Source organism: Sorex fumeus, unplaced genomic scaffold (assembly GCF_029834395.1).
Source record: "Sorex fumeus unplaced genomic scaffold, SorFum_2.1 ptg000042l, whole genome shotgun sequence".
Taxonomy (NCBI): domain Eukaryota; kingdom Metazoa; phylum Chordata; class Mammalia; order Eulipotyphla; family Soricidae; genus Sorex; species Sorex fumeus.
In genome coordinates, this window is record NW_026606099.1 from 9,463,743 (window position 1) to 9,746,353 (window position 282,611).

General features: G+C 51.2%; 7 protein-coding genes across 32 annotated transcripts; 2 read left to right on the plus strand and 5 right to left on the minus strand.

The window, feature by feature from the left end:
• Positions 1-3,778: 3,778 nt before the first annotated feature.
• PCBP2 (poly(rC) binding protein 2) lies at positions 3,779-26,317 on the plus strand. 24 transcript variants are annotated; one of them, XM_056120082.1, is made up of 14 exons: positions 3,779-3,931; positions 4,738-4,761; positions 4,855-4,887; positions 5,242-5,358; positions 7,809-7,940; positions 9,849-9,976; positions 11,060-11,147; positions 12,957-13,049; positions 14,142-14,183; positions 15,608-15,680; positions 16,228-16,266; positions 17,208-17,263; positions 18,779-18,948; positions 25,931-26,317. In XM_056120082.1, exons 1-14 carry the CDS (start codon positions 3,863-3,865, stop codon positions 25,965-25,967), a joined length of 1,101 nt encoding a protein of 366 aa, XP_055976057.1. In that variant the 5' UTR covers positions 3,779-3,862; the 3' UTR covers positions 25,968-26,317. The 24 variants fall into 24 exon arrangements, with proteins under 24 accessions (XP_055976057.1, XP_055976058.1, XP_055976045.1 ...); XM_056120083.1 differs by having other exon boundaries at positions 17,211-17,263; XM_056120070.1 differs by lacking the exon at positions 25,931-26,317 and adding an exon at positions 21,257-21,623 and having other exon boundaries at positions 9,849-9,977; positions 11,073-11,147.
• Positions 26,318-26,968: 651 nt separating this feature from the next.
• MAP3K12 (mitogen-activated protein kinase kinase kinase 12) lies at positions 26,969-33,183 on the minus strand. Of its 2 annotated transcripts, XM_056120006.1 has the most exons (14): positions 33,017-33,183; positions 32,709-32,917; positions 32,228-32,411; positions 31,910-32,101; positions 31,498-31,656; positions 31,216-31,374; positions 30,165-30,273; positions 29,756-29,865; positions 29,559-29,675; positions 29,349-29,486; positions 28,590-29,211; positions 28,397-28,467; positions 28,032-28,305; positions 26,969-27,691 (listed from the first exon to the last, which is right to left on the minus strand). In XM_056120006.1, exons 1-14 carry the CDS (start codon positions 33,151-33,153, stop codon positions 27,596-27,598), a joined length of 2,577 nt encoding a protein of 858 aa, XP_055975981.1. In that variant the 5' UTR covers positions 33,154-33,183; the 3' UTR covers positions 26,969-27,595. The 2 variants fall into 2 exon arrangements, with proteins under 2 accessions (XP_055975981.1, XP_055975980.1); XM_056120005.1 differs by having other exon boundaries at positions 32,709-33,183.
• Positions 33,184-45,016: 11,833 nt separating this feature from the next.
• Positions 45,017-49,078, plus strand: TARBP2 (TARBP2 subunit of RISC loading complex). The gene is made up of 9 exons (XM_056120173.1): positions 45,017-45,122; positions 45,300-45,469; positions 46,604-46,706; positions 47,153-47,248; positions 47,727-47,799; positions 47,947-48,064; positions 48,201-48,328; positions 48,510-48,711; positions 48,787-49,078. Exons 1-9 carry the CDS (start codon positions 45,070-45,072, stop codon positions 48,942-48,944), a joined length of 1,101 nt encoding a protein of 366 aa, XP_055976148.1. The 5' UTR covers positions 45,017-45,069; the 3' UTR covers positions 48,945-49,078.
• A 438-nt stretch (positions 49,079-49,516) lies between these two features.
• NPFF (neuropeptide FF-amide peptide precursor) lies at positions 49,517-50,097 on the minus strand. Its single transcript, XM_056120001.1, has 3 exons — positions 49,981-50,097; positions 49,720-49,841; positions 49,517-49,634 (listed from the first exon to the last, which is right to left on the minus strand). The coding sequence occupies exons 1-3, from the start codon at positions 50,095-50,097 to the stop codon at positions 49,517-49,519; spliced, it is 357 nt and encodes a 118-aa protein (XP_055975976.1).
• Positions 50,098-61,163: 11,066 nt separating this feature from the next.
• Positions 61,164-175,993, minus strand: LOC130029201 (cyclic AMP-dependent transcription factor ATF-7). Its single transcript, XM_056120114.1, has 12 exons — positions 175,958-175,993; positions 143,261-143,329; positions 87,972-88,068; positions 84,229-84,380; positions 78,971-79,108; positions 75,088-75,245; positions 72,419-72,518; positions 71,785-71,898; positions 71,000-71,152; positions 67,046-67,243; positions 65,161-65,269; positions 61,164-61,657 (listed from the first exon to the last, which is right to left on the minus strand). The coding sequence occupies exons 2-12, from the start codon at positions 143,306-143,308 to the stop codon at positions 61,440-61,442; spliced, it is 1,485 nt and encodes a 494-aa protein (XP_055976089.1). The 5' UTR covers positions 143,309-143,329; positions 175,958-175,993; the 3' UTR covers positions 61,164-61,439.
• Positions 175,994-209,103: 33,110 nt separating this feature from the next.
• Positions 209,104-219,833, minus strand: ATP5MC2 (ATP synthase membrane subunit c locus 2). 2 transcript variants are annotated; one of them, XM_056120178.1, is made up of 5 exons: positions 219,742-219,833; positions 215,503-215,572; positions 213,792-213,869; positions 212,721-212,914; positions 209,104-209,364 (listed from the first exon to the last, which is right to left on the minus strand). In XM_056120178.1, the coding sequence occupies exons 1-5, from the start codon at positions 219,816-219,818 to the stop codon at positions 209,250-209,252; spliced, it is 534 nt and encodes a 177-aa protein (XP_055976153.1). In that variant the 5' UTR covers positions 219,819-219,833; the 3' UTR covers positions 209,104-209,249. The 2 variants fall into 2 exon arrangements, with proteins under 2 accessions (XP_055976153.1, XP_055976154.1); XM_056120179.1 differs by lacking the exon at positions 219,742-219,833 and adding an exon at positions 218,950-218,985.
• A 38,613-nt stretch (positions 219,834-258,446) lies between these two features.
• CALCOCO1 (calcium binding and coiled-coil domain 1) lies at positions 258,447-278,663 on the minus strand. Its single transcript, XM_056120065.1, has 15 exons — positions 278,530-278,663; positions 275,517-275,696; positions 275,085-275,187; positions 273,863-274,053; positions 270,659-270,817; positions 269,750-269,898; positions 267,282-267,372; positions 264,297-264,452; positions 263,845-264,099; positions 263,072-263,197; positions 262,401-262,496; positions 261,947-262,055; positions 261,243-261,445; positions 260,561-260,667; positions 258,447-259,494 (listed from the first exon to the last, which is right to left on the minus strand). Exons 2-15 carry the CDS (start codon positions 275,670-275,672, stop codon positions 259,317-259,319), a joined length of 2,079 nt encoding a protein of 692 aa, XP_055976040.1. The 5' UTR covers positions 275,673-275,696; positions 278,530-278,663; the 3' UTR covers positions 258,447-259,316.
• Between the last annotated feature and the right edge of the window lie 3,948 nt (positions 278,664-282,611).

Genomic DNA, 282,611 nt, shown 5'->3' on the forward strand with positions numbered 1-282,611 from the left:
TGATTCCTGAGCATAGGGCCAACAGTAATCCCTGACTATTGCCAAGTAAGGTCCCCAATCTTTTTTTAAAAGTGCAAATTTTATATATTAATTGGATTTTGTGTCACACTTGGCAACATTCAGGCTTACTTTTGACGTGAGGTTAGGGGAGCATGGGCAGTGCTGGAATTTGAACCCAGGTCCCTCACATGCAAGACAAGTGCCCTACCAGCTGTTTGCTCTGGCCCAAATGTAAAGATTTTTGTTTGGTTTTGGGCCACGCCCCACAGAGCTCAGCGTGATAGCGCCTGGCTTTGCACTCAGGAACTGCGAGCACCTACTAGCTAAACTCTCTCTCCAGCACCCCACCTGTGAGGTTCTTAACTTCACCCTTGATCCTAAAAGTTATTCGTAACTTTCAAATTAGTTCTAAGAGCTTGATCAAGTACGTCACTTATTTATTTCTTTGAATGTTAGTGCTTGTGGTGTGCTCCGATGCCAGGGGATCACTCTGGTGGGGATCAGGGGGGACGTGTGGGGTGCTAGGGATCAAAACCAGGGTGGCCACAAGGCCAGCAGCACCCTGCCTGCTGTCCTGTCACTCCAACCCCAAAGCGATCCTTCTAGCAAGACTCTGTTTTAACACGTTATGTGCTGATTCTAGCCCACCCAGCAGCACACGAATGTCAGAGTGCTCCTCCTCTTCGTGATACGACGTTTCGTGTGTGTTTTGTGTATGATTTGCAATCTGTACCTTGAAGTGTGGACCACATGAACGTCCAACTAACGCTCCTCGCCTTCAAATTTTAATGATATGTGACACTTGCCAGGATTTCCTCGGGTTACAGCACAGGGAGACACGGAGACAGAGACAGCCAGAGACGGAGAGACCTGGCAGTGCTCAGGGGTCACTCCTGGGGGTGCCGGGGGGGCGGGGGACCCCAGCCTGGGATGCCAGGGATCGAGGCGGGCTGGCCACGTGCAAGGCGAGCGCCCTCATCCCCGTGCTCCGGCCCCCCTGGACGACGACGGTTCTTCCCTAACTTCTTGCTTCTGCATTCGTCAGCTAGAGCTCGCGGGGGGCTGATCTCGGCCAAGGAGGAAGGCACCGTTCCTTCCCCCTCGTCGCCCATTCTCGGAGTCGGAGTCGGCGTCCAGGTCTCCCCCAGCGTGGAAAATCAACGGGCCGCCGACTCCTTCTTCCCTTCCCGGCCTTTCCCGGCCCGTCTTCCTCCCCGGCCGAGACCTACTTTCGCCTGCGCGGCGCCGGGCCTGCCTTCCCCGCCTCGCCCGCTGGGGGCCGCTCGTCTCCGGCCCGCCCCGACGCGGCCGCTCTCTCCCACGCTCCCCCCGCCGCCGGCCGCCGTCTCGCTGGTGCCGGCGCGGCCCACGGAGCCGCTCTAGGCGCCCGGAGGCCGCCCGCGCCGCGCGGGAAGGGCTGGGCGACGCGGCCGCCTCGCCGGCCCCCGGGGCGGTTAGCGCTTCCGGGGTCGGAGGGTGCGCGGGGTTGAAAGCGGGCCGCTCCGCCCCGTCCCCCTCCCAGACCAGCAGAGGCAGCAGCCGGAGCAGCCGCAGCCTGCGCCCTCTCCCGCCCGCCCGCCCTCCGCCCGCCCGCCCGCCCTCCGCCGCCCTCCGCCCGCCCCGGGTCTCTCTCCCCTTCCTCTCCGCCCCCCCCTCCTCCTCCGCCCGCCCGCCCGCCCGCCGCGGGGCCCCCTCGCCTTCCCGCCCGCCCCTATTGTTCCGCCCCCGGCCTCCCGCCCTTCCCCTTCCCGCCCGCTCCCCGTCTCCCCTCGGTCGCCGCGCGCCCGCAGGTAAGCCGCCCGCCGCCCCTCGGCCCCGCCGCGCGCCGCGCCGCCCGCCGCCGCGCCCCGGCCTCGCGTGGCCCGCGCGCCGCCGGCCCCGCGCCCCGCCCGGCCGCCGGCTCACGCGAGGCCCCGGCTCCGGCGCGGCCTAGTAGGCCCCGCGCGCGCCCGGCCCCCTCCCCCCCGCGGCCGGCGGCGGCTGCGCACGAGTCGCGGCGGGCGGGCGGGCGGGCGCGCGCGGCGGGGGGAGCGGTGGGTCGGCGGGCCGGGCGGCGGGGGGCGGCGATGGGCGGCGGGCGGCGGCGGCGGGCGGCGAGCGCGGCTCCCCGCGGGGTCGGGCGCTGGCGCAGCCACACGCGGAGGCGCCGCTCGCCGGCCCCTCCCCCGGCCCGCAGCGCCCCCCCCCGGCCGGACCGTTTATTTCCCTCCGCCCGCTCGGCCGGGGCGCGGGGCCGGGGCCGGGGCGCGGGGGTCCTCGCTCGCCCCTTTTCGCTCGGGGGGGCCGGGCCGCGCCGTCTCGGGGCTGCGGGGACGAGCTGCCCGCCGGGGCCCGGCCAGGCGAGCTGCTCGGGGCCGCAGGGGTCGGCCCGCGGCCGGGCGGGGGGCGAGGGGCCGGGCCCCCGGGCGGCCGCCGGGAGTCGGGGGCGCGTCTGCTCCGGCCGCGGGCCCGGAAGGCGCTTCTCGCTCCCGCTTGGGCGGGAAGGGGGCTGCCGGGTTTTTCTTCTTCTTCCTTCTTTATTTTCTTCGCCGTCTCGCTGCAAGAAGAAAGTGCTCCTTGCAGACCCTCGGCTCCCTCCGGCGCCCCCGCCCCCGCCCCGCGCCCAGTGGTGGATCCTGGGATGTTGCCAGCGGTTAATTATATCGCGGAACCGGGCTGGAGGGCTCCGGGGACGAGCGCGGGAGGTGGCCGCGGCCCCCTTGGCGGGTCCGAGCACGGGCCGGGCGCCGCCGCGGCACTTTTTGGGGGCCCGGGGCGTCGGTTGTGCTCGGAGGCCGAGATGAGCACTTGCTGCAGAAGGGGAGGGTTAGGTGGAGGAGGGGGGTCGTCGATGCGGGTGCCTGGTGTCGGGGTTGGGTGCTGGGATTTTTCCTGGAGGAGCTCACGCTGGGGGAGCGGCCCTGTAAGCTCGCTGCCGCCGGTCGGTTGGGCCACGAGGAAGGGAGGAGGGTCCGGGCCGAAGGTGTCAGCGAGGCCAGACACTTTCTCAGACCCGGGTCCAGAGCAGAAATGCTACGGGTCTGGCTCCAGTGGGTGAGAAAGGCCCGTTGCCGTTGTTGGAAACAGCCGCCCGGTCCGTTCGAGCCATGCCAGTGTGGATTGCGTTCTCAGGCTTTCATGGAAATGGGCACGGGGGACGGGAAGATGAATGCTCATAACGCAGCCAGCGGAAGGAAAGATGTTGAACCCTGGTCTATGGGTGCAGTAGGTTTGGGAGAGGAATAGGAGGGAAGGAGACAGACTCGGTCACTTCCAAACGGGAATGTGGAGCACCAGCCTGTGTGGACGTCATTTCAGATCCTCTTTGCAGTGAGCTAATGGAAGTATTCAAAACATTGGCGCCCCTGCTGTTTGAAATTTTAGTGCGCTATACGTCCGATTTCTGTGTCCAGACACTGTCGCCAACAAGAACATGCTCTTGCCAGCATTCAACATGAACTGCCCAGTTGTCCTCACTGTAATTGGGTAGAGGTCTGCCTCACGATGTCCAGGTGCTTGGCCTTGTCCAGGTGCTTAGCCTTCTCTGCCGAAGGACAGCCAGTGCACGTTCAGCAGATCCCTTAGAACCAGTGCCAGTTGGAATACTCGTTCTCTTTCTGAGAGTCAGCGGAAACCCTGCCGTTTATGAGAACGGGCTGCAGAATTGCCTTCCAGACCGCACGGCGGCCTGATCTGGAAGTGGTGGTTAATGCACTTGTCCTGGAAATGTTCAAGTATGCCAGCGGATAGGTTGCCATTTAGGAAAACTTGCTCTGATTTTGGTCACTTTGTATTTCAGATTTTGGCTTTCACCCACCCCCACCCCCGCCAGTGACCAAAGACTTGACCACTCAAAGTCCAGCTCCCCAGAACACTGCTCGACATGGACACCGGTGTGATTGAAGGAGGATTAAATGTCACACTCACCATCCGACTACTTATGCATGGAAAGGTATGTACCAGCTTGGGTAACTGGGTCACGGTAGCTGCTGGGGGGAGGGGCAGGAGGAAGGAGGCATGCATGTTGGCGCTCAACAGAGTAGCTCTGTGGGGCATCTGGTCTTAACATTCCTCCAGCCCAGTAGTTGGGAATGTTCGGGGAAAATGGGTTCGCATTGCCCGGACGTTCAGCAGACCAGGAAAGGCTTGACCAGAGCAGGAACCAAAGGCTGGCTTCGACCTTGGATGTGGTATTTCTTGTGGAGACGACTAGAGCTTGTGATAGGTGGACTCCTCCATCCAAACACTTTTGGGATACTTTTCAGAGATTATGTATTCGGTGTTTAAAATGATTGAAAATAGGGGCTGGAGCAATAGAACAGTGGGTATGGTGTTGCCTTGCACATGGTCCACCCGGGTTCGATTCCCAGCATCCCATGTTTCCTGAAGTGTATCACGATCACGACCATCCTGTTATTCGTCGATTGCCTCGAGCAGGCCCCAGTAACGTCTACTTTGTCCGTCTACATATGGCACTTTAAGTGTATCGCCAGGAGTAATTCCTGAGTGCAGAGCCAGGAGTAACTCCTGTGCATCGATGGGTGTGACCCAAAAAAACCAAAAAACACTAGCACAAAGGTGAATGTTTTTCTTTCTTTGTTAAATTCTCTGGTAGCTTTTTGTGACCAGAGGAAAGTGAGTTCCCCTTGATAAAACTTAGGGGTTTTTTTTTCCATGGTTTTATGCATTTTTTTTTTCCTCGCATGATAATGAACATTTGAATTTCCTTTTATTTGACACTGGTTTTCTCCATTACAGGAAGTTGGCAGTATCATCGGAAAGGTATGACAGTTAAACTTCAACTCAAATTACTGTTTAGTAAAGTCTGGGGTGAAATAGCAATCAGAGCTCATTCTTGACTTTTTCCTCTTACAGAAAGGAGAATCTGTGAAGAAGATGCGTGAAGAGGTGAGTTACAGATTAGAGGGGGTAGTTTGAGGAATTGTTACTACCTTGAGAAGTAGAAAATGGTTAAAACGAAATTCTGTTTAATAAGTCTAGAAGGGGAAAGGTCTCAGTGGAAGCCATTTCTCTGCCTTGGCTATTTGTAATGATAGTATGTTGTAAGTCAGATAGTTTCTAAAGTGTTTTTAGGTCAGACACGGAGCAGTATTTGAAATTACGCTGACAATGCCTTTAACAGTTGTTGGCACAATTTATGAGGGAAAATACATAGGGTGGGGATATGATCTACATACCGCATTTGCTGAGCTCTTTTTTCTCTCTCTTTAAGTCTAACTTCTTGTTCCTCTTCATGTCTAGAGTGGTGCACGTATCAACATCTCAGAAGGGAATTGTCCTGAGAGAATTATCACTTTGGCTGGACCCACTAATGCCATCTTTAAAGCCTTTGCTATGATCATTGACAAACTGGAAGAGGTTTGTTATTACCACTTCCTTTTTTTTTAATGACTCTAGATAACTTTCTTGGGGGGGGGAGGAGGGCCGGGGTGTGGGGGGGATCCCCAGCAGTGCTCAGGGCTGATTTATTCCTAGTTCTATGCTCAGGGGTAGCTCCTTGCGGTGCTTGGGAGCATACGTAGTGCCAGGGATTAATCCCAAAGGCAAGCACCCTACCCAAACTTTTGTTTTTTTATATTAACGAATAGTTTTTTGGGGGAGAAGGGTTTACTCCCGCTTGTTCTTGGAGGACCAGTATGTGTCAAGTTGGTACTCTCTCTCAACACCAACCAGTTGTTTTGAAGACTTGGAGAACCATACGGATTGCCTGGGATTGAATCCGGGTCAACTGTGTGCAAGGAGAGGGACCTACCTGCTGTACTATGGCCCTGACCCTGTCTGTCTCCCTTTTTAAAAAAAAATCTTAATTTTTTGGGTTTTTGGATGACACCCAACGATGCTAAGGGGTCACTCCTGACTCCGCACTCAGAGACTGCTCCTGGCGGTGCTCTGGGCACCCATATGGGATGCTGGTGTGTACACGGCAAACATCCTCTTTGCTGGACTTTGTCTCTGGCCCTGTAATTCTTTTAAAAGTGCTTTGTTCGGGCTGGAGCGATAGCACAGCGGGTAGGGCGTATGCCTTGCACACGGCCGATCCCCAGCATCCCATATGGTCCCCTGGCACTGACAGGAGTAATTCCTGAGTGCAGAGCCAGGAGTATCCCCTGTGCGTCGCAGGGAATGACCCAAAAAGCAAAAAAATAGAAAAAGAGCTTTGTTAGATTACATGTGCTTTGGTTCTGGGTGAGAATGAATCTGCTCTTTAAATCAGGAATGTATTCTAATGCTTTATGCAGATAATTTTAAAAAATATAAGCTGGGAAGTCGGTTCGAAGGACAGGAGCAGATTCTTTGCATTCTCAGTAGGTTCAGTCTCTGACACCGCATGGTCCCCTTAGTGCCTGCCAGGCTTAAGGGCTGCCATCGCCCTCGGTCTCCCACAGTTCCCCTTCGTATTATTGTTTTGTTTTTTGGCTGATCCCTCCCTCAAAAACAAATTTAGAAAATACTTATACATTGTCAAATCGACAAACATTCATGACTTTGGAAACTTTTTTTTTCCTTTGCTTGTTTTTGGGGCCATACCTGAAAGTGGTGCCCAGGGCTTACTCTTGGCTCTGCTCAGGGATCGCTTCTGTCAGTGTGCTGGGGACCCTTTGGAGTACAGGGAATTGAATCTGGGTTGGTCCCCAAAAAATACAAGAAGAAAACAATTCCCAGGTCTAGCTATGGTTTGCATAGATTAGACTATGAAGTGATATGAAAAGGACTTTGTCTTTAGTAGGTTGAATTTTTTTGCAAGAACCATGTTGGGTCCATGAGGTGCTACAGGATTAAGGTACCTGCAGTCGGTGCTGTTGGTATCGCCAGCTTCTCTAGAGTTCTGATCCCCTGTGCTGTGCATCACCAGGTGTGGCTCAGCAGTTCTCCGTCCCCCAAAAGGAGCAAACCAAACTTACATGACTTTTGAGTTTAACGTTGTGGGAAAGTCGGGGCTTACCCACAGTGTACTTGATTTTTGGACCACAGGTCTTGTTCATGGCTCTGTGCTCAGAGGTTGGCTGCCTGCAAGGCAGAGCCTACTTCTCCGTACTGTCACGCTTATCCCTGGAGCCAATATACTTTTAACTTATTTTGGTTGGGTGGGGGGGCAGGAGGGTGGGGTTTGGGCCACACCCCAATGCTCCTGGCTCTATTCGCAGGAATTACTCCTGGTGGTGCTTGGGGGACCATATGGGTCAGTCGTTGAGATGGAACCCAGATCTGCTGTGTACAAGGCAAAGCATCCTACTCATCACTGTCTCACCAGCCCCTTCAGTAGTGATACCAGGCTGTTTTCTGTTTTGTTTTTGCATCACGTCCAGTGATGCCAGGCTTACTCGTGTTTAGGCATCAACCCAGGCAGTGCCAGGGATTGAACCTGGTTGGCAACAGGCAAAGCAAAAGAGCGTTGGCCTCTAAGCCTTTTTGGGAGGGGGGGGTTGCTGGAAATTGAATATTTAGCTCTTTCTGGTCCCTCATTGCGTTTGCTGGTTTTTTCTACAAAGGCAAAATTGATTTGAAACCTGGATTGTCTTACTTTGCCTCTTAATATGTAACTTGATTTTTGTTTAGTGTTTTCTTATGTCAACTAAGTACAGGACTTTCCTCCATGGGCTAATATATATAGGAGAGGGAGAGTGTTGTGGGGGAGGGAGTGCACGTGAAGGCTGTTCCAGGGTGGGGAGGATGGCATATTTGAACCCTTGGGGACAGATCTGGTCGTAATTGCCTTGTAGAGGAAGCGATTTATGGGAGCTCTGGTATCGAAGGTTCTGCTTGAGCTTGTATATTCTGGTGTTCTGAATAATTCCTTCTTTTTGTAGGACATTAGCAGCTCTATGACCAATAGCACAGCTGCCAGTCGACCCCCAGTCACCCTGAGGCTGGTGGTCCCTGCTAGTCAGTGTGGCTCTCTCATTGGGAAAGGTGGTTGCAAGATCAAGGAAATACGAGAGGTTTGTAACTTTTCATGCACACTTAGGGTGGGAGAGCTGAATTACCCCATACATGTTGTGTATTTTTGGGTTTGGGGCCACACGCAGCCATGCTCTGGGCTAACTCCTGGCTCCGTGCTCAGGAGACCGTATGTGGTGCAGATATTGAACCTCATGCTTGTTTTTAAAAAATGCTAGTTTCGGAGGCTTCTGGGGACCATGTAGAACTGAGGAATGAATTGCAGCAGAACACACACTCCTTTAGAGCTGTCTTTGGCAGCAGATCACAAACACTCCCTTAGAGCCATCTCCCTGACCTCGAAATGCTAACAATTGTCTTTAATGTTCACTGTCTTTGTGATGAGGAAAAGTTAGAAAAGAGTCTTCGGGGGAGGGGGCCGTACCTATCAGGAACTGCTCAGTAGCTTTTCTTGGCTGATCTGAGACGTGCCTGGTATCCAACCCGGTAATCGCCAGCCCCCCTCAGGATTTTCTAAGTTAGTCCCCATAGATAAGAATGTGTTGGGATGGAAAGTACGTAGTTGATTCATAATTTTAGAGGGTATTTTACAACTTGATTCCAGACTGAAACGGTTAAGAAAACCTGGGGAAAATTCGTCAAAAGGTCACTGAAATTTCCAGTGACTGCATTTGACCTTTTGTTGTTGTTTTGGTCACACCTCTGGTTATTCCTGGCTCTGCACTCAGGAATCACTCCTGGCAGGCTCTCGGGGCCAATGGGATGCTGGGGATCGAACCCGGTCAGCCCTGTGCAAGGCAAGCACCTTAACTGGTGGACTACCTCTCTGGCCCTGCATTTGACACTTTGTTTTTAATTTTGTTAAGAGTTTGGGCCACACCCACAGTGCTCACACTTACTTCTTGCTCTGAGCTCAGTGTTTTCACAATTTTTGGTGACATTTCCGTGCGGCTGCATAGTCGTTTTTATGTCTAAAGCTATTACAGTTGGGCTGGGGAGAAGGCTGAGAGGAATGAACCCTGGGTTCAGGACCCTGAGCATGGTGTAGGGAGTAGCCTTGAACGTTGCTAGGTTGGCTCCAGTCAATAAATGCGTAAATAACAAACTTGATACATAATTGTATTTTCTTGGCCAAATTCCTAAACAGTAAGGCAAGAATGTGGAAGGCTTGCTGGGATTTTGTTGTAATCGTGTTCTATTTTAAATTCTGGAAATGGTAATGAATTATGGAAACTTAATTGCATCTGGGGATCTGAACTGTATGTCATAATTGGAATGAGGTTGTCTTTTGTTTTTGTTTTTTCTCATTTTTGGGTCGTCCGTGGCGCACAGGACCACTTGGCTCTGCGCTCGGACCACTCCTGGTTGGGTTTGGGGGACCGTAGGCGATGCAGGGGCTCAAACCCTGGTTGGCTGCATGTGCAGGTCAGCGCTCTCCCTGCTGTCCTGTTGCTTTGACCATGGAATGGCTTACTAAAGCTAGTTGGAATTTGAGGACGACCCCTATTATGTATGCCACAAGCAGGAGTTTGTTTTGTTCGTAGATGAATTCTAAGCACCTGAAATGGTGACTGACTGTCACGTAGAAAAGGCCTAAAAAATATTCCCGAGAATGAAAGGTGGTGAAACGGGATTTTTGCTTCATAGCTCCACCAAAGGTATTGTCTAAAGGAATGTGTCTAGAGGACATTTTTCTTTCAGCAGTTAAATTTAGTCTGTTATTCAGGCTTATTTTTGGCTTTTAGAGGCTATTTTATTTTTAACTGTGATTAAACACAGTTTAATCTATCTGAAATAAGAGAAGAGTGGGAAGTGAGAAGAAAGGGGCATGAGAGGAGGAAGGGCACGTGTGTGTTGAACCTTGGACCCTCTGTTTGCCGCTGGAGCATGGGAAGCTTAAGTTGTTTTTCTCTGACGCGCTTTTCCCCTTTTTTCCTTCTACCCCAAAGAGTACCGGGGCTCAGGTCCAGGTGGCAGGGGATATGCTCCCCAATTCAACCGAGCGGGCCATCACTATTGCTGGCATCCCGCAGTCCATCATTGAGTGTGTGAAACAGATCTGCGTGGTCATGTTGGAGGTAAGCCCTCAGGCTCATGCTGAGGAGGGGGGAAGGGTGGCTCTAGGGAGACAGACGATCTATATTTAGGAAGGCTAGAATTAGGTGAAGCTGTTAAAAGTCTCCCGTGGTGAGGGGGTGGGGAAGATGTTCGCCGAGTTGATAGTTTCCCCGCCTTGACTTACTGTCTGAGCAAAAATAGAAACGATTAAGCATTGATTTTCTAACCTGTAGTATTCCAGGAGAATCACAGTATTCTAGGGGAGCCTGTGTCAGTTGAGATTTACTAAATAGACTGGACCACAGTTGCTTTTTGGGATCTAGGTTAAATTGCCTTTTGGATTATTTCACTCTCTGCAACGCAACTGATTTTTAGAAAGATGGTTAGGAGGCAGAATTGTGTATGTATCCATTCTGGTGTTTCTGAAATAACTTGAGATCCTGGCCTATGTTCTTTATTGAAAGCAAAATTTAAGAGAAGCCTTTTGTAGAATTGTTACGGAATTGGCCCCAATGGGAGCTGCGTGCCTTTTATGTTGAGAAAGAAAGTAAAATTTTCAGATAGAGTTGGAAAAATAATGCTTGTGCTTCGGAACTATTTATGGATATGGTTAATCCTGGGCATCATTTAGGTTGCTTTCATTGGCCCTGTCCGTATTTCGGCCAGAGTGTAAGATGAACGAGTGTGTACGTACACACACAAAGAGGGTTTTCATGCTTGCGAGGAGCTACTTGAAAACGTGGCGATAACAGCCCACCTTATTACAAGGGAATCTGAACTGGAGCTAAAGCAGTAGGACAGCAGGTCGGCGTTTGCCTTAGATGCAGCTGCTTGGGCCTGGATCCTCTGCGTCTCTGAGCGCCCTTGGGTGTATCCCAAAACCAAAACAAACAAACCGAGAAAGAGTGCCTATGCACAGACGCCTTAACTGCTTTCAAGGCAGTAACTGTAGATGGTTTGAGATCAGATCTGTGAGATAATGAGATAGAGATAAGGTAGGTGAGGGGGTGGGAGTGTTTTTTATTTAACTGACCTGTGTGAGCTTAAGCCACACAGCTGAAGCAGCTTTGAAACCTTATCTCTTTTTGTTTTTTTCCCCTCTGACTCTCTCCCAGTCCCCTCCGAAGGGCGTGACCATCCCGTACCGGCCCAAGCCATCCAGTTCTCCGGTCATCTTTGCAGGTGGTCAGGTAAGAAACTCTTATTGGTGGGCTAGACTAAGCGAGAGTCATGTTTGAAATGTCAACTTTGCCAGCAGTACACCAGGCCACTCTGCATGCTTGCTGAAATTCTGTACTCTGGTCATAGTTTGACCTGCTTCCAGGTTTTTTGTTTTGTTTTTGTTTTTTTGGGTGTTTTTTGTTTTTTCTCTTTTTCTTTTTCGGTACCGGAGAAAGCTATGAATGCCAACCATTATTTTTTAGCAGGCATGGAAGTTTTGTAGGCACTCTGAAGAGGGGATTCCAGGTGGGTTGGGCTAGAAGATTCAAATTGCCTTGCAACTACTCCCCGTCCCGCCCCATCCGTGCTTTTTTGTATGTGGGATTTTCTTCAGAGGTAGCGGAGTTGGCTCTCTGAACGATATTCTTGGATGGTGGTCTCAAAAGTGGGAGTTCCTGAACTTGAGTGTCCTACAAACTTCCCCTTCCCTTCACCTCACCTCCCCTACTCCTACCCCCTCGCCCCCTGACTCCAGTGTGTGACTCCCACCCTCACCCCCCACTCTCAACCTCATGAACACTGGTTCGAACTCACCTGGCATAACTGAAACCAGATTGGTAAGGGTGCAGTGTGTAAGAAGGCTAGAAGTGGGGAGAGCTTCCTGGGCGGTGGTGCTTGTGAGCTTTGGAAACAGAGTCAGGACACAGAAGTGCCTCCTTGGCCCCTCGTCCTCTTTCCCCCCCAACTTCTGGTTCTTGGCCTATGGTTTATTTGAAGTCAGGGTTTTGTGGTGGGCACTATTGAGCATCCATGAGTAGTCTACGTTTTGTTGGTTAGCACTTGAGAAATAGGTCAGTTTTTAAGAAATATTTGGTGTTCAGGTTAAAGTAGTGATTTAGTAGCCGTCTAAGCCGAGCACATACCTCAGAATACCTTTTCCCACGAGGGGATGACCTGCTCTGAGCATTTTTCTCAGCTAGTGGCGTCTTCTTTGGAAACGTGAACTTGGAATCCGTCCCATTCACATTCTGTGGAGTTAGCGTGCAACTGAGCAAGTTTGGGTCTAGGTTTGTGACGTAGAGGGAGTTTTCATCAATCAGACATCTGCAGTGTTACGACCTTGCTTTTAGCATTAACTAGTTTTACACTAGTTTGGTGGAGGGACTTCGAGGCAGGTTGAGCAAAAGTCTAGAGTCAGGATACATAGAGGGGCTAGCCTTAGTTTTCCCTTTTCCCTAGAAACTCCAGGTTCCTGCTCCTTGTCCTCCACTTCTGTTCGGGGTTGTAAAGTGACCCGTGCTGCTGTGTCGCAGGGGTCCTCTTAGAGCTGGTCTTTCATTCCCCTGTCCTTCCCTTCCCTTCCCTTCCCTTCCCTTCCCGGTTTCCCTTTCTTACCTCTTCGCTTCCCTCCCCCCCCCCCCTTTGTTTGGTTGACCACCCTCGAAAAGCTTGCAGCTTCTCATGAGTGGCCCTGTCAAGGACGGCCTATGCTCACCGGGCCTTTTTTAAGTGGACGTGATCATGCGACGTCCCTCGATGGACCTGTGGCTCTTGTTTCCTTGCGAGGTTCGTTTTGATCGCACTGACCAGTGGCTGGCATCAGCTCTGTCCCTACCCCTTCGTGCTCACTGAAAGTAGCCCAGATGCACAGTGTCAAGTCGCCCGTAGGTAACTTTTTTCCTTTTTAATTCACTGATTGCAGCTCGTTTCCAATTGTGTTGTGAGCTCCTTTTTCAAGGAAAAGGAACAATTAAACGACTTTTTTGTGTGAGTTTCATGCTGGTGACAAGGTGCCGGATTGACAGCCCTGGAGACTGAAATCCTCTATTTATCCACAGGACAGGTACAGCACAGGCAGCGACAGTGCGAGCTTTCCCCACACCACCCCGTCCATGTGCCTCAACCCTGACCTGGAGGGACCACCTCTAGAGGTGAGAGGGGATGTTCAGTCTCCAAGGCTCACTCAATCCTTCCGCCTCAGCCGAGACTGCCAACACGCGGGGGCCGGTGGCGCTCGTGATTTTTGTGCTGTGGACGCCACCTGTCCACGGGACCCGGACTGACCCCCCACCTCCTTTCACGCAGGCCGCGTAGCCCACCAGATGGTAACACCAACTTTTTTTTTTCTTTTTTTCTTTTTTTTTTCTTTTTTGTTGACCCCTCTTCCCCGTCTCCCGCTCCTCCCCGTTTTCACCTCCCCGCCTCCACCTGGGTGCACTTTTGGGAACAGTGGCCACTGCGACGCGAGAAGCTTTCCGTCCTGTTACGCAGCCACTACTCCCCTCCCCGCCCTCCCGTTCCTCCTCGTCCCTTACCCCCACTGCCCTGAAGATCCCAGCTCCCGTTTTGGGAGGTTGTGGTGTGGGGGAGGGGGGTGTAGGGGGAGCTGCAAGTGCCTTTTGTGATGGAGGGGGTGGGAGGAGAAGTCAGGGCTTGGAAGGCTGAGTGTGTGTGTGTGTGTGGACGTGTGCGTGTGGACCTGTGGTCATCGCCTAGAGCTAGGGACCCAGCTTGCTTCCAGTTAAGGAACTTAAACCAGATGCAGAGGGAGACGATAGGGGAGAGGGAACTGATGCAGAAAACGCGGCCTAGGTTTGTTGCAGATCCAGACCATTTGCATCTAAGATGGTGTAAGGGTTGGGCTGGTTGCTGGAGCAGGCCGTCGTACTCCTAGACTCTGGTGTGTGCAGGGAGAAGGAAGGGGGGGCTTGGAAAATCGAGGCATTGCTTAATCCCAGAGCCCACATTTCCATTGAGACACAGATGATAGTTTGTCTTGGATTGCAGGGATTATGATTCCTTTCATAGGCTTCCCAGAATAAGTCATCGTAGTTACAGTCCAAAGAAGGCCAACTCCGGTCTGGCTATGTTTGTGAACTGCATCTGCTGCCTCAATCTCTGGCCTCCCCCTATTCTCTAGTTCGATTCTGGCTTCCTGGCTAGTTGAAATCTGTCTTTTTCCCCCCCACTGGGTGGCTGTCCGCGATTGGTTTTTAATAGGAATTGTTTTCCTCCTTTTGTAGGCCTATACCATTCAAGGACAGTATGCCATTCCACAGCCAGATGTAAGTTTTGTTTTCACTTGTTTTAAAAAGCTCCCTCTCGTCTAAAATTTTCTCTCCTTTCTCTCATGTAGGCAGAAGTGAATTGGGTCTTAAACATTTATGTTAAGTTACTTCCCTCAAAAGGTGAACCCCATATTTTGATGACTTAATCAGGGTGTAGTAGTACCTCGTTTACGTGTGATCCTTAGAATCTCATAAACTCTGCTTTCACTCGTTTCAAATTAACTTTCCTTTTGAAAAGAAAAACGTTTTACTGTATACTGATGATTTGTTATCCCCGGGCATGGTTAAAATTGGCAGTGAAGTCTGCTTCTGTATGGAGTCCTTCTTGTGTTGGGAGTTGGAGCTTGGGTTTGTCCTTGCGTCCGCCTCAATCTGAGGCGACAGTTTAAAAGGCTGGAGGTCTGGGGAGATGGGCTGAATGCACGCGTTGCACGCAGGAGGCCCGGGGTTCGATTTATTTGGTCTCCGAGTAACCCCTGGCGCTCTCTTGAGCACAGAACTGGGATTAGCTCCAGCACCATACGCTCTGCTTCCCCCACCCCAAATTAAAACTACCTAGAGGAGCTGGGGAGACCGTGCAGAGAGCTGTGAACACCTGGGGGGGCCCAGGGTTGATACCTGGTACTGCATGGTTCCCTGGTGGCATAGTAGGGGGTAGCTCCTGAGTACTGTCAGGTGTGGCCTGAACCTTCCTGTGCTTCCCTACCCCTGTGGAAGGATGGGGAATTGAGTTCTGAACAGGGGGGAAATAAGCGACATGTTTGGGGTTTAGGCTGAATACCTCGATGATGCGCACACCTCCCATTCGAAAAGGACATCTGCACAATGCCATGCCTTCCTAATCTTTTCAGGTGCTGGTCATCAGACTTGGAAGTTGAGATGGGCTCTTGGTTAGTGCTAGGCCCCAGGCGGGCAGTAGACGGGAAGAGGAATGACTTGACAGCCAGGGTAGCCGATCTAGAGGAAGAACATTGTAGAAATGGGGAGGGGTGGGCGGGGCCAAGCTCGGTTCGGTGGTCTCGATCTCCTTGCAGTCTCCCTGCCCCCTGCCTCCTTCCCTCCTCCCAGTATTGACAGAGTCCTGCATGGTGTATGTTTCCTAGCACCACTGCAGTTCGTTTACTTAGGCTGTCTGCTTTTCCCCGGGGCAACTGTTGCGCTGGCTGCAATCTCCTTCATTAAGCAGCTCCCAAGGGGCTGGTTGGGGTGCTGTTGTTGCTTCTCACACAAAGTACATTCATTCTCCTGGGTTGATCCCCTTTATCTTTCTAACCCTTATCTTTCTGTTCTTCCCATCACCAGAACTGGGACGTAAACCCCAGCCTGACCCTTTCGTAGTGTAGTCGATTTTGCGGATTTTCAGATGTGAATGTGCTTGATCTGGCTCCTTGCTGATGGCAGCCTCTGTTTCCTCCCTGCAGTTGACCAAGCTGCACCAGTTGGCAATGCAACAGTCTCATTTTCCTATGACGCATGGCAACACCGGATTCAGTGGTATGAATGCCTCCGTGTTTATTTTTCTTAAGGTGTAGTACAAGACAGAGACCAGCCCCAAGGTCTCAATTTGACATCTGTTTAAAACAAAGCTTTGATACCCAGCATCCCGCTGGTTAATACTTGACTGTCTTCTGTGGCTAAACGGAAGGAGGTAATGTGTTTGTTAACGTGATTTTTTTCATTTGGGGTGAGTTGCTAAAAAAAAAAAAAGGAAAAAAGTTGCCCTGGAAGGTTTGGGGTGAGGTCTGGGGATGCTTGTCAGGCAAAGGGTAGGCTGATATTCTTCGAACCCATCCTCACTGCTGCCCCTTTGATCTGATTGGCACCCCATTTCTCTCCACCTAATCACAGACCTGGGTAGAGAATCCATTTGTGCCGAATTGTGTAGTGTTTTTTGGTTTGGTTTTGGTTTTTTTTTTTTTTTTTGGTTTGTTTGTTTTTTTGTTTTTTTTTGGGCTTTTTTTTTTTTTTCTGTATAAGGAATAACTTGTCCGGTAGGGTTAGGATGAGACCACCAAACTCATTTTCACTTGTATCTTAACAGGCATTGAATCCAGCTCTCCAGAGGTGAAAGGCTATTGGGGTAATGATTAAAAAAAAAAATCTGTAGTATTCTACTGTTATATTAATAAACTGGTGGGAGTCTTGTTTCACTGCCCATGAACCATACCAGCAACATGCACATGGCAGAAAGGAGCTGAGAGAGCACAGGGGTGGGCCTGACGCCCCTGAGGGTCCCTTGATGGATCTGGCCAACCCTCTTGTAAAGACGTTAAAAGTTAGCAGCCACAGCTGAGAGCAGGATTAGCCTTTGAGTTAGCTGGCCTGGGTCCAGTCCAGGTATCATCATCCTAGATGGGTGTGGGTGTTTCCTGATCAGATTTTTTTTCTTTTTCTTTGGAAAGCAAAATAAAAACCAGGACAATTCACTGAGTAAAAGACAGGGAACAAATCTGGAGAAATGACGCTCTGTCACTTGACTACCATTTCATTGTCTCTCACCTTCGAGTTCAGGACAGGATTGGGAGAGGACGTGTTAAGCCGATACAGGGTGTATCTCGAGCTGCTCTGTGTATGTGCCGAAAGTCCATGGTACCTGATGAGAGGCAGTAGGCATGATACTGGCTCTGGCGCTATGAGCGTCAGACGTGCGGTCGAGTCGAAGCACCACAGTAGGCAGTGCAAAGCAGAGAAGTAGTGAACTCCGAATCTCTGATTAGATTCTGGTCCTTTTTTTAGGGCTCGACATTCCTTTGCCCCTCGCCTCCATCCCTTACACTCTCATAGGCTGGGCTTTACAGGAAATGGCAGGAAATCAGCTCTTCTGGGTGTACAGAAGAACCTTTCCAGCACTATCTCTGCGTCCCTCATCCCCTCTTTCCTCCTTGGAGGCTGTCAAGTTAGTGGTGAATCCCAACAGCCAATGCTGGGTTTCCAGTTGGTTTTCTTCTGTTAGGTTAATGTGCAGTCACTGGGGACGTGTGTGCCAAGCATTGAACTCTCTTGTTCTCTTCTGTCTTTTAGCAGGTTTGGATGCATCTGCTCAGACTACTTCTCATGAACTCACCATTCCAAACGACGTAAGTATGGTCATCTTCGATCACGTAAGATTGAAAGTCGAAGTTCCTTGACATCTCAGTCTAGACTTTAGGATGCCAACTTGGAGTGGGGGGGGCTGTTAGGGCCACAGCTGTGCATGATCGGGGTCCATATTTGGTGCCAAATCTGGACATCTGCCAAACTAGAGGAAGGCCTGTGCAAGGTATGCTTCTGAATATCTCCCCGGCCTCCAAATTAAAATAAATGGACTTTTCTTGATCCTGAGTAGTGATGAGGAAATTGATAGCATCATGCCTTCCGGGTTATTTTTATCATGAGACTGGCTACATTTGTCTCAATAAATTCCTCTTTGGGGACTTCCGAGAGTACTGGGAGATAAGACGCTTGCTTGCCTAACTGGTGGCCGGTCTGTCCAGGTTTGAGCCTGCACTGCATGTGGCTCGCTGCCCAGAGCCAGGAGTAGTAGTAGCTCGAACTCCGCAGGGTGTGGGCCCCATCCTCCCCTTCTGGAAAAAAATTCAACAGATTCCCTTTTGCCTTCTGAAGCCCTGCTCATGAAGTGTAGTGACCCTTGGATGTTACTGTTTGTGTTCGAAAGTTGCTTGCTAGTCACCTAGATTCTTTGAGAATGTTACTCAGTATGTTGTTTTGGTGCCACCCCCTGCAGCGCTAAGGAGTGACTTGGTGTTGGGGGTGGGGGGGACCGACCGCAGTCATGCATAGGAGCGTGGGCGCCACCCCATTGTGCTCTCCCCGCCCCCTCTCGACCGCGTCCTGTATGCTGTGCCCGACGGAGCTCAGAGGCTGCCCCTCCTGTCTCATCTCCTGGCAATTCTGACCCTAATCGGAATTCTGAGGTCACTGATAACCTTTATTAGTTGTTATTAGGGTCTCATACTATGAATCGCAAACATGGATTTATTTATTTACTTTTGCTTGCCATGGTCAAGCTTTGTAAATTGGCGAAAATTTTTGTCAGTAAAATTCTGGGAAGGGTTCACATGTACATCTTCAGTGTGAAAAACTGAGATACCCTTATCTTTTCGTCCTGATGGTGACCAGATTTTTGTCATCTTGGCTCTGCATTCCATTGGAGTTAAATACTCTGGCAGATGAGCTGAGGATCTAGGATTCAGCCGAGTTGGTTCTGAAGTGATCCGAAAAAATGGAGCAAAAGTTGAAATGCAAGGGCCGGAGGTCCTAACGTGGGTCACGTGTTTGCCTAGCATGTGGCCAACCCTGGTTCAATTCATGGCACCGCGTAGGATCCCCTCAGTCCCGGTAGGCATGACCCATGTGCACAGCCAGGAGTAAGCCTTGAAGAGCACCACTGAGTGTGACCCGAAAACAAAAATGAAGAATCAATATGCAGTCTGTTATCCACAAGTGTCTTAGAATCGTATATAATCGATGTGCATGTATAGCTTGTCTGCTTACGCTGTAGCTGATTGGAAGAGGGGGGTGGGTTTCTTTGAATAAGCCATGCAGCTCTTGATACCGTGTGCCTTACTTGTTTTTCTTTTCCCCCCCTTAAGTTGATTGGCTGCATAATCGGGCGTCAAGGCGCCAAAATCAATGAGATCCGTCAGATGTCTGGGGCGCAGATCAAAATTGCGAACCCAGTGGAAGGATCTACTGATAGGCAGGTTACCATCACTGGATCTGCTGCCAGCATTAGCCTGGCTCAATATCTTATCAATGTCAGGTAAGGTACCTATTTCTTGCCTTACTGGTGCCAACACAAGTAGTGTGTGTTGGGGGAAACTACAATGAGTTGTTAAACGGGGGCTGAGTCTGGGGGATGGGAAGTAGGATGGGTGGAAGTGGCAGAGTATTTTTATAAAACGCAGTAGCCTTTCTAGTGTAGCAGAAACGGTAAGCGGAGTATAAAGTTTTGCATGGGGACTGGAAGATGGAACCTAGTTGCTTGGCAAATTGTGGCGTGGAGGGGAGGGGAGGAGTTGGGGGTAGGTTTCCGTGAGTCCAGTGCAGTGCTCTGCATGCTTAGAAACTAAGGATACTTAGTATTCATCTGATGTGGACTGATACTTCTTGGACTGTTGGGGGTTGATGTGACATAGCCTCTTAGTGAAAGTAAAATAAGGACATGATGTGACAGCAAAGGATCTTTTGAGGGGAGTGGTAGCCATTTCCAGTTATTGTGAAAACATCTATTTTTCTTGAATTTTTCTCAGTGTGTTCAGAGAGGGCTTGTGTGTGAAAGCCGAGGGACAGAGTTTGGAAAGGGGCCTCGTATTTTGTTTCCCCACTCCCCGCTATCCTGTCTTGAGTGACTTTCTGGGAGTCGAACCTTCTTTCACAACGTGTGCTTAAGTTACGTGCTTGATGCAGCATTTTCCGAGGGCCTGGCTTTCCTGTTCTGTAGTCTTGGCTCAGCTTCTCCAGTTGTGCTTTTTGAGTTCTCGAGTCTGGTGTGAAGGAAAGGAGGTCTGTTGTGCTTCTCCTGACTTTGCTGTGGTCGTTGTTGCCCCTAGAGCTCCGTTACCCAGTGTTGGTTTGAAGTTTGGTCAGAAGTAGGGTCACGTCTTGGGGTGAGCTTCCTGTGTGGGACGGTCTGTCCAGATGTACTTGCTTGTGCTACTAAGTAGCACTTTGGGTTCTTGGTTCTCTAACTGCTAGTGATCAAGTGCACGTAGCCCCAGCTGAGCGCATTTCTTAATGTTTGGGGTGAAATGGTTTTGACCTCTGCATAAAGAAAGGTCGGCCATTTATTATTTGGAACGGGGGCATGAACCATTAAGAAGCTGGAGATTTTTCTTTTTCTTTCTTTCTTTTTTTTTTTTTTTTTTTTTGCCTGAACGGGCTTGTCCTGAATGTTGTCTGGCAGTGTTTGACCATTCAACCTGCTTGCTAGCCCCTTACTTAGGTCAGTCTTCGTTACTCGGTTATAAGGAAGCAGGACTTCACCTTCGTTTCTTTTCTTGAGTTGCTCTTGAACGATCATCCTTATTGAAAGACTGGAAGTTTGGTGGAAGCATCCGATGGAGCTACTTTAAGACGTGGATTTATTCCGAACTGTTTAAAAGGTTTTAACATCAAAGCGAGGAACCGTGCAAGACTAAGAGATTTCTTCACTTCCTCATCTTGCCCTGATTAACTTCGAGGAAAAGCAAACTGGTTTTGTTACTAGGGATCATAGGCCAAAAAGATCTGTGAGCATTTTGAGTCTGAGTCTTTAGGAATTGCAGGTAATCCTGTATTTAGATCATTGAAGTGGTACCTAACGTATTTTTGTCAGTATTCGAGTTTCTCCTCCATTTCTCTAAGACTTTTATGTGAGCGGTGTGGTCACACAAAAAAAAGTCAGGGCTTTTTACTGTCACCATCTCCCCTCCCCACAGAAGAAGTGAGCTTCCTTGTTTCTTATCTACATTTTTGTTTGAAAATGCCAGATTCTTTGAAGGTGCTGACATATTTAGGCTCTCTTTGGTCTCTGCATTCTGATACTGGTTAGTTTGTTACAAAGCTGGAGGCAAACTGTGGGTTTGCTCTGTTTGTTTCCATTAGCAACTTGGATTTTTTTCTTCGAAATGGTCAACGATATTTTTCCTCGCTTGGAGATTGAGAAGTGGTAGCCTCTAATTTCCGTTTTTTGTTTATTTGGTGTTGGGCCACCTTGAGTATTCCTCTGCGCAGGACTTGGCGGGGGCATGTGGTGCCAGCCTGGGCCTCTTGAATGTGACGCGTGTGCTCGGACCCACTGAGTTCCTGGCTTCCGTTGGATCAGTGTGTCGGATTCCTGGAAGTTGGTGCTTTCAGGCTGTAGCTTTTCCTTGCCTGGAGCAGTTTCGAATAGTGGAGTTGGTCAGTACAAGCTTGTAGAGGGTGGGAACAGATGGGCATCTTGTCACCAGTTGGTATGTATCAGGCCTTCCTAATTGGCGACTAGAGTCACTGATTGAACTGAGTCGGTTTTTGTCCTGTACTTTGTCCCTTTTGTGGTCTTCCCTTCCACCCACCCTTTTTTTTGTTCCTTTTTTCCTCTGTTACAGTTTAGAAAACGCTAAACCCTCCTCCCAGGCAGCCTCCGTCACGATCCCTGACCACCTCAGCATCAACCTCTCTCAACCCTCCACCCCTTCTTCTTCTTCTTCCTCCTCCACCACCACCCCCTCGCTCGCCACAGCGGGGACTTCCGACGCACCCTCCAGCCTCCCCAACCCTCTTCCGACCGCCCCTTGTGTCTCCAGTCTGCTTGGCATGAAACCCATCCCTCTCCTGGCTCTAAATGTTGTGTCTGCCGCTAAGGGTGCCGGGGCTTCAGCTGCCACCACCAGCGCCTCCGCTGTGCCATGTGTCACTAACAAACTGAAAGGCGAGAAACAGAGATTCTCCCCCTACTGAGTGCGGGTCTGAGGCGCCCCTCGAGGAGTTCTTGGTTTCTTTTGGTTCCTTTGTTAACATTGGTGAGCACCAACAATTGTGAGCTTGTGACGTTTCCTTTTGACTGCGGTGTGGCGGGGGGCGGGCGTAAGAGGGTGGGGGCCGGGTCATTGGTAACCGTGTTAGGTAGAGGTCATTTCAGCCGAGTGCCTGTTCAGAGTCTGAGTTGTCGAACCCTTTATCTTAGAGCCGTAGTTCTTGCGCGCTCCCGTTCTGTTACCTTTTTGTAGCTTGATTCTGCCTTGCAATATGACAATGTGTTAGGCTCTGTGTTATCCAATAAAAGTTTCTCCGTTAACTTTTTTTAAAAGTGATTTACTGGTTATCAGCAGGCCTTCTTGGCCAGATCTGTGTTTATAGCTGTAATAAAGTTGCCACAGTGAGAACCTTAGTTGACTGTGTGCTCTGGAGGGAAAGAGGGTGGGAGCTTGTGACCTGTGGCCCCAATAGGAAGTGTCTGCGGCTGCTTGGGGACTTGAGGTATCTATCCCTGGGTTAACTTGATGTAGTTATCAATGGTTCCCCGCAAGTGGAGATGAAATCCTGGAGAAAGAGTCCAGCAGGTAGGGTGTTGGTCTTGCAAATCACCAACTAGGTTCCAGCCCTGGCACTGCACATGGACCCCTGAGCACTCGGAGGGTCCGTACGCACAGGAGCCAGGAGTATGCCCTGAACATTGCTGGGCATGGCCCCATTATGGCAAATAAAGCCAGAGGGATTATCAGATGATTGGCAAGAAGCTTCGTGAGTGTGGAAGACAGTTTCTCTGTCTCAGATGTCTGTCTGCCAACAACCGCAGTAATAAAGGCGTCTACATCAGACTTTGTTTGAGTGACCTAGAGTGGGTCGGGGCCTAAGAAGATAGCGCAGCTTTTGCATTCCTCTCAGAGGAGTCACTCCTCTTCCTGTGACAAGGGGTCGATTTTGGACAGCCGGCCTGTGACATGGGCCAAAATTTCACCGAACTGGGGCCAGAGCCATAGGACAGTGGGTAGGGGGTTGGCCTTGTGCTTGGCTGACCGGGTTTCGATCCCCTGCTCCCATATGGCCCCTCGAGGCACTGCCAGGAGTGACCTCTGAGCATTGTGACCCAAAAAGCTCAACACACAGAGATTCACGTAATCAGCCACTCGCCCTGAACCAGCGCTGCTGAACGGGTCCCATGACTTGAATTCCCGCCCAGCGTTTTCTCTGTTCATGGACCCTCGTCACAGATTCGGAAAGTATATATTGGTCTGGAAGGAACCTTCAGGATCGACTGGAGCTCGCCTGTCCAGATTTTTTTGACAAGTCTTTGAATTCACGACCGCCTGAGAGACTAGTGAGCACTAAAAACTGTGCTTTACAGTTAGACTAGTGCCATCTTCCGAAATCTTTTCTAATCCCAAGGCCACAATTTTTCTTAGAAGAGTTGAAATGCTTGGGGCGGGAGAAATAGCACAGAGGGTAGGGCGTTTGCCTTGGCACGTGGCCAACCCGGGTTCGAGTCCCAGCATCCCATATGGTCCCAAAAAGAGTTAAAATGCTGTAGGTATAGGAGTAGGTCGCCTCTTTAACCTGAATCCCCTATTGCCAGGGGATGAAAATAAGCTTTGTCGGGGCTGGAGCGGTAGCGCAGCGGGTGGGGCGTTTGCCTTGCACGCAGCCAACATGGCCGACCGAGTTCGATTCCCAGCATCCCATAGGGTCCCCTGAGCACCGCCCGGAGTGATTCCTGAGTGCATGAGCCAGGAGGAACCCCTGAGCATCGCCGGGTGTGACCCAAAAAAGCAAAAAAAAAAAAAAAGAAAAAGAAAAGAAGCTTTTTCCAGGATATTTGAGAGCAAGTGTCGAGAGTTTTTCTTTTTAAAACTTTCTTATGTTTATTGCCCATGCATATTGCAATACATTATCTTAGGTGATAAGTCCTCTCGGTGCCAAATTGGGTGTATAAATTGGTGTTACTCATTCATAAATTAGTGTTGCTCATCTGCCTAACTTTGTCCAGAGGGATAAGCACTACATTCTCAAGAAAAGTGATTTTTTTTTGTTTTGTTTTATTAACACTACTCATTCTAACCCTCTACAAAAGCCAAAAAAAAAAAAAAGAATCTTGGTCTAATTCATTGTTCTTGGTGAACTCTCTTAACCTGGTGGTTCGAAGAGTTCCAGCTGGGAATGGGTTCAGATGGTTAAGGGGCCGGCTATCACTCCCACCTCAAAAAGCTTTTTTTGTGGTATAAGGATCAAGCCTATATTTCCTGCATGCACTTTGCCACCACTGAGGCACCTCCCTGGACCCTTTTTTGTGCAAAAAAATTGGAGCTTCATGTGTTGGATGTCTATCCTGGGTCTCCCACATGCCAAGCCTGTGTTCGAGGATTTTAAGCAGCTCCTGGTGTAATTTGGGAATGGGCTATTGGACCATACCTGGTGGTGCCGGGCAGGATGGGGGGAACCATTGGAGTGTCAGGGATCGAACAGGGTCAGACTCCAGTGTGGCTGGCACCTGCTAGCTCTGCGAGCTTTGTAGTTCTGATGTTTCAGGGGCGGGCTGGGTCTTACCTGGCTGTGCCGAAGGATCACTCCAGTCGGTTCGGGGGGGGGGGGGGGCATATACAATACTAAAAATCTAACCAGGGTTTGCTGCCTGAGAGTGCCTTATCCCCTGACAATCACCTGCCTTCTAGGGATCCTCAAGCTTGTAGCACCCCCATGTGGTCTTGCTGCCCGAGGATTTTTAACAGTGACATCTGGTTGGGTTCCTTTTCTCTTGTACCCTGTCTCTACACACAGACCCCTTCTCCAATGTGGTCAGATGTGGGCAGGCTCTTTGTGTGTGTGTGTGTGTGGGGGGGGAAAGCACCTGGCAGTGCTCCGGGGAATGCCCTACCAGCCGTCACGTCCCTGGAGTTGATCGACTCCAGGCTCTCCTCAGGGATCGCTCCTCAGCAGACCTGGGGAGCTCTACAGGTCGGCTGTGTGCAGGGCGAGTGTCCTGCCCACTGGTCATGCTCTTACACAAGTTCTAGACTGCTCTCCTGGTGCCCAGCGTTCAGACTTCTTATGTTCTTGTTTCGTTGTTGCTTTTCTTCAGTGGGTGGGGGCACCCCTAGAGAGGACCAGGGCTGCTTCCAGGCAGCGTGCTTAGGATCTCTAGTGGCGGCATGAGGGAACCAGACGGGGCGCTGGGAGTCAGCTGTGTGCAAGGCCAGCGGCTCACACTGGGCACATTGGACTTGTCCGGTTCACCTGACTCTAGCCCCTCTTTGTATTTTGGGCCGCATCCGTAGTGCTCTGTGCTCAGAGACCACTTTGGGCGGGAGTTGGGGGTAAACTAGGGGGTGCCAGGGATTAGCCTGTGTCAGCTCCCTGTCGACTGACTGTTGCTCTGGCTCCTCTTCTTGTGTTTTTTAATTTTAGCTTATATGCTTTACATTGCCTGAGGCCATCCTATTTTGAGGCCTACAAAATTCTGTCCTTACAGCAGGTTTTGATGCCAAGTCCAGGATTTTATGCTGATTCCAGCTCCATGTATAGGGAGTTCTTGAACGATTTATTTTGGCTTCCACTTTCTTTGGGGGGGGGGAGGTGGCACACCTGACAATGCTCAGGGGTTAACCCTAGGGGATGCTGGGGATTGAACCTGGTTTGGGTGTGTACAAGAGAAGCACCCTAGCACACTGTTACTCTCCAGCCCAGGGGGAGTTTTATTTGGGGGTCGGGGGAGGACCTCCCAAGGGCTCTGTGCTCAGGGGTCGCTCCAGGCATGGCTTAGGGGACAATATGTGGGCTGCTGGGGATGGAACCTGGATGGGACACACTAGCCACTGGGACATTTCTCTGCCCCCGGGTTGAGTTTATTCTTGAGATAGGTCCTTGCTGTTCCTTTGCAAAGTCTTTAGCCTTTCCGGAGGTGCGGTTTGAGGACAGCAGTCTTCACTGGTTGAGAAGTTCATTAGATAAGTCAAAAAGAAACACTACTTCCGCGAATTGTGAAACTCTCAAGGCGATTTTGCGTGTGAATGCTCTTGAGAAAGTGTGGCCGTCTCCCTCAGACCCACAAGCAGTCATTGCTAGTACCTGCTGGTTCGGGCCGACGCGTATGTCCCTTAATGTTCAGAGAGTTTGTCTTGGGCACCAGGGTCGCAGGGGTCACAGTGGTGCTTGGTCACACACGGGCATTTCAAATGTCTTGGTGTCGGATCGTGTCTGCGCATCCCACCATTTGGGCGGAAGGTTGGAGGTGAGGTGGAGCCGGGCTCTCCGCGAACTAACTTTTCTCTTGTGTATGTGTGTTGCAGGCTTTCCTCGGAGACGGGTGGCATGGGGAGCAGCTAGAACAATGCAGATTCATCCATAATCCCTTCTGCTGTTCACCACCACCCATGATCCATCTGTGTAGTTTCTGAACAGTCAGCGATTCCAGGTTTCAATAGTTTGTGAATTTTCAGTTTCTACACACTTTATCATCCACTCGTGATTTTTTAATTAAAGCGTTTTAATTCCTTTCTCTGTTCAGCGGTTAATGCTGAAATCCATATTTAGTTTTATAAGCTTCTCCCCCCCTTTTTTTGGCTCATGAATTTTTTTTTGTTTGTCATGGAAATGTAAGAGTGGAATATTAATACATTTCAGTTTAGTTCTGTAATGTCAGGAATTTTTCAAAAAAAATTAAAAGATGGACTGGAGCTTTTTCTTTGTGAATAGAAACTGGATGCCACAGTGATTCATGTGGGTTTTATTCCTGTTGTCTTGCTGTTGTTTTTGCACCTTTTCCCTCAAGGACATGGACCCTGTCCGGTTTCGAATGAAGCCTTTATTCCAGTTACGACGCGTGCTTTTTGCCGCTCCATCTTTTTTGTAACCCCCGAACCTGTTTGCATTGAAGCTTGCGTTACAGCGAGCTGACGACTCTGGCAAGCTCGTGTACTTCTGGTCCAGATTCCTGAGTCTACCAACGTGATTTTCCTAGGAAACATCTGCGCGGTCGGCAAGCATTTCCACAGGGGGCGGCAGGGGTGCACGTGCACACACACATGAATCAGTTCGGTGCATATTTGGGATTCAGGCTGCTGGGAGTGCCCCACTGTTCTAGCTAAGTGCTCAGTCTCGTTTTTAATAGTTCTGAAGTTAGTCTCTCCATGGTAAGAGTTGTTTTTTTAGATGTTTTGTACCGCAATTTATTAGAAGTCTGCATAGCAGACAACGTGACAGATAAATACTCAAAGCGATCCTCATTTCATCGGAAAAGCATAGCACCCCGAGTCCTTCTCTTGCAGCCTCAGGCGCTCACTTACCCTTGCACACTACGCATTCAGCCAACAAGAACACCCTCAAGATGGGCCTGCATGGAGTGGTTATATTTCAAAGGTTTTTTCACAGGGGTTACAATATGACAAGACCCACCCCAGTCAGGCACCAGGATCTTAGAAAGCAGGGACTCGCACCCCGGTTCTTCAGCCTGAGCCAGACACATGCGTTCACAATCTCCTCGCCTCCCCCCGCCCCCAAGCCAGAACTTGGCAGAGAAATGGAGGTACAAAGAAATGAGTTACGTTTGCCACCTGAGAAACCTCAGAGGGGAGGGCCCAGCTTTAGCCTCCCAAGTGCAAAATATGTAAACAGAAAACCAAAAAAAGTGCAGTCTAAGTGGCTCCCTTCCCTGTTCCCCCGGTCTTTGGGGGCGCGGGGTGGGGGGGAGCACAGAGGAACTCGAGGCAAGTCTCTTTCCTAGTTGGTGGACGTGGTGGGAGAAACAGGAAGGGGCCCGTCGGCCCTGACCCGCAGCAAGAGGGCAGGGGCCCCTCATTTTCACAGCTGTCAGTGTCCCTGGAGTTCGCCGGGGGACTTCTGCAGGGGTCAGTCTTGAGCCTGACTCGCTGGGACAGCCCCGTCTTATCTGATTATGTGGCGCATATATATCATCCATATAAATATTTCTCTATGTACAGGGATGAGATTGGCTTTCAAGGAGGGAGGGAGGCGGGGGGCTGCGAGGCTTCGCCGCTGTTGTTGTCCAGTTCAGTGCTATCACAGTCTGAGTCCTCAGAATTGGGGGGGCCCTGGGAAGAAGGACAGAAACCAGCGGGTCAGTTGGAGGTCTTTTTGGTGGGCCTACAAGTGCTTAAGAACGTCGCTGCCTTAAGATCGCAGCTGCCAGACGCCAACTCCTAGTTTTGGCATCCCACCTCCAGACCGATTGCCGAAGTTAGAAGGCTGCCCACGGCCACGCCTCCCCAGACACGCCCGATCTCCTCTTCATTCTGTTATTAGTGTTTGTCTAGAGGCCCCGGGTGGCGCCCTCTGCATCCTCGCTAGCCCGGAGGTCAGACACCGGCTTGCTTTTACTGCTCCAAACTGACAAGGAACTGTCCTGTCTGAGGGCTGGTTTGGAAGACTCACCTGCTTCCCTCTGAGTCGGTCCTGACTGGGGAGCGGTGAGGAGCTGGGGCCAGGGCCCGGCGCCACCTCGGAAGCAGAGGGGTCTAATGGAATTTCTGAGCCCTGGGAATACATGTCGTCGGACTTCTCGTCTGGCCGCTCGTCGGTGTTGGTGCTGCCGACTTCGGGCGTGCCGCTGGGGGAGGGCTCGCTGGCCGTGCCTTCCTCTCCGTCCGAGGGGTTCTCGGAGCTGAAGGTGGACTGTGACTGGCGCATGTTCAGGCCTTGAGGCCACCTGTGCCGGAGAGAGGAGAGCGAGCCGGTTCGCTTCCACCCCTTCCTGGCCCGGTAAGCGGAAGAAGGCCCGCCCCTCGCGACTGTCCCACCTCTGACTTGGCGTCAGCTCCACTTCACTGTCCACCTCCCCCTCCTCCTCCTCGGAGGAGATGCCGCGTTTCTGTGGGAGAGAGGGAAGCGGGTCAGAAGGGGAAGAGGATCGAGCAGGGACCGAGGGGGGCGAGTTGGACTCGGAGAACAAGGGAAGGCGCGTGCGGGTGCGGGTGCGGGGCTGTACGGTACCTGGCTCCTGGTGACCGCAGCCCTGTAGAGGAGAGCAGCTGGGGTCAAGTGCTGGGAGCCAGCCCGCGGGCCTCCCCTTGCAGCCGGCCCTTCCCTTCCAGTCCCTAGGAGCCCCACACCGTCACCGGGCCCGACAGGTGGAGGCGGCTCTCCTTTGGCTCCGCCAGGTGAATCTGGGCTGGTGGAACCGGGTGCTGAGCCCTCACTCGGGGGGGTGTCGCCCCGGGCCGGGGGTGGCGAGCCGGGGTCCCCGGCTCCCGCGGCCCCCCGGCCCCGCGCTCCCAGGGCCGCCGACAGCAGGTCGGGGGACGAAGAAGACATCTTCCGCAGCAGGAGGTCGTGGTGGAGCCCGCGCAGGGCGGGAGCGCAGGCCTCCCAGGCGGACGGTCCCCCTCCGAGCCCCCCTGGGCTTCCTGGTCCCCCAGGTTCATGGGCTGGCACAGAGGCACGAAGCCCAGGCAGGTCCCCACAGCTGCCCTTGGCGCTGGCCTTGCGGTGGCGGGTCTTGCCACGGCGACTCCGTCCCGGGGATGGGGGTCCCTTGGGACACCCAGGAAGCCCCACCCCACTCAGGGCGGCATCTAGTTTCGGCAGCAGAGACTCTGTCTTGAGGATATCTGGCCTGGCGGGGGGAAGCACAGGGTTGAGGGGGTGAGGCAGCAGCGGAGCCTGACCGGGCCCTGCCATGCACGCGTCTCCCCTCGGTGTACCTCTGGCCCCTGCCCCTAGCGGATGTCCTGGAATTTGAACTGGCCCAACCTTTTACTGTGGGGCGACAGCTTTTGTGGGACGTTCCGCTTCTTGATGAGCTTCTCCATGGTGTTCCCGTGTAGCAGGCCGCGGGAAGGGTGTGGCTTCAACAGGCCCGGGCACCTCCGCTCCAAGGCTTGCTCCCTCCTAAGGACAGAGCCCCAGGTGGGCTTGCGCGGTCAGCGAGGGCGGGGGCCAGGCCCCAGGCAAGCGTCCTACCTGAGCAGCTCCCGCTCCTTCAGCTCCAGCTGCAGCATGAGGGCGTTGAGCTCCATGTACAGACTGTTGGCTCGCTCCAGCTTCCGCTCGTAGTGCTCCCTGATGTCCAAGGCGTGCCTGGAACGAGCGGGCGGACTCAGAAGGGAGCGCCCTGGCGCCATCCCAGCCGGGAAGCCCGGCCCCTTCCCGGGACAGACCTGAGCTCCTCCCTCCTCCTCATCACCAGCTCCTCCTCGAGGCGGTGCAGGCAGGTGCCCTCGGACTTGATTTTCTCGAAGTGCAGCTTCACCTCTTCCCGCCACTCTGCCTGGGGGCGTGGGGGAGATCGGCCGCGCTGGTTAGACGCGCACCGGGGGCCACACGGCCGCACGCCGTGGCGCTGAGGGGGGAAGGGGCCCAGGGCAGAAGAGCTCCGGACAGACTGGAGCGTGTGCTCTGCGTTCTGCCAACTCGGGTGCTGTCCCCTGCGCAGCCTGGTACCCTGGGCGTCAGGGCGAGGCCCAAGACAAGTTGCTCGGGGCCCAATCGACCGCCTCCCTCCCCCGCAAAGGGTGTCGTGATCTCTGCGGAGAGCCCACGGGTGTTCTCTTCCTTCCCACAACCCACCTGGGACTTGAAATAGGTCTCCTGGGGTGTGGAGAGCACGTCGGCCGAGGCAATGTCCAGATGCAGCAGGATCTGCCGGAATGACGGACGGTTTCGTGGTTTGCTATTCCTGGAAGGGGTGGAGTTTGGGGGAGGAAGTTTCGGAGTCGGGTGAGCGGGGAGTGCCGACTCCCTAGCTTGTGTCCTACAACCCCAGTCTAGAACAGGCGTCTGAGAAGACACAGTTAAGATCTGGGACGGGACTGGGGAGATTGTGCAGCCAGCCCACCCTCATTCAGTACCCAGTGGGCCTCGGGGGCTGCCAAGAGTGATCTCGGTCAAGACCAAGGCCTCCCACTTGCGGCCACTCACACGAAATGACACTCATCACTTGGTATCAACTCCTGCTCTCAAGAAGTCCCTTTCAGTCCTCATTGAGCGTGTTTGTGTTCTGTGTCTTGGTGCTTGGAAAGGAAACTCGGGGCCTCAACACGTGTCAGAAAAGTGATGCCCCCAACATTTCGCGGGGTGGTAGATCATTTGTCTTGCATGTGTGGATTCTATGACAGGGACCACGAGTGTCTGGCCTTCCTTCAGGTTTGAGGTTCCAAGCAAGTGCGTGTGCGTGTGCGTATGCGTGGGGGGATGTCTCTGAATAGTGTTCACAGGCTGGAGACCGTGAGATGCCAGGGATTGCTTCATGCCAAGCACGTGCCTGAGCCATCTCTCTAAGCCTCCCTTCCTTTTTCACTCAGGATTCATTTTTGTTCAGAGGTCTGGATCTGGTGGCCCTCTTCAGATTACTGGCCTGAAAATACAATGACTTGTATTTTTTTTTTGGGGGGGGGGTTGGGCCACACAGAGGTGCTCCCTGGGAGCCTGCTGCATGCAAGGCAAACATGTTCCTCACTGTGCTGTCTAGAATTCCGAGGGCTTGTGTGCCCAGACGGGAGACTGCTCCCTCCACCTGCTCAGGATTCTGGGCCTGGGTGCCTGGGTCCAAGGTGTTGGCTGTCACCCACACCGCCCACCTGCCTCTGCCCCTTTGCCTCCCAGTCCGGGGCATCCTTACCAGCATTGGCGAAGCAGGATTTTGAAGCCATCCGGGCAGCTGGAGGGCACAGGCAGATGGAGGCTGTTGCTTCCCACGCCCCAGATGATGGCAGAAGAATCGACATCTTTGTAGGGGATCTCGCCAGTCAACAGCTCCCACAGCACAACACCAAATGACCTGGGGGCGGAGGGGGAGGCTTACTGGTCGGAATTCCTTCCGCTGATGCCTCGCCCACAACTCCCACCCCCATCCTCCCGGTACTGGTTGCCGCCAATTCTCGGTTTTCCGCTTGGGCCTCACCAGATGTCCACCTTCTCGGACACTGGCTCATTGCGGATCACTTCTGGGGCCATCCAGGCCACTGTCCCTGCAAAGGACATCTTGGTGCTCTTGTCGCTCAGCTCCTTGGACGTGCCAAAATCCGAGATCTTCACCACATCGTCGTACGTGATCAGCATGCTGGTGGAGAACGGAGTCAGCCGGGGTCCAGGCCGCCCCCGTGCACCTCATCTAGCTGCAGCCAGTCGGCCTGTCTGAAATCGCGGGGGCACCCAGAGTAGACTTCTACGCCCCTCCCCAAACAGGGCTACCACTTGGGCCGGGTTCTTCCTGCCCACGGGCGTAACGGTCTAAAGGCCAGAAGAGGCCGTGCCGACGCGGGTGTCCTACAGGAGTCCATGCACGTCAGGCTGCTTCCTGCTGGCTTACTCACTTGGGGGATTTGAGGTCTCTATGGATAATCTTGTGGAGGTGCAGGTAGTTCATGCCACCGGCGATGCCCATGGACCAGTCAACCAGCAAGGAAGGGGTGACAGGGCGGCCCGCCCGCAGTACCTCATACAGCTGGCCCTGGGCGCAGAACTCCATAAGGATGCAGTAGCAGGGAGCCTGGGTGCACACACCCCTGGGGATCAGAAACAGTCGTGAAGGCCCCAGCCAGTTCGGCAGGACACTCGCCCTCGTTTACACCTTGGGCCTCGCCTCTAGGAGGGCTTGGGTATACGCGCCCGCCCCCTGCCCCGGACCTCACTTGAAGGTGATGATGTTGGGGTGCTTCAGCTTTCGCAGGTGCTTGATGTCCGTCTCCTTCAGGTCTCGGACTTTCTTCACAGCTACCTCCTCGCCGTGGAAGCGCCCGAGGAAGACGGCACCCTGGGCCCCTGAGCCCACCCACTGCAGGTCCAGGATCTCCTCAAAGGGGACCTCCCAGAGGTCTGCGGACAGGAGAAAAGGGGCCGGAGGCCTCCGAGTCAGAGCTTGGCGGTGGCCAGGTCCGGGGGAAGCAAGCATCGGGTTGGATACCCAGAGGCAGAAAAAGCGGCGGGCGGGAACAGGGATGGAAATGAGCACCATGTCAGCAGGAAAGCAGGGAGTCGGCTGTGACAGGGGGTCAGGGGCTGGCGCTGAGCTCTCGGAAAAGTCGCCGGGTGGCTTGGGGATTGTTTCCCTCGGACCGGGGAGATGGTCAGGAGAGGGCCCCCCCCCACCCCCCCGCCCCGGGGATGGCCTACCTTCCTGCTGCTGCTTGTGCTCCGTGGAGTAAGCTTTGCCGATCATGGTCCAGACGGGGCGCAGGCAGCCAAAGAGGCCTTCCAGGAAGCCGCTGCCACTCTGGCACTGCAGCCGCACCTCGTCTGCTCGAACCCTGGGTGCCCGACTGTCGGGGGACCCAGCAGCGCCTCCCGGGCCCCCCGCATCCTGCTCGTGGAGCTGCAGGACACTGTTGGCGAAGGGCTCAGGGGGCGGCTCTCCCCCTGGGGAGGGGCTGGGCCCACCCCCGCCCTGCCCACCGAGGGGCACCACATCTCGAAGTACACACTGGGTAGGTGTTAGGTCCTTCTCAGGGGTGCAGTCGGAAGTGTCTGGGTCCAGCTTGCGCATGGACGCCTCGCTCAGGGTGGACACGAAGCCCCCGAAGGAAGGGGAGGGCGTGCGGGTCTCGTGGAGGCAGGCCATGGCCTCTGGGCCCCTATGGGAACAGGAAGAAAGGCCGTCAAGGTCACGGGCGTACCCGCTCTGGGCGAGCGCCCTAGGGGGAGGAGAGGCTCAGGGAACGAGACTCCCCACAGCAAAGAGCACGGGGGGCCTCGCCCTCGGGTACCAGCTCCTCAGTCTCCCCTGGACCCGCCTTAGGAAACCCGACCGGCTCAGGCTTCCCTCCCGGGCTCCTGTCCGTAATCCGAGTGGGCCTTCCTCAGGTTTACAGGTAACGCCCCCGAGGGTCACTCTCAGACACGCAAAACTGCTCAGCTCGGGTCAAGTCAGCCTCAGACCCAAGGATCAGTAACGCGCTGGGTCCCTTGTCCCTTTAAGGTGACTTTTTCACCCCAAATGTGTCTCTTCCACCCGAGGCGACACCACACATCCTGTAAGGCCCGCTCGGCCACACGTGCGCTGTCTCGCAGGGTCAGGCGCGGCATAACGCCCTCTCCCGCAGGAGCGTGGACATTCTCAGGCCACTGACGCGTGCGGCTGACACTCCTGGGCCTCCTGCTCCAGGTCACTATGGAGTCGGCGCCTTTGGGAACCTCGGCCTCCGGGGAGATGCCTAACCCTTAGGTTCATTCAGAACTGAAGGCTCCTATCTGGGCCTTGTCTCAGGGGCCCCAAGTCTCCGAGATGACTGAAGGCCATGACCATCGCACAGTTCCACCATTGCCCTCTCCACAGTTTGGGGAAAGACCAAACCATTCGGGGGCTGGAGCAATAGCACCGCAGGGAGGGCGTTTGCCTTGCACGCGGCCGCCCCGGGTTCGATTCCCAGCATCCCATACGGTCCCCCGAGCACCGCCAGGAGTGAGTTCTGAGTGCAAAGCCAGGAGTAACCCCTGAGTATCACCAGCTGTGACCCCAAAAAGCAGAGAAAGACCAAACCATTCAATGGGGAAGTTGTCAGCTGTGTGGTAAACTGGCTCACTTAGGGTTCTCATCAGACCACCTGCTCCCTCAGGGGTCCCCCTCACTGCTTAAACTGGCCAAGTCACTGAATCTGGGGGTCCCGAAAAATATGGCTAGGTAGAAGTTCCCTGAATGTGCAAAGACCAAGTGGAAAAGTTTGGGAGGCTCCGGACTGAAGAAAGCTCCGTCGCCAGAATCCCAAACCAAGACCACTTTCCAGATAACGCATTCGGAATCTATTTCAGAGCTACTTGCTACTTACAAAGCAACCATTAAAAAAAAAAAAAAAACTGTGCCCAGGCCGCAGTGATCAAGTGCATTGGGGCAGGCGTTGGCCTTGGGGTTCGATCCCTGGCATCCCATATGCCGCCTCCCCGCCCCCCAACACCACCAGTAGGAACTCCTGAGTGCAGAGCAAGAAAGACCAAAATCTGGTACCCTAGGGGCTGGAGCGATAGTGCAGTGGGTGAGGTGCCTGCCTGGCACATGGCTGACGGGTTCGATTCCTGATCTCCCATATGGCCCCTCAAGCACCATAAATCCTGAGTATTGATGCATGTGGCCCCGAAATAACAACTCTGAACTAACCAACCGTCCTCCCACTCCCACCCCCACCCCCAAAAGGGAGAAAACCCAAAACCTGGAATCCTAAAGCCTGGGAGAATGAGAACAGGGTGGAAAGTGCTTGTCTTGCATGCGGCAGACTGAAGTTCAGTTCCCAGAACCCGATAGAGTTCCCCAAGCCCTGAGCACAGCTGGTCTGGCCCACACCACCCCCATCCCCAAACCCCCAAAGGAATCCTTGTCTCAATTTTTTCACCTGTACAGGGGCAACGAGCTACCACTCAGGCACATTGAGTTCTTCAATTTATAGCCAAGTTGGCCAGAAATGGACACCAGGACTCATCCTGGTCTCCCATTTCCCTCCATATCCAGTTACTGTGTCCTGAGCAGTGAGGATCCCAAAACGGCCATCTCCCAGTTCCTCGTCCTCCTAGGGCCTGCCCGTAGCCGTCTGTACAGAGCCTCGGGAATCTACAGCTATGAAATGTGCAAAGTGATGCAGATAAACACGGATGGCTCCAGTTCTTGTAACAGCCACCGGGGTGTCTTAAAGACTTCTCCAATAGGTGGGCTTAGACTCTCCATACTTATTAGTAAGTGTCTCAAGTGATATTAGGGTCAGTGCATTTGGAAGTCCTGGCAATATTGTTTCTGGGGTTTGCTTTGGGACAACCCCAGGTGGGGTTCTAAAGCTCTTCTGGTTCTGTGCTTGTGGGTCGCTTCCAGAAGTGCTCAGGGGACCATGTGGTGCCAGGGCTGGGGGCCTGGGCCTCCTGCATGTGCTTAGCCCAGTGAGTATCCCCCTGACCCTGAAAATGCCTTCTACTCTAGCCCCCCCCCTTTTTTTGAGACAGTGTGTATGTGTTGGGGGGGTGCACACCCTGCAGTGCTCGGAGGTTACTCCTGGCTCCACACTCAGGAATTGCACCTGATGCTTTGGGTAACATGTTGGATGCTGCGTTTATCAAGCCCCGATCAGCTGCATGCAAGGCAAGCGCCCTACACACTATACTTTCGCTCCAGACCCCACCATATTGTCTCAAAATTCATGCCTCAACAGCTTGCCTGGGGGTCCAGGGCAACTAGCTTCTATTTTCACCTGGGGGGGAAGCCACACCCAGTAGCGCCTGGCAGTAAGGACCAAGTGGCAGTGCTTGAGGGAAGGGCTAATGGTGCCCGGGTACAAACCCAGACCTCCCTTAAAAGCAAAGCACGCGCCCAACCTGTTGGGCTCTCCGGCCCAAAAATGGTCTCCAAGGGGGGCATGATGAAGGGGAAGGGACTTGGGGGCTTGCCTTGCACACAGAGACCCTCAGCTCCATCCCCAGCACTACGATGGTCCCCCAAGCCCGCCCTCTGTGCTTCCAGTGACCCTTACTTGGACCTCAGTGTCCCAGACCCGCCATCAGGAGCTCCAGGCCTCGACAGAGAATTCGCTCGGGAGTGCCCAGTTGCTGGTCCTGGGTCGTGATCGCATGACAGAGACACCTCATCCCTGAAGCCACGCTGCCCTGGTCCAGTGACCTTAATTCCGCTCTGCCCCCCCTGCGGCCTCATCCCCATTGCCGCTGGCATGCAGGCTGGCAGAGCTGAGCCCGACACCTGGTCCTGGTCCTGGTCCTGAACGCCCGAGAGTCACGGCTCTCGATGGCCTGTGGTGTATGCTGGCCTCTGGGACAGCGCACCGTCGCCGTCCTCCGTTGTCATCGACCTGCTCGAGCGGGCCCAGGAGCATGAGACTTGACACTGCGCTTGGCATCGCCAATACCTCGCGGGAGCTCGCCGGGCTCCAGCATGCAGGCGAGATGCTCGGTAGCCTGCCGGGCTCTCCGGGAGGGGCGGGGGACTCGAACCCGGGCCAGCCAGGTCCTCCGCCTGCAAGGGGACACCCTGCCCGCCGTGCCGTAGCTCCCGCCCGTTATCGGCACGGAGGCTCGTGAAGGGGGCAACGAGCAAAGCAGGCGTTGCGGAGATCTGACCGGTGTCCAGCACCTGCCGGGGTGGCCTGCTGCGGGGCAGCCTCCAGGCCGGGCTTGCTCGGCCCTAGCCCGCTCCGGCCCTACAAAGCTCCCCTACCGCTCCCGGGACGCGCCTGCCCGTGCCCCTCCACCGCCACGGCGCCCGACTCCGGCTCCCCAAGGGGCGCGTGTCCACGCGGCCCCTCCACGCCAAAGACCCCCCCACATGCACGCCCACCCCGGATCTACCCTTGCAGGGGTCGTCGGCTGCCCGCCCCCACCCACCCGCTTCCCTGCGGAGTCCGAGGCTCCGAGAGCTGTGACCCCGCTCGGCCCCGGCGCCCACGGCGGGGAGGAAGGGGTTACGGCCCGCGCGCCCCCCCCCTTCCCGGCCGTCACGTGGCGCGCGGCCGGGCGCAGCCGTAACCATGACGACGGGCCCGAGGCGGCGCGTGAAGTCACCGGGACCAGATTAGCCCCGGGTCACGTGAGCGGCGGAGGGGCGGGGCTTCGCGCGGGCTCCGCCCACGGCCCGCGCCTCCCCGGACCCACCCCGACCCGGAAGCCCCCAGCCCGCGCCGAGGCCCCGGGACCCCCGCGCACGCGCGCACGCACGCCTTGGCCCGGGGCGCCCGCGCAGGGAGGCCGCGGGGGTCCCGGGGTCGGCGGACCGGACGCAGCGGCGGGGTCGACGCGAGGAGGGTGGGGGTGGGGGTGGGGGAGCGGCCAGGGTCCGACCCCGCCGCCGGGCCCGGGAGGGGTCCCGGACCTCCGCCCGAACCGTTGCCCGCAGGCGGTGCCGCCGCGGCGCGCTCCGGGGCTCCTGCGGGTGCCCTCCCGGGGGGCGCCCGGCTCCGGCTCCGCAGGCTCCTGGGCCCCCGCCGAGGCCGAGAGGAACCCAAGGGCGGCCCGTGACAGCTCGCGGGGCCACCTGGCGGGCCCCAGGGCGCCGCCCGACCTGGAGGGGCGCCCCCCGCCCGGCCCCCTTGCTCCCCGCCTCGCCATCTGCGCCCCCTGCCCTCAGCTGCCGGGGGCTGTGCCGGGGCCCGGGCCCAGCTGGTCCTCGGCGGCCCCGGCTCCATCCATTAGGCAGGGTCACGGCAGAAGGGCGCTGTCCGTCACCCAGCGTCTTGCCACATGCCTGCCAGGCAGAGGGCATCCCTCCCCCGGAGGACAAGGTTCCTGGAGCACCCCAGGGGGCCAGGGCAGTTCGGCTGGCTCAGCCGCTGAATTGCCCGCAAAGGGTAATTGCCTAGCCCCGCTCAGGCAGCTGCAGACGCAGAGAGGGGGCAGGGGGGCCCGACTCATTCGGCCTGCGTCCTCCAGCCTGGATGCCAGAGGCCCGGAGCCCAAGAAGCCCCTGGATTCCCTCTAACAGCAGCATCTTGGGGCCTTGCCGCGTGGGGCTGTGGGTGCGGGCTCCAACCATGCACAAGGAACAGCCCTGAGACCCTGGCCCTGGAGCCCACCCGACCTGGCCGCTCCTCCTGACCACCTGGCCCCAGGCTTTGTTTCTGCTGTTTCTGCCTGGCTTCGTGGCCCAGCTGGCAGTGCTCAGGGCCGACTCCTGGGTCTGCACGCAGGAGTTATTCCTGGCGGTGCTTGGGGGGCCGTGTAGGATGCCGGCGCCTGAACCCGGGTCTGCTGTGTGCCGAGACAAGCACCCTACCTGCTCCAGCCCCTTGGTTGCAGAATCAACTCACAGAAGCCACAGCCTTCTCCGGAGCCCTTCTGAGAAGCTCTGCCCTTCCCTGAGAACTCGGGTTAACTGCAGTCATACCCTGAGACCCCTGGCTGCCCTCACTTCTTCCGATAGGAAGGGGCGATTCTGGATTTGAGCGTAACCTCCATGTTTCATTTTAGAGGAGGGGGCGCATACACAGTAGAGCTGTGCTTAGGGGCTACTCCCAGCTTGGTGCTCCTGCATGCCCAGCATGTGCTGAGCCCTTAGAGCCAGCTCCTCCTGCCCTTCCAGGGGGGTGGGGCGCTGGCGGCTGGCAGCCTGAGCACAGGGCTGACCTCCAGGCTTTGTCTTCCGGGGGAGCTGGGTTCTTCCTCTGTGGGTCCGGGGGAGGCCACCTTTCTACCGGGAGAAGCGACTGGCCTCCAACCCTGTACCCGCCCGGGCCAGATCGCCCTTGCAGGTTCCTGTGGAAGCAGGCCACGGCGGCTGTGCAGGAACGCCCAGCCAGTCCTCTCCCAGATCTCTGGCCGCCCCACGAGCCTGCCTCTCCACCTCTACTGCGTTCGCGTCCCAGCCGCATCCCCTGGTGACGGGGGACCTGATCGCCCTCGCAGGTCGAGACGGATCCGGAGAGAGGAGCAAGGCACTGTGGGCCAGGGGGAATCTCCTACTCAGCATCTCCGAGGGACCTAGAAGTTCCGGGTATGGAACAAAGAGCTTCGAGCCGGCTCACCGTCGAACCGGCTGGGCTACTCGGTACCAAAGTGTCCCTGTTTTTAGGCACGTGGAGTACAGGTGTGTTTACCTGTGTTCTTCCTGTGCCTTAGCTATATTTTCTAACACTTCAGCAATAAATCTGAATGATTTTCTTTTAAAATAGGAAAATAAGGGGCTGGAGCAAGAGGCCAGTGGCTAGGGCACTTGCCATACACAGGGCAACCTGGGCTTGATTCCTGGCATCACAGATGGTCCCCCGAGCCCCGCCAAGAGTGATCCCTGAGAGCAAGAGTCAGGAGTAAGTCTCGAACACCACTGGGTTTGACCCAAAAACCAAAGGGAAAAAAGAATAACATGAAATAATCGGGGAGAGAGATAGTACAGGGGTAAGGCCTTTGCTGTGCAAGCAGCAGGCCTGGACTTGACACATGTGACCCCGAGTCCCGCCAGGACTGATTCTTCTTCTATTTTTTTTTTTTTTTTTGGCTTTTAGGGTCACACCCGGCGATGCTCAGGGGTTCCTCCCACCTCTGCACTCAGGAATCATTCCTGGCGGTGCTCGGGGGACCCTATGGGATGCTGGGAATCGAACCCGGGTTGGACGCATGGAAGACAAACGCCCTGCCTCCTCTGCTATTCCTGCAGCCCCCACCAGGACTGATTCTTGAGTGCACAGCGAGTAATGCCCCTCGAGCACTGCAGGATGTGGCCCCCAACGAAAAATATATAAATAAAGAAACACGGGCTGGGGAGACAGCTCAGCAGAGGAGTACCTGTCTTGCATGTACGAATCGCCAAGTTCAATCCCTGGCACTGCCCCCCTTCCCCAAAAAACAGTAGAAAGAGTGAGGAGGGGCCAGAAAGATAGTGTAGCAGGTAGGAAGGAAGCTTGTCCAAGTTCGTGGCTGACCTAGGTTTGAACCCCAGCACCCCATACGGTTCTGAACCCTGCAAAGCATGATCCCTAAGAGTCAGGCATAAACCCTGAGCACTGCCAGATGTGGCCCCAACACCCCCAAAGATCCCCTCTCCAAAAAGCGAAAATGTGGGGCTGGAGCAATAGCACAGCGGGGAGGGCGTTTGCCTTGCACACACACGGCCGACCCAGGTTCGATTCCCAGCATCCCATAGGGTCCCCGAGCACCGCCAGGGGTAATTCCTGAGTGGAGAGCCAGGAGTAACCCCTGTGCATCGCCGGGTGTAACCCAAAAAGAAAAAAAAAGTGAAAATTTATTTAAGGGGCTGGAGTGCATAATTTGCATGCAGAAGCCCCACGTTCAATCCCTGGCACCACTGGGAATGACCTGAACACCAAGCTAGGAGCACTGCCCCCTGAGCATCACTGGGTATGACCTAGAAACCAAAAAAAAAAAAAGCGAAACAAAACAAACTTTTAAATTAAAAAATAAATAAAAATGACCGATTGTCCGTTTCTGCCACGAAATTCCCCAGTTCTTTTCTATCCAGCGACAGAAGTCTGTTACATTTGCGTATGAGCACAGGCCCGGAGCAGAGAGGCCTGGTTCAAGTCTTAAGCTTATGCAGTGGGAGAAATGAAAAAAGGAGGTCATTTGTGAGGTTAATGGAAACCACTGGACTTTCAGTGGAGTTCGCATTGCGCAGACCATGTACAGATACTGAACTATGATACAATTTGATGCTACAAATCTATGTTACCCCAATTAATTTTTTTTGAACTTGTAAGCTCTTTGCCAAATACTGATTTGGTTTTTACTTCCAAAATTACTTCGTGAAGTTTCTAAAGCAGAGATGATGATGACAGCGCTACCTCTGAGACCTCTTACGAAGGACTGAGATCATCCAAATGCAGTTTTGGGCTCGGTCGCTGGCATACCAGAAGCTCCCTACAAACAGTGCCACATGGTGAGCTGTCAGTGTCATCCCCTTCCTTCCTTCCTTCCTTCCTTCCTTCCTTCCTTCCTTCCCTCCCTCCCTCCCTCCCTCCCTCCCTCTTCCTTCTCTGCTAAGCCAAGGGGACTTAGGAGGATACAGGGGGAAAGAGCCCAAGGCCCCGGGCTCTGCGCTCTGCCACAGAGCTGCCCCCTCATTCTCCTTCCTGTAGCCACACATGACCTAGTACTGGGAGCAAACCAGACAGAGCCTGGGTCCAGCCCCTTCTGAGCCCCAGCTGGACCTCCTACAGGGATGGCCGCCTAGTCCCTTCTCCCAAGGGCTGCGACTGAGTCAGGCGCCATCAGGCAGGTCCAGGGGCATGAGCACCGGAATTGAGGGTCTTCTTCCCGACAAAGCCGATTACCACTAGCATAATCTGTTCCCTGGGTTCAGTGGGGCCATCACCCTTGGGGAAGGGCTGGGACCCAGCAGGTGGCTTTTGTTTTTCCTTTTTGGGTCACACCGGGCTTTGCACAGGGGTTAGTCCTGGAGGTGCTCAGGGGACCACATGGGATGCTGGGAATCGAACCTGGGTCGGCCGCGTGGGAGGCAAATGCCCTCCCCGCTGTGCTATGGCTCCAGCCCCAGCAGGTGGCTTTTAGAGGATTTCTGCTCCCCTCAGTGGCGAGGTCACCTCGGAAATCCTGAGAGACTTTCAACTTTGTGCCACCTCTGTCCATAACTGGGTTTCATTACGGGATGATTACTGGTGCTTTTCTTTCCTATTTGTTGTTTTTGGGATCACACCGGTGATGCTTAGGGGTAACTCCTGTCTCTGCACTCAAGAATTACTCCTGGGAAGACCCATTTGGGACGGCAGCAATCCAATCCGGTCGGCCACATGCCAGGCAGGTGCCGTGGCCACTCCACTACTCTCTGGCCCCACTCACTGCTGCAGTTCTACGCATCTCAGGGCATGGGACCACAAGGGTCTCCCCAACACCACATCAGTCCTTGCTGCAAGTGAAGGAACGAGCGGCAACTTGTCTTTTTTTCACACTTAAGTGTGGATGGCTGGAAGCAGGCCCCGAAGCTCAAAGGAACCTCAGCTTCTGGACAGGAAGGCCCAAGGCGCACTCGGACCCTCTCCCTCTAGAAAGTCTACTGGTCGCCCTCACACCTACGGATCCTTCGGCGAGAATCAGCCCCCTCAATCGTGGGTCCGTCCTGAGATTGGGAAGGGAAATGGCGATTAGAGGAAGCCTGATTCCCCAGCGGGCAGACCCCACCTCCGAAGACCACCTCTCTCCTCCCAACCCGCCAGGTAGGGGAGCCCGAAGGTGGGAATCTCGCTCACTTCTAAAGGACACGCCATCACTTCCTTTCACTGCCTACCAAGCATCTGACCCCTTCCCTCCCCTCAGCCAAGAGTTTCAACTCTCACAAGGATTCTTGCTTGTTTTTAAGGCAAGGAGAAGTTTCAGGAGTGTAAGGGGGGGAAGGAAGGCGGTTCCGAATGGGCCTGAGCTGAGGAAATGGATGAAGGGGTCCGAGGAGAAGAGGAAGAGCCACCTCTGAATGGGGGAGGGGAGGAAGGGAAGCAACAGCTGGAGGTGAAGGCCGCAGCTGGAGGGGACAGGGCCCGGGAGCGTGCAGAGAAGGGGGCTCACTGCAGGGGCGTCGGGGTGAGGGGCGGGCACTCGCCCAGGGATGCACGAACGCAGCTCCGAAGGCCTCGTCCTTCCTCTGCTCGCAACGGGAGCGCCTCCACCTGCCGCCCGCTGGCGGGCACGAGTGGAGTGGGAGGCGAGCAGGCTGTCCTGCCCGGCTGCCCCCGCCGGGCTCCCACCTCCACCCCCGCGGGCCCTTCGCCTCCGAGCCGGGCTGCGGCGTCTGGCCGCTCCTTCCTCCAATCTCCGCGGCGTCGGGTCCAGGTCCCCGGGAATCGGTCCCCACCGCCCCAGCATCCCCACGGCCCGCCAGCATCCTGGTCCTCCGTCCGCGCACCCGCCAGCATCCCGGCCCTCCAGCATCCCCGCGGCCCGCCAGCATCCTCAGGGCCCTTCAGCATCCCGGTCCTCCGTCCGCGCGCCCGCCAGCACCCTCAGGGCCCTTCAGCATCCCCGCGACCCGCCAGCATCCTGGTCCTCCATCCGCGCGCCCGCCAGCATCCCGGCCCGCCAGCATCCCCGCGGCCCGCCAGCATCCCCGCGGCCTGCCAGCATCCTGGTCCTCCGTCCGCGCGCCCAGCATCCCCGCGGCCCGCCAGCATCCTGGTCCTCCGTCCGCGCGCCCAGCATCCCCGCGGCCCGCCAGCATCCTGGCCCTCCGTCCGCGCGCCCGCCAGCATCCCGGCCCTCCAGCATCCCCGCGGCCCGCCAGCATCCTGGTCCTCCGTCCGCGCGCCCAGCATCCCCGCGGCCCGCCAGCATCCTGGCCCTCCGTCCGCGCGCCCGCCAGCATCCCGGCCCTCCAGCATCCCCGCGGCCTGCCAGCATCCTGGTCCTCCGTCCGCGCGCCCAGCATCCCCGCGGCCCTCCAGCATCCCCGCGGCCCGCCAGCATCCTGGTCCTCCGTCCGCGCGCCCGCCAGCATCCCCGGCCCCGGCCCGTGCCTGCCCCCTCCCCCCGAACTCGGTCCGGCTCTCACCTCGGGGGCTCGGCGGCCGAGCACAAAGGCGGCGGTGCTGCTGCGGCTCGGCTCGGCTCGGCTCGGCTGCTGCTCCCGCCGCCCCCCGCCCCGCTGCCCTCCGCCGGACTCGGGCGGCGGCCGGGCGCCCTGGGCCGAGCCCCGGCTCTCTCCCCGCCCCCCGCCCCGAGCCCCGTCCCCACGCAGCTCCGACGCCCGCTCCAGCCAGGCCCCCGCCCCGGCCCCCCGGGACGGACACGCCCTGAGCGGAGGATGCTGCGCGGAGCCGCCGGCCTCTTAAAGGAGCCCCGCCGCCAGCCGGCGCGCCGCGGGCCAGCCGGGCCGCCGGGCCTCGCTTCCCCGCCGGGCCTCCGCCCGCCCCGCCCGGACCCCCGGCGGGACCCCCGCCCCGCCGCCTCCCCCGCCGGTCGCGCTCCAGCTCCCCCGCGCGGGGCCCGCTCGGCTCCACGCCCCTCGGGCCCCTCCCCCTCGTGCTCCGGGCGACCCCCCGTGACCCCGCAGCATCCCGGGACCCCACACCGCCCCGCTCGCGGCTCCGAGCCGGCCCTCGCTGCCCTGGCCCAGCCTCGGACACTCACTAGGCTCGGATGCTTTTCCTGCTCTGTCTCTCCAAGGTCACACTTGGCATCTTTCAGCCCGGGGGCTGTGGGACCTGGGGCGGGGGCACGGAGGTTTCTGGGACCCGGGGCTGTGTGTCTCGGCGGGGGCTCGGCGGGGCTACTCCGGGGGGGCCGGCATCGCCTGCGCTCGCCCTCGGCGGCACGCGCGGGAGGGGATGAGTCACCGCGCCCCGCGTCCTGCGGCTCCCGGGGCTCGGGCGCCCGGGAGGGTGCGGGGAAGCGGGGCCCGCGGGCCGGGGGCAGCCCCGAGGGCGAGGGCGCGGCGCAGGGCCGCGAGACGCCGGCTCGGGGCCGGGGCCGGGCCGAGGACTCGGGGGCACCGGCCGGGTCGGCGCGAAGTTGCCCGAGCGCCCCGAGGGGCGAAGACCTGCGCCCCCGCGCGCCGCCGCGGCCGCCCCCGCCGCCGCAGACAGCGCGGAGCCGGGCCCGACGGCCGCCGCCGCGCTCCTCCGCCAATCACAGCCGCGCCCGGGCGGGAGGCGGGGCTAGGCGAGCGGCGCGGCCAATGGCGGCGCGGCTCGCCGGGCCGTGCCCTCGGGAGCGGCCACGGCGGCCGTAAAGCAGCCCGCGCGCGCGTCCGATTGCGACCGGGGCGGCGCGCGGGCTCCTGGGACTTGTAGTTCCCCGCGCCGCCGCCGCCGCCTCCGGAGCCCGAGGCAGCGCCGCCCGGCCGCCCCCGCCGCGGCCCGCGGGGGGCGCGCGGGCCGCGGCCTCGGAGGCGGCGCCCCCCGGCAGGCGGCCCGCGGGGGCTGGAGGGGCGCGGCGGCCCGCGGGGCGGCGCCGGGCCGGGGCGGGACTGCGAGTCCCGGCATGCCCCGCGGCGGCGCGCCCGGCCGGCGCTCGGGCGCGGGCCCGGGCCCGGCCGGGCGCGGGTGCAGGGGCGCGAGGCGGCTGCAGCACGGCGGCGCCCGCGGGGTCGGAGGCGGGCATGAGCGAGGAGGAGCAGGGCTCCGGCACTCCCACGGGCGGCGGGCTGCCCAGGTGAGCCGCCGCCGCGGGCCCCGGAGGGGTGCCGGCCCCTGCGCTCCTGCGCTCCGCGGGGGGCGGGACCCCGGCCCGGCCGAGGCGGGCCGCGCGCCCCTCTCCGCCCGCACCCCGCCCCCCACCGCGCCGTGGGAGCGGGGCAGCGACGATGAGGGTCTGTGCCCCTCCCCCCAGCCTGGAGCAAATGCTGGCGGCCAACCTGGGCAAGACCCCGATCAGCCTTCTGCAGGAGTATGGGACCCGAATAGGGAAGACGCCGGTGTACGACCTGCTCAAAGCCGAGGGCCAGGCCCACCAGCCCAACTTCACCTTCCGCGTCTCCGTCGGCGAGACCAGCTGCACCGGTGAGCGGCCGGCGAGCCCCTCGCTCGCCCCTCGCGCCCCTCCTGGCCCGGCGGGGGGAGCGCCTCGGGGGGGGCGCCTCCGGGGGTCCAGGCTCTGTTGGGCTTTGTTTTCGGCGTTTGCTCCTGGGGTCACTCCCGGCCATGCACAGGGGTTACTCCCGCTTCATGCGCTCGGGAGTCACCCTCCGGGATGCTGGGACTCGAACCCGGGCCGGCCGCGGGCAAGGCAAACGCCCTCCCCGCTGTGCTATGGCTCCAGCCGCTCTGTTGGGTTTTGATACCAAACTCCTCCCTCACTCCTTTGCTGCCGCGGCCGGTGGGGTCAGCAGAGGGTGACCAGACCCTGCCAGCAGCCACTCAGGCCAAGCATGCCACTCCTGCCTTTTGAGCTGTTTCCTCCCCAAATTCCTAGTTGACTTTTTTTTTTGGGGGGGGGTTACATCTGATGATGCTTAGGGGTTACTTTTTGTTTTCTTTTTGGGTCACACCCGGCCATGCACAGGGGTTCCTCCTGGCTCTGCACTCAGGAATCACTCCTGGCGGTGCTCAGGGGACCCAGTGGGATGCTGGGAATCGAACCCGGGTCGGTCGCGTGCAAGGCGAACGCCCTCCCCGCTGTGCTCTCTCTCCAGTCCCTCAGGGGTCACTCTTGACCCCGCACTCAGAAACGACCCCTCCTGGTGGTGCTCAGGGTCCTGGGAGATGCTGGGGATCGATCCCAGCGAGGCAGACGCCCTCCCTGCTGTGCTACTGCCCTGCTCCCCTCAATCCCCAGTGAACCCGAAGCCTCATTTCACTCCAGTGGTGTAGCCGAGTGCGAGGATCCAGGCAGAATCACTGTCACAGGTGGCAAGGCCATGCTGTGACTTTAGGGCCACTTGTCCTGTTTTCCCAGCTGTCTCTCCTATCGAGAGAAAACAAACGGTGCTTTCTAGGGAGAACAAGACAGGGTCCGTGCACAGGAGCAGTTCTGCCTGGCCTGGCTTGGCTGGGGGTGTTGACGAGGGTTCCGCCAGCCTCAGGCGAGGGGAGGGGGCCCCTGGCCGACTCCCCCTGACGCTGGTGAGACGCCGAGATGCGGGTTCCTCCTTTGACGCCCCGAGATCACCAGTGTTACCGTGACCCCTCTCTCAGGACAGGGCCCCAGCAAGAAAGCGGCCAAGCACAAGGCAGCTGAGGTCGCCCTCAGGCACCTGAGAGGGGGGAACATGCTGGAGCCGGCCCTGGAGGACAGCAGGTGAGGGGGTCGAGCCCCGGAGCCCCCAGACCCTGCGGACACCTGGGCCCCTGCGTCACGCCCTCCGCCTCAGGGGCCTGGCCTGGGACGCTGAGCCTGGGGGCAGCCTGATGGGGCCTCTTCCTCAGTTTCCCCTGGGCCTGAGCACGGCCTCTGCAGGGACCGGACAGTCCCACGGAGGGGCTGTGTGGTAGTGGGTGCCCCGGGGAGGGCGGGGGAGCTGCCGGACATCGCTCGCCGGCATGCCCGCTGCCAGCAGGCTGTTCTTCCAGCTGCCAGTCTTGGTTCTCTTCTGTGTTCCCGTATCTTCTGGGCCAGCAAAGGGCCCCCGGGAGGACTTGCTGGTTGGGCTGCCCTCCTGTCTCTTAGGGGGAGGGCAGGTGAGGGCGGCCTGGCCCCTGGCCCGGCCCTGCGGGGGTGAGTCAAAGGCCCCTTCCCTCGGGAAGTTCTTTTTCTCCCCTAGACTCGACGCTGCCGGAGGACAGCCCCGCGTTTGCTGCGGTGTTGACGGCCACTTCTGCCCCGTCCGTGGCCCTAACCAGGTACCTTGCGTCTCCTGGCTGGTCCTGGGGTGGGAAGGGCCCTGGCTCCCTGCCCCCAGCCCTGGGGCCCAAGATGGTCAGACAGGAGGAACTGGGAGACGGTCAACAAGGTGGAGTAGAGGGGACCAGAGCTGGAAGAGTTGGATCAGTGATACGCTCTTGGGACGGGGCAGTTCACGAAATGGAAACGATGCCTGGGTGACGTTTGCCCTACAAGGGCCTGCACGGCCACCTTCTTCCGAGTAGCCCCGTGAGGGTCCTGCGTTGGAGTCCCACGGGGGTGCTGGGGACCTCGGGACAGCCCCCTCCCACTCTCCTAGCCAGGTGATGGCTGAGTGTTCTGGCAAGTTCCAGAAAGGTTCGATTGGGCCCGGGATCTGGAGGAGGCCTCACTTGGGTGGAGGCGGGGAGGCAGCGGGCGGGCAGCCGAGCCTCAGTGCTGGCCCTGCCTCAGTGCTGGCCCTGGCTCCTCCCTCAGGAGCCCCCCCATGGAGGTGCAGCCGCCCGTGTCCCCCCAGCAGTCCGAATGCAACCCCGTCGGCGCCCTGCAGGTGCGTCCCGCGTCTCCCCTCGGAGGTGGCGCGGGTGGGGCCCTGCCCCGAGGCCTCGCCCAGCCCAGCCCTGGGTTCTGCCTCTGGGCCGGGGCCCAGGCCCCTGGGTGGGAGGGCGGCCTGCCACCCCCTCGTTTCGCCCCCAAGGAGCTGGTGGTGCAGAAGGGCTGGCGGCTGCCTGAGTACACGGTGACCCAGGAGTCCGGGCCGGCCCACCGCAAGGAGTTCACCATGACCTGCCAAGTGGAGCGCTTCGTGGAGATCGGTAACCGGGGAGGGCGCCCTGCCCCGCCCCCAGCCCCCCCCCCCTCGGGCACCGCGGGTCCCAGGCGCCCTTTCTGCCCTCGGGTGGCCCTCGCGCCAGGCCGGGGGGACTCGGAGCCAGGGCCGCCTCTCCGCAGGCAGCGGCACGTCCAAGAAGCTGGCGAAGCGGAACGCGGCGGCCAAGATGCTGCATCGGGTCCACACGGTGCCCCTGGACGCCCGCGAGGGGACGGAGGCCGAGCCCGACGACGACCATTTCTCCCTCGTGAGTGGCCCCTGAGCGCCTGCCCCCCTCGGACCACTTCCTCACGCGCCCCGGCAGCGCCCCTGCCGCGGTTGCTCGGGCCTTGGCTGGACCAGGACGCTGCCGGGGGTGGGGGGACGCTGCCAGGACGCTCCCCCGCGGGACCCGGCCTGCGCCATCGGCGCCCCCTGTCCCTCCGCAGGGCGCGGGCTCCCGGCAGGACGGGCTGCGCAGCCGGGGCCCGGGCTGCACGTGGGACTCCCTGCGGAACTCGGCCGGGGAGAAGATCCTGTCCCTGCGCAGCTGCCCCCTGGGGGCCCTGGGCGCCCTGGGCCCCGCCTGCTGCGGCGTCCTCAGCGAGCTGTCCGAGGAGCAGGCCTTCCACGTCAGCTACATGGACATCGGTACGGCCGGGCGGGGCGGGCGGGGCTGGGGCGCCGCGGTCTCGGCCTCCCCCACGGCGCCTTCTCCCCCTTCAGAGGAGCTGAGTCAGAGCGGGCTCTGCCAGTGCCTGGTGGAGCTGTCCACGCAGCCGGCCACCGTGTGTCACGGCTCCGCAGCCACCAGGGAGGCCGCCCGCGGGGAGGCGGCGCGCCACGCCCTGCAGTACCTGAAGATCATGGCCGGCAGCAAGTGAAGCCCCGGCTGGACTCGCCACGCGCATCCTGGCGCCTCTGCCCGCACGTCGGCCGAGCGCTGGCACCCACGGGGGTGCCGCTCCTACCTCTGGCCCAGACTGTCTGCCGTGCCGGCCACCGGCCCTGGAAGCAGGGCACCAAGAGGCCCCGCCGGCCCGGACCTTCCTTTCCCGGGGGAGGCTGGGTCCCGCCTGCGGGCCCAGAATAAACCTGCTGCACTCGGACTCTGGTTTTGCTTGGGGGGGGAGCGTGGGGAGTGGGGGTGTGTGCGCCGCACCGTCCTCCCGGCTCTGTGCCCAGAGAGCACTCCTGGCCGTGCCCTGGGGACCGTGTGCAGTGCCCAGGACCTACCCGGGGTCGTCTCTGCGAGGCCCCCCGCGCTGGACCATCCCCCTGGCCCCGACCTGCTGCTCCCAGTGGAGCCGCTGGAGTGGAGCGAGCCCTGGGCCATCTGCCCTGCAGGTGGCCTTTCTGGAGGGCGAGGCAGTCTCAGAGGCGGACCACGACTCCCAGAGCCATGCAGCTTTATTGGGGGAGGGGGCGGCAGGCGGGCGGACCGAGGGCCGACGCATCACTTCTTTCCGAAGCGCTGAGGGGCAACCAGGCTCCAGAAGGGCGAGCTGTGCCCCTCGCCGGTGCGGGCACTCAGCCTGTCCTGGCTCCGGGGGCCGCGGGGGGTCCTGCCAAACCTTGGGAGAGAGGCAGCTTCAGCTGGGGTCCTGGGGTCCCTCCCGTCTCGGCCCCCTCTGCCTTCCCGCGCCCTCCCCGACTCACCTCTGGGGCTGGAACAGGAAGGCCGGCGTCCGGCTGGGTCTCTTCAAGGCCTGCAGCAGGAAATGCAAGACGGACCCCAGGGTCTCGGCATCCTGCGGGGGGTGCGGTCCGCTGTCTTCCTCCTGTGGTTCGGGGCATCGGGAGGGAAGGGGCCAAAGGACGTGCTGAGGGGGAGGGAGCGAGCGGCGGGGGGCCAAGGAGCCACCTTGGGGACGGGCAGTCCCAGCATCCCTGCAGCCAAGGCAGGGGTCGCTGACTTACGGGGAGGGTCTGGTCTCCGTCCCAGCTCCCGGCCTCTTGGGTGCCTTCAGAGCCCCCGGCGGGGCCCCAGCCCGTCGCCACCAGCAGCAGCAAGGCGACCGCCCGCCTGGCATCCATGCTGCCCGTCGCCTGCCTGCCTGCCTCCCTCCCTCCGCCGGCGCCTCTTATACCTGTGGTCCCCCGGCCCCCCCCGCGGCCGCCCGAGGGGGCGTCTGGAGCCGGCACCGGAGATGCACGACTCAGTTAGGAGCCACCTGAGATCCCCTCGCAGGGTGCCCCTGGGAGCTCCTGGCTCAGCCCGGAGTTGGAGACTTTATTGGACGCATAAATCCTGTCTCCGGTGCGCGAGGAACCGCATTAATTGCAGCTGCTTTGTCAGAGCCGGGCCCTGGGGGCCTTCGAGAACCCCCGGTCCCTCAACAGGTCGGAGAGCGCCGACTGATCCCCTCTTTCGTGATTTATAGAGCAGGAGCGCAGAGAAACGGGGTCAGGGCCAGGTAGTCAGTCCTGGACAGGGCGGGAGGGGCCGCCGGGGTCAGACAGGAACAGCCTTTGGGGGCTGCAGCGAGGCCTCCCCCGGCTCAGGACCCTGCGACGGACTCGTGCTCAGACACGGAGTCGCCACTCTGAGCCCTGGGCAGGGAACAAGGGGGTGCAGGAGGAGGCTTAAAGGCTCTGCAGCCCCCTGAGAACTCTGTGGGCGGACCCCGGCTTCACCAGCCAGCAGAGCCCCCGAATGGCCTGGGCTGGACCCAGCCTCCTCCGCACTGACGTGGTGCTGCCACCCTGTGGCCACGGTGCCCAACTACACTGCCACGCTGGCCGCTGCTTCTCGGGGACAGGCCCGGTCCCAAGACGTCCCTGAAAATCGGGCTTTCTCTGCCTCCCTCTCCACACCCTGGTCGGCTCACTGCTGGGATCCTGCCTCCAGGAAAAGCAGCCGAGACTCTTCGTGGCGGGTCTTGCCGAGGACGCTGGGGCAGGAGCCGAGACCACCTCAGCATCCTCCCCCCCCCAGGGCCAGGACAGGAAGGGCCTGCGAGTTAGCCTGGGCAAGCTACCTCTCTCAGCCCAGTTGCTTCACCTAAAGCACACTCAAAAGCACCTGCTGGGGCCGGAGACAAGACAGCGGGTAGGGTGCTTGCCTTACACCGGCGGACCTGGGCTCGGTCCCTGGCATCTCATACGGTCCCTTGAGCCCCGCCAGGAGGGACAGAGCAGGACTGAGTCTTGAGGAGAGCTGGGTCCGGCCCCAAAACCAAACATAAATAAAAAGCACTTTCCTTGGGTGAGCACTGCTTGAGACACTTTCCCCAAACCCACAGGATCTGGCAGTGGAGCAGGCGTCCTTAAAGCGTCCCCTGCGGTAGCACGGGGGGTAGGCTGGGTACCCAGCCCTGCCGAACAGCTCATTGAGGAGTGTTACTGAAAGAGGCCTCCAGGCTTTCTGAGCACTGCCTGGGAGAGTCCTGTGGGTGGGTGTGTGTGTGGGGGGAATGTTACCTGTGACCATCCCCGCACAACTCTGTCGGTCTGGTTTTTGCTCTTCAGGTGCTCCGCCTCTCTGCACATCTCACGGCGCCTTCTGTGCCCGAGTCTTCCACGTGTCTGAAGGGTTGGTTCAGTTCTTCCACTGAAGCTTCTCCCTCCTCTCCGGCCCCCGAAGGGCCAGAGACACAGCCCAAAGGGGAAGGCGCTTGCCTTGCACACAGCCGACCTGGGTTCGATGCCTGGCACTGCGTCTCGTCCCGTGCGACTGTCAGAGCCAGGCGTAAGCTCTGAGCCCTGACAGATATGCCGCCTCCCCCAAGAGAAGTACCTAGAAAGCCATCTGTATTTTGTCGAGGGAGATCAGCGCTCTTTTCAAACTGGGTATTCTAGATCTTATTTCTGTGGCCGCAGCCTCAGCAGGGGAACTTCTGGTTTTGTGCGGCAGAACTGGAACCCTGAACCAGTTGTTCGTCACCATTAAGTTTGTGTCATGTGCTTATTGAGACCAGACTATTGGCTGTTTCCAACTCTGCTTCCTGCTGTTTGGGTTGGGGTGGGGGGGTCTTGAGCACACCCAGATGTGCTCAGGGATCACTCCTGGCCGTGCTGGGATTTGTGATAGCACAGCAGGTAGGGCGTTTGCCTTGCATGCAGCCTACCTGGCCGACCCGAGTTCGATTCCTCCGCTCCTCTCGGAGAGCCCGGCAAGCTACCGAGAGTCTCTCGCCCGCACAGCAAAGCCTGGCAAGCTACCTGTGACGTATTCGACATGCTCAAAACAGTAACAAGTCTCACAATGGAGATGTTACTGGGCCTGCTCGAGCAAATCGATGGGATTTGTGATACCAAGAACCAAACCCAGGCCAGCTCTGTGCCAGGCCAGGGCCCTGTCCCCTTGACTGTCTCGCCTCTCTGATCCTTGCCTTTTATCTATTTGTTTTGGTTTTTGGGCCACACAAGACAGAGCTCAGGGCTTACTCCTGGCTGTGCGCTCAGGAGGTCACTCTTAACTGAACTCTGGGGCCCCATGGAGTGTCGGGGATTGAACCCATGTAAGGGAGGAACCTTACCTGCTGTACTATCTCTGACCCATCATTGTTTTTGTTCTGGGGCCACCCCCAGCAGTGCTCAGGACTTCTGGCTGTCTCGGAGATTACTCCTGGAGTTGCTTGCAAGACCCTTATCCTGGTGCTGGAGGTTGAACTGGGCTCAGCTTCCTGCAAGGCAAGCACCTGGGCCCTTGTATTCTCTCTCTCTCTCTGGTTCTCACTGCTTCTTTGTAAGAGGGAGCATGAAGGGCCGGGGAAGAAGCTTCTTTCTGCTGGAAATGTTCCCTGCCCAGCTGTCTATCCTTGCCTGACAAGTACAGAGCAGCAGGTGGGGAGTCACTCCAAGGTGCTCGGGGCTCAGACAACTCAGCGACACTCTCAGTTCTTGTACTTCACTCTGTGCCTTGCGTAAGTGTCCCCAAACCGGGGTTCATCAATAAAATGAGTCAAGGACTCCAGCTCTAGCGATTCCCGTGAACAGTGAATGAGTGTGAAGCACCCAGCATCCTACAGACCCTACAGCAGGTGCTCAGGAAACACTCCCAAGCCCGCCCTATGGCTGGTCCCTCGGAACTCTCTCGGCAGCAGTTACAAGTGGTCTGCTCCTGAGGCTGCAGTCGGAAGGGCTGGCCTAAGTGGGCTACTTTTTTTTTTTTCCTTCTTGGGTCACATCCAGCGATGCTCGGGGGTTATTCCTGGCTCTGCACTCAGGAATTACTCCTGGCAATGCGGCGGGACCATATGGGATGCCCGGGATCGAACCTGGGTTGGCTGCATGCAAGGCCAACGCCCTCCCCGCTGTACTATCGCTCTGGCCCCTCTTGGGCTGATTTATCTTTCTCTGGGCCCCCTTGGGCTCCCCACCTTGGCGCAGTGAAGGCCACTGCCATCCTCACCCTCCTGATGAAACTTGGGTTTCTACTGGTGTCCACTGTACCCGTCACCAGCCAAAAACAGATTGAGGATCGCTTTTCTCCTGCTGAGAACTCTGGGAACCTGCCAAATCCGGGTCAAGTTCTTCAGCCCGGCTCACCATCCTCACTGTGGATGATGATCAACACGGTGAAGACACAGAGGTGAGAAATCAGCAGGGCATTAACGGCCATGATCCGGAGACTCACAAATGAATCTTGGAACCGAGTGGCTCGCCTGGTCCAGAGACATCTGTCCCTGGACCTTGCGCCAGGCTGATTTTACCGGGATGCCTCAAACGGGAGCAGGTGTTGTCCCTCCATCTGCCCCAAGTGAATCCTAGCCATCTCGAACTTCCAGAACCCAATGAAAAGCCCAGGTATGCGGGACCAGTGACTAAAAACTCCAGGCCTCAAAGGATCAGGGCTGGGCCACTCCTCCCCGCCTCCCTGTCCCTTCGGGGTCCTGGCTGTCACGCCCACAAACTGGTGCCAAATTAAACACATTAATGGCCTTGACACAGAGACTCCCAAATGAATTTTGGAACCGATCAGCTTGCTGCAGAGAGGTCTCTGGACCCCAATTATTTAAAATTTTAGAATTCCAGGAGCAGGAGGCCACAAAAGTGGCCACACAACATCTCCTGCTAGTCATAACAAGCAAAACAAAGTAAATTATTTAGCATCTGCCTGTGGCAGGCAAGAGTGAGTGGTGGTGGGAAAATTCGAAATAAAGGTAGCGGGAAGGTGCAATGGTGGTGGGATTGGTGTTGAAATACTGAATGTAATCGATTACTGTGGACAAACTTTATAAAAAGAAAACTCAAAAATTTAAAAAAAAAAGGCACATGTGCTGCTTGTGGCCGCATGGCCAAGCACACATGCCGCCCACGTCTCCCCTCTTGAGATGGGGACTTTCATGCTTTTCTACCTAATGCTGGGGTGTGTGTCGGGGCTCTCTCCGCCCTTGGAGAAGCCCGTGCTCTCTCTTGGACACCTGATCCTACCCTCTCACACTTTCTCTCGCTCCTCCCCTTCAAAACCCTTTAAATAAAATCTGTTTTACTTCAAAGAAGAAAATTTTTTCTTTTTTTTTCTTTTTGGGTCACACCCGGCGATGCACAGGGGTTCCTCCTGGCTCTACGCTCAGGAATTACCCCTGGCAGTGCTCAGGGGACCACATAGGATGCTGGGAATCGAACCCTGGTTGGCCGCGTGCAAGGCAAACACCCTACCTGCTATGCTATTGTGCCAGCCCCAGAAGAAGAAAAATTTTTTCAGAAGTCAGTAGGGACTGTCCTACCCTTCTCTTCCATGAGGTTCCTAAGTATTACCTGTTTTACCTTTTTTTATTTTTAAATGTTGGGTCACACCCAGCAGTGCTCAAGAGTTACTCATGATTGGATACTCAGGTACTACTCCAGATGGGCATCGGGGACCATATGGGGTGCTGGGGATAGAACCTGGGTGGGCCACATGCAAGACAAGCGCCCTCCCTGCTGTACTCTTGCTTCAGCCCCTTGTTTATCTTATGAACCATCTCTTCCTTGTTTCTAAACAAATGACACCCCTTATTTCCTTTTTTTCCTTTCACTTTTTGGGTCACACCTGGCGATGCTCAGGGGTTACTCCTGGTTCTGCACTCAGGCATGACTCCTGGCGGTGTTCGAGGGACCATATGGGATCCTGGGGATTGGACCCAGGTCAACTGTGTGCAAGGCATGACCCGCTGTACTATCGCTCCAGCCCCCACCCCTTATTTCCAAACCCACAGCGCACAGAAATGGAAGCTTCCCATTCTCCCTGTGTGTCTGTGGGCTTTCCCCAGGCATGCAGGAACTTCTTGCGGGCTGTTTTTGTTTGTTTGTTTGTTTTGTTTCATTTTGGATGGTTGCGAAGAAGTCGGGGACAGGACACTGGCAGGCCGACTCCTTAGACCCACTCCTTAAAGTCAATGGAAAAGGCCCTCAGAGCCGTTTCTCAGAGCAAAAATCTCACTGGTCACATCCAGGGCCAGAGCCCCGGGCAACCCCCAGCACTGCACAGTCCCCAAGTGTTGCTGGGGCGTCCTCCAGGCCTGCTGAGTGTAAAACAGATATTAAAAAAATATCCCCCCAGAAAAGCACAAGACTCTCTGGCAAGTGCTCTCGCCCTCAGAGCCCCTGTTCCTGGCCTCCGCTGTGTTCTGTGACCCACACAGACCACCTCTCCCTCGCAGGCCTTCCCTTCCCTGCGTAAAAAGGAGGGAGCAGGACCCTCTCCTTCTCTGCTGGCAGGCTGATTCCTTAGACCCCCTACCAGCGAGGAAGATCAGACTCCGCGGCCCCCGTGAGCTCCGGAGAGATGGGACAGGGAGACCTTTGGACCGGAGGACTGAGGCACCAGACAGGACAGCGTTTCTCTTGATCGTTTAATGTTATATTTGCAGCATAAATAAGGCACAATATATGTCAGGGCCGGGGAGAGAGGGAGAAGGCCTGGCCGGGGAGTAACTGCTAAGTGGCCGCGACAGGGAGGGGACGTCGGGGAGGAGAGCGCGAAGCTTCTGCCTCAGCCCTGACCTGTGAGAGCCTGCTCACAGGGGTCGCGCTGGCTGGGGGGTGGGGGGGAGGGAGGGAGGGAGAGAGGGAGGGGGTGGTTTTGTGACCAAACAGCCTGCAGCACTGCCTCCCCCCACCGATCAGGACCCCCCCCCCACACCCCCACACACACACTGTGGACCAGGGGAGGCCCAGACACAGAATCGAGTTCCTTGATGCGAACGAGAGGAGCTGCTACGTGCCAGAGAGATGCAGGGGAACAAAGGTACAACCGGAAGGACACGCGGCTTTCTTCTCAACGGAGACTGTCAGGAGGAGGCTGCAGCCTCCACTGAGGCCAGAGGCTCATGTCAGGTCCTCCCGGCCTGATGGGGGTGGAGTGAGGGGAGAGAGAGAGAGACACAGAGAGAAAGAGATAGAGAGAGAGCGTGCTAATGATAGTGTGTGTGTGTGTGTGTGTGTGTGTGTGTGTGTGTGTGTTCAGTTAAAGCTCTAGCTGGTCTTCCGGTAACACAGACCATTCAAAGACCGTTCTGGAGAGCAGACGGGGGACAATGCCCTCCAGAATACAGGACGGAGTTTAGAAAGGTGCGGAAGGCAGACGCAGACGGCAGATGAACGCTGTTGGTTGTTGTTCTAACGGTAGCGGAGGGGGGGACCAGAGGAAATAAGAAACAATGTTAGTGCTAAGGCAGAGGGTGGCATTCGAAAACGTCAGACTCCCTACGACCGTTTCCCAGGATGCCCCTGAGGCCTTGGGCCTCAAATCCGGAGTGCTTGTTAGAGCCCGCCCCCAGAACGTCTCACTCGGTAGGTCTGGAGTGGGGCTCCAATACACATTTCCGACAAGTTCCCAAAGGACGGTGCCAATGGTGGACAGCGCTCAGGTCCACGGCCCTCAGTCGGGAGAAACGTCCCTCAGGGACATTTCTCAGCCAGCTCTGTGCTGGAGGCCCCCACTAGAAAAAGAAAGACGCCTTCGCCGCCTGAGTCCACCTGCCCTTCTCGTGCCGGACTAGGATTTTACAAAGAAAGAGGCATGAACTAGTACCGAGGGCGGGAATGTGGCCAAAGTCCAGGCCAGTTCATTCCCACCTGGTCACCGGCTTGGGGGCAGGGCCCGGGGCGGGTACACTCCTGTGTGCAGACACATGGGTTCCACGCTGGGGGGAGGGGGTGTGCGGGTCTGAGAGAGGGCTGTGTGGGGGGGAGTCCCTCTCATCTGCCTTAGGGTCCTCGGGTCTCGCCTTCCTCCCTCCGCCCCGGTCAAACAAACGTCTAAAGAAAGCAGAAAGAGCGTTTCAACAAAGGCATACGCGCCACAGGTAGGAGTCCTGGGTTCTATGCTGGTTATGAAATTACACGGGCTATGAAATTATAAAGATACATTTCCTTCCTGTGTATGCACTGTACAATATCAATGGGAAGTAACGATTCAGGGATGGGAAGGATGTGTGGAAAGAGAGAGGCAACTCTGGGGAGAGAGCTCTTTCAGGGCTAGCACCGTTAGAGGGGCCTCCCGGAGGGGAGCGGGGAGCCTCACACTGGGAGGAAGGTTCGGACGCTGCTTGGCAGGTCGAGCTCGGAGAAGGTCCGGGTCTGGTCAAGCACGCCACCCACCGGGGGGCTGTGCTGGGGGGACGGCAGAGGAAAGGCAGCGGCCCGCACCCCCCCACCACTGAGAGAGTGTGCGTGGGGTCTGGGGCGCGGGCGGCAGGGAGCCAGACTCGGGGAGTCGCACGGGAGACTCTACTCTTCCAGGCCTTGCTAGAAGGCCCGGGGAAGGTCGTTTCCAACTTTCCAACTCCCAGCCAGGGTTCTTTTTGTGTCACACCTGGCCGTGCTCAGGGGAACCGTGGGATCTGGGGTCGAACCCGGGCCAGCAGCATGCAAAGCAGTTGCCCAATGCGCTGTCCGAGGGCTCAGGCTTGTGCGTCGGGCAGCTGGGATTTTGGGTGAAGCCTGGGTCCCGCGTTCCCTTGGAAAAGTGCCGAGGCGCGTATACTTCCTGCTCCATTGGCAAGTGTCTCCCCTCCGCCCCCGGATCGGTCTGAGGAAGGGCCAAGTGACCGTCTATGTTCGGTCTGACCCGCAAGGGCCTGGAAGTTGGAGCGGAGAGAGCAGGCACTTGGCTGGCGGCACTAGAGAGGAAACGGTCGCTCTCCATGACGACGAGCACTCAGGGTGAGTGAACACCGTCGTCTTAGGGAGGCCGAGGGTCAGCGGAAGAGCCGACTGGACTGCCTCCCTGGTCCTGCCCTTTTCTTGTATTGCTCCGACCTACTAAGGTTCTGGCTGGGCCCCTCATCCAGGCCCCTGGTAGGAGTCCCCATGACGAAAATGCCAAAGGACCCCTGAGAACTATACGCGGGGGCTCCGGAGTGACGCGGACCCCTTTCCGCAAGTGAGTGGCCCACACAGGGACACCGGCAGGTCCCCTGCGGCTTCCTCCAAGGCCACGCACAGGGCAGGGCACATGTGCAGCCAGCGATAGGACGCTTGACCTGAAAGATCACCTGACTGTTGGGCTCCCAGTGGAAAATCAAGACAATAAGTAAAAAAATCTGACAACATCAAAAGCACCCAAAGCACAAGAGAGTCCCCAGAAAGAGCCTGAGAAGCCCTGAGAGCAGGTGACAGCGGTGATGTGTGGCGTGTGGAGCCTGTGAGCCGGCCATCCGCTGTGCCAGCGGCGAATCTTTGTTGGTTCGGTTTGGTTTGGGGGGTCACGCCTGACAGTGCTCAGGGCTGACTCCAGGCTCTGTGTTCAGGAATCACACTCCTGGCGGTGCTTGGGGGCTGAGGTCCATAGCGGGTGCTGGGGGTCGGACGCCGGGTGGCTGTGTGCAAGGCAAGTGCCCTTTTTAAGACACATGCGTCTACGCTCAGGGCTTGCTCCCGACACTGGGACCAGGAATCTGCCCTTGGGGCTCGAGGGCCCTATGGCGTGCTGGGGATGGAGCCCACGCTGGCCACATGACCGACCGCTGGACTATTTCTACCGCAACCCCTGCCGGCTGCTCGTCTTGAATGACCTCGGGATGGGAAACCTGTTCTTGCCCACCGGGCTTGGCCTGCTCCACACTGGCTCTGGAAGCAGGAGAGGAAACAAAAAACCAACCCAGGAGACCCTGTTACCGGACTGCTCACCAGTACCACTCGGAAGAGGTGGGGTGGTCACAGCCCAGAACAATCTCCACTTCCCTTTGACCGTCAGCCGAGAAGACAAAATGAGAAATGAAGGCGGCAGTTACTCTGCTTGTGCGCGAGAGGGCATTTTTGGCTTGGGCAGAAGGTGGTTCTGGGCACCGCAAGGGTTTCATCCTGAAGACGGGTCAAGCGGACCTAGGGACCCACAGGCTCTGGCTTCCGGTCGCTTCCTAGGCCCTGATAGGAACTGCATAGTGCAGAGCCCAAGGAAGGGAAGTCGCAGAGGGGAAGAGAGGGACGTGCAAGATGGGCTCTTCTCACCGCAACCCAACTCTCACAGGAAGAACGGCTGACGGGCAGCCGCCCGCTTCCCAGACAGGCCAGAACTTCGGCCAGAAGGGCTCTTGGGTGGAAATCAAAGCTGTCCCTCTCCTGCCCCTGCCCCTGGTCCAACTCAAGAAGCCCACGCAGGACCTGCCTAGGCGCCAAAGAGGTCTCCTGCCGGACCATGGTGAGGCACTGCAGAGACAGCCGAGGAAACGGCAGCCGGTGGGGCTTCTGCGGTCCGCTGGGAGCCTGGAGGAGGAGGCCGAGCGGGCAGACGTGGCTCCGCGGCAGGGCACTTGCCTTGCGTGTGTGAGGGCCTGGGTTCGAATCGTCACACGACTGGGAGCGACCCCTGAGCCGGGGGGAGCCACAGAACCCCCAAACCAAATAAAGACCGAACCAAATGAACCAAATACAAGAAAGAAAGGGAAAAGAAAAGTAGAAGCAGATTCAGAGGATGGGGGACACTCGTGAATGCAAGGCCCTTTATGGGCTCGGAGAAAAAGACAGAAAAATACGATGCTGAGATGGGAGGAGGGCGCGGTCCCCGGAGGGGGGCTCCCGGGAGGAGTGGATCTAGTTTTAGTTTCTGTGTTGTCTCTTGCGGGAGCGGGGTCGGGGAGGGGTGGGCACACCGGAAGGTCCTCGGGAGTGATTCTCCGCTCACTGCCCAGACCACTCCCTGCACTGCCAGTGAGGGGGCCTGGGGCTCGGATGTGCAAAGGCGCATTTCAGCCCTGCGGGCCACCTCTTGCAACGAACCAGTCAGAGCAGAGAAGACGGGAGATGAAGGGGGGCGGCAAGAGTGACAAGACGGCCAGAAGGAAGATGATGCTTTGGCCAGTAAACTCATAGAACATTGAAAAATCAACCCAGTAACCTGATGTGAGTTTTAAGATACACCGTTTCTACCTGCCCGCTGAGCAGAAGGAGGCGCTAGACTGGCGTCAGAGCGGCGCTCCTTCCCTTCCCACCATCAAGCCGTATTTACTAAGGCCACAAGTCAAGGTTACCCAGGTGGGGGGTGAGAGCACCCCCCAAGGCACTGGGAAAACTCCAGGGACAAGGCGAGCTGCCCAACAGCTCAGGAAGTACAGGAAAAAGGACCCCCGCCTCCCTGGGGGTTCCTCTCTCTTTTCACCTTTATGGAGGTCCTTGTTGTTTTTTTGGCGTGGGCATTTCTTCTTTTTGGTGGTGGTGTTGTGGGGGGTGGTTTGGGCACCGCTGGCTGTGCTCAGGGCTTCCTCTGGGCTCTGCACTCCTCGTGGTACTCAGGGATCAAACCCGGGGGGCCGAGTGCCAGGCAAATGCCCTTCCCGCTGTGCTGTCACTCCAGCCCTGTGCGTGTGTGGGTTTTTATGGGGGGAAAAGGGGGTCTGCTAGCAGGGAGGGAGAAGGTTTATAGAAGAGCCGAAAATACTGCGACTTCGTATGTCAAAGGTAACGTGCATTCTGCGTAAGTGAACGCTTTAGCTCGTATTTAGAACGGGGACAGGGATAAAAGAGCAGGTACTGGAAGGCCGAGTCCTGAGTCTGAGGGGCGGCGGGTGATGATGCCGGCAACTCTGGCCCCCCTCTGCCTAGCAGGAAGCGGCGTGCTGCTCAGGTTCGAGAAGGTGACAGCCAGAAGGGAGGGACCCGAGAAACCCCAAACCGCGAAGTGCCAGGGTTAGTGTTAGAGACAGGTCCGCGCGCCTGGGGCCGGGGTGATTGTTCGAACCGTCTGGAAAGGCCTTTGGCTACGGGGGGACGAGAGAAACCCCCACTCTGGGGGATGATCTACGTGGCTCTGGGCTGGGGGCTCCTAGGACAGGGGTCAACATACATGACCTGAGGCTACAGAGAAAAGCCCCACCTCTGTCCGTTACTCACAACACACACACTCCCCTCCGTGCTGCCGCGTCCGAGGCAGAGGGGAGGGACAGGATGACGTCTCGCTTGACTCTGGGGCGGGCGAGCTCCGGCCGGGGACCTCTCCTGCAGGGGAGACATCATCTGCCCGCAGACTGGGACTGTGGGGTCATGATCACGTGCGACTGTATGGGCATGCCCAGTTCTGTCCTTTGGCTGGCCATCTGCGTGAGGACCGAGGTGGCCACCGCCTCAGCTGCGGAGCGGACGCTGAGGCCGTTGCTGGGGGCCGTGGCGGAGCTGTGCTGGATCACGGGAGCTGGAGACCCCGTCGGCTCTGAGCTCTCCTTGGGGCTTTCTGCCGGGAGGGCGGGCAAAGGCAGAGACAAGTGGTCAGAACAACGGAAACCGGAAACCGACAGCTCCACACTCGCCACCGCACCCACGGAGCCCAGGACACACGGAATCCCGCTGCGCCGAGGGGCGAACTTCCAGAGTCCTGACTGCTGAGCCATGAATGAAGGGAGAAACGGGAGTTTCCGAGCAGGCGACCAGGAACTAGGCCTGCGTGAATTTCTCCGTCCCAGTGACACGAGTTTCCAACATGATCATCACCCTCCCTGGCCTCCTGGTCTCTGGGCAGCCCCTTGTCCTTACTGCTGCACTACTATTGATGTTGTCAGAGGTGGTCTGAAATACATCTCTTCTCAGCAGTTCTTTTTTGTTTGTTTTTGCTTTTTCGCTTTTCGGGTCACACCCGGCGATGCTCAGGGGTTACTCCTGGCTCTGCGCTCAGGAGTGACCCCTGGCGGTGCTCGGGGGACCATATGGGATGCTGGGGATCGAACCCTGGTCGGCCGCGTGCAAGGTAAACGCCCTACCCGCTGTGCTACTGCTCCAGCCCCTTTAGCTATCCTTTTGATGAACCGCTACAAGAATTCAATCGATCCCTTACTTGTTATGTTCCTTTAGCACGTAGCTACACCAAAGAAAAGCCGGATGATATCAAGCTCCAACTGCATAAAAACCACAAGTGACCAGTCCTCGGCCAAGGTTCAGTTAACACAACCAATTGCAAAGAGCTCTGCTAGGCCCTCCCGATTTTCAACTGGCTACGCGTTTATGCATTAATAATTCAAACCTGTCCTATGAGCTACACTGCTCCGCCTATGGGGACAACAACATCTCACTGCTGCAAAACCAAGAGCTGAGCTGCAGACGAAGGCGAATCCAACCCACTCGCCAGTCAAGCACTTTAGTCGCACCAGATAACAGCCTTCACGGCTGCTTCTTTGAATTTTTTTTATTTTGGGGGCCACACCCAGGGGTGCGCAGGGCTGACTCCTGGTAGAGCTTGGGGGACCTTATAGGGTGCTGGGGATGGAACCCGGGTCAGCTGCGTGCAAGGCAAGCTCCCTCCCCGCTGTACTACTGCTCCGCTCCTGCTTTGTGGATGTGTGGATTAAGGACAAACTTCCCATAGCAGATTATTTTTTTTTGCTTTTTTGGGTCACATCTGGTGATGCACAGGGCTGACTCCTGGCTCTGCACTCAGGAATTACCCCTGGTGGTGCTCAGGGGACCATACGGGATGCTGGGAATCGAACCCGGGTCGGCCGCGTGCAAGGCAAATGCCCTCCCCTTCTCGCTGACCTCCTGACTGATGAATGCCCAAGTCTTCTCTCGGAATTCACGTATGACCTGTGCTCTGGAACCTTGTTACGTTTGGCAAATTAACTAATGCTTGTGCCTTCACGCGAGCCTTTTCTTCCTCGATAACTGAGCATCCTCCTGTGCCAGCAGGAATGAAGCAGGAGCCCTGTCCTTCGGCAGGAAGCGCCCAGCCCCAGGGCCCGCTGCTAACGGCTGACTTCACTCACAGGCTGATTCCTTCAGCTCCCCGTGATCTCTCTCAGGCAGGGCCAGGAGCTCATCGGTCTTGTGTCAAGTACTTACCCAGATGTCTGTACCGTACAGCAGGAACAAAATAAGTTAGTTTAATTTAATGTTCAATAAATTTGATGTTTAATGAATGGACCACCTGAGTCCTTTGTTTTTGTTCCTTGTTTGGGGGCGACATCCGGCAGCGCTCAGGGGCCATCCCTCGGGGGGACACACCTGGTGGTGTTTGGGGACCATAATGGCGTTGGAGCTGCGGCCGCGAGCGAGACAAGCCCCTTAATCTCTGTATTATTTGGCCCTGAGTTCTTACGGGGACCAAGCAGAAAACTTGGTACAGACAGATTTCCTACGGATAGTCCTTAACTTCCTGACTCCATCAAGAGGCTCCGAATCACTACACTCCATTTCCGTCCGGGGTGGCCCTACCCAAGAGGATCCGCGGGGGCTGTTCCCGGGATCAGGTGCTGCTGGATCAGCCACTGGATCAGGAAGGCGAGTGCTTGACTCCCTGTACCATCTCTCTGCCCACCCCTCCTTATTTTTGCTGTCTCTCTGGCCCCCTGAGACATTTCTGGGGGCGGTGGAGGGGTTTGGGGCCATAGCCACCAGTGCTCAGGGGCTGTTCCCGGTTCTGTGCTGGTGAGTGAACCCTGGCCGTGCTCAGCACATGTGGTGCTGGGGACTGAACCCAGCTCAGCTGCAAGCAAGTGCCTTAAATCCTGACCATGATCCTGTGCTCTCTCTCTGGGCCCTGGAGCTGGTTTTCATCCTACTTTCTTTGTTGCGTACTATCAGTTTATTTATTTTTTTTTTTGCAGGGGAAGGGGGCACACCTGACAACGCTCCAGGGTTACTCCTGTACCCAGGCATTACTCCTGGCAGTGCTCAGGAGACAGTATGGGATGGCAGATGGAACCCGGGTCGGCTGTGTGCAGGGCAAGCACTTTACCTGTTGCTCTCTCTCTCTGGCCCTCATTCTCGGTCCTTTTTGAAGGGATTTCTTCTCATCACTCTTACCTCGAAATACCGGAACACCTCAGGGTTCGGTTCTGACTTCTTTATTTATTTGGGGGGGGTCACACCCCCAGTACCACCTGAGTACTGCTGGGAGCAACTGACTGCTGAGTACAAAGCCAGGAGAAATCCCCCATCCCACTCTAAACCACTGGGGAAGGCCCCAAAACCAAACCCAACAAAAGCAAACAATTAACAAAAAAAACCAAACCCAAAAAACCATGGGTCAGATAAGTCATGCCACCACTCTGCCCAGAACTGGTTCTGGTGGAGAATCGAAACTGAACAGGCCCTCCACGAACGTTCCCGTGGCTCCTGTGGCTTCCCTAGCTCAGGTCCAAGGGGTCTCCGGTCCAGTCACACTCGCCTCCCAGACGCTCCAGGACGCTCGGCACAGCCCAGTCTGGGTCTTGCGGCTGCCGCTCCTCCTGCTGACAGTACCCCGCCAGCTAAGTGAAGGCTAGCCCCTTCGATCCGGCCGCTTATTACGGCCTTCTGACCCGTGCTGCAGCAACAGCAGAGCGGGGAGGGCGCTGTCCTTGCTCACAGCCACGGGGGGTTTGATCCCCAGCACCACATAAAGTCCCCCTGCCCCTCCAGGAGTGATCCCGGAACACACAGCCAGGAGGAAGCTGGAGCACTGCCAGGAGTGGTCCAAAAACCAACCAACGAAAGACCATCTGATCTAAATTAAACCTGCTGTCAACATCTCCTCCTTGTTTCCTCTTTCGCTGGCCAGGGATGGGACCCAGGTCCCCCACACGCGGGGCATGTGCCACAGCCCCGAGCCACTTCCCTGGCGCTTCTAAATCCTTTATTATCCTTCCACCCAAGGCTGCTCCGTGTCAGTGTGGACCCTCCCTCCAGATCCAGAATGGGACTGGATGAGGCCTTCCGTGCAGTGCCGGCCACTGACAGACACTGCCGAGGATGGGCGCCACTCACCTAAGTAGCCTTGAGTCTTCTTCTGTAGTGCGGTGACCGGGCAGTCTTTGTGCGCTAACAGCAGCTGTTTCAGCTGGGCCACCTCATTGCGTAGCAATGTGACTTCGTTCTGAGCAGGAAAGACGGAAAAGAACATTGAGAAACTAAGGAGGGGCTGGAGCGACAGCACAGCGGGGAGGGCGTTTGCCTTGCACGCGGCCGACCGGGTTCGATTCCCAGCATCCCATATGGTCCCCAGGAGTAACCCCTGTGCATTGCCAGGTGTGACCCAAAAAGAAAGAAAGGAAAAAAAGAAACCAAGGGATTATTCTCAGTCCTCTTCTTTTTTCCCTTTTTTTTGGCAGGGGAGGGTTTGGGCCACACCCAGTGGTGCTCAGGGCTTACTCCTGGCTCTGTGCTCACGGATCACTTGTGGGAGGGCTCAGTGAATACGTGCAGTGCTGGGGATAGGACCCCAGTTGGCCTTACACAAGACAAGTACCCTACCCCCTGCGCCATCTTTCTGGCCCACTATTTAACTAAATTAATTAAATTTGGGGGCACCTTCAGCAATGCTCAGGGATTACTTCTTATTCTGCACTCAGGAATGACTCCTGGCGGTGCTCGGGGAACCCTATGGGATGCTGGGGACAGAACCCGGGCCGGCCACATGCAAGGCAAGCACCCTACTCGCTGTACTGTCCCACTATTTTATTTTTCTTTCCCCTCCTGCTTCTTTGCTGTTCCTGCTGTGAGGACTCGGGGCCACACACTTGCTGATGGCAACGCTGCAGACCACACACTCGACGTGGGCAAGGCTGGCATCAGACTCTGAAACTTGTGTCCTTACTTCTGCAAGGCCTGGGTTCTGCCAGAGTCACAGTCCTACCTCATAGGTTTTTGGTTTTTTTCCCCCCACATCTGGTGATGCTCAGGGGTTACTTGTGGCTCTGCACCCAGGAATCACTCCTGCTGTTGTTCCGGGGAACCAGATGGGCTGCCAGACGTGTGCCCTGCCCCTGCTGTATCAGCTCTCCAGCCCATCATCTCATTTTTCCTTCTTTCCTCCTTTCCTCCTTTCTTTCTTTCTTTCTTTCTTTCTTTCTTTTTCTTTTCTTTTCTTTTTGGGTCACACCCAACAATGCTCAGGGCTGACTCCTGGCTCTGCCCTCAAGAATCACTCCCAGCAGTGCTTGGGGGACCATACGGGATGCTGGAGATTGAACACGTGTCAGCCACATGCAAGGCAAACGCCCTACCTGCTGTATTATCGCTCCGCCCCCCCCTGCCCCCATCATCTCATTTTCAAAATGGCTTTAGGGGCCTGGGATAGCTCAGTGGCAGAGTACCTGCAAAGAGGGTAGCGAGCATGCTAGTTCTTGCCATCTATCCGTATCATCAAATGACACTGTCACTGGGACCCCAGGGCCACAAATGATCTCTGGCACGCCACAACCACTGTGTGTGACTCTGGACATGACAACAATAGCAGCAGAGGAAAGCAGGTGAGGAAAGAGGCAGATTTTCCACACGCCAGGCTAGGCCTCGAGATAGCTTCCTGCTTTTGTTGTCCTGGCCAAATACATTTTCCTCCAGGAGGTTCCATAAACCCGGCCAGACGCTCATGATTCAAGAGAGCCCCTTGGGGTGCTCCGTCTAATTTGCTTCGCCCAGAGAGTCTAGGATGACTCACTCGAGTAGCAGACTGGGAGGAAGCAGACGGTGAGTAACTTCCCCACTTCCCGGAAAAGAGGCTCCGACTGTTCCGAGATTCCTGCTTGCCGTCTTCCTGGGACAAATCCCCGTCCCGATCCGCAGGGTCACCACCTCCCACTGCCCCTCGGCTTCTGACTCAGTTCCAGTTCCCGGACTCAGCAATCTTCCGAAGCATCAGGACCCCACTTACACTGAGCTGAATGTTCTGGGAAGTGAGTTCCTCGGCCTTCTTCTCGAGGGACGACACCCACAGCTTCCGCTTCTGACGACAGCGCGACGCCGCAGCCCGGTTACGCTCCAGAAAGCGCTGGCGCCGCTCATCAGGGTCTTCGTCCACCGTGCGCCGCCTTCGCCCGCCAGTGCTCGGAGTAGGCTGGGCTGGAGAGACCTGTGGCCGGGAGGGAAGCAGAGCCGCTTGGGGGGAGGGTCTCCCCCTCCCAAATGACACCCGGCGCCTGGCAGATCAGGAGCATCAGCTGAAGATAGGGAGGGGAGGCGGGACGGACCAGTCTGGTGGAAGCAAGTTTCGTCTGTCCCTTGGCCTCCCTCGGCCTCCAATTCCCTCTGGCTGCCTCGGTTCCGTATTTACGCAGACCAGAGCTCAGCTGCAAATGCTCCTTTGTGAGGCAGCAAAATGAAATTCGGATCACTTTAAAAAACAAACAAAAAAACCCCAACAGAGACTTACAGGCAGGGACAGGGTGTCAGAGGAGTTTTTAGAGAGCCCTCGGAATAACAAACTTTTAGAAAGTTTGGAAAGCAAAATATACAAAAAGCTACAAGCTATAACGTATTTTGGAAAGGAAAGAAGATGGTTCTAAGAATCTGACTACCAGTGAGACATGGACTAGTTTAGAATAATAAAAATTAGTATAGTCTTTTTATTGGTAATATTATTGTTCATCCTCAGAGAGTTTCTACCTTAATTGTTCAACAACAGAAAAATATTTTAAAACTGTACTGAAAAATATTTTAATCAGGGCTGGAGCAATAGCACAGCGGGTAGGGCGTTTGCCTTGCACGCAGCCAACCCGGGTTCGATTCCCAGCATCCCATAGGGTCCCCCGAGCACCGCCAGGAGTAACTCCTGAGTGCAGAGCCAGGAGCAACCCCTGAGCATCGCCGGGTGTGACCCAAAAAGAAAAAAAAAATTAATCCCTTTACAAACTGGTGATAGAGGACTCTCTCTGTCTCTCTCTGTCTCTCTGTCTCTCTGTCTCTCTCTCACTCTCTCTCTCCCTCCCTCCCTCCCTCTCCACAAAAAGTCTGGTACAGGGCCTCACACAACCAAGTCAAGTGCTCTAATGCCGTCACATCCAGCCTTGTCTTTGGTTTTTATGTTTTTTTTTTTTTTTTTTTTTTTGCTTTATTTGGGTCACACCCGGCGATGCTCAGGGGTTACTCCTGGCTCATGCACTCAGGAATTACTCCTGGCGGTGCTCGGGGGACCATATGGGATGCTGGGAATCGAACCTGTGTCGGCCATGTTGGCTGTGTGCAAGGCGAACGCCCTACCCGCTGTGCTATCGCTCCAGCCCAGGTTTTTATGTTTTGTTTTTAGTTATTGGGTTCATACCTGGAGGTGCTCCTGGCTTGCTTACTTCTGGCTCTGTGCTCAGGGATCACTCCTGGCAGACTCAAGAGACCATACATGGCACTGGGGGCTGAATCCTGGTCAGTCACATGCACGGCAAACACCTTACCCGCTGCAGAATCTTCTTGGACTCCCCCTCCTTTAGTTTTCACACTTTAAGCTGATGTCCCTTGCCACTAGAGCACCTTAAAAATTTTTGCTTATTTATCTTTAGGTATTTGGGCCACACTGGCGGTGCTCACACTGTCCCAGGGACTACTCCTGGTTCTGTGCTCAGCAGACACCCCTGGTGGCGCGAAGGCCTGAAGGAGGCAAACGTGGGGCGGGCAAGGACCAGGCCACAGGCAAGGCACGAGCTTCTCCTCCGGCCCTTTTCTCTGGCCCGAAAACACTTCCTGATCATACTCTTTTCTCTGTTAGCTGGGTGTGTTCAGAGATAGACCAGCGGCCAAAATCAAAATGTAGAGAGGTCAATCATCTACCTGCAGGTACTGCGATTGGGAAACACCTGTGAGCAGCTCCCCCGTATGCCAGAACTCATATCAGTTACATAAGAATCAGTGGGAACTTATAAAAATAGAGAATCTTGGACTTCAAGTCGGAGAGAATCATGTTCTCCATTAGTATTGATTATCCAGTTAATTTTACTTATTCAAACTACCATTATTTCACAAAAGAAGTTAAATGGAGAGAAAATTTCAAACTCAGTCTAAAATTTTGGGGGTCACAGTTTAAAAAGTTGGAGCCGCTGCTTCTCACTGTACAATGGGAAGTTAACACCAATTCTTCATAGATCTTCTTCTTCTTCTTCTTTTTTTTTGCCACCCTCAGCAATTCTCAGGGCTTACTCCTGGCTCTGTGCTCAGGGATCACGGGAACCACCTGGGGCACTGGGGACTGAACCCATGTCAGCTGCGTGCCAGGCAAGTGTACTATCTACTGTACTAGGTCTCTGGCCCAATTCCCTATAGATTTTCTCTTGAGTTTCCTGGAGCACAGAGTGAGGAGCCTTAGGAAAAGACGAGGGCGTCAGAGCAACAGTGCAGTGGGCAGGGCACTTTCCGGCATGCGGCCAGTTGGTCCCCGGCGTCCCATAAGGTCCTCCGAGCACCACCAGCAGTGATCTCTGAGCGCAGAGCCAGGAGTAAGCCCTGAGCACCACTTGATGTGGCCAAAAAAACGAAAAAAGAAAACGAGGAAAGGAACAAGGAGATGCCTCTTCTCTTTTAGGCACTCAGTTACCATGAGGGCATGCCAGGGAATGAACAACTGAAGTGAGAGAAGAATAAGAAGGAAAGAAACTGGTGACTGAAAAGAAATATCCTCTCTTCAAGAGGGAGGCAACTTGGGGCAGCGGTGGCTGCTCCAGTGAGTTCAGGTACTGGCGCGGCCGGCGTCAGAGGAGGGTGTGCAGGTCCAGGTCCCGGCGGGAAAACCCGGATTCTGCTCTTGCTGTTGGCTCAACCTCCTGGCAGCATACGGTCAGGGGCTGTTAGAACTTGTCGTGGCAACTGATGAAGCAGGCGGTGACATCAAAAGGAGGTGGGCCAGGATGTGACTCTAGGAGCCCATCGCAGGGGACGCTACCTACCCACTGCAGAGAATAGGAGAACCAAGGTCCCTCAGTTCTCAGAAAACTCAATAGGACTGAGGCCCTGATGAGGGATGAAGAGATACTAGGATGCACTTGCCTGGCAAGCAGATGATCCCGATTTGCTCCAGGGCACCACGGATGGTCCCAAGTGACCCGAGGACAGAGCCAGGAGTGATCCCTGAGCACGGCTGGGTGTGGTCCAATCCCCCTAGCCCCAAAATTAAAACTGAGGCCTCCTTGAGAAGAGAACCAGACATACAAACAGGAACCCTGTGATACAGAGTGTGGTGCTCAGGGGTCCTTCCTGTCGGTTGTGCTGGGGCTTTGGACCACAGCAGGCTGTATGCAAAGAAGAACCTTAACCCCATACAATCTCTCTGGTCCTGGTTGATTTTTAGATTAATTTCCCTGTGATAAAGAGATTAAATCAGTAAGGAACTTTTTTTCCTTCAAAGTTGTTGAGTGAGCTATTTTAATACGGTGATATCACATTTTATCAGCAGGTTGCTGTTACCTGATTCTTGCCATAAGATCTAGACAAGTGCGTTTTCCTTTCTGTCTTCTCTTTTTTTGGTAAGGCTGAACAGATGGGACAGCTTCAAAGGGAGCCTCCTTTGGTGTACAGTGTTCCTTGAACTGAAATTCTATCACACTGTAGAGGATTCTGCGGTTACATCATTCACACGCAGAAAATGAAAAAACACAAAAACTGAGATTTCCTCTGTGACAGTTCTGTACTACCCAGCATGTTTTTATGTAATTCTAATTCCAGGATGTGATAAATGGCAGTGTATTTGACGACTGTCACTCTGTCAACGGTAACCAGAGTTCAGGAAGACACCCCAGAAAGCTGGAATCCATTCTTCTCTAATTTTCCTACTCCTTGAAAAGAGACACGCTACAGTGACCAACGCTGAAACAGCTGGTTCCCCCATCCCAGGGCCCCATCCACTGACCTGTGGCTGGGCGGGGGACGGGGCGTCAGGATGCTGGATGAGGATCTGGCTCTGCTCCGGACGGGCCGTCACCATGGTGCTGGCAGTACCCACCACCATCCCACAACCACCATTGATCGAGGAGACTTGGTGGGTGAGGGTAGCTTTAAGTCTCTGCAGGGAAAGATGCGGGTCGGGTGGGGGGAACAGCTTGTTCAGGGGGCGATTCGAACAAAGGGAGAAGGTGTGAGGGCTCAGAGATCACTCAGAGAGAGCGAAAATTTCCACACCGATCGTAACGGAGAAACGCAAAGAAAATGGCAGGACGAGTGACCGTGCCCCTGATCTCTAACATGGCCTGCTCCGCTCCCTGGCTGTCGTCCTGGGCACGGTCGGAGGATGGGGGTTCTTGGAGCGACAGAACCCGGGTGAGGGCTCTCTGCTGGACGCCGGCCAGGCGCTGGTGATGCAGTTAAGCACCTCTTGGCCAGCTCTCCCGCCCACTCATCCACCCTCCATCTGTCATCCTGGAACCGAAGCACAGAGTATCCCTCCCCGAACGGTCTGTGCCGCCTCTCTCATGGCCATGGTCTCTGCACCAGGCTCGAAGACAGGAAAAGAGGACCGGAGTTAGGACTCAGTCCTTCTGTCTCCAGGCCTCAAGTCAGGGTGTCTTTTATCTCAGCCAGTCCCAGAAGGCTCTTCCGCTCAGCTCCTCGGTAAATGCAGGCGGATACCCTCCGCCTCCGCCTTATTCTCCCCCCCCCCCCAAAGACCAACACTGCCCTAGGCTAAGATGTACTCACCATCTTGGCTTCTGATGGCATAGGGTGGCCAGAGGGAGAAATGGAACCACTGCTGTTCACTGGTGGGCCAGGGATACCAGGAATATTGGGCACCATAGACACAGGTCTGGCCAACTGGATCGAGACAAGGGAGAAAAAGCAGAAGGGACCATCATCCCATTGGTGAGGCAAGAGTCTTCCAGAATGCCAGCTTTGGAGGCTGGTGTGTTAGTGACCGGTTCCATGCGACGTGCCCCTAGGGCACGCAGAGGGACAGTGTGGGAAATACTCTCCCTCACGGAGCACCACAGGGTAAAAAGAAATCTAATCCTTCAGGTCTGCGAAAGCGTCTACGGGAAGCTGGGGCTGTGTCTTGAGAAAGCGGTGGGCAATTTGGGAGCTGCGAGGTGCCAGGCGAAAACAGCCTGCCGGCACGTTGGCAAGATCAATTCCTAGGCAGGAGCCAACGGTCCAGATGAGTCTTTGTCTAGTGCTGGGTTGGCAGAGGTCGGTGGAGTCTGGGCAAGCCACCGTGCTCCGCTGAGGCAGACCGGAGCCGAGGCTTCCCTGGGGCTTGTGTGCGCTCAGGTGGCCTCCTGGGGGTGGGAGGGATGAGGAGGTGGGGAGCGTTGGCCGCCCCAGCGACAGAGCTCACCGATATGACAGAAGGCATCTGCACTGGAGGCCCTGGCAGCACGGGCATGGTCTGTCCGTTAGCGAGATGCATGACGAGAGGGAGGGAGCCCGTGGGCGACCTACGGGAGACAGGAAGTGAGACCCTCAGGATGCAGACGCTTCTGCCTGGGCGTCTTCCTTCTACAATTGGAGCAGATTTTCTGGTCTCTTCTAATCAAGAAAATGATGGGACACCATTAAATTTTTTTTTTTACACTCTAGTCACTGTGATTTACGATAGTGGGTTTCATGCATACAACGGTCCAACACCACGCCCTCCAGCAGACGGACTGCGTCCCTCCAGAATGGTCTTGGCCATCTCCAGCTCAGCGTCCCGCCACCCCTCAGGATAGCATTTTATTTACTTATTTATTATTTTTTGTGGCGGTGGGGGCACACCCAGAGATTCTCAGGGGTCACTTCTGGCTGTGCACTCAGGAAACACTCCTGGCGGTGCTCAGGGGACCATCTGCGTGCCAGGCAAATGCCCTATCCACTGTACTATCTCTCCTGCCCTTGGGACAGCATTTTAAAATCTTAACGCCCTCCTGAAGGTATAAAAGGCCAGTAATGCTACTTGCCTCACCTTAAAGATGGAGAAAAATGCCAAAATCTTAATACCTTGCAAATTAAACAAATACCACTAAACTCAAATCGGTGGGAAACTAATCCTATTAATGTATACGCAATCCTGTCTCAGGTGAGGGAGACTTGTCTTTTTGTGTGTGTGTGTGTGTGTGCAGGGGTGGGGGGTGGGCAGGGCTATCGGATCACTACTTCAGGGTTACTCCCAGCAGTGCTCAAGGAACCATACACCACATCAGGGATTAAACAGGGGTTGGCTATATGCAGGGCAAGTACCTTAAGCCCTGTACTCTGTCCAGTCCCGAGGCTGCCATTTTGCAAAGCTGAATAACATCAGATGACAGGAGCTAAATGTGAATGTTTCTCTTGTTCCCTGCCCACGTTTTGTGATGCCTGCCCGAAAAAGAAGCTCTCCTTTGGAATTTTTCTAAGAGGGTTCAGAAAACAATAAACTCCAGGGGGCTCCTAAATCCTCCTGATTTAATCTCTTAGACCATGGGTACCTGGAGGCAGGATTTCAAATCATCCATTAGGAAATCTGTGTAGGGGCCATGCCAGGAGGGAAAACAACTATACAAATAAATAAAATTAAGAATAGTTGGGAAAATACCGAGAATCTTAACTAGACTGAAAGGAACTCCAGACTTCAAAGGCGACTTAACGAATCTCAGACCCTATTCACTGGTGTCCAAGCACACGACTAAAGCCAAGGAACTAAACATCCTTCCTTCTTATGTGGGGCCTGACTTTTGGGCCACACCCATTGGTGCTCAGGGGTTCCTCCTGGCAGGCTCGGGGGACCACATGGGACCTCGGGGATCGATCCTGGGTTAGCTGTATGCAAGGCCAACGCCCCGCCCGCTGTGCTGTCACTCCAGCCGCTCAACATACTTTCATGTGTGGCCTCTATTTTATTACGTAAAGTCTCTGTCTCTGTCTCTGTCTCTCTCTGTCTCTCTCTCTCAACATCCTGAAGTTTTAAGGCGTCCTGGATCAACAAATGCAGGCAGCCGGGGCTGGGAGAGTTAATGCAGAAGGCAGAGCCGTCCCAGGATCCCACCTGGTTTCCTGAGCCCCCCAGGAGTGACAGAGAAACCCTGAGCATCGCTGGGTATGAACTCAAACCCACCAAGACAATCCAGAAAGCCCCCGGTAAGTCCTGTCTGTTCTGGACCGCACTTGGCAGTGCTCCTGCTCTGTGCTCGAGGGACCCCCGTGACAGTGCTTCGGGGCATCTTCCAAGGTGCCAGGGCTTAGACCCGAGTTGGCTGCTGTGCAAGGCAAGCACCATCTTCGCTACAATCTCGGGGCCTCAAGAACATTCTTTGTCGGCTTGTTTCTAGGCCACAGCAGGTGGCGCTGGTTTGGCACTCAGGGGTCACTTCTGGCAGTGCTCAGGGGACCAAAGGGGCTGTTGGGATCGAACTGGTTTGGCCACATGCAAAACACTTCACCCAATATGCTCTCTCTCTGGCCCTTCAAGCGCTCTCTTGCTCTCTCCCCCCTCGGCCCCTTCTCTCATCTCGGTGGGGGGGTGGGGGGGCATATCCAGCTGTGCTCTGGGTTTATTCATCATCATTCTGTGCCCAGGAATCACACCTGGTGATCTAGGGGGAACCGTATGGGGTCCGAGGGATTGAATCTGAGTTAGCTGCAGGCAAGGCAAGCATCCTACCTGCTGTCGTATCTCTGTCCACCCACCAATACTTAATCTTACTATATATATATTTTTTAAAAATTTTGGGTCACATCCGGCGATGCTCAGGGGTTCCTCCTGGCTCTGCACTCAGGAATTACCCCTGGCGGTGCTCAGCGGACCATATGGGATGCTGGGAATCGAACCCGGGTCAGCCGCGTGCAAGGCAAACTCCCTACCTGCTGTGCTATCACTCCAGGCCCTTAATCTTATCTATTAGAAAAGTAAAAGAATGTTTATGGGCATTAAAAATAATTTCCGAGAGATAATCTCAGGGGCTTGTCTTCAAGCACAGTTCCTATCTTATCAAACGACTTTACAAAGAAGAAAGAGATTAGGACGTCAATCTTTCTTCTTTCTCTACTTACCCCAGCTGCCTGTTGGACGGTGGAGCCTGTGTGATGACAGAAGTCGGGGAGGGAAGGGTTGGGTGAAGTGGGTCGTAGCCCAGGTGGAGAGGCAGGGAGCCAGGCCGGACAATAGTAGGTGTGGGGGTAGAGATCACTACAGGCTTCGGGGCAACCTCCTGGGGAGAAGAGACAGATCGAAAAGGCTTTAAGGGACTTCTTAGAGGAAAACACATGCCATCTCTGAACACAGTACCTCGAAATCGAGAACAAATTTCCATGTCCTCTCCAGGGAGCACAGACAGTGGTGCCGTTCAGGATTCACCTGGCAAATGCTGCAGCACCGGGAATTACGCTCGTGGCGTCATGTTTGCCCTTGGTGCTTTTTTTGGAGGGCAACACCCCGAGGTGCTCAGGGGGAACTCCTGAACTCCTGGCTCTGCCCTTGGGGATCATGCCTGCAAGTGCTCAGGGGACCATACGGGATGCCAGGGATCGAACCCAGGTCTGCTGCGTGCAAGGCAAAGGCCCGACCTGCTGTACTCGCTCGCCAGCCCCTTCACACCTTCTGAGCCACAGATCAATCGCGCTTGCTGGGAATCTGCCAATCGGCAGAGCTGTCGGAATCGCCAGGTGCCAGCAGGCTTGAACGTGCAGTTCTTTACCGCACTGTGCTGCATCTTCTGGGCCCCCCAAATCCAGTTCAAAAGCACTGGCAAGAGCACTCGAGGTCCTTCCGTAAACCATGACCTGATTCCACCATGGCCCCTGACCTCATGCGCCCATTTAGCAGGAAAACGAAATGAACGCCTTTTGGCTCTTTCCCCTCTCGGGGGTGAGGACTCCGTGCATGAGTCAGCTGCTGGAAAATCGCTTGAAATCTCTGTGTAGCACCATAGAATTCCAGGAACTCCTATAATCTCTCACATTTGAGTCGCTATCATTCTAAGCTTGGTGTCCACCGCCATCTCATCTCTAATGAGGAAGGCAAGCCGAAGACTGGCCAGAAAGCAACCCAAAATCTCGTGCAGACCCCTTTAAAAGAGGTCATACAAGTCTGAAGACGGATCAGACTGCAATAAGACAAACTGCTGGAAAAAGGGACTGGTGGCGGGAACGCAAGTTGGGACGACTATTTCAGAAAACCCACGGAGCCTCCTCAAGAAGCTAAAGACAGAGCTGCCATATGGTCCAGCAATCCTGCTTTGGGGTACTTCTCTGAAGGACATAAATCCACAATGAATCATATCGACCTCAGTGTTTACTGCAGTGTAACTTACAAAGGCTAAAATCTGAAGCAACCAAAAAGCTCAGCAATAGAGATACAGTGCACCTAACACTGGAATATTATTCAGATAAAAAGGGCTGCGCATACGGTAGAGTGCATGCCTTCCTAGCGTGAAGCCCTGGGTTTGATTTTTTTTTTTTTTAAATCCCAGCACCAGGGGATTAAAAAAAGAAAGAAAGAAAGAATTCTTTGCCAATTGCAGCAAAACAGAAGGAGCTTGAGGGATTTTTGAGAAGTGAAATAAGTCAGAAAGAAAAAGACAAGTACTGGATATGTTCACCCACATGTGCAATACAAGGACATAAAACTGATGAACGGACAAAACAAAATGGGAAGATGAGAGTCGATACTGACAACAGAGCTCGGGTTTACCTGTGAGGAGACACGTACGGGGGACGGGGAGGGAGGCAGAGCGGGAGTACCTCAAATGAAACAAAAACCTAACCCAACTCATAACTACAGAAAATAAATAAAACCAAGTAAATCGATTGCTTCCACTGTTAATTTGGTAGACTGAGACTGAGAGGGCCTCGAAGGCCTGACCAGAGAGGGAGAAGGGGCAAGAGTGGCTCTGGTTTCTGTTGGGTTTTTTGGCTTTTTGGGTCACACCCGGCAATGTACAGGGGTTCCTCCTGGCTCTGCACTCAGGAATTACTCCTGGCGGTGCTCAGGGGACCCTACGGGATGCTGGGAATCGAACCCGGGTTGGCCATGTGCAAGGCAAACGCCCTCCCCGCTGTGCTGTCGCTCCAGCCCCGGAAGAGTGGCTCTGTGATGGCAGGGCAGGGTCTGTGCTCTGGGGGGACACAGCTGACAGTGGGTTCTCCTGGGCCTGGACCTGGGGCTAGCTCATGCTCAGCACGGATTCCCGCCCTTGGAGCTGTTTCTTTCTTTGCCTCTCACAGTGGGGTAAGTTACTGAGCCAAATTGGGATGTAGCGAAGACTAGGTTTCCGTGGTGGGAACTGCAACGAACAACCAACTGGCAGAAAATCAGAGTGTGAAGGAAGGCGTAAGGGAACTTCCAGGGTTCTGATAAGATCTGCGTGCTGGTTACTCAGATCTTATCAGAAGCCGCTCTGTGAAAATTCAGTGAGCAGGACATCTGCGTATGTGTTTTATGTTTTACCTACATACAAAAATAACACTGAAGAGGTTTAGAGGTTTCCGCTTACGTAATATCGGAATTCTAGTCAAGTTCCCTCTGAGTCTTTACAAGACTTCCCTCCGGAAGGACTTTTCCTCCTCTAACTTCCTTTTTTTTTTTTTTTGATGTTGCAGCCACATATAGCAATGCCTGGGCGCTACTCCAGGGGTGCTCAGGGGACCCTAAGATGACACCTCAGCTTGCAGTACGCAAAGCATGCACTCAGTCCTTTGAGTTTTTCCCCAGCCCTCAAAATGTAATGACGAATTTATGAAGTGTGAGGTTTTTCTTTTTCCCTTAAATGAAGTACAGCAGAGAGAGAGAATCAAGTTCACTATCATAAAGGATGCAACTAAATGGCTTTTCTTTTTGGTTTTGGCCCACACCCGGTTGTGCTTAGGGCTTATTTCTGGCTCTGCTCTCAGGAATCACTCCTGGTGGTACCTCGGGGACCATACGGGATGCCAGGGCTGGAACCCAGGTCGGCTGCATGCAAGGCAAACCTTGCCCACTATACTATCACTCTGGCCCCCATGAAATGACTTCTCAAATATGTGGAATCAAGGCCGAGACCCTTTTCAACTTCACAGGTCCTCCTGTGTCCTCTCCAAATGTATGCCTTCACAAGCAGTAGACATTATCCGAAGTTCTGCAAAAACAGTCTACCTTGCCTTAAACCTGACAGTAGTGGAAAATCAAACTTAAAATACTACTGATGAGTATGAACTGTTGTTGGCCAATATAGCATCTGAGAGATTCATCCACACAGCTTTGTGTATCATTAGTTCATTCTGGTTTGAGGGAAGCCACACTGGCAATGCTCAGGGCATTCTCTTGGCTCTGTGCTCAGGGACCACTCTTGGCAGGCTTGGGGGACAATATGGGGTCCCAAGGATGGAACCTGGGTTGGCCACGGGCACGGAAAATGCCCACCCAACATCCTGTTTTTCCAGTCCCTGGCTCATTTTTTTTTCAATGCCAAGTAGTTGTTTCTTTTAGAAATATACTGATTCATTCTATTGGTGGTGGACAGTGGGCTATTCCAAGAGTTTCGTCTTTCATTGGGGTGGAGGGTTGGGCCACAGCTGGTGGTGACTTACTCCTGGCTGAGGGTTCACTCCTGGCGGGCTCAGGGGAACACATGAGGTGCCAGGGATCGAACCCAGTACCTCATGTGGTAGCAAATGCTCTACCAGCTGTACTATCGCTCTGGCCTCTCTAAGAGTTCTCTTCTCTCATGACTACAAAGGTTATGAATATTCTTATACGCGACTTTTGCTGTACACGTGCAGTACTTTCCACAGACTTGCAAGAATTCTTGGGCCAGGTAATAGGTCTCTGTTAAATACCTATTGAAGAAAATCTTTTAAGCAATGAGTTGACCCTGCACTACGTGCATTTATGCAATACAGTGAATTCAAACGTACTGACTGGTTAACACTCGGAGGGGTTCTGGGTGGCGATCTTTACCTTCTCCTTGAGCGGTGGGGAGCAGGCGCTGGAGGCAGGGCTGTCAGGCGGGGTCGAGTCTACCTCCACTGGTTCTTCTTCTTTGATTTTGACGTCTGGTGTGGAAGGCAGAGACATGTCAAGGGGCCCCGTAACCGCCTGTTTCAAGAGAAATGAGTCATAGTTCAAGCCTTGATTCCCTTCCGGTTGCATCTACACTTTGCTAGTTAACAGAAGGGAGGAGGACATCCTAAGAAGTTTAGCCCTTGGCCAAAGCACTAAACTGCAAGTTTTTGTGGCTCCTAGCTTTGCTTGTTTTTGCAGCCCCACACCTGGCAGGCAGGGGCTACTCCTGGCTCTGCACTCAAGAGTCACTCCTGATGGGACTTGGGGGGCCATATGGGATGCTGGGGCTGGAACCCGGGACAGCCCTGCGCGAGGCAAAATGCCCCCCCTGCTGTGCTCTATCTCCAGCCCCAGAGTTTTATGTACAAATCTGCAAAATAATTTGAACTTATTAGGATTTATGTTTCCCTAACTATAAAGGACATACTCTGCTTCACCACAGATGAAAATTATAAGTGCGTGTGTGTGTGTGTGTGTGGTGCCGGGATCAAACCTTCTAGCATTGTGCAATATTTACAATCTCTTATAAATTGAATGGGAAAAGAATTTATACAGACTATGAAAGGAAAAATTATGTGATTTAGGGGCTAGAGATAGTGGGGAGGGTATTTGCCTTGCACAAGGCTGAACTGGGTTCAACTATACCCCGTATGGTCCCCCGAGCACTGCCAGAAGTGAGCCCCAAGCACAGAGCCAGGAGTAAGCCCTGAGCACCACCAGGTGAGGCCCAAAAAACGATCTGACAACTTTTTGCTTTTATTTTTGTTTCTGGGCCACAGCTGGCAATGCTCAGGGGACCATATCGGGCACTGGAGATTGAACCCAGGACAGCATGTGCAAGGTAAGACCCCTACCGGCTGTACTATTACTCCAGCCCCTAACAACTATTTTTTTTTTGAGGACCATACCCAGTAACGCTTTGGGAAATAAGCAGTGCAGGGATCAAACCTGGGACTCCTGTGAAAACACTTATTTAAGTTGGTGTAAATATGATTATATTCTTCTTCAGAAAAATAATCACTAAGGACAGTATTTTTTTTTCCCAACCAATGGTGTTGGCTACTAAAGAATGTGAACACGTTTCCTGTCAGCAAAAATGACTAGACTGGTTGACAATGGCAGAAAGTAAGTAAACAAATTGGTACTCCAAACATGGGGCCAAGGCGACAGCACAGCAGGGAGGGTGCTTGACTTGCATTCGATCCCTGGCACCAAATACGGTCCTCTAACCCTGCCAGGAGCGATCTCTGAGCACAGAGCTTGGAGGAAGCCCTGAGCACTGCTGGGTGTGACCCACCTCCCCCACACAACAACGAAAAGTATTGCAAACAAAAACAGAAGGAAACAAACATGAAATACTGCAAAGGAGACCGGAAAGCTCTTTCCTGGGGAACTCTTTGTGCGGGGTGGTGATCTCGCTCCACATATGGTACTCGAGAACAGAAGTTAGGAAGAGAAGTTTTGGGGCAACAGAGAAAGGAATACCGGTCACTTCATCAGCGAAATTAGGATGTGGTCCTAGGAGTGAGATTAGGGAGGAAGCAGCGTGCATTTCTGGCAGATGCGATCACTTCACAGAACTATGGAGCTGTAAACGGCTTTGCAGGGAACAATAAGCCATCTGAGAGGAGGCCTTGACGCTGAGCTGTGACAGGACGGCTGGCCCTGCAGCTCTGCCGCACAAAGCAGAGTCTTTGTTCTACTCCTCCCATACCGGAGGACTGAGCTGAAAGAGTAGCTTGTTTCGAACTCTGCCCTTGCTATCCTAATGCCTAGAAACCGTCAGAGCTCAGCAAACTGAAGCAAAGATCTGGCGTTTACTATTTCAGAGAAGGTGGCCATGGTTCTTCTCCAAGATGAAGGGGACAAGGAACAGCAAATATGCTTTCATTTCTACCCTCACATTTTTTCCCTCATTTCTGTTTCTGGGCCACACCTGGCAATTCTCAGGAGCTACTGCTCCTGGCTCTGTGCTCCAGGGTAAGTCCCAGCAGTGCTAAGAATCCAGGCCTCTCACGTGCTTGGCCTGTGCTAAGCCCACTGAGCTATCCCTTGGGCTCTGCACTTACTTTGCCTTCCTGCTAAGAGTTGGAGCTGACGGAGAGAACGGCTTCCCGGAAGTCTGAAGGTGGTAAGTGGCAGCAAGGAGAGGCCTCTAAATAAATACACCGTTCTTAAAAATACTCATGGGCAACTCCTAGAAAAATGTTGGGTTCAGTAAACATTCGTGGAGAAAATCTTCCACTAATTATATGCTTTTCATCAGAGGAGATGAAGACCACCTTTTACACAAGGATGTTTTTTATCCAGGAAAGACCAAAGAGTAACGGTCTGATCAACTAGAATGTCCTCAGAACGAGCTAAATTGGCAGCGGGCTTGAAGCTTTTTGGGAGGAAACACCTGGAGATGTTCAGGGGTTACTCCTGGTTCTGCACTCAGGAATCTCTCCTGGCAGCGGTAGGGAGGCCTTATGGGATGCTGGGGATCGAACCCAGGCTGGCCATGTGCAAGGCAAGTTCCTTACGCGCCGCACTCTCTCTCCAGCCCCTAGGAGGTCTAGTTTTCTTGCCTGTAGGAGTTTGGATTAAATTTCCTAACACCTTAGTGGAAATAAGTGGACTGTTTTAGGGGAGAAAGAAAAAGAGGGGCGACTTTAGCAAGCTATAAATTAAGTTATATTATGTAAATAAAAGCAACTAAGATTAAGAGATGACAGTCCCTGATTTCTTTTTTCAGGGGGCCCATACCTGGAGGTGCTCAGTACTCCTGGCTTTTGTTCAGGGATTAGTCCTGGGGGGACCAAACCTGGGCCAACTGCGTGCGAGGCAAATGCCTCACCGCTATACTACGATTCTGGACTCCAGATCTGATTTTATTCATTTATGTAAATTTTGTTATTATTATTTTACTCTTTGGGCTATAACTAATGGTGCCCAGAGGTGACTCCTGGCTCTGCACTCAGGAATCACTCCTGGCAGTGCACAGAGGACCATATAGGATTTTGGGAATTGAACCCGGGTCAGCCACATGCAAGGCAAACACTCTACCTGCTATACTCTCACTCTGACCCCTAGTTATTTATTTATTTTTAAAGCTGCTCTTTGATTAACTGATTTTATTAATCACCATGATATTACAAAGTTATTCATGATTGGGTTTCAGACGTACATTGTTTCAACACCAGCCAGATTTTATTTGACTTATTTATTTATATTTACTTTTTAATTTCTGCTTTTTGAGTCACATCTGGCGACACTCAGGCATTACTCCTGGCTCTGCACTAAGGCATTACTCCTAGTGGTGCTCCGGGGACCATATGGAATGCCAGGGATCGAACCCGGGTTGGCCGCATGCAAGGCAAACGCCCTCCCCGCTATGCTATAACTCCGTTCCTTTTAGTTTTTTCGTATTTGGGTCACACCCAGCAATGCTCAGGGGTTACTCCTGGCTCTGAGTTCAGGCATCACTCCTGGTAGTGCCTGGGGAACCATATGAGGTGCCAGGGATCGAATCCACATCAGCTGCGTGCAAGGCAAGCGCCCTACTCATTGTCCTATCGTTACACCTAGGATTCTAGCATTTTAATCCTTTCTACAATATTTTTACTAAGGAGTCTACATAGAATTGTAGCAGCTTTCACTTGCTAGTCCTATTATTTTCTCTGGGGCATATATGAAGAACCACATATGCTCAACAAAGAGTTGAAGTTCAATAAATGCTGACTTATATGAGAAGTTCATGGAGAGGTCTAATGAGTTTAAAAAAAAAAAGAAAAGAAAAGAGTACAATTTGGGGGTTAGCGAGAGAGTACAGAGTTAAACTTGCCTTGCAAACATCAAACCTGTGTTCAATCCCTGGCACTGCACATGGTCCCTGGAACTCTGCTAGGTGTGATCCGACAAACAAAAACCAAAAAAAAAAAACCCCACCAAGTACAATTTGGCAAAAAAGAAAATAGTTCCTGGGGGCTGGAGCGACAGTACAGCAGGTAGGGTGTTTGCTTGTATGTGGCCAACCCCGGTTCAATTCCCAGCATCCCATATGGTCCCCTGAGCACTGCCAGGGGTAACTCCTGAGTGCAGAGCCAGGAGTAATCCCTGAGTATCGTTGGGTGTGACCCAAAAAGGAAAAAAAAAGTTCCTGGATTATACCTTGAAGTATAAGATCCTAGTAATTTACGTTTTTTCACATCTTTAACATGTTAAGAACAGAAATAATTTTGTTGTCATTATTATCATTTCTTTGGGGGGGGGAGACATATGAGGGTCCATATGATGCCAGGGATTGGATCCTGGGCCTCACACAAGCAAGGGATATACTCTGCTATTCAAATCACATCCCCAGGGGCCAGAGAGATGAAACAGCGGGTGCTTTCCTTAATGCAGCGGACCTGGTTTGATCCCCGGCATGTTCAATCCTATAAAAGGTTCCCAGAGCACTGCCAGGAATGATTCCTGCAGCCCTGAGTAACCATCAGGTGTGGCCCGTAAAGAAATAAAGAAATAAATAGCATAGCAGGCCTCCAGAGCAGATCATTTTTGGTTGTAATGTTGTTGGTTTTTTGGTTTGCTTTGGGGCCATGCCTATCAGTGACCCAAAAGGAAAAATTCCTTAGTTAAGCCCTTATTTTGACTCTTGAGTCTGTTCTTAGAGGTCATTCCCGGCAGTGCTCACGGCACCCAGAGGCACCAATAATTAAACCAGGGCCGGCCACGTGCAAGGTGAGTGCCTTAGCCCTGTACTATCACTCTGGTCACATATTAAATATTAAAATAGATTGCTTGGCTGGGGGTGTGGCTTGAGGAAGAGTTTACTTGCCTTGCATATGTGAAGTCCCGGGTTTGATTCCTGGTACCACATGGTCGCCTGAGCACTGAATTGGGGGCATCTCACAACTGGGATGCGGCCCCCAAACGAACAAAAAATAGATTATTTAACTAGTGCTCCACGAGAAGGGCAAGAAGACTGATTCCTGGTGCAGACAAAATTGTGCTGGTCCGTCACCAGGATTCCCTGGAGGCCGAGATGATGACTGACAGGAGGGGACTAACTCCTGCCCGACAGAAGCAAGCCCTGAGCACGGCCACCGTTTTGGGTCTGAACCAAGGAAGTGAGTGATGCCAGGACCCCGCGAACATGGCCTGGCTCTGACCACCAGGCCTTCAGCAGAGACCCCGCCTCTTGCCTTTTTGTCCTCCTCGTCCGAAGCTTTCTTGAATTCATGTTCAAAGGAGCTTGCCAGCTCATTGAAGAGCCCCACCTCCTCGCAGTTCTTCAGGAATCGCGTTGGAGTAGGAGTCTGATCTGTGGGCAGGAAAGGAAAAACGCTATTTTAGAGTCGAGGGAGAGCCTCAGGGACGGCGAGAGCACAACTTGATTCTGTTTGGACACAGAGGCTCGGCGCCAGGCTGAGCTGCTGTCAGGCAGCTCCGGAAAGCCAAGGAAAGCCAAGGCCACTGCGAGGCCAGCAGAGGGGGTCTGTGTCGTGCTGCCTCCAGGCCAGCAGAGGGAAGGCAGGGCCGCGCTTTCCTGCAGGACTCCCCCTCTCACCCCTAAACAAAACCCAGCCACCCACTCCGAAGGAGTCTGTGTGCAAACTTCAAATCTGAAAACCAAAGACCGTCGAGTGACGTTTTCTCTTTCCGCGTCTGTGGAGAGTAGACAAACGCATACCCCCGTTAGAATCCGAGGAGGAGGAGAAACTGAGGACCAGATGGTCCTGCATGCTTGCGAAAGCCACCGAGTAACAATTGGAGCCCTGTCTTGCAGAGCTCGCCGAGGTAAGAGCCTGCCACCTTCTGCAAGCGTTCCAGGAAAATCCAGGGGCTGGGGAACGAGGCCGCGGGGTCCTGAGCTAGAAAAGGAAGCTGCAGACAATAGGGCTTCTCTGACGGAGACCTGGGCCCAGAGCAAATTCCGGAAAGCAAAATTTAGATTCGTTGACCAAAATATCCTCTCAGAGGCTGCTCAAATCTTTTCCTCAATGCAGTGCATCTGCCCGTGGGAAAAGACAGGCCTCTGGGTAACTCAGGGGGACTTTTCAAGTTTGCATTTCCGCTTCTCTCTCTCTCTCTCTCTCTCATTCTGCTCCCATTCTCTCTCCCGCAATCTGTTTCTAGATTTCTCTCTTAGTTGGACCCTGTTCCTTGATCTTAAATCTGCTACGATGCCAGTCAGTCTGAGAGATTCACCCCAGACCTCAAATGGCTAGACGGAATGACAGAAGCAGAATGATGTTTAAATGTAATTTAAGGAGTGAGGCCTGGGGTTAAAATCGCGTCTTCGAGCAGGAACGGTTCTGTGGGATTTTCCATGGAAATGCAGTTTAAAAAACAGACAAAAATCTCTTCTGAATCAGTATGTTTGGAAAAGTTACCACCTACCTCCCAAAATAGTTTTAAAAGGTTCTTTGGTGGCTTTGGTTGGCCAGCGATAAAGCCACTTTCTCTTGATCCCTGGGTGAGTGGAGGTAATGTCACCCCTTAGGCTCACAGAGAATTTCAGTCAAGGCAAACAAACAAACAACAAATCACAGCACAAGTGGACTCGATGGGGCAACTCAGGGCAGAGCTAAGGCAGAAGGAGGCCTTTGAGATTCCTGATCTTCGGCTCTTTGAAAAGCGTCTCCCGTTCCTGAACAAACAGCAGGAGTCTAAAAACGTGTAAGGAAACCCTTCCTGCTGCAATGATTCTGGAAAAAAATAAATCAACAAATACCTACTGAATACCTTCTGTGTGCCTGGGTGCTCCATGCACACGTTTGTGTGGACATTTGGGGGCGGAGCTGCAAGGAGCATAGGTGTTTTCCCAAATCGAAGACACGGCAATTGCCCCATTAAGCATTAAAGATGTTTTCTAGTTGAGGAAATAAAGCCAATCCACATAGACAGCATTATAGTGTCACTGTCACCGTCCTTCCGTTGTTCATCGATTTGCTCGAGCAGATCCAGTAACACTGTGACAATTGTTACTGTCTTTGGCATATCAAATACGTCACGGGGAGCTTGCCAGGCTCTGCCGTGCGGGCGAGATACTCTCGGTAGCTTGCCAGGCTCTCCGAGAGGGGCGGAGGAATCGAACTCGGGTCGGTCATGTTGGCAGCGTGCAAGGCAAACGCCCTACCTGCTGTGCTATCGCTCCAGCCCCTCAACTTGGGTTTTGTTTTTTTTTTTCGGGGGGGGGGGTCACACCCAGCAATGCACAGGGGTTCCTCCTGGCTCTGCACTCAGGAGTTACTCCTGGCGGTGCTCAGGGGACCACACGGGATGCCGGGGATCGAACCTGGGTCGGCTGCATGCAAGGCAAACGCCCTACCCGCTGTGCTATCGCTCCAGCCCCGCAACTAGGGTTTTTTTTTGGGGGGGGGGTCACACCCGGCGATGCACAGGGGTTACTCCTGGCTCTGCACTCAGGAATTACCCCTGGCGGTGCTCAGGGGACCATATGGGATGCTGGGAATTGAACCCGGGTTGGCCGCGTGCAAGGCAAACGCCCTGCCCGCTGTGCCATGGCTCCAGCCCCCAACTAGGTTTTCTTCAGGATCATTCACGACAATGTTCCCACTCGAGTTTCTTACAATCCACAAGGTCCCAGCAATGTGCCTTATGCACAGAGTAGATATTGAAGAAATATTTTCTGGGTTTGTAGGGAGTGAGAGATCTCTAGAGGAAGTGCCTTTCTTCATGCAGAGAAGTAGAGAGAGTAGATTTCTCCCTCTCATTCTCTATTTCTTGAGTGGCATTCTGACTAGTAGTCTTAGGGAGATGGTATCTTACCTGATTTACTTATTTTTGGGGCCACACGCTGTGTTGCTCAGGGCTTGCTCCTGGCTCTGTGCTCAGGGATCGTATGGGATACCGGGGAATCAAACCTGGATCGGCCATGTACAAGAAAAATGCCCTACCTGCTGTGCTACTGCTCCGCCCCCCCCCGCCAGATTTATTAATTGAAATAACAATTACCAGTTAAATATTAAGATCAACTTGCTTAACCCGGGCTAGGTCAGAAAAAAGCCAGCACTGGGCCAAAGAGAAATACGGAACTTTAGGAGGTCGGCCTTGTTGTGGCTGACCCTGGTTCAGCCCCCAGCACTGCGTGCGGTCCCCCTTAGCACTGTCAGGAGTGATTCCTGGGGCAGAGCCAGGAGTACACCCTGAACACCATCAGGCGTCGCCAAACACAACAACAACCACCACACAACAACAGCGACAACAAAAAAGAAAAGGCAAAGAAAAAGCCCGCTTGGGCTGGGAGGGACTGCTGCGAACACCCCCCTGAGGACGGCATGCGGAAGCAAGACCGTTTCCGAAACAACTGCCGCGAGGTTCCAGGTCACCCAAATGGCTGAGGAAAGTCCCACTGACTAAATGTCTTGTTTGAGCTTTGAAAACGTCCCTCGGCAGTGTCAGGGTTCACCAGGGAAGCTGAATTTATGAACTGACAATCTGTCGGCTCGGGGAAAACTGACACCACGTCAGAGGGAGCCGAGCAACTGGGTCAGCCTCCTTCCGTTCTTTTGTTCATCCCTTTGGTGCAGAGGGGCAGCCGTGTCTAAGGCACCGCTCTCTGCAAACCTCCCGAAGTCTCGACAGAAGGAAGGCAAGGGGGGAACAGACCCCCCCCCCCCCCCGAGAAAAGAGGAAAAGCTAACACCAAATCTCAGTGCATTTTCCCTCGGAAACTGCCGGGCCCGCTCCCCTATCTCTTCTACCAAAAACAGAGTGGGGGCGTAATAGACCGGGGAGCTTTTAGTGCTCCATTTTCCTGATGAAATGCAGATCACGTCAGGGCTCTTAATGGGAGAAGGGGAGTGCAGCTCCCAGTGCATCTGGTCCCTGGTATTAATCTTAACTGTCGGGTGATATTAAGGCACGTGGCTTCTGGGGCGGCAAGTACCTGCAATGATGACTGAGTCGGTTCGGGCCGGGCCAAATTTCAATGTCATCTCATGCTTGTGTTTATGAACTGCCAGGTGGTCCTCGTTTGTAAATCTCTGAAACGAAACAGAAACGGAGATTGAAAAAAAAGACTCGGTGTCCTTTTTAAACGTCCTATCAAACACTCTGTCATAAGGCTGGTCTCTGGGAAGAGGGGGCTTGGGAAGGGGATGGGAAGGAGAAAACACAAGAAGGGGCAGTTCCCGAAAGAAGACGAGGAAGGGGAGAGAAAAGGTGTCGGAGGAGCGGGGAGGAGAGAGGAACGGACAGCACCAACTGCTCTGCGAAACCCGGTCCAAGCGCGGGGACGCGGACAGATTGCCGGCGAGGAGGGCCGGGCAGGAGGCTCCGAACGGAAAAGCCATTCCGGCAAGCTCGGGACTACAAGGGGAAAATCATTTTTAATAATCGTAATAAAGAGAGGAGGGGAGAAAGCCTGGGCACGCAGTGGCCATCACAAGAGCAGGCGCTCAGCCGAGGCTCTCCGTGGGGGGGCCGGGCGGGGCCGTTTACGAGGGGGCTAACAGGGAGATGAATTATGCAGGATGAGGAGGACGCTGAACTTCCTGGCCCCCGCAGGGCTGCAGCAGGCGCCGGCCCAGCTCCTTGGCTCGGCGCTTTAACGAGCCAGGACGGAGCCGTAGAGGACAGAGGCCCGACGGCCAGCAGTCAGGACACATGCCAGCCCCGTCGGCCAAATGCCGGCTCGCCTCATCGGGCAGCCGCCTGGGCTCCACGGGCCATAAAGGGGCCAGTGCGGGGCGGCTGGCTGGCTAACGACAGAGCAAAGACTCAGCGAAAAGGCTGTCGGGGTAGGGAGCGGCCGGGAAGGAGGAGCCGCGCGGAGGTTCGTCGATTTCGGGTTTGGGGGGAAGGCCAAGGTCAGGGGGCAGCTAGGTGGGCCTGTTTATGGCTAAGCGAGGCAGGGCACCGGGCAGTCGCTCCCGCTCCGTCCTTCTCTAGAAGGGGAGGCGGGAACAGATGAACCCGCAATTCAAAAGAACGATCTCCTCCCCCCAGTCCCCTCTGGGGCGGGCTGGCCACGTGCCTTCATTACAGCCTTCAACCCAGTAACAGCTTGGACACTGTGGCTGTCCACAGCTCCCTCCCCGGGAGGCTCCATTTGTCTTTTTGTTTCTAAAAATAATAACGGGGAAGGCCCCCTCTTCTGGTAGGACACTTTTCATGAGACACTCCCAAACGAACACCATACCCTTAGCCCTCTTCCCACAATTCTTTTGTTTATTCAAATTCAAATTTTTCTTATTTCGGGCCACTCTGCGGTGCTCAGCGCTTACTTCTGGCTCTGTGCTCAGGGATCATTCCTGGCACTGCTTGGGGGATCCCATGGGGTGCCGGGGGACTGAACCTGCTTGGCCATGTGAAGGGCAAATGCTTTAATCATTGTACCGTCTCCAACTCTCCAGTTCTTTAAAAAAGTTTTGGGTCACACCTTGCTGTGCTCAAGGCCACTCCCAGCAGTGCTCAGGATCCCATGCAGTGTGGGGATCAAATCCAGGCCCCTGACAAGCAAAGCTTACACGCCAGTCCTGGAGTCACCCTCCCCCGCCTCCACCCCCCGGAGTTCTTAGCCACCAAGCCAACAGGAGTTGGCCAGTCCGGCTCACATCCAGTCCAAAGCAACAGCAAAGTGCTTGAAGTTACTCTCCCTGAAAGCAGCTTTCTCTAAATTTGCTCTGCTTCCTGTCACAACCAAGGACGGCTAATGATCTGAAAGTCTTGCTTGCTTTACACGCATCCTATCCGGGTTCAATCACTGGTGTCCCGTGTGGTTCCTTGAACAGTACCAGGAGTGATTCCTGAGTGCAGAGCCAGGAGTAAGTGCTGAGCACCGCCAGGGTGTGGGCCATAAGCAAACAAAAACAAAACCCTTCTTGTACACGGCTGTATAGGCCTGAGGGCACAGAAAGATTTCGACTCAAAGCATGAATAACCAAGAAGTGCAAAAGCCAAAGGACAACCTTAAGCCCAGGGAGTGGCTCAGTGAGAAGCCTTGTAAGCAGGAGCTGCCAGGTTGATCCTCGGCACTGGGCACACTGCAGAGTGTGATCCTGGGGCCACAAGTGTGCAAGTAACACAATGTACACCCCCCTGGACATGGGAATAACAAAGAAACGGGAAAGGGCAGGAGAAAAGAGCCTTGGTGGTTTTGGATGGATTCAGGACAAAACTCAGTGGTCTGGGGGAATTTGGCCCCAAAGCAGAGTTTTCTCCATTGGTGGTTAACATTGGACACCAATCTTTTTCTTACCTCCTATTTTTTTTTGGGTGGCCACACCCAGTGGTGCTCAGGAGTCACTCCTGGTGAGGCCCAGGAGACCATATGGGGTGTCAGAAATTAAACTAGGATTGGCTGCATGCAAGGGCAAGTGACCTACCTGCCCCCCCCTTTTTTTTTTGCTTTTTGGGTCACACCCAGCGATGCACAGAGTCACACCTGGCTCTGCACTCAGAAGTTACTCCTGGCGGTGCTCAGAGGACCATGTGGGATGCTGGGAATCAAACCCGGGTCGGCCGCGTGCAGGGCAAACGCCCTATCTGCTGTGCTATCTCTCCAGCCCCCCTACCTGCTTTTATTAATGTTCTTGAGGGAGGTACATCCAGTAGTGCTGGGAGCTATTCCTAGTCCCAAGATCACTCCTGGTGGTCTTGGGGGACCATGTGAGTTCCAGCTATGCTCAGGGCATATTTCTACGCTCAGGAATTACTTCTGGCAGGTCTCGGAGGATCATACTGGATGCCAAGGATCGAACCCGGGTCAGCTATGTGCAAGGAAAGGGTGTACTAACACTCCAGCTCTAAAGAGTCAATTCTTAAAAATTCAGGGGCCAGAGAGATAGTACAACAGGTAGGACACTTGTTTTACATGTGGCCAACTCGGGTTTGGCCCCCAGCACCCTACACAGTCTCCTGACTACTTCCAGGAATAATCCCAGAGCACAGAGCCAGGAGTCAGCCCTGAGCACCCCAGACGTGACCTCAAAACCAAACAAAAATAAAAGTGAAAATCCAGTACAGCCTTAAAATGCGTGCTTGGGCTTAGGAAACTACCAGCCTCTCTCCAAAGCAATTTCTCAAGTATAACATCTAACATTATTAAGTGCTTAAAAAAATTGGGGAAGGGGTCACACCAGGTGGTTCTCAGGACCTATAATTGGCTCTGTGCTGAGGGATCACTTCTAACGTGGCTTGGGGGACCATATATGGTGCCGGGGATGGAACCTGGGGTCGGCTACATGTGAGGCAAATGTACCTGCTGTACTATCTCTCCGTTCTCATGAAAAACATTTTAAATCTAATTGAACATACAATTTTATCAACTAAAATGGGTGACGGGGGTATTCCAAAAGGGTCCCCACTGAAAAATTTAACTGTGCCGTTTGTTCATACTTGCAATGCGGCTTCCTTTGCTCTTTGATCTCACCTATGAAGAAGGTTTTGGCAGAAAACGACTCACGTAGGTAATGGTCATTCCAGCTATAGGACAAACAGTAAGTTTTTGATAACTGCAAGATCTTCTCTCCCAAACAGATGCCGTTCAAATGGGGGTTGAAGAATTTTAGATCTCACTCTAGATCAGGAAGTGACTCACATGTCGGGGAGGGGGGACTGGTGCAGGACTGTTTTAGAGTCTTATTTGCTGGCACATACGAATCAGCTCAGGACAGGTTTTTCGCAAAGAAAACATGGGGGGTGGCATGGGGATTCAGCTCAGTGGGAGAACACTTACTTTGTGTGTGTGAGGTCCTAGACTCAATCCTGGCACAGAAGGATGAGGCGGGGGAGGAGACGAAACGGGGAGTAGAAGTATTACGTGCCAACTCACACCCCATCACAGATCAAGACGCAGTTCTTTATTTACTACACATGGTGACAGAGAACTGGAAGTCTGAATACACACAGGACGTCAAGGATTTAGACTCAAAAAGAACACAGGGAACGGAGAAATTGCAACAGCGGGAAGAGTTGCTTGCTCTGCACATGGTCAACCTGGGTTCAATCCCTGACACCTTTTAGAGTCCCCACAGCATTGCCAGGGGTATTTCTTGAGGGCAGAGCCAGAAGGGAGCCCGGAGCACTGCTGGATGTGGCCCCCAAACAAGCAATAATAGTATAATAAAAGACCTTGGGAATTTTATGTTGATTCCACGTTGACACATGTAATACATCCGGAGTATTTTGGATCTACTGTACTAAGTGAATTATTACAATTGATTTCACTGTTCAATTTTACTTTGTGGATCTGTTTTATTTGGGGGCCATGACTGGTGGCACTCAGGGCTTGTGCCTGGGTCTGCGCTCAGGGATCACTCAAGCAGGGTTCAGGGGACCTGGTGCAGGTATTTCAGGGACAGAACCTACACTGGCCTCATGCAAGGCAAGAGCCCTACCTGTCTACCTGTCGTACTATCACTCTAGCTCCAGTTTCAACAAACAAACAAACAAACAAACAAACACTGTCCTCCCGTTGTTCATCAATTTGCTCGAGCGGGCCTAGTAATGTCTCCATTGTGAGACTTCCTGTCACTGTGTATGGCATATTGAATACTCTCGGTAGCTCGTCAGGCTCTCCGAGGGGGGAGGAGGAATCGAACCTGGCTCGGCTGGGCTGGCTGTGCCCAAGGCAAACGCCCTACCGCTGTGCTATCGCTCCAGTCCCAGCTCCAGTTTACTTTGACCACTTATGTATTTTTGGCTTTTGGGCCGTATCTGCAGTTCTTAGGGCTCACTCCTGACTGTGACCCGGAATCACGCCTGGCAGTGCCTGGAGGACTGACCGTATACGGTACCAGGGATCAAACCCAGGTCAGCTGTGTGTAAGGCAAGCACCCTACCTGCTGCACTATCATGCTGGCTCCACTTTCACTTTTTAATGGGCTATTTAAAAATTTTAAGTTATGTGAATTTGTGGTTTACGTTATATTTCTTTGGGACATACGGACTGGAGCAATAGCACAATGGGTAGGGCATTTGCCTTGCACGCGGCCGACCCAGATTCGATTCCTCCGTCCCTCTTGGAGAGCCCAGCAAGCTACCACAGCAGAGCCTGGCAAGCTACCCGTGGCACATTCGATATGCCAAAAACAGTAACAACAAGTGTTATAATGGAGACGTTACTGGTGTCCGCTTGAGCAAATTGATGAATAACAGGAGGACAGTGCTAGAGTGCTTCTTTGGGACATGTCTGGTCTGGATAATATGCTCAAAGATCCAAGGGTAATTTTATTTTTATTATTTTGGTTTCTGGGCCACACCCAGCTGTGCTCAGAGTTCGTTCCTGGCAGTGTCAGGGGACCATATGGTTGAACTGATCGGCCACGTCAAGGCAAGCACCTTATCCCCTGTACTATTTCTCCGGCACCCTAGAGGTAATGATTTTTCCTTTTTAGGTCACACCAGCAATGCTCAGGGGCTACTCCTGACTCTGCACTCAGGAATTACTCCTGGCGGTACCCATGGTGCTCGGGGGACCATATGGGATGCCAGGGAATGAAACCAGGTCGGTTGCATGCAAGGCAAATGACCTACCCACCGTATTACTGCTCTGGTCCCACCAAAGGAAGTGTTTATTTTTTTGCTTTTTGGGTGGAGGAGATGCACAGGGCTTAATCCTGGCTCTGCACTCAGGAATTACCCCTGGTGGTGCTCAGGTGACCAAATGGGATGCTGGGGATCGAACCTGGTTTGGCCGCATGCAAGGCAAATGCCCTACTTGCTGTACTATCACTCCAGCCCCAGGAAGTTCTGATCACATGCCAATTCTGACTTTTCTTCCACCCAAACCCGTATTCTTTAAATACAGTTTCTACAATATAGGAGTGGTACTCAACAAGCGGCAACTTTGCCCTTTGGGACATTGGCAATGTTTGGAGACATTTTTGCTTGTCTTAGAGATACCTCTGGCATTTTTATTTATTTATTTTTGCTTTTTGGGTCACAACCGGCGATGCACAGAGGTCACTCCTGGTTCATTCACCCAGGAATTACTCCTGACGGTGCTCAGGGGACCACATGGGATGCTGGGAATCGAACCCGGGTTGGCCGCGTGCAAGGCAAACGCCCTACCCGCTGTGCTATCTCTCCAGCCCCATCTCTGGCATTTTTAAACTTTATTATTTTTTTAAATTTTTCTTCTTGGGTCACACCCAGCAATGCCCAGGGGTTACTCCTGGCTCTGCACCCAGGAATTAATCCTGGTGATGCTCGAGGGACCATATGGGATGCTGGGGATCGAACTCGGGTCAACCATGTACAAGGCAAACACCCTACCTGGTGTGCTATAGCTCCAGCCCCTAACTTTATTTATTTTTAACTTATATTTTTTTCATACCTGGTGATGCTCAGGGATTACTCCTGGCTCTGCACTCAAGGATTACTCCTGGGGTGCTTGGCGGACCATATGGAATGCTGGGGATTTGAACCCGGGTTGGCAGCGTGCAAGGCAAACACCCTACCCGATGCACTATCTCTCCGGCCCCGGATACTTCTGGCTTTGAAGGACCAGAGACGTAGTACAGTCTGTAGGGAGCTTGGCCTTGCATGCAGCCAACCTAGGTCTGATCCTCGGCATCCCATACTGTTGCCAGAGAACCACCAGGAGTAATTCCTGAGTGCAGAGTCAAGAGTGTCCCCTGACATCCCCGGGTGTGGCCCAAAAACAAACCAAAAAGGGCAGAGGTCTGAAATGCTGACAAAGATTCCATAATCCCATAATGCGCAGGGCAGCTTTTCACACAAAGAATGATCTCTTCGAAAATGTCAACTGTATCTCTGGAGAAAATGTGCAGCAGGTGAGGAGGCAAAGAAAAAAATAAGAAGTGCTGCTTAACTTCTCTTGCCAAACTTCAACACGTGTTTTTAAATCTGAAACTAGGAGAGAGGAAAAAACACAGCTGGAAAACTCCCAGCCTCATTTTACAAAACGGGTGATGCGCTCTGCAAATACTTAGAACAGGGAAATTAGGAAAATGGAGACAGAAGACACTGGAATCGGGAGACGGATTAAGTGGAATTCTCATGAACTGCCTTGTGAGTAACAAAGAGGTAATACTGAAGGTTCAGATGAAAAATTCTAGCTACTTCTGGTTTTCATTTCCCAACGGAGGAAAAAACACACAGCCAGAAAAGAGATTTTCAAAAATTAAGAAATATTAGGAAGCACAAAACGGGTATCCGGACTCTGAAGGGCTGGGGAAACAGCTTACGAGCCCCAAGCTCCTCAGCACTGCATTGTGCCGTGAGTAGACCCTGAAAAACCTCCTCGCCCCCTGGAAACTGTATTACTTGCACAACTGTCTGGGAAAGTATGTTTTCTCTCCTTCCTTCCTTCCTTCCTTCCTTCCTTCCTTCCTTCCTTCCTTCCTTCGCTCTCTCCATCCCCCCCCCCCCTCCCTCCCTCCCTCCCTCCCTCCCTCCCTCCCTTCTGTACTCAGCTAGTTCTTTCTTTCTCTTTTTAAATATCAAGACTAAAACTTAGTTTTCCTCTGCAGAATTCTGAGCTTATCAGTATCTAGAGAGAATTCTTTTCCCAATCTCATTAAGACTAGTTTCCTAATTTTTTTTTCTGCAACAGCAGCACTAAACAGAACTGAAAAGTGGCTCAAGCCAAACTAACTCTGAGTCATGAAGAGACATATGAACATTAGAAATTAAAATTTCAACCTAAATCCTTGGTAAAGGGTTGTGATCAATGAAATTCTGTGCAAAGCGCACTCAACCCCAAGTCAAATTCATTCCTAAAATGTTTCTGGTTACTACTGCTCTGGTTGCCATGAATTTGCATTATATTTTATTTATTTATATTTATTTATTTTGCTTTTTGAGTCACACCCGGCAATGCACAGGGGTTACTCCTGGCTCTGCACTCAGGAATTACCCCTGGCGGTGCTCAGGGGACCATATGGGAGGCTGGGAATCGAACCCGGGCTGGCTGCGTGCAAGGCAAACGCCCTGCCCACTATGCTATTACTCCAGCCCCTTGCATTATATTTTAAAATATTCTTAATCCTAAATTTTGTCTGTTCTGTTTTGGGGCCCGCTTGAGCAAATCCATAAACAACGGGAGTACAGTGCGACAGCGCTACAGTGTTTTGGGGTCACACCTGGTGTGTCCAATGCTTACTCCTGGCTCTGCACTCAGGTATCACTCAGATATCACTCCTGGAAGGTCTCAGGGAACCACGTGGGGCACTGAGGGTTAAATCCCAGGTCGGCCGTGTGCAAGCAAGTGCCCTACCCACTATGCCATTTCTCCAGCCACCTAATCCTACAACTAAGTCACACTTCTCTTTGTAGAAAAACAGGCTGGAGGAAGGGGACGTTCTAATAATTAGGGTGAGCCCTGAATGTCCATACTAGAGGAAGGAGGCATCCTAATAATTAGAAATGAGCTCTAAAAGTCTAAACTGTAGAAACAATTCAAGCAATTAACTACTCACTTCTCCAAAGTTTCTGTGTAGGGTAGCCTTCATGAAAACAATAAGCATTTTTTTCTAATTTTGAAAACAATAAGCTTTAAGAAAATTATATAGTGGTTATACTTAGGTATATTTTGATGGGGGAAAAATCGCATGAAAAAGTCACTGTGAATCTGAGAAACCAAGGGAACAAGTTCTAAACTACAGTGATATGGGTGCTAAGTGGGACCATAGAATATTTTGGGTGGGGTGTTTGGAGCCACACCATGAGGTGCTCAGTGGTTACTCTTGGCTCTGCACTTAGGAATTACTCCCCGTCAATTTGGGGGAGCATAATGGGATGTCAGGGATTGAACCTGGGTCAGCTGCATGCAAGGCGAGTGCCCTGCCTTCTCTACCATCTCTCCAACGCAAGAATAATTTTTTTAAACATAATTTAACTTTTTACTCATTCACATTTTGGGGAAAATAAAAAAGAAAGATCTGCAGGTCTTTGAGAAGGCTTCTCACCCTCACTACAAGACTTCAATTTCCAATGCAAGGGACTGTTTATGTTTGAGTGCTTGAGAATGTAGTAATGGAGGAAGGAAGGAACTTAAGACACACACACACACACACACACACACACACACACACTACCCCTCAAACCCAAAACTCACATTTGTACTTAATAAACCCTGGGTTCCAGCTCTCTACATCAAGATGCCGTTTACCAAATGAGTCACATCCTGCTCTGAATGAATGCTTCAGGACTCTTGAGCGAATCATTTCAAAGCACAGGACTGTTCAACAAATAAATATGACCACGGCAGTGGCACTCACAGGCTTCATATGGGAGCAAGGTCATTTATAGAGGGGGAAGAAAGAACAGGAAACTTCTTCCCAAATATACCAAGAAACAAAATGTTGCCAGGGGAGTAAATCAGGATAAACTGAAGGGACAGGGAACCCACCAAAGAGCACCTGAGGCAAACGCCTACGCTGACCGATGGATTTTCTATGTAGGGAAGTCTGAGAAGATTCTGGCAACTGACTTAAATTGTAGGAAGAATTTTAATGGCAGAGACATTTGGGAGTTGGACTAGCGGTATTCTAGGACATAAGGACAGCATCTAAATTCCTCAAGGATGAGCATCCTGAGCTTGAGCGATAGCACAGAGGGTGAGGGGTGAGGCGCCTGCCTTGCAGCCACACTGGGCGCCACAGATCACCCCCAAGCCCTGCCAGAAGTGAACTCTGAGTGCAGTTAGGATTGAGCCCTGAGCACCACCAGGTGTGGCCCAGAAATAAACAAACAAAAAAGAATAAAGATCCCGGAGACCAGAGAGACAGACGGGCTAAGGCTGTGCTTTGCAAGTGGCTGACTCCGTTTTAATCTCTAGCACCACAGGGTCCCCAAACACTGATGGGGTACAGCCCTGGAGGCCCCTGGTACCACCCAGGAAGTCCCATCCCCATAATAAGAATCACTGGTCAAAAAAAAATCACTTGTCCATGAAAGTACCAAGTACCTAGAAAGTAATTACACACATATTACACAATTAATATTTGTCAAATAAACGCAAAGCTAAGCTTAGCAAGCATAATTTATTAAAATGCTAAAAGCCTCCTCAACTTCCAAAACAGTATTATTGTCCAGGTGCATGAAGGTGGCAAGAGAATTCATCATTCATATTCAAAATCTGAGCTTAGGGGCCAGAATGATAGTACAGTGGGTAGGGCTTTTGCCTTGTATGCCGCCAACTTGAGTTCAATCCCCAGCATCCCAGATTGCCCCCTGAGCACTGCCAGGAGTGATCCCTGAGAACAAAGTCAGGAGTAAGCCCTGAGAACTGTCTGGAGTGGTCCCCAAACCAAATCAAAACAAAATGAGAAGTGAAATTTTAAGTATCAGATTTTTCCTATGGAACAAGAAACTGGGTTCACTCAAGAATATCCTAATGGGAGGCTCAGGAAAAAAGATTCTCAAAACCTGAGACAACAGGGCAGGAGTGAGTACAGCAGGTAGGATGCGGCGAACCCAGGATCGATCCCCAGGACCCCGTATGGTTCTCTGAGCCCACCGAGCTTAATTATAGAAAGGCAACTGTAATTACTGCAGTATTTTAGAATTAGGATGCTACAGTGTGAAAGCACGCTGGTGCCATATTTTGGTGCGAATTCACTTTCTTTGGGTCGCTTAATTCTATAACTGAACTTCATTTTTACCATCAACTAACATGCTCTGGGCAAAAACTACCGATTTGTATATGTCTTTCTTCATTTCTTCAAATTACCAGTGGTTATTTTAATTGCATTATTTTGAGCCCTGTATTTTCGGATCCAAATTACTTGCATTTTATAGCGAAGACTGTGAAGAGCAAGATTCCTTCTTTCATTATTATTGTTTTTTAGGCCACATGTGGTGGCGCTCAGGGCTCTGTACTCAGAGGTCACCCCTGACGGGCTCAGGAGACCAGATGGAGCACCAGGAATTGAACCCAGGTGAACTACGTATAAAGCAGAGCATCCTACCCACCGTACTCTAGTCCCACAAGCAGACTCCTTCTTTCATAAAGTAGACCCTGGAGTTGCTAATAGATGAAAATGTACACTACAGACTAGCCAACAAATCGAAGCATTTATTGGAGGCGGTGGTTAAAGGGAATGGAAAAATCATGATTAACAAAGAACTGCTGAGGGGAGCCGGTGCTGCCAGCAGGTCAACCTGTACCGGCAGGGTGGGTGCAATTTGGTGCCTGATGGTGCCTTCAGGCCTCCTGACACCCCCAAATTGCCACTGTGCCTCTGGCCAGACTCTAATAACTTGGGACCAAGTTTCTCGAGAAATTAAATATCCAAAAGTTAGGTATGCGGGATCCATGCCCACAAACCACCTCCAGCTCAGCTGTATACAAGCTCATTTATTGGCCTTGCTTCGGAGAACCATCAATAAATCTCAAGAGAGATCAAAAGCCCCAGTGAATCTTGTACCCGAGCAAGACTGAACATATCAGGGCAAACCAGAGGGGGGCAGGTCAGCCTGAGCCTGCCCAAGAAGACCTCCCAGCCGCTGTCTGCTTCCACAACCCACAAGCACCACCAGGCTCCCATCCCTAGCCTGACTCCACCGTCCTAGGACAGACCTCGATTGCCTCGAGCAGGCCCCAGTAACGTCTCCTTCATCCTAGCCCTGAGATTATATTTAAGGCTCTTTAGGAGAATGGGACCCATCATTGTTACTGGTATTTGGCATATTGGGTACGCCACGGGGAGTTTGCCAGACTCTGCCATGTGGGCAGGCTACATTCGGTAGCCTGCCAGTTTGTCCAAAGTAGGAATAAGATGTTATAATAAGATGGGGCTGGAGCGATAGCACAGCGGTAGGGCGTTCGCCTTACAAGCGGCCAACACGGCCGACCCGAGTTTGATTCCTCCGCCCCTCTCGGAGAGCCCGGCAAGCTACGGAGAGTATTCGATATGCCAGACACAGTAACAACAAAGTCTCCAATGGAGACGTCACTGGGCCCGCTCGAGCAAATCGACGATCAACGGGAGGGCCTTTACTTTTACTTTACTTTTTTAATAAGATGTCGTGCAGCCACGAATGCAGCCGCGCGGTTCCGGGAGCTGGCTTACCAGCTCCAGGCTTACCATCCCGATAAAAATACTGAATGCCCCGAACAAACATAATGACCTTTTAGTACCTGTATTGCAAACCATAATGCACTAAAGGAGATACAGAAAGAGGAAAAGTTCCTGCCACCGAGGCAGGTTTGAGGGTGAGGGCTTGGGAGCTTGGTGGTGGGAAACGTACACTGGTGGAGGGATGGATGTATGATTGAAAACCCAATCATGAACAGCTTTGTAAAGGTCTATCTCGTGGATATTCAATAAAAAAATTTAAAATAAAAACAAAGAACTCTCATTATTATCTGCTGGGATTAGTTCAGTGAATTACATACACAGACCAACAATACAACTATTCCTTTAAATATCAGGTTTCAAACACTTGACCACACTCATTTTTCTTTCGGTTTCTTGTTCCTCTTCTGTTCATGATAAATGTGAAAAGTCTTAGGAATGGTGTCTTATGCCAAGTAAAGTGTAAGAGCCCAAAATCACAGCAAAAAGGAAGTTAACCTCCAAGGCCACGCTGGTAAACACTCACAAGGACTAGGCAATTCAGAGAACAGGATGGAAAAAAGAATTTCATATTCATTTAAATGGTGAAAGGTAATCTGGGCATTTTGTTTTTCAATATTACTACTAGATAGGATTGAAAAAACTTTTTTGTTTTGTTTCTGGCCACACCTGGTGATGTTCAGGGATTACTCCTGGTTCTGCACTCTGGAATTACCTCTGGCAATGCTTGGGGGACCGTGTGTGGTGCTGGGGATTAAACTTGGGTAGGTTACATGCAGGGCAAGTGCCTTATGCTCTGGACTATCCCACAAGCCCTCAATTTTAAACACTGTAACAAAATGGGAAATTTACCATATAATAATTTTAAGGATACAGTTCATGGCATTAAATATATGAATATGATTGTGCAACTATTACACCATTTATCCCTAAAGTCTTTTTTTACCTTGTAGAACTAAAACTTTATGCCCATTCTAACAATAACTCCCCATAATCTTCTCCCCCAAGGCTCTTGAAACCACCACTATATTTTGTCATAATTGTGACTACTCTAAGTACTTCATATACATGAAATGAGTGCCCCCTCTCCCTTCTGATCTCCCTACTTCCTCCCTTCCCGCTCCCCCTTTCTCTTTTCTGCACCACCCAGCAGTGTTTAGGGGATATTCCTGGTGCTGTGCTCAGGAGTGATCCCTGACTGTGCTCAGAGGAACATTATATGGTGCTGGGGATTTGAATCATGGTTGTGGCCACTGTAACCTCAAGCAAGGCAAATGCTTTCTCTGCTGTACTATCTTTGGCAGTTTTTTTTTTCTTCTTCTTCTTCTTCTTCTTCTTCTTCTTCTTCTTCTTCTTCTTCTTCTTCTTCTTCTTCTTCTTCTTCTTCTTCTTCTTCTTCAGCTACACCAGTGTTTTTCGGGGCCTGTGTCATGCCCAAGGAGTGGTCAAGACCCTTCAATAGGGAGGACCAAACCTGGGCCTCCCAAATGCAAAACAGATGCTCTGGTGCTTTGTTTTTGGGGGACTTGTTTTACGTAGCATGTCCTGTGCATATTTCAAAATTTCCTTCCTTTCTATTTATTCATTCTTTGGTGGTGATGGGAAGTGAACCCACATATGAGGCATGAGCTCTACCACTGAGCCAAATCCTGGCAAATTTCCTTCCTTTTAAAGAATAATGTACCACTGTATGCTTACAAAGTATGTTGTTCACCCACTCATCAGTCAACGGATACTTGGCTTACTTCCACGTTTAATTCTTCTTTTTTTTTTTTTTGCATTTTGGGTCACACCCGGCAATGCTCAGGGGTTACTCCTGACTCTGCACTCAGAAATCACCCCTGGCAGTGCTCGGGGGATCATATGAGATGCTGGGAATCGAACACGGGTCAGCTGTGTGCAAGGCAAACGCCCTCCCTGCTGTGCTATCGCTCCAGCCCCAGCATGTTTTCATTCTCGAGAATAATGTTGCTATGCATATGGCTGTACAAATACCTCTTTAAGACCATGCTTCCAATTCTTTTGGATATATACCTAGAATTTGGTTTGCTGGATCATATAGTAACCTTATTTTTTTTTTTTTTTTTTGAGGAACTGCCATCCTTTTTCCCTGGCTGTATTTTACTTTCTTGTCATCAGGGTCTCAATTTCTACACATTTTTGCCAAATTTGTTATTTTTTTGTGGCTCTTTTCTTTTTGTATGTGTTTTGAGAGTAGCCATCCTAATGAGTATGAAGTTGTATTTTTAATTTATGAAATTTAGCTTGAGTTAATCAACAATACTGTTGATGTTTATGCTTTCGGGGTACTCAGTAACTGTACCTCCATCAGCACCAAACTACCAAAGACCTTCAAGCACGGTCCTTCTGTCACTTCTAGCACACCTCATCCCTTCCCAACTCCCCCACAGGCCCTCTTCTTGTTTTGGGGCCACACCTGGCCAACTGCTCAGGGGACCATGCGTAGTATTGGGGTCAAACTTGGGTCTGCCAGATGCAAGGAAAGCACCTTAATCTCTGTACTATTTGTTCTAAATTGTTACTTATTTATTTTCAATTGACTCACAGTGAGACGTACCGCTATAAGGTAGCTCATGACTGGGTTTCAGTCATACAATGTTCCAACACCTGTCCCTTCACCAGTGGACATTTCCCACCATCAGTGTCCCCAGTTTCCCTCCTGCCTCCTGCACCCCCCACCCCTAAGGCAGGCTCTCTCTCTCTCTCTCGCTTGCTTTCGCTCTCTCTCTCTCCCCCACCCCCCACCCCCTTGGGTATTTTGGTTTTCAAAACATATACTGAAAGGTTATCATGTATATCCCTTATTTACTTTCAACACTCAGTTCTTGTCCAGAGTGGTCATTTCCAACTATTATTGGCATACTGGTCCCTTCTCTATCGTAACTCTCCTTTCACCGCAACCCCCCACTACACACACACACACACACACACACACACACACGCACGCGCGCACTTGTGGTAAGTTTCCAACCACTGACCAGTCCTCCTGGCCCCTACTGTCCCTGGCCTTGGATATTAGTCTCATACTAATTTTCTCTTAATATCCCACAAATGAAATGCAGACATTCGACATCAGTCCGTCTTCTTTTGACTCATTTCACTCGGTCTTATAAGCAAATTTCGTGACTTGATTTTTCCCTAACAGCTGTGTAGTATTCCATTGTGCAGACACACCAAAGTTTCTTTGTCCAGTCATCTGTTCTCAGGAACTCGGGGTGTTCCAGAATCTGGCTACTGTGAACAGTGCTGCAAGGAATCTAGGAGCGCAGATGGCATTTCTGCTGTGCTTTTGGGTCCCCAGGGTATATTCCCAGAAGTGATATTGCTGGGTGAAGTGGGAGTTGAATTTCTAGTTTTTTGAGGAATGTCCAGCCTTTTGGGAAAACAATATGGACATTACTATACTATCTTTTGTCCCCTTGCCTCATCCTTGACAACTTCAGTTTTGCTTTCTCAGTATAAAGGTTTGTTTTCTTTTCTTTTTCTTTTTTTTAAATTCAAATTTTTATTAGTGAAACACCATGAGGTACAGTTGCAGACGTACAAATTTTTGTGCTTGGGTTTCAGTTATACAATGATTGATCCCATTCTCCACCACCACTGATCCCAGTATCCCTCTCAACCCTCCAATCCCCCACATCCCATCCCACCTCTGTGGCAGGGCCTTCCCTTTTATTCTCTCTCTCCTTTCGGGTGCTGTGGTTTGCAAAAGAGGCACTGAGTGGCAATCATGTTCGGTCTAGAGTCTACTTTCAGCATGCATCTCCCATCCTGGGAGGATCCTCCCAACACCCTTTATTTGGTGCTCCCTTCTCTATCTGAGCTGCCTTTTCCCCCAGCATGTGCAGCTGGCCTCCATGAAGGTTTGTTTTCACTGGCCGCTGGTCAGTCCCTAACTTTGATTCTTTCTATATTGCATGAATGAGATCATTTAACATCTTTCCTTCTTCTGACTTATTTCATTTAACGCAGTACCTTCTGATTCCATCCAAATGGTTGCAAAAGGAAAGATTCAATTTTTTTGTTCTGTTTTTAGGTCACACATGGCAGTGCTTTGCTTTTGTTTTGGCCGCACTGGCATTGCTTAGGGGTTTCTCCTGGCTCTGCGCCTGGGAGGACCCTATGGGATACTGGGGATTGAACCAGGGTAAGCCATATGCAAGGCAAATGCCCTCTACCCATTGTATGTCCTTTTAAAATTAATGTTGTTGTATTCTTGGGAAAGATGCCAAGAAATGAAAACACAAGGTTTATTTATTTATTTATCTTGGAGAAAACTCCATACTGTTTACCATAGAGGCTGAATTAGAAGACATTCCTACCAATATAAAATAAGGGTTTCTTTTTGACCACATTCTTATCAGCACCGGTTGTTTCCTGACTTTTTATTTTTGGGCCCACATCTGAAGGTACTTGGGGGACAAATCAACACTGAGAAATGGGTCTCCAACCATCAAAGCGTAATTTTCATTCCTTTGAACCCCTGGCCTCTTCCTAACTTTTTGATAGAAGCCATTTTCGCTGCCATGTGGTGCTATTTCATTTTTTAATGTTCTGTTTTGTTTTGGGACCACTTCTGGTGGTGCTTAGGGGCTAACTACCGGTGAGTCCTGGAGTCACTGTTAAGCAGTGCTTGAAGGACCACACAAAGACAGGACGGTACAGGCGATCTCCATGCAAAGCATGGGCACAGGCCCTTGAAACGATCTCCCAGGCCGCTGTTGCTGCGACCTGCACTAGCCTGGTGATGGGTGATGATGAAAGCTTTTTCGCGTGCCTTTTAGGAAATGTCCCTCTTGGTTCCTCTGCCCAGTTTGTTTGGGGCCACACCTGAGAGTGCTCAGGGCTCACTCCTGGTTCTGTACTAAAGGGTCACTCCTTGGGGAATTCAGGGACCGTACGGAGTGCCAGTGATAACACCCGGGATGACTGTGTGCAAGCAGGCACCTTCCCAAGTGTTTGGTTTATTTTTGTGCTACACCTGGAGGTGCCGGGGCCCACTCCTGGTTTTGTGCTCAGGGGTCACTCCTGGTGGTACTCAGGAAAACCAAGCAGTACTAAGAATCAAACTTGTGCCACTGGTATTCAGAATGTGAGCTTGACCCACTGCGCGACCTTTCTAGACACTCCTCTACTACATTTCTTTTTTGCGTTTTGGGTCCCACCCTGCGGTGCTCAGGGGTTACTCCTGGCTCTGCACTCAGGAATCACTCCTGGCGGTGCTCGGGGGACCCCATGGGATGCTGGGGATCGAACCCAGGTCATGCAAGGCAAACACCCTACCCGCTGTGCTACTGCTTCAGCCCTACATTTTTTGATGGAGCTATTTTTGGTACTGTTGCTGACCAATGAGTGCTGAACACAGATTGTCCCTCCCTCCCTTCCTTCCTTTCTTTCTTGCCACATCCAGCAATACCCAGGGGTTACTCGGGAATTATTTCTGGCAGTGCTGAGGGACTATATGGTATGCCGGGGACTGAACCTGGATTGGCTGTGTGCAGGGCAAGTGCCCTACTCGCTGTACTATCGCTGTGGTCCTGGCGTGTCTAAATATTTATACACCATACATCTTTGTCTAGAGGTATGGTGTATAAATATTTCCTCCCACTCCGAAGGGTCTTTCTGTTTGTTTCTGGGCCACACTTGACAGTACTCAGGACTTACTCTTAGCTCTTGCTCAGGGATCACTCCTCGTGGTGCTTAGGGGAGATGCTCTGTGAATCCAGGAGGCAGGAAATGAACCCAGGCCAGCTGCATACCTTTCTGATCCAATTAGAGGGTCCTCACATTTTGGGGGCGGGGGAGTGGGTAGCTCACACTTGGCAGTGCTCAGAGTTTACTCCTGGTAGTGTTTGAGGGCTGGAGAGATAGCACAGCTGGTAGGGCGTTTGCCTTGCACGCAGCTGACCCAGCAGACCCGGGTTCGATTCCTCCGCCCCTCTCGGAGAGCCCGGCAAGCTACCCAGAGTATCTCGCCCGCATGGCAAAGCCTGGCAAGCTCCCCGTGACATATTTGATATGCCAAGCACAGTAACAACAAGTCTCACAATGGATGTTACTGGGCCCGCTCGAGCAAATCGATGAACAATGGGAGGACAGTGACATGTGTTTGGGGGACCATATGCCAGGGATTCAAAGTAGGGTTGGCCACATGCAAGGCAAGCACCTTTCCTCTTGTACTATCACTCTGGCCCTTAACCTTCATTTTCTTCCCTCCCTCCCTATTTTTTTTTGGTTTGGGGGCCACATCTGACAATGCTTAGGGGTAAGTCCTGGCTCTTCACTCAAGAATCACTCCTGGTGGTGCTCAGGGGAACATATGGGATGCCAGGTATCAAACCTGGGCTGGCAGCATGGAAGGCTATCCTACTCGGTGTACCATCATTCCAGGTGCTTAACCCTCATTTCCTTTTCCTTTTTTTTGTTTTGGGTTTGGGGGCCACACCTGGGCTTACTACCAGGAATTACTACTGGTAGTGCTCAGAGAGTCATATGGGATGCTGAGAATCAGACCAGGTCAGCTGCATGCAAGGCAAGTGCCCTCCCCAAAGTGCTCTCTGATCCCAACCCTCATTTCTTTTGCAGTGCAGAAACATTTTAGTTTCACATAGACTCAATTTGTTTTTGTATTCCATGCCATGGGAGAAGAATCACTGAAGATTCCTTTGAAATCAATACTACAGAGAATTCTGCCTGTTTTTGTCAATGTATAGATGCAGGTTTATGACCAAGTTTTAAATTCATTTTACATAAATAACTGTAAAATATATTTTACAATTCGAGTCAAAGCTTTATTTTTTATTCCCTCCAACACCATTCATTGAAGAGGCTTTCTCTTTTTCACTTAATGCACCTAGCTAGCTTCTTCGTCATTATCGGCCCATACACCTGAGGATTTATTTCTGGGCTCTCAATTCTATTCCGCTGATGTGAAAAATCTGAATTTATTCCAGTACCATGCTGTTTCGAGTGTGGAGCTTTATAGTATAAAGACACATAATGCAATATTTCTTAGACTATTATTATGAGGATTTTGGTTTGGGGAGCCACACCTAGCGGTGCTCGGGGACTACTCCTGGCCCTGCATTTAGGAATCACTCCTGGTGGTGCATGGGGGAACCAGCTGCCTCTAAGGCGAATGCTCTACTACACTGTAACTATAACTCCAGCCCCTTCAAGCTTATTTTTCTCAGAATTACTTCAGCTACTTGGGAAGTTTTATGGTTCTGAACAAATTTTAGTAGTCTTTGAAGTATGACACTGGAATTTTGATAAGAATTACCTGAAATATGTGTAATACTTTGGGCAGGACGACCATGTCGATAACATTCTTCTAATCCACAAACAGGAATATTTTTCTATTTCCTTTGTGCCTTCCTTTATTTTCTTTTAATAATGCCACACTTATCGATGTTAAAGTCTTTACTTCCTTTGTTGATTTCTAAGACTTAATATTTTACATCTTATCATCTCATTCTTACTTTGGACAACCTGGCAGGCTACCAAATGTAACCTGCCCGCACGGCAGAGTCTGGCAAACTCCCCGTGGCGTACCCAATATGCCAAATACCAGTAACAATGATGGGTCTCATTCTCCTAAACCGGAAAGAGCCTTGAATATGGCACTTTTTAAAAAATTCTCAGGGCTAGGACGAAGGAGACGTTACTGGGGCCTGCTTGAGGCAATGGAAGAACAACAGGATGATCGTGATGGTGAATGTTTTATATAAGTTGTAAATGTTCTCTTCTAGTTTGCATATATCAATGCACAGATTTGTGTATATTGATTATGTAACCTATTATTTTATTATACTGGTTTATTGTTTCTAAAAGTGTTTCGGTATTTAGTATTCTCCATAGATCATCAAGGAATATCATTAGGATATCACCGAAAACTTCTTTTCCAGCTTGAATCCCTTTCTTTTTTCTCGACTCACTGTTGTTGCTAGGACTTCCAATATGACACTGAACAATACTGGCAAAAGTGAGTATCTCTGAGGGGCAGTCACTGTCCACCAGGTAGGGCGTGTGGCTGATCCAGGTTTGATCCCCAGCATGCTACATGTTCCCTGCGTCCTGCTAGGAGTAATTCCTGAGTGCAGAGCTAGAAGTCCATCCTGAGCACTGCTGGGGTGTGGCCTAAAACAGCCCACCCAGGTTTGATCCTCTGCATCCCTTATGGCCCCCCAAGTTCTCCTGGAATGATGTATGAACACAGAGCAAGGAGTAAGCCCTCAGCACTGCCAGGCGTGGCCAAAAAAAACCTTTTTTTTTTTTAACTTTTTGGGTCACACCCAGTAATGCACAGGTGTTACTCCTGGCTCATGCGCTCAGGAATCACTCCTGGCGGTGCTCAGAGGACCATATGGGATGCTGGGAATCGAACCCCGGGTCGGCCACGTGCAAGGTAAATGCCCTACCTGCTGTACTATCACTCCAGCCCCGCCCCACCAAAAAACCACATTTTCAAAAATAGTTATGGGACCCAGAGAGATAATACAGCAAGTAATCACTTGCCTTGCACGCATCTGACTGGGTTCAATCTCTGACACCCCACTTGGTCCTCCAAGTACCACCAGGAGTGATACCCCAGCACAGAGACAGAAGTAACTCCCAAACACTGCCAGGTGTGGCTCAAAACGAAAAGGGAAATGATAAAAATTTTCCTTTCCTGCTTCTCTCCCTCCCCTCCATCCTTCCTTCATCAGGAATCACTCCTGGCTGGGCTTGGGGGACCATGTGATGGGGGGGAGGGAGGAGCAGACCTAGGCTGCCTTCTGCGAGTCACACACCCTACCAGCGGTACGATCTCTTTAGCCCTAGAGGCTGATTTCTCTGAATGAACCCTTCTTGTTTTCCGAGCTACTTACAGTCCCTTTCACGGATCTCTTCGAACATCAATAGGTTTGCAGCCTTGACGATTTCCTAAGGAAATTTAGAACGTTCCAGAGTGTCCGAAGAGCTTTCTGAAAGGCTTATGTGGTTGAACAACTCTGCTTTTTACTTTGCTCGGTGTTGTGTGAGAGGCAAGGCTGGGAATCCAAGTGCAAGCTAGTCTTGCAACAACCAGGGGCTCATATTCACAAAACCGCACTTGAAGTGCGGTTCTGAGGTTGTGCGGGCCTCCCCACTGGGGACTCGTGATCCCAGGGCTGTGCAGCCACGAGAGCAGGTCTAGCAAGTCTGGGATGTGGTCCAGGGTTCACAGTTAACTGGTGTCTGGCAACAGATACGGAGTCCAAGTCCAGATGACCTGAGGAGTGATGGGGATCACGGTCATATGCCACGGCAACAGCTGTTCGGTAAGCCGATCTTTGTAGCTACTGGGGGCAGGGGTGGGGGCGGGGGGAGAGGTTGCATTTGCCAATACTTGCTGCAACTCAAGAGTCGATGTTCAACAGGCCTGGGTCGCAGGGGGTGATGGTGCAATTGTTTGCATGGGCCCACGGCACCAAGTCTGAGTGGGCCTTTACTACTACCGGATGAATTAATTCATGCCCAACTGCTGCGTTCTAGCAGGTCTGGAATATGACCAGCAGGGCATGGTCATTGCTACCCTCTGGTCGTCTGGGTCTAGTCTGAAGAGGTCTATTGGGATAGCTGATGTTCTAAGGTTCTGGCAGCCAGGGGGGACTTACTCACCAATTTGAAGAACTGCGTGGTTGGTGATAAGAGGATTTGGGTTTATTATGGCTAAGAACAGCTGTGAGTCAGATTCATTCACCCTCAGGGGACTAGTTTTCAGATCAAAAACGCCCCTGGTCTAGGCAGTTACTTACACTGGGTTGGACCTAGTTGGCAGTTTGGGGCTCCATGTCACCAAAGTCTGGCAGACGCCCATTTGTACGGCTGTGGGGTCAGAGAGAGAGCAGAGCAGGGAAAGGACTTGCTTGGCATGCCGACAACCAGGGTTCAATCCCTAGAACCTCCTGTGGTCCCCAGAGCTTCCAGGAGTAATCCCTGAGCTCATAGCCAGGTGTAAGCCCTGAGCACAGCTGGGTGTGGCCCCCAAACAAACAAAAATGAAAAACGTGAGGCTGGAGAGATAGTCTAGAAGGCTGGACACTTGCTTTACATCCCACTGACCAGGGTCCAATCCCTGGCATCCCGTATGTCCCCCAAGAAGCGGCAGGAGTAATTCCTGAGTGCAGAGCCGGGAGTAACCCCTGAGCATCACAGGGTGTGGCCCCAAATCCCAATAAACAAAACTGCAATCACTTGCCCTGCCGTGTTCCAAAGGTCTAGGCACAGCCCCTTGCTAACTGGCGATGCTCTGGGAGGCCTGATACGCTTGCTCGCTGATTACAGTGGACTGGCAGAGTTGACTCTGTTGATTGGACTAAAAATATCTTACCTAAGGCCATATTCTACTACTGGTCTGGGATGGGGAGAGCTCCCGTGGAGAAGAACGAGCCCCAGAGAGATTGTCCGCAGCAAAAGAGGTAACGCTCAAGCTGGCTCTGAGAACTCCCAGTGCCTTCTCTACTTGGTGGGGTCAGAAACAGGAGGGCTTCTGGGGAACTGAATCACTCAGCACATCCCATCGCATTTCTCGGTGCCTTCGAAGTCAGCGACTGACTCTGTTCCCGCCCCCCCAAGGTTCGCAGTGAGCAGCATTCCTCTGAGGGACTTGCCTACTTCGTGGATCTGATCTCCGTTCCCATAATGAGTAACGATACTTAACACCTTTTCACATGCTCTTTGACCACCTGCACATCTTCTTTGGAGAAATATCTATTCAAGGCCTTTACCTTTTTTTTTTTTTGCCACATCCCCTGGTGCTCAGGGCTCACTCCTGGCTCTGCATTCAGGGATCACTCCTGGAAGTACTGGGGGATCAAATGGGGTTCTGGGGATCGAACCTGGGTCAGAGGCGTACAAGGAAAGCTCCCTATCTGCTGTACTAGCTCTCCTGGCAATGTTTTGTTGTTGTTGAGTTTCAGACGTTCTCTAAACATTCTGGACAAATAACATATTTGGCGAACAATTCTTCCATTTTTTTGGGAATGAGTTCCTTACTCAGTGGATAGTGCACCTGAGTGCACAAAATCCTTAAATTTCAATGTTCAATTTGTCTCTTTTCTTATTGTATCTTAGGAGTCGTATTCAAGAAATCACTGTCAAATCCAATCTTGAAAGATAATGTTCTTGCACTTCAAAGTTTTACTGTTATTGAACTTTAATTATATTTTGAGTTATTTTTTGCACAGGATGAAGGTCCAAATTCATTCTAATACGTTCTGAGATTTAGTATCCCCAGCACTATTTATTGAGAAAACCATCTCTAATCCCTAGTCTTGGCAAGTTTGTTAAAATCATTTGACCATGTATGTGGGGACCTCTGGGGTCTCTATTCTGTTGCACAGTCTACACTGTTCTGATTAAGTTTGAAATCAGGATGTGTAAGGCCTCTGGTTATGTCCAGGATTTTGCCTATTTGGGCTGTTTTAGATTTCACGTGAATTTTAGAAGAGGGTCTTCTATCAATGCAAAAAACACTAGAATTTCTATGGCGCTGGAGAGACAGTACAGAGGGTAGGGCACTTGCCTTGCATGCGGATGACCCATATTTGATCCCCAGCATCCCATATGCTCCCTAAACACTGCCAGGAGTAATTCCTAAGTGGAGAGCCAGGAGTAATTTCTGAGTATTGACAGGCGTGGCCCCCAAACAAACAAAAACAAAAACCAAGAGACAAAAAGAATTTCTATAGTACTTGCATAAATCCGAAGGTCATTTTGTGTAGTAGCATTGATATTTTCATACTAAATCTTCCAGGGCCTGGGAGATAGCTCAAAGTACTAGAGTGCATGGTCCACATGTGAGAGCCCCAAGTTTAATCCCTAGCACAAAAAATCTTGGTAGATTTTGGATCAAGCACTACCAGGAACAACCCCCAAGCATCATCACGTACACACACACACACACACACACAGTCTTTCAATCTGAAAAACATGAGCATGTTTACATTTATTGATATCTTCTTTAATTTCTTTGAGCAATGTTTTTGTAGTGTTCACCTTCTTAGCTAATTACTATTTTATTCTTTCCCCCTCTTAACTCTTCCCTAGTATTTTATTCCTTTTATAACTATTGAAAATGGAATTGGGTCTTTTCTTTCTTTCTTCCTCTCTCTCTCTCTCTCTTTTTTTTTTAGCTTTTCTGACACACCAGTGATGCTCAGGGATTACTCCTGGCTCTGCCCTCAGGAATTATTCCTGAACCACAGAGATGGCAGGCATCAAACCCTGGTAGGCCACGGTGCAAGGCCTACCCACTTGCACTATCACTCTGGACCTTTTGTGTTGAATATATGCTACGACTTTGCAGAATTAATTTCGCGGTCACAGTCACGGTCCTCCCGTTGTTCATCGATTTGCTCGAGCGGGCCCAGGAACGTCTCCATCGTGACACTTGTGACTGTGTCTGGCATCTCGAATACATCACGGGGAGCTTGCCGGGCTCTGCCGAGCGGGCGAGATACTCTCGGTAGCTTCCCCCCCTTCCCTTTGCTGCTCCTACTGCTGCAGTGACCATGGGCTGCACAAATAGTTCAGCAACACTTGCACACATGTTCATCATGGGTTACTTATTTCGTTGTGACGCCTGCACATATTCTGGTCACAATACTTACTGTGCTGCTCATGCTCCTGGATGGCACTCGACGGTAGTGATGCTCACGCATCTTTTGTGGCGGTGCTCCCACTCACCCGCGTGGTCCTCTAGATACCTCACATTCTATTGCAGTGCTGGGAGTTCTAAGAGGAACTGCCAGAAATGCACTCAGCACATGCGGGTGGCACCAGGATCGAACTCACTGCCTCCTTCTTAAAATGCTTTGAGCCATGCCTTAGCACCGCTAAAAGTTTTTTTTTTTTTTCTGGTGGAACATTTTAAGTTTTTTATAGATAAGTTTTTCTTATCTGCAAACAAAAATATTTTCACTTACTCCTTTTCTATCTGGTTGCCTTTAATTGCTTTGATGAAAACAACCAATATTACTTTGGATTAGAAGTGCTGTAAACAGGCTACCTTCCCTTGTTTTCTAACTTAGAGGAAAAACTCTTCATTCTTTCACCAGTTAATATCATGTCTGTTGAGGTTTTCATACATAGCTTTTTTTTGGGGGGGGGGGGGGAAATGGTCACACCCACTGATGCTCAGAGGTTACTCTTGGCTCTGCACTAGGAATTACTCCTGGCGGTGCTCGGGGGAACCACATGGAAAGCTGGGGGCAGAACCCAAGTTGGTCATGTGCAATGCCCTACCTGCTACACTGTCAACTCTGGCCCCTCATGCACAGCTTTGCCAAGCTGAGGTCAATTCCCGCTATTCCTAGTTTGTTGAGAGCATTTAGAATGAAACTTTTGCTAAATTTTGTTAGATGCCTTTTGTCTCCCTGAGATGTGTTTCTCCCTTCATTTTGTTTAGCATATTATATTGATTTTGGACGGTGTGGCCCAAACTCCTCTCCCTGACCAAAAAATTCAAAACTCAACTCCTACATACAAGCATCCACTTAAGCCCACTGAGCTTTTGCTCCAGCCCTTCGTTGAACATTTTTGCATCAATGTTCTAAATGGGGCTGTACCTTTCTTTTCCCTTTCTGCAGTTACCTTTACCTGGTTTTGGTAAGTAAGAGTTATGCAGATCTCATGCAATAAGTTAGAAAGTCTCTCCACAACTTCAGGTTTTTGTTTGTTTGTTTGTTTTTAAAGTTTAAGAAGGATTGATATTAGTTCTTAATTTAACGTTTGGTAGAGTAATACTAAGAGTTTTCCTTGTTGGGAGATTTTAAAAAACTGCTGTGGGGCTCACTCCTGGCATTTTGGTGGGGTGGGGAAGGGGTGAGCAGGGGGCAGGGGGAATCCGGGTAGTCCTGGGAATCAAAACAAGAGCCTGAACACGCACGTCTCTGTATTCTGCTGAGCCACATCCCCGGCCGCTGTTAGAAAGTTTCCGGTTACAATTTCTTTTTTTCCCCCTTTTCTCTTTTCATAAAGTTGTTTGCAATAATGGATTATATTCGACATTTCTACGATTTCAAACTCCTTACTAGCTACGGATACTATTCAGGTTGTGTAATTCACATCGTTTAGTCTCAGGGGGCTTTACATTTCTATGAATGATCTATTTCATTTTCAAGGTGGGAAACACTGCCCCTGGGAAACTCTGGAAGAGCCCCAGAGGCAGGGGAGGGTGGTGACCTTGGGGGGAACGGGGAACTCTCTTCGTTTAGGGAAGGTCGACATCAGGGTCAGGAGACAGTATGCGGTTATGTGCGCAACCTGGGTTTGATTCCTGGAACCGCGCAGTCCAAGCATCGCCAGTGAAGGGCCCAGGGCACACCACCCCTAGCACTGTTGCGGTGGCTTGGGTATCCCTGGCACTGCAGGGTCCTTGCACTGCACAGACAGCCTGGTTGTGGAATTGATGTCCTAAGCACTGCTTTGAAGGATCCCCAAAACACACACACCCAAAGATAGATTTCTGGGCTGGGAGACAGAGTAGCTTTAATTCTGACAAAGGGGCCAACCTGCCAAGTTTGGGAACCATTGACTTAGGGTCACCCATTTTGGCTTTACATAACTGTTGAACACATTTTTTTAACTCTGTTTCTGTAGAGTCAAAGGGAAAGTCTCCAATTACTGATTTTCCCCCCTTTTTTGGAGGGCCACATCTAGCAGTGCTCAGGGCTTGCTCCTATGGCTCAGACCCAGCAATGTAGAGCTGCTTGGGCTCCGGGATGCCTGGGGTCAAGAGGGCCATACCCAGAGAACTGGTGCAGGGCAGGGCACTCAACTCAGGGCCTTACCTCCACGAGGCAGGGATGCTTGAGCTTTATACCTGGCCTCTCGGTTGTTCAATTGGTTTTTTAAAAGCCTAATTTTCTCTTACAATTCCTTTTGTGTAAATTCTATGGGGGGGGGGGGGAGAGAGAGAGAGAGAGAGAGAGAGAGAGAGAGAGAGAGAGAGAGAGAGAGAAAGCACCTGCCATAAAGGAAGGCAAGGCTGGGGAGTGATGGGAGGGAACCTGGGGACACCGGTGCTGGGAAATGTCCACTGGGGGAGGGACTGGTGTTGGAACACTGAAAACTAATCACAAACAGCTTTGTAAGGGTCTATCTCACAATGATTCAATAAAAAAGTTTAAAAAAAACCAACTACAGCTGTATTCCTTGTGATTATTATGGGATCACATTTACATCCTAAAGTCATAATGCCCTAATTAAGATTTTTTTTGTGTGTTTTCTTTTTCAATTTTTGGCCGCATCAGGGGTCGCCTGTAGTGCTTGGGGGACCATGTGATGCTGATAAAACCCAGGACTTCTGCATGCAAAGTATGTATTTGGCCCAGTGATCTATCTCTCTGGCCCACCTAATTAGAATTTATATTCTTTTCCTTTGATCAGACCTAGGGCTCCCATAATGCAAAGCGTGTGCTCCAGGCCTCTGCGCTGCCCCTCAGTCCTCCTTTGGCTTTTTGTCCTTCATATGAAATATCTTCTCTGCTATCTTAAACTTGGATGATTTTTCTTATGCCTGCTTAAATCTGCGTGTGAATCCCTCTAGGTAATCTTTCAAAATTTCAGTTTTGCCTTATCAGGATTTTGTTTCTTCATGGGTATTTGCAATTTGCTTGGACATTTTTTCCTTTGTTTGGGAAATCTCATACGGAAGTATTCCGGGCTCCCTCCTGGCTCAGTACTTGGGGTTCTCTTCATGTGGTAACTGGGGGATCGTAAAGTGCTGAGAATCAAACAGGTGTCTGGTATGCAAAACATGCGCTGCTTCCCTGGCCCGGTACCTGGGTTTCTTGACTTTCTCCCTATCTTCCTGTCTCTTTATCTCTGAACATCCTTAAGCAAATCTTTTTCTTTTTTTGGGGGGGGGGTTCACAGCCGGTGGTACTCAGGACTTACTCCCCACTCTGCACTCAGGGATTACTCCTGGCAAGCTTGGGAGACTATCTGGGGTGTGGAATCGAATCCAGCTGGCTGTGTGTAAAACAAGTGCCTTCCCTGCTGTGCTATTTGTTCAGCCCCTGAAAGTTGTTTTAAAGACTTTGTCTAGTAGATCTCCTATCATGTTTTTTTTCTTAGCGATGGTTTCCACTGGCTTAGTTTTTCCTTTGAATGGGCAATACTTTGGTCCTTCTTCATATGCTTTGTATTTTCTTGTTGAACACAAAACATATAATAAAGAGATAATTCTGGGCTGGATATGAGCCATTCTCCTCTCCCCAAGGCTTGCTGATTCTTGTTTTTCTTGCGTGTGTGTGTGTGTGTGTGTTTTAAACTGTTGGAGCCAAGGATTGTGTATACTCTGTTCTTCTCAGAGTTTCCGAGTCTGTCCCAGGGTACAGCAATCATTTTCTAATTTACCTGGATATGCAGGTTTTCCCCTTCCTTTTCCTTTGTGGTGACTATAATAACGGGGTCCCACGGACATTTGATTGTTATGGTCCCCGGGGGCTGTACATTTGGTCATTCGTACACAGACACTTCACTGCAGTGCTGGCACACACTCGGTGGCAGTGTGCCAGAGATCACACATTTTGTTGGGCAAAAAGGACCACGAACATCAGTGTCTCAGGTGGGGCAGCGTCAGGAATGGAATTCAAAGCCTCGTGCCTGCAAGGCAGGTATGCTATCATCGAGCCAAGACCCAAGGCCCCTGTATGCAGCTAGTTTCCCATCTCTCGGTCCTATTTGGGGGCCACACAAAGCACTGCTGAAGGGTCGCTCCTGGCTGGTGGCAGTGGTTAGGAGACTTGTGCTATCCAGGATTAGGCCAGGTTTGCCAATATGCAAAGCTTGAGCCCAGTCCTTTGAGCCATTTTCCTGGCCTCGAATGTCCATGTTTTTCTTTCCTTCTTTCCTTTCTTTCTTTTTTTGTATTTGGCTCACACCTGGCTGTGCTCAGGGCCTACTCCTGGCTCTGCCTCAGAGATCACTCCTGCCGGGGCTCAGGGGACCATACGGGATGCCAGGGACTGAACCCAGGTATCCAGGTCGGCCACACGCAAGGCAAGCGCTTTACCTACTGTCTTATCTCTGGCCCCCAATGACCTTGTTTTTTCCAAAAAGGCTAAAAGTAAAACTAAAGGGGTGATAAAAAGCACAGGACTTTTTCTTTTTTTAAAGCCACACCTGGCGGTGCTTGCTCAGAGACAAGTTCTGGCAGTGCTTGGGGGACCATGCAGTGCTGGGATCAACCGAACCCTCCTGAATTCAAAGCATCTGGTGCATCTTTGAGTGATTTCACGGATCCTAATTTGAAGTTTTTATAGGGGCCACACTCGGTACTGCTGGAGATGCCTGGGGCCATTAGAGAGGTTCAGCTTGGGTATTTGGGCCCACCGCCCAGGGGTCATCAGGGGCAGGCATACCCGGCTACACAGACCCGAGGATCAAACTCGGCCTCGCACACGTGCTAGGCACGCGCCTGACCGTTTGAGCCGTTTTCCTGGTCTAGCAACGGTCCTTCAACAACAAAAATGGCCTTCTGGAGGGACGTGGTTTAGTAAAGAGCACATGGCTGGCAAGGGTTTGATTTCCGCCGCTGGAGAAAACAAGACAAAGAAAACACTTAGTTGTCTCTTTGTCTCTACGTCTGCGGTGAGAAGCGACCGTCAGCAACCAGAACACCCATCTCTGACGTCTGGAAGCTTCTGTTTCGCTCACCCCGGCTCCCGCCTGCCGCGTGCAAGCTGCTCCAGGAACAGCACCCGCAGCTTCCTGGCAAGTGGCCGGGGGGAGGGCAGGGCAGCTGCCACTGCGCTCAACTAAAATGCACGAAAATAGCCGCGATTCAGCCCCAGTTCCCCCCGGAAAGCTGATTCAGAGCTTCAAAGACAGTTCCATCACTCGGATCCTGCCAACGCGATTTTGTCTGGGCGGAGAGCGATTCCTGACGCTTCCTACTCTGCCATCTTCCCAGAACTCATCTCTCACTTTGAAGAACGTCTTCCTGTGAGAGGTGAGTTTTTCAGTGTGCCATTAAGAAAACTCTTTGCCTTTAAAACCAGAAAGCTGCAAGGCATGTTAGCCTCTCTGGTCCCAGAAAGACGGCTGTCAACGGATGCCTTGCCTGCTCGATTGCTTATGGGAAGGAGGTAGCAGTGCCAGGGATTATTTATTTGTTCGGGGGGTTCCAGGGCTGCATACAGTGATGCTCGGGGGACCACTAGGGTTGGCTTCAGGCGTGTGCTTTAACCCCTCCGACTATCTCTCTGTTCTAGGATTCTTAAATTCTCACTAGGATATTCTGAGGTATAGAGCCCTTGGGGAGTGAGGGGAAGTCAAACACTTATTTTCTAATTTGGTACACAGTAAGTGTTGCATATGGGTGGATTTCTGACACGGGTGGGAAGGACAAAGATATAGTATGAGTAGTGTAAACCTAAGCCAAAAGTATCTAAAATTAGTTCTAAAGTAAGTTTATTCATGATCTACTATTAGTAAACGTGTGATTTGTATACCTATTTTATATACCTATGAATCCGAGGTCACATAAAAATCTCTTGGGTTAAAATGAGCCCTGAATGGGTCCTGAATTAGAAGCACGACTTTACACAATAAGTAGCAAACTGATTTTCTTCTGTCTTGAAGCTAATAGTTACAGAAAAATTTTAGGATAGAATCTATCTTGTCCAAGTATCAATACAGCAACCAACTTAAGAACTATAAACTTAATCACTTGGGACTTTTCTTACAATTCAAGGAGATTCACTGGAACTACAGTCTATTATGTACATTTTAATGCCAGTGCACAAGAGCTGAAGAGATTTTTTTTAAAGAGTTTTTTTTTTTTTTTGGACGAGCTTCTTTTAAGGCATATGTAGACAGGAGGGAGGCCATCAAAATCTATACTGGAAAATCCTATTTCTTTCTTTTTCTTTCAGTTTTTGGGCCATACCCAGTGGTCAGGCTGCTCCTGGCTCTGCAACTCAGGATCACTCCTTGCAGGGCTAGCAGACCGTATGGGGTATAGTCTGTATACCATATAATAATACCTGCTGTATTATCTCTCTGGCCCCGGGATGATTCTATTCTTAATAATGACTTGCTATAGACTAGAAGTGCTATTCAAACTACAGCAATTTATTCGTGAGAAATGAGACCAGTTCGGTTGTTTCTAAGCAGCTAGAATAAACTCAGACCAAAATAGTAAAAACAGGAACAGCAGCAGACCAGTTACAGAACATCGGGTATGGCGTTTGGCCTTGCATGTGGCGAACCTGTGTTCGATTTCTGGCAACCCACAAGTTTTCCCGAGAACCACCTGGAGTCGTCCCTGAGTACAAAGCTGGGAGGAACCCCTGAGCATCATCGTGTATGACGTCAAAACAAAAATAAAAACAATAACAAAACAATAGTAGCAGCAGCAAAACCAGAGTAGGCCAAATCAGTAAGTGTAAATACGATTATATGACTCTAATTTCCATTATACAAACGTGTTGTAAAGATGCAACGAAAAATGTGTTTATTCCTCTGGTTCACAAATTTGGGTTCCTTCTCCAAGTATCCCATGGTGCCCTCCACCCTAAGCGCCGTACGTGGCCCTTCCAAATAAACAACAACAACAAGAGTATGAACAAAACTAGGTATTCCCGCCATCACCATCATTTCTTTCCAGTACCATATTGGAGATGCAAACTAATGCAGTAAGACAAGAAAAGGAATTATTAAAAAATATATAAAATATACTTTAGGGGCTGGAGCGATGGCACAGTGGGTAGGGCATTTGCCTTGCACGTGGCCGACTCGGGTTCGATTTCGAGCAGCCCATGTGATCCCCCAAGCACTGCCAGGAGTAATTACTGAGTGCAAAGCCAAGAGTAACCTCTGTGCATCGCCAGGTGTGATGACCCAAAAAAGCTAAAATAGTAATAATAATAATAATAATAATAATAAAATAAAATATACTTTATATACAGAATGGAAGGAAATAAAATCATATTTTCTCAAAGATAATATGATCATTTCTGTTAACAATTCAAAGGAATAAAAAAAAAACCTCATAGGAGCTAGAGAAATAGCACCTGCCTTGCATGTGGCTGACCCAATTCAATCCCCAGCACTCCATGATTCCCTGAGCTCCACCAGGGGTGATGCCTGACCACAGAGCCAAGAGTAAGCCCTGAGCACCATCGAGTATGGACTCCCCCCCCCCACACACACAGAAAACAGGAATTCAGGGTCACAGTGATAGTACAGCAGGTAGGGCACTTGCCTTGCATGTGGCTAACCCAGGTGCAATCCTGCCACCCCAGATGGTCCCTTGAGCCCCAGCCAGGAGTGATCCCTGAGCACAGAGTCAGGAGTAAGCCCTGAGCACTGCTCTGTGTGACCCCAAAACAAAACAAAACAAAAAAACCCAGGAATTAATAAGCAATTAAAAAAAAGGCTATTATTGGTGGAGGGAAAGTCTCACTGGTGGTGCTGAAACACTAAATGCTTGAAAAAACTGTATAATAAACAACTCTGTAAATCACGGTGTTTTCATTTTTATTTTGGGGAGCGTTATTTTTGGTTTTTTTATGGGTCACACCGGCAGTGCTCAGGGGTTTTTCCTGGCTCTGCACTCAGGAATTACTCCTGATGGTGCTCGAAGGACCATATGGGGTACTGGGGGTCGAACACAATGTCAACATGGGTTTGATCCCAGTACCTCCCAAGATCCCTCAAGCTCCGTAAGGAGTAATCCCTGAGCATAGAGCCAGGAGTAAGTCCCGAGCACCCACAAAAACGAAACAAAATAAAAATGGAAAAAAACCCTAGGTAACAATATTGAATTTGGCGATGCCCTTTTGCGTATGTGCACGCGCTCACATGCCCACGTATGTAGAAGGAGCGTATGTTTCACCTTCTGTGCCGTCTCAATTTTTCTGTGAACCTGAAACTGCTACTAAGAAAGGCTTCTGCCTGGAGCAATAGTGCACGGGCTCGACAGAATGCTTTGACGGCAGCCGGTCAAAGGTTCGGACCCCTGGTGTCCCCCTGTTAGCATCGTCCTGTCGGTTCTCATGTTCGTGATCCACCACGAGAAATTTCTGCCTAAAGCAGAGTCAGGTGTGTGTGAGCACAACAAACGGGCGCAGAAGAGAAAAGACGCACCAGTGCCTTGGCCAGGAAGTTGCCGCTTCTGGCTAGCAACGCAGCAAACCCCAGTGAGCGAGCAGAACCAAACTGTCTGCCTCAACCAGGCGTGCACACGGCACAACGGAAAGTTCTGCAAGCACCGCAGCCAAGTGCGAGATACTGGCACGGCGCTTACGGCACAGCACGCACCACCGCTCTGACTGTGAAGCCAACGCAGCCAGGTGTGTGTGTGTGTGTGTGTGTGTGTGTGTGTGTGAGAGAGAGAGAGAGAGAGAGAGAGAGAGAGAGATGTCCGGTCATTCCAACATCATCAGCAATAACAAAAATGTCCAGGGGAGAGGAGAGTTTAAAGTCTTTAAAATCTCGAACAAACAGCATGCGAACACAAGTAGTCGCTGCATTTTTTAATTTTCAATTTTAATTTTCCCTCTGGCCTTTAGCAAAGAGACTGAGAAATTAAGTCAGAGGCAGAATATTAATTGCTTATTTTTCTAAGACTTTTGCATTACATAGCAGAAAGTCCAGCTTCCAAGAATGAGTTGTCTCCTTGATAGAATTTCAACCCAATAAAGTCCTCTCACTGATTTTTCTATCCTCACTTTCACTTTGTTTTGGAGACAGCTCGCACAACCTTCGTGAAGAAGAGAACCTGCTTCCCAGGAAGGTTTTGCCCACGACATTTTACTCGGTAGAGGAAAACCAGAAAACGATTGAACTCTGTCTTCTGGAGTGCGAAATGCTTCCCTTCGAACTAAGGGAATCGTCAAAAGATTCAATATGCCCAAGCCTTTAACATCTGTTCTGCAAAGACCTGCTACAAGTCTGTACAATAAATATTTGATCTTCTCTGAGCTATCACATGTGCATAAGTCTCCAGAAAGCACTTTCTGGCTGTAGTTTCAAATGCATGTGCAGTCAAAGTATGAAATAATCTCCCTTTTCCATTTTTCCAATTATTTATATAAAACAAGGGAAGAGGAGGAAAAGTTGCAGAGAAAATAAACTGTCCAATATGATATGCTACCTTAGAACTGCACTGTCCTCCCATTGTTCATCGATTTGCTCGAGCGGGCCCAGTAACGTCTCCATTGGAGACTTTGTTGTTACTGTGTTTGGCATATCGAATACGCCACGGGGACCTTGCCAGGCTTTGCCGTGAGGGTGAGATACTCTCAGTAGCTTGCCGGGCTCTCCGAGAGGGGTGGAGGAATCAAACCCGGGTCCGCCGGGCCGGCCAGCTGCAAGGCAAACACCCTACCGCTGTGCTATCGCCCCAGCCCTCTTATAAAACATATTTAGACACCTAAGTTCCTGGAAAGTGTAAAGCAACTACTTTTACCATACACACTATAACCTAGGTGGACTATGGTCTCTACCTTATTCTTACCACATACAGTGATAGAATACATATTTATATATACATATATATACATACACACACATATATACACTATCAAGTGATATATATATATATATATAAAATTTGATGAGGGAATGTTTTAAAAATCGTTAAGGAACTTTTTCATTTTTTGAATATTAGAGTCTAAATGCAGAAACCTAAACACACTTAGGATACAGCTATACTGGAACCATCATAGTATATAACATCTTTTGTTGTTGTTGTTGTTTTTAATAAGAGTGATGGGGTCCGAGAGATAATACAGCAGGTAAGATGTTTGCCTTGCATGTGGCTGCCATGAGTTTGATCCTTGGCACCCCATATGGTCCCCTGAGGCCACCAGAAATGATCCCTGAACACAGAACCAGGAGTAAGCCCCGCGTACCACTGGGTATGGCCCCCAAACCAAAATAAATCAACACCCACTGGTTTGAATCCCTGCACTGAAAACAGTCATCTGAGCTCCACCAAGGATGGCCCCTGAGCACTGTCATGAATTATCCAAAATTAAACAAAAAAGAAATACCTAAGTAATTATTCACTCTCTGAAGCTGTCATTCTCTGGTAACCTTGTGAGAGTCATGTTCATAGTCTCTATTTAGATGGAAGTGTGCCCCAAATTACCTTCTATTTCTATTTATAGTTTTTACAAGAACTCCTGGCAGAATGGTAGAATGCAACTTTCACACTGCATATGTGCAAGAATGCACACAGTTTACGGGCATGTCAGGGGCATTTCAGCAAAGCAAAAAAACGAGATCTTTGGACACCTAGAGTAACCATTTTGGTACTTTGTGATCTTGCCCAATAAGGTATTCTCAGCTCTGAATCCAAGACTTTTACTTCATGGCCAGAGGTAGAAAAGACAAGACTCCAGTTACATATTCCCTGCAGCTGACAGTTTCACACAGCCCACAGTTATATAAAGGATGAAAAGGAAAATGCATATTTATACTAAAAAGGAAATTTTCAGTAAAAAGAGATATTCACACAAAACATACAAAGAAACCCTTCACTATAAATAGCTATGAGACTCCCCAATATCTTGATTCTCTGTGGTACTGCTACACAATTTTGTCATAAATTATTTCACAAAAATATTTCAATGTATCTATTTAGCCACAAATTTCCCTTCCAATGGGCAGTGAAATTTCCACTACATTAACATGTCCTATTTGGTAAGGGCAAAGGAAAGAACAGAAGTTCCAGGGAGTCAAAAGAGAGGAAGTAAGAAAACCCGAATGGAGAATATTATTATTCAAAGGAAAATCCTCTATACAATTTTTTTTTGCTTTTTGGGGTGACACCCGGTGATGCACAGGGGTTCCTCCTGGCTCTGCACTCAGGAATTACCCCTGCTGGTGCTCGGGGGACTACATGGGATGCTGGGAATCGAACCCGGGTCGGCCGCATGCAAGGCAAACGCCCTACCCGCTGTGCTACTGCTCCTGTCCCTGAACTCATTCTTAAGATTTATTTTTCTATATATTTTAGATGCCAAAGTTAAAAACTTATTTATGTAAATGAGAGTAGACATTAAATTTAAAATGATTTTTAATTTCTTTATTTATATAGGTTAAAATCATATAACAAGTAATCATCACAAATTAACTTCTGTTGGCTTATGTCTGATCATTTCATTTGCCATTCCTTCATGCTCTGCTGGAGCAAGCAATCTGAACTAAACTTGTTATGTATTTTTTGTTTTTAAATTTTATCTTATTTTTTAAGGTTGTTCACAGTAATTTATCACATTTAATATTCAACACCAATCCCACCATCATCCCACCTCACCCACCACCATTACTTCGGATTTTCCCAACCACCACCGAGGCCTGCCTCAATAGCAGGCCCTAAATAATTTACTTTGTATTGCTTGTTATAAGTAATTCTCTAGAAATGATCAAACAAGGTTTCCTTCGAGAAAAGTGTGAGACGACTGTGTTTCACCCTGGAGCCACTGAGCCCCTGGATAAGAGATTACTAACATGTTGTTACAGATTGAGCCTTGTGTGCTAATACATTTTTAAATCAAGATTGGCTGCCTTCTAGATTACATCCAATTTAACGTGTGCTGCTCCTAGTACATCAGTAGTATGAGATGTTGCTCCAGGAATTCCAAAATTTTAAATAAGGTTATACCACTGGAGTTAAATTTTTATCTGGGCGGCTGGAGCAATAGCACAGCGGGTAGGGCGTTTGCCTTTCACGCGGCCGACCCGGGTTCGATTCCCAGCATCCCATATGGTCCCCTGAGCACCGCCGGGGTAATTCCTGAGCGCAGAGCCAGGAGTAACCCCTGTGCATTGCTGGGTGTGACCCAAAAAGAAAAAAAAAGAAAAAAAGAAATGTTTTTATCTGGATGGTGACTTTGAGGTCTGAGGCATTTCTGCAGCTTGTTGATCTTTTGTGAGATTTATTTGTGAGTCCCTGGATCACGGCCGGTTAATGAGCATATATGGCAACAGAGGCAGCTTGTGGGCATGACCACCAGCCTCTAGGAAGAATGGGGTGCGGGGAGGTCACCCATCCCTGACGCCAGGAGAGCCTGGAGATTCCAGACCCAAGCAGACCCTCTCATGGATAAATGAGTGATGTACCTGCCAAGGAGGGAGGCTGGGGGTGGTGGGAGCGAGCTGGGGACATTGGTGCAGGCATGATCACACTGGTGGCGGGACTGGTGGTGGAATATTATATGCCTGGAAGAACTCTAAATGAACAACTAAATCACAGCATCTTAATAAAAATAAATCTATAAGAAATGCATTCTTATACACTAATTTCTATGAAAAGAAGGTTGAGGTAATGCATGGCAAAATTAAGAAGTGCATCTTTTATATTCTTATAATTACCACATCTCTTGGGCACTCTTCAGGGGCTACTCTATGGAAGCCGGTCCTCATTTATTTACTATATCCTAACCACAAATAAAAAATTCCAGTGCTAGGCTGGAAAGAGAACTCAACAAGCTGGAGTAATTATTCTGCCTGCTGGAAGTCGAGATTTGATTCCTGCCATCCCATTGTCCCCTGATCACTGCCAAGAGCAGACTTTAAGCACTGAGCTAGGAAGGAGCTCCTGAGCACTGCTAGGTATGGTCAAAAAAAAAAAACCAATTAAAATAAAATTCCAATCCTTTACGTAACTAATATTACAGTTATAGTATTTATATTAAAATGTGTACACTAACTTCCATACTTTCCTAATAACATTAGTTTACATGAATTGTTCAAGTACCTGGGAGACAGGATGGGGTTTTGGTAGTAGGCAGTACTTTCCAGGCAGTACTGAGTGGCTACTCCTGACTCTGTGCTGGTTCAATCAGTTCAAGGAGTAAAACTTGACAGTGCTTGGGGTCATATGTGGTGCAAAGGATTGACTAGGGTTCGTGGGATGTAAGGCACGTGCCTTAACCCCTCCCCTGCACTATATCTCTGGCCCAGGAGTTAATTTTTAAATTAAAAAAAAAAATTCCTGTTTATGTCCACATTGTACTGAATTTCCCCCATCACATATTCACATATAAGGCCGCCTGCAGGAGGGGAAAAGAGGAGATTTCATTGTCCTCGTCCTTTACAAAGGATCAAGGATCAGTTCCTACTTCCTCCTGTCTTTGCTCAAGTTCCCCAGAGAGGGCCCATTGGTGTTCCTCCTTTCCTTGCTCATTACACCTCGAACGCATAAATTGTCAAGGCAAGACACAAACTAACACCAGAGACTCCCAGTAGAGAAGAAAGGCTGGATACCTAAGTCTCCCTGGGGAGATTCCTGGACTTTGAGAGAAACCTTGGAGCTGTGAAACCCCATGTCCAATTCTCTCTCCCTTTCTACAACTATTCCCAGCCACACAGATATTTTCTTACAACATTAAAAAAAAACAGGGGGCTAGAGTGATAGCACAGCTTGTAGGGCGTTTGCCTTGCACGCGGCCGACCAGAGACCATCCCATATGGTCTCCTGAGCACCGCCAGGAGTAATTCCTGAGTGCAGAGCCAGGAGTAACCCCTGGCAATGCCAGGTGTGAGCTAAAAAAGAAAAAAAAAACACTAAAAACAGATCTCCATGATTTTTAATGTATGATATTCCAGAAAAGGCAAAACAATGAAGACAGAAAGAGATCAGTGGTTGCCTGGGTTTGGGGACTGGGGTGAGTTAAGGAGGGAGGAGTAAGAAAATGAGAGATAAATGGGGGAGCACAGGATTTTTAGGGCAATGGTAAAAGGTAAAGGTAAAAGTAAAGGCCCTCCCGTTGATCGTCGATTTGCTCGAGCGGGCCCAGTAACGTCTCCATTGGAGACTTTGTTGTTACTGTGTCTGGCATATCGAATACTCTCGGTAGCTTGCCGGGCTCTCCGAGAGGGGCGGAGGAATCGAACTCGGGTCGGCCATGTTGGCCGCTTGTAAGGCGAACGCCCTACCCGCTGTGCTATCGCTCCAGCCCAGGGCAATGGAAGTATTTTGTATAATACAAAATGTATAATAATGGATATGTTATGCATTTGTCATATCCATAGAGTATAAAACACAAAAAGTAAACCCAGATGTATTCTATGAACTTCAGTTAAAAGTCGTAAGTCGAGAGGCTGGAGCGATAGTACAGAGGATACGGTGCTTGCCTTGCACACGGCTGACCCAGATTCGACTCCCAGCATCCCATATGGATCCCAGAGCCGCCAAAAGTGATCCCCGAATGCAGACCCAGGAGTAAGCCCTGACCATCACCAAGTGAGGTCAAAAAATAAGCAAAAATAATAATAGTGACACAAGCTAGCACAGAGGGTAGGGGGTCTGCCTTGTACGCAGCGGAACTGGGCTGACCCCGGTTCGATTCCTCCGCCCCGCTCGGAGAGCCCGGCAAGCTACCGAGAGTATCGCGCCCGCATGGCAGAGCCTGGCAAGCTCCCCGTGACGTATTCGATATGCCAGACACAGTAACAAGTCTCACGATGGAGACGTTACTGGGCCCGCGCGAGCAAACTGATGAACAGGAGGACAGTGGGACAGTGGGACAGTGGGACAGTGCTACAAGCTCACTGGTTACCACAAACATATCATATTGAGATAAAAGGGTACAGGTGAGACTATGTACAAACTGCTCACCAGCAGAGCACATGCCTTGCACATGTGAGGCCCTAGGTTTGAGTTCTGTCAACATACACACACTAAGTTTTCATGCCAAGTGCAATACCAGAGGCACTACCGTTTGGATTCTCAGGGTCCCAAAAAAGAGCACGACTTGGGGCATAAGTATATGCGACCCCCAGTTGTTATAACGAAGGGGCTGGGCGGGAGAAACTCACGGGGAGGAAAGAGAAGTAAACTTTTGACTCTTTAAGTATAAAGCTGCTCGAAAAAAATAAAGCCCATTGATTTATTTTTCTTTGGCCCCAGAGATTTTTACTTAAACGTTTTTTCTTCCAGTTTCTCCTTTTTTCCAATGCCAGTTTGGTAGGGCGTTTTGTTTTTATTAAGGGGTTTCTGTTTGTATTTCAGGGGGCTTTCTGGGGGGAGGGATAGGGGTTGGTTCTTAGGCCACACCCAGCAATGCTCAGGGGATTTCCCGACTCTGCACTCAGGAATCATCACTTCTGGCAAGACTCAGCAGACCATATGGGGTTACAGAGATCAGACCCTGGTTAGCCGCATGTAAAGAAGTGCCATACCCTCTCTGGCCCCAAGAATATATCTTAAAAAAGGAAAGTATTCCATCTCCCACAAACATAGAAGAACAGATTTTCATTTTCCAAAATTTTATTGCATAGTGAATACTTAAAACTAAGCAACTTGGACTGGCTGAGCCAAGTTCGATTCCTCCGCCCCTCTCGGAGAGCACGGCAAGCTAGGAGAGTATCGCGCCCGCACAGCGAAGCCTGGCAAGCTCCCCGTGACGTACTCGATATGCCAAACACAGTAACAACAAGTCTCATGACGGAGACGTTAGTGGGCCCGCTCGAGCAAACCGACGAACAATGGGAGGACAGTGCTACAGACAGCGCTAATTTATTTTTAACTAGTTGTAACATGAGTTAAAAAGTCCCACCAGATACAATGACTACGAGAGACAAGATAAGCTATAGGAGCAAGGCAGAGATGTAAAAACAGGAGCTGGAGTGACGGCAGAGTGGGCAGGATCCTTGCCTTGCACCCAAGTTCGATCCCTAGCCCTTCACAGGGTACCCCAAGCACTGCCAGGAGTAATTTCTGAGTGCAGAGCCAGGAGTAAACCCTGAACACTGCTGGCTGTGGCCCTGACTCCCCATGGCCAAAAAAAAAAAGGCCCAGCGGGTAGGGCGTTTGGTTGCCTTGCATGCGGCCAACCCGGCTGACTCGATTCCTCCGCCCCTCTCGGAGAGCCTGGCAAGCTACAGGGAGTATCTCCCCCGCATGGCAAAGCCTGGCAAGCTCCCTGTGACGTATTCGATGTGCCAAACACGGTAACAAGTCTCACAGTGGAAACGTTGCTGGACCCGCTCAAGCAAATCGATGAACAACGGGAGGACACTGCAGCGCCACTACTAGTGGACTACACACTGGAGAGGGAGTCAAGAAAGGGGGTCCCGGTCAGCCGCAGCTCAGCCACAGAGCTCTTGCCTACATGTGAGGCCCTGGATTTAATCAATGGCACTAAATCAGAAAGAAAAAAAAAAACCAACCAACAACCCAAAACCAAAAACAGGGTGGGGAGGCTTGAGAAAATGAGGAAAAGCTGGGCGGGAGAGATAATACAGCGGGCAGGGCACTTGGCAAGAGCGACTCTGGAGTGCGAGTCAGAAATCCCTGAGCACTGCCACATGTGACCCCAAAGAAAGAAAAAAAAAAGTGAGGAAGGAAGACAATTCTGTCTTTTGTTTTCTTCCTTTTCAAACAGTGTCTGCTGTGCAAAAAACGAAAGCAAGATCTTAATTCCCTGGAAAAAGAAAAGCCAAGATTAAAGGGACTGAGCTCTTCCACAGAAATATCAGCACCACTGAGCCTCTGGCATACTTAGTAGTGTTTCCCGGATGCCTCTCCCTGCAGGTAAGAAATCAGAGTCCGTCACTGTACCCAAGTCTGCAGCCGGTGCCAGTGCCGATTTTTATGGCAGATTGAGATATTTTTCAGGAAAATCAAGAGATAATGGGCCAGTACCCAAAGAAGATCTGCCTCTTGAGAGGGAAGTGTAGGTGTTCCTTTCGCCACCAGGATTCTCTCTGGAATAACATAAGTGGCTCTTCGAGAGTCTGTGTCTATGATAAGCAGGACTGCAACTCTGACAGCCAATCTGCTGAATGCCTAACAGAGCACTCAGTTTCCTACAATGACTCGGAGGACACTGCAAGGCAGCAGATTTATCTTGCTGAGTTTCCCTACAGAGCTACTCTAAGTTTTTCAAAGGCAAAAGGAAGAACTCTTTTCTTCTAACCCAGGGAATTGCAAATTCCGCTTGGGAGCTAAAGACAGAATATGTTTGCTCAAAACCTGACATCATTGACATGAACACGATTTAAAAGCGGGAATAACGGCAGGCACTTTGTGTCTTCAGAGCAGAAGTTGGTTCAAACTCTTCAATCTGCGGGCAGAATTAGCAGCCACACAGGGCACAAGGCATGCTGGACTGGAAATGGGCTAATTTCACAAAATTCATTCCCACTGCCTTTGCACTTCCACACGGCAATTGCAAACAGTCCAAATTCTTACCAAGAACAATTTTAGGTAGGGTATTACACTGAACAAAGAAGTTTAGGAGTGAAAGCACAAAGGTACCTTTAGAGACAACTTCCGTCTTTTCTCTACGAGGTTTCCTTTTTTAATTCCTATCCTTATCCTGATAGATAATTTTGTGAGAAAAATCTAAAAAGCAAACTCTATCTATCATAAACTATTAACAGCAGGATTTCTTTTCAATTTGTAATCATTTCTTCAAGATGAGATTTTTGAAAGAGAAGTTTTCTACACATCCTAACTTAAAACTGATAGTCATGTGCAGTGATTTATAGACTACCCTAATGTTAAATAAATCCAAACCTCAATAGACACACACACACACACACACACACACACACACAACACCAAGGCTTCTGGGTTACAACACCCAATTTCTATTTAGAACCTTTTGTGGTAATAAAGCAAAGCTTGAAGTCAGACCACTAACATTTAGAGGTGATCGGTTCTATTATAATTTTTACTATTTTGGGTATTTTGTGGGGAGGGTTTGGGGCCACATCTGGTGCTTAGAGAACCATGTGGTGCCAGAGATTAAATGAACCCTTCCACAAGCAAAACTTGTACCTCAGCCCTTTGAGTCCTCTTCCTAGCGTCATTATGATTTTCAAACAAGTATTAATATACTGAGCAATACTATCCAGTACTATGTAGGTACTGGAATAACAGCAAAATGCTAACCAGAAAATTCTAAGTGGAAAACCAGAATAACTCACCCCCCCCCCCCAACCCCTGACCAAAAACAAAACAAAACAAAACCAAAAAAACCAAAACACCAAAATACACAATCCTTTTGCGGGAGGGGGTTGTCGGGGCAGACCTGTTCAGTGTGTAGGTTCTACTCCTGGCCCTAGGCTAGGTGCCACTCAGGTACCAAGAGGTGGTAGGGATCTAATCCAGGTCTTAGGTATGTAAGGCGTTACAATCCAGCCCCATAGCCCTTTCGATGAAAAAACCAATAAAGCAAAAGTAAAGACGTATTTCTGTGTGATGTTCTTGGAGGGCCACAGTGGTGCTTGGGGATTATTCTTGGCCCTGTGCTGAGAGCCACTCCTGGCGGTGTCTGGGGAACCACTAGGTGCCAGGAATCGAACTGGGGTTCGTGTCATGTAAGACAAGTCTTTCAGACTTAACCCCTAGATCAGCAATCCAGAACAATATTTCTCCCCTTTTGTTTTGTTTATGCCACACCCAGTGGTGCTCAGGACTTACTCCTGGCTCTGTGCTCAGGGTTCACTCAAGGCGGTGTTCAAGGACCATATGGGATGGCGGAGACAGAACCCAGGTCAGCCATGTGCACTCTGTTTTCCCCTCTTCCTTTCTTTTTTTTGTTTTTGAGGGGGGAAGCATGAGGGGAGTTCATGTCACACCAGACATGTTTAGGGGTCTATGTGGTGCTCAGCCCCTACAGTGTGTAATTTTTTTAAATTTCAAACATACGGGTCCAGAGCAATAGTACAACGAGTAAGGTGCTTGCCCTTTCTTTTCTTTTCTTTTTTTAGATTTTATTTTATTGAATCACCGTGGGGCTGGAGCCACGGCACAGCGGGTAGGGCATTTGCCTTGCACGCGGCCGATCAGGCCGGCCCAGGTTCGATTCCTCCGCCCCTCTCGGAGAGCCCGGCAAACGACCGCGAGTACCTCGCCCGCAAGGCAGAGCCTGGCAAGCTACCGGTGACGTATTCGATATGCCAAACACAGTGACAACAGGTCTCCCAATGTTACTGGGCCCGCTCAAGCAAATCTATGAGCAACGGGAGGACAGTGACAGTGACAACGAATCACCGTGAGACACAGGTACCAGCTTTCATGCTTGAGTTACAATCCTACAATATTCAAACACCCATCCCTCCACCAGTGCACATTCCCCACCACCAACCAGGTACTTGCCTTTTCATACCAGGAGTGATCCCTGAGGACTGCAGGGTACAGCCCATAACAAAAAAATATTTTTTTAAGTTTTAGACATAATCGAACGTTTAAAAGTTGGCTTACTAATACTGGGAACTGTGACTCTTCCAGAAAGATTTATCATTTAGTTATAGAGACATGTTTAAGACCAAGCCTGGCGGCTCTGACCACACTTCAGCTGGGTTTCTTGTTTTGTTCTGGACTTCGCAGTTTCTGCTAAGGAGGGTGAAGGGCCCTTCCAGGGTCCACTTAGGGGATCTAACTGGGGTGGAATGCATACAAGGCATATGCCTTAACCCCTACACTTCTGGTCCCTGAGGGGCTTTTTTCCAATTTAAAATTTTCTAAATATAAGATTTAAAATTGAAATCAATGACATATGGCTAAAAAAAAAAACCACTAAAACTTTCCAATTACACCCTTTCAACAGAACAGGGAAATTCTCTTTCTTCTCCTATAAAAGTGCTTTCAGGCAGCATCCCTTGCATCTTATTCATAATGCACAATTTATCCACATTCCTTTTCATCCCTAAAAGGCCGGGAGGGAAGACGAGAGCCTTGGCCGCCGTGTGTGGTTAGTAATGGCGCTTTTACTTGTCACTGTACAGAGCACGTTAAATATTTACAACGCAGACAGCAATATCTAGTCCTAAACACCCAGTTGTGAGTTTGAATTTTTTTAGAAATAAATCTCTGACAAGTTTTCCCCAGCAAAACGCCAGAAGACTTTACTAACAGCTTCAAGAGACCCAGTGGGTCCAGAGGAGCAGTTACAGGCCATCTGGTGATTACTTATTATTATTTATATAGCACTGTGGATGTACACACAGATGCGTTATGAATCCACACACCGAGCGGGCCTTAACAAGGACTCCAGACAAAATCACTGCTGAGCAAGTCAATCTGCATTAAAGAAACGCGCTAACCAGGGGAGGGAGCACGCTGGGCTGGTTGTTCTTCAATCTGCCATGAGCAGGGGGAGTGCTTGGAAAAAGAATGAAGGATTTCGCATAATGGTGACACCATTCTGCGAGTTAGCAGCCCATTTCATACGAACAGCAAAGGAGGGCACACAAAAGGTAGGTCCTCAGATCCTTTCGATAAACTCAGGAGTTTCGAAAGACGTGACTAGGAAACAGCCCCTTTGTAGAACCGAGACACAAAGAAAGAGGATTTTTAAAGTAGAAATGCTCTGGGAAGAGTTTCTTGATGCTCATTCCAAGTAAGAAGTCATCATCGTAGAAATGAAAAGCACGTAAAGACTTTCTCCTTAATTTCTAGGTTATCACCCCAACTAGGCTTTTATTCTCTCCGCCCCAGACTGGAGCTAAGATACCTCTCATCTACTTTTCTTTTAGTAACATAATAAAAAATGCAGGGGGCGGAATGATAATTCAGCGGGCAGAGTGCTTGCTATGCACACAGCAACCCCCTGTTCAATCCCTGGCCTCCCATACGGTCCCCTGGGCCTGCCAGGAGTTAAGTCCTAAACAGTTGGATACGGCCCAAAACCAAAACCGAAAAAATTTGAAGATGCAGTACAAAAAACCAAAAGAACCAACCACGTCTCACTTTTGTTTCTTTTCTCTTCTTTTTTTGATTCTGGAGCCACGCTGGGCAGTGCTCCCAGTTTACTCTGGCTCTGTGCTCAGGGACCATACACAAGGCAAGTGCCCCATCCCCGCCACACTAGGTCTCCAGCTCCCAAATTAACTTTGTTTCTTGGTTTGGGAGCCACACCCAGGAGTGCTCAGGGCTTCTCTCTGGCTCTGTGCTCAGAGACCCTGACAGTGCCCAGGGATTCAGGGAGCTCTGTGCAGTGCCAGGGATCAAAACAGGGTTGGCGGCAAACAAGGAAAAGTCTTACCCCCCGCACTATCTCTCCCGCCCCTAACCAACCACACACTCTTAAAGGCAACTGTCAAGGGTGTCACATTCACACTTAAAAACTTGGGTTTGGGGGGCTGGAGCAGTAGCACAGCGGGTAGGGTGTCTGCCTTGCACGAGGCCAGCCCAGCATCCCATATGGTCCCCCGAGCACCGCCAGGGGTAATTCCTGAGTGCAGAGCCAGGAGTAATCCCTGTGCATCGCCAGGTGTGACCCAAAAAACAAAAAACTTGGTTTGGATCCAGAGCGATAGTTAGTACAATGGGTAGGGCATTTGCCTTGCATGCAGCCAACCGGGGTTGAATCCCCAGTGTCCCATATGGTCCCCTGAGCACTGCCGGGGTCATTCCTGAGGGCAGAGCCAGGAGTGACCCCTGAAAATCGCTGGGTGTGACTCAAAAAGCCAAAAATCAAAATAAAAACTTGGGTTTTTATTTATTTATTTTTAACGTGTGGCCCTGAATTCAAGCACTGGCAGCACTAATGCCCCCGGCCCCAAATTGGTGTGTTCTCAGGACCTACCAAGAAGCACCCTAATGTGGCCCCATTTTTTTTCGTTAATTAATGTGGGATAGGGTGAGCCACGCCCAGCAGTGCTCAGGAGACCATGTACGGTGCTGTGAGGTGAGCCACGGCTGCAGCCACCACACGCGTGCGAGGCAAAGTCTGACCTCTTGCGCTTCTCCCTGGCCCTGCTTAACTGGATTAATTCCGTTCTACCTTTTAAAAAAGATATGTTTATTTTCATTAAAGAACTGTGCCTTACAAAGTTGCTGGTGGCTGAGTTTTAGGCATAGAATACCTCAACACCGGTCCCACCACTCGTGTTCCCACACTGAGGTCCCCACCCTCAGGCCCTGCCCCATCCCCACCTGTCACTCAATAGTCTTGGCCCTATTTTAAATCACAACAAAAAACCTTGGGCTTAATTCCTTGCTAATAATACCACCACTTTAAGAGATCCTTGTGCCAATTTTATCTACACCTCAATGTAGATGCATGTGCTTCGATGAGTCAACAGTGCTCTCTTCCATCACAAGGTTACATAAAACCACTACACACTCAGAGCAGACTCAGTTATTGTAAGAGGGGCTGGAGCGATAGCACAGCAGGCAGAGCATTTGCCTTGCACACAGCTGGCCCGGGTTCGATACCAGGCATCCCAGATGGCCCCCTGAGCACTGCCAGGAGTGATTCCTGAGTGCAGAGCCAGGAGTAACCCTGAGCATTGTCGGATGTGACCTCACACCCCCCCAAAAAAAAATTTAAAAAAAAAAAGTTATTGCAAGATAAACATACTATTACAAAAAACAAGGTTACCATTTGGCCTAATCGTGTAGAATACTGTGTATTTTCAGCTGCCTGACAGCGTGCGGGCACTCTTACCAGATGGGAACTGGATGAATTATTGAAAGAAATATGAATTATTAAATAAAAAATCTGAATTTTATTTAACTCTTGGCAGAGGACGAGGAAGAAAGGCTTATTTGTTTGCTTGAAATTGCCCTCACCTGTCAAAGCATGTAAAAATAGTATGTTCCATAGTAAGTTACAGTTGCCCATCAGATCCATTTCTTCCCCGGTAATTTTTCAATTCGAGATGCACTCCTTACAAGGAATCAGTAATTAGCCACAACAGACGCTCCTTGCTTTTCTTTTGTTTAATGCCAGGTAACAGGAAAACTTGCCAGTGGGAAAGAACCAAAAAATTCAGAGTCCCATAACACCAGTAAGAATCATTCCGTGGGAGGGCCGGATAACAGAAATCACCTCTATAGATTTGTGTTACATAGCCAATAAAACATATACCTTTGTAACATGCCAGCATTTAACCAATCATAGAAGCTATTTGCTGCCTCATATATTACAAAGCAATAGAGATTTAAGGGATAATGTTCATGGAGGCAGAGGGTACGAAGCCATAAACAGCCCTGGTGGTTGGTTAAATGCCAAGTGAAGCCAGGACTACAGCGCTATAAACATGATTCCTATTATATGACAAGATAAAGAGACACAAGAAGCTGCCCTCGTCCCACCACACCAAGGGCTCCACGGCTATTCGTGGCCTTAAGAAGGGAAGGCAGACCCTTCTGAGCTACGTTACAAGTGCCTCAAGCTGGAAGTACCCAAGTGTCTTCTGGGAGAAGGAAAGAGCTACGAGAAGATGTCCTCAGGAGAGGACAAAAAGTAACAGCCCCTCAGGCCACACTGGACAGAGAAACTATCAAAGAATTTTCCCTTTAAAGGACAGAGCTAGGCTGACGAGAGCTCTCTGGACTGGAGACAGGGCATGCTCTCTCTGCATGTGGATGCCAGGGTTCAATCCCAGGCACCTGCAAGGTCCCCAGGGCACTGCTCACTGTGGTCCAAACAACAAGAAAAGAAAATGAAAAGGACGGAATTTATACAAAATGAGTATGACATAAACCTTTCTCCATGACCAATAATGAGACCATAATAATCATCCATTTGGGGCTGGAGAGGCCACACCAGATAGGGTACTTGCCTTGCATGTGCCCAACCCTGGCTCAATCCCCAGGAATCCCATATGGTCCTCGATCCCACCAAGAGGAATTCCTGAGGAGCGATAGCACTGTGGGGTAGCACGGTTTGCCTTGCACGTGGCCGACCGGGTTCGATTCCTCCGCCCCTCTCGGAGAGCCCGGGAAGCTACCGAGAGTATCTCACCCGCACGGCAGAGCCTGGCAAGCTCCCCGTGGCGTATTTGACATGCCAAAAACAGTAACAACAAGTCTCACAATGGAGACGTTGGAGATGTTACTGGTGCCCACTCAAGCAAATCAATGAACAATGGGAGGACAGTGCTACAGTGATACAGAGCTGGAAATGACCCCTGTGCACTGCTGGGTGTGTGACCTCCCACCAAAAAAAAATAAATATATATACGTGTGTGTGTGTGTGTGTGTGTGTGTGTGCGTGTGTATATGCTAATAGCATCTTTTCAGATGAAATGTGTTCTTATTCTTAAGGGAAAAAATATTCTAAGTAATAAATTCATGTAGTTCTGTGACGGCTAGATTATGATGGACTACTTAAAGCTCCATAATTCGGGTGCTTTTTGTTGTTGTTTGGGGGGGGCACACGTGGTGATACCACAGGGCTATTCCTGCTCTGTGCTCAGGAGTGACCCCAGCAGTGCCCAGGGGGCCATGAGCAGTACACCCGGGACTGAACAGGGACGGGCTGCATTGCAAGGCATGCACTTGACCGAGTGGAGGGGCAGTTTGCCCAACAGTGCTCAGGGATAATGTGGTGGCTCTGGCATGTACCGTGAACTCAGCCCACTGACTCCCTCTGGCACGTGTCTGCCTGGCTTTGTACTATGAATCACTGTCAAGCGCATGAGAAGGAAGTATAAGGAATTTGTTGATTCCTGGCAATAAAAATTAAACAAAAAGGCACCCAAACGTGGTTCCTTCTTTTCTTTCTTTTTGTGATACCCCTATACCACATTATCCCTATTATTGAAGGTAAACGCTCTAGAATTGATCGACACAGTTTCAAAAGTTGGTTCTGTCTTCACATGATATAATATTACAAATTCACGACTACCAATAGACAGTAATTTTTTTCCTGCTCCACATAAAATAGAAATTTTTTATTTTGTTTTTGGGTCACACACTGCGGTGCTCAGTACATTTTTTGGTTTGGGGATCATTCCCAGTGGTACTCAGTGTTTACTCCTGGCTCTGTGCTCAGGAATTACTCCTGGCAGGGTTCAGGAGAAATGGGGTGCCAGGGATCAAATCTATGCCAACCACGTGCAAAGCAAGTGCCCTATCCGTTGTACTATCACTCCAACTTCAATAGAACACATTTATAAACTAATTCAAATTAAAATGTTCCAAAGCATTAAAAAAAAAAACCCGTAAGATGCTTCCTAGTTTTAGCACCAAATTATCTCTATTAGTTCGACAAAATAGAGGCAAAGCCACTTTATAGTAAAAAAATTTTTTAAACAAAAATTTTTTCTTTTTTTAAATTTATAGGAACCACTGCCATCAGTGCAGTGCTGACAGGCAGAGAGACCATACAGAGGCAGGAATCAAACTCTGGACTTTGCATATGGTAAGCGCATGAGAGACCATGGGAATCTCCCCAGTCAAATGTATAATTTTTTGGCTCGGGGAGGTTTATACCCAGCAGTACTCGGGATTTATTCCTGGGCCTGCACTGAGGCATCACTCCTGGTGGAACTTGAAGAACCATAAGGGGTGCCAAGGATGGAACCCAGGCCAGCCATGTTGAAGGCGAGCACCCTACCAGCTGTACTAGCACTCGGGCCCAAATCATCTTGATCACTTGATCACTTGACTTCCCGTTAATCGGCGATTTGCTCGAGTGGGCGCCAGTAACGTCTCCATTCGTCCCTGTCGCGTGCTAGTGTAGCTCAGTGGCGTCTGTTCGCTCTAGGAACACATAGAGCCTCAAACTGATCGTTCATGATCTTGATGAAGAAGTCTGACTATCTGGTAGGTGGGCGGCCACGCGGTCTTTTGACATCCCGTGGAATCCAGTCGGTAACAGCTCTAGTCCAGCGGTCGTCTTTAAATCTCATTACGTGACCAGCCCACCTGATTTTTGACACCTTGGCAAATCATCTATTTTCTTTAATTAAAAAAAGTTGAGGAGAAGATAGGGGAGCTAGTTCAAAGGGCCAGAGCACAGGTCTTGCTTGCCCCTGGTCCCGAATTTAATCTCTCGCAGTACGTAGCCCCCTGCCCTTCCCACCCCATCCCCCAACAGGATAACATCCCGCATCACCTATATGATACCGACAGCCTCCAGTTCTGCTGGTCCAGAGCACCGAACTTGGCACAGTTGGGCCAAATATTATCAGCAATAGTCACCAACACCCCCCGACCACTGCTTGAGAGCCCACAAATATATCTGAAGCATGCACTCTGTCACTGAGCTGCAGTGCAAATCATAATGCTTTAAAATCGATGCTATTTTATAAACATTTCAAAATCCATACAACTCAAACTTTTTTTTTTCTTTTTTGCTTTTCAGGTCACACCTGGCGATGCACAGGGGTTACTCCTGGCTCTGCACTCAGGAGTTACTCCTGGCGGTGCTCGGGGGACCCTATGGGATGCTGGGAATCGAACCCGGGTCGGCCGCGTGCAAGGCAAACGCCCTACCCACTGTGCTATCACTCCAGGCCCCATTCAACTCAAACATAACTGGCCCTTTGCTGCAGGGTACCTGGGACACTGTTGCCTTAACAACACTAGTCCATTCTCTGGAGGCAACTCCATTGACTACTCCTCCCACCAAATTCCATAGAGTGGTGTTGGCAAGTATACTGCTTTCTCTGAGTTCTCCTTCGTGAGGGGGATAAGGCCTCAAAAGAAACAGTTTCAACAGGAGGACAGGATGAGAGGGTTCAAAAAACCCCATCACCTGTCTCCAGATAACAGTGCAGAGAACATAACCTTCAGCATCCTTGGATTCTTTCTTTCCTTTTTTTTTTTTTAAAACATACATGCAGCATATTTAGAATTCAGCTGTGTAACATCAGACCTACTGTTGGGAAGTGGATCATGAACAAAATCCAAAAATAACAGCTATTAAAGACCTAGCAACCAAAACATGTTTACGTATCCACTGAAAGCCCAGTGGTTTTGATTATATGGTGGAGAGCATAATCCACCAGTCTATTTTAGGTGAATTTTCCTTTAGCCTTTCCTTCATATTAAGGCATAAGGTAACTTCTCAGCTTGAGGTGGGTACACAGGGTAAAGTCTGGGAAAGATCTAGACATTAAGGACTAGACAGCAGAGGGGCTAAGGCACAAGCCTTGCACAAGGTCGGCCCTGTTCAGTCCCCGGCACATGCCCTGAGCACCAGGAGAAGTGAATCCCTCAGCCCCAGGACTGAACCAAGAGTAGCTACCAAGTACCACTCAGTGTGGACCAACCTCCCCCAAGGAAACAGACATTCAAATGATTCCAGGTTCCAATAATTGCTGGTTGTTTTTTCTTTTAAGGATCAAGATACTGACTTATAAATTGCTTTAATTCCTTTTTCCATAATTAGTAAAAGTCATTTGAATGTGATACTTCCAGAGATACAAGGAAGAAGCAAGCACTTAAACCATGCCTTGTAAAATCATAATGGTCCTTATTACTCCTCCTGGGACTTATATAGCCTTTTAATTTTTCTTCCATTTCTGGAATAAAGAATTTGAATGGGGCAGGGGATATGGCTAAGTAGTAGAGTGCTTGCTTTGCATGCCTAAGACCTGCGTTCGATTCACGTTTTCTTCACGATCACGATCACAATCATCCTGTTGTTCATCGATTGCCTCAAGCAGGCCCCAGTAACGTCTCCTTCGTCCTAGCCCTGAGAATTTTAAAAAGTGCCATGTTCAAGGCTCTTTCGGGGTTAGGAGGATGAGACCCATCATTGTTACTGGTATTTGGGATAGTGGGTACGCCACGGGGAGTTTGCCAGACTCTGCGGTGTGGGCAGGTGACATTCGGTAGCCTGCCAGGTTGTCCAAAGTAGGAATGAGATAATAAGATGCCTGTGTTCCTCTGCCGGTTCCTTCATGCGTGTGGAGAGTGGTCTCAGCATGGTGGTGGCTGGTTCTGGAGGTCTTCGGCTGCCGGGGCTCTGCTCGGGGCGGGGAGGCAAACTCAACCCGCCCCCCTCCAAGGGCCCCGGTGAGGACAGCCAGGCGCGGGGGCAGGAGACTCACGTTTTCTTGGGTTCAAAACTTTTAAAGAACTAAAACCACCTTCCAAGAAGTTCTGACATGCAAAGCAGATGAGAGGATGAAATCATGCTACCTTCCAAGCTTGAAGTTTCCTATATTTTTTATATTTTTATAGCTTTCTACATTTTTTCCCTATGAAATAAGGAAGCTGAATCCAAAATTTAAAGATGGCAACGGTGGGACTGGAGAGATACGACAGTAGGTCAGAATCTCTCATGCATATGCCTAGCCTGGGTTTGATTCTTCCACTATATGTAATCCCGTGAGGCCAGAGTCAAGAGTACACCTGGAGTCCAGCTAGGTGTGGCTCCAACCAGGCCATCCCCCAGGCCCTGGCTAAGAACTGGTAGCACTGTTTCTGAGTTCTACATTCACTGAATGGGAGGAAACTCCAGCACCCAGACCAGAGTTATGATGAACCTAAGCGCAAGCACCAACCAGCAGTTCAGAAATGAGAGCAAGTGAGGGTGGGGGTGTAGCTCAGTGGTACAGGACATGCCTCAGACGCACGAGTGTGAGTTGGAAATAAAGTGAGAAACTGGCCAGGAATGCTGTCATGAGGCCCGGGCTTCATATCCAGATCCCCCCGCAACCCCGCCTAAGAGAGAGACAGACAGACAGAGACACAAAGAGACGAGACAGAGAGGAAGAGAGAGAGAGAGAAAAGAAATAGGAGAAATAGAGATAAAAGAAAGGACGAAATAGGGAACAGAAAAGTCTCGTAAAAAAATCTAACAGTTTAACCAGGAACCAAAGTAAAAGTCCCTACTGTTTTGCTATCTCTAACTGAAAAAAAAGAAAGAAAGAAAAGAACATTTTTAAAAATCCCATCAAACATAGATCCTTCTGGGAATGCATAAATTTCAATAAAACTATTCTTCTGAAAAAGAGAAGTTATAACTGATATCGGCTATCAATCAAAAGAACACAGGAAATACTATTCTAAAGAAATATTTGGAGGAATCAGATTAAAAATGAAACAAACGTCCCCTATCTGTCAGCTAACTTAAACTGCAAAAAATCAATAAAACGAAGGGGCTGGAGAGACAATACGCAGGTGGGGCGTTTGTCTTGCATGCAGATGCCCTGGGTCGAGCCCCAGCACCCCGAAGGTCCCCCACGCCTGCCATGAGCGATCTGTGAGTGCAGAGCGAGGAGTCAGCCCTTGGCACGGCCGGGTGTGGTCCAAAAAACATGAGATAAAAGAAAATAAATCAAAATAAAGAATATGGGGGAAACATGTCGTCAACCACAGACTCAAAAACGTTGACAAGTAAGGAGAGCTACTCCATGATGCTGAACACTTCCGAATACAGTGGCCTTTTCAGCACTTTCTGAAATTTGCAGCAGTTGCTGGATCTGCTGTTTTGTTCATTCCTTGTCACCGCCCCCACTTCATTCGCCTCTTAAATTCCAATTTTTAGGGATCTCTGGAACTTAGTTCTCTTCTTTCAGCTAGGTGTTTAAAATGTTTCGTATAACGAGTCTGCAATCTCACATACCACCAGTAAGTGTCACTGGACAGTCACATGACATATTCCTAACTGAACAGAAATTCAACCACCCAGGCTCCATAAAATGAATTAATGCAGTCAGACAAAACTTTCTTTGTATTCCTGTCTTCATCCTTTGTGGAATATGGTAGCAAGGAGGGTCTAGGAAGAAGGATTAAGGAAGTGTAAAATGGAAGAAAAAAGAAAAAGAAAGGCGGTTCCAAGAAAATTCCTTTATTTTAAAAAGTGTACAATTAAAAAATAATCTGAACAGAATATACAGCCATGCAAACAATAACATGGGAGCCCCCACAGAACAAGGCACCTCCACCTCATGGCATCACCAGAAAAACAACTGAGGAATCTTCAAATGTATATACTGAGATTTGGGGATTTGTGTAAGATCTCCATTTCCTAGCTAGATTATATGCCTTAGCTGTTGACAATAATTTCCAAAACCAATAGTCAAAAGCACTCCCCCCTTTTTTTTAACTTGAAAAATTGAAAGAGACTGTAGCAAACTGGAGTTTACAGAAATGGGGACATTCTCTCCCAGCTGCCTATCCAAATACGTTAAGCAGATTTGTATAGCCATGAAGGTTTAGGAAAAGGTATTTTTAAACTTGCTTCGTATTTAGCTGGACAGCTTGAGAGAGGAGAAGAGAGCAACACGGATTCCTCAACACTGTGCTGGGCAACAAGCACCAATGGAATAACAACATGAGAGCGGGCAAGGCAGATTTCATTACGGCAGAGTGCCTGCGCTTCCTCATAACTTGGATTTACACACTGCAAATCCTCTGATCTGATTACCTCCAGTGATCACGTAAAATACCGGCTTTAAACTCTTTGCCTCAGTGATAAAACAGCCACTTTGATTCACAACAAGACATTCACAATAAAGTATATTGTAAACGTACCTGTCCACAGCCCGGGGCATTGCACACAAACGGTCTGTCGTCTCCCATATTTCATAGAGCGGAGCGGAGCTGAGGAGGGGGAGGCAGGGGGAAAGTTATGTTAGATACGCTGCAGTGAAAAAAAGGGCTTCCAAAATATCAAGCCTAGAAACAGGTGTTCCGAGAATGCCATCTATCAAGGCCACAGACGCGGGCTGCTCTGGGGAGACCCAAGAGACAGGTGCCATGCGATCTGCTGCCCCTCCTCTGAAACTTTTAATTGGAAAACGTGGGGCTCAACTACTCGAGGAATTTCAGGCCTTTTGCGAGACTTCCCCCTTCTGCTACAATATACCACGCACTTCTCCGGCCTGAATTACAACCAGGGTAGTTCCCCGTGTCAATAAATTCACGGAACGCTCGATGCGGAAGCCGTATTTCTGAACTGAGAAGACCAAAATTTGTCATTTAATTAATTAAGGGATTATAGGAGGGGTGCTCCATTTTACAAGGCCATAATCTGGCTCCCCGGAGTATAAACTACGAGACTGCTGGCAAGGGCCGTTTATCGCGGATTATTGCCAAAGAAAACAAAGCACCCATCCGATTGGGCTGCACGGGAAATGATTTTCATTAATAAAAAAATAAAAAGCAAGACCTCCTCTCCCCACGGGCGCCTCCTCCTCCCCCCACCAATCATCTGTGGCAAATGGAGAAATATCGGGGCCCTTCCCCCTCTGATTCTATTTATGGCTCGGTTTTTAAAAGCAGCAATAAAACAAATGTCGACTCTTTGGGGGCTTGCTGGGGGAATATGTTCCGGCTGTTCGTGCCGCTCTCGGCCACAGTGCCCGGGCCGCCCCGCTGCGGCCAACAGATGTGGGCTGCTGCAGGGAAGCAAGGAACGGCCCGAGCGGCATCGCCATCCAGCCCCTCCTTGCCCCTGAAGAACTCGGCGGCGTCTGTACGGCTGTTGTTGCTTTAATTACTGAAGCTGAACTCCCGAAACGCAGACTGAAGTTCTCTGTCAAAGGGCAGAAGCCCCACCACGAACGGGTCATATCTCAATTAGGAGTGAAAACAGAAGTGGAGGCGGATGGCAGAGAAACACACATAATACGCAGACAGTATTTTGAAAGGCTGAGAGTGAAAAAAGGGGAGGAGGGAGACCCAGAGACTTCACAGACTAAATCCCTCAAGGGCATCTTCAACATCCCCTGACAAGAAAGGGACAGGGAAAGAGCAGGAAGAAGGGAAAGCGAAACGGGAAGAACTCTCACTTGAATCTGCGTAGACACGACCTCCCAAAACTGTAACCGAACTTCAAATTTTCTCCTGGAGATAAACCAAAATGTCAGTGTGATCTCAGTTGGGTCTACGTTAAAATACAATTTAAAGTGCAGGCTAAATCCGATAGGCAGGGAACAGCTTTCCTGCTCTCTAAGACTTACTAGGGATCAGAAACCGGCATTCCCACAACTGGTGAGTACTCCAAGCTGTGGGGTGTGGGGCCAGAGAGACAGAGAGACAGCACAGCTCTTCCACTGCACACAGCTGGCCCGCGTTCGATCCCTCGCGCCCGACGTGCTCCCCTACGCCCGCCAGAAGTCAGCCCTGAGCACCGCGGGATGGAAGCAGGCTCCAGACCCCAACGAAATCAATCAATTGGGGGGTGCCTCACAAAACAGAAAGGGCTTCTTAATCGTCTTCAGCATGATAGGCACAGATCTCACCACGAAGGAAACTGATGCCGCAGCACGGCCGTAATGGAAGAGTCTGGATGTACGTAGGTGCACACAGATTTATATCACATTTAGCCTGGATAAATTGCTTCAATAAATTCTGTTCCTTGGAGGGACCGACTCAAGCTGATGATTGGGTGCTGGGAAAATGAGAGCTTTCTTCTTCTCAAAGCCCCAGGACAAGGAGGAGGGAGTGTTCTGGTTTGTTTGTTTTAAATACAGTGTTTTTTAAGCACTTTCTGCAACTACAACATAGTGCAAATAAATAAATAAAAGTAAATGCAAAGGCCACAGCCATTCTGGCTAAAACTCAGAGCACTTCTGAAAAGCAATTCATCTCCAGAAAAGTCCCTAACAACTACTATGCTGGAGATGATTTGCTTCCCGGTCCCAGAACCCATTTTCCTAATAAAATCATGAAATGAGAATTTTATTTCAACAAGGCCCTCTAACATTATTTTCAACCCGCAGGTAAACCACAAGGACTAGAAGAGAAGACTGAACAGGACAGAAAGGCATTCGCCTTTATCCTATTATTTGCAGTTAAGTTTTCCCACCTTTCTCTCTAGAAGAGGGAAAGGGGTCTGGTTGAGGAACAGAGCAATTCCGGCACAGGATGTGATTAGATAAATTCTGGAATGATCTCCAAGCCAAACATTTAACATGATTTTTGCAAACTCACAATGCGTGGCTTCCAATTTATACTTACTTTTATCCTTTCTTGGATAAAATTTTATCCTTACTACGATAAAAATCATGACTTTCTAGAACCAGATTTTTTTTTAAGGCAAAAACAAGTTGGGGAAAAAAATTAAGAAACAACAGAATTTTCATGGCTTCTTATATGCTCAAATCTGATAGTAACTATGATTTCCTGTTTCCTTTCAATTTCTATAGGCTTTTGTTTTGTCATTTTTCACCAACGAGAGGAAGACAGCTCTCTCTCTCTTAAATATTAAAAAATTAAATCTCTCCCTCAGTCTCATGCTCTATTTTATTTTCATCATTATTGCTTTCTCAGTTTAAGGTGAACCTTACGTTAAAAATATTTAATAACAATAATAATGATCTATCTATCCATTTAAAAATATTTCCAGGGACTGGAGAAAGAATATATTTTGGACCAGGTTCAATCCCCAGCACCATAGATGATCTCTGGATCACCGCTAGTGGTTATTCGAATGCAGTCAGGTGTAAGCTTGAGTATCCCCAGGTGTGCCCCTCCCCCTCAAAAAAACCCAATTTTTTTCAGAAAAACAGAAAAGGGGATAGAGAGACAGTGAAGAGACAAAGGCATGCTGCTGACCCCAGCGTGATCCCCAGCACCGTATTTTTTCACTGGGGGTCCCAAGCACCACTTGGAATGACCCCTAAAACAAAAGTCAGGAGTGAGCCCCTATCACCACTGGTGTCACTCCTCAGTGAAAAAATAGTCATTTCTTCCAGCCTGTTTGGTAAAAATCTACCAGGAGGAGCCTCCAGATGCCCTGAGCACAGTTTCAGAGCCCTTCCGCCCCCCAAAAATGTCGCTTTTTGAACTGAAAACTTAAAACAAATCTCTAATTAAAAGACAGGTTAAAAAAAAAAAAAGAGGGGCCAGAACAATAGCACGTCTATTGGGTAGGGCGTCTGCCTTGTATGAGGCCAACCCAGGTTTGATCCCTGGCATCCCACATGGTCCCCTGAGCACCACCAGGAGTAATTCCTGAGTGCAGAGCCAGGAGGAACCTGAGCATCGAAAAGAAAAAAAAAAAGAGGTCAAACAACTGATAAATTAAAAGCAACACATTTCTTTAGATAATACACTAGGACAAAATATAAAATCCAGAATTTTGTTGCCTTCCAGTAGAATTTGATTCACAGTCCTTTTTTTGTTTTGTTTTTAGGATACGCCTGGAAGTGCTCACGGGTTACTCTTGGGTCTGCACACAGGAATCACCCCTGGAGGACAATATGGGATGCCCTGATCCAACTCAGGCCAGCCACATGCAGGGCAAGGACTTTATCCATTGTACTACCTCTCCAGTCCCTCACAGCCTGTTTGCAACTACTTGACTTGAGAAGATCTGATATGTCATAAAAATGACATATGTCTGATATGTCATAAAAATCTGTCATATTTCCTCTATTTGGTCAAACCTTCATGACGAAATTCAAGCATTTTTAGAACAAAGCAATATATGACAGGGAAGGGATATACACTTTTTTTTGGGTCACACCTGGCGATGCTCAGGGGTTACTCCTGGTTCATGCACTCAGGAACTACTCCTGGCCGTGCTCAAGGGACCCTATGGGATGCTGGGAATCGAACCTGGGTCGGCTGCGTGCAAGGCAAACGCCCTACCCTCTGTGCTATCACTCCAGCCCCCACATTTAAAGGTTTGTTGTTGTTGTGTTGAGTAACATCTTTTGAAGATCAGGGTTATTCCCAGTGGTGCTTGGGGAATTTTATGGGATGCTGAGGATTGAACCCGGGTCAGCTGCATATAAGGCAAATGCCAACCAGCTGTATCACACTGGTCCCCATTTAGATATTTTAAAGGGAAGTTAAGCTGTTTTCTGCAGAGATCTCAAAATTTTTAATTTTTTAATTTTTTATTTTGTATTGAATCACCGTGAGATAGTTACCTCCAATTTTTTTTTAAAGATGCATAAAGGCTCTCCTAGGTGCCAGATGCACTTGCCTTGCATGCAGCCAACTTGGGTTCAATCCCGGCATCCCATCTGGTCCCCCAGCACCACCAGGAGTGATTCCTCAGTGCAGAGCCAGGAGTAACCCCTGAGCATCACTGATGCAAACAAAAGACTCTCCCACAAGGTTGAACACTGGATGTTGTCATAATCTCTGGTATATAAAATAACATCTATGCGGGTGCGGTGCTGCCAGTAGGTCAACCTGTACCGGCAGGGTGAGTGCATCAGCAGCCTGACGGTGTCTTCAGGCTTCCTGATACCCCAAAATTTCCGTTGTGCCTCTGGTCAGACCCCAACAACTCAGGACCAAGTTTCCCAAGAAATTTAATGTCTGAAAGTTAGGTATATGAAAGGCACGTCCACAAACCACCTCTTGCTTAACTATGGAAACTCATTTATCAGTCTGGCTTCAGAGACCCATCAATAAAGCTTGTAAGAGATCAAAAGCTGAGGTTAATCTCGGGTCCTTGCAAGGCTGAACAGACCAGGGTAAATCAGAGCGGAGTAGGTTAGCTCGGCGCCCGCCCAAGCACAGCTAGGGGCAGCAGCTTGTTCCAACAATCCAAAATCACACCATGGCCCTGGCGGAACTCTTCTCAGGACGGACCTCACTGAGATATAATCTGCTGAAAATTTGGGTATGTGGGTTTTGTGACTGAAATCTCTAGGCTTTCTTGGGATCCGAATGGGCCACCTCCCCCCACCTCCCTGCACTTCTGGAAGCCTTGACAGTAATGTCCACACTCCAAAGCTGCCATCCAGTTAAAAAAGCTACTCCAGGGGCTGGAGCAATGGCACAGCGGGGAGGGCGTTTGCCTTGCACACGGCCGACCCAGGTTCGATTCCCAGCATCCCATATGGTCCCCCAAGCACCACCAGGAGCAATTCCTGAGTGCATGAGCCAGGAGTAACCCCTGAGCATCGCCAGGTGTGACCCAAAAAGCAAAAAAAAAAAAAAGTACTCCATCCTTATCTTTCTGATAAAAATACTGAATGCCTTGAATAAACATGATGACCTCTTAGTACCTGTACTGCAAACCCTAATGCACAAAAGGAGAAAGAGAAAGAAGGAAGGTACCTGCCATAAAGGCAGGCGGGGGGTTTGGTGGGGAGGGGGTTGGGGACTGGTTGGAGGGAAACTGGGGGCAGTGGTGGTGGGAAATGTGCGCTGGTGGAGGGATGGGGCTGGATCATTCTGTGACTGAAACCCAATCACGAACAGCTTTGTAATGGCCTGTCCCTTGGATATTCAATAAAAAATTCTAAAAAACATGTCTAAGGAATGGAAGGTAGCCAAAGTGGACAAAACACGAGCTCTCGATTACGGAAACACAAATGCCAAGGGAAAGAAAAAGAAAAGAAATGGGGGAAGGAGCAAGGAGAGGAGGTCTGCCAGTGACACAGAAGCAAGTTACTCTCGGGCCCCTCTCTGGTGTAGGAGCAAAGTATCCGTGTTTATCTCACTCTGTATGAAGACCCGACAGTGCATTAAGCATGGGGCCCAAATTACAACAATTAAACTCGAATACATAACACACACACACACACAAGTAACTGTCAGGAGTAAGGTTGCAGGGTGGGAAAGCAGAGGGATGGGGACCCTGGGTGGGCAGAACGGAGACAGGGACATGCACCCCTGAAAACCCACTGTAATCAACCACCTAAATCACACTGTCCACACACACACACACACACACACACACACACACACACACACACACACAAGAAACCAGTCCTAGAGGATAAGCGGACTAAGAAAGAGGACTCATGTACTCAGTCACCAAGATGATAAAAAAATGATAAAAAAAATTGGCATTTATTTAAAAGAGAGAAAGCTATGTGGATACTGGGAGAGAAATGAAGAAAATTCAAAGTTCAGTGAATGATTTTTAATTCCTGAGAAATGTCAGAAAACCTTTCAGGACAGGGAAGTGGCCCAAAGGGCTGTTATGTGTGACTTGCAAGCAGGAGGCTGGGGTTTGATCCCAGGCACTGCATCGTGCCCCAGACACTGCCTGTATTGCCCCTGAACACCAGCAGGAATCAAAAATCAAAGCAAAACAAAAACCTATCTGAGATACTTTGATCAACACTGAAACTAGACTGTGTGGCTGTGTATAGCTATACACTTAAATATGTGAAATCTGTTTTGTTTCGGTGTCACACTTAGCAGTGCTCTGAGCTTACGGCTCAGTCCACACGCAGGGATCATTCCTGGAGGGTGGGGAGGCCACATGGGGTGGAGACCCCAAGGGAATCAAGCCTTGAGGCCTACCACATGCAAGGCAAGTGCCTAATCTGCTCTACTATCTCTCTGGCCCCTGATCTTTTTAAATTTTATTTCCTTTTATGGTTTCAGTCACTTGGTGGTACTTGAGGACTACGCCTGACCTGCTGCTTGGGGATTACTCCTGGAGGTGCTCAAGGGCCCAGGACACGCTGGGAATCAAACCTGTGTCTCCCACATACAAATATGTGCTCCAGCTTTTTAAACCATCTCCCGGGGCCCACATTTTCTCCCGCTTAACAGAATGAGGATGGAATCTGTTACGAAGGTCTACAAAGTCAATTCTCGGAAGCTGGCTGCTATGTGATCATTTCTTTAGTAAGCAACAAATAAATGATGGTGGGGAGAGAGAGAGGACAGCCAGTAAGGCGCCTGCCTTGCGATCAGCAGAACCAGTGGTTGCCTGCGCCCTGCAGGGGACCCCTGAGTGCAATGAGAGAAGACCAGAGCACCACTACCAGACACAGCCTATAACACGAAAAACAGAAACAAAAAAGAAGGTGCAAAAAATTAAGTAACTGCTAAGAGCCAAAGCAGACACATTTTTAAAAACTAGATCGGGCATGTGGCGCGCAGAGGTGGAACGTCCGCCTAGCACGTTCCGAACTCTAAGACCGAAGGCCAGCTTCATCACAGAACATCACCTATATAGACTCAGTGGCTCTTGAACACCACTGGGTGACTCCTGTAACAAAATTTTTTAAAAAAAGGAAAGGGAGCAGGAAAGAAAATAGAGAAAAGGGAGGAGAGGAGAGGGGAGGGGTGAGGAGAGCGAAGACAGGAGAGGGGAGGAGAAGAGAAAAGAGGGAGATGGGCAGGGAATGTCTCAATGGCTTAACGTGCACAGGGTTCAATCCTCAGTGCCAAGCACACATGCCAAGTGTGGTCCCAACAACTCTCCCATTTGGGACTCCTAGCACTGCAACAGTGATCTCCAGCCACAACAGTCAGGTACACGTGAACTGCAACCAGATGTGGAATCCTAGAGCAAGTACCTAGGTGTACAAAGACCCAGTCAAATATACATGTGATCCCCGGTCATCATCATAATAATGACAACAAAACAAAGGGGGGAGAGCACCAAACAGAGTAAAGTCAGAAGTACTGGGGCTGGAGAGATAGCAGAGCGGGTAGGGCGTTTGCCTTGCACGTGGCCAACCCGGGTTCGATTCCCAGCATCCCATATGGTCCCCTGAGCACCGCCAGGAGTAACTCCTGAGTGCATGAGCCAGGAGTGACCCCTGTGCATTGCCAGGTGTGACCCAAAAAGAAATTTAAAAAAAAAGAAGTACTGCAATTGGGGAAAAAGGACCTGGAGGACGATGAAGATTGAGAACCTAACCTGACATGAGGGTGATTAAATACCAAGAACCTGGGACCTTTGCTAAACTGACTTAGTAAAGTTAATAAAACTGGGTTCCAGGAGGACCGAGCTATCACTCCACGTAGAGCAGGTAAGGCATTTGCCTTATTTGCCTTGCAAACAGCTGGCCTGGGTTCAATCCCCAGCAGCCTGTATGGTCCCTCGAGCACTGCCAGGAATGGTCCCTGAGCGCAGAGCCAGGAGTAAGCCCTGAGCACCAATGGATGTGACCCAAGAACAACAACAACAGAAAGCTGGATTGTTGGAGTCAGGGAGAGAGCAAGCATGTTAAGGCACTTGCCTTGCACACAGCCAACCCATTTGATCCTTGGCACCAGACATGGTCCCAAGCACCACCAAGCACACCCTCCTCCACACACATGAAAAAGTATAACCCTTCCCCCACCCCGCAAAGAGTCGGGGAGATAGTGCAGGTTGCCTCGCATGCAGCCAATCCTGGTTCAACAAACCCTATTAACCTCAGAGCCCTGTAAGGAATGATTCTTGATCACAGAGTGAAGAAGCCTGAGTATGACCGTATGTGACCCCAAAACAAACACAGATCAAGTAGCACTGTCCTCTCGTTGTTCATCGATTTGCTCGAGCGGGCCCAGTAACGTCTCCATTGAGACTTGTTGTTACTGTGTTTGGCATACTGAATACATCACAGGTAGCTTGCTAGGCTTTGCCATGAGGGCGAGATACTGTCAGTAGCTTGCCAAGCTCTCCAAAAGGGGTGGAGGATCGAACCCGGGTTGGCCGGGTCGGCCGCAAGCAAGGCAAACGCCCTACCCGCTGTGCTATCGCTCCAGCCCACAGATCAAGTAAACGTTTAAAATAATTTTAGAGTACAGCAGATAATTTCTTGTTTTTCTTTCTTTTTTTTTTTTTTTTGTGGGTCACACCCGGCAGTGCACAAGGGTTACCTCCTGGCTTTGCACTCAGTAATTAGCTCAGGGGAGACCATATGGGATGCCGGGGATCGAACCCAGGTTGGCCGCATGCAAGGCAAATGCCCTACCCGCTGTGCTATGGCTCCAGCCGCTCGGCAGATAATTTCTATGAAAGAAATGAAATGGTGGGGTCAGAGCAATGAGACAGTGGGTAACAAACTTGCATTGCATGCAGCCTACCTGCACTCGAGTCCCAGTTGGACATCTGGTCCTCTGAGCCCCATGAGGAGTGATCCCTGAGTACAGAGCCAGAAGTAAACCCTGAGCACAACCCGCTGTGGCCCAAAGACAAAATAAAATGAGATAAAATGATGATTTTAGAAACTTAAAAAGGCTCTTTTTAATTTAAAGTAAAAAAGAAAAAGACCTAATAAGATAAAATATGAAGATAAGGAAAAAACTTCTGCAAATTTTTTTTTTTTTTTTTTTTTTTTTTTGCTTTTCGGGTCACATCCAGGGATGCTCAGGGGTTACTACTGGCTCTGCACTCAGGAATTACACCTGGTGGTACTCGGGGGACCATATGGGATGTTGGGCATCAAACCCAGGTTGGCTGTGTGCAAGGCAAACGCCCTACCTGCTGTGCTACCACTTCAGCCCCTGCAAGCTTTTCTACTTGTAATAGTTGACACTAAAAACTTTTTGGCTTAATCTTAAGTTTAGGGGCTGGAGCGATAGCACAGCAGGTAGGGCCTTTGCCTTGCACGCAACCGAGCCGAGTTCGATTCCCTCGCCCCTCTCGGAGAGTCCTGCAAGCTCCCGAGAGTATCTCGCCCTCACGGCAAAGCCTGGCAAGCTCCCCGTGGCGTATTCGATATGCCAAACACAGGAACAAGAAGTCTCACGATGGAGACGTTACTGGGCCCGCTCGAGCAAAATCGATGAACAATGGGAGATCAGTGTCAGTGTCTTAAGTTTAGATACAGGAATACTGTGCTAAGATTTTACTTATCTTCAACATTTTACAGGATTCATAAAACAACTGCTAAGTGGGTGTATCACATACTTAAAGCTATACATACCTAAGCCATTTAAAATACACACATACAATTACTTTATGTTTAAGACACTAAGTGACTTGGCCCAACTACGATCTGTGTGCGTGCGTGAGTCAAGTTACAGGGATGGAACTCAGGGATTCACATGCTAGCAAGGACTCCACTGCTGGGCTATGTCCTCAGGCTCCCTGACTTTCTTCTCATCCAAGTAATATCACAAAAATGCGACAGCTTTTTGTTAGTACTATCCACATATGTGGGAAACCCATCTTTGATGGCCCCTGGACCCCCAAACAGTGCCAAATGTGTCCAAAACACAAACAACAATAAAAAAACATTTCCGGGTCAAGGAAGTAGCTCTGCGGCTAGAGGGCTTGAACTGCAGGTGTGAGGCCCCAGGTTCCATCTCTGGCCGCCAAAACAAAAGATAAACTTTCAATGACAAAAGATGCTGAAGAAGAAAGCAGTAGGAAGGAAACCTTTAGGGAGGGCTGAGAACACACATTGGAACAGACCTTCTGAAAAGCAATCTGACAATATTTATGGAACATTTTAACACGTTTTATATTATTTGAACAACTCATTCCTTTTTGGAGGGATGTAGGTCACACCAGACAGTGCTCAGGATGCCAGGAATCAAACCTGGGTCCGCTGCTTGCGAGGCAAGAGCCTTACCAAACGCACTATCTCTCCAGCACTAATCATTTCTTTACAAAAATTAATGAGTTCTCCTCTTTTCTGTGCGTTTTGGGGGGTGGTGGGACCACACGCAGTAGTGTTCGGGAGACCTTCAGGCTCTAAGGATCAGGGGCTGGAGAGAGCGGACGAAGGGCAGGGCGCTTGCCTTGCACACGGCTGAGCCAGGTTTGATCCCCAGCACACCGTTTGTTCTCTTGAATACCACCAGGACAATTCTTGAGTGCAGAGTCAGTAGCGACCCTTGAGTACTGCTGGGTGGGGCTCCAAAACCAAAAACCAAAAAACTAAGGCGCCAGGGATCAAACCTGGGGCTAGGAGCCAGAGAGGTAATACCACACAAATAAGGAATTTATTTTGCATGTGGCTGACCCAGGTCCAAGAGTCAGTACCATAGGGTCCCCCACGCATCACCGGGAGTGATCTCCGAGCATTTCGCCTAGAGTAAAGAAAGCTTTGAGCACCACCAGGTGTGGCCTCCAGAAAACAAACCGAAACAAAGCCTGGAGCTCCCACATACACAGCATCTGCTCCAACCTTCTAGGCCAGCTCCCTGGCTTGAAATCATTCTGGGCCCAAAACAAGAAACATGGCATCTATCGCGTATCTGTCATAGTTACATCTGCCACCAAAAGCGACAAGAATAAAATAAATGTTTAAGAAAATTGGACAAATATAAAATACTTCCTTAAGATATACTATAGTTAAGCTGTGAAGAATGTTTCTCAGAGCCACTGAAAGGCCTAAGAAGATGCTGCAATTTAAGCAGGGGAGAAGCAGGCTACGAACCGCATGTGCACGATAATTCCAAATCTATTTAGAAGACAAACATATAGTAATGAGTCATAAGAGAAGATGCGGAAAATAACATCATACGTTAATAATGGTTTAAAGGTCATCTCTGGGTACTGGTATTCCAGGTGCTTGGTTTTCTTCTTGGTACCATCATCATTTTCCAAAGTCTCTAGAAAGATCACAAACTGCTTTGTGTGTGTGTGTGTTTCTTTTTGATGTCAGGGATTCAGGAGACCCTGAGGCACTGCGGACCAAACGTGGGGCCTCCGGCATGCAAAGCTTGTGATCCCTCCAGCCGAATTCTCTCTCTGGCCCTTTTTGTTCTTGTTTGACCGACACGCTCCGGGAACCTCATGGGATGCCGGGAATCCACCCCAGGTCAGCTGCAGGCAAGGCAAATGCTCCACCTGCTGTGCTATCACTCCAGCCCCACCAGCTTCTACCTCCCTTCACCAATATCCCCCCTTCTCCGCCTGCCTCCCAGCCTGCCTCTGTGGCAGGCACCTTTTTTTCTTTAGCTTTTTTCCTTTCTTCCTTTTCCCGTCGGGCACTATGGTTTACAGAACTGTTACTGACAGGCTATTGCACATATTACTTTACCTGCTCTCAGCACCTAATCCTGGTTCAGATTGCTTTTAATATTGTTTTAAGTGAGAATGTAATCTAACAAAAAATAAATGTTGGCCTCAGTGGCTAAAATATCGGGTCTGGGGGCCAGACAGAGAGTGAGGCAAGGCACTGACACTGCATGTACCAGAGGTAAGGCACTAACCTTGCATGTGGCTGAAGTGGCCAGAACCCTGGTTCAAATGGACTTGAGCACTGCCAAAGGCCAATCCTGAGTACAGAGCCAGGAACAGCCCTTGAGCATAGCGGGTGTGACCCACCCTCCCCCCCCGTAAGTAAATAAATAAAATATGTCTGAGGGTCAGATATATAGTTTAGCTATACAACCTCGCATGTTTAAGACCCGAGGTTTCATTCCCAGCATCTCAAAAAAAAGCACTGCACTGTCCTCCCGTTGTTCGTCGATTTGCTCGAGCGGGCCCAGTAACGTCTCCGTTGGAGACTTTGTTGTTACTGTGTCTGGCATATCGAATGCTCTCGGTAGCTTGCCGGGCTCTCCGAGAGGGGCGGAGGAATTGAACTCGGGTCGGCCCTGTTGGCTGTGTGCAGGGCAAACGCCCTACCGCTGTGCTATCACTCCAGCTATCACTGAGCAGACCCAGTAACGTCTCCATTTTGAGACTTGCTGTTACTGTGTTTGGCATATTGAATATGCCACCGGTTTATATATATGTATAAAATACAACTTAACAATATATTTACAGAGTTGTTCATCCTGTACTACAAAGTCACAGAATCATGGGCCAGAGAGATAGTGCAGGGGTTAAGGCATTTGCCTTGTACGCAGGTGACTGAGCTTCAATCCCCAGCACCCACTATGGTCCCCTGAGCACCGCCAGGAGTGATCCCTGAGCATGAAGTTGGGAGTGTGACCTGAGCACTACCAGGTGTGGCCCAAAGTAACAGAACCTAATGACAAATAAGTCCACGATGAACGACCAGGAAGCCTTCGAAAGTCATAAACCAGCAGCTCCACACATGGATATGGTGGAAACATCGATACACGGGTAACGCAGGCAGTTCAAGGCAGTTCCTTTCCTGTTACCTTCAAGCCCCGTTTGAGAACTCTGTGACTAAGACCTAACAGTGGGTTTTGTTCCTAATGTCAAATGCCGCGATCAATGGCCACAACCACCGGTCACAAGAGGAACAGAGAGATGAAACCAAACTCTGAAGAGACTTAATGTCTCATTTATCTATAAACATCCTGAACATTTTTTTAGACAGGAACCCAGAGAGAGCTCAAGGAGCTCCACTCCCTTAAGACGGTAAAAAAAGACAGGGGCCGGAGTCATAGCACAGTGGGTAGTGCACTTGCCTTGCACACGGCAGACCCGGGTTCAATCCCTGGCATCCCATACGGTCCTCTGTGCACCGCCAAGTGTGATTCCTGAGACAGAGTCAGGAATAACTCCTGAGCATCTCTGGGTATGGCCCCAAAAAGCCAAAAAAAAAAAAAAAAGGGAATTTAAAAAGATTAAAAAGTGGTGCCTGGAACACAGTAAAGGAGTTGGGGTCCACTCCTTGCACAGGCGAGGCCTTCATTTGAAACTCCCCGGCCCCTGCCTCTAGTACTAAATAGCCTCTGATCATCGCTGGGTGTGGCCCTGAAGGCCGCCAGTACTGCTGGAGGGACCCTGGTGACATGGCAGGACCCAGTCTCACTCAGAGTTATCCCCCTGGTCCTTGGCACAAGTTGGGAGGCTCTCCAAAAAGATACCGAAAAGAAAGAAATTGCATACGAACAGTTGTCTTTCAAGAAAATAACTGTAGACACCAAGTTTCCGACTCAAATAATTTAGCTTCTGCTAAGCAGAATACAAACACCGGTCTCCCCCCCCACAGCAACAACCATCGTTTATTCTGCACAGAATATCCCGCGTGGCTGTGATTTGTCTTACATCTAGAAATTAAGAAAATTTATATCTAGAAATAAGAAAAAAGATTCCAATAAACGTATGAACTATGAGCGTATAATGCAGGCTCTGTGAATCACAGAAAACAAATAAGACTCATGTTCTACTATGCAGTAGATTATTTAGGAATTAAAATTTATATTAACAATCTGTGGCTCATTTCTGTTGTATTAATGAGCACAACAATAATAGTTTAATATACTATGTTATTTCATCAGTAGGCAAAACAACTGCGGGTGGCCAGAGAGATGGCTTCATCAACTGAGCACAAACTTTGCATGCGGTGGGCAGGAATTCGGTCCTTGGCACTGTGTGGTACTCGAGCACTCCTGTACAGCCAGGTACGGGCCGAAAACCAAGTAAGAAAGAAAAGGAAAGAAAAGGGCATAGCTCTAGAGAGCTCACTCAATGTTCTGAGTGCAGGCTCTGAATCCTGGTGGGCTTGGACCCCTTTAGCACGAGGTCCCCCGAGCATTAGGAGGGAGAAGCAGAACTGAGAGAGGAAGAGAAGAAAAAGGAAGTACACAGAGGCCAGAGAGAGGGCGTGCAGGGCAGAAGCACATGCTTCCTTGCAGGTAGGAGCCCTGCACTCCATCCACCAGGAGTGATTCAGAGTACTGTGGAGGGGCAGCCCCAATACTGCCAAGTGTGACCCCAACACTAAAAGGGGAACAGAGAGACAATTCAAAGAACTGGAATGCATGCCTTTCACAGGGCCCCAAGTTCAATCTTCAGGACAGCTTTGCTTCCTGAACATCATGGGTGTACTCCAGGTAACTCTCCTCTCTCTCTCTCTCTCTCTCTCTCTCTCTCTCTCTCTCTCTCTCACACACACACACACACACACACACAAAACATATACACTACTATAATCTTAAAGGAAGATTATAATAGTATAAGATTACAGTAGTGTAGTTGTTATACCAGGGATTTCTTTTTGTAAAGCACCGTGCTAAATAATAGACTGAAAAAACTGAAGTAGAGTTTAAAAAGAATAGACAAAAGATGAATCGAGAGGTTAAGGTTGGTCCGGCTTCTAATTACTGTTCTGACACACCAAATCAAGATATAGACATGAACATCACATTTTTATATTGAACAACTACTTCTTACCGAATTGTGTGTTTCCAGAAGTTTAGCGAACAATAGATATACGGTTAGTATATACTAGGATGTTCAGAAACCTGCATTTAAAGGACCACAAGTTCTTGAAGAATTTGTTTTCATGGTTTTGTGGCCATACCCCAATATGCTCAGGGGTTCCTCCTGGCTCTGCACTCAGGAATAACTCCTGGTGGTGCTCGGGAGACCGTATGGGATGCTGGGCATCGAATCAGAAACACTGCATTGTCAGGCAAGTGCCCGACCTGCCGCTCTATCACGCCAGCCCCAAAGTATTTTTGACCAAGAAAATGAAAAGTTTTAACATCATGTCTATTTTATTAAAATAATTTAAAAACTCACAATCCAGTTACAGTACATATTAAGACTGACACACTTTATGTGGACCAAATTAATCCTGCCATCTCTTTTTGTTTTTTGCAGGGACAGAGATCAAACCCAGAGTGTCAGAGACCAAGCCCAGGGCTTCGCACACGTAAAGCAAGTGGTCCGCTCTATGCCTGGTTTTCCACCTGGTTCTTTATGTCCCACAAAGAATTACTTTTACATTTTAAATGATTAAAAAACTAACTGTGACACATGAAATGATAATTATTCATTCAAACTTTAGTGCCTATAAATGAGCTTTTATGGGAATATAGTTATTTTTATTTTTTGTGTGTTTTTTATGATTGCTTTTGCACATGCAAAAGTGGCAGTCACGTAGCTGCAGGAGATCTCATGCCGACAAAGCCTAACACAGGTGTATTAGTTGTCTCAGTCTGCCGACTCTCGGTATGTTGACAAGTATTCATTAAAATTCCTAGTCAATAACGACTAATGCATGGTTAATTATAGTTAAATCACAATGATGGATATGTCAGAATGTGAATTGTTAATAAGGACTTTCATACTATGACTAACAACGAAGAATTTCTCTGACTTTCTGTTTGCTTGTCTTTGTTTTGGGGCGACGCTCAGGGCTCTGTGCTCAGGGATCACTCCTGGAGGTGCTCAGCGCACCAGATGAGGTGCTGGGGACTGAATCTGGGCTGGCTGCATGTATGGCAAATGCCCTACCTGTTGTACTATCACTCTGGCCCCTTCTTTGACTTTTCAAATGAAAAAAATTAGGTTTGGGGGCCAGAGTAATAATACAATGGGTAAGGCAAACTTAAACTTTGCCTTGCATGTAACCAACCTGGGTTTAACCTCCGGCATCACATATGGTCCCCCAAGCCCACCAGGAGTGATCCCAAGCACAGAGCCAGGAGTGAGGCTGAACACCGCTGAGTCTGCCCTACCCCGCCCCAAATGAGCTTTACTCCAGTACGTTAAATTAAACTAGCTCCAAGGTTCTCAAACCACATTTCCCTGAGAACATCATGAAACTCCAGACAGCCACACCTCCTGCATTCCTTGGCCTGGGGACTAAAAATCTACATTTAAAATAAAATCTGAGGGACCAGTGAGAACTCAAAGCAGCATGCAAGAGATCAGGTTCAATCCCCAACATCAGTGTCCCAGGATCTCAAAACAAACAAACAAGCAAACAACAACAAAACATGTAACACACACACACACACACTGGGGTGTGCGAATGGCTTAATGGCAAAAGCATTTGCCCTGCACGGGTAAGGCTGAGTTATATCCCCAGCATTCCAAGTGTGAGATCTCCGGGGTACTCTGGGGCAGCTAAATGTGTATGAGTACCACAACCCAAGGCGTGTGCTACTCCACAGTATGTGACCTGGTCACACAACAACAAAGGGAAAAAGGGAAGGGGAAAACATCATAAAATTAGAAACGGGGCCAGGGATGTAGCTCAGCAGTGCTACACTTGTCTTGCATGTGCGAGGCCCTGAGTTTGAGACCTCTGAAAAATAAGTAAGTGATAAATACTCTAATGTCCACGTGGGTCACACTCAGAGCATAAAAGGAGAGGCTGGGTATGGGGAGAAGTCACAGATGATTCTGACACAAAATTTCAGTTGCCCACCCTTTCAGAAGTATTAAATGGCTAAATACCAAACTTCCACATGGTAGAAGTTTGATATTGTAAGCCAGCAATTCTCAAAGTAGATTCCAGTGATCCCTACAGACCCCTGGAACACTTTTGGAAGCCTTGTGGTGGTTCCAATTACACACAGATAAATGACCTATTGTAAAGGCAATGGCTAATGCAAATGCATTTGAGTGCAACAGTATTAAAAGCTCATAAATGTAGTTTCGACTTCTACGCTACGGATAACCTTTAAGAAACTATAGAAGGGGCCGGAAAGGCAGCACAGTGGATAAGGCACTTGCCTTGCGCTGATCAGCTGGGTTCAACCCCCAGTACCCCTGAGCACGACCATGAATTTCTGAGCACAGGGCCAGGAGGAAGCCCAGGGCACTGCCAGATGTGATGCAAAACTAAAAAACAAATAAAAATGTACAGTATCAACAAAGAAATACTCTCTACGGTTACTAAAAAGAATTTTTCTGGGCCAGAAAGACAGTAAGGTAGGTAAGGCTCTTGCCTTGCACGCAGCTGACCTGGGTTTGATGCCCAGCACCCCTTAGGGTTCCCTGAACCTGCCAGGACTGATTCCTGAGCACAGAGCCAGGAGTAAACCGTGAGCACTATTGGATCTGGCCAGTAATCTTTCTTTGATGGATATGTAGCTCAGAGATAAAGCATTTGCCTTATTGAAAGCCATGGGTTCAGTCCCTAGAACTTAAAGGAAAAGAAACAGGAAGGAAGGGAGGTGGAAGGAGGGAGGGAGGGAGGGAGGGAGGGAGAGAGAGGGGGAAGGAGAGGGGGAGGGAGGGAAGGAGGGAGGGAGGATGGGAAGGGAGGGAGGAAGGAAGGAGTGCCACCAGGAATGATCCCTGAACACAGTGCCAGGAATAAACCGTGAGCTTAGCTGGATGTTACTTAAACCAACCTACCTGCTCACCACCAGCCCCACCTGCCCCTGCTATACACACACACACACACACACATACACACACACACACACACACACAGAGCCAGAAAGATAGCTTTTGCATGCAGATGGTTCAGGTACAGTTCTTGGCACAGAATGATCCCAAGCATTGTCAAAAGTGACACCCAAGCAGTGAGCCACCAAGAGAAGCCCGAGTATGCGGGGGGTGGTAGAAAAGACAGAAAATAAAACAAAACAAAGAAATACAAAAAATAATTAGAATACCGTAAACTGACCAATCACTTTTTTTTTGGATGGGTCAGTTTAGGGTATTCTAACTTCGAATTCAGACATGCAGGGACAGTTTCAAAATAAGTTGCACAAATACACTAAATCCTTCTATAGGAAATGACTGAAAACAGATGGTACTGAGAATTAGGCTGAATCGTAAATTAAGTAATACATGAGCAAAGCTTAGAACCTATTGGGAAGCAGTTTCATATACTGGGAATACACTGGGCATACACCAGACAATTGCTTGACAAAAACTTATTCGTTTTTGTTTTTGGGACACACCCAACAGGGCTCAGGGCTTACTCCTGGTTCTATGTCCCAGGATCTCTCCTGGCAAGGCCCCAGGGACAATATGGGGGACCCAAGATCAAACCTGATCAGCCACGTACAAGGAGAATTCTACCGACTGTACTATCACTCTGGCTCCCTGACTAGGTTTTTTTTTAAACACGAGATAATTTTTATTCAATGAAAACTTGGAAGATGTGAGGAGGGGAGAGAAAGAAATACGTGTTCAAGAGGGAAGACGGGCTTGAGAGGACAAGTCAACTAGAACTTTTTTTAAGTCATTAGGTTTTTGAAGGATTTAAGAAATGATTTTGAGCTATCCTGAGAAAGGTTACTAAAGAAACAGGGACCAGAGAGATAATACAGCAGGCAGGGCCCTCACCTTGTGCGTGGCCAACCCAAGTTCCATCCTCAGCACCCCACAGGGTCCCCTGCGCATGGCCAGGAGTGATCCCTGAGCACCACTGGGGTTGGCTCAAAAAGTTAAAAAAGAAACAACATGGGGGCTGGAGCAATAGCACAGTGGGTAGGGCATTTGCCTTGCATGTGGCCAACCCGGGTTCGATTCCCAGCATCCCATATGGTCCCCTGAGCACCTCCAGGGGTAATTCCTGAGTGCAACCCCTGTGCATTGCCAGGCGTGTCCCAAAAAGCAAAAAAAAAAAAAAGTAAAAATAAAAATTTAAAAAAAAAAAACTACATGGCCAGAGAAATAGCTCAGCTGGCCGGGCTGATGTTTTGCATGCAGGAAGCACAGGTTCAAGCCCTGGAATACTTGCTTCCCTAGAACAGGAGTGACCCCTAGGCTCTGATCTGGAAACAGCCCCTCAGCACGACTGGATGTGATGCAAAAACCAACAAGCCCATAAGGCAAAACCAGAGCTGGAGAGACAGTACAGAAGGTAGGATGCTTGCCTTTCCGGCAGTCAACCCGGGTTCAAGTCCCAGCACCCCATATGGTCCCTGGAGTCCTGCCAGGAGTGACCCCTAAGTGCAGAGCCATTTGTTTATTATAAATGCAAAGCCAAGAGGCAAGGACTACAGAGCTGGGTGAGACAGGAATGGGGGCAAGGCATTGCCTCGCACACAGCTCACCCCCGTTTGATCCTTGGCACCAAGAATCCTAGCATTGCCAGCGGTAATCTCTGAGCACATTTGGGGTAACCGACCACTCCAAAAAGAAGCAACAACTTGCTAAAGTAACGGTGGGAAGCAGAGTTAGAAACATCTTATCCATCTCTCTAGGTCCGCTCTCAGCATTTGAGATACAGAAAATTTCTTGGAAATTGCATGTTGTCAAAAATCTCATGTTATAGTTATCTTAGAGTGATTTTATAGTTAATGTTATAGTTTTTTTTCCTACTATTTCCTACTATTTCAGATAAAAGAGAACCCATAAAACAAAAACCTTCAAATCACTGATCGTTAGGGATCGATTTTAAATCTTCATGGAGTTTAAATCTTCATAGGACAGAAACGACAAATTTGATAGGCTTTAACATTAAACCCCAGCATGAGTTTGGTCACAGGTAGAAAATGTCCTACAGCCCTGGATATCCTACAGGAATGGATTAGTCCAATGACAACCGATAGTGGAGATGTTTAGAAATCCACAGAAAAAAAGAAAAAAGATACTTTGTTAAAATGTTCACATACTAGGACCACAGTGACCTACATGGTCTATCAACCTACTGACTGATTTTGAAGGGCTCCAAACACTGATGTGTGAGATATTAGCAAACTGTCATTATCACTAGACTATAACTTAACAATAACAAAAATGGTGGAAAGGGGACATGTTACCACAGTGACACCACCCCCTCAAAAAAAAAAACTCATGTTACATAAAATCAATAAGATATTATTCAAATTCTATAAAGCTAAACTTTACTGGCAAGAAATTTGGTGCCAATACAAATCACTTCTAGTAACTGTACATTACATTCAAAGTCACAATGCTTTTTAATATTTAACATAGAAGTCTCCTTCATTATGTCAGAAAGAAGCCTACACCAGATAAGAAGAAAAAAGCAGGCTATTCCACTTAGAGTAAACTGGGTCTTGTAAGAATTGGGACTATAAGCAAGAGTTTCCTTAGTATCCCAAACCATAAATTCACAGGGTGACTTTTTAGGTTAAAGTCAGAAAGTCAGAATTTTTTTTTTTTTTTTTTGGCAGCACAAGGTAGATCAAAACCCACAGCCCACATACATTTGGTATGTGTTCTCCATTCCCTTTCCCTCCATTTATTTATTTATTTACTTATTTGGGCCACACCTGGCCATACTCAGGGATCACTCCTTGTGGGCTCGGGGACCACACAGGGTGCTGGGGATCTAACTAGGGTTGGCCACGTGTGAGACAAGCACTCGACCCATTGTACTGTCAGTCTGGCCCTCTTGTCAGGCTTTGACATACTGATATTTATTCAAGATAAATGCAGTATTGAGCAGAAAAAAAAACAACTTCCTTAAGGATACCACATAGGACAGACTTATTTTCAAAACAACTGAAATTTGCTTCTTGTAGAGAGTCAGTGAGTACATTATTCACATTCATTTCTGTTTGTTTTGGGTTCGCATGTAGCAGTGGCAGGGGCCACTCTCAGCTCTGGGCGTGGTGGTCACTCCTAGTAATGCTCAAGGGACCGTGAGATGCTGGGGATCGAACCCGGGCCTCTACCTGCAAAGCAGATATTCAGCCTTTTGTGCTATCTCTCCAGTCCTATTCAGTTGTTCTGTTTCAAGTTTCTAAACAGAAGAATAAGAGAAGGAAAATACTATTACAAAATACTCAGACAAAATACTATTATTTAAAAGAAAGGGGAAAAAACCACACCATTCCACACCACTCTTTCACCACAAAGTGCCCACCAGGGAAATTCTGAAGAGAAAACGTCATGATAAAATATATTAAGACATGAAATGACCCCAATGCAAAACATTTGTTGTTGATGACTGTTTTGCTTTTAGCTCAAAGGAGTTATTATTTCTTGTCATTTCTGTTCCTTTACTTTTTGTTTATACATTCCCACTGGATCAGTACAACCATTTCAATTTCATTTTCTTTCGTCCATTTTTCTTCCTCACTCATCAGCAGAAAGTTCCCTGATCGCAAATTTTAGTTTTGAATGTTTGGACTGCAAAGGACCTTGAGGGGTCATCAAGTCTACCCTTCTGCTTTCCAGGAGAATACTAAATAACAGATTAAACAAAACAATCTCAGATGGGACGATGCCAAAAGAAAAATCCATTCTGTGCCTAACAGTATGCTACTTTATCCTGCACATTTTCTTCCCTTTCTTTTCTGCCACTTGCAATTCCTTTTGCGATTTTTAAAATGAAGTCAAAAATTAAAACCCCCAAAGATAAAGGTGATATTAAACTGTACTTATCAGTTAAAATTGCTCATACATAAACTGAACTATCATATCTAAAGTTAAGAGGCCAGAGAGAGAGAACAGCAGGCTGTGATACCCTGCACGCAACCACCTGGGCTTTGATCCCCGGCATCCCGTCTGGTCCCCTGAGCACCACCAGATTTCCCTGGTGGGGCACCTGTGGTGAAAGAATGGTGTGGGTTTTTTCCTTTCTTTTAAATGATAGCATTTTGTTATTTTCCTTCTCTTTTCTCTTCTGTTTGGAAACTTGAAGCAAACAACTGAACAGGACTGGAGAGACAGCACAAAAGGCTGAATACCTGCTTTGCACATAGGAGGCCCGGGTTTGAGCCCTAGCACCTCATGGTCTCCTGAATGTAGAGCAAATGACCCTGAACATCCCTGGCGTGGCCCCAAAACCAAAAAGGTAAAATTGAATTTAACAGACAGGATTCATGGTCAACATGAACTTTAAGAAAGAAAAGAAATAAAGGCCCTCCCGTTGATCGTCGATTTGCTCGAGCGGGCCCAGTAACGTCTCCATTGGAGACTCTGTTGTTACTGTGTCTGGCATATCGAATACTCTCGGTAGCTTGCCGGGCTCTCCGAGAGGGGCGGAGGAATCGAACTCGGGTCGACCATGTTGGCCGCGTGTAAGGCGAACGCCCTACCCGCTGTGCTATCGCTCCAGTCCTACACTGACTGGCTCAGCGTGTGCTAGTTACGCGACCCCCGAGCGGTCGGCGTCCCCCAACTTCTTAGAGGGACAAGTGGCGTTCAGCCACCCGAGATTGAGCAATAACAGGTCTGTGATGCCCTTAGATGTCCGGGGCTGCACGCGCGCTACAACATGAATGTTGTAATGTCTTCTGAGGCTCCATCTTGTTTGTAGCAACATTTCACCTACAACACATTGCAGGACAACTTGGACCACCACAACAAGAAGCTGAAATTACAAATGGCAATTATATATGCACATATATTTGCAGTATTTTTTAAAGAATCCAATTTATTTATTTTTTTTTTGGGGGGGGGTCACACCCAGCAATGCTCAGGGGTTACTCCTGGCTTTGCACTCAGAAACTACTCCTGGTGGTGCTCGGGGGACCCTATGGGATGCCGGGGATCGAACCCAGGTTGGCCACGTGCAAGGCAAACGCCCTCCCTGCTGTGCTATCGCTCCAGCCCCTACTTGCAGTTTATTTTTAACGTCAAAAGAAAATGAAGGGGCTGGAGGGATAGCACAGCGGGGAGGGCATTTGCCTTGCAAGCGGCCGACCCGGGTTCGATTCCCAGTATCCCATAGGGTCCCCTAAGCACTGCCAGGAGTAACTCCTGAGTGCAGAGCCAGGAGTAACCCCTGTGCCTCTCCGAGTGTGACCCAAAAAGCAAAAAAATAATAAAATGAAAAATGAGGTCTAAATCAGAGATATCACAGGGAAGCTACCGCTATCATATGGGCCATATTTTGATTCTTCAACAAGTCACTTCAAGTGTGTATGGAATGACGTCTTCCTAAGAGTCTTCAAATCATAATCTGTGGGGGGAGGCAAGTGTGACACCCAGGTGAGCACAGGGCACTTACGGCTCTTTCCTGGCTCTGTGCCAGGGGTTACCCCTGGTGGCGCTCGGGGAACCACATGTGATGCTTAGGACGGAACCAGGGTTGGCGAGTTGCAAAGCAAACTCTTCGCCCCCTGTGCGGTCTCTGGTCCCTCCAAATCACAACTGGGGCAGGAGTGGGAGAGAAAATACCAGGGCGAAGGTCCCTGTCTTGCACGTGCTCAACCCGGGTTCACTGCCCACCCAGCCAACTACCACATGGTCCTCCCCAAGCACCGCCTGGTGTGGTCCAAACCCCATCCCCCAAGTAGATCTATAAATGGGGCTAAGGGATATGGAATACAGAAATGGGGGCTGGTAAAACGGGGACTGTTTCCACAGAAGAATCTAGAATGAATTAGTAAATAGTTGACTTACAAACAATTGGCATAATGCTGTGAACTGTAAGCAAAAAAAAAAAAAAGCTAAATAAAAACTAATTCTGTTTTTTTCAATGAGGGGGTCACACTCAGCATCACTCGGTTGCTAGGTGGCCATGCAGTGTCAGAGACGGAACCCGAGTACGCAAGGCACATTTTCTGTCACTTGAGCCACAGCACAAGTCCCAACTTCCTTTTCTTTCTTTTCCTTCTTTTGTTTTTTGGCCATACCTGGTGATGCTCAGGAGGTACTTCTGGCTCTGCACACAGGAATTACTACTGGCATTGTTCAGAGCGCCATATGAGATGCCAGGGATGAAGCCTGGGTGGGCTGCGTGCAAGGCAAATGTCTCTACCCACTGCACCATCTCTCTGGCCCCCTAACTTTATTGTCTTTCTTCGATAGTGTCACTAGCCAAGAAGCTTAGGGATATGTCAAAGACAGAATACATGTAGAGTCCAACTAGATGCCTCTTGATACATCATAGGAAATAGGGTTAGGTAATAAGACAGAATTTTACCCAAAAGACCCATTAAGGGATTAATATCAACCTAATGAAAGTATGTTAATAATATGTAGTGCTGCTCCATTCATATCTTAACTAGTGATCTGAAACATGTAACATATGTTTGGACTTTTGGGTTTTGGTTTTTCAGCCACACCCAGCTGTGCTAAAGGTTTACTCCCGGCTCTGAACTCAGGGATCATTCTTGGAGAGGCCTGGAGGACCCTGCATGTTCCAGGGATCAAACCCAGGTCGGCTGTGTACAAGCACGCGCTCATCCCATGAGCTCAACTACGGCTCCAGCACCAAGTTTTATGTCAGGCGTATGAAATACATCTATCAATGATAAAAGATACCATGGGTGGTTAAGAGCTGAGTAATATACGAAATAAACCAAAAGTAAAAAGATGATCGTTACAAGAATAAATGTTAAGTCTTCAAACACATTATTTTAAAAAATCGCTTAAATAATTTAATGTGTTGTGGGGGGGTTTTTTGGGTTTTTTTTTTGCTTTTTGGGTCACACCCGGCAACGCACAGGAGTTGCTCCTGGTTTATGCACTCAGGAATTAGTCCTGGCGGTGCTCGGGGGACCATATGGGATGCTGGGAATCGAACCCGGGTCGGCCATGTGCAAGACAAACCCCCTACCCGCTGGGCTATCGCTCCAGCCCCTTAATGTGATTTTAGGCTTTAAAAATATATGGGACTTTGGGTTAGAGAGATAATAAAGGTAAAGTGCTTGCCTTGCATGTAGTCTACCTGGGTCTGTTCTCCAGAATCCTGGATGGTCCCCTGAGCCCACCAGGAGTAATTCCTGAGTGCAGAGCCAGGAGTAATCCCTGAGCACTGCTGGGTGTGGCCCAAACACAAACCAGAAAAACCCAAACGCCCTCCAGCCCGTACCCAATGAGGCCTGAAAGATAGTACAAGAGGCAGAACTTAACTGCCTTTCATGCAGCTGGCCCTGGTTCGATCCATGGCACCTCACATGGTCCCCCAAAACCTCTAGGAAGATACCCAAGCACAGACCCAGGAGTAAGCCCTGACCGTCACTGGGAATGTCACCCAAAACAAGCAGTACTGCTGCTGCTGCTACTACTACTACTACTGATGATGATAATAATAATAAAAGAACGGCAAGCCAGGGGCTAGGCGATAGCACAGCAGTTAAGAGAACAGTGCTGCCTGGAATAACCCCAACACGGGTTCGATTTCCAGCTCCACAGGGACCCTCAAGCAACATAGGTTTAGCTCTGCTGCAGCCCTCAAGCACCTCAGGGGTGGCTCTAAAGCACCACTGAGGTGGCGCAGGAACCCCTGGCACTGGAAGGCACGAGCGGCATCAGAGCCTCGGGCTCTTGCACGGAACCAAGGCTGACTGACAGAGAGTTGTTCGAGTTCCTGACCTCCCGAGCACTGCCTGGGAGGCTCAAAAACAAAACCAGAATGGGGATACGGGATGCAGCAAAACTCTGAACAATGAGCCCTTGGATCAGGGCAGAGGCTTAGTGGCCTGTGTGTGAGACCCCGTGTCCAACACCTGGCACCACAAAAGAAAGACAATACAGTTGCTCTGTATTTGATATTAGTAAGATTGTAGCACTGTAGCACTGTCCTCCGTTGTTCATAGGTTTGCCCGAGTGAGCCCAGTAACGCCTCCATTGTGAGACTTGTTGTTACTGTGTCTGGCATATCAAATACGTCATGGGGAGCTTGCCAGGCTCTGCCGTGGGGGTGAGATACTCTCGGTAGCTTGCCGGGCTCTCCGAGAGGGGCGGAGGAATCGAACCCGGGTCTGCCAGGTCAGCTGTGTGCAAGGCAAACGCCCTACCCGCTGGGCTATAGCTCCAGCCCATTGATAAGATTATACTGAGATATTATATTCAGTTCTTGACAGGAAACCCTAAGAGCAAAAACAAACAAACAAACCAAAAAAACATAGGGGTTAGATAGTATAGTAGGCAAGTAGGGCACTTATTTTGCAAGAGGTCAACAGGGGTTCAATCCCCGACACCGCATCTGTTCCCCTGGGCCCACCAGGTGCCATCCCTGAGCACAGCTGGGTGTGGCCCAAAAACCAAATCAAAAAAATGTTTTAATAAAAAAGAAGAAAGAGGAAATCTGGAAACACTGGTAAGGGGAGTTAGACACTGGTGGAGGGGGATTAGTTTTGAGTTATTTTATGCCTAAAATGCAACTATCAGAAATTTTGTAAATCATGGCTCCTCAATAAAAAAATAAAAAAAGAAAGAAACTCTAAAAACCAGGTACTAAGTTGTGAGAAACCTAAGCCTTCTTAAGAATGTCACTTAAGTGCGTCAGAGAGACAATAGAACAGGCAGGGAATTTGCCTTGCATGGGGTGAACTGAGTTTGATATCTGGCCCGACATAAGGTCCTCCAAGTCCTGACAGAAGAGATCCCTGAAAGGAGAACCACATATAAGCCCAAAACATGGTCAGGTATGGCCCCACGAAAAAGTCATTAAGGGAATGGCTGAAAGAAGTTGGGGTAGATATCATGAAATTTATTTATTAAAAATAAAATAAAGGAAGTCTTTATTTATTTTTTCTTTTTTGGTCATATCCAGTGATGCACAGGGGTTACTCCTGGCTTTGCACTCAGGAATTACTCCTGGCGGTGCTCAGGGGACCATATGGGATGCTGGGACTCGAACCCAGGGCAAACGCCTACCTGCTGTGTTATCGCTCCAGCCCTGGGAGTCTTTATTTTCTGAGGAACAGCTGATGTCATACCTACTCCTGGTTTTGTGTGTAGAAATGATTCCCGGAGGAGCTTGGGGGACCAAATGTGGTGCAGATTATTGGAATGCGAGTTTCTGGACTACAAGGCAAATATATATACATATATATATACACATACATATATATATACACACACATATATATATCCTCTTACCAGAACATAACTGTCATTGAATATCTGAAGAATTACCATGTTGAGAAGGAATCAGATTTATGTACTCTGGTTTCAGGGGGCAGGAGTAAGGAGCTTCAGAATAATGTAAAGAATGTTGTAAAAGCAGAGCTCTAAGAATAAAGCGGGTATCTGTGAAGCAGAAACCTTTTCCTTAAAACATTCGGAAGTTAAAAGATCGCCCATCAAGAATTCCAAGTATGTATTTCCACAAAATACTTGAAATACTGAAATATAAATTCATGAATATACCTTATTCCTAACGGGGGCTTTCTAGAGGAAAGCAGCATTTCAAAGTGAGATGCTGAGCCAGAGAGAGTACAGCAGGGGCTGGAACAATAGCACAGCGGGTAGTGGCTGACCCGGGTTCGATTCCCAGCATCCCATATGGTCCCCCGAGCACCGCCAGGGGTAATTCCCGAGTGTAGAGCCAGGAGGAACCCCTGTGCATCGCCAGATGTGACCCTAAAAAAGCAAAAAGAAAGAAAAAAGAAAGAGTACAGGGGATAAACTACCTGCACTGCGTGCAACTGACCCTGATTCAGTCCCTGCACCCCATGTGCAAGTTTCTACGAGTACCACCAGAGTACTCCCCTCCAACCCTCCACCCCCAGCCCAAAAGAAAGATGAGCTGCTGGGGCCTGGAGATAGTACAGCAGTTAGGGCACATGCCTAGCATGTGCCAGACCTGGGTTTAATTCCTAGCGCTACAAAGCCCCCTGAGCACCATTAGGTGTCGTTCTGGAGGCCCCCAGAACCGCCAGCCGTAGCCCTGGAAACCTGGAAACACCGTCAGTGTGGTCCACGCATTCCCCAGCACTGCAGGGACCGGGAAACATCACATTCTCCAGTCCAGGCACCGAACTGACACCAGTTGGCCAAGAATTGCGAGGAGGGCCCTGGGCCTCCTGAGTACTACCCTGGAGCTGGGAAGCTCCCTCCAGGTGTGCGAATATATGGCTGGCACATACAGGGTTCTGAGTTCAATCCCTGATACCACATGATCTCCCTCCCCCAATAATGCTTAAATTTTATTTTCTATAAAACAGTAATGAGCATATTAGAAAAACATACAATTGGCTAATTTGGTTTCAAGAAAAATAAAAATAAACTTTAAGATGTTTACTTTTTTTGACTTTTTTTTTTTTTTGCAAGGGCTGGAGCAATAGCACAGTGGTAGGGCGTTTGCCTTGCACGCAGCCAACATGGCTGACCCGAGTTCGATTCCTCCGCCCCTCTCGGAGAGCCCGGCAAGCTACCGAGAGTATCTCGCCCGCACGGCAGAGCCTGGCAAGCTCCCCGTGACGCATTCGATATGCCAAACACAGTAACAACAAAGTCTCCAATGGAGACGTTACTGGGCCCGCTCGAGCAAATCGATGATCAACGGGAGGGCCTTTACTTTACTTTACTTTTTTTTTGCAAGAGGGGCTTGGGAAGTACTCAGGGCTTACTCCTGGCTCTGTGCTCAAGGGACCTGATGGGCTCAGAGGACCATATAGGGTGCTGGGGATCAGACCCAGGTAGGCTATGTACAAGGCAAATGCCCTATCCACTGTACTATTGCTCCTGCCCTCTTTGATCTTTTTTAATTTCTAAATTTTTTAAAAGATGTTTTATTTATCTTATGGTTTGGTTTTGGGGCCACATCTTGTAGTACTCAGGGCTTGCTCCCAGCTCTGTGCTCAGGGGATATACCTGGTGGTGCTCAGGGGACCAAAGGCAGTCTTGGGAATTGAACCAAACTTGGCTGTGTGTAAGGCAAGTACCTTCCCCTCTGCACTGGCTCTTCAGCCCCTGACATGTTTCTAAAATGCTGGAAGACTTTTCATGAGTTCTAAAATCACGGTTTAGAAACTCCGAACCGATTTTAGAGAAACAAGATTTTTAAAACCTTTTTATGGGGGGGCAGTTGGAGTCACACACAGGTGCTCTGGGGCTATTCTCAGCTCTTCGGAGGATGGGTAGCTACTGGCAGTGTTTTGAGGGCCTTGTGGTACCTCGTGGACCTAACTGGGCCTTCTGCGTGCAAAGCATACACTTAGGCTCGAACTCTCTCTCTGGTCCCAGCAAAATAAATTTTCCTTTTATAATGAGCGAGCCATTCCTTTTTCTCAGAAAACCAACACTGACATGTTAAGTTCGGTGTCTTTACCAAGGGCTAAGGGGCAATTACTGACTAGCATGCCAACTAGCTCAAGAAAAGAGCCGTCTTTATTAGACGTGTATAAGGCAATGCTCCACCTCAAACTTCCTTGCGAGGGGATGGCTCCTCCTCCTCAGCTGGGCACAGGCGGCTGCACCACTGACCCCTCCCACCGCAGCTTAGGAAAAACTCAGTCTTGACATGTACGAAACAGTAACTTGTCAGAACTTCAGAACAGCTGTGTCCGGGCAGAGCCAGGAACTTCATTTGAGGCAAAGTAGTATTTTAAGAGTCGGTTAAAAAACAATGTTCCCTCTGGACTGAAGGGAGGGAAGGAAAGAGAACTCAGATATGGTAATGGTACGTTTAACAGTTAACAGTATAGTCATTGGTAACAGGACTGGTCACTGGCACTTAAAAAGTCATGATAAAAAAATGTTCAAAATTGGGTCCGGAGAGATAGCACAGTGGGTATGGTGCTTGCCTTAAAAATGCTGGCCTGGGTTTAATCCCTGGCACCGCATAAGTTTCCCTGAGCCTGCCAGGAGAGATTCTTGGGAACACAGTCAGAAATAAGCCCTCAGCACAGATCAGGTGTGACAAAAAAATTGTCGAAAACTTACAACATCTGGCTGGAGAAATAGCATTACGAAGAAGGCGCTTGCCTTGCATGCAGCTGACCCAGGTTCAGTCCCCCACACCTAACTATGACCCCCTGAGTCTGGCAGAAGTAGGCCCTTTGTGCATAAAGCCAAGAGCAAGCCCTGAGCACAGCTGGATAGGGTCCAAAAACAACCACAAGAAAAAACTTACAGTATCGAGGGGCAGTGAGTAAGGTCCAAAAACAACCACAAGAAAAAACTTACAGTATCGAGGGACAGTGAGTAAGGTGCCTTGCACACAGCCAACCCGAGTCTGATCTCCAGCACTGCATATAGTCCCCTGAGCACTGCCAGGAGTGATCCCTGAGCACAGCCCAGCACAGCCCCTCCAATTATAATTCTGAAACTATCACAGAATGAAATCTTTGATATGCAAGGGTTTGTTTTGTTTTGAGGCTTTCTTTTGGAGGATGAAGGCACACCTAGAGGTGTGCAAGGCTCACTCCTGGTTCTGCACTCAGGGATCACTCCTGGCAGTGCTCAGGAGACCATTTGGGGGGACTGGACCCAGGTCAGTTGCATGCAAGGCAAATACCCTACCCATTGTACTGTCTCTCTAGCCCCTGATTCACAAGTTTAAAGATGAGCAGAACGATGCCTAACTTTCTACTAGGTGTTAACATAACAAAGAAAAAAAAATCTTGCATTTAATAGTATACAAGTCAAAGTTATGACAACTTGTAAATATATATATATACACACACATATAATAAGGGACTTTGCTCTCTTACTAGATATTCCTTGCGCTGCTGCCAAATTGTGAAAAATGTCTCATGATCCAACAGAAATGCTTCACACTTAAAAAACCAGAATCCAATTCAGTAATTAATGCTAAAGGTCAATAATTAAATGGTCCTAACTGTGCTATAGGTGCAACTTTCTGGCCAGGAAACAGTTTCAAATCGTTGCTGAAAACCAAAAGTTATTACATAGTAACATCCCTGATTTCTCGGCCTGCTGGAGCTTTACAGTTTTTTCAGCCATCATTTTGCTTCTCAAAAGAGAAAGACAAATCTATGCCATAGGGAAGAAGCTATCAACTGGCTGCTTTTGGTTCCACACACAGCTCTCAAACAAAGCGCAAAGGCTTCTTCCTTTTCTGCATGGAATTAAGAAGAAACTGGTACGACTGCTTAGCGGCCGAACTTTTCTTTTAACGTCTTTTCTTACAAGACACGTCACATTTCGCAATAGTCTCCACTTACCTTACATCCTCCATGTTTAAGTACAAATTGTATTTGATTTCCCCAACCCTTGCTCTAATACTACATTATGACACATCTTTCGTTTCCCAGTCTGGACGCAAAGGAATTTTTTTCTCTCACTTTTCCGAAATACCTGTCGATTTTACTGACACCCCTAAAAAAATACACCAACTAAAAGGAACCGCCCCCACCCAGCTCACAGCTCTTCAAGCACAGGAGTGGACAAAACATTCAACAGAAACTTGGGCTCAGCTTCTACTGCAGCTCCCTGCATGCCTGTTAGGACGACTGTGACTTGCAGGATCTACTTACATTGCAGCAAGGATTTTTAAACACCAGAACCGAGGGAACTTGACCAGCAAACTCCGGACAACCCCGCAACCCGGCACGAATTAGGACACAACCCTCAGAGACACCAGGACACCCACCACTGCCGGGTCGGAAACAAACTTTCAAAGTTAGGGAAGTCGCGACGCGGGAATCTGGGAAGGAGGAGCCCCGGGGAGTAAACACCCGAGTCCGAGAACATAACAAGCGATTCGGAGCAACAACGCACAGCTCCCTCTGGGCTCCCACTTGGCCCGCCGGGGTCCCGGGCCCCGTCCCCGACTTTGGGAAGGGACCAAGCGTGCGAAGAGCAAGAGAGGGAGGAAGGAAACGAGAGTGGGGGTGGGGGGGTGCTGTCCTTGTCGACCCCTACCCCGCGTTCCTGCAGGCTGGCCCTCCCCGGACGGGGTGCCAGGCCCTCCCGGACTCCAGGCTGCGCCTGGACTTGGGCTAAGGACCTGGGCAGCTCGGCCCTCTCCCCGCCAAGTGCCTCCCCGCCCTCTCCACGTCCCCCTCCACCTCCCCCCCAGGGGTGTCTCCGGGTCCCTGGGCCCAGCTCGGTGCAACCTTCCTAAACTCCGTCCCCGAGTTTCCTCCAAGCCCGCACTTTCTCTCCGGATCCTGTCCCTGATTTTTTTCTCTCTTTTTCCACGAGTCGGTCGAAGTGCCAGGACCCTCCTGCACCCTCTGCCCTCTCCAGCCCGGCCCAACGCCGCGTTTCCAACGCCCAGCACCCCCGCCTCTCCCCATGCAAAGTCCCTGACCCCGCGCCCGGAGAAGCCCCAGCCGGGACCCCTCCGCGTCCTCCCATCCCGGCAGGCTCCCCGGACCTCATTCCCGCAGGACTCAGCCCCCCTCGCCCTCCTCGCCACGCCCTGCGCCCCCCCGCCCCCCGGGGCCACTTACCCCAAGTTCTCCCCACACTCCGGGGCTCTGGCCCCGCCCTCCCCCCAGGAAGGAGGCGGGAGGCGGGCGCGGGGCGGGGCGGCGCGCCGCCGCGGGCCCGGGCGGCCTCCCATTCGCGCTCGGCGCCGCCAATCGCCGCGTCCGCCGCCCCCATTGGCCGGCGCCGGGCCCCGCCCCGCCCCTTCCTCAGACCGGGCCCGGCCACCGCCTCAGCGCCCCCGTCCAGCGCCGCCCGGGAGGGGAGACCCCGGCCTGGCGCTCCGGGGCCGGCCGCGCCGGGTGGGGCGCCCCCGCCGGGCCGCGGGGCAGCGGCCGCGAGCAGGACTCACCCGCTGCAGCTGCGTCGCCTCCCGCCCGCCCGCGCCCGTCCCGCGACCGGCCTCCGGCGCCTGCTCTCCCCCCGCGGCGGAGCGGAGACTTTCCTCTCGTCCGGCCGGGCGCCGCGCCTCTCGCGAGACTTGGGGGCGGGCGGGGGGGCGGGCGGGGGGAGGGCGAGAGCCGCCGGGCCCGAGCTGGCCGGGGCCGAGGGGCGGGACTCCGGGGCCGGCCGGCTGCCGGACGCCGGGGGGCTGCGCGGGGCGGGGGCGGGGGCGGGCGTGCGGTCGGGCCACGCGTGCTCGGCGCGGGCGGGCGCAGGAGGAGGAGGAGGAGGGGCGGGGGGCGGGAGGTGGCCGGGGGCCGGCTCGAGGTTGCCCCTCGCGTGGGCGTGGGAAGGGGCGCCGAGGAAGGTGCACGGGGGTGGGGCCCAGGGTGGCACACAGGTGCAGCACCGGAGTTGGCTCTGGCGCCGCCGGGACGAGCTGCGAGCGGGCCGCGGTTCAGACTCGGGCATTGGCAACTTTTTGGAAACTATGTTGCGAGTTCTCGCGCTCTCGCTTACCCGCTTAGCCCTAGAACCAGAGCAGCGCGCGTCCCGACTTGCGTTTTGTTAGCCCCGTGGCCTGGGCTGAGACGCTCCTGAGTTTCTCCGGTGGGGCGGGCTGTCCCGTCTAACTCAAGCAATGTAATGATCAGATGAGATTATATATAAATACATGTACACACACAAAAAAAATAACAAATATATGTACACATAGATACTGCTTAAGAACTAAAAAGCGCTCTATAACCCAGCAGGTATTGGAATAGTTTCATGTGCAAAGCACTGTCCTTAGCATGGGAAGAAGAGCAGACAGACCAGTTCCCGACCCTGGTAGAGTTTATACTTCGGTGGTGAAGAGGAGATGCTTAATAAGATGATAACAGATAGTTTAGTGGAGAGTACTTAAGGGTAATGAGCCGAAGTGACTAGAAGTGGAGAAGCTCTACCCCTGGTGAGAGAAGACCTCTGGTTTTGGGGGGGTTTTGTGTGTTTTGGTTGTGTTGGTTTTGGGACCACACCCAGTGATGCTCAGGGGTTACCCCTAGCTCTGCTCTCAGGAATTACTCCTGGCAGAAGTAACTTTAAAACTATGGGGGGGGGGGCTGGAGCGATAGTGCAACCGGTAGGGCGTTTGACCCGGGTTCGATTCCCAGCAATCCCTTATGGTCCCCTGAGCACCGCCAGGAGTAATTCCTGAGTGCAGAGTCAGGAGTAACACCTGAGCATCCCCGCTGTGACACACACACACACACACACACACACACACAAATATGACTAGGGGTAATAGCTCCAAGGGCTTAGAGCACACATTTTCCCTGTAGAAGCCCAGTCTTGATTGCCTGCCTGCATTGCATGGTTCTCCGAGCACCGCCAGGAGTGAATCCCGAGTGCAGAGCTGGGAATAACCCTTAAGCATCGCTGAGTATGCCCCCCCCCCCAAAAAGCACTGTAACACTGTCCTCCCATTGTTCATCGATTTGCTCTAGCGGGTCCAGTAACGTCTCCATTGTGAGACTTGTTGTGACTGTGTTTGGCATATTGAATACGTCACGGGTAGCTTGCCAGGCGCTGCCGTGCGGACGAAATACTCTTGGTAGCTTGCCAGGCTCTCGGAGAGCAACAGCGGAATCGAACCCGGCTCAGCTGGGCCGGCAGCTTGCAAGGCAAACACCCTACCGCTGTACTATCACACCATTGCTACTCCCCCAAAAAATAAAATAAAAAACTCTAAAACAGGCACTGGATAGTACAGTGGGAAGGGCATTTGCCTTGCATGTGGCTGACCCAAGTTCCGTCCATGGACCAAATAATGATCCCCGAGCCCAGCTAGGAGTGACCCCTGAGTGCAGAGCCAGGAGTACATCCTGAGCACTGCCAAGTGTGACCCAAAATCCTAAAAAAAAAGGGGGAAAAAAACGGGAGGGGAACTGGGCACATCGGTGGTAGGAAATGTACATTGGTGAAGGGATGGATTTGGGAACATTATCAGAGCGAAACCCAATCATGAACAACTTGTTAACTATATCTCACTGTGATTGAATTAAATAAATAAAATTTAAACCCTTTTGAAAAATAAAAAAAGAAGAGAGAATAGAGACTTTGGCGGTACTATTTGCAGTCACCTCTCCTTATATTAAATGTAGAGGCGTTTTGGTTTTTAGGTATACATAACAGCCCTCTGAATTTTCTACCTACAATCTCATCCATTTTCAGAGCACTCTCTGAAAAGTTCAAAGAATCCACGTGATTTTTCATTAAGTCGAAAAGATGGGCCCACAGCCTTTTATCATTTCATATGTATTTTTTTAGTGCCGATGATGAAGCTCAGGTCTCATGCATGCCAAGCATGCAGTTCACCACTGAGCCGTATCCCCAGATGACTGAATGTTCTTTTGAAGTGAAGAGATTGAGAGGAATCTTCCATTCTGCTCTCCCCCTAAAATAATTCCTACTTAAATAATATAGTAATAGGACCGGAGGATAGTACAGTGGGTAGGGTATTTGCCTTGCATGCGACTGATCTGGGTTTGATCCCTGGCATCCCATACGGTCCCCCAAGCACCTCCTGAAGTAATTCCTGAATGCAGAGCCAGGAGTAACCTCTGAGCATCGTCAGGTATGACCTAAAAAAGCAAAAATAATAATAATAATAATAATAATAGAGACAAAAACCTCAGTGTACATGGGATATTTTTATTTACAGAGGTCACATTACAAATCAGAGGAAAGACTTCTGAGCATTTCTCTGGGACATGAATATAATATATTTTTAATATAAAAAGAAATATAACAATACCTGTTAATAGATTTACCAAGCACCATTTTCAGTCAATTCATCATTTTCTTTTCAAAATGTACATTTACGGGGACTAGAAAGATAGTGCAAGGTAAAGTGCTTGCCTTGTACTTGACCGACCTGGGTTCACTCCCAGGAATGATCTCTGTGCACAAAGCCACACCAGAAGCACTACCCAGTGTGACCAAAAACAAACGAAAAATGGTATCTCCAGTCCATATCTTTACCCTAAGCTACAAACTAACAACTTCAACTACTACTTGACAAATCCACTTTTGGGGGGCCAGAAGACAGTGTAGTGAGCAGGGGGCTTACCGGCCATATGCTTGACTGGGTTTGATCTCTGGCACACCTTATGGTCCCCTGAGCACTGCCAGGAGTGTCCCTGAGCACAGAACCAGGAGTAAGTCCTAAGCACAGTCAGGTATGCTCCCCCCACCCCCAAAGAAAAAAGAAGAAAATCAAATCCATTGGGGCCAGGACTGACCACTGAATACTGAGCGGGAGTAGCCCCTAGGCACTGTTGGGGGTGGCCCAAAACTATTTGCAGACTGGGGAGATGGCTCAAAGGACTGGGGCACAAACTTTGTAAGCAGAGCCCTAGGTTCAATCCCCAGCACCTCGGTTTCCCCAAAGCACTGGGATATGGCTGAGTGGCTGATCGTATGCTTTGCATGTGGAGGGCCTGGGTTGGATCCCTGGCACCAGAAACAAAAGCAAGTTGCCATGTTTAAAATAATTTTAGGGGCTGGAGCAATAGCACAGCGGGTAGAGTGTTTGCCTTGCATGCGGCCGACCCAGGTTCGATTCCCAGCATCCCATATGGTCCCCCGAGCACCGCCAGGGGTAATTCCTGAGTGCAGAGCCAGGAGGAACCCCTGTGCATTGCCAGGTGTGACCCAAAAAGCCAAAAATAATAATAATAGTTTTATAGGGCCCTGAGAGATAGTCCAGCAGGTAGGGCAGTTGTCTTGCATGTGGCTGATCTGGGTTCCATCCCCAGCGTCCCATATGGCCCCCCAGCACTGCCAGGAGAGATCCCGAGGTGCAGAGCCAGAAGTAATAACCCTGAAGCACCACTGGGTGTGGCCCTCAAACCAAAAATAAATAACTAAAATAATTCCATAATTATATATTCTGCATATACTCATCTGCAGAAAATTCACCTTTTGATTTCCCTCATTTTAAAGTATAATTTATTTCTACTCACTTTCCTTTTTTTTTTTTTTTGCTTTTTGGGTCACACCCCGCGATGCTCAGGGGTTACTCCTGGCTCATGCCCTCAGGAATTGCTCCTGGCGGTGCTCAGGGGACCATATGGGGTGCTGGGAATCGAACCTGTGTTGGCCATGTTGGCTGCGTGCAAGGCGAACGCCCTACCCGCCGTGCTATTGCTCCAGCCCCTCGCTTTCCTGTTTTTGTTTGTACTGCTTGTTGCAATGACCCGGATTGCCGGCTGCTGGAGGGGTGTGCTGGGCAAATTGCACAACTGGTGACACTGGGGCGTCGCAAATGGCGGTCCCAGGGTCGTCCTTCGTACATGTGGAGCAATGGCCGGAATCAAACTCGAGGCCTCATGCTTGTCAGCAATGTCGCCACGGAGCTACCCCCCGAACCCTGACACCACCATTCTTTAAGAGTTCGGTTTTATTTTTTTCATTTTTAAACTTTATTTATTTATTTTGCATTTTGGGTCACACCCGGCGATGCACAGGGGTTCCTCCTGGCTCTGCACTCAGGAATTACTCCTGGCGGTGCTCAGGGGACCCTATGGGATGCCGGGAATTGAACCCAGGTCGGCTGCGTGCAAGGCAAACTCCCTACCCGCTGTGCTATTGCTCCAGCCCCCAAGAGTTCAATTTTAGATTCTGTTTGTTTGTGGGCTATACCTGGCTTGGTGCTTGCAGGTAATTTTCAGCAGTGAATGGGAAACCATATACTGCTGGTTGTTGAACCCAGACCTCTTTCCTGCCAAATATGTATTCAGCCCAATGAACTAGCTCTCCAGCCCCTCATTCAGTGATACTTAGTATATTCCAAAGTTCTACAACTATCAGTAACATCTCATGTTCTGGAGAACATTTTTGTCACCCCCAAAGAAATATCGTTCTCTGGGCTTGGCTGTAGTTCAGTGGGTAGAGCACTTGTCTTACATGCAGCTGATGCAGGTTTGATCCCTGGCACCCCATAAGGTTCCCTGAACATCTGTAGGAGTGATCCATACTCACTAGCAGTCATTCCCATTTGCCCCTGACAAGTCCCTAGTAAGTCTCCTTTTTCTTCTCTAGGTTTGCCTTGTGTAGACATTTTATTTGCGGAGAAGGGGATCCTCCCGAGCAGTATACAGGAGGCCCGGGGCATTTCCCAGCAATTCCTGGATACCCAGACTGGTGCTTCTTACCCAGGAATCCAGTGCTGTGAACCCCAGCATCACACAGGAGGTATTGGAAGGACCTCCAGGGCTTCCAATTAGCACTTAGCACCCAAAGATGTCAGGGGGCCTCCAGGGTACCCCTGGAGAGGTTCTGAATGCTGTGTGGTGCTAGGGAACCAACCCAGGTTGGGCATATGCTAGACAATGTGCCCTAACAATCTACTATCTTCGTACCCCTACCATTGGCATTTTATATAAATGGAATCATACAATATGTGACACCGATGCTTGATTTCATGCATATTTTCAAGGTCTATTCATGTTTTAGCATACTTTGTTTTGGATTTTTTTTTTGAGGGGGCGGTGACACACCCGGTGATGCTCAGGAATTATTCCTGGCTCTGCACTCAGGAACACACTAAGCTGTGTTTAGGAGTTAACCCTACTCTGCATTCAGGGATCACTCTGGTGATCTTGGGGGATCGTGCGTGGTACTGGGGAATTGAACCTGGGTTGACTGAGTGCAAGGCAAGCACCCTACCCACTGTACTATCACTCCAGCCTGTCCATCTTTCTGATTTCCGTCATCATTGTGAGTATGACGTATTTCATTTTGGTTTACATTTTCCTGATGACTACTAACACTGAAAACTATGTCAGGAGGTGGGTCATCACAGAGCACTTGCCTTGCTGGTGTGATGCAACTGAGCACTGCAAAATAAAACAACTTTTTAATTTTTTATAATAAAACTTGCTTGTTTTGCCATGTATAGACATTCTTTAGAGAAATATCTACTCAAATCCTTCGTCCATCTTGTAATTGGATTATCTATGTCATTGAATTAGAAGAGTTCTAAAAATTTACAGTGTTGTTGCCAGGGACTGAACTCAGTCTCACGCGTGCAAGGCATGCTCTCTACGACTGAGTTATGTCCCACACTGCTTTGAGGTATTTTAGAACTTACAGACTCTGGAGGATAGACTCATCACACATACAATCTGAAATGTCTGCTCTTAATCTTTTATTTTTCTTTAACCTCTTGAGTGGTGTTCAAAGGGCCTGGGCACCACTCCCAGCAGTGCTTGGCCAATCAAGCTGGCACTTTAGTGCTGGGGTCTGAGGACACAGTGACGCGAGGCCCTGCAGTGTTGGGGACCACCAGGAAACCCCCACAGTGGTCCTTTCCCATTCTGGTCTTTTCATTTGCTGATGGTGTCCTCTGAAGCAGGTTTATTTATCTCCCCTTCCTTTCTGTCTCTCTTCCTCTCTCCATGTCTGTGTCTGTCTGTCTGTCTGTCTGTCTCTCTCTCTCTCTCTCTCTCTCACACACACACACACACGCGCGCGCGCGTTAGCTGTGGTACTCACCAGGGATCACACATCAAGCTGCAGTGCTCACACAGAAATCTCTCCATTCCTTTTCTTCCTTCCTCCTTTTCTTCCTTACCTCTCCCTCCCTCTCTTCCCTCCTTCCTTCCTCTTTCTTTCTTTCTTTCTTTCTTTCTTTTTCTTTCTTTTCTTTCTTTCTTTCTTTCTTTTTCTTCCTTCTTTCCTTCCTTCCTTTCATCCTTCCTTCTTTTTCTGATTTGTTTTGGGAAGAGTATACAGTGCTCAGGGCTTACTCCTAGTTCTGTGCTCAGATGGTGTGATAGTGGAGCTCAAACCTGGATCAGCCCATGCAAGGCAAACTGCCCACCCACTATACTCTATCTCTGGTCTTTTTGTTCTTTTAATTAGCTTATGCCTTATGATCATAACTTATAAATATATGCTAATGTATATCATCTCTACTTTAATTGATAAAAGCACTGTTTCCAAGTCATATAGGGATAGTTTTAAAGGCATAAAACTTAGGGTTTTTTTTTTTGAGGGGGAGGTTTTTTGTTTTGTTTTATTTTTGTAAAGGCCCTCCCGTTGATCGTCGATTTGCTCGAGCGGGCCCAGTAACGTCTCCATTGGAGACTTTGTTGTTACTGTGTCTGGCATATCGAATACTCTCGGTAGCTTGCCGGGCTCTCCGAGAGGGGTGGAGGAATCGAACCCGGGTCGGCCATGTTGGCTGCGTGCAAGGCAGACGCCCTACCCGCTGTGCTATCGCTCCAGCCCCCTCTCGGAGAGCCCGGCAAGCTACCGAGAGTATTCAATATGCCAAACACAGTAACAAGAACTCTCACAATGGAGATGTTACTGGGCCCGCTCAAGCAAATTGATGAACAACGGGAGGACAGTTTATTTTTGTAAGCACCACCCTGGTGGTGCTCAGAGCTTACTTGTGGCTCTGCACTCAGAGATCACTCTTGGCAGACTCAAGGGACCATATGGGACACTGGGGATCGAACCCAGGCTGACTACATGCAAGGCAAGCGCCCAATGTGCTGTACTGTCCCTCTGGCCCTGTTTTTTTTCATTTGAGGGTCACACCTGGCTATGCTCAGGGCTTACTCCTGGCTCTGTGCTCAAGGATCACTTCTGGCAGGCTTGAGGGATCATGTGTGGCACCAATGACTAAACCCAGGTTATTTGCAGACAAGTAAGAGCCTCACCTGTGTACTATTCTCTTTCCAACCTCCAGGTGCATATTTTTGAACAGCTGCTTAAAAAACAATCCTGAATTCTCTCATAGCTGGAATCTAATAAAGAATTCACAAGCAAAATTTACTATTTTATGTTGACATCCTGAATTTTAACATGGGGCGGGAGTGTTTGGTGATGACATGAAAACTTTAGGGGAGCTCTCCCAAGCAAAGTTCATGGGGTACAGGCGTCACTCCCAGTTATACTCAGCCAACCAGGCTTGAGAGTTCAGTACTAGGTCTGGTGATACAATGCAACCTGGGCCCAGCAGTGCTTGGGGCACTCCAGGGTTACACTCAATGGTACTCAGGGCATAGTTTAGTGTCAGGGATCAAACCCAAGATCTCAAACATGTAAGGCATGTGCTTCAGTCCGTTGAGCAATCTCTCTGGGCTCCCAATTTATTTATTTTTATTTATTTATTTATTTTTGCTTTTTTGGGTCACACCCGGCAATGCACAGGGTTTACTCCTGGCTCTGCACTCAGGAATTACCCCTGGCGGTGCTCAGGGGACCATGTGGGATGTTGGAAATCGAACCCGGGTTGGCCGTGTGCAAGGCAAACGCCCTACCCGATCTGCTATCGCTCCAGCCCCAGCCCAATTTATTTTTCTTTTTCGACCACAACCGACAGTGCTCAGGGGGTCACTCCTGGCGGTGCTCAGGGGACTAGATGGGATGACAGGGATTGAACCTGGGTCCACCGCGTTTAAGGCAAGCTCCCTCCCCAATGTACTATTGCTCAGGCCCTGATCCCCAAATATTTAAATTCTACTGGGGAGGTGGGGAGTGGGCCATACTGTTCTGGGGCAACTCCTGGCTCTGTGCTCTAGAATGACCTTTGGTAGTGCTCAGCGGACCATATGCAGTGCTGGGGATCAAACCTCAGGTTGGCTACATGCAAAACAAGTGCGTTCCCTCCTATACAATCTGTCCCCCCAACGTTGCAAAATAAAGACTATTTTTCTCCTTCCCCCCTTCCTTTGTTCTTATTGTCGCAATGCCCAGGGGACACGTGCTGGTTGCTATGCTGGGGGTGGGCATGATTGAACCCAGGACCTCACAAACACAAGGCGAAACTATATCATTAAAATCATGCTCCCACCCCCACCCCCGCCCCAGCCCCTTCTGCTTTGGTTTTCACCAGGAAAGAGCCAGGAGTAGAACTGCTGAGTCAGTCGAGAGATGTGGTTGTTGTTTCCCAAAGAATTGGCAGTCACTCCTATTTCTTTATTTCCCTTCCCTCTTTGTAGCGGCTGTCGCAATGACCAGGCATTGCACACACACGGTGGTGGTGCTCACGGGGGTCCGCACACTCGCCTGCAGTACTCAGCGACGGCCACTGTCTTCTTCCGCCGGCTGTGTGCTGGACATCGCCCACGGGGTTGTGGCAGCAGCAGCCCAGACATCAGAACTCAGGCGTCAGTCATTGCGGATGGGCAGCAGCCGAGTGGCAAGGCAGGGCCTTCTGTGAGGGCTGAGCTCCCATCCTGCCTCCTTGGGTTTGTTTGCTTATTGGTCTGGGGGCCACATCCGGCAGTGCTCATGGCTTATCCCTGGCTCTGTGCTCATATGCCAGGCAAGTACTTTCCCTCCTCCCATGCATTTTTTAAAAATGTTTTTATGGGGCTGGAGTGATAGCACAGCAGGCAGGGCGTTTGCCTTGCACGTGGCCAACCTGGGTTCGATTCTCAGCATCCCATATGGTCCCCTGGGCACTGCTAGAGGTAATTCCTGAGTGCATGAGCCAGGAGTAACCCCTGTGCATTGCCAGATGTGACCCAAAAAGCAAAAAAAAAAAAAGTTTTTATTGTCAGTTATTATTCTAATTTTGGCTTTTTTTTTTTTTTTGGTCAGCTCTGGCAACACTCAGGGGATACTCCTGGCTCCGCACTCAGAAATTACTCCTGATGTTGCTCAGGAAAATCATATGGGATGCTGAGGATCGAACCCAGGTCAGACGTGTGCAAGGCAAATGCCCTACCCTCTGTACTATCGCTCCAACCCCATAACACAAGTGGAATTTCCAGCTTTGCAGGTTGTCTACTATTAAAGCAATGACACTGACTGGGAAAGGATGGGATCCTTTAAGATGGTCTGTGATGTGTGAGAAGATCCTGTCTAGGAGCACTGGACCCCCCAATTTTTATTTATTTATTTATTTATTTATTTTTGCTTTCTGGGTCATGCTTGGCGATGCTCAGGGCTCTGCACTCAAGAATTACTCCTGGCGGTGCTCGGGGTCCATATGGGATGCTGGGAATCGAACCCGGGTCAGCCACATGCAAGGCAAATGCCCTACCAGCTGTGCCATCGCTCCAGCTCCTGAACCCCCAAATTCTAAGGAGTCTTTTTTGCCAGTAGGAAGGGTCCCCAAATGCCAAAGAAGTGAGCTACCTCCTGTGATTTGGGCCTCCCACCTTGCATTGGAGGAAATGCGCCCTGTGCTGCTGTGAGAAACCTTCTGATTCCCTGACAGTCCTCCCTCCCACCCCTCTTTGCCTCTGGACCTACACAAGATTCAAGTGCCAGCATGCCCCTGAAGACGCAGTATAAGGTGTGACTCATGAGAGCCTCCCAAAGAACTACTGGAATTTTCTAACTCATGCAGACAGAAATCTGGGTGGGAATGAATGCATTGTCGTGGGATAAAGGTAGAAGAAACAAAAAGTTGGGTTAGGCCAGATTTGTTAAGCAAAAATTAAGCAGAAACCATTCTTCTAATATGATAGTCTGGGAAGTTAAAAAGGTGGTTGGCTGGTTGGCTGGTTGGTTGGTTGGTTGGTTGGTTGGTTGGTTGGTTGGTTGGTTGGCTGGTTGGTTGGCTGGTTGGTTGGCTGGCTGGTTGGTTGGCTGGCTGGCTGGTTGGTTGGTTGGTTTGTTGGCTGGTTGGTTGGCTGGCTGGTTGGTTGGTTGGCTGGTTGGTTGGCTGGCTGGTTGGTTGGCTGGTTGGTTGGTTGGCTGGTTGGTTGGCTGGTTGGTTGGCTGGCTGGTTGGTTGGTTGGTTGGTTGGCTGGTTGGTTGGCTGGCTGGTTGGTTGGCTGGCTGGTTGGTTGGCTGGCTGGCTGGTTGGTTGGTTGGTTGGTTGGCTGGTTGGTTGGCTGGCTGGCTGGCTGGTTGGTTGGTTGGCTGGCTGGTTGGTTGGCTGGTTGGTTGGTTGGCTGGTTGGTTGGCTGGTTGGTTGGCTGGCTGGTTGGTTGGTTGGTTGGTTGGTTGGCTGGTTGGTTGGCTGGCTGGTTGGCTGGCTGGTTGGTTGGCTGGTTGGTTGGTTGAACATGGACCAGAATGGCAGGAAATGTAGTACAGGGTTTTGGTTTTGGTTTTTTGCTTTTTGGGTCACACCTAACGATGCTCAGAGGTTGGTCCTGGCTATGCAAGACCTATTCCTGGTGGTGCTCGAGGTATCAAACCCAGCTTGGCCGTGGGCAATGCAAACGCCCGACCCACTGTCCTGTTGCTCCAGGTCTAGTACAGGGTTTAAGGCACTAACCTGGCATGTGACCAACCCTGCTTCAATCCCCGGCTTGCATATTCAAAGAATTCAATCTCCACTCAGGCCAACTAACAGGCCAGCAACTGTATCTCAAAAGGAGGATAGTTACCTTTAAAGGATTTGCTGAAGGGATTTGCTTCTAAATCTTAACAGTCTATAGTGCAGTTCACTGATAGGAACCTGGGAAAATCTCCAAATAGTTTCATACACTGCACTTGAAGCAAAAATTGCTGGATCTGCCCTCTCTCTGATAGGTTGTTTTTATATTGTTGAGCTCAGAGAATGCTTTATATATCTTGGATATTAGCCCTTTAATTTTTTTCTTTTGGTTTCTGGGCCAAACTCAGAGGTGCTCAAGGCTTACTCCTGGCTCTGTGTTCAGGGATCACTCCTGGTGGTGCTCAGGTGGGCCACATGCAAGGCAAACGCCCTACCTACTACTTCTCTGGCCTTCACAGCCTTTGCCAGAAGTCTGGTGTGTGGATATTTCCTTTTATCCAGTAGGGTCTTTTTTTTTTCAATTTTAACTGTTGGGGCTGGAGTGTTAGTACAATGGGAAGGGTGTTTGCCTTGCACACAGCTAACCTAGGTTCGATTCCCAGCATCCCATATGGTCCACCGAGCATTGCCAGGAGTAATTCCTGAGTGCAGAGCCAGAGGTAACCCCTGCGTATCGCTAGGTTTGACCCAAAAAGTCAAAAAAATTTTTTTGGTTGTTTATTTCATAGGTTGAACATGAGTTCAAGTTCACAGACTGAATCATGAGTTGCCATTTGAAATGCAACCTCACCCCACTTTTTTTACCTGACCTACAGAGCCCGGCAAGCTACCGAGAGTATTCGATATGCCAGACACAGTAACAACAAAGTCTCCAATGGAGACGTTACTGGGCCCGCTCGAGCAAATCGACGATCAACGGGAGGGCCTTTACCTTTACCTTTACAAAGCCATAAAGTACATTATCAAATGGAGGAATGTATTTTACTGAGAAGGACCAGAAGGAACAAGAAAGTTACGTGAAGAAACAGCATAAATGTTCATGGTTCCCATTCTTGTTAATCCATCACCTCTCCTGGTCTGACCTATGACCTCATGATAGAGGAAGGGAGGCATTGGGCGTGTTTAGCAGATGGCTTCCGTTTTGTTTGTTTTTGTTTGGGGGCCACACCAGTGGTACTCAGGGCTTAGTCCTGGCTCTGCACTCGGGGATCATTCCTGGCGGGCTTGGAGGACCATATGGGATGCTGGAGATTGAACCCGGGTTGGTCGCAGACAAAGCAAACACCCTACCTGCTGTTCCATGGCTCCATCTGTTTATCAGATGGTTCTTCGCAGTATGCAGTGCTTCTGAAGTGGAGTTGTAGCATTAAAGCTGTCTGGGACGTTGCTGAAAGAAGAACATGGCTGAAGAGGAAATTCTCCCAGCGGGCAGAACTCTAAACTGGTTGTTCACTTTACTTAGAGGACTAGCCAGATTGTGATTAGATGCCTACTCCTGGAATGTGGTCAACGAATTGGCTGGATGGTCAAGAACCAGAGGAGAATTTGAGTGGAAACTTGGCAACAAGGAAATCTGGAGAAAAACTGTATATACAGACCTCTCCACATGGACAAAAAAGGGACTATCTATCTGCGTGTTTTGTGAATGTCTTCCAAAGCATGAACATAAGAGAGAATTTTAATAATGAAGCAGACAGGATGACCCATTCTGTGGATAACTGTCGGCTCTTCCCAACCAGGAACAAAATGTGTAAGAGCCTCAGGAACAAAATGACCGTGGAGCAGGGATAAAGGCGATGCTTGAGGTCAGCAACTACGCACTTCCATGTAGTGAATCAATCTACCTCCAGCTAGTTGCCCAGTACGGAACCATCCTCCGTGGTCATCAGCCAGCTACTTGGTCGCAGTTTGGCTACATTAGACTGCTCACAGGATGGAAGGGCAGAACTTCATTCTGGCTGGAACAGACAGACTCTGTATATGAATATTCCGTCCCTGCATGCAACACTTCTGCCAAAACCGCCATCTGTGGACTTTCAGAATGTCTCATCCACCACAGTGGTAGTTTCCCATAGAGGAATTCATTTCACATCCAAAATAGAAGCAAAAAAGAAGCAAACTATCTGTGCTTATGGTAGTCACTGATCTTACCATGTTCACCACTGCCCGAAAGCACCGGATTTGTTGGAATTCTGGAATCACCTTTTGAAGACTCAAAAGTTGGCTCAGGCAAGGTTCTTCTCCACAGGCTGCATCACGCCCTCCCTTTTCATGGAAATGGCACTGAAAGCAAAGAAGTCACTGCTCCTTCCAAAGGAAGCCAAAGAAAAATCTCTGAGGGGCTGGGGAGATAGTACACTGGCTAAGGTGTTTGCCTTGTTTGCGGCACACCCAAGTTCAATCCTCAACATTCCATATGGTCCCCCCAAGCAGTGCCAGGAGTGATCCTGAATGCAGAGCCAGGAGTGACCCCTGAGCACTGCTGGATGTGACCTCCAAACAAAACAGCAAACAAGCAAACGAGATAGATTGATCTTTGGAGCTGGAGAGAGAAGAGAGCTCCAAGAGTGGGGTGCAGAGCCTTTGAATGCTAGAGCCCTGGGTTCAATTCCTGGCACCGCATGTTCCCCCCCTGTGCACACCAGCAACAATCCCTGAGCATGGGTCTGGGAATAGCTTCCAAGGGCCACTGAACCACTTTCCCTCTCAAAAAAGAACCTTTAAAAATATTTGAAGGTCAAAAAAATTTTTTTAATTAAAATAAAGAATATTTGAAGGTCAAAAAATATTTTTAAATTAAAATTAAAAAACTTGAAGGTCAAGAAAGCAATACTGAGGGGCTGGAGAGATAGCACAGCGGGTAGGGCGTTTGCCTTGCACGCAGCTGACCCAGGTTCGATTCCCAGCATCCCATATGGTCCCCTGAGCACCGCCAGGAGTGATTTCTGAGTGCAGAGCCAGGAGTAACCCCTGTGCATCGCCGAGTCTGACCCAAAAAGAAAAAAAAAAGCAATACTGAAAGGCCGCAGAGAAGATCCACATTGCTCTTGCCCTCTGAAAGCCCAAGATTCTGTGGTTCCAAGGCAGCACCAACAGCCTTGAAAGGGCAATCCCAGGAGAAACAAGCTCAATCACCTGCCATCATCAAATTCCCTCTCATCACCTCGTCCAAAACAAAAGCAATTAGACCCGGAGAGTAATTGCTATGAGAGCTCTTTCCAATTTGGTTATCCCCATTATATATGTAAATTATGTATACTAATCAAATCTTTGTTTTCCTTCCTCTCATTTTACTCTTACCAAGAAGCACAGTGTGTATTGACATATCCTATTTAAGCATCATTGATTTTACATTATAGTGTTTAAATTATAAGATATCAAAGAGATGAGTAAACAGCACTCAAGGACTTTATCTCCTGTTCTGAGGAAGGTGTTTGCTTTAGCTGTGCACAAGAGGTAGGTGAAATTATGACCTCTTTATTGTCTTATTTGGAGATTAAATAGGGCTTAAGGAGACATGTATTAATGCCAAGTTGACAAGAAGTGGACTTGTGATGTTAGTTTTGTGTCTATCTGACCAGAACATGGGCTGCCCAGGAATGTAGTTAAACATTATCTGGGTGAAGGCATTTTTGGTTGAGATTAACATTTGAATAAGTGGAGTGAGTAAAGCAAATTGCTTTCCGTATTGTGAGTGGGATTCATCCCATTTGTAATCATATGAGACAACTTATTTTATTTTAGGTTTTTTTTGGGGGGGGCCGACCCCCAGTGGTTCAGGGCTTACTATAGGCTCTGTACTCAGGAATCACTCCTGTGGTGCTCAGAGACTACATGGGGTGCCAGGGATCAAACTGAACTGGCTGTGTACAAAGCAAATGTCCTACCTACTGAAAAATCGCTCTGGCTCTCACACCCCTCACATTTTTTAAAAAGTGAGGGTCACTCTACTGAATGAGGACGCCTGGTTCTCCTTGCTGGACCACCAAGTGGTTCTTGGTCCATTGGTGTGGAGTCCAGAAGGCATCTCAAAAAAAAGTAAATTTCTTTAAATAAAACTGTTTTCACTTTATTAAGGAAAGAAAAAATGGGACTGGAGTGTTAGTTACTTCTGGCTTTACACTTAGGAACTACTCTTGGTGGGACACGGAGACCATATGGGATGCCAAGGACTAAATTGGGTGGACCATGTGCAAGGTAAATACTCTCACCCTGAACTATCACTCCAGCCCCGGACATTACGAGAGCTCAACAAACTGAGTGCATGACTTGCATGTAGGAGGCTCAGGGTTGATCCCCAATATTGCATGGTCCCCCAACATGCTAGGAGCAACCCCTCACCACAAAACTAGGAATAGGCCAAACACTGCCAGGTATGGTCCCCAAACAAAACAGAAGTTAAAAAATGAAATTCCAGGAGGCCAAAATTGAATCTCACTTTTTACTATCCTGGGCTTCGTGGGTGCTTTTAGTCCTGGATATACAAGGGATGATGACAGCATCTTCCAGAAAGAGAGAGAATTCCCCAGATTGAAGCTGAAAGCTAGATTTTCTCACCAAAAATGGTTCCTAGAATCAGTGCGCTAAAGTATAATAGATGGCAAAGAAAAGAATAAAATACTTTCTTCCAGAGCTGGAGAAATAGTACCATGGGTAAGGTGCTTGCCTTGCATGCAGATGACCCCGGTTTGATCCCCAGCACCACAAGTGGTCCCCCAAGCCCCACTAGGAAGCAACCCTAAGCGCAGAATCAGGAGTAAGCCATGAGCACTGCCAAATGTGGTCCCAAAATGCGCACGTACGTGTGTGTGTGTGTGTGTTTGTCTACAATTTCTTCAAATTAAAAAGATTCTGCACAGCAAGAAAAACCATCCTTAAAAAGACAACCAGAAGCTGGAGAGATAATACAACAGGCAGGGTGTTTCCTTTGCATGCGCCTGACCCGGGTTCAATCTCTGGTATCCCATATGGTCCCTTGAGCACCCCCGAGGAATAGTTTCTACACAGAGAGCCAGGAGTAACCCCTGAGCATTGCCAGGTATGGCCCCAAGTCAAAAATTTATTTAAAAAGTTTTTTTTTGGGGGGGGGCCACATCCAGTGGTGCAATTCCTGGCTCTGCACTCAGGAATCACTCCTGGCAGTGTTCTGGGAACCATATGGAATGCCGGGGATTGAACCCAGGTTAACTGCTTTCAAGGCAAATGCCCTGTCCACTGTACTTACCTCCAACCCCTTTGAATTTTAGTCACTGTGAGTTACAAAGTTATCCATGATTGGGTTTCAGGCAATGTTTCTTGCTTTCTTTCCTTTTTTTTTTTCTTTTTAAAAATTTACACATTTACTTACCCTATAACTCAGAATCCCTATTCTCAGGTATTAGTCAAGAAAAGTTAAAACAGGGGCTGGAGTGATAGCACAGCGGGTAGGGCGTTTGCCTTGCACGCGGCCCGACCTGGGTTCGGTTCCCAGCATCCTATATGGTCCCCTGAGCACGGCCAGGAGTGTTTCCTGAGTGCATGAACCAGGAGTAACCCCTGTGCATCGCCAGGTGTGACCCAAAAAGCAAAAAAAAAAAAAAAAGAAAAGTAAAAACATAGGCCCACATGAAGATTTCTACTTAAATGTCATAGTAACTTTACTGTATTACCTCCAAACTGGAAACTACCTACATGTCTATCAAATTAACTAAATGTCTATCAATTCATAAATATAAAAATTGTAGCACTCTGGGGCCAGAGCGATAGTACAGCAGGTAGGATGCTTGCCTTAAATGCGACCAACCCCGGTTCGATCCTTGGTATCCCCTATCGTCCTCCAAGTACTGCCAGGAGTAATTATTCCTGAGTACAGAGCTAGGAGTAACCCCTGAGCATCTCTGGCTGTGACCCAAAAAGAAAAAAAGATTGTCGCACATGTAAAATGAACTACTACTTGGCAACCAAAAGGAATGAGAAGTAGAAGAAGCCAGACCCAGAACCCTGCAAACTAAGTGTGATCATGTAAGAACATTCTGGAAAAGGCAAAACTACCGGGACAGGAATTAAGCCAGTAAACGCTGAGGACTCCGCTGATAGTGGTGTGGGAGGAAAGGCGAAAATCAACTAATCTCAGTACACTTCTGAGATAGAAACGTCCTGTACTTCAGGACTGGAGCGATAGATGGTACTTGCACATGGCCAACCCGGGTTCAAACCCTAGCATCCCAGTACGGTTCCCCAAGCACGGCCAGAGGTGATTCATGAGAGCAGAGTCAGGAGTAATCCCTGAGCTCCACTGCCTGTGGCCCCCAAACCAAGCCCAAACAAAAATGTCCTATACTGCAACTGTGGTTAACTACATGTGTGTCAGAACTCAACAACGAAGATCTTACAAGACTTGCCTTGCAGAGAGCGGACCGGGTTCAATCCCCAGCGCCACACATGATCCCCAAGTCCTGCCAGGAGTGATTCCAGTGCTCAGGGCCAGGAGCCAGGCCTGGGCAGGGCAGGGTGTAGCTCAAAAAGCAAAGGGTGAAAACAAGCTCCGTCAGTTTTCTCCTTGTTCTCTCTCAGATCACTCTCTGGGGGAGCCAGGCCAGGAACTCGACGGGAAGTGCTCTCACTAGCCTGCTGGAGGCTAATATGGCACAGAGCTGAGACCTTTCGGCAACAACCATGAGTGACAATCTTGGATGTCAGCCCACCGGTGAGTCCCAATCCCGAGAGAACTCAAGGTGCAGCCCTGGTGACATCTTCTCTGTAACCCCATGAAAAATCTTGAGCCAAAATCAACTGGCTAAGCCAGTTCCAAATTCCTGACTCAGAGACAACAAATATTTATTATTTCTAAGCCAAGAAGTTCGGGTGATTTATAGATAGCAATTATAATTATAGATAACAAGAGTGACAGAAGTAGTGTCAGGTGAGTGGGAGAAGTAGATAGTGACTGAGTTTGTGAAGACTTACACAGACACCTGTTTGGACGAAAAGGCCAATGATAAGACACTATTGATTTCTTTTCTTGTTTGGGTTCTCTCGCCAGAGGTACTCAGGGTTCACTCCCAGCACAGTGCTCTTCTGGGCTGTCCTGATGGTGCTCCGAGGGCCATGTCTGTAGCAATGTAGCACTGTCCTCCCATTGTTCAACGATTTGCTCGAGTGGGCACCAGTAATGTCTCCATTGTGAGACTTGTTGTTACTATGTTTGGCATAACGAATATGACACAGGGAACTTGCCAGGCTCTGCTGTGCAGGCAGGATACTCTTGGTAGCTTGCCTGGCTCTCTAAGAGGGTTGGAGGAATCGAACCCAGGTTGGCCGCATACAAGCAAACATCCTACCCGCTGTGCTTTCGCTCCAGCCCAGGAGAAATTCATGTTGAAGTCCTAGACCCAGTATCTTATTTAGAAATAGAGTCAGTGCAGATATCACTGGAGTTGACCTTGAACATCCCAGTAGGTCACTTATGAGCCCCCTCCCTCCCTTTGAAACAATTTTTCTTTTTCTCTTTGGACCCCAGATCTCAGGGCAGGTGGGCATGGCACAGGGCATTAAGTGCGTAATCCCCTGCTTGCCGGGGCACTGCCTAAGGCCTCGAGTTTGCTTCGCGGCCCTTTCTCATCAGGGATGCTGACAGCAGGGTTGTCAGGATTGCTCAGCGCTTGGCACCTGGGTTTAGTGCTTTAAGCCACTGCACCTTCTTCCGGGCCTCTTTGGCTGGAGATGACAACTTGTCCTATTCGCCTCAATGAATGCAGCATCACTGGGATCAAAACTCAGGACCTTACACTCGCCAGGTAAATACTTGAAGTCACTAAACCTGCTGGGCCCTCTATGTGCCAATTTTTTTCGATACACATACTGGGAAAAAATACATTTTACTTTTTTTGGGGGGAGGGGAAGTGAGAGGTATTGGGGTCATGCCCAGTAACGTTCAGGAATTACTCCTGACTCTGCACTCAGGATCACTCCTGGTGGGGCCTGGGGGACCATATGGGATGCCGGGAATCGAACCCAGGTCAGCCTCGTGCAAGCCTGTACTATTCTCTGGTCCTGATTTTTTATACTTGGGGCCCTCTATTTTATTTTTTTGTTTCTCTCTACACTTGGAAGTGCTGGGGGTGGAGGCGGGGTATGCTTCCGGAAGTGCTAGGGGATTGTGTGGTGGTGGGGATCAGACCCAAGCCTTTTACTGCATACAAAGCATAGGCTGTTGATCTATCTTCCTGGCCCAATTTGGGACAATTTGGAAAAACCTGTGGGTAAAATGCATAGTTTAGTAACACAGTAAAAATTTAAGGAAAATTTAAATATGTTGTGAAATGCAAAATAAATACGCAAAAGTCTATTTTATCATTGACAAGCATAAAATATAAAAAATTTCATATAGGGGCTGGAGTGATAGCACAGCGAGTAGGGCATTTGCCTTGCACGCGGCCCGACCCGGGTTCGATTCCCAGCATCCCATATGGTCCTCCGAGCATGGTCAGGAATAATTCCTGAGTGCATGAACCAGGAGTAACCCCTGTACATTGCTGGGTGTGACCCAAAAAGCAAATATATATATATATATATATATATATATATATATATATCACAATCACGATCATCCTGTTGTTCGCTGATTGCCTTGAGTAGGCCCCAGTAATGTTTATTCATCCTATCCCTAAAATTTTTAAAAAGAGCCATATTCAAGGCTCTTTCAGGGTTAGGAGAATGAGACCCATCATTGTTACTGGTATTTGGCATATTGGGTTCGCCACGGGGAGTTTGCCAGACTCTGCCGTGTGACATTCGGTAGCCTGCCAGGTTGTCCAAAGTAAGAACGAGATAATAAGATGTCCGTGATCTGGGTTTTATAGTCTCTGGGTCTTGGCCGTTGATGGGATTACACAGCGCCAGGGGGCCAGTTGGTGGGTGTGACCCCTGACTACTGGAAGGTGGAGGATCTGGGTGGAGGATGCTCAGCCCCGATCCAAGCAGGCTTAGAGATCTCAGCCCCGGGACCTGCATGCCTCTGTTTCTCTGCCGGTACCTTCATACATGTGTAGAGTGGTCTCAGCATGGTGGTGGCTGGTTCTGGAGGTCTTCGGCTGCCGGAGCCCTGGTCGGGGCGGGGAGGGAAACTCACCCCGCTCCACTCCAAGGAGCCCCGGCGAGGGCAGCCAGGCGCGGGGGCAGGAGACTCTGCGCTGTTCTCTTCTGGGAGCTGAGTTTTATAGTCTCTGGGACTTGGCCGTTGATGGGATTACACGGCGCCATATATATAACAAGGCCAAAGAGATAGTACAGTGGGTAAGGTGTCTATCTTGCATGCAATAGACCTGGGTTTGAACCCTGGTACTCCAAGTACTCCAAATGGTCCCCCAAGCTCTGCCCCGAGTGATTCCTGAGTGCAAGGCTGGGAGTAAGCCGGGTGCATCACTGTCTGTGCCCCCCACCCCCAATTTTTTTGGCTTTTTGGGTCACACCCGGCGATACACAGGGGTTACTCCTGCCTTTGCACTCAGGAATCACTCCTGGCGGTGCTCAGGGGACCGTATGGGATGCTGGGAATCGAACCAGGGTCGGCCGCGTGCAAGGCAAATGCCCTCCCCGCTGTGCTATCACTCCAGCCTCCGCACCCAAAATTTTATTATAAGAGGTTAAAGTACCATCAGACCTGTATTAAGTTCCCCTCTTGACTCTGGAAGTGTGCTGAAGAAATAGAGAAAAGCGGGGCTGGAGAGGTCGTGAGGGGTCACGGTTCATGCCTCGCATGCAGCCAACCCTGGTTCCATTGCTGCTGTCACAGGGTCTCACAGAATGCAACACTGGGGGCTCGTGAGCACTGCCCAGGAGGCCCAGGTCATCCACAGCACAGCACCACATTCTCAGGCCCTAGCACTGACCTACAGGCAAGGTTGGCCGGGTATCACTGGGACTGACCCCGAAATCCCCTGAGCACCACTTGGAAGACAACAAAATGAAAGACGTCTTTCGGAGCCATAATATCAGTGGGGAGGGTGCTTGCCTCATATGCAGCCGACCCAGGTTCAATCCCTGGTTTCCCCTTTGCTCCCCCAAACTCACCAGGATTAATCCCTGTGTGCAGCGCCGAGAGTAAGCTCTGAACACTGCCAGGTGTGACCCCAAAATCAAAACAAAAACAAACAAAAAAGAAATGAGAGAAAAATTGTATTATGAGAAAAAAACCCTCTGAGCTGAATTATCTGATATATATCATCAACGCTACCAGGTATATAATTCAAGTTGCACACTGCTGTGATCAATAAACACGGTACAGTAGTGTAAATATGTTTTCTTTTCTTATTAATTTTTTTTTTTTGGCCAGTACCAAGGATCAAATCCAGGGTTTCATGCATGGAAGACACAAGCCTTACTACTGAGCCACATCCCTGGCTCCTTTCGATTTTTCTCTTTTTAAATTTTCTTCTTTTTGGCTTTTCAGCCACCTTCAGTGATGCTCAGAGGTTACTGCCGATTCTAAACTCAAAAATTACTCCTGGGGGGCTAGAGCCATAGCTCAGCGGGTAGGGCGTTTGCCTTGCACGCAGCCGACCTGGGTTCGATTTCCAGCATCCCATATGGTCCCCTGAGCATCGCCAGGGATAATTCCTGAGTGCAGAGCCAGGAGGAAGCCCTGAGCATCACCGGCTGTGACTCCAAAAGCAAAAAAAAAAAAGAAAAAAATACTCCTGTTGGTGCTCTGGAGATGGCATGGGATGCTGTGATCGAACCCAGGTTGGCCGCGAGCAACGCAAGTGCCCTACCCACTGGACTGCCTCTCCAGCCTCCCTGTTTTCTTAGGCCACATCAGTCAGTGCTCAGGGCATGGTGCTTGGGGTTTGTTTCTGGTGTGCTTGAAGCACCGCATGGTAGGGGGTCAAACCGAAGACTCCCACATGCAAAGCATGCACTCCCATCCTTTGAGCTTTCTCCCAGGCCCCCTCCTTTAGGATTTTCCTAATATTTCCTTCTCTTTAGCTTATTTTGTTCTAAGAATGGTATATAATGTTAACACAAAATGTTTTAATCAACGTTTAGGTTATTGGCAAGTCTTCCTGCCAATAATAGTCTTCATTTCATTTCATCATCCTGTTATTCGTCGATTGCCTCGAGCAGGCCCCAGTAACGTCTCTTTCATCCTAGCCCTGAGATTATATTCAAGGCTCTTTAGGAGAATGAGACCCATCATTGTTACTGGTATTTGGCATATTTGGTAGGCCACGGGGAGTTTGCCAGACTCTGCCCTGTGGGCAGGCTACATTCGATATCTTATCAGGACATCAATAATAGTCTATTTTTTTTTAAAAAAAACACATTTTATTTATTTTTTGCTTTTTGGGTCACACCCGGCGATGCACAGGGGTTACTCCTGGCTCTGCACTCAGGAGTTACTCCTGGAGGTGCTCGGGAGGGACCATACGGGATGCTGGGAATCGAACCCAGGTGGGCCGCGTGCAAAGCACGCAGTGCTATCTCTCCAGCCCCGATAATAGTCTATTCGTAGTGAAATTTTGGAGGAGTCAAATGCTATATGAAATTTTTTGATTATGAAGAGGCTGTTACTTGTTGTCTCCTCACTGATCAAAGGTCAACTGTAGCTAATTGTGGCGCCCTACTACAGTATAACTGGTATCATTATGGGAAAAAAAAAAGGTGGTTGAGGGGATATTCGTGCTTCCAACCATGGACGACCATACTGGAATATAAAGATGAAGGTGTAAGTGCATAAGCCAATTGAATGCAAAAGATTACCGGCAAACCACTAGAAGGGAGGGGAGAGGCAAAGAACAGATTGTGCCTCGAAGCCTTTAGAAGAAACTACTTCTGCCCACACCTGATCTTGGGCATTTCGCTCCAAACGATGAGATAATACAGTTCTATTATTGAAGTCATTCAGTGGGCAGTGTTTGCTTCTTACGGCAGCCCTAGCCGATTGATAAGCCAGCTTTGTGACCTTGGCAAATTAATTTTTATTTTGTTAATCCCAGTGTCCTGGGTTGTGTCTGCTTAACAGGGTGGTTATGAGATGAAGCGAAATGGCATTTGCAAAGCCCCTAACAAAGCAGGCGCTAATCTAAATGAACATGATTTTACGTTTATGCGAGACACCGGTGTTACCCAAGGAAATTACTCACCTCTGAATCTTTTTGGCAAGCCTGGAACTAGCATGTGCAATACAGTCTAAGAGCTCGTTTGAGACGATTTCAGAATCCCTTTTTCCTGTTGGATTCCTTAGAGAGAAGCCTTGGGATTGTTTTTGCTCCGTGGCAATATAATTTCTCTGGGGCTGGAAAACCAGCCCAAGAACCAGAAGCACCATCAAAGGCAGGAAGAGGGAGCCTAACATCCTGTGCTGGGGTGAAGGTAGGAAGGGAAGGAGCAAACAAAGCCAGAGGAGAATGGGCCAGGAGCGCTGGGCGTCTGAGTGCCCAGCTCACTTCCTTAGGTGAAAGATTCGAGCGGCGGGCTGCGCTCTCCCGGCTTCGTGCGGAAACCCGACCGAGGCCTCGCAGGTCTCTGGAACGCCTCGTCCTTTTAGGCAGTGAGCTCCTGCCAAAGCAAACAGTCCCAGCTCCACGATTGTGCTCTGGCTGGGGTAGGGGAGAACAAAGATCCCTTTCTTCGCTTCCCCAACTCGATGGCTCCAGCCAAAGGCACTGTTTACACAATCTTCACTGGCAAAGAATTTCTTCCTTCTCTCTCTAGGTTGCAGCTGGAAAAGATTGGACTCCCTCCTTGCTTGCTCCTTTCCCCTGGACCCCTGCTCAGGAAAAGTGCCCACTACCCGGACCTCCAGCCCTCCGCGATGCCAGCACACTTAGAAATGACTCCAGGCCCTCTTGTGAAGGGACGGAGAAAGATCCTAGTGGCAGAGAGCCTGCCTGGACGGGACAGGGAGACGGGGAGGGGAGACAAGGAGTCTGTCTCCATTTCCATTTGGTTCATTCGGCTTGCTCTTGGGTCCGAGGATTTCGAGGCTTTTCTGAATCGACTTCTCAGCCAATTCAATCCAGTCAAAATCCAAGGCATATTTGGGTTCCTTCTTGAAAAAGCTTAAGATGGGCAGGAGAGGACTAGAAAGATGTTTTCTTTGATGGGCAGAGTGCATGCTTTGCAAGTGGGAGGCCTGGGTTCGATCCCCAGAACCTCATGGTCCTCTCCCTGTGCACCGTTGGGTGTAGCCCAAAACCAAAGAGAAAGAAAGACAGAGACAGGAGACAGACAGAGACAGACAGAGAGACAGACAGACAGACAGACAGACAGACAGACAGACACACACACACAGAGGAAGATAAAATAGCATCTTCAGACTGAAGAGATAGCACTGTGGGTAGGGCATTTGCCTTGCACATGGCCAACCCAGGTTCATTCTCCGGCTCCCCATCTGATTCCCTCAAGCCTACCATGAGTGATCCCAGAGCACAGAGCCAAGAGTAATCCCTGATGACTGCCGGGTGTGTCTCCAGAACAAACAGCAACAACAAAGTAGTATTTTCTTTTTTTTTTTTTTTTTTTTTGCTTTTTGGGTCACACCCGGCAATGCTCAGGGGTTACTCCTGGCTCACGCACTCAGGAATTACTCCTGGCAGTGCTCGGGGGACCATATGGGATGCTGGGAATCGAACCTGGTCGGCCATGTTGGCTGCGTGCAAGGCAAACGCCCTACCCGCTGTGCTATCGCTCCAGCCCCCAAAGTAGTATTTTCTAGGGGCCAGAGTGGTAGTCCAAAGTTAGGGCAGACGACATACCTCCCCTCCGCCCCCCACAGCCCACCTGAGTGCAGAGGCGGGAGTAAGCCCTGAATACCACCAGGTATGGGCCCCAAACAAAAGGTCCCTTTTCCTGGAGGGGAAAAGACTTTCTTCAGTTTATGAGCCTGAGTAGTGTGTATGTTTACTTCAAGTTCCAAAATAAAAAGTAAGGAGAAAAGGAAGCTCCAGAGTGGTGGAGACTTATTTTAGTCCTGGCAGAGAATCCTAGTGTTAAATTACTCCTGGTAAATTGGTAACTAAGGAGCGGCAAAGATAGAGTTGAGAGAGAGGATCCAAGTCTTCAACAAGAAGTCAAAGGAAAAAATCCATATTCACTTATTTCTATGGCATCTCAAGGAAGCCCCTGTTAAGGAAACACCCGAGGTAACACCCGAGGGAAGGAACTTGAAACCTAAGAAGAATTCACTGCAGTGACTGGAACCCAGGACTTGGGAATTTTCAAGCCAACAGGACTTGGGTGCTCTCTGAACATTTCTTGGGTTCTGCGCACTGCACGAATTTTCCCTGAACTAAATCCCCACTGACTGTTGCTAAGGGAATCATGTTTGTTACTCTTTGCAGCTATGTTTTGGAAACGGAAAGTTCTTGCTGCAGCAGTTGGGAGATAGGGATGAAAAGGTGTTAGGGGTACAAAGGTGGGGGGGGGGCAGGTCTATCTGGAATCAGCTGCCATCCTTGCACCCATGTACAAAAATACTCCCCCTGCCCCCAGCTCCCGTCCCCAGTTTCAGAAAGATTTGCAGGGCTAGTTTCTGTAAAAGCATCCCCAGTTCCTGGAAGGCTCTAATCCACAATGGTTAAAAATATCCAACTTGGGGACAGAGTTGAGCCAGCTCAGTGGATCCAGTCCAGAAAGTAGGAAATGAGCTGTGGGATAAAATGAACCCAGAAGAAGGCACAAAGCTACCTACCTGCAAGAGAATGACGGAGGTGGCAGTGATAAGGAAAACAGGTCACCTGTCTTCACTCCGAAATCTAAAAATCTGTCCAGATTGTCATTCCCTCTCCTCCAATGATATCCTGGCACCATTCTTCAGTATAATGCAAGGATCTTTATAATGAATAATGAATCTATTTTAGATTTGGCATAAAAAAAGGCAGATAGGGGCTGGAGTGATAGCACAGCGGGTAGGGCGTTTGCCTTGCACGCAGCCAACATGACCGACACAGGTTCGATTCCCAGCATCCCATATGGTCCCCCGAGCACTGCCAGGAGCAATTCCTGGGTGCATGAGCCAGGAGTAACCCCTGAGCATCGCCGGGTGTGACCCAAAAAGAAAAGAAAATAAGGCAGATAGACTTTTTTATCACTTCTTACCCATGTTTTTTATCACTTTTTACCCATGTTTGTTGGGGGTTGGTCAGGGGGTTAGGAACACAGCTATTGGTGCTCAGGGGTTACTCCTGGCCTGGTACTCAGAGCTCATTCGTGGTGGTGCTTGGACAATCCAGTGGTGTCAGGGATTGAACCTGGGCCTCTTACATGCGAAGCCCTTACCTAGATAAAATTTAAGGATGAAGGCGCGATTCTTAAATCTGAGTCTTAACAGATGTTTACCTCATCTTAGCAGATGTTTACTTATCTGCTAAACACAGGGAAAAAAATAGCAAGTTCATTCAAGTTAAATAGCTGAAGTAAAACAGCACCGTAGCACTGTGGGACTGTCCTCCCATTGTTCATCGATTTGCTCGAGCAGGTCCAGTTACATCTCCATCGTGAGACTTGTTACCATTTTTGGCATATTGACTACGTCACGGGTAGCTTGCCGGGCTCTCCAAGAGGGGCAGAGGAATTGAACCTGGCTCTGCTGGGCTGGCGGCTTGCAAGGCAAATGCCCTACCGCTGTGCTATTGCTCCAGCCGTAAAACAGCATAATTTTAAAAAAATGGTGTTTTTTTCCTTTTTGGGGGGGTCACACTCAGCAATGCTCAGGGGTTACTCCTGGCTCTACACTCAAGAATCACTCCTGGCAGGGATCTGGGGGGATCATATGGGATGCCGGGGATAGAATCCAGTCTGTACCTATTGTGCTATCTCTTTGGCCCCTATCTATTGGTTTTATTATTTCTTTTTAGTCTCCCAAGTGGTGCTCAGGACACCTGGGGACCTGCGTCTGGCTCTGTGGGCTTGAAGGTTCAGGATTTTCTCTGGGAGCCACATCCTGTACTGGGGACTCCTGGTCGTTCTCAGAGGACTGTGTAGGGTCAGGGTTCAAACCTGGGACATTAGCAGTGTTCACCAGCTCTCTCAGCTATCTCCCTGGCACCATAACTGATTTGTTCATTTTGGAGTTACGCCCAGTGGAGTTCAGGGTTCTCTCTTGGGTAAGGCTCCGATCATATGTGGTACTGGGGATTGAATGTGGGTCAGTCACATGTAAGGCAAACACCCTACCCACTGTCCTATCTCTCTGGTCCCCATAAGTGACACTGTAGAAACTGAGAAGCGAGGCCATATGCTTTGTCTGCACAAGGCCTGGGTTCGAATCCTGGCACAGTATGGTCTCTTGAGCACCATCAGGAGTTGATTCCTGAGCACCAAACTGTGTATGACCCAAACCTGTACTACCCCATAAAGGAAATAAGAATGAGAGAGAGAGAGAGAGAGAGAGAGAGAGAGAGAGAGAGACTGACGAGTAATAAGAAAGGCCTAAACCTTGCTACTGTCAACATCTCTCCAGGTTCTTTTTCCAGAGGCTTTTTAGCTAGCTATATAAATTTCTGATGATTGCCTTTTTTATGCCAAATATAAAAGAGGGAGGGCTGTGAGATAGTACAGCAGGTAAGGCACTTGTCTTGCATGTGGCTGACCCAGGTTCAATCCCTGGCACCTCACACGGTCTCTAAGCAGAGTCAAGAGAAAGTCCTGAGTACTGTCAGGAGTGGCCCCAAACCAAAAAATTAAAGAGGGAGAAGCTGAGTGTAAAATTCCTATTTTATTTTCTGAAGTCCATGGAGAAAGAGAAAATCATTTATAATTAATATACTCAAGGCACTGTCTGCCTGTATACAATCCCTGCCATAAGAAACTATTGTTAGTTGGTGGGAAGAAACTAAGGTCCAAGGAAGATACTGCCCAGTGATCTTCTCAAACATCAGTACTCAGAGGTAGAAAAAGATGAGGATTATTTCCTGATTTCAAAACATGTGCTATATATATTTTTTTTGTTTTGTTTTTGTATCACACTTGTCAGTGCTCAGAGCTAACTCCTGGTTCCGCGCTCAGGGATCACTCCTGGCAGGGCTCAGGGGACCATACGGGGGTACCTGGGATCAAATCCAGGTTAGCTGCGCGCAAGGTTAAGCGCCCTGCCCACTGCACGATCTCTCTGGCCCTGAATGTTCTACTTCTGAAACTACAAGGACATGCAGAAACTTTTCATTTCTGACGCTATCAGCATTGGAGAGATCTTCAGAAAACATTCTCTTGGACCTTTTCAGCATTCCTCCGCCCAAGTGGCTGGCAGCTTGGGACGCTACTAAGTGTCTCTTGGGGCTTGAAGGAAAGCAGATGCAGGTTGCCTTGAAGACTGCTGCAAGGCAGGCACCTTCCCTGCTGTGCTCAACTCCGGCCCCAACTCCGGAAGAAACTTGTTTCCAGGGTTCTTGCAGCACCATCTCATCATTCACCTCAGAGAGCAAACACGTCGGCCACCAAGCCTCGCTTCCAAGCACTTAAGGGGTAGCTAGATTCCATTGCAGAAAAAGACCCAAGCCGGGGAACAGATACCTGATAAACAACAGAATAGCAATATAGCTAATGCACTTGATCTTAGCCAACAGCGGGAGGGCGTTTCCCTTGCACGCGGCCAGCCCGGCCGAGCCGGGTTCGATTCCTCCGCCCCTCTCGGAGAGCCCGGCAAGCTACCGAGAGTATCTCGCCCGCACGGCAGAGCCTGGCAAGCTCCCAGGGATGTATTCGATTTGCCAAACACAGTCACAACAAGTCTCATGATGGAGACATTACTGGGCCCGCTCGAGAAAATCAATGAACAACGGGAGGACAGTGTGACAGCAATATGGATAGGATCTCTCCCAATTCTTTTTTCATTTAAAAAATATTTTCGGGGCTGGAGCGATAGCACAGCAGGTAGGGCGTTTGCCTTGCACGCAGCCAACATGGCCGACACAGGTTCCATTCCCAGCACCCCATATGGTCCCCTGAGCACTGCCAGGAGCAATTCCTGAGGGCATGAGCCAGGAGTAACCCCTGAGCATCGCCGGGTGTGACCCAAAAAGCAAAAAAAAAAAAAATTTCTTTTTTCACTTATTATTTGTTTGGATTTGGGGCCACACCTAGTGTTGCTCAGGGGTTACTCCTGGCTCTGCTCTCAGGGATCACTGCTGTTCAGGCTCAGAGGACATATGGTGTGCTGGGGATCAAACTCCAGTCAGCCATGTGCAAGGCAAACCCTACCCTCTCTCTGTGCTCTTTGGTTCCCCCTTCACAAAAAATGCTAAATTCCTCGCTCCCTTTCCTTGCAGTTGTCACAATGAGCCAGGGCTGCCCAGCTGTGTTCAGGTTCCGCTGTGGCACTCCCAGGAGGCGGGGGTGCTTCCACATGGCCCGATGTGCCCCAAGATTTGTACTCCCTTCCCTGTGATGCTTGCACTCAAGCTTGCAGGTTGCTCTTGGTGGAGGCCTGCAAGTTGTGGTGATGTTGCTCTGGTCCTGGTGAACACGTGTTCACCAGGGGTTGCACTTCCTGTTCCGGGAGCTCCCGGGTTTTTTTCATTGTGAAGCTCACCAAATGTCACATCCCATTTTGTTTACACACGGCTGGCAGCGGTGAGAATTCCTGGCGGTGCTGCAGATCACGGGCAGTTGAGCTTCCAGGCTCCAACAGTAGCACCGTAAGGGCTGTGCTTGGTAAACGTAAGATACAGAGAATTTTAACTCATGACCATTCATCTGAAAGGCAAGTCACTGGGCTAGTCCTCTGAGCCCCTTAAGCTCTTGACCACTATGACAAACAGACAATATGAATAGTTTGGGGAAGGTGGGGACAGGACAGTTTATTCCGGGGTTGTCTCTGCCAAAAAAAAAAAAAAGAATAACCGACCTACTTAGTTCTGAAAAAAACTTTAACTTACATAACTATTTCATCCATGTGTAAGTTAAGGTTTACTTAAAGTTTATAGTCATTAAAAATATAATTCCTGGAAGCTGGAGCAATAGCGGGTAGGGCGTTTTGCCTTATGTGCGGCCAACCCAGGTTCGATTCCCAGCATCCCATATGGTTCCCCAAGCACTGCCAGGAGTGACTCCTGAGTGCAGAGCCAGGAGTAACCCCTGTGCATCGCTGGGTGTGACCCAAAAAGCAAAACAAAGCAAAACTAAAAAAAAAAAAAAAGATTCCTTACCTTTAAAATTATTCTAAGGTTCTTCTTGAAGCATTTTGAGTTATTTTTGGGGGGGGGGATGTCAACCTAGTGATGCTCAGGGCTTACTCCTGGCTTTGCACTCAGGAATCACTCCTGGCAGTGCTCAAGGGGACCATATGGGATGCTGGGAATCGAACCCGGGTCAGTCACACCCTACATGCTGTACTATCGCTCTAGCTCTCGAGGCATTTAATTTTTTTTTTTTTACTTTTTGGGTCACACCCGGCGATGCACAGGGGTTCCTCCTGGCTCTGCACTCAGGAGTTACTCCTGGCGGTGCTCAGGGGACCATATGGGATGCTGGAATCGAACCCAGGTCGGCTGCGTGCAAGGCAAACACCCTCCCCGCTGTGCTATCTCTCCAGTCCCTCTCTTGAGGTATTTTTAAGAGAAAAGGCTTATCTGTACTTATTCTGCCCTTTCCTTGCAAAAATAGTGGTCAGTGACACTAGACTTGGGGAAGAGTCCCAAAAAACTAACTTTTTATAGTCTTATTCCATGGGCTGTCATCTTTATCTCCAGCTTTGCTGGTCCATGCCTCTGAGAGAATCCTTTGACCTCAAGGTCTATTTTCTCACTAAACAAAGGAAGGCGGTTGGTTTAAATCAGAATCTCTCGAAGTGGGGGCGGGACATATGACACCCTGTAGGTACCCAGGATATTCCAAGGGGCACAGATGAAAATACATAATGGGGAACCATGGCACGAGACTAGATGGTCAAGAGTAGGCCATGACTGAAAAAGATTTAGACTAAAAAGAACTGGCTATGACTTTTTTTTTTTGCGCTTTTTGGGTCACACCCGGCGATGCTCAGGGGTTACTCCTGGCTCATGCACTCAGGAATTGCTCCTGGCGGTGCTCGGGGGACCATATGGGGTGCTGGGAATGGAACCTGTGTCGGCCATGTTGGCTGCGTGCAAGGCAAACGCCCTACCCGCTGTGCTATCGCTCCAGCCCCGGCTATGATCTTTTTGACGTCGAACTCTGCAGCCAGAGAGATGACACAGCAATGACATAGCACACAGGGTGCTTGCCTGACACACAGCTGACCTGGGTTTGATCCCAGCCCTAGACAGCTCCCTGAGCGCCTCCAGGAGTGATCCCAGAGTGCAGAGCCAAGAGCAAGGCCTGAGCACTGCCAGCTGTGGCCCCCTCTGCCAAAAAGGAAACGTGATTATGACACAGTGCCTGTGTCAAGAAACTGATCATCTAAAGGCACGTGAATGTGCAGATGTGTGTGCAGACAGTTCGCTGCTTATGACGATAAGCATATAAAGAATACGGGGCCAAAGACAGCTTAAGAGGCTGCAACAAATGCTTCCTAGTGGAAACCCATGGTTCAGCCCCCAGCATGGCACGGTCTCCCCGAGTACTGCCAAGTGTGTTATAGCCCTTTATAGGGGTAATGTTCATTTGAAAACCAGATGGAAGCCTCATGGAAACTTTTTTTTGCTTTTGGGTCACACACGGCAATGCACAGGGGTTACTCCTGGCTCTGCACTCAGGAATCACTCCTGGCGGTGCTCAGGGGACCATATGGGATGCTGGGAATCGAACCCGGGTCGGCCGCATGCAAGGCAAACACCCTACTCGCTGTGCTATCGCTCCAGCCCCGATACCGAAGTTTTAAGGGTAAAGTAGCATGTGCAGGGAAAGATGATGGGGCCACGAGTTGGACAGAGTATAGTACGTAGGGCACCTACCTTGTGTGCAGTGAACCTGGTTCAATCCCTAGCACCACAGGTGACAGAGGGTCTCCCCACTTTACCAGGAGTAATCCTGGACACCATTGGCTGTGCCCCCTACGCACCAAAAGACGACGACAAAGACAAACACTTCACTTTAGATAGTGTGTGGGATGAATAAAAGGTACAGCTGAGAAAGCTGATGTCAGATGTTTTCCGAACTGGTAAATGACAGTCCCATGTGTGAGGATTAACCCAGAAGAGGTGGGTGCCGCGTGGAAGCGCTGGAAGGGACTGGAAGCAGAAAACAGGGCTCAAAATTCTAAGCTAGGATGTTCAGTGATAGAGCCCGTTTTGCATGTATGAAACCGAAAGTACCAGAGAAAAGAAAACTTGAAGCTGCTGCTGACCCAAACCTCCAAGGAGAGTAACAGGCCATCCCAGGTGAAAACGAGTATTTTGTTTTTGGGCTACACTGGCAATGCCCGGGAGACCACGCAGTGCCAGGGATCACACAGGGCATCCCACACGTCAAACACAGCTGCAGTCAGTTCGGCAGTCTCTGGCCCCGCACTGACAAAGCCTCCCTGACACAGAGGACGAAGCGCGAGCGAGCCCAGAGGCACGCTGGGACGGAGCTGTCACCCCCGCAGGCCCCACACTCGCACAGGCACTCAGCCAACTGCGGAAAGAAACACACGGGACTCAAGAAACATCTTATTAATACAGTATTTATTTGTCTTCCCTGTCATGCCCTGAGCCAGCCATTTCCCCCAGGCAGCCCGGGGAAGTTCTGGAAGATGAGCACACAGGGCCGAAGAGACACAGGAGAAACAGCTCTGGGAGGCGGAGACGGCTCCTTCACATGGCGAAGAGGATGAGAAAGGCCACCATCAGGCAGAAGAGCCCCATGGCCTCCGAGAGGGCGAAGCCCAGAATGGCGTAGGAAAAGAGCTGCTGCTTCAGGGAAGGGTTCCTAGGGAAGGGGGAAAGAGGCTGAACTTCTCGTTCACGCAAAGACACGGAGACGCCGGTGGTGGGCGAAGGGAGGTTCGTCTCAAGACCCTCTTTTGTTGCCGGGCCCCACCTGCGGCCTTCAGGGCTTCTTCCTGGCTCCGCACGGAGCGGTCACTCTTGGCAAGGCTCAGGGGACCACGGGGGGTGCTGGGTATCAAGCAGGGTCGGCCTCGGGCAAGGGAAGCCTTGCCTGCCGCACTCTCTCCCCAACGCATTTCCTGAGTGGAGGGTGGGGCCCACACCCAGCAGTGTTCGGAGGGTCACGTAATACCAGGCGGGCACGGGGCTGAGCTATTTTTCCAGCTTACCCCGCATCTTTCAGGGTGATACTACCACACACCCATATTCTTGTTCATATTATGAAGGGTTCCACAGCGTCAAGGACAGCACAAAGTCCTGTAACATGGTCCCGACACAAACGCTCTCACCGCTAGATCACCCACCCACCCACTCACCACAAAATGGTAAGACTCCGGGGCCTGAACACTCGAAGCTATGAGGCCCACCAGGAAAAGGCAGCCTCTGTAAGACTTGAGGCAGAACTCCCAAATATAAAACCAAGAAAGCCAGACTACAGTGGCAGTCGTGGGGGATTTGAGAGGCTTGGCTCCCTGTCATTCTCTTCAGACAGTCTCTGGGGCGCGTCTTCCAAACCCTTGGGCCTTACGGCGCGCAATCAGAAAATAGAATTCTAGAGGAAGGAGTTCTGAGGAACAGATCTTCTCTTACTACCAAAGTAAGAAGATTCTGGACTGTAAGACACTACAAATGGGGGCCAGGGATCAAGTCCCCAAGGGTCGGTGCAATGCCTCCCCCAACGGGAGGTATGTGCTCGATCCCTGGCAACTCAGTCTCCTGAGCACTGCTGGGAGTGATCCCCAAGCAACATGCCAGAGTTCCTGAGCATCATCTGCCAACTTTCGCCCCTGAAATTACAAACGGTCTGTGGGGCTTAGATACATACTATCAATCGAAATGGAAAAAAGAGTGGAAGAAACGCCAGCAGCGGTCCCTAAGCAGAGCCAGAAGTGACTCCTGAGCACTGTGGGTATGGCCCCCAAACCAACCAGCCCCCCGCCCCCACCAAGGGTATAAAGAACTCTCAGGTTTCAAAGTCTGTACAGATGCCATTTCTCTTCCTGTCACCCCCAAAAGAAAAGGCAAAGCAGCAAACGCTTTAAGGAACGTGAACACAGAAGCAGTCAGCCTTCTTGTTTCGTAAAAATCCTTTGAAAAATAAACATATTTCCCCCAAAGACATTACGAGAACTTGTGCATCTCCAGAGGATTAATTTAGCTCTAACTGCAAGTTGCCCAGAGCTGGTGCGGACGGATCCCAGGGGCCAGGGACCAGCGGGGCGAGCTGAAGAGGCATTTTCCCAGGAGTGACAAGAGGGAATTCCCGGGGATGGGGAAAACAGCGGTAAAGCTGTGTAAACCTAGACCAGGGGCAGCAAACTTTTTTTTTGTAAAGGGCCAGAGACTAAATAGAGCGAGCCCCCAATTTAAATGTGAATTTTCCACTTTTGCCACGGTAAGACAGAAACATTTAACGACAGCTTCCAGTCAGTCATCTTTGCTTTCCTTCCTATTTTTGGGGGGTTCGGGGGAGTTGGGCCACACAGGGCTGTGTTCAGGGTGGACTCCTGAGCGGTGCCGAGGAATCACTCCTGACGGCGCTCTGGGGAACAAACCCAGGTTGACTGTGTGCAGAGCAAGCACCGCCCTCACGGTACGATCTCCCCGGCCCTCATCGGTTTTCATGTTTTCAACCGAATGATGGTGCCATCAGGAGACAACCCCATCGTAAGCGAAGCAGTACCAGTATTTCAGGTTTTCGGGGTCACGTGGGATCTTCGCTTTTCCTCCCCACCCTGAGAAATGTACAACTGGGCCGGAGAGATAAATGGGCTGGCGGTGTACAGGCTTTGATGCGGGAGGCCTCAGGTTTAGTCCCTCCGCCGAGGGGGGAACAGCCCCAGAGCACTGCTGGGTTCGGTCCCCAAATGAAGAAAGTACAACCCAGGCTGGAGAGGCAGATTGGGAGGAAAGACACTTGCTCCTGCCTATGTGGCTCCCGCATCACCAGCCCGGGTTATATCCCTGGCATGACACACCGTCCCGAGCACAAAGCCCGAGAAACAGGCCCCGAACACAGCCCGGTGAGGGCCAACCCCCTCCGCCCTTCGCACGCCCCCTCCAAACACACACACACACACACACACACACACACACACACACACACACCCCAAAAAACCCCATCAGGCCCCGAACACAGCCTGGTGAGGGCTAACCTCCTCCGCCCTTCGCACGCCCCCTCCAAACACACACACACACACACACACACACACACACACACACACACACACCCCCAAAAAACCCCATCAGGCCCCGAACACAGCCCGGTGAGGGCCAACCCCCTCCGCCCTTCGCACGCCCCCTCCAAACACACACACACACACACACACACACATACACACACACACACACACACACACCCCAAAAACCCCATCTAAAACTCAGCTATACAAGATCAATCTGTGTTCGAGACAGGCCTTCCCGCTTCGGTGTGCCGACCCCTGGTCTAGGGCAAAGCTGTTCAACGGAACGCTCCTGAACGGCGGGAACGCTGGCCTGTCCAAGAGGGCGGCCTCTACCTGTACCCAGCGCCTGCAGTATGGCCGGAATGGCTGAAGGACTGAAAATAAACCGTGGTGTTCTGTGTCGCGTTCAGGGGTGCTCAGGGACTACTCCCAGCAATGCTCGGGGAACCGCGCAGTGCCAGGAATCACAATGCGGTCTGCCGCATGCGAGGCAAGTGCCTCAACTTACCCTCTACTAGTGAATTTAAATTCTGATGGTTGGGAAATCTTCACGGTTGGGAAAGAGAGACGGTACAAGCGGCAGGGCTTATGTCTAGGCTGCACAGGGCGAAATATTACTCTCTCTCTTTTTGAGTGGTGGGGTGGGGTGGTTGGTGAGCAGTGCTCAAGGCTCATTCCTGGCCCTGCGCTCAGGGTTCACTCCTGGCAGCCTTGGGGGAACCCACGTAGGGTGCCAGGGATGGAACCCGGATCAGCCGCCTGCAAGGCAAATGCCCCACCCGCTGCACTCATGCTCCAGCCTCCCGCAAGGCTCAGTTTGATTTCTGGCCGCATGTGGCGACCTGAGCATGGCGGCAAAATCCATCCATTTCAATTTGATTGAAAATAGTCACGTGCGGTTGGTAGCTGGAGTAACTAGCATAGCTTAAGACCCCCAATAATTTCCAACAAACCCTTGGGAAAAACAAGAGCGGTAGGGGGCTTGTCTTACCTAGCATAGCCAATGATGAGGCTTCCAAACACAGTCCCAATCCCAGCTCCAGAGCCGGCCACCCCGACCGTGGCAGCCCCGGCCCCAATGAACTTGGCTGCGGTGTCAATGTCCCTCGAAACGGCGCTGGTTTGGAAGCTGCGGCTTGGGACAAGCGAGGTCAGGGGCCGTGGGGCTGCCAAGCTGCCGAGGTTCTGTGAAGAAGAGGGGGACAGAAAATCCGAGTTTTTCGAAAACCCTTCTTGCTTTGAAGAATTCTGTATCGATTAATCCCTCGATGCTATCAGATCCTATGGTTTCTCCTTGAAACAAAAATCATTTCATTCTCCAAGCCCCCAAAAAACTGCCGCCTAGCACAACTTAATATTGTTTTGCTTTTGGGCCACATCCGGCAGTGCTCAGGAGGGTCTTGGGGGAGCAGACAGGGTGCCGGGGTCCCAAGCCAGGTCGGCCACATGCTAGGCAAACACCCTACCTGCTGTACTACTGCCCTGTCCCCAAAGCACTTCTGGGGGGTGGGGGGGCGCGCAGGAGTGTTTAGGCCATACCCAGAGATACTCAGGGGTGATTCCCAGCTCTGCACTCCGAAATCACTTCTGGCAGTGCTTAGGAGACCACAGGGGACGCTGGGATAATGCCTGCGTGAGCCACATACGGCGCAGTGCTAACCCTCTGCCAACTCTCGGGACAGCCCTCCCCGCTCCCCCCGAGCAGAACCTTTTAACCAAGCAACTGATTTCCAGCTATCTTCAGGATTCAGGTCTGGTCTACGAGACTGAAATCCTGGCCAGCTCCAGGTGCTCCAAGGAGGGAACTTCCCTGGGACCGAAGCTCCCAACTGAAGCAGTCAACTAGGCGGATGATGACCGCGGCAGCATACGTGGCCACGTGCTGCCAGGGGCGAAACTGCAACACCAAGGCACGGAAGCCAGGGACTGTCCACCGAGTCCACCTAAGGCATTCGGTCCTTCACTGCGTGCGGGTGCGGACTGTCCTCAGCACGCCCCCTACTGGTTCCACCAGGTCACCTTCCCCTCCCTGATCCCCACCCAGGCCAATTTCCACCTGTACCTCATCTGGAGGGGTCTCTGGTCGTTTCAGCACCACGGCAGACAGTGGTCGGCTCAGCAGCTGGGAGGTGCCCCTGACCTGGAGGAACGGCAGGCATGGGGCAAGGTTAGGGAAAGGGACGCCAACGGCTTCAGTCACGACCACGCCATTACCTGGATGCTCCTTTGATCCTCCCCAAACGCAATCCGGAGTATCTGATCTGCTACCTTTAGCAAATTAAAGATTCGAGAACCACACCTCTTCTGCTTCCCAGGTTTCTTTGATCTAAGGGAATCTACCTGTGTGCGTGTTACCCTTTGCTACAAGGAGGAACAGGAGGAAATCTGGGCGTGGAAGCATTTGTTTTTACTGATAAGTGGCCTCTATCAACAAGCCAGTTCACAGATGGAAGCCAACAACCTGAGTATGACCCTCTGAACACACACTTCTGGAAAACAGGAACGTCCTCCTCATAACTAACAAGTCGGGGTTTCCAAAGCATACAACATGTTCGGTTAATAACCCAGGTTAGGGTTACAACAGACCAAGACTCAAATCAGCTATATGATCTTAGGATGAGTCTTTTAAAATTTCTCAGCCTACTTTACCTTTCAAAGGGGAAGAAGGCTTGATCTGGAGACACATCGGTACACTTTGTTCCAGGGGCTAGGAAGGTATTTCAGGGGACTGGAGTGCATACTTTGCAGCAGGAATTCCAGATTCAATCCTCCACATTATGTGGTCTCCTAAACACAGCCCAGAGCTACCCCCAAGTACTGAGCCAGGAGCCATCTCCAACAATCTCCATCACTAGGAAAAACATCTTTTTTCCAGAAGAGTAGTTAAGTACTCTACAAATGGTGCCCACTAATAGTACCACCGACTGCGGAATGTACCAAATGCTCTACCATAATCTAGGACCTCTCCCCTACTGTTTCTGAGCCGAGCGGTTTCCAATGCATATTTTAGCCCCCCCGCCCCGGGTTTATGATTTGGGGGTGACAGGGAGATTTGGGCCACACTTGGTGATGCTAGGAATGGAACTGGGGTCAGCAGCTTACAAAGGGCCTTCACCTCTCCTTCCTCTCTGGTCCTCCCACTCATTTTTAAGCTTCCAGAGGGAACTCCTAAATGTGGCTAATATGGCTGACTGACACGCAGGACACAATTCCATATACAGTGCATACTCAGTTCAGGTTTTTCCATGTTTATGAATTTTGACCCATACATGAATCTAGAGTCTTATTTACACTCTTCTTTTGGCCGGGCAGGGGTGCGAGCCATATCCTGTAATAACACAGGGACTATTCTTGGTTCTATGCGCAGGAATGACCCCTGGTGGTACTTGAGAACTCACATACAGTGGCCCGGACCTAACTGGGGTTGCCTACATGCAACCTCACCTCCTGTACGATTTCTTTGGCCCTCATTTGTACTCTCTACTAAGAGAAGGGAAAGAGAATAAGCCTCTAACGGCTATGAAGCTGAGCGTGCCTGGTGAGCATTCACACTGCAAGCACAGAGAAGGGCCTTTCTCCAGTCCACTGCAGAGAACAAGACGGAGGAAGAGGAGACGAGATGCTCTTCCTAGGAACCAGGCACCTGGCTCAAAGGGCTGGAGGGAACGGTACCCCGGGGTCCCTTGAGCACCACCAGATGCCCTCCCAACCCCTGAACAAAAGTGGAAAGATGGCCCTCCGTAAGATCTCTCCCAGAAAAGGCTAGTACTCACCACGATGGGGGCGGAGACGAATTTGGCGCAGGCATACATCTTCAGGGGATGAGGGGCCGTGGCAGGAGAGCTAGAATGACAGAAGCAGCCTGTGAACAGAGTGATTTATACGCCGAAGTACATCCTGATTAACAGAAAGGGCGCTCTGGAAAATTCAGGTGGCCCGAGAACAGAGCGACTGACCCCAATTCGTCAGCAAGTAGAGTCAGAACCCTGAAGCCAAGACTCAACACTTTCTTATACTCCCTCGTTTGAACAAGTAGCCACTTGGCCCCTACTTTAAGGCCCACTGTTCACTTCTTTATACAGACCCTCACAGGTCGGGCTCTTCAAGAGGACCTCCTCATGTCCTTTTCCTGTCTTCCTCGGTCTCTATTCAAAAGGAACCATTTTAGGGGCTGGAGAGACAGTACAGGAGGTGAGGCGCTTGCCTTATGTGCAGCCGCGGAAGCCACAACCCCGGTTCCAACTATGGGCACTGAGGCCAGAGAGAGTACAGTGGGGAAGTCTGCCTTGCTCACGGCTGACCCAGGTTCAGTACAGTGCCAGGTTCTGGCACTGAGGCCAGAGAGAGTACAGTGGGTCTGCCTTGCTCACGGCTGACCCAGGTTCAATCACCCGCGCCCATCCCATATGGTCTCCGAGTGATCCTTGAGTGCAGAGCCAGGAGTAAGCCCTGATTACAGCAGGGTGTGCCTCCCTCAAAATCAAAGCCAAAAAAAAACCCACCTCAAACCCCCAGGCATCATATATAGTCCCCAGAAACTGCCAGTGGTGATTCCTGAGCACAGAGCCAGGCACCACTAAGAGTGTGGACTTCAAACCAAAAATCAATCAAAAGAGGTCTGTAAAATCTTTCTTAGAAATTTATTTCCTAGTTATGTAGAAATGGTATTAGATGTTCTCTATCATTTAATAACATACGTGTGGACCGAAAGATGTAAGTGCTGTATAAAACCAGCCAATTATGTTGAACTAGCATACCTGCCTTTATTGTATGTCATCAGCCTTAACAGAAAGGCCCTGAAGATTTACTTTCCTTTTTCCTAGAAAGCATCTGCATGCATTTTGTCTTGGTAAGATTTCATTCAGAATTTATGCAAAAGATTCATGTATGTATGGTAATTAACACATCTGATCATAGTTTATTTCTTGCCAAATTTATCACTGTCACTGTCTTCTTGTTCATAGATTTGCTCGAGCGGACCCAGTAACGGCTCCACTGTGAGACTTGTGACTGTGTTTGGCATATTGAATACGTCACGGGGAGCTTGCCAGGTTTTGCCGTGTGGGTGAGATACTCAGTAACTTGCCGGGCTCTCCGAGAGGGGCGGGGGAATTGAACCCGGGTCGGTGGGGTCGGCGTGTGTAAGGCAAACACACTACCACTGTGTTATCGCTCCAGCTAAATTTATATTTATCAGAATTTTCTGCATTAAACCACATTTGTAACGAAGGTGTTAAAGAACATTAGTCTTAGTTAATAAAACTTGCGGTGTTTCTTAAATTTCAATTATCAAAAAATTTTTACGCTGGAGTTTGATTGCACTGTGGGTAGGGCATTTGCCTTGCATGGGGCCGACCCGGGTTTGATTCTTTCGTCCTTCTCGGAGAGCCCGGCAAGCTACCCAGAGTATCCTGCCTGCACGACAGAGCCTGGCAAGCTCCCTGTGGTGTATCCGATATGACAAAAACAGTAACTACAAGTCTCACAATGGAGACATTACTGATGCCCGCTGGAGCAAATCAATGAACAACGGGAGGACAGTGCCACAGTACTGTTTATTCAACACAATATTTAATTTTTTTTTTTTTAGAACCACTCTCCAGATCTCATCATTTAGGCCTTAATGTTCCTGGGATGGGGGTCAGAGCAATAGTGCAGCGGGTGGGGTGTTTGCCTTCCATGCGGCCGACTCCGGTTCAATCCCCGGCATCCCATATGGTCCCCCCAGCATGGCCAGGAGTAATTCCTGGTGCAGAGCCAGGAATAACCCAAAAAGGAAAGGGGGAAAAAGTTCCTGGGATTTTTTTGGGCCACACTCAGTGGTACTCAGGGATTTCCTTGGCTCTGTGCTCAAGGATCACTCCTGAAGGTATTTGGGAGACCATATAGGGCACCAGGGGGCTCACGGGGCCAGAGGGATGCAAGACCCGTGCCTTACCTGCCATTCTCTCTCTCTAGCCCCAGATAATAATTTATTTTGGGCGGGAGGCCACACCTGGCAGTGCTTGGATAGGATGCTGAAGATGGAGCCTGCGTCAGCCGCGTGCAAGGCGAATGCCCTACCTACTGTACCACGACTCCCGTCCACCCAATTATTTTTTAACGATAAAGAGGTGGGGGAGGGGGAGCAAACACAACTCCCTACAGCTACAAATCTATGCAGTGGCAGTTCCCGCAGTAGAGAAACAGAGGCCAGCATATTTGGAATGCAATGGACAGACCCTCTCTTTGGGGGGGGGGGGGGGGAATCAACCTTGGTTATTATGGTTTCTTCCCCCACTTAGTGAGGTTTTTCAAAACTCTTGAGGGATGGGGCTGGAGCGATAGGACGGCGGGGAGGGCGTTTGCCTTGCACGTGGCCAACCCGGGTTCAATCCCCAGCATCCCACAGGGTCCCCGGAGCACCGCTAGGTGCAATTCCTGAGTGCATGAGCCAGGAGGAACCCCTGAGCATCCCGGGTGTGACCCAAAAAGGCCGAAAATAAATAAAATAAAAATAGAAACGAAGATGTGGGGCTGGAGCGATAGCACAGCGGGGAGGGTGTTTGCCTTGCGCGTGGTCGACCCGGGTTCGATTCCCAGCATCCCAGAGGGTCCCCCGAGCACCGCCAGGGGTAATTCCTGAGTGCAGAGGCAGGAGTAACCCCTGTGCATTGCCAGGTGTGACTCAAAAAGCAAAAAATGAAATAAAGTAAAATAGCACCCCACCACCAGCAAAAACACCTTCCCCAACACTGCTCCTGGCCCCGGCCGGCATCCCCGGGAAAGCGTGGCCGGGAGGAACCGGGGACGAGCGAGGAGCCTGGCGCCATCCGGCACGTGGCGCATCCTCGGCCCGGGGGGCCACGAGGGACCGCGCCGGGGCCGCGTCTCCGGGTGCAGCTGCGGGTGCCGCCCCGCCCCCCCCGGCCGGGATTCCGTCTCGCACGCGGGGTCTCGGCCCCGGGGGGAGCAGCGGCAGCAGCTGGGGGGCTGCCCCGAGGCCCCCCGCCCCCCGCCGCCCCCCCCGGCCCGGGCCCTCCCGAGACGCCCAAGATGGCGCCGCGCCCGCGCGGCTGGAGGTCAAGCGCGCGCCGAGGGGGCGGCCGGGCCGCGGGGGTCCCGGCGCCCCGGGGGGCTCGGGGGCCGCGCCCGGCGAGCGCCTCGCCGCGTCCGCGCGACTGGGGGGCGGCCCACGCGCGTGCGCGACGCCCGGCGGCCGCGCGGGCCCGAGGCCTTACCTGCGCCCGGGGCCGAGGAGACGGAGAGGGGCGGGGGAGGGGGCGGGCCGAGGGGAAGCGACGCAACGCGCAGGCGCGGCGCAGGGCACCGAGTCGCTCGGCTAGAACGGCGGCGGCGCGGGAGGGCCCACAGCGCCGCCTGCCAGCCCCGTCCGTGAGGGCCGCCCGGGGGCGGCTGCTCCACCTGGTGTCGGAGAGGAGGAACTGCAGGCCGAGGCGCCCTGGGCCGGAGCCGGGCCCGCGCGGGGCTGTGCCCGCGGATCCCGAGCGAGGCCTGCGCTTTGCTCTGCACCTCTTGGCATCCGCGCGCCCCTTTTCCGAGCAGGCGTCGGCGCGTTGCCAAGAGGGAGAAAAAAAGAAAAAAAAAGAAAATCGAGCCGGACAGGCACTGTGGAGGGACACAGAACTGGGACTGGGAGGGAAGAAGAAGACAGAGTGATGGGGTGGGGGCGACTTGATCGCTGGGGAAACCTGCCCGTGGGCCAAGAGTCAGCACCTGCCCCGGCGGCCTCGCGTCCGTCGCCCCCTTTTATTTTTTCCATTCCGGTCATCAGCCGCCAGCGAGGCAGGAGAGGCGAGCGCCGATGGGGGGCGCGCATCAAAGACCTGCAAGGCGACCCCCCCTCCGTGCAGGCGGGGCTGCGCGCAGCCGAGAAAAGCGAGGGTCCCTCCGAGCCCCCTGCTCCACGATCCCCCGGCCCCGCGAGGTGTTCTGGAGGGGGCGCGCGGCCCGCCGCCTCGTCCCCTTTGGTCCCCCCCCCCGCCCGGCCCGGCCCGAGCCGAGCTGCCCACCTGGCCCTGAGTCCGAACCCCGACCGCTTCGGGCGCTGCGGTACGAGAGAGACGGGGAGCGCCCGCCAGACCCGCATCGAAAATTGAAAAAGAAAGGACAGAGAAAAAAGAAAGGAAAGAAAAAAGAAAGAGAAAAGAAAGGAAAGAAAAGAGGAAAGAGAAAGTAAAAAGAAAGGAGAAAGGAAAGAGAAAAAAGAACGAGAAAAAGGAAAGAGAAAGAAAAAAGAAAGGAAAGAGAAAGGAAAGAGAAAAAAGAAAGGAAAGAGGGAACAAGAAAGGAAAGAGAAAGAAAAAGAAAGAAAAGAAAGAGAAAAAGACAGGAAAGAGAAAGTAAAAAGAAAGAAAAGAGAAAGGAAAGAGAAAAAGGAACGAGAAAAAAAGAAAAAGGAAAGAGAAAAAAGGAAAGAAAAAAGAAAGGAAAGAGAAAGGAAAGAGAAAAAGACAGGAAAGAGAAAAAAGGAAAGAGGGAAAAAAGAAAGGAAAGGGGAAAAAAGAAAAGAAAGGGAAAAAAGAAAGGAAAGAGGAAAAAAGAAAGGAAAGAGGAAAAAAGAAAGGAAAGAGGAAAAAAGAGGAAAGGAAAGGGAGGAGGCGGAGGGCGAAGCGGCGGGGCCGCGGCCGTAAATAAGGGCCAATCCGCGCCCCCGCGGGGCCGTCCGTCCTCGCCCCCGGCCCGGGCCCCGCGCGCGCGCCTAATCGGATCGGGCGCGGCGGGGATAAATCACGGCAGCAGCTTTACGGCCCCGGAGGAGGCGCGGGCCGCGCCGGGCGCCCGGGCCGGCGATAAAGCGGCCGCGAGGGCCCGCGGCGCAATTTCCCGGCCCGCGCGGCGCCGTCGCGGGATGTAATTCTGCGCGGCCGCCCGGCTTTAATTATCCTCCGCCGGAATTTCAATGCGGCCGATCCATCTTGCGGGCGGCCGGGGGTTGGCGCGGCCCGTCCCCGCCGCGCCGGCATCTGCATCCTGATGGGCCGCGGGGCGGGGGCGGCGGCGGGGGAGCCGGGGCTCGCGGGGACCAACAGGTGTTTCCCCGGGGGCACCTGCGATGAGCCAGGGCTTGCGGGGGTCACCCCGACGCCCACCCCCGACGCCCACCCCACAGCCCCAGCTTCAGCCGGGGCCAGAAAGCACGTGCAGACGTCTTCGGAGCCGCATGCATCCTCGAGATGGTCCTTGCGGCTGTTTGGGCCCACCGGTTCCGCCCCTCTCACCTATCGCTCAAAAAAACCCCAAAAGAACCCCAAAACTTGGGGCCGGAGCGATAGCACAGAGGGTTTGCATTGCACACGACAAACCTGGGTTCGATTCCCAGCATCCCATACGGGCCCTGAGCACTGCCAGGAGTCGTTCCAGAATGCAAACCCAGGAGTAACCCCTGAGCATCCCCGGTTGTGACCCAAAAAGCGGAAAAAAAAAAAAAGGCTGGAGTGATAGTACAGCGGGTAGGGCGTTTGCCTTGCACGCAGGTTCGATTCCCAGCATCCTATAGGGTCCCCCGAGCACCGCCAGGAGTGATTCCAGAATGCAAACCCAGGAGTAACCCCTGAGCATCGCGGGGTGTGACCCAAAAAGCAAAAAACAAACAAAAAACCCAAAACTTTAGGAGAACTGGAGAAGGGCCCTCCGAGGCAGCACAGTCCATGGGAACCTGCCTGTTAAATTCTCTGATTCTGCATTCAGCGTGGGCTCTGGATGAGACAAACCCTAGCTCCCAAGCCAGTGTGAGATCTTGAAAAACAACAACAACACACCTCTCTCCATCCATCGATTCTCTCCTACAAAAATTAAGATTTACATGGCTTATCCCACAGATAATATGAAACCAGGTGGTGTTAAAAATAGCAGGACTCTGGGAACTCAGTACGTGCTCAATAAATGCTAGCGATAATAATATTGTAACTATTACTATTCGGTTCAGCATTGTGACACACGTTGGCGCTGCTTCCTAGAGACTACTGCTAGGTTCTTGCAGTGATACTTCCTCCGAATATTAACCGAACTTTCTTTCCCACCTACACATAAAATCATGAAATACAAATTATTTCACGGGCCGGTGGGGGAAAATCTGCAGGAAGAACTGAGAATCCCAGGAGTCACTGCAATTAAGCCCAAGTAAGTACCATTAACCAGGTCTGAAATCAGAAATTACATCAGTAATTAAATTAGGGGGAAAGAGCTGTTACAAAGATTGGATGAGGTTTGTGAGGGAGGGATGAACTGGAAGACAACAAAACCGATCCAAGAGAACATTAGCTAAGAATATAAGGGTCTTTTCTGCACCCTCTGGGGAAAGCAGGAGTTCAGGAAAGAAAGGGTGTGGAGCCAGGACGATCCTTGCCAATCAATCCTTTTCTTTTCCTGCCAGACCATGCACCAAGGTTGGTGCGATTGGCCAGTTTTCCTAATGACTCTTAGTGGCAGATTCTGACTGGTTCGCAGCCTCCCTGCATAGTGGTGAGAAAGAAATGAGATTGATCGGTTCTTCCCTGGGATTGGTTAACGGCCCTCAGGAGGCCCAGAGACGCATTTTAATGGCCTGGATAGGCTGGGAGGGAGGTCCAGCACCTGGCCTACAGAAATTCTGCGCGTTCTTTTCCACAAAGGTCACCAAGAGTCTTGATGGACGTCCGGACGTGCCTGTTTGCCTTTGGATGGGAAACACAGTAGCTTAGAGAAGAAAAAAAAATCAAAAGAATCCTGCAGGCTTGTCACAGTTCAATTGAAACTCCAATCAGAGACAGATTATAGAAAGAAACTTAACGGGGAGGTGGGGGGAGTAGGACAGAGAGAAACAATTAAAAAAAAACTGCCAGAGAGAAAAGGGTTTTAATAATTGTTTTTCATTCCAGATGGTTTAAGATGGGGCTACTTTATGATGCATTTTGCTAGATGCACGTGTTGCCAATAAACAGTGTGGCAACAACAGCTGTCAACTAGATTCTCCCCCCCTCCCTTAGCTGTGGGGGCCACACCTGGTGCCAAGGAGCCACCAAAGCCACACCCAGCATCGCTCGAGAAGCCAGGTCGCGCTCAGGGGGCCTTTCCTGCAGAATTGAGCCCAGAGCCCGGCAGACGGCACATGTGAGCACATCCCGCATCCCCAAACGGCCCTTTTGGAGGCCGGAGTCTGGGAATGTGGTTTCAGCCCTGCTCCTGTCTCAAAGATGCTCCTTCTCTGGAAAAATCATGGAAAGAAATAACTTGTAGGTTTCTAGCCCTTGTCAATTTTCTAGAACCATCTTTCTGCTGCTTGAGGGCTGGAGCCAGAGCACAGCGGTAGGGCGTTTGCCTTGCACGCGGCTGACCCGGCCAAGCCAGGTTCAATTCCTCCGCCCCTCTCGGAGAGCCCGGCAAGCTACCCAGAGCATCTCACCCACACGGCAAAGCCTGGCAAGCTTCCCGTGACCTATTCAATATGCCAGACACAGTACCAACAAGTCTCAAAATGGAGACGTTACTGGGCCCGTTCCAACAAACTGATGAACAATGGGAGGACGGTGCTACAGTAAATCTTTCTGCTGAACAGACAATTTAGAATATGCAAAAGTGGTATTTTTGCTGGGGCGTAGAGAAGAGAGAACAGTGGGTAAGGTACTTGCCTTGCAAGCAGTTGACCTGGGTTCCACCCCTGACATCCCATATGGTCCCCCCAGCCTGCTAGGAGTGATACCCGGGCACAGAGCCAGGAGTTACCCCTGAGTACCTCGAGTGTGGTCAAAAAACAAACAAAAAAGTGGTATCTATGGGCGCACATGGTTGGAGCTGCAGTACTTAGGAGCTGTGGTACTCAGAAGTTCTCTCCATCTCTGCGGGTTAGATCTTGAATAGTTCCTGCTCGGAAGTGACCCCGGTGTTTCTCCAGGGATCGTGCATGCGCCTGGAATTCCATCTGGGGTCAGTTAGCTGTCCTCACTCTCTGTACTAACCCTCAGGCCCCCAGAAATGGTATCTTTGCACGATCACGACCATCCTGTTGTTCATCGGTTGCCTGGAGCAGGCTCCAGTAACGTGTATTTGTCCTAGCCCTGAGATTTAAAAAAAATGCCATATTCAAGGCTCTTTCGGGATTAGGAGAATGAGACCCATGATTGTTACTGGTATTTGGCATAGTGGGTAGGCCACGGGGAGTTTGCCAGACTCTGCCATGTGGGCAGGTCACATTTGGTAACCTGCCAGGTTGTCCAAAGTAAGAATGAGATAATAAGATGTTGCGTGGCTGCAAATGTGGCTGCATGCTTCCCGGAGCTGGGTTTTATAGTCTCTGGGTCTTGGCCGTTGATGGGATTACACAGCGCTGGGGGTCAGATGGTGGGTGTGACCCCTGCCTACTGGAAGATGGAGGGTCTGGGTGGAGGATGCTCAGCCCCAATCTGAGCAGGCTTGGAGATCTCAGTCCTGGGACCCGCATGCCTCTGTTTCTCTGCCGGTACCTTCATGTGTGTGGAGAGTGGTCTCAGCATGGTGGTGGCTGGTTCTGGAGGTCTTTGGCTGCCGGAGCTCTGCTCGGGGCGGGGAGGGAAACTCAACCCGCTCCCCTCCAAGGGTCCCGGTGAGGACAGCTAGGCGCGGGGGCAGGAGACTCTGCACAGCTAGTAAAAACTTATGGATGGAGAGATAATACAGTAGGCAGGGCGCTTGTCTTATACACGGTTGACCTAGGTTCAATCCCTAGCACCAAGTATGGTCTCCCCACGCACCACTTGAGGTGATGCCTGAGAGCACAGAGCCAGGAGTAAGTCCTGAGCACAGCCAGGTGTGTCCCTGATCCTCACTTCCCAAACACTTCTTAGGTCTTGAGTGCCACTTATTTTTCTGGGATGGGTCATTTCAAGTTCTTGCCACTCCTGGTCATTGGCTGACAGATTTTCTCCTTTTGCTTGCTAAAGCAACGTGCCAATTTTGAGCCCTCTACTCTCAGAGAAAGAAAACAGGAAGTGAAGGAGGGAAAGGGTTATTAGAATCCAGGCTTCTGGGCTGGAGCAATAGTACAGTGGGTAGGGGACTGGATTTGCACGCAGCTGACCCACATACAATCCGTGACACCCCATAGGGTCACTCCAGCCTGCCAGGAGTGATCCTTGAGCACAGAGCCAGGAGTAAGCCCTGAGCACCACCAAGCATGGCCCCAAACCTAACAAATAATAAAAAAGGAATTCAGGCTTCTGGAGCGATAGCACAGCGGGTAGGGCGTGCGCCTTACAAGCGGCCAACATGGCCGACCCGAGTTCGATTCCTCCGCCCCTCTCGGAGAGCCCGGCAAGCTACCGAGAGTATTCGATATGCCAGACACAGTAACAACAAAGTCTCCAATGGAGACGTTACTGGGCCCGCTCGAGCAAATCGACGATCAACGGGAGGGCCTTTACCTTTACCTTTACCAGGCTTCTGAGAAAGCGGAAGCAATCAGTTTGAGAGTAAGAGCTGGTGTCAGAAGGATGGCTAAGTGAGTTTTTAATTGGGGAAGAGTATAAATTCCATTGGATTTATGCATGTTCTACATATTTGTCTAGAAATCATGATGAAGTATCAATGTGAACAGTTTTTCTCTCTTCCATTTAGTAACTCCCAATCCAAGGAACATACACAGACAAAACAGAAAAAAAAAAAAGAAAAAGACATTATGTTATATAGTGAAGATCTTAGCACAACAAAGGAATCTGGATCTAGGTTTTAGAATACTATTAATGATTTCACTTTGACGAAAATGACTTTACTTCTCAGTACATAAGTTTTCCTCAAAATATAGGAAAACACTATAGGAGTATTAAATCATTCCAGCTTTAAATAGAAATAGCATTGGTTTGTCCTTCCTGATTGTCCCTTATTGCCTGTGACTTCAAGTAACTGGCTAATGTTTTATTGAGCATCTACTCTGCGCAAGATGTTGTCCCACATATTGTGAGTGGAGATTGAAAAAAGGAAAGTATCATCCTTATCTTCATAAATGTATAAGCAGGAAGAAAGATGTACACATATATAACTAATAATATGCAACAAGATTTAATAGATGGGAAACAGGAAGCAAATACAGTATGCTTTCTAGCTAGAATGACCTAGAGACACCATGATTAAAGGAAGTTTTTCTCCTTCTTTGAACAATTTTGAAATATTTGAGTCATATAAAAGGATGCGCTTCAATCTATTGGATATGAAATAGTATTTCATGGTGGTTTGAATTTTTATTGGCCTGATTATTAATGAGGTTGAGCGTCTTTTCATATATTTATTGACCACTCATGTTTCCTCTTCTGTGAAATACCTACTCATACATGTCTTTTGCTCATTTTTCTATTGGAATTTTGTCATCTTCCTATTGATCTGGGGGAATTAACAAATATATATAGCCCTGTCCTGATCCTTTGCTAGTGGATGTTGTCTCCTTCCAGTTTGTAGAGGGGCTGGATTTTAGTAGCGGCTTAAAGGATGGATGATTTTCGTTCCAGCTCAGAGTCCTCATTTAGTTGCATTAATTAATTCTTAATTCATTCATCAAATATTTATTGAAAGTCTAAGCAGACATTATAGTAGACACTGAGAATACAAATATATCCCCTATGTGTCCACCCCTTAGCGCTTCCAAAATTGACTTTGATCCAAACCACTGACATCACTTGCCTGGCCACTACCATCGCCTCCTAGCTGGCCTTCCAGAGTTCACTCAGGCCTGCTACCACACTACTCTTCACACCATACAAGATCTTTTTTTAGACAATAAGTTAAATTCATACAATTCGATTTATTTACTTATTTTTGATTTGGAACTATACCAAGCAGGGCTCAGGGGTCATTTCCACCTCATAGCTGAGGGGTCATGTTTTCTTTGATGGTACTTGGATCCCCTATGCAGTGCCCGGAATTGAACCCAGGCCCCAGATGCAAAGATCTACTACTCCATGTGTTGAACTATCTCTCTAGTTCCTATTTTAGTTGGTGTGTGTGTGTGTGTGTGTGTGTGTGTGTGTGTGTGTGTGTGTTTGCATGGGCATGCGCACACCACACCTGACAGTGCTCAGGGTGACTTCAAGCTCAGTGCTCATGGGTTCCTCTGGTGGTACACAGGGCTTCGACTGGTTCCAGTGATCAAATTAAGAGTGCCAGTGTTCAGAGCTTGTGCTCAGCCCATTCAGCCATCTCTCCTGACCACTGGAGGAGCTTTACTTAGTGAGACAGCAGAAGAATATTCCCCAGAGAAGGAGCAGTGAGTACCAGGGCTTTGAAGTAAGGGATTAAGTGCTCTCTTCCAGGATATGTCGGAATTTTAATGTGGTCCAAATGCTGTGGGTATAGCAGGGTACAGAGAGGTGAAATTGATTGGGAGTGACTAGATCCTGAAGCGTGTTACCATTAACTATTAAGCATTTACTAAGGCAACTAAAGGTTGGAGAGGGAGTTTTTGCCTTGCATGTGGCCAATTCAGTAATCGAACTCAACACAACGTATGATCCTTGAGCACATCAGAAGTGACCTTAGTCCAGAGTTCGGAGTAGCCACTAAGCACCAACATATGTATCCCCTCTCTAAAAAAAAACTAACACAATTGAATATTATCTCGAAAGAAGCATGAAATACTTTACAGATGCCTCCCAGTAGCTCCTTCTAGTCTTCCAGAAGACTGAACTCCAGGAAGAGACCCTGGGAGTGGGCTTGGGCTGCTTGGCTGCCAAGTTCTGACAACTCAACTGGAGCCAAGTTCATAGAGCAAGGCTTCTTAAATTTTTTTTTTCTTTTTGGATCACACCCAGCATCGCACAGGGGTTACTCCTGGCGGTGCTCGGGGGACCCTATGGGATGCTGGGAATCGAACCCGGGTTGGCTGCGTGCAAGGCAAACGCCCTACCCACTGTGCCATCGCTCCAGCCCCGGCTTCGTAAATTTTTTCCGCGTTAAGGAGCTAGAGTGGTAATACAGTTAGTAGGGCACTTGCCTTGCATATGGCCAACTCAGGTTCAGTCCCCAGCATCCCATATGGTCCCTCCTAGTCTGCCAAGAGTGATTCCTAAGTGCAGGTCCAGGAGTAACCCCTAAGCACTGCCGGGTGTGGCCCCAAAGCAAAAATAAAAAAATAAATAAAACAAAAATCTTTTTCCACTTGAGTTTCCAATCTCACTCAGAAAGATTATGCAACCCTGGGTATATAAGTATAAAAAATAGGTGTACAAATCAGATATCACTATAATCAGTCATCAAGAGATATATTTTGTTTTGTTTTGTTTTGGCTGGCAGTTTTGAGGAATTACCTCTGGCTTTATACTCAGGTTCACTCCTGGAGAAGTTGGGAACCCATTTGGGGCGCCAGGAATCGAACCCAGGTCGGCCACATGCAAAGCAAGCACTCTACCTGCTGTACTATGGCTCCAGCCTCCTAAAACAAACTTTTCAGACTTAGGGGCTGCAGCAACAGTACAGTGGACAGAGCCCTTGCCTTGTGTATGGACGACCTGAGAAAGAGCCCATAAGGTCTCCCGAGCCCACCAGGAGTAATTCCTGAGCACAGAGCCAAGAGTAAGCCCTGAGCATTGCCAGACATAACCCCAAAACAAAAGAAAATAAAAGTAATGCAATTCCGTACGGTGCTCTATAGGGAGGCGCATCCCCTTGAACTTTAGATAAGTTACCCTCTCTCTGGAGGAGCACTGTAGCACTGTCCTTTGTTATTCATCGATTTGCTCGAGTGGGCACCAGTAACATCTCCATTGTGAGACTTGTTGTTACTGTTTTTGGCATATTGAATACGCCACAGGGAGCTTGCCAGGCTCTGCCGTGCAGGTGGGATACTTTCGATAGCTTGCCAGGCTCTCAGAAAGGGACGGAGGAATCGAACCCGGTCAGTCACACACAAGGCAAATGCCTTACCTGCTGTACTATTGTTCTAGCCTCTGGAGGAGGGGGACTAGAAAAATAACCCCTAGGATAGAGGTTCCTCTAGGTAGGTCTATAGCGATAAACTCTAAAATAATATATTCTGGGTTCAAATCCTAATTAGAGGGACATTCGTTTACTATTCTTTGAATCTGAGTTTCTCTCTCTCTTTCTCTCTCCTTCCCTCTCTTTTGTTTAGGGCCACACCTGGCAGTGCTCAGGGCTACCCCTGACTCAGTATTCAGGGGACATTTCCGGTGTGCCCAGGGGGCCACATGTGCTGCCAGGGACGGAGCCCAGCCTTCGGCACTATTTCCCCAGCCCATTCTCTTCCTTCTCCCTTGGCCCCTTCTTGTCCTCCTTCTAGTCCCTTTGTGCCCTTATGATTATTAGAAGCTGAACCTAGGTTCAGCTGGACTTGCACACTTCAGTCACCAACTGACACCCTCTCGGTGATTCGATGCTGGCGAGCCCCAGTGGTGACACTGCCAGAATCCCAGTGGACATCTGGGCTAGGGTCACTTGGAAGAGCGGAGCTTTGCAATTGGACCATCAGCCAGTTTCCGTGCCTTGGTTTGTTCATTTGGAAAATGCAGATAGTGATATCTACCTTACAGCGTTGTTGTGGGGATTAGATGAGCTAATATGTGCCTAGCACCCGATATTTAATAAACACCACATTATTTTTTGTTTCTTTTTCTTCCCACCCGCTGTCACATTGCCTTCAAAACAAGCATGGTGGGGGCTGGAGCAATAGCACAGCGGGTAGGGCGTTCGCCTTGCACGCAGCCAACATGGTCGACACAGGTTCGATTCCCAGCACCCCATATGGTCCCCCGAGCACCGCCAGGAGTGATTCCTGAGTGCAGAGCCAGGAGTAACCTCTGAGCATCGCCGGGTGTGACCCAAAAAGCAAAAAAAAAAAAAAAAAAAAAAACAAGCATGGTGGACCAGGGATGTGGCTTGGGGACAGAACACCTGCCTTGCATGTGTGAAACTGTAGGTTCAAATCCCAGCACCACACACACACACACACACACACACACACACACCTGAAGAAAGTAACTATGGAGGTGAGTTGTGGAGAGATAGGAAGTCTTTTATTTTTTCTTTTTCAGGCGTGGCTGTCTGGGGAGGAGATATCTGAGAAAAAGGAGTTTATCAAGGAGACAGCAATCCAGGCAGTAATGATCTCAGTTTAGGCTGAGACCATGTGGTAGAGAGAGAAAGAGAAGTTGTTCTGAATACTGATAAAGGAAAAATGGTAATGACATAATGGCTTTTACAATCTGTTTTGTTGGCTCTAGCAGCTGGTGATTGTTTTGATTTGGTTTTCAGGTTAAGAGAGGAGGAGAAGGTGTGAATAATGCAAAACAAAGCAGTTAAACACCATTTCTTGGTGACCAGAAACAGAGAGATCGGATTGGAACACATATGGGTCTGCCTCCCAAATAAAGCGACTCTCTTTTAGTTGCTCTTACGTTGTTCTAAACATGTGCAGATTCTCACCATCTGCTGCCGCCCTTGCTGTTTCTGCAGCTGGAAGGCTCGCTTTCTCCTGTGCTCTTCCCAATTCTGGTTTTTATATGTCAGGCCCGCTCCTTCCGTGCTAAGCATTCCTGCCCACCACCTGCTCCCCCTAATCTATATCACCTACAACTTATTCATGGTCTTAATATGTTTGTTTGTTTGGGGCCAGGCCCAGCTGTGCTCAGAGATCACTTCTGACAGTGCTCAGGGGACCATCTGGCATGCCAGTGATTGAATGCAGTTCAACCACAGGCAGGGCAAATGCCTTGCCCGTTGTACTCTCTCTCTGGCCTTGTGCTCTGAAATGGTCACTGTCTGGTCAAGTTCTCTTATTCGTTCATGTGTGCAAGTTTTCTTTCCCCAAATCAAGTTTAAACTAATTAAAACAGGGAACTCTGTTTCTCTTCCATTTCCCACGGTGCCTGTGTATTCATTCAATATACATTTATTGAACCCCTGTGTCTGAACTGTGTTAGGTGCTGATGATACAAAGATGAATGAATTGGGGCCAGGGGAAACGCTTAAAGGACTGGAGTGTGGTTCCCCAGCATCACATGTGGTTGCCTGAACCCCGCTAGGAATGATCCCCGAGCACAGAGCCCAGAGTAAATTGTGAGCATCACTAGGTGTGACCCAAACCCTCTCTCTGTCCCCCCTAAATGGGCTAAAGTCATGTTTCGCATGCTCCTTTTTTTTTTTTTTGCTTTTTGGGTCACACCCAGCATCGCACAGGGGTTACTCCTGGCTCGTGCACTCAGGAATTACTCCTGGCGGTGCTCGGGGGACAATATGGGATGCTGGGAATCGAACCTAGGTCGGCTGCGTGCAAGGCAAACGCTCTACCCATTGTGCTATTGCTCCAGCCCCAATTTTAATCCTTGAGTAATATCCTAGAAGTAGCCCCTTAGCGCTGCTGAGTGTGGCCCCCCAAAACAAGAAAACCAGATGAATATATTAATATGTACATATTTGCATATATGCACTACCTAGGAAATTGTTGCATAGGGGATCAAGAGAGAATACAGAGGGGAAGGCACTTGCTTTGCACACAGCTGACCAGGGTTCAATCCCTGGCACCCCAATCTGATCCCCTGGGCACTGTCAGTAGTAAGGAGTAAGAGCTGGATCCCTGGCATTCATCTGATCCCCCGACCACTGTCAGGAGTAATTCCTACATGGACAGCCAGGAGTAAGAGATATGGCCCAAAAACAAACAAAAAAGTGTTGCATAGATAATGGGCTCTCAATATAGGTTTGATAACTTGACAAACTAGACTGCTCGCTGTGTATGCCTTCAATGAACGAATGAAATAATTAAGTAACAAGCCCCTGTTATAGCAATTACAGGTGTATCCCTCCTTTATGAAGCTATTTCTGTCTGACTTATAGATGGAAGACTGATTTGAGGGGAGAAGTGGTCTGTAGAGTCATAAACACAGAGAGCCTACCAGCTTTTCAAGGTAGTGTTCACTCCTTCCCTTAAGGCCTAGTGATTAAATCACAAAGCATTTTATAGGCGTTGGTGAGTACCTTTTGCCAATTTGTGTTATTCAGGTTGTTGAGTTATGAGAGTTGTGTTAATCATAATAAAAAGTTATTATTGAAATATTTATTATGGGCTAGATATTGTACTGATTTCACTACATGAATTATCTAACTCCTAACAACAACCAATCATAGACAGAATTATTATCTCCACTTTGCAGGAGAGGAAATGCAATGCACAGAGAGTTAGCAAGCAGAAAAGATAGGGTTTGGATGCAGAAAGCTTGACTCCGCATGTGCCGCTGTATAATTAATTAGGAGAGGAGAACTGAGCTCTTGCACTGGCTCTGGCATTTCCTTGCCCAATGATCTGCAGAAGGTTTTTCAGGACCTTCTAGAGCAGCTAAAAGCTAGTTTTAAGGTGCTTCTTTTTTTTTTTTTTTGCTTTCACACCTGGCGATGCACAGGGGTTCCTCCTGGCTCTGCGCTCAGGAGTTACCCCTGGCGGTGCTCAGGGAACCATATGGGATGCTGGGAATCGAACCCGGGTCGGCCGCGTGCAAGGCAAACGCCCTCCCCGCTGTGCTATCGCTCCAGCCCCATTAAAACTTGAATTCAAAAGAAGGTGCTTCTTTTGAATTCAAGTTTTATGTTCTTTCTAGCAGCATTAACTGCCCACCCTGTGCTGAGCTCTTCAATTTATTTCATCTTTTGCAGGGGGTAACACATGTCTCTGCTTAGGGCTTACTCCTAGCTCAGTGCTCAGGGACCTCTCCTGGCCATGGTATATGGTACCCAGGATTGAACCAGTCTTGATTGCATGCAAGGCAAGCCCCTACCTGCTCTACTTTCTCTTCCACCCCAGCTTCTAAATCTTACCTTTTATCTCTTTGTGGTGTCAGGGTCAGATACTGTGACTCTTAAAACAAGCTTTTATTTTTTTAGGACCGTGAGAATTTGAAACTGGGCCTCCTGCACACAAAGTATGCAAGCTAGCACCTTCTGATTTATCTCCCTGGACCCCAAATCTCCTCCTTTTTATTTATTTATTTATTTTGTTTTCAGGACACACCGTTGTTACAGGACACACCAGCTGCGCTCAGGGCTTACTTCTGGCTCTAAGCTCAGGGATCATTCCCGGGAGAGCTCAGGGGGACCATATGGGATGCTGGGGATAGAACCCAGGTTGGTCATATGCAAGGACAGTGTCCTACCCCACTATCACTCTGGCCCCAAGTTTTTTCCTCTTTTAAATACACACACACACACACACACACACACTCTTGAGGAGGGGTGCGGGGCACACATGATGGGGCTCAGGATTTATTTCTGCCTCTGGCAGTATTGGGGAACAGTATGAGGTGCCCATATAAGAAATCACTGTCCTCCCGTTGTTCATTGATTTGCTCAAGCGGGCACCAGTAACATCTCCATTGTGAGACTTGTTGTTATTGTTTTTGGCATATCTAATACGTCACGGGTAGCTTGCCAGGCTTTGCAGTGTGGGTGGAATATTCTCCGTAGCTTCCCGGGCTCTCCGAGAAGGGCGGAGGAATCGAACTTGGGTCAGCCCAGGTAGGCTGCATGCAAGCCAAATGCACTACCTGCTGTGCTATCGCTATAATTGTGTTATATATACATTATATATATATATTTAATTTTTATATATTTTTCCCCTCACATATCATGGTGCCCAGGCTCCAGGCATCCTGCATGCTTCGTGTGCACTCAGCCCAACGAGTTCTCTCTCCAGTCTGAAGATTTTTTTTTTTGCTTTTTGGGTCACACCCGGCGATGCACTCAGGCTCTTGCACTCCTGGCTCATGCACTCAGGAATCATTCCTGGCGGTGCTCGGGGGACCATATGGGATGCTGGGAATCGAACCTGTGTCGGCCATGTTGGCTGCGTGCAAGGCAAACGCCCTACCCGTTGTGCTATCGCTCCAGCCCCCAGTCTGAAGATCTCGATGACTTCATGAAAGCTGAGGCCAAGGGAGCAATACAGAGAGCTGCAGAAACATGCTTGATCCCAACTTCTCTCAGTGACTTCACCTTTCATTCTTCGGTGCAGAGGAGAATATTGGTCCAAGATACAGCTCAGTGGTACTCTGCATGTTTTAAGTGTATGACATCCTGGATTTGATCCAAAAAAGCAAAGAAGGGGCTGGAGCAATAGCACAGTGGGTAGGGCGTTTGCCTTGCATGCGGCCAACCCAGGTTCGATTCCCAGCATCCCATATGGTCCCCTGAGCACCACCAGGAGTGATTCCTGAGTGCAGAGCCAGGAGTAACCTCTGTGCATCGCCAGGTGTGACCCAAAAAGCAAAATAATAATAATAATAATAATAAATAAAAATAAAAATAAAAGCAAAGAAAAAACATTTTCTTGTTAGAATGCTATACAGAATGCTTGCTAGGTTCTTTATTTTATTTTTTTTTTTTTTGGCTTTTGGGCCACATCCAGTGGTGCTGTGGGCCTATTCTTGGCCCAGTGGTTTGGGTTGCTCCTGGCAGTGCTAAGGGGCTATGAGGTGTCCGGGATTGAACCTGGACCTCCTGCCTGCACAGTGTGTGTTCTGGCCTGATGAACTATTTCTCCAGCCCTCAGATTTATTTTCGTCACTGTTGTTTTGGGGCCATACTTGGCAATGCTCCGGGGCTAATCCTGGCTTATAATTGTTCAGGGTCTGTTCTAGCGGTGCTCGGGGAACCAAGCCTGTCAGGGATTGATCCCTGGCCCCCTGCATGCCCAGCAGACACCCAGTCAATTGAACCATTTCTCCAGTCCCCTGAATTTATGTTTTTTTTTTTTTTTGTGCAACACCCAGTGATGATCAGGGCTTACTCCTGGCTCTGCACTCAGGAATTACTCCTGATGGTTTTGGGGGTACCATATGGGATGCCAGGGATTGAACCCAGTCGAGAACTACTCATTGTACTATCTTTCAGCCCTGAATTCGTTTTTAACTGTGGAATTTTTTCGGTATGGATGAGACGGAATCAGGTAATATAAAAGAGCAGGCAAAGGTCAGCTCTCTGAGGAGCTGCCTAAACTCCGCATTTTGTTCTCTCGGAGATGGATTTTTTCCTTCCTCTGATATGCAGACAAAGGATAATTATCCGCAAGGTTGGCTGGCGTCAGTCAGTGTTTTAAATTGGTGTGCCTGAATAAAAATTGGCTTGTTGCACCCCTCCTCTTCTGGATTCAGCTCTTCCTCTTTCATCTCTGTGGTCTGGTATCAGAAGTAGCTCCAGGTTCTCATCCTCCCAGGGCAGATCCTCTGGCGTGGAGGGTTGTGGGGAAGAGAGGGTTCCTGCTAATGTCTTTGGGGGAGAACGAAAGGGGGGAGGTTTAGCCTGACAGGAAGGCCTTTACGGTTCTAACCTTAGCACTTCTCAAGTCTCCAATTTTACCTTGTCATTTTGGGAAAATATGCATCGCTTTCAGTTTCCCTTTTCCAACCTGCTTCTGCATTCTCCTCTATAGTTCTCCTAATCCTCCGAGGTGACTCTTGGAAGAACACAGACTCTTCCAAGGACATACAAAGGCAACACCATCTGTCCTCTCACCATACCCCCCAATATCAAATGTACCACTACAAAAAAAAAGTGAAAGAGAGAAAAAAAAAACAGCCCGGGGGTGGGGGGGATCACATTCTTAGGCACCAAGGGGGAAAAAAATCCCTTTTCTGAGAAGTGAGTCCACCTCCTTTTCGGATCCATGTGAGTTCCTAAAAGGGTCATTTCTTTTGTTTCGTGTTGGGGCCTCGCGCCTCACACCAGACTGCACTCTCAGGAACCAGGCCTGATCCAGGATTGAACCCGGGTCTTCTGCGTTCAGGGCAAACGCCCTACCCGAAGGACTGACTTTCGGAAGCAGCATCTGCTTCTGCATCCGAGGGACCCAGGTGCCCTGTTTGGGGGTGTCTCCGCGTTTGTAACTGGCTTCTCTATAAGCAGGGCTTGACAGTAGAGCAGACTTCCAAGTTGGGGGGAGGAGAAGCAAAGGTTGGGGGCCCAGTGAGGGGGGAAAGTGTTGTTTGAGCAGGGCGTGGAAAGGGGGGCGCTCGGGGTGGGAGTGCGGGTCGGTTTATAAATAAGCCTGGAGCTCCCGAGCAGACCCCCTTGGCCCGCAGGTGGAAGAACTTGGGTTGGATCCCGCCGGCAATGGGAAAGGAGCCTTGGGTTCCTCCTGTCCGGCGCCCCAGGCCTTTGTGGGGAGGGGGCGGCTCAGGGGCGCGGAGACCCGGGAGCCGGTACCCACATTCCGAGAACGGCGACTGCATCCCCGCGGGAGCTCGGGGCCTGGCGCGCCCAGGGCGCGGGGCGCAGAGACGGAGGCGCGCGCGGAGGGGCGCGGCCGACGGGGGCGGGCGGGACCCGCGGCCCGGGCGCCCCCCGCCCCCGGCTCATCTCCCGACACCTCTTCAAATCCAATTATCGAATTAATTGACGGACGGAGCGAGGCCAGCGGAAAGGGGCGGCCGGGCCCGGGCGCCGCAGGCCCCGGCCCGCGAGATTTACTGGGCCTCGACCACGGCGGCCGCGCAGACCTTTGATTAATCATGTTTTTCTCCCGGCCCCATAATTTAGTTGCTCGGGGTGCGTGTGCGTGTGTGTGCGTGTGCGTGTGTGCATGTGTGTGCGTGTGCGTGTGCGTGTGTGTGTGTCTCTCCGTTCCCCTCCCTGCATTTTTTTTTTTTTATCAGCGGAAACAGTATCAGAGTCCTCGGCAGCTTCAGTTACAAAGACGAAGCCCCCGACAGCCCGGGGACGCAGGGGTGGCCTGTCCCCCGCCCCGCCCCGCCCCCCTAAATCACGCCCGAATTAACATCACAATCGGCGGCGGATTGTGCGCGGGCTGCGGGCCCGAGCCCGCACCCGCACCCGCACCCGCCCCGGGCCCCGCACCCACCCCGACGGGCAGCCCGGCCTGCAGCGGGGGGCGCGGGGGAAGCCCGGCGGCCTCGCTCGGCCTGGGACGCGGGAGGACGGAGCCGGAATCGGGGAAAAAAGAGAAGCAAGCCCGGGCCCAAAAACTGAGGGTTTGGGGAAGGCCACCAAGAAGCCCCCTCCCACCCCGCTCTGCGTTTGGGGGGGGGGTTACACCCGAGGGCGCGCAGGGGTCGCTCTGCACGCAGGAGTCGCCCCCGGCGGCGCTCGGGGGCCTTGGGTGCTGCCGGGGACGGAACCCGGGCCGGCCGCGTGCAAGGCGAGCGCCCCAGCCCCCAAAAAGAGCCCCGTTGGGTGGGGGTGGGGGCACACCCTGAGCCCGGCGGGGTCCCTTCCGGGCTCAGCTGGGCACCCCTGGGTCGCAGAGGAGAGACCAGGAGGTAGGGAAGTGTCTCCGACGCCGCGCTCCGGAGTGTGGAGGAATTATGTGGGTGCATTCGACATGCCCGAAACAGTAACAACAATTTGTTGCGAGACGTTACTGGTGCCTGCTCGAGCGAATCGATGAACAACGGGAGGACAGTGCAGGGTACGTGGGTGCCAGGTTTCTCAACTCCGTTCTGGCATGTTAGGAAAAGGGTTCCTGACGGCTGCAGGACAGGCCGCGGGAAGGACCTCCCTGATGGCAAAATAGGGCGCGGAGCTGAAATCGCTGGGGGAAATTTTTTTTTTTTTGGCTTTTTGGGTCACACGCGGCAATGCACAGGGGTTCCTCCTGGCTCTGCACTCAGGAATCCCTCCTGGCGGTGCTCGGGGGACCATGTGGGATGCTGGGAATCGAACCCGGGTTGTCCGCGTGCAAGGCAAACGCCCTCCCCGCTGTGCTATGGCTCCAGCCCCCGCGGGGGGAATTTTGAGCCGCAATTTCCTCCAGGTAACCAGTTTTCTCGGGAGGACGTTGGGGGGAAGAGGTGAGACTGATCAAAGGGGAGAAGGAGGAAAGGAAAAAGGGAGAGTCATGCTCCTTGACTCTGTGAATCTTTGGAGCATCGAGGAGCCTGGGAAGAAGAAAGAAAAAAAGTCAACCCAGGAGTCGAGGCTTCCGGGCGATGCTTTCGCAGCTACCTGTCGCCCCGGTCCTTCGGGCATCCGTCTCCTAGGCACCATTTCTTGCCCAGCAACATCGCAGCCAATCAGGACGGGGCTGGGGCCGGCCGCGCGGCTCATGCCGTGCCGGGATTGGCTGCTCGCCGCTGCGCATCCCGGGCGCTCATTGGCTGGCGGCCACCTGGATGGAAATGAGCCTGACACGGGATGCGCGGCCCGTCCTGGCAGCTGTGGACCTGTGGCTCGCCGCGCTGCAGCCTGCGAGACCCGAGCGGGCGGGACTCGCGGGCTGGTTTCCTGCCCTCTGCCTCGTTGCCCAGCGAGATTTCGGCCTCCCCCTGCCGCTCCGCCACCCTCCTTTCCCCCACCCGGCGCATCTGCCTGGGGCCTAGGGGGAAAGATCAAATCACGCAGAAATAATGCGGATTTTTTGTATCATTTTTTCTTTCTTTTTTTTGCATCTTGCACACATTCGGGTCGATGTCAAGACTTGCCCCTCTCGCCTAATGCCCCCGTCTCTCCCCGACCTCCACCCAAAGGGCGGCTTTGCAGGGAGTGGGTCCTTCAGTACCTGATCTCGGTACCCCCAGACCTTCTTCCCAGCGCCCCCCGCCCAGGATCTAAGACGTCCAGCACCACAATCCAAGCCCAGGTTAGGTGGGGGAGAGGACCCCTAAAAAAAAAAAAAGCAACCTCCATCCTGGCTCCCCATCCATTTTCTCCGAGGGAGCCGAGTTTGACAGCGAATTCATTCCGAGCGGGGAGGGTGATTTATTCTTCAAATATACCGACAAGTGCGGGCATGATGGAGCCCATTAAAATGTTGGGAGATTGTTTTTATGATTGAAGTCTGTATTACTCCAACCATAAAGAAAGAGAGCAAGGAGTCATTAGCATTTTCATGATGGTGTATTTCTGCTTGTCTCCGCGCCATCACTCATCTTTACTGCCAGTCCCTTTGCTCTCGCTCTGCTACAACGAGGAGCGGCTGCAGCCCGGGCCGGGCTGGGTGGGGGCGGGGAGAGGCCCGGCCGAGACGCCCCCGCGCGGTGCCCTTCACGCCAAGCCTCTCCCTCCTGGGCGGGGGCCGGGGGCTGCACGCGCAGGCCGCGGGCCTCAGCTCGCCCCTTGCCCCTGAGGCCGGCGTGCGAGGGGACGGGGGGCTTCTGCCCACCCGAGGGGCGGGGGACAGGGGCACCCACCTCCCTTTCTTTGACTTCCCCTGTCCTGGTGTACGCAACACCCTCCAGAGCTGGCTACCTACCGACACCCATCTCTCCTAGAGATCAGGAGGGAGGAGGCCCCAATTGGCAGCCAGTTGGGGGCCTGAATTTGTGGCTGCTGTCCCTGTGACTCCCTGGAGCGCCCCTGACTTTGGGCTACTTCGGGGTCTCCTGTCTCCAGTTCCGTTCTCCTGCTCCTGCTCCCTCTTTATTTCATGAGTCTCTTGAGCGGTTCTGAGTCTCCCCTGTGTGCCAAGTAACACGTTCGCGCCCTCCGTGAAAATGACGCAGATCAGGCCCCGCTCTGCCATAGATGCTCTGGGTGAAACGGTTCCCAAGGGTTGTTGAGTCCCTTGTCCCTCACCCTTGACTTCTGAGTCTCAACGGGAAGAAACCTTCGGAGGAGATTCGGCACGATCTGCCTGCAGGTTTTATCACTCCAGATTGTCTGGGGGTAACAGAGGAGGTTGATTGGTGGAGAGAGAAGGCCGTTAAGGAGTGATGGAAAAATGGGAGAGTTCGCCGACAACAGCAGCAGTGAGGGGCCCACTTTCCTGTTGGGCCAGTGTTTCCCCATTGGTATCTTCTATAACCTGAAAAGTTGGGTTTCATCACTGTCCTCTCGAGATGAGGAAACCGAGATGGGATGAGTTTGTGTGTGAGATACCCAAGGTCATGCAGCTAGTCAGCCTCTAATCGTGGGGTGCATTATTATCTCATGCACGTGGGAGCCAGAACAATTCATCCCAACACTGTTTCTGAGTTCATTAAAAAAAAAAGTGGAAAAAATGACCTTAAAATGCTTCAAGATTTTGAGAGAACTCCGTAGGGATATTCATCCCTTGACCATCGGAACTGGGTAGTTGGGTGGAGTTAGTTGTGCTGGGATTGTACCCTCAGTCAAGAACATTTATTGAGCAACTATTATGTGTCATCTTTTGACTGACCACACCCTCCCCTTTCTCTGCTGTCAAGATGAGTACCTATTGGGTCCTGGGGTCCTGGGCAGGGACTAGCCTCCATTTGGCTGGACAGAGATAGAGCAAAGTGTGTGTGCGTGTGTGTGTGTGTGTGTGTGTGTGTGTGTGTGTGTGAGAGAGAGAGAGAGAGGGAGCGAGAGAGCGAGAGCCCTTCCAGCCTGCACAGTGCCCAGAGGCGGCTGCAGCAGCGGCCCCAGATTTACAGCTGCCCTGGTGCTGATGCCATAAAAGCAAACGATCCTTCTCTGTACTAATTTCTGTGTAATTAGATCTCTCCTGGCATGGAAAGTGAGGAGTGGGGGTGACCAGGAGGGGAGGGTGCCAAGGACTCTTCACAGAGGCGGGCGTAGGAGCTGCAGGACATGACTTTATGTGGGGTAGCTGGGCATGGACCTGCGTGGGCCATGACAGACAGAGTGCACCGATGGGCACAAGGAAGGCCAGGGGACAGATGCGACCCCATGCGACGCCACTCTTCTGCCCAGGTGGGGACAGACGAGCCTGGGATCCTACACAGAGAACCTGGAGGCTGAGAGCATCCGGGTCTTTGGAGGAGGCCAACAGATTTCCTCACGGGAAGCCAAATACAAACATCTTTCAGATGTTCTGGTGAAGAATTCCTAGAGATCCATTGTGCCCCAAACAACGTATACACATACACACACATTCATCTGCATGAAAGCAGGCACACACACACAACACAACGTATGCAAACATTACAGCATCTGCACTAACTGGAAACGCAGCAAATGTTTGTTTCTCCCCCCCCCCTTGCCTGCTCATCTTTTAGGGTGAAAGCCAGAGAAGGATTCCTCCCCCTTTTTATAAAGAGATGCCACCCAGATTGCCTGGGCCCCCGTATGCGCCAAAGAAAGGGAAGACCGATCACCAATGGCAAAAGCCATTGCAGAAGCAGTGAGTGAGTTGGCTTCCTGATCCTGAGAAAATGCCTCCCTGCCCCCTCATAATTTCCAGTGCTCCGCACCTTCAGAGGAGCTTCTCCAGTGATGAACTACAGGACTCTTCTCTGCACGCTGAGCTGCAAAGTCCTTTCTTCGAGAAAGGCTTTCTTGGGAGGTGGAGCAATAGCATAGTGGGCAGGGCGCTTGCCTAGTATGCAACCGACTGGGGTTCAATTCCTGGCACTCCGTCTCATCCCCTGAGTCTGCCAACAGTGATCCCAGAGTGCAGAGCCGGGAGTAAGCCTCCCCCACCAAAAAAAGAAAAAGAAATCTTTCTTGGAGTGGAGAGGCAGCTCAGTGGGCCCACTTGTATGCTAGAAGCCTGTGTTCTATCCCTGGTACCCAAGAGTCTACCCAGCCACCACCTCCTCATCCCTCTCTTAGCATACTGGGTGAAACTCCCCACCCAGTATGAAGAAAAAAAAAGATACCTTTAAAAATATCTTGAAGGGCTGGAGCAATAGCACTGCGGGTAGGGCGTTTGCCTTGCACGCAGCCAACCCGGGTTCGATTCCCAGCATCCCATGTGGTCCCCTGAGCACCGCCAGGGGTAATTCCTGAGCGCAGAGCCAGGAGGAACCCCTGTGCATCACCGGGTGTGACCCAAAAAGCAATAAATAAATAAATAAATAAATAAAAATATCTTGAAGGTGAATTCTTTTAAGCCAAGAAGAAAAAAAAATAAACTGTGGGGAAAAAAAAATCAAAAACAATGGGGACCAGGGCTGGGTAGTTAGAAAGGGAAAATTCTTGGATTTTTCTGGGAAAAACTGCCTCAGAGGAGAATATCTGGTTGTTATTCTTATCGTCCTCCCCACCTCTACCCCACTCTGGCAGAGACCATGGTTAAGGTGGTATTGCCACTTGGAACAACTCCTCTTCCGAGCTTAAGTATTTATTATGCACCGGAGTGCATTTGTGAAGGGACCTCAGAGGGTCTCTTATCCAATCTCCCTCTGCAGCCGAATTGCTTTCACAGTGAGCCTGCTGGGAGCCAGCTAGTCTCTGCTTCCACACTGAAACGAAGCTCTTGACTCCGAAGCAGTTTTGGCTCTCTCACTGGACAGCTGCAGGGCTCAGAATATCCTGCCGTGGAACTGAAATCTGTCTTTTCTCCTTGAGTTCTTCTAATGCTTTAAGGCCGGTTCAATCAAAGCATTAATGATCCCCCCACAACAGCAATAACAATTAGATACCCATTGAAAAACCAGGAGATTCTGATCTCCACAGATGACTGTCATGTACTTATCTTAAGCCCTTGTTCTAATGGGTAATTCCTGATTAACCTGAGCAATGAAAATGTATCACAATAAAGAAAGATTTGTCATGCCTTGTTATCACTTCATAAGGCCATCCTTGTAGACCTCCAACTGCTCACCAAGACCTTTCCTTCCTTCTTTCTTTCCTTCTTTCCTTCTTTCTTTCTTTCTTTCTTTCTTTCTTTCTTTCTTTCTTTCTTTCCCTTCCTTCCTTCCTTCCTTCCTTCCTTCCTTCCTTCCTTCCTTCCTTCCTTCCTTCCTTTTCCCTTTATTTCTTGGTGAGCAAACCCAGGGTCTCATTCATGTAAAAGACATACTCTTATCACTGAGCTGTATCGCTGGCCTACACCAGAATATTTCTTTTTTTCCTTTTTTCACCACACCCAGAAGTGCACAGGGCTTACTCCTGTCTCTGCACTCAGGAATGAGTCCTAGTAGTGCTCAGGGGACTGCATGGGATGCTGGGGATCTAACCCAGGGCGGCCGGTAGAAGGCAAATGCCTTACCCGCTGTATTATTGCTCTGGCCCACCAGGATTTTGGTTGTTTTTTTTTTTTTTTTTGCTTTTTTGGGTCACACCCGGTGATGCCCAGGGGTTACTCCTGGCTCTTGCGCTCAGGAATTACCCCTGGCGGTGCTCAGGGGACCATATGGGATGCTGGGAATCGAACCCGGGTCGACTGCGTGCAAGGCAAACGCCCTACCCGCTGTGCTATCGCTCCAGCCCCCACCCCCAGGATATTTTTATCCCAATAAAATATGATCACAATGTGCTTGGATAATAAAAAAAAAAAAGGAAAAAGCCACGCATTAAAAATATGTCTAGAATGAGTTGCCAGAGTGATGTCAGTATAAACCACTGCCATCAGCATTGTCAACATCATCCTCGGTTTATTTGCCTTTTGAAATTCCTGCCTGGCCATGGGGGTGGGAAGTAGATAAAGGGAGAGGGAGGCGGCAGAAAAATCCGCATCTATTCAACGCGGCCCTGTGATAACTGCTCAGCTGGGGAGACTGGACTTGCCTGAAGTCACTTGCCTGAGGTCCTACAGCTAGTTACTGGGGGATTGGAATTGTATTATTATTATTATTATTTTGGTGTGGGGGCCAGTCCCAGCAATGCTCTGGGTTCCCCCTGGCTCTGCACTCAGGGAATCACTCCTGGTGGTGCTGGAGGGGACCAGATGGGATGCTGGGGATCGAACCCGGTCCGCCGCGTGCAAGGCAAGCACCCTACCTGCTGTGCTATCGCCCCAGCCCCAGAGAACTGGAATGTAGCCCAGCCCCGAGCCCTCTCCCTGGGGCTGGGACTGGGTCGTGCAGAGCTGGGACTGGGTCGTGCACTTCTGATGGGACACGCGTGAACGGCTCCAGGCTGCACCTTCCCAAGCGCCCACGCACCCCGCGGGACCCGAGGAGTCCGAGAGAGCCCGGACTCTGGGACTCTGTGCTCGGTCACATTCCGGGGGCGCGCGCAGGCCCCGGCCCCGTCCACAGCGACGCGCGCGTTTCCCAGCCGGGCCCTGGCGGGGCGAGGCGTCTCCGCGGCAGTGCAGGGTGCGGCCAGCAGGGGTCGCCGGCACACCAGGAATTACCATAGACCGGCCGGCGCCCCGGGCCTCGCCAGGGAAAGGGTCCTCCAAGGCGCCCCCGGAAATCGGCCGCAGTCCCTCCCCCTCCCCTGCGTTCCCGCTCCAGCCCCCGCCAGATCCCATCGGTTTCTGCAGCAGCCCTCACCCCCCAGTCTTGCTTTAGGAGAGGCCTGAGTGGCAGGAAGCCTGCGGGGGCGTCTAGCTTCCTGGGTGCAGCTTCTGGTTCACCCTAGCAGGGGGGGCTGCTCCCTCTTTTTATTTATTTATTTTTGCGTTTTGGGTCACACCCGGCGATGCACAGGGGTTCCTCCTGGCTCTGCACTCAGGAGTCACGCCTGGCGGTGCTTGGGGACCAAATGGGATGCTGGGAATCGAACCTGGGTTGGCCATGTGCAGGAAAACGCCCTACCCGCTGTGCTATCGCTCAAGCCCTGCTCCCTTTTCTTGCTGCTTCCCAATATCTCCTTCACCACACCCTGTCTTTTATTTTTTTTTTTTTGGCTTTTTGGGTCACACTTGGCAATGCACAGGGGTTACTCCTGGCTCTGCACTCAGGAATGACCCCTGGTGGTGCTTGGGGACCATGTGGGATGCTGGGAATCGAACCCGGGTTGGCCGCGTGCAAGGCAAACGCCCTACCCGCTGTGCTATCGCTCCAGCCCACCACACCCTGTCTTGGGCATCTTTGTGCCGTACCAGCGTTCCCAGATGCGTTTGTCCCAGAAACCCTCAGCCCCAGGAGGGCCTTGGAGCCCCCTCCTGTCGGGAGGCCTAGCCAGGAAGGAAGGAGGAGGCCGATTTCTGGGGGAGTCATCTGTGATCTGGAGTTTCGGGTGAGAAATCTTGGTCTGGGGATACAAGTGAGGAACCCTGGTTCACCCCCACCTCCCTGGCGGCCTGCTTTCCAGGGAGGGGCGCAGTGGTTGCCTTTTGGGACCCGCATCCCCCTCCTTTTCTCGGCCTCCCCTCCCCTGCCCAGGCCCCGCGTCTAGGCGGCCCCCTCCGGCAGCTCCCGAGCCCGGTGATTGGCGGCTGCCTGCTGCAGGCCCGGCCGGTTTATGGCTTTGCGGCAGCTGGGGAAGAGAACGAGCTGGAGACAGGAAAATGGAAACCGACCAAGAAATGGAGAAGGATGAAAGAGAGGGAGGCAGACAGGCCTCAAAAAGACAGATACGAAGCATCTGAGTGCTGGGAGGGACAGTTGATGCCGAGATGAACACAGAGAAGAGGAGAAGGTGATAGGGATGGGGATTAAAGGGAGAGAAAAACACCAAGTGGGAAGCGTCTGGCTCACTCCTGAGAGTGCAGATGTGCCGGCTGGTCTAGGGGGACTGGCTGGCGGTTGGAGAGGGTGGGTGGACCGTGAGGACCCCAACTATCTACATTACAGAAGAAGCCGGAAGACCCTGCGGCTTATCCAGTTCTTCCCACACCTGGGCCTCTTTCATGACTCCACCCGCTTAGAATTTGGAAATTACTGGAGAAGTTTCCTTCCACATGGAGTTGGAGCGATAGTGCAGTACAGTGGGTAGGGCACTTGCTTTGTGTGCAGCTGACCCAGGTTCTGCCCCCTGCATCCCATCTGGTTCCCTGACCACAGCCAGGAGAGACTCCTGAGTGCAGAGCTAGGAGTAACCTCTGCCAGGTGTTACCTTACCCCTCCCCCCCCAGAGTCTCCTCCTCTTAAGGATGAACCAAGATCTGGTGTGGGAAGGACCTTGGCCATTTCCCATGAAATAAGAAAATACAATTAAACTGACGTGGGAGGCGAAGGTGGTTAATATTCAAGTTATCCTTTGTTGAACATTGATTAATTTGTCAGACTGTTGGCAGTTGGGACGCCTCAAATAGGCACAGACTGTATTTGCCGTCTATCATAGTAATTCCTTGGCCTGTCCTGGCCTAAGGAGCTAGGACCAAGCTCCTTAGCCCCAGTTGTGTCTGTCTTCCTCTGCAGCTTGTTCTTGTTTATTGAGTGAACAAATGAATGGCCCCTGGAGATGTCTAAGCAGAGGCTGGATGACTACCAATGAGGAATGGAGTCCAGGGAGTTTCTGCCTTGAATAAGCAGTTGGAAATAAATCTTGATGTTCCCTTTTAGTCTTGAGGTTCTTTGAGTCCATGTAGACAAATCTGAGTTTGCTCTGGTTCTTTCTCTCTTTCTCCAAATAGGCAGCGTCAAGATACAGAGTGGAAATACCAAGATGAGAAAACACCAGCCATGGGCCAGGCTCTGCGCAAGCCACTTGACACAGCTGATTTCATGGAATGTTGCCGTGACTTTTCCAGACCAGCCATTTATATCTTGCAGATGAGAACTTAAAGAGATGAAGCTTTTTTTTTCTTCTTTTTGGGTCACACCCGGCGATGCACAGGGTTTACTCCTGGCTCTGCGCTAAGGAATTACCCCTGGTGGTGCTCAGGGGACCCTAAGGGATGCTGGGAATTGAACCCGGGTCGGCTGCGTGCAAGGCAAACACCCTACCTGCTGTGCTATTGCTCCAGCTCCGAGATGAAGCATTTTGATTCGGATGACAAGGAAGTATGGCAAATTGGATCCAGAGATGTCAAAAGTCAGAGTGATTGCCTCAGCACACTCGATCTTTCCACTTGGGAGATTTCCAGCTTCAGAAAGGCGAAGGAGTGAGAAATGGGGGATATGATGAAGATACGACTTCTAAATTTAGGATTGAGGAAAAGATTCCGGACACTGAATCCGAAAAAAAAATATGGGCTTCGAGTGACAGCACAGTAGATAGTGTATTTGCCTTGCACATGGCCGACCCAGGTTCAATCCCCGACGTTTTACATGGTTCCCTGAGCCCTTCAGGAATGATTCCTGGGTATACAACCAGGAGTAACCCCTAAGCACTGCTGGGTGTGGCCCCAAATCACCCCCCAAATGACTTTAATAAGAGGTTATTTTTATTCCCCCTGGTGGTGCTCAGGGGACCATATGGGATGCTGGGAATCGAACCCGGGTGGGACGCGTGCAAGGCAAACGCCCTCCCCGCTGTGCTATTGCTCCAGCCCCAGGAGACAAGATTCTTATCCACGCTGGGCAAACATTGCTTTCTTCTTATGTTCCCTTATCCTGTGTTCAGCTCTTGAATTATTCCTGATATAGTCTTACACAAAATATTTTCCATTTGTCTTTCTGTTTGCTCTTACCCGTGTGAGTCCTCGAATAGTTTTAACCATTTTGAACTTTTTAAATTAAACCTTAAACAAGAAATTTCCTTTTCGTGTTGCTGCCATAACACTTCATATAAGCAGAATAATAGAAGGAAATGTGTGCTGCTTTGGACAACCTGGCAGGCTACCGAATGTCACCTGCCCACACGGCAGAGTCTGGCAAACTCCCCATGGCGAACCCAATATGCCAAACACCAGTACAATGAAGGGTCTCATTCTCCTAACCCTGGAAGAGCCTTGAATGTGGCACTTTTTAAAAAATCTCAGGGCTGGGACGAAGGAGATGTTACTGGGGCCTGCTCGAGGCAATGGACGAACAACAGGATGGTCGTGATCGTGATTTTTATTCCCACCTGGTTACCAATAGTAAGGGAACTAAATGCAATGACGAGGACAGGGAACCTGGGTATAGGCAGCTAAGTCCTGGAATCGCTGGCACAGAGCCTGGCATTGAGTGCAGAGGGCAAAGGCATTCAAGTAGAGGGCAGTGTTGGAATGGCAGGCAGTTTTCTTCCTTCTAGGAAGGGCTGGAGCGATAGCACCGTGGGTAGGACGTTTGCCTTGCACGCGCGGCCGACATGGCCAACCCGAGTTCAGTTCCTCCGCCCCTCTCGGAGAGCCCGGCAAGCTACTGAGAACATCTCGGCCTCACAGCAAATCCTGGCAAGCTCCCCGTGACGTATTCGATATGCCAAACACAGTAACAACAAAGTCTCACAGTGGAGACGTTACTGGGCCCGTTCGAGAAAATTGATGAACAACGGGAGGACAGTGGCAGTGACAGGAAGGATGTGAAAAGTCTTGGGGCTCTCAGGATACAAGGCTCTATGTATTTCTACTCAGGGTTTAGGGGAATGCTGGGCAGTGGAAACAATCTGGGCCATGCACCTAATTTGCCGGGACTCACATTTAGAAAGTAAAAGGAGAGCCCGAGAGATTGCTCCTTCATGGGCTGAGTGAGAATCTTAAATGCAGGCGCTCAGTCCCTGGGCACCACATGGCTCCCCAAGCAGCTCTGGGAGTGACCTCAGAGCCTGAGCTGGGCGGAGCCTCTGAGCACCATTAAGTGTGGCCCAAAAGCCTCGGGATAACACAGGGGTAGGGCACTTGCTTCGCATGCAACAAGCCCCAGTTCAATCCCTGGCACCACATATGGTCTCCTAAGCACGGGCCAGGAGTGATCCCTGAGCACAGAGCCTCGAGTAAGTCCTGAGCACTAGGGATGCCCTAGACCCCCCCCCCCAAAAAAAAAGTTAGAGACCAGAGAGATAGTATAGGGTTTAGGCATTTGCTTTGAATGCAGCCAACGCTGGTCCGATCGCCAGTATCGCCTGTGGTCTCCCCCGTGTACCTCCAGGAGGGACCCATGAGTACAGAGCCAGGATAAAACCTTGGGTACAGCCAGGTGTGATCCCCCCCATTTATTTACTTGTTTATTTTTGGGGCTGGATAGGGCGTTTGCCTTACACATTGTGCTATTGCTCCAGCCCCATAAGCCTTTTTTTGTTGGTTTGTTTTGGTGCCACACCGGGCAATGCTTAGGGGTTACTCCTGGCTTTGTGCTCAGGCATTTCTCCTGGTGACTGGTGGTGCTTGGGGGACTATATGGGATGCCGGGGATTGAGCTGTGGTCATTTGCATGGCATGCAAACGCCTTACCTGCTGTACTATATCTCTCCAGTTCCATATTAAGATATTTTATTTTAGAGATCCAGAGAGTGGTTGGGGCCAGAGAGATAGTCCAATGGGCAGGGTGTGGGCAGGATTCTTCCCTTGCATGTGGCTAACACAGTTTTGCTCCCTGGAAGCACAGATGATCCTCTGAGCCCTCCAGGAGTGATCCCTGAGCACCACTGGGTGTGGCCCACAAAACTGGGGTGGGGGAGGAAAGAGAGAGAGAGAGAGAGAGAGAGAGAGAGAGAGAGAGAGAGAGAGAGAGAGAGAGAGAATAGTGGTTAGGGTGCTTGCCTTGCATGTGGCCAACCTGGGTTCAATCCCCGGCATCACATATGTTCCCAACAGGCGTGATCCCTGAGTGCTGATCCAGGAGTGAGCCCTGAGCACTGCTGGGTGTGGCCCCAAACTCCCCCAAATAAAATCACTTGTAGCACTTGTCATCCTGTTGCTCATCGATTTGCTCGAGCAGGCACTTAGTAACGTCTCCATTCGTTCCTGTCGCATGTTAGCGTAGCCCAATGACGTCTGCTCACTCCAAGGACATGAGAGCCTCAGACCATTCATTCAGGATCTTGACGGAGAAGTCCGACCATCTCCGTAGGTGGGCGGCCAGGCGTTCTTTTGACGTCCCGTGGAATCCAGTTGGTGACGGCTCTAGTCCAGCAGTCATCTCCAAATCGCATTACATGTCTTATTTTGTTCTATTTTTGGGGCATTGCAGGCAGTGCTCAGGAGTCTCAGGGGGCATTCCTGGTGACACTTGGTCCAGTTGGATGGACGAGTCTAAATCTCTGGTGCTTAATTCTTCTGGGGAACATAAAGTAACAAAATAGGAGACTAACACCCAAGAGTGGCCGAGATTAGTACCAGGAGGTTCACTCCATGGTTTGGAGGCCAGCCGCACATGCTAGGGGAAAAGGGAGCTCAGATAGAGAAGGGAGCACCAAGTAAAGTGTGTTGGGAGGATCCTCCCAGGATGGGAGATGCATGCTGGAAGTAGACTTATAGACTGAACATGATTGCCACGCAATGCCTCTCTTGCAAACCAGGACACCCAAAAGGAGAGAGAGAACAGAGGGGAATGACCTGCCACAGAGGCAGGGTGGGATGGGGGGGGGGATACTGGGATCTGTGGTGGTGGGAAATGGGCACTGGTGGAGGGATGGGTATTTGGTCATTGTGTAATTGAAACCCAAGCACAAAAGTCTGTAAGTCTACAACTGTACCTCATGGTGTTTCACTAATAAAAATTTAAAAAAAAATTTATAATTTGGGCTGGAGCAATAGCACATCGGTAGGGCGTTTGCCTTGCGTGCAGCCAGCCCGGTCGAGCCGGGTTCGATTCCTCTGCCCCTCTCGGAGAGCCCGGCAAGCTACTGAGAGTATCTCGCCCGCATGGCAAAGCCTGGCAAGCTCCCCGTGACGTATTCGATATGCCAAACACAGTAACAACAAGTCTTAAAATGGAGACGTTACTGGGCCCGCTCAAGCAAATTGATGAACAATGGGAGGACGGTGACAATTTATAATTTAAAAAAATAAATAAATCTCTGGTGCTCAGGTGAGGTGGTGCAGGGGTCACCCTGGCAGTGCGCAGTGCCTCAGCGTGCAAGGCACCCACTCCAGGTCTTTAAACTGTTTCCCTGCTCTGCACCAGCCCTTTTTTATGCGGGGGGGGGGGGGGGGGGGGCAAAGGCACAACCAGCAGTGCTCAGGGTTTTCTCCTGGCTCTGTGCTCAGGGATCACTTCTGGTGGGCCTCAGGGGGACTGTATGTCGTGCTGTGGATTGAAACCATGTCAGTCACGTGCCAGGCAAGTGCTCTTCTCATTGGAGTACTGCTCTTTCCTCTGGCTTACCAGCCCCATGTTAAGTGTCCAGTCCACAAGGGGCTGGTGGCCACGGGCAGCTCAGCCCAGGATCCGGCTTTAAAGTACTTTGAGTCGCGCCTCACAGCTGGCGAGGCAGGGGCAGCAGGGCTTGGATGTTGAACCCAGACGTGTTGGTTCCTGCCCTTGCTTTTTCTTGCGTGGTGACTCAGGAGCCCTTGTTTCGAAATGTGGGTCTGGAGACAAATCCCAGTTCCCAGGAGTCAGGACCGCGTGTCCATCACGGCCTCTGTAAAGTCCAGCTGTGCATAAGCGTCCCCCTGCTCCCTGCTCCTCGCGTTCCTGTCCCAGCCCCCAGCTCCTGCCAGGCTGACACATTCCTAAGAGTCACAGGAGGGCCCCTGCTGCTCAGGTCACCGGCCACCGGCCACCGGCGGCCACCGCTTCCCTCTCTCCTCCCCTGCCTCCCTCCTGAGTTCCTTCCTCCACCCCTCACATGGCACGCCTCCAGGCTTCCCTTCACGTGCCCTGTTTTCTGGGTTCTGCTCTTGGCCTTGCTTCAAGGAGAAGCACGCAGCGAGAATCACTTCACTTGCATCATTTTGACTTTCAAGGATCCAAAGACTCCAGATTCAGCCCCAAACTCTCTTGAGCGCCAGACTTAAATATTTATCCAGTTGCCTACTGCACCTCCTTCTCTCCCTCCTTCCTTCTTCCTTCCCTCCCTCCCTCCCTCTCTCTGTCTCTCTCTCTCTCTCTCTCTCTCTCTCTCTCTGTCTGCCTCTTAAGATCGAACCCCGGTCCTCACACAGGTGAAGCACGCGCTTGGGCCATAACCCCCAGCCCTGGCTCTCACTCTTTCAGAAGATCCCAAAGATATTGGGAATTCAAATCAAAATTGTACCACCGTTTTCCTTGGCTGTATTTCTCCATTTTGTATTATTTATTTGGTGAAAGGCATCTCTGGTTATCTCATCATTGAAACGAGAAACCTGGGATCAACTTGACCCCTCTGCTCACTTATCCTATCCAGTTATCACGAGGTCCCATCCATTCTGCACCCGAAAGCATTCTGTCTCTTTGACACTGCTTCCCTTTGGGCCGGATGATTACCATAGGTTCCTGACTGGTTTCTCGGGGATTTCATGATCTGGCAATAGGGTGCCAGCCAGCTCCAGGAGGGAAGGCACTCCCATCTGTTCTGATCATGTTGTTTCCAGGCACCTGGAACAGCACAGGGCTCAGAGCAGGCACGCAGTGTTTGTTGAATGAATGTTTCCAGTAAATGGAGTGCAGTGTTAGCACTGCATCTTTCTGGGCCTCACTTCACACAGTGTGCGGTCCTCATCTGACAGCACCACCCTGAATGTTTGGACTTTGGAACAAGTTACAGTTTTGCACACCCTGTCCCTCTGCCTGCATGCACTTGGCTAACCTCTACTCATTTTTTTACAACCGGGCCTCTACTTTGTCTCCCATGGGAAGCTCTGTCTCCCGAAATCCTGGCCAAACGCTCCTCCTCTACGGCCCCAGAGCACAGCGTCCCTGCTACCAAAGCAGTGTTTCGCTTGCTTTCCGGCCTTTGTGGACTTGCATCAACTATGAGCTCTTTGAGGGAAGGATGTTCAGTTTCTTTCTGTTCCTAGTACCTCATCTTGAAGGAGAATTCCACCTATACACTTTAAAAATTAATACATGGACATCTATTTTAACTGACATCACATTTGCTTCCTCGAGGCCTTATAGGGCACTTCAATGCACTTAGTAATTTTAATATTTAATGATGACTTTGGTTTGGGGACTACACCTGGGCTGTGCTTAGGAGCTGCTCCTGACTCTGTGTTTGAGGACATTCCTCACGGTGCTTGGAGGACCAGGAGATGCCAGAGATCGAACAAGGGTTGGCCACATGCAAGGAAAGCACCTTACCCCCTGTTCCATCTCTGTCCTAGTAATTTTTTGTTTGTTTTTGGGCCACACTTGGAGATGCTCAGGGGTTCCTCCTGGCTCTGCACTCAGGAATTACTCCTGGTGGTGCTCAGGGGGACATATGGGATGCTGGGAATCGAACCTGGGTTGACCGTGTGCAAAGAAAGCGCTTTACCAGCTGAACTAACTTTCTGGCCTTATGGCCCGATAATTTTTTTTTTTGACAGGGTTTCCTTCTGGGCACTTGGAGGGGCCCTTGGGGGCCACACCTGACAGTGTGGTGGTGTGGTTGGTCAGTGCTTAGGCCTAGTGGTAGTGCTTACAGATCACCTGGCAGTACTTGGGCAGGGACATGGGGTGCTAGGAGTATACTCTGAACCTAGCCTGTGCCTGGTCCCATTACTTTAACCCGGCCCCAGGACTAGTAATAGACCTTTTTTCGGGGGGGGGGGGTGCTGGGAATTGAATACATGCTCTCCAGCACTAGCTTCATCCTGCCCTGTGGTTCTGTAATCCCACCACCACTTTCCTTCCCTTTTGTCGTTGCTGCTGTGCTTACTGCGAGTTGCACGTCCTTAGTTGTGGGGCTCGGAGGGTGATGTCCCTGGCTGTACTGTGGCAGAGAAAGGCACATTTGTGGCCCCAGAGGTTCCAGAGAACATTGCTACCCATTAAGGCAGCCCCGAGGACCTGGTTCGTGGTGTCCTAAGATGCGGGATGCAGCCCAGTTGTAGAGAACTCCTCCTGGATATGTGAGTTCAAGTCTCGGGTTCGACTCTTGGTGCTGGCCAAATCCAAACAGACAAACGAAAAACAAAGGTCTCTGGGGCCAGAGGTCATACAGCACTTGCCTCGCACGCATCCAACCCCGGCCGGATCCCCAGCACCCCATATGGTCCCTAAGCCCTGAGCAAAGAGCCGGGAGTGAGCCTCGAGCACAGCCAGGCGTGGCCCGCAAACGAAAGCAAAACAGAAGAATAGAAAACCGGAAGAAAGAAACAAACACAACAACAAGGACCTTTGTGGCAGGGAGGCAGCTCAAAGCACCGCTTTGCACGTGGGAGGCCTGGGTTCGAGCTCTGATCTTTGGTACTGCACGGTCCGCTTATCCTCACACACGTGTGGTTCCCCCCAAAGCCCACGAGCTTCTGCTCGCAAGGAAGGTGCTTGTAGTCACTGGGTCATCTTCAGGACTTGGTCACTGTCACTGTCCTCCCGTTGTTCATCGATTTGCTTGACACCAGTAACGTCTCCATTTTGTGAGACTTGTTGTTACTGTTTTTGGCATATCGAATACCCCACACGGAGCTTGCCAGGCTCTGCCGTGTGGGCGGGATACCCTCGGTAGCTTGCCAGGCTCTCTGAGGGGCGAAGAAATCGAACCCGGGTCGGCTGTGTGAAAGGTAAATGCCCTACCCGCTGTGCCATCACTCCAGCCCTCAGGGCTCGGTATGTATGTGTGTTTAAATTTAGACACCATGCTTTGTAAAATTGTTTACAAGAGGGTTTCAGGTATACAATATTTCCAACTCTAGTTTCCCATCCTATGCCCCATCATCCCTCCACCCATGACCCCAGGCTCCCTCTCACCCCAACCTAACTCCTTGATATATATATATACATATATATATATTGGGGTGACACCCAGCATTGCACAGGGGTTCCTCCTGGCTCATGCACTCAGGAATTACTCCTGGCAGTGCTCCGGAAACCAGATGGGATGATGCTGGGAATCGAACCGGGGTCAGCTGTGTGCAAGGCAAACGCCCTCCCCGCTGTGCTATCGCCCCAGCCCCTTGATAGATATTTTAAAATGTAATTATTATAGTTTGGGTTCTATGCTTACAACAGTGATGGGGCTAGTTAGATATATACAGATACCCATCTCCACATCCCAGACCCCAAGGCCCCTCTGACACTTGCCCTTGTGTTACCTCCAGATCTTCTCACTCCTCCTTGCATTTCTCTTCCTTAGCATTTTTCTTTGATAATGTATGTTTCTTGGGCTGGAGCGATAGCACAGCGGTAGGGTGTTTGCCTTGCACGCAGCCAGCCCAGCCCAGCCGGGTTCGATTCCTCCGCCCCCCTCGGAGAGCCCAGCAAACTACCCAAAGTATCTTGCCTGCACGGCGAAGCCTGGCAAGTTACCCATGACGTATTCAATATGCCAAACACAAACAAGTCCCAAAATGGAGACATTACTGGGCCCGTTTGAGCAAATCGATGAACAGTGGGAGGACAGTGACAGTGACAGTGAATGTATGTTTCTTAAAAACTGTCATTAAGTCTAATGATATTGTTTTCCTTTATTCTGTATATATATGTACATATAGATATTATACATATATATATATTTTTTTGAGCTGTGCTTGGAGATTACTCCTGGCAGGGCTTGGGGACCAAATGTGGTACCAAGCACTGAACCTGGGTCATCCACATGCAAGGCAAGTGCCCTGCCCACTGTACTATCTCTCTGGCCCCTAGACATATTCTTCCATGTACACAAAATACTTTATCAATATAATTAAAAATTAATTTTTGTAGGGAACGATCGGTTTGAGGCTCTTCATGTTCCCGGAGCGAACAGATGCCATTGGGCTACACTAGCACGCGACAGGGACAAATGGAGACGTTACTGGCGCCCGCTCGAGCAAATCGACGACTAACGGGAAGTTAAGTGAATTTTTGTAGGACTGGTCATGTGTGACCATCTCTGTATTGGGCTTTAGGAACATAAGGTTGCAAATATACAAGGAATCCACAAGTGGCTTATAGTAGGAAGCAGCCTGTAAACAGGAATGTGCTATATTTTCCCAAGTGGGGGTCACTGAGGGACGGGGTCAGTCCATGGAGGAGATGAACTCTGTGCTGATGAAAGCAGGGTCTCCTTCCGCGGGGTGTGGTTGTAAAACTGGGGTGCAGGACTCCTAAAACGGATGGGAGATGGAAAACAAGGTGGGACTGGATGGGGAAGACCCTGCTTGGAACACCGATGGCCGATACTTCTGGTTCCAACAGGTCACAGGTGGGGCCGGAGCGACAGCACAGCGGGTAGGGCATTTGCCTTGCACGCGGCCGACCTGGGTTCGATTCCCGGCATCCCATATGGTCCCCCGAGCACCGCCAGGAGTGATTCCTGAGTGCAGAGCCAGGAATAACCCCTGAGCATCGCTGGGTGTGACCCAAAAAAAGCAAAAAAAAAAAAAACAAAAACAAACAAACAAACAGGTCACAGGCGACCTCCACGGTTCTGAGAATGAGTGAGCCTGGCGTCATCTCACTGAATACTGACACCCAAGTGCCTGTCTGCTGTTATTTGGTCTGATGAGGGACTCAAACTTATTCAGGGCCATCAGTTTCTGCAAGGGTGAGGGGAGGTGGGACATGTGTGGGGTGATGAAGGGTGCAATACAGAAGGGACTAGGATGCTGAGTACCACGCAGAGACTAAAGGGAGAACTAGGCTTTGGGGTGAGAGAGAGAGCATAGTGGGTGAAGTGCTTGTCTTGCACGCATCAACCCGGGTTGGATCCCCGGCATCCCATATGGTCCCCTGAGGGCAGAGCCAGGAGTAAGGCCGAATCTGGCAGTGTTCAGGGGCTTACTCCTGGCTCTACGCTCAGAAATCACTCCTGACAGTGCTCAGGGAACCATCTGGGATGCCGGGGATTGAACCTGGGTTGGCTGTGAGCAAGGCAGGCACCTTACCCTCTGTACCATCTCTCCATCCCCAAGCGAAGGAGTTCTTGACTCCTCCAGAAGGCCTAGTTGGAAAGCACAGTCTGCTCATGGAAAGACGTAGCAGGCAACGAAGAAGGTTCAGAAAGAAGAAGTGTTGAAGGGGCTGGAGCGATAGGACAGTGGGGGGCCCTTGCCTTGCACGCAACTGGGCTTCAATCCCTGTCACCCTATATGATGCCCTGAGCAATGCCAGGAGTAACTCCTGAGCATCGCCAGGCGTGGCACCAAAATACAACAGAAAAGGAGGTGTTGGAGTTGAAAGGTCTGAGGAAGAACAGGGGCTTCACGGTGGAAGAGAGCGTGAAGCGGGTTTGGGGAGGTGAAAACCTGGGCTGGGAAGAGAGGGAGCGGAGTGGGAGTGATGGACACACACCTTTGAGAGACGGGCACACGCCTCTGCTCTGACCCGTCCGTGCCCTGCCTGACAGCTCTGCATCAAAGGCCTGACCATGTGTTCCTCCGCTGGTGTCTGGGGCTCCCGTGTGGGCGTGTGAGACTAGGCAGGGGGACGGGGTGGGAGCAGGGCCTATTTCCGGCTCCCCGGCTCCTCTTTTGCACCGGGGGTCCCTCTTTGAGAAGCCAGGATGTCTGGGTTCCAGATTTTTCCTTCCCCAACCTCCTGCAGACATAAATCACAAGTGATTTTATTAAATGCGCCTCCTGCTGGGACTGTTGGCTCATAATTCCTCTCTGATTAACCCCCACTACCCCGGCCAGTTTATAGGCCAGGAGAGGGAGGGGGCCGGGGGAGGGGAAGAGGAGGATTGGGGGAATCCCGGCGGCTGATGGATGCCTCTGTCAGCCCAGCTCGTATTCATTAATAGTCTTAATACGGGAAGCAATAAAGGAAGAGAGGGATTCTATTAATTAAATCATTGTTATAATTAACTTTCATTAAAGGAGGATCAATAAAGAGGAGTTGAGAGGGAGAGAGGAGAGATCCATTATCTCTAATTTCCTTGGAAGGGATTCAGGGATGAGATGGGGTTGCTAGGAGACAGGGAGTGAGGGAAGGAGGAAGGATGTGAGATGTCATCCAGGTGGGGCTGGAAGCGGGTGGCGGAGGAGGGGAGGGCACAGTGGGGGCGGCCCACTCTGGTGCGCTGGAGGGAATGCAGAGTGGCTGGAACTGCAGCAGGGATGGGCCCGGCAGCGAGCCCTGAGGGCTCCATCTGCTCCCAGGTCCTCCATAAACGCTTTACGACGCTGTACGTCTAGACTGGGAAGCTGGTTGGAGAAGGTGACTGAGTTCGGTGACTTGTGTGTGTGCGTGTGTGTGTGTGTGTGTGTGTGTGTGTGTGTGTGTGTGTGTACAGCAAGAGACAGGAAGGCGTGGGGAGATTACCTGTGAATTGTTTCACTTAGTTTTTTGGTGAGGTGCTCGAGACCGTGTAGGGCTTAATCACTTGGCTTTGCATTCAGCAGGCCTGATTGATCCCTGGGACTGCGTACAGTCCACCAAGCACCACCTGGAATACAGTCTGAGCACAGCAGAGTATGGTCCCCTAACAAAACCCAGTTTCTTGTGGGCATGGACATGCTTAAGGCAAGTGCTCTATTCTGCGCCTCGTTCCTGGCCCTTCAGCCTTCATTTCTAGGGGAAGGGTACACCCGGCAGAGCTGAGGGATCACTCCCTGATGAGGCGTGGGGGGCGGGGGGCATCTGTGATGCTAGGGATCGAACTTGCTGACTGTGTGCAAGGCAAGTGCCTTTCGAACTGTGGTCTCTCTCATCCCTCAAATGGTCTTTCTAAGCACAGAGGTTCAGCGTGTGCCTCATTAGTGGGCACTCAAAGGTATGCCCTGTGGGGCTGGAGTGATAGCACAGCGGGTAGGGTGCTTGCCTTGCATGTGGCCGACCTGGGTTTAATCCCCGGCATCTCATATGGTTCCCCGAGCACCGCCAGGAGTAATTCCTGAACGCAGAGCCAGGAATAACCCCTGAGCATCACTGGGTGTGACCCAAAAAGCAAAAAAAAGGTATGCCCCGTGAATTGGGATGGAATCCTGGGTGTCACACACCCTGTTGGTTCACCCTTGGTAGGAGTCTGGTCCATCCCGTGGGCCAGGGTAAGGTGATGGTTGACCTGGTGGGTGAACGGTCTGAGCTGTGGGTACTCAACCTGCCTCCTGAGACACGCACCGTGACTCTGGGCCCCAGATCCCACCTTGGAACTCAGGCCTGAGCAGGGCAGATGGAGTCTATGACCCCTCCCCTCACAAAGCAGTGTTCCCCAAACCGGACCCCTCCCCCAGATGCAGTTCCCTCTCCCCCTCACCCCAAGGCTGGCACCCCAGGGTGCGTGACGGGGGCGGGGTCAGGGCAATACTGCCCGCAGCGACCGCCCTCTCCTGGGTCTAAGAGCCACGTGTCGGCACCACCCTGGCCTCTCTCTAGTCACGCATCATGATAAGAACACATTTTATTAGAATCGTTATACATATTATATAAATATATTTGTCCAAACTACAGGCGCAGGGCACGGGAGAGGGGCTGAAGGAAGCTCTTATTGCTGTGGGGGGGTCTGGACAAGGGAGGCCGGGCTGGGAAACGGGGACACCTGGGGCCATGTTCCCCCATCCCTCACAGAAGGCACAAATGCATTATTTCTTTCCATGTGAGGATCCTGGGGGCGGGGGATGGCAGGGAGGGAGAGAGCGCATGAAACCTCCAAAAATACAAAAGGAACTTCCAAACTTAATATCTAACGGGATGGAGACGGCTGGGGCGGGTGCGGAAGGCAGTGGGAGAACAGGACGGAACCAGTGACGCTCAGAACCGAAGAGACCTGGAAAGGTCGTGACATCCATGCTGCTGCCTCAACGCAGACCCCAGGAAAAGGCAGGTAAACAAATACAGACCCCAAGTAAGAGGGTGGGGGCCCCCAGGAGTTGGCATCGGGCACCGGAGGGAGTGTGTGAGGATGCGAGTGTGTGTGGCGCCGGTGAGCGGAGGCTGATGAGTCACCAGGCAACCAGGGCTCAGGGAGGCTCCGATTCCCAGGAGACCAGGAGCCGCCTCCAGCCCGGATCTGTCCAAACCGCTTTCCGCTTTCGGAGAGAAAATTCAGCCACTGCTTGCAAGAGGGTCCCTGCCTGGGCCAAAGGGCCGGGCGGGACAGGATGAAGTTGGGGCTGGGGAAGGACCCAGCCCATGGGAGTTTCTGGGCAATGGAGCATCGTGGAGCCGGGGGGATGGAGATGGGCATGAGACCTACATGGATGTCTGTGTGTGTGTGTGTGTGTGTGATGTGTGCGCGTGCGTGTGTGTGCGCATACGTGTGCATGTGCGGAAGAGTGGACTCGGGAGGGGCGAGGTCACTCAAAGGTGAAGGGGTCCTGGGTGCTGAAGAAGAAGTGTCCATCCATGTGGTCCTCCAGGGCATCCTTGTCACTGTCAGCTGGGAAGCGCTCCTTACAGATCGGGCACTCCTTCCAGGGAGGGGTGGCCGGCCCGCCGGTGCTGGGCTCTGCCAAGGGACCCACTGCAAAGCCGCTACCGAGAGAGGGGACGCAAAAGAGCCGCTCAGCGTGTTCTCCTCTCAGGCTGCAGAGAAAGGAAGCCGGCGGCCGGCTCCCAGAGGCCTCTGCGCTGCCCCGGCCCCCTCAGCACCGCAGGGGGGCCACTCTCTCCTCTCTGCCTCCGCCCCTGCTGGCCTCTGGCTGCAGCGCGCAGCCCATCCCCCACCCGCCCGCCCGCTCTCCTCCCTCCATCTCCGTCTGCTGCCTAATGAGGCTGAAAATGAGTCTGACACCGTCCTTCATCTTCCTGCTGCAGCCCAGGAGGATGACAGTGTCGCCCGCCCCTCCCGGAGCCCCGAGCCCGTGGCACATCTCATCCAGGAAGGGCTGGGGGTGAGGGGAGGAAGGGCTCGCTAGCCCGGGGAAAACACAGGCCGGCAGAGGGGCCAGTCTGACGTTCAGCCCCTCCCATCCCCCCCTCTAAAGTGTCACCGCCCTGAGGGTCCCCAGAGGACAAGGACAGTGAAGAAGAGTGGCCCCATCAGAGGTTCCCAACCCGACCCGACCAACCACCCCCTTCCAGAGAACATTACTCAGGTCCCGCCCCCTGCCCAGAAATCGACCTTATTTAAGTGGCTGAAGAGAAAGCACCCCCACCTGCGCCTGAAGCCTTTATGTCCCCCCAGATCACACCAGTGCCCCCAGGGGGTAACGCACACTGTGGGGAACACTGGGGCGCTGGGCCCTTGGCAGCTCCGTGCCTGTCCCGGGCCTGGTACCTCCCCTAATCACCCAAGGGAGCTGGCACCTACCTGGCGGCTGGGGAGGGGGGAGGGGCAGGTGAGAGGGGGTGCAGGGCAGTTTGGGCTCCACGGAAGATGGTGCTAGAACAACACAGAAGCCAGTTACAGGCAGGGCCTCTGGGTGCTCGTGTGCAGTGGGGACAGGGAGGACGGCCTGAAGGAACCCAGGGGCTGGGTGACGGCTCTCGTGCTGGGCTGACCCGCATCTCCCTCTCCTTCCCTTGGCCGAGGCCAGGGCACAGACACCGGCTCTGGGGACAGCGGCTCCCGAGGGCGCTGCCCCCGCCTGCCACTCACCTGGCCATGTCGTAGAAGGCGCTGCCCAGCTCGGGCAGCAGCAGGTTGGCCTCCTCACCGCCACTCTGCACCGCGGCCATCAGGACCGACTTCTCATCCTCGGCCTCCTGGGCAACACAGAGGCAGGGCTGGGTGCTGGCTGGGGTCTCAGGAGGGGGGAGCAGGGCATCGAGGCCAGGGCAGGGGGCAGAGGGACAGAGGGAGGAAGAGGGGGGTGGTGGCAGAGGGGTTGCGGGGGCGGGAGTGAAGAGGACAGTCAGCGGGGGCCAGGGCAAGAGCGAGAGCAGGGGAGGTGCTTTGGATGCGGCGACCCGGGTTCAATCCCAGGCACCCCACGTGGTCCCCCAAGCCCTGCCAGGAGTGACCCCAAAATAAAAAGAGGAGCATGGGGGCTGGAGCAATAGCACAGTGGGTAGGGCGGCCGATCTGGGTTCGAGCCCCAGCATCCCGGACGGTCCTCCGAGCACCGCCAGGAACGGTCCCTGAGTGCAGAGTCAGGGGAACCCCTGGGCTCATCGCTGAGTGTGACCCGAAAAGCAGAAAAAAGAAAGGGAGGAGGACAAGCGTGGGGATCAGGGACTGCAAGGCCGGGGGTGGAACTGGGTTTTGGGGGCGTGTGGAGAGATCGGGCCCCGGGGGCCAGGCCCCCCACCTCGCCCTGCTCTCTCGGGCCTCCCCTCACCGAGTCGGAGCTGCTGTCCTCAGCGGGCCCGGAGAGGTGGGGGGCGATGGGAGCGGGCTGGCTGATGACCACCAGGGGGGAAGACTCGCGCAGGCCGGCGGCGGGAGAGGGGCCGGGGTCTCCGCGCTCACACAGGCCATAGGGGGGCAGCCTCATGTCTTCTGGAGACTCATCCTCAGAGTCGGTCAGCGCCGCGGGGCAGCCTGTAGGCACCAGGGCGTGGGGGTGGGGGGGAGAGAGAGAGAGAGACAGAGACAGAGAGAGACAGAGAGAAGGGAGAGACGGAGACAGAGGAGAGAGACAGTGACAGACAGAGACAGAGACAGAGATGAGATGAGATGAGACAGAGAGAGACGAGGGAGACAGAGACAGAGCGAGACAGAAAGGAGAGACAGAGAAAGACACAGAGAGAGGAGAGAAACAGAGAGAGACAGAGAGAGGAGAGAGACACAGAGACAGGAGAGAGATAGAGAGAGAGCGAGAGAGAGAGAGAGAGAGAGAAAGAGAGAGAGAGAGAGAGAGAGAGAGAGAGAGAGAGCTGTCAGCCAGTCAGGTCCGGGTTCGAGCGGCTCCATCTCTCCCAGCTGAGGGGCCAACGTGGGAAGGCCCAAGGCAGAGCACGCAGAGGCCCCCTCTCCCCTCTCCCGGAGGCGCCGCCCACAGGGCCAGGCGGAAGGGGTGTCAAGGCCGGGTGGGGTACAGACTCAGCCCCGCAGAGGCCTCCTCGTCCTCCGTAGCCGCGTCCTCGTTCCACTTCTCGTCCGCCACCTTGTCCAGGCGGGCCTCCAGCTTCCTCATGTACTCGAGCAGCTCCTGGGGGTGGGGGACGGCGGTTCGGATGAGCCTTAAGGGTCTCCACCCAGGTCAACCCCAGCTCCTCTGGGGCGCGGGGGCGGGGGTGCCTCTGCCGTGAAGCGGGGGCGGTTTAGGGCGATCCCCGGCCCCAGGACCCCTCTCTCATCCCTTGCATCCCCCCTAACTCCAGTGACATTCCTTCCTGCCCCCTCTCCCCCAGACCCCGAGGTCCTTCTGAGTCAGCTGGAAAGGGGGGACACCCGCTTGACACCCCCGGGGAGACCGGGAAGACCGTCTCCAGCCCTGCCTCCAGACCCTGGGCTGGGTGCTGGCCTGAGTCCGGGCTCGAGTCCGGGCTCGTACCTGTTTCTCCTCCTGCAGCTGCTCCTTTTCCTTCTGGAGCACTCGCAGGGCGGAGCGCAGCTCGGACAGCTCCCGCTTACTCTCGGACAGCTGCACCTGAGGAACGGCGATGATGAGGGTCCCTCTGAGGAAACGGGCTTGGGGCCTGGACTCCACCGCCTGGCGCGCGCCTCGGGGGACATCACCTCGCCCTTCTTCCCGGAGTCCTGCCCTGGCCACGCAACCCCAGCCCCGATCTCCTGGGCGTGGCCCTGGGGCCTGCTTCCAGGCCTTGGAGCTGAGGCACGGGCCGCGGCAGGGGCACCCCATAATTCTTACTAGGCCCAGAACGTGCGCTCAAGAGCAGAGAGAGGGGCTGGAGCAAGAGCACAGCGGGGAGGGCGTTTGCCTTGCCCGCGGCCGACCCGGGTTCGATTCCCAGCATCCCATAGGGTCCCCGAGCACCGCCAGGGGTAATTCCTGAGTGCAGAGCCAGGAGTAACCCCTGTGCATCGCCGGGTGTGACCCAAAAAGCGAAAAAAGAAAAAGAGCAGAGAGAAATGTCATGTGTCTGACGCCAACGGGGGCTGGAGGCACGCCCGTGACAGGCCCCCCGACATCCCAGGGCCTGCTGCCCCCGCCCCCCGGCAGAGAGGAGGAGAGCCGCGTCTCCTGGGCCGCCGGGACCTCACCAGGCTGGAGTCCTTCTCCCGGGCGAGTTCGGTCTTGCATGCTTGGTTCTGAGCCCTCTCCTCCTGAACCGCCTTTTCCAGGCGAAGTATCTCTGCGCTCAGCTTCAGGATCTTGTCCTTCTCGGCCTGGGGAAGCCCACAGAGGACAAGAGGAAGGTCAAGGGCGGGAAAAGGGGCGCAGGGAGGCGCTGGCCAAACGGCCTGTCCCTGCCGCATCTCTCCCTTCTATGCAACAAGAGCTTTTCTCAAAGTGTCTTGAGTGAAAAAACCGTGCGGGGCTCGAAGCCTGGGTCTTGGACGCGCCAGGCAAATTCTCTCGCTCGGCGAACCTTACGGGGTATTCAACGGAGATGAGCAACCCCCCCTCTTTCTTCTGGGGCCACACTCAGTGGCAGTCGAGGCGGGGACGGGGCGGGGGTCACTCCTGGTGATGCTTGGGGCACCGCGCAGCGCCAGAGCACACGTGGGAATCCACACACAAGACCTGTGCCGTAGTGGTCGGGACGCCCGCCCAGCCCCGAATCTCTCTCTTCCCACCTCCCCCTCCCCTGGCCTCCCGCAGGCGCTCCCCGCCGAGGACTGGCCTTAGGGAAGGGCCGTGCCCAGGGCAGTGCGTGTTTCTGGGCGAAGATGGCAACCAAGGCAGGTGCGATGCCGGCCGGCGCTGGGGCGCTCGGGTTAGAAGCGGGTCACGCCGGACGGGGACAGGCACCCCCGCGACGCCCCTTCTCTCCCCGAGGCGGCCGCCCCAGGTCTCTCCCCCGGCGCCCTACCTCCACGCTCTGCAGCAGCCCGGCCCGCTCTTTGTTCCACTGGCTCTTCTCCTCCTTCAGGTGCAGGCTGAGCTCGGCCAGGCGGCCGCTGACTCCGGCCACTTCCAGGCGGCTGCGGTGCAGCTCGGCCATGGTGCGGTCCCTGGCCCCCGCGGCGCTGGCCAGCTCTTCCCCCAGCAGGGCGGCTTTCTGCTGGCTCGAGGCGGCCAGCTCCTGGGCTCCTCGGAGCTGCTCCTTCAGCGGCTCCAGCTCGGCCTTGGGACGGGGAAGGGGAGGATCAACTTGGGGGGACCCCCGGCGAGCCGGGAGGCGCGTGGGCTTCTCCCCAGCCGGACTCTGGTGTTGCCCGGCTTTGGCCAGGTCTGCCCCTTCCCTCCGGCCACCCTGGCTGTCTGGGCAGCCTGTGGAACTCTTCTCCTCCCTACTTGCCTGGAGGGCCTTCCTGCACTCACCACCCGCTGCTGGGCCTGGCCCAGGCTGTCCTTCATCTGGGCCACCTTGTCCTTCAGCCGCTGCGCCTGAGCACCCAGTTCCTCCTGGCGGCCCTTGGTCTCCTGCAGCTCCGAACTCAAGCGGCAGTTCTCCTGCTGTGCCGCCTGGAGCTCAGCCTGGGGAGGGAAGGAAAGGGACCCGCGTGATCGGGGTGGTCAGGGAGGAGGACCCTCTGGCAAGAAGGCCCAGACGCCCCTCCCAGGCAGCACTCCTTCAAGCATTCAGCCCTTCCCACCCTCTGTGGACCTCAGGCTCCAACCAGAAGGTTCTGTCTGCAGCTTCCTAATGGAGGGATTCAGCCTCACAGCCTGGGGAGCCCAAGTCCCTCTTCCGTCTCTTCCTTCTCCATTCACTGTTTGGTCACACCCCGTGGTGCTCAGGGGTCATTCGCTCTGGTGTTCAGGACGCCAGGCGTGGCAGGGCACCGGACCCACCTCTTGTCACACAGAACATGCATTCGGCCCACTGAGATCTCTCCCCAGCTTTTCTTTTCCCTTTCTTTTGGGGGTGGTGGTGGTCATTTTTTTTATTCTGTATCACTGTTTCACTGTCATCCTGTTGTTCTTCGATTGCCTCGAGCAGTAACGTCTCCTTCATCCTAGCCCCGAGATTTTAGAAAGTGCCACATTCGAGGCTCTTTCAGGGTCAGGAGAATGAGACCCGTCATTGTTACTGCTTTTTGGCATATTGGGTTCGCCATGGGGGGTTTGCCAGACTCTGCCATGTGGGCAGGATACTTTCGGTAGCCTGCCAAATTTTTTTATTATATCGACTATTTTTTAATGTTATACCTAATTCTTATTACATTAGTGCCAACATTCATGCTTTTGGTATACAGTTACTGCACCTCCTACATCACATCTGATCATTTCTATTCTTTCAGAGGTTGGGTTGGGTCATACCCAGCAGTGATCAGGGGCTACTCCTGGCTCTATGCTCACCAGTGACCTGGTAGTGGCTTGGGGGACCATATGCAGTGCTGGGGATCGGACCAGGGTTGACTTCATTGCAAGGCGAGTACCTTTAACCCTGGATTCTCTCTCCAGTGCCCTACGTATGGTCATTTTTGCTTGTACTACTGTATAACAGCACAGCGGGTAGAGCGTTTGCCTTGCAAGTGGCCAACATGGCCGACCCGAGTTCGATTCCTCTGCCCCTCTCGGAGAGCCCGGCAAGCTACCGAGAGTATCTCACCCGCATGGCAAAGCCTGGCAAGCTCCCCGTGATGTATTCGATATGCCAACCACAGTAACAACAAGTCGCAAAATGGAGACGTTACTGGGCCTGCTCGAGCAAATCGATGAACAACAGGAGGACTGTGACAGTGACTGAATAATTTGTAGCTAGTTTTCCACAAGGCAATCAAATTAAATTTTTTTTTTTTTGGCTTTTGGGATCACACCTGGCAGTGCACAGAGTTTACTTCTGGCTTTGCACTCTGGAGTCACTTCTGGTGGGGCATGGCTGTGAGGATGGGTACCATATGAGATGCCAAGATTGAACCTGGGTCGGCTGCATGCAAGGCAAACACCCTCCCTGCTGGACTACGGCTCTAGTTCCACACTGACTCTTGAAGTACAGTTCTTCATGTATATGACATCCATTAGAAAATCACCAATGCTTTTCACTGCTTAGAGAATAAAAACTGAACTTAAGACTCAAGGAGGCTGGAATGACAGCACAGAAGGTAGGGCGTTTGCCTTGCACGTGGCCGACCTGGGTTCGATTCCCAGCATCCTATATGGTCCCCTGAGCACCGCCAGGGGTAATTCCTGAGTGCAGAGCCAGGAGGAACCCCTGTGCATAGCCACGTGTCACCCAAAAAGAAAAAAAGGACTCAAGGCCTGGGCCTCATCTCAAACTCCCCCCTGCCCCCGCCACACATTCAAGTGCCCCAAGAGCTCTGGACTCCAGCCTTGGCCAATTCTTGGTCGCCAGAACAGCTTCCTTTCATTTCTGCTTACTGGCGTCTATCACGGCTGAGCAAATGATTTCCAAAAATCGGCTGCAGAGGCCTGGGGTTCTGAGGAAGCAAGTTAGAGGTTTTACCGATAATTCGTTGAATTTCTCCTGAATTATTAAATGTGACATGAAAAAATATTACAGACGACCAATCCACAGGTCTGCTGCCAGGTTGAGTCACTGTAGTGCCAACAGCAGAATAAAGCGTCTATTTAAGTGATTTCTGTGTCTTTCCAAGCACAAACCGAGACAGCAGGTGGACAGTTTAAAAATTGTGATCATTCGCTCCTACTTGTGTGTCACTCAAGGTGTTCTGACTATCGTACAACCAAGACAAAATACAGAAAAAACGTAGCTGCTGAGTCATCCGTAAGCTCTAGTTTCAAAGGATGGTATCCATCCAAGAGATCGGTTGCTTTCATTACCTTGTAAGTCATGTCATACACTCGAATTTATCAAAGTAAATGATAGCAATGAGACTCTTTTTAATGCACTGTGAGGTTCCACATAAGATGTAAAACTTCACTGGGGGGTGGTAAAGTCGGGGTTTTGCTGCCTGAAACGTACGAAAATACCACGTTGGTTTATGCCCCTGTTTAGTCCTTTTATCTATTTTTTTTTTCTTTTGGGGTCATACCTGGTGGCACCCAGGGTTTATTCTTGGCTTTGCACTCAGGAGTCAATCCTGGTGGCATTCGGGGCCGTGTGAAGGGCAAATGTCCTTCCTGCTGTACTACCACTCTGGCCCAGTGAGCCCTTTTAAAACATCTTAAGAAGATGTGCTAACCTCTGTGAAAAACGTCATAACTCAATTCTACTCCCCCGGTGACACCTGTAGTCCATTGACTGGTACATGGCTCTGGTCCCCTGGAGCGCGCACGCTCCGTCTTGACACCTACATCGTCTTTGGAGCCAGTACTCAGAAGACACTGAGTAAACACTGGACGGACAACTGAGAAAGCAACCAGTTTTGAGCCTCTTACCTCACTCTGATCCTTGTCTGCCTGCACTTCCTTCAGCTGCCCAAGGAGTTTCTCCTGTTCCCGAGTCAGCGCCTTCACCGTGTCTCTGACCCTGTATGTGGGGGGACAGAAAATGGATGACCGATTCAGACCTCTGTTTTAATTTCTTGTTTTGGGGCCACACCTTACTCCTGGAGGTGCTTAGGGGACCACATGGCATGTCACAGACCAAACCCGGGTCAGCCGCGTGCAAGGCCAGTACCTCCTCGCTGTCCTCCCTCTCAGGCCCCAGGCCTCAGACTTCTGTGCTGAGCTCCTCCAGGGGCACACATCTCCACTCCTCTCAGGGATACTTAAGTCCCCAGAGGTGATTCTATTCTAAGTCTCAAGCAGAGATTCCGAGTTCTAGAGCACAATCTGGAAACAAACTCCTCTCTTAAAAAGAGCCACATACCACTTGCAGGAAATGCTCTGGGAAGGCCCCCCAGGCCTTGTCCCTCCATCAGAGATCAGAATCCAATCTTTTGCTTTTTGGGTCACATCCGGCAGTGCTCAGGGCTTACTCCTGGCTCTGCGCTCAGGAATCACTCCTGGCAGTGCTCAGGGGACCATATGGGATGCTGGGAATTGAACCCGGGTCGGGCTGCGTGCAAGGCAAACACCCTACCCGCTGTGCTATCACTCCAGCCCCAGAATCCAATCTTTTTGAGACTGACAAACTTTTGGTCTGGATCAGAGGTTGGCAGAGTCATTCTGCAAGAGACCCCCGTACACACTCTAGGCTCCCAAAGCCACAGTCGCCGCAGCAATGAATCGACTCTGCCATGGAGTGTGGCAGTAGACACAGACATGTAAACAAGCAAGTATGGATCTTTCCTAAAATCTTATATGTGAACTCTGAAATCTGAAGTGCATGTTATTTCCCAACGTCATCCAAGAGTATTCTTCTCACTTGCTTTACAATCACTAAAACTGTCAAAGTCATTCTTACCAACTGGGTTGGCATGTTGAATTTGGCACAGGCACCATACTTTGCTGACCCCTTGCCTACGGAGGCGCTAATCTCTTCCAGCAGTTCAGTGTGATCTTTTCTTTTGGATGGCGTGGGCCACAACAGCAGGACTCAAGGGCTGCTCGTGACTCCATGCTCAGGAATCACTCATGGGGGGAGTTTGGGGAGACCACATAGGGTGTCTGTGATCACAGTAGGTTGGCTGCACACAGGGTAAGTGCCTTATCCTCTGGAGTTTCTTTCTGGCCCTGATTTTGTTTTTCTACTCCATGATTTAGAATACTGGTAGTTAGTAGCTCCCCAAGGCAAGACTAACATATAAAGAAGTCTTCAGAATCAACTTATTACTCTGGCCCGTACATAGAATACCTCTTTCCTTTAAAGGCATTTGCAAAAAGTCTAATCTATCAGTACTGAATTAAACTTTAATCATGTTTTTTTTTGGGGGGGGGGTGATTGTTTTTTGGGTCACACCCAGTGATACTCAAGGGTTACTCCTAGCTCTGCTCACTCCTGGAAGTCCTTGGGGGACCATAAGGGATGCGGGAGATCGAATCCAAGTCAGCCATGTGCAAGGCAAATACCCTACCCACTGTACTATCGTTATGGCTCCAAATCATGTTATTTGATAAAGGAAACAATGAGTGAAAAGAATTCTGGTGAAAAACTGAAGGGCGGAAATGAGAGGTGGTCAATCAGGTCCCATCTGATAGAAGCAACAGTTGTCCAGAAGCAGATACAATATTCTGCGTGGTACCAGAGGACCAACCCAGGAGTCGTGAGTTAAAGTTTCAAGAGAGCAGCGTTTGGCTCAATCAAAGAAATAGAGTAAAAATGACAGCTGTCCAATACTGGAAAGGCTGCACCGCGAGAGTGATCTTCTCTTCTGTGGGGTAGGGGCTGCGGGGAGAGGTTTACTGGAGATTTAATACATGCAAGTCACATGCTCTGAGCTGCATCCCTAGCCCCATTTTACTCTTTAAACCACCTTTCACTCCTCCCAATGCTGAGAATCTATGATTGATACCTTTCTTCCAAGGAAGAGATCACATAACATTCTGGGATCACCAGTTCTAACTATTTCCAAATAGTTCAAGAACCAAATCTCATTCCTTCCTGCGATAAAAACTGCAATGTGCCCTCTTTCCTCTCGTGTTAAATGCTCTATTCATCCTCCTCTTCCCTAGCTCCTACTGGCCTCGTTTTGGCTGTGACTTAGATGGAAATTCCGATTGTTTCTGGAAGGGAGGGATGTGGACGAGTGTTAGGAAAGACGAAGACAGCTAGGTAGAAAACAGACAACCTCAGTAGCTGGGGGGTCCTGGGTGCGGCTGCGAGGGGAAGGAGAACCTGTACGAGATCAGTAGTAGACCAGCCTCCTGAAACCGGAAGCTGGAATTCAGAGATCACCAGAAATAACAGCAAATAATGGGGGGGGGGAAGAGAGAGAAAGGGGGGGCAGAGGTGGTCTCCGCACCTGTCCAGCTCCACCTCCTTAGTCAGCACTTTCTCACTGATGGTCTGGATGTCATCTTCCAGCTCCAGGATCCGCGCCACATGGTCTCCCTGCTGCCGACTCAGGACGTCCCTCTCTTCTGTTAGCTCGCCATGGGATCGGGAGAGTCCCTGGAATTAAGGTGACCCCAGAAGGGAGCTGTTAACCGTCTCCCAAGAAGCAGAGCGCGTCTCGGAGCAGGCCTGGTCCCACCCCTCCCGTGTCGCCTTTCTTCAAAATCAAACTTTAAGAGAATCTGCCTTTAACTGGCGAACTAGGTCACCTCCACTCTACCGGGATACTTCTAGGTTCGAGGTACTAATGTTTATTTGGGATGGCTGCCTGTCAGATCAAGCTGAATTTCATTTGGTACCCACCGCACCTTCATTTTCTGGCCACGCCTGGCCGAGCTCAGGACTTGCTCCTGGCTCTGCGCTCAGCAGTCCCTCCCCGTGGTGCTTGGGCGACCACATGTGCTGTTGGGGACCTCACGGGGGTCAGCTGCAGGCCTGCCGAGTGCCTTATCCCACACCGTAACTCTGAGCCCAGGCGTCACTCCTGTCTCTGAGCGCAGGAATCACTCCTCACGGTGCTCGGGGTGCCATACGGGATGCTGGGAACCGAACCTGGGTCAGGCATGTGCCAACGCACTGTACTATAGCTCTGGCTCCCAAACCTATCTCTTCATGTGTGTACAAGGTATCAGGGATCAAGCCCAGGACATCATGTAGGGAGGCACGCGTTCTGTCTGCCACTAAGACACATCCTGGCCTAAAACCGTTTTTCAAAAATACTCACAGGACATCTTAAAATCTGCTACGGTTTCCCCTTCATCCTCACGGCACTGAGCTCAGATTCCACACCCGCGCAGGGCAGGCCCCACCTTCCCACCTTGTACTGCTCCGCGAGCTCCGCGTGCTCCTGCCTGGCGGCCGTCAGCGTCTTCTCCAGCTCCTGCACGCGGCTGCGCAGTTCTGTCACCTGGCCCTCGAGCTGCAGCTTCAGCTGCATCAGGTCGTTCCGCTCCTGCTGGCTTTCGTCCAGCTGGCTCTGCGGGGGAGGACGGCAAGGGGGTCGAGCCTGTCAAGGGCGCGCTTTCAGTGGCATTTGGGAACAGGGAAGTCACGTCAGTGGGCTTTCGAAAGAGGAGGACTGGCAGCTGCATCAGACACAGGGCCCTCTTGGCTGTCCGGGCTCATCTCTTCCTTCTTATTGACTCATGTTCAGTTAGTGCTTTATTTTGGGTTCCTGGGCCGCACCAAGAGGTGTTCAAAGCTACTCCTGGCGTGGTGCTCAGTAATGATCCCTGATGGCGCTCGGGGAACTGTACGTGGTGTCAGAGATTCAGAAGAGATTCAAACTGAGGCTGACAGGACTCAAGGTAAGTGCCAGGGGTTACTCCTGGCTCTGCACTCAGGAATCACCCCTGGCAGTTCTCGGGGTACCATATGGGATGCTGGGAATCGAACCCAGGTCGGCCGCGTGCAAGGCAAATGCCCTACTCGCTGTGCTATCACTCCAGCCCCAGCACCTTATCCTTCTTATTCTCTCTCTCTCTCTCTCTCTCTCTCTCTCTCTCTCTCTCTCTCTCTCGTTTTGGAGTCATACCTGGTACCGCTGACTTCTGGCTTGTGCTCAGGAATCACTCCTGGCGGGCTGGGGGGCTATCATATTGAACTGAACCAGGTTCAGCCATGTGCAAGGCAAGTGCCCTACCCACCGCACCATCTCTCTGGCCCCACCCTTATACTATCTCTTCGGCCCATGTCTGACCAAGGCAGGCCCCTACTTTACCCAGCAATTCCTTTGTCTGGCGGAAGTCTTTCTCAACTCCCACAGACAGAGGAGTGACTCTCCGAAGTTTACCATATCTGCTCTGGAGCCAAAGAGATGTTAGACAATGTTGAGAACAGCTTTTTTCGGGGGGCGGGGGGGGGGGGGAGACGGGGAATGACACCCTGCTGTGCTCAGGTCTGACTCTTGGCTCTGTGCTCTGGTCACTATGATCAGTGCGCAGGGGTCACTCCTCGTGACAAACTAGATGTAAGTAGCTGTGAATAAGTTCCTTATCTTCCCCGAGTCTCTGTGTCCTCATCTGCAAAGTAATTCCTTACTTGCGTTGTCATAAGGTGATTATAATGAGAATAATATAAAAATAGAACATGGGGTAGAAACTCATACACAAATTTAAGTAAGAGACAAATATCTTCCCGTTCATTGGCTGATCTTGTGGGAGGCCTCCCAGGCAACGTTCTACTTCTACTTGGTGGTGCTCGGGGTATCATGAAGTGCTAAAGATCAAACGTAGAGAGCTGATATATGCCAGACAAGCACACCATCCCTCTGATCAATCTCCCCAGCCCAGATTCTGTGTTTGGAAGGTTCTAACGGGAAAAGATTTGTCAAAATCAGTATTTCTCGGGGCTGGAGCGATAGCACAGCAGGTTGGGAGTTTGCCTTGCACGCGGCCGACCCAGGTTCAATTCTCAGCATCCCAGATGGCCCCCCCGAGCATCGCCAGAAGTAATTCCTGAGTGCAAAGCCAGGAGTAACCCCGTGCATCACCGGGTATTACCCAAAAAGAAAAAAAAAATCAGTATTTCTCAACTGGGGACCATATGATCCCCTGTTGACCCCTAGAATATTCTAAGGGGTCCCCAGGTGAAAATCATATATGGGTGGTAAGGGGGGACGCATAAGACTATGGGCCAATCTGCAGGACAGAGGTGCCATCAAAAGGAAACCAGGTTGGAAGGGGTTCACCGTCAGAAGAAAGTTGAGGAATATTGGTTAGATCAAGCTACGCACTCTTACCTTCCAGCCTTTCTCAGGCCTCTCTTCTTTGGGGGTGGGGGGGATGCACATCCTCTTACTTGACACACCTCCCCCCATCCCCTCACCTTTCTTTCAGGAAAGCTTCCTCCTAATTCTTCCCCATACGGTCTTCAGTCCAACACAAAAGTAACACAAGCCACTCTTAATTCTCGAGGAGACAATTTCAAGTAGTAAGAAATGGGTAAGATCAATCTGTTACTCTTTCGGTTTTGGGGCCACACCTGGCAGTGCGTGGGGCCTTTTCCTGGTTCTGCGCTCAGGGTACGTGGCGCCTGGGGACTGAATCAGGGTCGTCTGCATGCAAAGCAAGCGCTTACCCCCTGCACTACCTTCCTGGCCCAAGAGATTCATTTCAATAGTATTTTCTCTAACCTAGGTACCATTGCACCTGCTTTGCATGAGGGAGGCCTGGGTTTGAGCCCCAGAATCACATGGTCCCCCGGTGACGGTCACCACCAGGGCGACTCCAAGCACAGAACCACGAGTAGGCCCTGAGTAGCCAGGTGTGGACCTTGAGTACCCCTGGGCATGGCCCAAATCTAAAAAGAAAATCAAAAGCATTCGGGTCTTTTACATTTCTTCCCTGGTTTTGGGCTACACCTGGTTGTGCCCATGGCTTACTCGTGGCTCTGTGCTCAGGGATCATTCTTGACAATGCCTGAGGGACCCTACGTGGCGCCAGTGATCAAAGCCGGTTCGCCACGTGCAAGGCAAGTGCCCTACCTACTCTCCGGCCCTACGTTCAGTTTTCGACTAAGACAACACAGTCTAGTGTGTTTCAGCCCCAGAGTACGTACATGCCAACGTAGACTAGTCCCATTTCCAGAGCTCAAAGCCAAGTGGCTTATGCCTTTGGGCTTGGGCAGTCGGGCCCTGGGCCTCACCTATCTGCTGTCACTCCTCAGGCCCTGGAAGTGGGTCCGATCCGCTCCTTCTGTGAATGTTCCTTCCCTGAATGTCCCTTCCCTGAAGTGCCTCCCTGGTCCTTTCTCCAGGGCCCGGTCAGGACAGAGTACAGGGAGAGAGCAGTCTCCAAGGTTTCTCAGGGAGCCTGGAGTTCAGCCGGCTGGGAGGTGGCCGGCTTCCCTGCCCCCATATTTGGGTCTGTTTAGACTGAGACCTTATAAACACCAGCCTTTACACCACTCCCCGAGGGCTGCCACGACACGAGGCGGGCGCAGGGGGGAGGCCCCTGCAACGCCGTCCTCCCACGTCTGTGCCCACGCAGCTGCTGCCGTGGCTCCGCTGTCCTGCTCTCACCTGCAGCACGGTGGCCTTGGGGACAACCAGCAAGATGTCAGAGCCCCCGTCTGTCTCTTCCAGAGTCACGAGTTCGTCCATGGGCCGCGGCTCTCGGAACTGGAAAGCGGGGCTCTGCCCACACACTCGGCCCTGGCGGTTCACGTACCGGAACTGGTAGAGCTGGGCGCCTGGTTTGGGCAGGTAGCTGGCTGCGGGAAGGAGAACGGGTCCGGACGGGCCACGGACGTCAGCGGGTCCCTTCCTCTTGGTGTGTTCTATCTCGTCCCATTTCTATTCCCCCCTCCCCCGGTTTTTGGGTCACACCTGGCAATGCTCAAGGGTTATTCCTGACTCTGTGTTCAGGAATTATTCCTGGCAGTGCTTGGAGGACCATCTGGAATGCCGGGATCGAACCCAGGTCAGCCACATGCACGTCAAGCATCCTACCCGCTGTACTCTCTCTTCAGCCCTTCCATCCGGTTTCTCGTTCCGTGAACTACACTTCCTCCTCTCCACCTCCCACAAGCTATGTCTGCTCCCTGGGGTACTGTGCTCCTTCCTCTTCGCCTTATCTTCTCTTTCTCAAACCCATGTAATAATGGTAACAATAATTACAAAACTAAATGATAATGACGCTAATTAAGCTTTACCGGTGTCCAATATGCCCAGTTAACAACTTGACTTTATTATTTCATTTACTTTTCTCATTTCTTGGGTTTTTTTTTTTTCTTACAGTGCCAGAGACTGAACCCAGGTCCTGCGTGCAAGGCACACGCTCAGCCAGTGAGCTACCTCACCTTTACTGACTTCAATCCTCATCCTGTATCTGCAAGCCAAGAATTCCCTCTACTATTCCGATAATAGGCACCGAGAGGTCAAGTCCTGGGTTCAAATTCAAAGAGCTAGTAATAGTGAGCGGAAATCTGCATCTAATCTGCATCTAAAAAATCGAATGACCACCGCTTCTCAACCTTTCCTTCCTCTCCACCCCAAAAGCTCCTCCTGCCTCTGGTAGGTGAGACCGACTGTCCTCACAGACCTTCCCACCTCCAGACCTCCTGGCTCCGCGACAGTCCCCAGGTTCCCTGTCTGCTGGGCTCTGCCGAACGTGTTTTCCCTTCTAATGCACTCACACTCGCTTTTCTTTACCCGTCACTGCCTCGTGGGTCCCTAAGCTCAGTCTCTCTCCGCCCAACTCCTACTCCTTCGGCACCTCCCAGTTTGCCCTCTTCATCTGTACCTTGGAACTGGACACTGGCGTGAGTGGGGGAGCCGTCGGCGGTGGTCTCGGGCACCGAAGACCACACAAACGTGTGGTAATCCCGCACACAAGCGGCCTCCACCTGTAAAAGCCCAAAGTGGGAGAGGGGGGTGGGTGACGAAGGCCCCGGCTCGGGAGGGCTGCAGGCGCTGAGGGGATGAGCGGAAGGCGGGGGCCCCGATGAGGGGATGTCACAGGGGTCTGAGAGAGGAAAGTGAAGGACAGCCAGAAGAGAGTGAGCTTAAGGCGGGGCACGCAGCAGGGCTTCTACAGGTGGGCTCTGCGCTCTGTGACAGTGCTCTCCTGTCTCTATCAGCGCAAGGTTGAAACGCCAAGACCCTGGTCGCTAGTCCTCTTGCTCCCATCAACTCATGGCCCATTCACCTGGGCCAGAAACGGTTCTAGAGGTACCTTGAAGATGCCAATCCAGTCACTAGCGCTGGGCACGGTGCCTGGCGGGAGGGTGTAGTGACATTCCACCTTGGTATTGGGGATGTAGGTCCGGGCGACATTCAGAAAGGTGACTCCACTGCGGGAGGGGGCCCGGCTCACGGAGGATTCTTCCATCTCGGCCTCGGGGTGTCTGTCCTCCTAGGAAGCAGAGGGTAAATACCTGGACATCTCGCCAGCCCCGCCTCCTCCTCTGCTTGCCCGCCCCACGGCCGGGGTCCCTAGGCATAGCCAGTCCCAGCCCTTGAGGGCTACAGAACCATTAAAGTGTCACTGCTAGCCTCGGGGACAGAGGCCTAGCCTTCTGAGTCAGCCTCCATCCTGTCTCACACGTGAGCTTCTCTGAGTCACCGACTCTTCCTAGAGCGGAGGTCTCTAAGTTATGCTCCCTTTTCAGCACCCCGGCCCAAATATTAGCATCCCACGTTCTTCCTCCTCAGTCGAGGGGGTGGTGGGGGGCAGGGGGGTCGGTGTTGGACCACCGCTAAGCTACACTGCTACTCTGCGGCTACTCCTGGCTGTGCTTGAGGGAGTCATGGTGGTGCTCGGAAATTCACCAGGGTCAGTTATGTGTAAGGCAGATGCAAATGCCTGTCTCTGTACTATCTCTCTGGCTGCCTTTTTCCCTGGAGGGGGTGCACCTGTTGATGCTCAGGGATTATCCTTGGCTCTGTTACTCATGAATCACTTGGGGGGCCACATGGGATGCAAGGGATCGAAACGGGTTGGCCGTCCCACCGCTCCAGTCCCCTTCGCCACTTACTACCATCCCCAAGTGTTCCAGAATCTTCAGTTGATCCCCATCCGATTCCCACCACCTATGGCTCTTTAAAAATCAAAAATCCAACTGAGGTGGGGGCCCCTCATTCTAGGCTGGCCTCCTGGCCCACTCCCAGGATTACTGATCCAACTGGACCCGCAGGAAGGCCACAGGACACGGAAAAACTCGTTTTTGACAAGAATGAACGATTGAGACTTCTGAGATGAAAGAGAACTCTGTGTGTGTGTGTGTGTGTGTGTGTGTGTGTGTGGGTGGGTGTGGGTGTGGAGAGGAGGCAAAACTCAGGGTGGCAGGCCCCTGAGTGCGCCTTTCTGTACCTCTGTCGGCCCCCATGAATAATATTATTACTAATAAAAATGACAGCAATGACGTTTCTGCTCTCAGACGAGTCGAGAAAGGAAAGGGAAGACACAAGGAAAGTAGGTTCTGTCTTCAACTACACTTCCTGAGAGTCAAGAATTCTGGAGGCGGCTGCTTCAAGGGCGGAGTGAACGCTTGAAGGAACGTGGTGGTGTGGGGGGAAGGAATGCCGGGGGCCTGGAGCCAGGAAAGCCACACCCCTGGGCGGGGGAGAGACGGGGAGGTAGGACGGGGGGGGGGGGGGGCTCCCGAGGAGGAGCTGGATCAATAATATGAAGAGAGGGGGGCCGGAGCCATAGCACAGCGGAGAGGGCGTTTTTTGCCTTGCATGCGGCCAACCCGGGTTCAATCCCCGGCATCCCATATGGTCCCCCGAGCACCGCCAGGAGTGATTCCTGAGTGCAAAGCCAGGAGTGACCTCTGAGCATTTCTGGGTGTGACCCAAAAAGCAAAATAATAATAATAATAACAATATGGAGAGAGAGGGAGAGCGCGTGTTCAGGCGTGAACCTAACACGCTTCTCTTAGAATCTGGCCTGGACAACTAGAAGCCTTACTGGGTGGACTCTGGGAGCCCTGCCTGGGCACTCCCCCCTGGCTCCACTCACACCCCTCTCCTCTTAGCCTCGATTCTAAGCGGCGCATCCTTCCATCTGCTGGGCGAGCAGTGCCCTATGGATGAGATTCAGCGGAAGAGATGGTCCGAGTTAGGGGGGTGAGTCCGCTGGAAACTCCGGGGGTGGAGCCAGGAAAGAACAATAAAACTCCCAAGGAGGCCCGGGCCCAGGGCCGAGAGGTGGCCCTCTGCGTGTCCGCCCTCCTGCACACACACTGTCCTGCCGCCTCCACTCGCCCCGTGGCCGGTCGGCCCAGGGGGCAGGAACTCGGGAACTTGGCAGGGAGGCAGCAGGCGAGGAAAGGGGGGTCGGGGCCAGGCTCCCCTGCAAACAGTCTGGACCGAGGCCACGAGCTCGCTCCGGGGGGCTCAGTTCTCAAACCTCCCGCGGGAAGACTGGCCCGTCCCTGCTGCAAATACAAGTCTGGTTTGTTTTTTGCTTTTTCTTTTGCTCTTTGGGTCACACCTGGCGATGCTCAGGGGTTCCTCCTGGCTCCTGGCGGTGCTCGGGGGACCCCAGGGGATGCTGGGGATCGAACCCGCGTGCAAGGCAGACGCCCTCCCCGCTGCGGGCTGAGTCTGCTTTTCGAGGAGGGGGACACCACTGCCCCCGGACACCTGAGCCTGGGAGCTGCCTCCCCCCCACCCCGTCCCCAAACGCTGCGCACACACCCACCAACTCCTTGGCAGCTGGAGACCAGCTGGGCCGGAGGGCGACCTCGGGGACCCCCGGGCACGGGCGTCCCCAGGTCCGATCCTGCGCGTGTGTGCGTGTTGGGGGGGAGGGGAATGGGGGTGTCCCGGGCCCCGACCCCGTCGGGCTCCGGAGCCCCTCGACGGTGCGGACAGGCCCCCCGCGCCCCCCGGGGTCCTGCGTGGAAAAGGCCTCTCGGGCCGGCGGGCGCGCGGGTGGCCGCAGGTCTGCGGGGTTCGAGCCTGGCGGGGCGCGAAGAGCCACGATTTCCGCCTCCCCCAGGCTCCTCCGAGCGCACCAAGTTTCCCCGAGGCCCCGGCTCGGCGCCCCCCGCCCCCCGCCGCCGCCCCCTCGGACCCAGAACTCCTCCAACCGCGGGGGGGACCCCTCCGGGACGGGTCCCGCGCCAGCCCAGCCCCCGCCGGACCCGCCCCCGCCGGCCCCCTGGCGCCCCCCTTCCGCGCTCCGCGAAGCGGGGCGACCCCCTCGCGAGCTCGCCCCCCAACGAGGCCAAGTTTCTTACCCCACGGACGGATCAGCTGTTCCCTCACCTTTCACCAACAACAAAAACAGCAGCCGGACTCGGGGCGGGGCGGGAGACGGGCGCGCGCGCGGCCTTCTGGGCTTGTAGTTCCCCGGGCGCGTCCGCCGCCGAGCGCGCCCCGGCCCGGGACTACACCTCCCAGCAGGCCCCGCGCGGGGAAGGCGGAGCCCCGGGCGGCCGGGCCGGCGGCCGCCGCACTGCACTCTGGGAAACGTAGTCCGCGCTCCCGCGGCGGCAAGCGGGGGTGTGGCGGCCGGAGGACTACAAGGCCCAGGATTCCCCGGGAGGGGCGGGCCGTGCTAGTGGTGACTGCGAGTTAGTAACGTGCGCGTTGGGGGTGGGCGCGGAGGCGTGACGGGGCTAACGCCTCCCCGGGAGTTCGCCTGCGCGCTGACTGGCCGGCTTGGGCTGCGTCTTCCTAATTTTGCTTTTTGTTATTCACACGCCCTCCTGGATGGAGGAAACTTAACAAGTCCAGGAGGGTTAAGGAGTGGATGTCGGGATCAAAGTTAAAGCTGTGGTGGCGACAGTCCCTGCGCTGCCCGCGTATCTTTTTTTTTTTTTTTTTTTTTTTTGCTTTTTGGGTCGCACCCGGCGGTGCTCAGGGGTTCCTCCTGGCTTTGCACTCAGGAATCACTCCTGGCAGTGCTCGGGGGACCCTAGGGGATGCTGGGGATCGAACCCGGGTCTCCGCGTGCAGGGCAAACGCCCTGCTGTCACTCCAGGCCCAAGCCTCTGACCTGGCTTAAATCCATCAGGATCACAACATGTGCCTGTTAGCTCCTGTTTTTATTTTATTTTATTTTATTTTATTTATTTAGCTTTTCGGGTCACACCCGGCGATGCACAGGGGTTCCTCCTGGCTCTGCACTCAGGAGTTACTCCTGGCGGTGCTCAGGGGACCATATGGGATGCTGGGGATCGAACCCGGGTCTCCGCGTGCAAGGCAAACTCCTACTGTCACTCCAGGCCCAAGCCTCTCAACTGGCTTAAATCCCTCAGGATCACAACGCGTGCCTGTTAGCTCCTGTTTTTTTTTTTTTTTAATTTTTAATTTTTTTTCGCTTTTTGGGTCACACCCGGCAATGCACAGGGCTTATTCCTGGCTCTGCACTCAGGAGTTACTCCTGGCGGTGCTCAGGGGACCATATGGGATGCTGGGAATCGAACCCGGGTTGGCTGCGTGCAAGGCAAACGCCCTACGCGCTGTGCTATGGCTCCGGGCCCCCGTCTCTCCATATTATTGATCCAGCTCCTCCTCGGGAGCCCCCCGGTCCTACCTCCCGCCCCTAGCTCCTGTTTTTGTTTCGCAGACGTGAAAAGGTCCACAGCCCTCCCCGGTGTTGTGTTCAAGACACGCGTTTCTTCCTCCTTCCTCCTCCTCCCTGACCTTCCAGGTAGTCTGAGCAATCTCCCTGACTCTCTCTGATGGGATTAGAGTCGAAGGGTTGATTTGTTCTTCCTAAGCGCCCGATTTAATACTTTGCTGCGCTCAGTTATGGAGCCTCTGTCTCTCCCAAGTTTTTTGGGTAGTATTTTGTTTTTATGACCGAAGAGGGTGTCTGTTGCCTGCCCTTGGGTGCCTTTCATCTGAAGTTCCCCAAGTACTTAACAATAAGTCACTGGGCTTCGCAAACATTAAGGTGACATGTCTGTGTTATTAGTCAGAATTTATGAGGTGAGGTGCAAACTGCGGCAGGAGAGGCTCAAGGTCCCCGGATGGGTTGAGTCAGTCCTGTTCAAGGACCCAAGTCTCCGATGGTTTGGGTTTTTGTCTTTCACCCAGAAAAAAAGGCTTTCTGAAAAGTTGGAGCTGAAAATTGCAACAGCTTTTGTTGATTGGGTGGTTACAATGCCATGTGTTTAAACTATGCCAAGAATGTTTCCGTTTCATACAACAACCTCGTGTAATAGGCCCTATAATTACCCTTATTTTACATAGGACAGTTGAGGTACGGATCATTAAGTGAGTGACCTGGGGTCATCCAACTAAATGGAAGAATCAGGGTTCAATTGTGAGCCAGTTTATGTCATATTCTCGGCCTAGAAACTCCTAGTATGTGACTCTAACTCCCATTATCCCAGACATTCACTGAACATTAATACCCAAGGCTCAAGAGGAAGTGAAACAAATTCAACAAACATGTTGATTCTCTGAAGAGACAGGAAAAAAGAGTTCATCACTTGTTATCAGGGAAACGCAAATCAAAATGACATTAATATCTCACACCAGCGAGAATGACTTGTATCAAAAAGATTGGAAACTACCAGTGTTGGCAGGGATGTGGTGAAAAAGAAACCCTTTTTTTTTACTGTTGGTGGGAGTGTCACTTGGTTCAGTCTCTATGGACAATGGCGTGGGAACTTCTCAACAAAGTAAGAATAGAGCTTCCATATGACCCAGCAGTTCCACTTCTTGACATCTACCCCCAAAACATAAAAGCATTAATTCAAAAAGGTATAAGCACATCTATGTTCACTGAAGCGCTTGGTACAATATCCAGAATGTGGAAAAAACAAAATGTCCAATGGATAAATGGATAAAGAAGTTATGGCATACATACCTAATGGAATATTATGTAGCTATAAGAAAAGATGAAATCTTGTACTTTACTCCAACTGGGAACTGGAGGCTACAATATTAAGTGAAATAAGTCGGAGGGAGAAGGTCGAGAGTGAATGATTTCACTTATCTGTGGTATATAGATAAGCAAAAAGGGGAACCATCCTGACAATATTGACAAAGACAGATTCTTGGCCTTTTTCGCAGGTGGGAGTGGGCATACGTGGGAGTGCTCTGGGCTTACTCCCAAATCTGTGCTCAGGGATCATTCTTAGTGGTGCTTGGGCAGTGAATGCGATGTCGAGTGCCTTCATTCCCGTTCAATCTCGCTGACCCCCAAACCCAAATTATCAAGCAGTGGGATGTGCCGGGGAGGGAGGCAGAAAGAAGAGGAAGTCTAGAGGAGACACGAGAAAGTGGGGGCCTATCCTAAGCACTTTGATGGTGGCAAAGATGTAGTAACCGCGTACCACAAAATTGTGAAATCAACACTATTGCAAAATTGTTATATAAGCCATATAAAAGTTTATTTCCTAGGGCCAGGGAGATAGTACAGTGGGTAGGGCACTTGCCTTGCACGTGGCAGACCAGGGGCCCATCCCAGGCATCCCATAATGGTTCCCTGAACCCACCAGGAGTGATTCCTGGCCGCAGAGCCAGGAGTAAACCCTGAGCATCACTAGGTGTGGGTTTAAAAAATAAAAGTACATTTCCTAGTATAAATTTAATTGTTGTTGAAGAAAATCTAGAAAATACAAGCAAAATAAAACAAACATATGCCAGTTACTAAACTAGATAGTCAACGTATTTTATTGAAATAATTTATATGTATACATAAGAATAGATGGGCTGGAGCGATAGCACAGTGGGTAGGGCGTCTGCCTTGCACGCAACCAACATGGCTGACCCAAGTTCGATTCCTCCACCCCTCTCGGAGAGCCCGGCAAGCTACCGAGAGTATTCGATATGCCAGACACAGTAACAACAAAGTCTCCAATGGAGACGTTACTGGGCCCGCTCGAGCAAGTATAAATTAAAGCAAAATATTTGAAGGAGGCAATGATTTGAATAGCTTGATAGGACAAGGTCTAAGAAGGATAAATTACTTATTCCGGGTGGAAGCAATGATTGAGAGGTGGGAATATGTAGTGTTACTCGGCTCTAGGTTGAGTGAAATTTGAGCCAGAGAGAGTTCAGTGGGTAGTGTGCTTGTTTTGCAGATTGCCAACTGGGGCTCGCTTCCGGCACTCCACATGGTCCCATGAGCACCACCAGGAGTGATCCCTGAGCACAGAGCCAGGAGTCAGCCCTGAGCACAGTTGGGTTTGGCTCAAAAACAAAAACAAAAGAAGAGTACGCTAGGGGGCTGGAGAGAGAGGACAGCAGACAGGGTACTAGCCTTGCCTGTGGCCAACTCAGGTTCCGTCCTTTGCACGGTTTATAATCCCTCGGGCATCACCAGGAGTAATCCCTGAGTACAGGACTAGAAGTAAGCCCG

Excerpts from the sequence above, each read along its gene's own strand:
- TARBP2 (XM_056120173.1), top strand. The coding sequence starts at position 45,070 with ATGAGCGAGGAGGAGCAGGGCTCCGGCACTCCCACGGGCGGCGGGCTG. Across the intron at positions 45,123-45,299 it reads ACGGGCGGCGGGCTGCCCAG|CCTGGAGCAAATGCTGGCGG; the intron begins GTGAGCCGCCGC and ends CCCTCCCCCCAG. Across the intron at positions 47,249-47,726 it reads CCGTCCGTGGCCCTAACCAG|GAGCCCCCCCATGGAGGTGC; the intron begins GTACCTTGCGTC and ends CTCCTCCCTCAG.
- MAP3K12 (XM_056120005.1), bottom strand. The coding sequence starts at position 33,153 with ATGGCCTGCCTCCACGAGACCCGCACGCCCTCCCCTTCCTTCGGGGGC. Across the intron at positions 31,375-31,497 it reads TCCGAGAAGGTGGACATCTG|GTCATTTGGTGTTGTGCTGT; the intron begins GTGAGGCCCAAG and ends CTCCGCCCCCAG. Across the intron at positions 28,468-28,589 it reads CTGCGGTCACCAGGAGCCAG|AAACGCGGCATCTCCTCCGA; the intron begins GTACCGTACAGC and ends TCTCTCCCACAG.
- NPFF (XM_056120001.1), bottom strand. The coding sequence starts at position 50,097 with ATGGATGCCAGGCGGGCGGTCGCCTTGCTGCTGCTGGTGGCGACGGGC. Across the intron at positions 49,842-49,980 it reads ACGGAGACCAGACCCTCCCC|GAGGAAGACAGCGGACCGCA; the intron begins GTAAGTCAGCGA and ends CCCGAACCACAG. Across the intron at positions 49,635-49,719 it reads TTCCTGTTCCAGCCCCAGAG|GTTTGGCAGGACCCCCCGCG; the intron begins GTGAGTCGGGGA and ends CTCTCTCCCAAG.
- PCBP2 (XM_056120068.1), top strand. The coding sequence starts at position 3,863 with ATGGACACCGGTGTGATTGAAGGAGGATTAAATGTCACACTCACCATC. Across the intron at positions 13,050-14,141 it reads TGGAGGGACCACCTCTAGAG|GCCTATACCATTCAAGGACA; the intron begins GTGAGAGGGGAT and ends CTCCTTTTGTAG. Across the intron at positions 17,264-18,778 it reads AACTCACCATTCCAAACGAC|TTGATTGGCTGCATAATCGG; the intron begins GTAAGTATGGTC and ends CCCCCCCTTAAG.
- LOC130029201 (XM_056120114.1), bottom strand. The coding sequence starts at position 143,308 with ATGGGAGACGACAGACCGTTTGTGTGCAATGCCCCGGGCTGTGGACAG. Across the intron at positions 88,069-143,260 it reads ATGCCCCGGGCTGTGGACAG|AGATTTACAAACGAGGACCA; the intron begins GTACGTTTACAA and ends GTTTCGTTTCAG. Across the intron at positions 67,244-70,999 it reads CGTCCCCCGCCCAGCCACAG|GTCTCTCCAGCCCAGCCTAC; the intron begins GTCAGTGGATGG and ends TCCCGGCCACAG.
- ATP5MC2 (XM_056120178.1), bottom strand. The coding sequence starts at position 219,818 with ATGCGGGTCTGGCGGGCGCTCCCCGTCTCTCTCGTACCGCAGCGCCCG. Across the intron at positions 213,870-215,502 it reads TCGTCTCCGCCCCCATCGTG|GTCAGGGGCACCTCCCAGCT; the intron begins GTGAGTACTAGC and ends CCGTTCCTCCAG. Across the intron at positions 209,365-212,720 it reads CTCATCATTGGCTATGCTAG|GAACCCTTCCCTGAAGCAGC; the intron begins GTAAGACAAGCC and ends CCCCTTCCCTAG.
- CALCOCO1 (XM_056120065.1), bottom strand. The coding sequence starts at position 275,672 with ATGGAAGAATCCTCCGTGAGCCGGGCCCCCTCCCGCAGTGGAGTCACC. Across the intron at positions 264,453-267,281 it reads CAGACAAGGATCAGAGTGAG|GCTGAGCTCCAGGCGGCACA; the intron begins GTAAGAGGCTCA and ends TTCCCTCCCCAG. Across the intron at positions 260,668-261,242 it reads AGGACAGCAGCTCCGACTCG|GAGGCCGAGGATGAGAAGTC; the intron begins GTGAGGGGAGGC and ends TGTGTTGCCCAG.